This window comes from Psittacula echo, assembly GCF_963264785.1.
Source record: "Psittacula echo genome assembly, chromosome: Z".
NCBI lineage: Eukaryota > Metazoa > Chordata > Aves > Psittaciformes > Psittacidae > Psittacula > Psittacula echo.
In genome coordinates this window covers 94,584,293-94,814,668 of record NC_137742.1, presented here as the reverse complement: position 1 = coordinate 94,814,668, position 230,376 = coordinate 94,584,293, and the positions used below count along the sequence as shown (strand labels likewise).

Genomic DNA, 230,376 nt, shown 5'->3' with positions numbered 1-230,376 from the left:
GGGGGGCCCAAGGCTGTTGGTTGATATTCAAGGATCACCTGCTACAAGCTCAGGAGTGTTAGATCCCAACTAGAAGGAGGGCCAGGAGACCTTGAATGGATAAGGAGCTGCTGAGGAAACTTTGAGGGAAAAAAGAGACTTAATAAAAGGTGGAAGCAAGGACAGGCGGCCTGGGAAGAATACAGGGATGTTGTCTGGGAAGCTAGGGACCAGGTGAGGAAAGCTAAGGCCCAGTTAGAATTAAACTTGGCTAGGAATGTGAAAGGTAACAGGAAGGGATTCTATAGTTACATTGTGAATAAAAGACAGACTAGGGACAACATGGGCCCCCTCCGGAAGCTATTGGGAGAACTGGCTACCCTGGATTTGAAGAAGGCTGAGGTTCTTAATGACTTCTTTGCTTCAGCTTTCACTGGCAAATGCTCTGACCACACTGCCCAAGTCTTGGAAGGCAGACGCAGGGACTGTGAGAATGAAGACCTTGGTCCCACTGTAGGAGAGGATCTGGTTCGAGACCGTCTTAAGTTTGGGTAAGGTGTCCTGTCTCTGCTTCCTCCCGACTTCCCCTCCTCACTGACGGAGGGAGCTGCCCGCTCTTCCCGCAGCCACTGGGCTTCTGGCGTTACTCCATACCATTCATGTCATGCTCAGATCCTACATTTTTCAATATACCATCACTCTTCTCACATATATATATGTATGTATATATACGCATCCACACACACACAAAGAGAGAGATATCATTCCTTAGTACATGGACCAATCACTATATAGCTGGCCTCAGATCCTCTGTATCCTTGACTCCAAAAGCCAAGGGGATGACCTTGAGTGTCACCTAGAGCTTTCTGCCAGAGGCTCCAGGTAGGACCATTCTCCCCAGCTGCAATGTAGAGCACATTGGTCGCATCTGGCCCAGTCCGCACTGGTCCAAGAGCTACTGCATGAACTATCTCGCGTTTAATTTGCTTAAAGGCTTCTTGTTGCTCAGGGCCCCATTTAAAATCATTCTTCTTCTGTGTTGCATGGTTGAGAGGGCTTACAACTGAACTGTAATTTGGGATGTGTGCTCTCCAGAACCCCACAGCACCCAAGAAAGCTTGTGTTTCTTTCTTATTAGTTGGTGGAGACATTGCTCTTATCTTGTTGATCACATCTGTGGGGATCTGGCAATGTCCATCTTGCCGTTTTATTCCTAAAAATTGAATCTCCTGGGCAGGTCCCTTGACCTTACTCCGTTTTATGGCAAAACTGGCTTTCAGCAGGATTTGGATTGTTTTCCTCCCTTTCTCAAAGACTTCATCTGCTGTATCACCCCACACAATAATGTCATCAATGTATTGCAGGTGTTCTGGAGCTTGCCCCTGTTCCAGTGCAGTCTGGATCAGTCCATGGCAGATGGTAGGGCTGTGTTTCCACCCCTGGGGCAGTCGGTTCTAAGTGTACTGGACGGCCCTCCAAGTAAAAGCAAACTGTGGCCTGCACTCTGCTGCCAAAGGAATTGAGAAGAATGCATTGGCAATATCAGTCATGGCATACCACTTGGCTGCCTTTGACTGCAGTTCACACTGAAGTTGTAGCATGTCCGTTACAGCAGCACTCAATGGTGGTGTGACTTCATTCAGGCCACGATAGTCTACTGTTAGTCTCCACTCTCCGTTAGACTTTCGCACTGGCCATATGGGGCTATTAAAGGGAGAGTGGGTCCTGCTGATCACTCCCTGACTCTCCAGGCTATGGATCAGCTTATGGATGGGAATCAGGGAGTCTTGGTTGGAGCGATATTGCCGCTGGTGCTCTGTTGTGGTTGAGATTGGCACTTATTGTTCTTCAACCTTCAGCAACCCCACAACAGAAGGATCCTCTGAGATACCAGGCAAGGTGGACAGCTTGGAGTAGGACGTGGGGGTGTTGGTCAATGAGAAACTTAACATGAGCCGGCTTCAGTGTGCACTTGCAGCCCAGAAAGCCAGCTGTATCCTGGGCTGCATCAAAAGGAGCATGACCAGCAGGTCAAAGGAGATGATCCTGCCTGTCTGCTCTCTTGAGACCTCACTTGGAGCATTCTGTGCAGTTCTGGTGTCCTCAACATAAAAAAGACATGGAACTGTTGGGACAAGTCCAGAGGAGGGCCATGAGGATGATCAGGGGACTGGAGCACCTCCCGTATGAAGACAGGCTGAGAAAGTTGGGGCTGTTCAGCCTGGAGAAGAGAAGGCTGCATGGAGACCTCAGAGCAGCCTTCTAGTACCTGAAGAGGGCCTATAAGGATGCTGGGGAGGGACTCTTCATTAGGGACTGTAGTGATAGGACAAGGGGTAACAGGTTCAAACTTAAACAGGGGAAGTTTAGGTTCGATATAAGGAGGAAGTTCTTTACTGTGAGGGTGGTGAGGCACTGCAGTAGGTTGCCCAAGGAAGTTGTGAATACTCCACCCCTGGTGTAAGGTGTCCCTGCCCATGGCACAGGAGTTGGAACTAGATGATTTTAATGTCCTTTCCAACTGTAACTATTCTATGATTCTATAAGTTGGGGTTTTCGGGGTTTTTAGAGAGGCCTAAGCCACCTATTATTGAATGCTATGTTTATGTGATCCTTAATAAGCGATTTAGAATCCAGTCGTGCAGAGACCTGCCAAAGTTGTGATGACAGTAACTATTTAGTTTGCATTTCAAGGAGGATTCTGTTTTACTTTGTCATCAGAGCCTTGAGATGGTGAGATCTTGCCAAACAACACTGAGCAATGCAACTGTTGATGGAATCTTGACTGAAGTGTGGGATACACTTAATATATCCATAACAAATACCCTTTTAGTAGAAGTAAATGCACACACAAAATAATAATTTTGAGATTAGACTTAAATTGTACATCTCAAGTAAAAGTAACAAATGGGGCTTCCTGTTGAAGTCTTTGTCTCTTAAAACATGATACTACCTCAGGTTCCCTTTGTATATTTACAGCCTAGGAAATTGCATGCAACAAAAACTAACTTCTGGAAAAGGGCACTTAATAGCTTTTGTTGCAGCAACCGGACACTTGTATATTGCAAAGATTCAGCAAGTATTTTGTTCAGAATAGGGCTTTGAAGCACAATAGCAAGCCAGATTTTTCTGGAAGAGCCTGTGGGATTCTAAATAGGAACCATATTAGATTTCCAGAAACTTTATGCACAAGTTCAACTGTCTAACATCGTGGAGGACTTGAGTGCCCAGGGAGCTTTACTGTGATGTGCTTTTAGCATGTCCTGGACTAACTGAAAGATTTTGGAACAAAGTTGTGCAGTTAATTACTGGATATACATGTCCATGTCAAATCCATGGGAGACCACTGCTGAAAATCAACATTTTAAACTCAGCTCAAAGTAAAGCTTTCCATCAAGTCCTGTCTTGGTGAGTACAGACAAATATTTACAATGACGATTAATTTCAAAACAAAAGCTGCTAAATTTCTATAAACTATATATAAAAAAATAAATTTGTTTGCAACTGAAGTAAATGAAACTAAAATTAGGCATGTTTCTAGAATAGCCTTTGGATACTCTAGCCATTTCAGTGCTGTCTACTTTTGTGGAATTTATAGTTTTTAATTCATGCTTAAGATCAGCAGTTGAAAGAATATTTCTACAGCACAAAGTGAATTTCAATTCTATATGTAAAGACTTATTTGAATTAATTTAAAAAGTTATCTCAAAGCCTTATATGAACCATTAGGTACCATTTTAACATTAAATATAAACTTAAGATGGTTAAATTGTATATTTTAAGGCACTGAAAGTGTGTATTTGAAAAGAACACACGTCATCGAACTAGGGAAATAGTGCTCCTGTCTAAGTGCTTCCATTCTTGTAGCAGTGTCCTGGTTTTGTCTGGGATAGAGTTAATTTCCTTTGCAGTACCTGACGTGGAGCTGTGTTTTGGGTTTAGTGAAACACTGTTGGTAATACAGAGATGTTTTAGTTACTGCTGAGCAGCTTACAGGAACCAAGGACTTTTCTGCTTCTCACCCCATCCCACCAGTGAGTAGGCTGGGGGTGCACAAGGAGTTGGGGACAGTCGGGACAGCTGACCTCAACTGACAAAAGGGGTTTTCCATACCATGTAGTGTCATGCTCAGCATGTAAAGCTGGAGGAAGAAGGAAGGGGGAGACACGTTTGGAGTGCTGGCATTTTGTCTTCCTCAGTAACCATTAACATGTGGTGGAGCCCTGCTTTCCTTGAGATGGCTGAACATCTGCCTGCCAATGAGAAGTGCTGAATTAATTCTTTGTTTTGCTTTGCTTATGTGCTCAGCTTTTGCTTTACCTATTAAACTGTCTTTATTTCAACCCATGAGTTTTATCACTTCTATCCTTACAATCCTGTCCCTCATCCCACTGGGGGGTGGGAGGGTGAGTGAGTGGCTTTGTTGTGGCTTAGTTGCCAGCTGGGGTTAAATGATGACTGTCCTTTTCGGTGTCCAACATAGGGCACATAGGGTTTGAGATAACAGTAGATGTGACTGGGATTGCTAGATGGAGTTTATAGCTGTTGCTGCTGTTTAGCTATTAACTGACAGCATGCTGTGCTTGCCATGGGGCTTGCTTGCCTTACTGTGTATCAGAGTGTTGCGCTCATTAGTGGCTGCCTTTTGCTTTCGCTGCTTGCTCTCCTGCTTATCATCTGACTGCTGTGCCTAGGAACATTTTGATAACAGCAATGGCAATGTGCCTGGGCTGGCAGATGGCCAGGGCATGGCTGCTGTTTCTGTGCTGTTTCTGTTCTTCCTGGACAGGCTGGAACTCCAGTGTGAACTCAAGTCAAAGGCACTGTGACCTGTTGATCAGTCCACATAGGAGCAGGACACCCTGAACCATCTGTGGCTATAGGTAAGTCTGTGCCAGAGCAGGTACACGTCTTGAAACATCTGTGGCCCTCCTTATTTTTGAGCTTCAGCAGGTATACATCTGAAGGGGTGCAACTCAAGAATGAGTCCACGCGGGAGGAGGTACACCTTGAAGCATCAGTGGCTGTGCATGAGGTCATACTGCAGCACCTCAAAGCACATGGCCAAGGATAAGACTACAACAGAGAGGATACACCTCTGGAGGGACTGCAGCTGTAGATAAGGTCATGTTGGAGCAGGTTTATTTCTGAAGGGGGTATGGGTTAAGGCCATGCTGGTAGCAGGAACTTCTCTGAAGGCATTGTGACCTATGGAGGCCATGCTGGAGAGATGCACCTCAAAGCAACTGTGGCTGTGGATAAGTCAGTGCTGCAGCAGGTATGCCCCTGGAGACACTGGCTTGTAGATAATGCTCCACTTGGAGCAGGTATACCTCTAAAGAACTGCAGTCTATGGGTAAGTTGAAACTGGAGCAGAGACAAGGGGAGGAATTCATTGCAATGTTAAACCCTATGGTGTGGTCCAAAGGGACCAGGTGTGGAGATTGTAATGGAAATACCTTTCAATTGTTGCAAGCCATGATTTGAATTGCATGTTATAGGAATTACTGTAAGTATGTAAATATTTGAAAAATATTTTTATAATAAAGGAATGAATACAAAAGTTCACCAAGATTCTGTGCTTTACCAAGTCTCATTCCCTACATAGAAGCACAAGCCCAAAGGCAGCTTCAGCAACAAGTTTATATACATTCTTACATATGTCATAACTTCTAGACTTGAAGGGAGTCCAATATGAATCAGTACATATGTTTTATTATTCTTTTATATTTCCTTATTCTGTGTGTTTATATATATAAAATGGCTCAATTAAGAAGAGGTGAGTGGGAAGAAATATGAATTCATGTTTCACAGATTACAAGTGTACTTTAAAACTGTAATTAAAAGTAGGTAATTTTTTAAGTTGAAATCTGTTGTATAAATCATGACTTCCCATTTTCTCCCTCTGGTGTGAAGATTACTTCTTATCTTCTGAAGTCACAAAGCAATACAATTTCCTTCTGGGTGTGTTTTTTTAATGGAGACACCCAGTTTAATGCTATAGTGTTAGAAAAATATATACAAAAACTTTTTTCGCATACAGGACTAGTTGCAGAATTGTATGTCTACCTCTTCATTAGAAAAACACTGGAGATGGTGGTACGTAAATCAAGTCCAGGATCAGGGCATGTAAGTGAAGGAAGCATGGAGTCTTCTCTGAAGTTAAAATGTGCAACTCTTTAAGTAATAGTGGATAGCTTCTGATTTTTTTTTTTTTCAACAGAAATGAATATTCTGTATTTTTGTGCAATAGCAAATTGAGTCATAGTTTACTGCTACATTTTAATTAAATTTCCAGGTAGAAACACTTGTTAAAGTCCAAATTCAATTAAGTTGTACCATTCCATAAAAACAATACTCACTTGCTAAGCAAATTTTTGATGCATAGATCTCCTGTGTACACTTAACACTGTTTCTCATAAGCACTACTGTGCTTTCACAGTCACTTACTGCACTGTCTCCTGTTTATACATCCTGACCACACCTTTGGGCTTTCAGTACTGTCACTGGCCACTTTACTTATGAAATACATACTGGTTTAATTTCAAGAAACTTGTAAACTTAATTAAACTGGCACAACCTATTTTTAATGCATTTAAAGCAGTTTATTTTGATTCATCATAAACCTGCTCCTAAAGGTATAAACAGACAATCAGGAAAAACTACTCCAAATAAAAATGTAACCTACATTGAGAGGAAACAGACGGTAACAAGCCAGTGATTAGCAGTTTAGTGACTTGACAAGTCATACAATGTCTGACTTAACAGGTTGAGTCTGGGAATGGAGAAGAGTTGTGCATGCATACACCGTGAGCCCTGCACTCATTTCCATCAGCAGCTCATGCAATTGAAGGTGGGGTTTTCACCAGTGCACCTTTTTCAATTGTGTGGAAATTCCTGAAAAATCACAAAATGGAGAATGAGTCACCATTTCAGGCCACAGCAGCAGCTCAAATACATTCAAGTTTGCAGACATCCAAGTTACTGCAGGCTGGCAGAGACAGATAATGGAATCTAAGCTGTCTTTTGCTGGCAGCATCACAAATCCATGGTAGTTATCACCTGTTTGCAAGAACAGATGCAACAAACTGTGGGCAATGGTTATTCGTAGGGGGATAATTATTTTGAAGGCCCCATCAAACAAACTGCTCTGTCATTAGTCAAAGAAATTACAGTTTAGAACCACCACCTTTCTCTTAAGGGGTATTTCTGAATGCATGAGGCAAGCATTGATTAGAAAAGGGCATACAGGAGTGCAATGGCAAGTGTTAGTATCAAAATGAACTACCTCAAGTTTTCTGTGTGGATGCTGAGGGAAAACAGTATGCCTGAACAGCTGCTGTGACAATGTGAAGAATGCTGGTTTTGGTTTACAACTCTTCTGTTAACAGCGTCCACATCAGGAATTGTATTACTGCAACCATTCTTGTTTAGGTAGAGCTGTAGCTTTGAACATGCTCTGCGTGCTTGTTAGGATTTCAAACCACCCCAACAGCATATGCAGTTATCTCCTGTCCTGGGTTCAGCAGTAGCAGTCAGTTTTTCTCCTTCTTAGTAGCTGTTGCAGCACTGTGTTTTTGACTTTCAGCCTGGGAACAAAGCTGATAACACTGATGTTTAGACTGACCAAGGACTTTGTGAGTCTCATGCTCTGCCAGGGAGGAGGAGGGGCCGGGAGGAAGCGGGGACAGGACACCTGACCCAAACTAGGCAAAGAGGTATTCCATACCACAGCACGTCATGCCCGGGGATGTAACTGGGAGCTACCCGGAAGGGCACGTCCTCTTTTCGGTCGGGCTCTCTTTTCCAGCAGGCGGTATCGTATTCTCTTCCCTTGTTATCTCTCTTATCATTATTATTATTGGTGGCAGCAGTAGTGATTTGTGTTATACCTGAGTTACTGGACTGTTCTTATCTCAACCCGTGAGAGTTACATTCTTTCGATTCTCCTCCCCATCCCTCTGGGGAGTTGGGGGGGGGGGAAGTAGACTGCGTGGTTCTAATTGACAGCTGGGGCTTAAACCATGACACTATGATATTTGACTTCTCTTTCCACAGGTGCTGGGCAGGTTCGTCATGTGACCAATACTGCCATACCAGATCAATTAGGTATTTTGGCTTAAACAGCTCCGGGACCAGTGAAGGAATAAGGAGGAACATCCCCCCTCAACCTTGGTCTATATGGGAAACCTGCTTGCATGTAGAGGAATGATTCCTTCAAGAGTTAACACTTGCTGTTAAGTACATAGAGGTGAAGGAGACCTTTCAAATACAATGTTCACATCTAACAAAAATAGCCCCAGCCTGTTCCCATTGTCATGCAGCTGCTGGCTTCATCACGCTCATTGTGCGTTTCCTCATGGCTGAGAAGCGCAGTTGCCCGGTTTCCTCTCCTTCATTTCCTAACAAGATCTGTGATGGACTGTAGGAAAAGCCAGCAGAACTTCAAAACAACACCTTTCAAGTTTCACTGGGGCCATCCAAACACCCAGGCTAGTGTCTCATAGCAGAGCAAAGTCATTTTAGGCAAGCACCAGTAGAGGTAGCTGGGTCCTGTCCTGAATCAGGACCCCATGGCTTGCATACAGGCATTTTTTTCCCTTTTTAATTCCTGGAGCATGATTGCATTTATGTGAACTTCAAGCTTGCTCATTAGGTGACAGGAGAAACTTCTTGCGCTCAAGGCCAAAAGATCTTAATCTTGGGAAAAGAATGTGCACAAAGATGTGAACCTTGGTCAGCCTAAACATCAGTGTTATCAGCTCTGTTCCCAGGCTGAAAGTCAAAAACACAGTGCTGCAACAGCTACTAAGAAGGAGAAAAACTGACTGCTACTGCTGAACCCAGGACATCTCCTTTGAAGGAGTTGGTGTCAGGCACCTGAGCCACTATAGCTGGCTGCACACATGCTTTCAGTTCTACCTAGGCATGCAGAAAATTGTCCTGGCTGCACCAATGCTCACAGGGTATGAAGTGAAGGCAAAGAGCATAATTACGGCAGCTCTGCTAGCAAAAAGATGACACGACTGCGTGACATTTAAATTCTCAACGTGCAAGCTCACACCTCTCTTTCAGCACAAGGGCTTCCTCCAATAATCAAACCTCCGAGCCAGAAGTCCCTACAGACACAATTACCGGCACGCTCTCACACACACCACCAGCACCGCATAGGCACCTGTCGGGACAACGCTGCCTCTTCCCGTGGCGGCCGGGGCGCAGCCGACCGCGTTCTCACTAAATGCCCCGAGCCCTGTGCCTCCTATAGCCGTTCCCCAGTCAGGCCGCTCCTCAGGAGCGCTGCGGCTCTCACCGTGCAGCGGATGACCCGGGCGCTACCCCCAGTCAGTCAGCCCGGGCAGCAGCCGCCGCCACAGCGCCCCGCTCTGCCCCGCCCCAAAGGCGGGTGGAGGAAGCCGGCACCTCCCGGCATGCCCGGCGCGCCTGCGCGTTGCGCGGCCGGCTCCCAGCTCAGCGCAAGATGGCGGCGGGTGCCTCGGACCCCTTGGAAGAGATGCTGCTCTTCTCCGAGGAGGTGGACGAAAAGGCGGTCAGCGATCTGGTGGGCTCCTTGGAATCGCAGCTGGCCGGCGGCCGGAGCTCCGCCGAGGCGCCCCAGCCCAGGACCTCCGCCCCGTCCCAGCAGCAGCAGCAGCAGCCGCAGCAGCACCAAGGGAGCCTAGCGGGGGGCAGCAGCCCCGTCCGGCAGCAGCAAGGGCATCCCACGCCTTCTCCCACTCCTGTGGCAGAGGAGGCGGCGGCGGGGTGTCCCGGAGCCCCGGAGAGCCGAGTCCCTATTCAGGGGCAGCTCTCGCCCCCGTCCCCCCCGGCGGCGGCGGCGGCGGCGGCAGCGGCGGCGGCGGCAGGGAGGGGAGTGAGTGTAAACAGTAGTAGTGTGCAGCAATCACATGGAGCGGCTCTCCTCAGCAGCGGCGGCAGCCCCGGCGCGCCAGCCGCCCCTGCCCCTGCTCATCCCGCCGCTCTCTCGCCCTCCGGCGCCCGTGCCCAGCCTGTCAACAACCATGTGGCTGCCGGCGCCACTGCCCGGGAAGCGGGAAGCCCCAGCCCCAGCGGCAGCCCGCCCGCTGCCGACAGCACGCTACCGCCGTCGCAGCGCAACGAAGCCGCGGGGGGGAGCGGGACCCCGGCCGGGGGGGGCGGGCCGGCGGGAGTGGCGGAGGGTGCATCTGCTGCCACCACCGCGCCGCTCCCCGGCGAGGCGGCGCCCAACGGGGAGGGTGCCGGGGGCCGGCCGGCAGCAGTCCCACTAGTCAGCCGCCACGGCAGAGCAGACGCCGCCGCGGCACAGATAAAACCCGCGCACGGCACGCTCCCCGCAGTAAACGCACTCAGTAACTCGGGCAGTCCTGCGCCCGCCGCACCGCCGGGACAGGGCTCGGCCGCCAACTGCGTCGCGGCTGCCCCCGCAGCGCCTAAGCCGGCGATCAGCGCTGCCAAGGCGGGCGCGGCCCCCCTCGCAGCCCCGCAGGCTCTTTCGCCCCGTCCGGCATTGAGTGCTGCCCCAAGGATCGTTGCCCCGCAGCTGATCATGAGGCCGCAGCACCAGACCACCATCCAGCTGCCCCCCGGCTTCACCATCCCGCCGGGTAAGTGAAAAGCAGCAGCCTCTCGGGGTAACCATTTCTTTTTTCTCTTTTCTTTGGCCGAGATTGTTTTCATTCCCCAAAGTTGTCTTCCCGCTGCTTGCCGCGCTGGAAACGAGGAACCTGTCTGAGGGCGATCTCTGACAGACAGGCTGCCGTTAATGGGTGTAATTGGTATGGGACGGGCAGTTGCTAATGCAGTTTAATTACGACTGTTGTGTGGTGAGTTGCTTGTTCTGTCCTGGGGTGAGAGTGGCAGCCGCGGTAAGTTATTTTGGATTGGTACAGTGAGCAGTCGCGCTCCAGATAAAAGGCTGGGTGTTAGCGAAGAATATATGTGCCTTGAAGGACTCTATTTTCTGCTTGAGTTCTGATAGACTTGATAAGTTTTCTTTCTTCAAGGAGTGTCTTCTGCTGTGAATTAGGCGGCGAGACACAGGCTGATGTGCATAATTTAATCTAAAATTTCTTATTTCATCAAGTGTGATGGTGTCATTCTCTGCTGTGTCTGGGCAGTCTTTACATCTCTGGATTTGGTTTCCAACTCTGAAGTAATGGTTGCATCCAGTTTATTCTCCTCTTAGTTTTTTAACTGTCATTACTAAAAATGTAAGTTCATCAAGGTTGCTAACTAACCAAAACAGTATCACTTCATCCTGGTGATTCCTATTCTAATTGTGTATTTTTTTCAGCTGAAATTCTAAAGGGTTCTGTGATCCCTGACTTAGATTTTCATGTTGCAAAAAGTTGGTAACTTTGTGCCTTGATTTAGAAGATGATTTAACATTTGAACTGGTTTTGATATGTTTTTGCTAGTACTATGCATAGCATGATAATATGTGGAGCTATTGATGTAGTCTGAAACAACTTCTTCCAACATGTTTCTTAAAATATTTGATGTTTATTAGCTAAGCGTAGCAGAAATGTGATGGTGTTGAAGCTCACTTCTAAGTGAAGGTTTAGTAGTTTTATATTTGGCTGTAGTTTTTGAAAGTCCTGCTTCAGATTCTAATGCTCCAAATGTAAAAAGCTCTGTGGTTTCAACCAGGCAAGATGTTGCTATTCAGACTACATTAGTGACTTTAGTCTTTGATTTTCCATTGTTTATCTGTTTAATAATTAGTATACACATATGATGTGTTGTAACTTTGCATACTGTTGCTGAAGTTTCTTGTGTTGATACTTCATTTTGCTACTTAATTTTCCAACAGAAGAGAGAAAACAGAGCCCTTGAAAGCGATCTGGTGCAAGATTTAGAAAAAGTTATGGAAATAATACTGTGGAAAGTTATAATTTGAATTTGATTTTATTACAGTTCAGCTTGAAATCCATTATATTTTCATAAACAGTAAGATAGTACGTTCTAAAATGAAGTTATTCAGAAAATACAATGTTATTTTTGAGTTTTTCATTCTTAAAATTGGTGGATCATTTATAATTAATTTTGAAACTCCCACATTGTAAACTTCTCTCTAAAGAAGAAATTTAGAATCGGCTTTTGAGAATAGGTTATTTTAGCATATAATAATCACAAGTTGTGTGTTTTGTCTTTATGTGGCTGACAGGAAAAAATAATCTCATAATTTAACCATATTCTAATTTGTATGTGTTGCTCGGTAAAAGAAAATTAAAGTCCTCCAAACTGAATTAAAACATAACATTAATACATGAACATTTATGCATCTATAGTAGTAATTATGTCTACAGCTTTTATTGAAACTGTGACTTGTGTTGCAATTAATTTTGTTTCCTCCATTTGTTATTTTTTAATTCAGAATTGGTTTTAGAAGATTGGAAGATAAATCAACACACCTGTGAATCTGTGTAATGGAAATGGAATGTGTAGTTTTTAATGTGTAGTAGGCATTATCCTAGGAGGATTTTTATGTAAAATTCACAATGTAATCAGAGGAGGGATATGTGTTTGGCCAGTTGGCAATGTACTAGTATTTTTGTTTCTGGATGGCTTAGGAATGGCATATACAGAGTACATAATCTGCATATGGGTTTGTCTGCAAATACAGACCATGAGGTTTGGTGCTTAAATGGCTGATGGACCTTAAAAACTGAATATATTTTGAAAGAGTTTTTATCAGCTTTTTTTAGCTTTTCTTTTAAAAATTGCTATCTGGTCTTAGAAAGAGAGTTATGAACATGGCTTTTGGATGTGGTTCTTCCTGTAGAGCTCTGTGCCTTTAACCTTAAAGCTTGATTTCCAAAATTCTTTAGTTTGTAGTGGCAGAAATTTGGCTCCTGTTTGTGTTTCTAGCAAGAAGGGTTGCATGGGAGCACCTGAGACTATGAAAGGGAGGGCTTTTGTTGATGCTGCAGTTCACTCGTGTGTTTATCTCACGGCTGGGATTTGTATTTTTGTGTTAGAGACTGAAAGAAAGACTTTCTTGGTATAGGGTACATCTAAAATTTGTTATTTGCTTGTTATAATAGTGTCGGATTTCTTTATCCTGGTGTCCCTGGAAAGCCATGTCCCTTTACTGAGGTGGTTTTTTTTTCCCCATGAAGCTAATTAGAAGTGGATGTGTGCTTTTACCTTTTTTATTTTCCCTTGAAAAGTAAAAAAAAAAAAACATATATGAAGCAATTTGCACGTAGAGATAAGTTGTAGAAACAGTGTGAACTGACTCTTACTGACAGAATAAAAGTGACTTCCTAGATTCTTGTATTTTTTGGTTCTCCTGTAGTTGCGGTCAGGATATTTTTCTGTTTATAGGCCTGTTGTACCCTATCTAGGTTAAACTATTAAAGTGTATTCTGGAACTAACTTGGAAATTCTTTTAAATAATCTGGCTGGGGAATTGCTCCTTAATAAGGAAGCACCTTATGGGTTTTGCAATGATCTTGAGTAAGCGTGAAGCTCCAGGTGATCTAAGGACCAACTTAGCCATTGTCTCCCCTTTTCAGACCTGCTAATTATGGAAAACTTAAGACAAAGCTTGGTGGCACTGGCTGTGTGTGTAGAAGGCTTCTATTTGTGAAATGTGTTACCAGAAAATAATCTGAGAAAAAATTATCATTTACCTCCAAAAAGTATTAGAAAACACTTGCCAAATACTCTGGTAATTTTAAAGCGATTCCTTTGTTGTTTGCCTAAAATACATGCTCTTGTATCATTTTGTGCTGAGGAGTGGCTGGGTTGGTTCTCTGGATTGGCAGTATTTTTTTCTTGCTGTCTAAACCGCAGGTAGTGCCTCCCAATACGGTGATGATGGGAACCAAATAAATTCATCTGTTAATTCTCAACGATTAACTAGATCTCAAGTATTGTATGCTCAAAAATGTGGCTGGCCTGAAGTTTGCATGTGCGCATCTCCTGAAGCTGATGTTTTAGTAAAGCTGTCATGTCATTGTCCCTGCTATGTTCATACTGAATTCTATTCTCAGCTACTAGATTATCACTATAGTTTAATTTTAATGACTATTTCTTTCTAATTTTATTCTGCTGATCCTGACTAGACTGCTGAAAGTATGCGTATACACACAAGTGACCTTTTTTTAGTCACTGTTATCCATAAACTACAGTTATTTGAATTCCAGACTGAATAGGGTATTAGTTTTTGTCTGCTGGTGGGGGTTACTTTTCTTTCTTGAAATAACATCTCATGCTACACCAGAATAAAGAATGATACAGTGTAAAGAAAAATGTACAGTGCTATCCATAAGTTTTACTTGTATTCGTTAGTTACATAGTACCTTATATATTATTCTTTATTGTCTAGTTCTTGTTACTTTGTTCTCTTTAGGTATGGTCTTAGTGCGCACGGATGCTGGGCAGCTTGTCATGGTGCCTCAGCAGGCTCTAGCACATGCCCAAATGCAGGCTCAAGTACATACGCAGGCACAGGGTCCTGCCACCATGTCACCGAGACTTTCTGTGCCCACAGCTGGCCCTGTTTTTCGCTTATCAACAACTCAGGTATGTGTGGCTTGATTTCATGTTACTTTTGTGCCTTGTGTTTTCCTCTCTTACATATTGTTAGTTCATGTGTGTTTGCAAATATGCTTTCCTCCCCTTTTTTGTTGTGGAACTACTAAATGCTTACTGAAATGCAGTTTATTTTCTGAGGCCTAGGATTACGGGTTTTTTTTCATATTTCAGAAAAAAAGGTAAGTCTGCTTCATAGAGTCTCTCAAGACCTTTTTCAGACTGTGAGATCATTGAAAGCTAGAAGACTCAGTCTTAGCCTAAACTTAGTTTGGGCTATATACTACTGGTTTCGTAAGTGCCCCTTGTTCCTCTGAATCAGAAGCACTGTGATCCTGACATGCTGAATGGATGCACAAGATGGCTAGATTTTAATAGAAATAGGCACATTCAATACAAAGATTTTCAGGAAATTAACTTTTCAGATAAAACCTTATTAAAAAGAAAGGTTTGATTCCTTTTCTTCATCTCTGAGTGTGCTAGGTCTATGCTTAGTTTTGCCTGTGTCATAACTACATTTCCTTTTTTATATGGATTGACAGGATAATGTACTTCCTTACCGCAAATTCGTCAGTGGAGTGTTTATGACAACTTAGAAGTGATGTATATTCAAGAGTGGAGGGGTATTGTTTTTAAATGACTTGGTAGGCTGCATTGGTTTAAAATTGTTTAGGGAGGTTGTTCATCTTCAGGCTTTTCGGAGCTAGAGCTGAGCCATCTTACTAAAATGTAGAGTCAAACATCTTTAGATGTTAGTACAGGGCAGCTGTGCCATAATAATGGTAGGCAGAGTTTAAGGTAGGTTTGCCCAAGGTCTGTGTTTGCAGAAGTGGTAAGTAATTCTGAATGGAAAGAAAAGAGGTGCCTTTCTAATTTTTTAATTGATGGTTGTATAGGTTGCTTGAAATAACTTAAATGTGTGTTTCCCAATGTTTAACATTTGATTAATGTCCCGTTACATGCTTTGTGAGTTACACCATACTTGTAGTCTAAAGGATTAATAAGTTTAATTCAAAACTGAAAATGGTGGTAAACTTTTCAGAAGAGAAGGAACCAGAACAAAATTGGAGAATTGAAAATAAATTAATAACATGAAGCAATCTAAACCACAGAATAGCAAGTAGAATGTAAGTTTTAGACATGAGTATCACTAGGAGGATGGTAGCTCAATGGAATGCATCTCAGAAAAGACACAAATAAAAGTCTGGAAGCACTTGAAGGACTTTGTGCTCTCAGGAAAGAGATAAGTGCATATTGGATGGAATTTGTAAAAGAGCTCTTCTCAGAAAAGGCAGATGTTCAAGGTTTAAATCTGTGATATCCAGGAGTATAAGAAAACTTGTAGAAGCCTTCAAAGATAAATTTACTTGAGGAAAAATACACAAGGAGATAAGCCTGTGTTAATTTTGAGATTTATTTCTTTTAACAAGTTTGATGACACTAAAATCCAGAGAAGTTGTTCTTTTAAATTTATCTGTCTGTCTGTGTTTGGGGCTTTCTTTGTAAATAAGTACAATCAGTTCTTTAGTACTGAGCTACAAGGGACTGTATGGTGCAGATTCTAGTGAAGGATCCCAAGATAAGTACATAACATAAATGCAAACCAGAAACTGTGGGATGGGACTGTGCCAAGAATATGATCTCAGTCTGTTAAAATGGGTTAGTTTTAGCTGTTTCTGTTTCATACCGTTAGTTTTCATGTAATACGTTGTCATTATGTTGCGGCCAGCGTAAAGAATTAAAATTCAGAGTGGAAACATTCATAGCAAATTAAATACTGTCTGTAGTATGGAAATGTTCAAGGAATGCATCTTTATTGTACATAGAGAAGCATACAAAAATGTAGACTGACTGCTTGGCTGTGTGTGTTCAGTCTTTATTAGAAGACTGGAGTTTGGATCCCAAAGTCAATCTTAAGATGTGTGCACAGCAAATATTGGAAATTGATCATGTTGGCCTCAGGCAGTTATAGGGAGCAATTAAAGTTGCAGAAAGAGTATAATCTGATTTGCTGGATTTATATAAAACTAAATCTGTGAGGATACTGCATGTTCGTATGTTTGTAGAGATACCTAAAATCTGAAGGAGTTCAGGTATTAGAAAGACATGATTCTTTTTATGCAGGGTTCTGCCCAAATACCCCACTGCATTACAGATACTCCTTTACACGTGTTAGTGCTAATAAGCTGGTTGAAAGTAGAGAAGAAACCAGCAAGGCCTTATGAATGATTGATGTTTTTTATACGATGCAAAAGTTTGATTATTTTAACATAGTGGGATTAGAATCATGGTATTGCAACTTGTCCGGATTCGTCTCCTTCGACAGATCTTCATAGTAGCTGCCCAAACTGCACTGCATCATTTCTTTATTTGTTGTAATTAGCAAGGATAAGAAATAACTAATATTGTCCTTGGGAAATTTGCATTGAACTTCCTTGACTCTGCATGTGGTGTGAGGCTCTTCTTCCATTTTGACAGTGCTTATGTTTTATAAATGTTTGACCTTAACATTTAAAAATGATGGTTGATGGCCTTTTAAAACCAGACAGTGAAGGTTTCAAGTCTAAAGGTTTATCCTGTCAGAATTAGGCACTAAACTTTTATTTGATTAGGTGGATTATAATGAGAGTTCTTGGTTTTCTGGAGGGAAGTCCAATGACAATTATTATGCTAAGGTTTTAGAAGTACCAGTTATTTGAGTAGTCATTATGATTAATCAAGAAACGGGATCAAGTTCTAAAACAAAAGAAATTGTATGTCCTGAAATTTTTTTTTTTCAGTGAGTTTATAATTAAGCTTTTTTCTTTCAGAATCAAAATCTGATGTGTCAGCTAAATTCTGTGAATTAAAATTTTCAGAATTTAACTGGTATGGAAAATAGTGTCTTATGGGTTTATGTCTGTGAAATGTAACACTTAATCCTAGTCTCCACAGTGACTGAAACAGAGAAAAAATGTGTGTGCCGTTAGCTCAAGACAGACAAAATATAAACATTACTTGCTTAAGTCCTGCAAAATATTTTGCAAAGTTGATGAGCATTACAAGCAACGCGTTTTTTTTTTTTTTTTACCTCTAGGACATAAAATGCCTATATCTGGTATGTTAGTGGGATGATTGTTACTTTAGTGTGCAGAGCTTAGATTTACTATCATGTTTTTATTCAGTTATTTCAAGTTAGTTTTATTTGAATTAAAATGCAGGGTACTTTAGATGTGTAGAATTTACTAATGTACTTCAGTCACTGACTTTGTGTTTTGCTCTATTTTACTTATGTAGAAAGTCTATGCAGGTGGTAACTTGCAGTCTGCTGTAAGTATTGTATGAAATATTAACTTATTTTATCAGAAAAAGGCAGGTTTCATGCTTTATAGGTAGTATGGTTGCTTTTCTTCAGCTTGTTCTAATTCCTAGCCACTGTCAGAAGTTACTCAGCTAAGTGATTGCTATCAGTGTTAATTCTATACACACTTTAATTATTGTGTTAAGAAACTGTTATGAGCTGTACAGTTAGATGTAAAACACAGGTTATTAAATAACATGCTAAAGAAATTGCAAAAGCTCACAGTTACTTTTGGCAAATCATTAAGAAATGTAGAGAGTGATAACTGAAGAATATAAAATGAATTGTGAATTACTTTCTTCAAAAATATGAGAAAGATTGTCTGAAAAGGTATCAAATTTGACAGCTCTTTGAATCACTCCCCTTGACAACTAAGTAATTCTTCCTTCACTTGCAAAAAAGGAGGAGTGGAAAATAAGGCAATGTTTTAAATGCACTTGGATGAGATTGACTTAGTTGATACATACAGAGCTGTCTGGGTTCTAAACTGCTTCTGCAGCAATTCAGAGATTTTCTTCTTGTATCTCAGGCCATCATTTGCCATATCTTCTCCCAGCTGTTTGGGAGGAAAAACAATTGGGTTTCTCATGAAAATTTCTTTAGCTTCAGCAGCTGGGCCTATATCCAAGAAGGAGCCACCTTTCTCTGGGAAAATGAAAGCTCTTGAAATACAGAGAGTGTAGTCTGTTTCCCTTGGGATTTAGTATATGGGCTTAGGATAATGCTTTGCTTAAAGACAGTGGCTTTATTCGTGCATGTTGCATTGCTGAAGGTTGAGAAGTCGAATATCTGTACAGTAGTACTTATTTTTACAGGGAATCAATACAGCCATATGTAACAGATGGGAACCTAGCTAAGAGTTAGTTCTCTCTCATGACTGAGAGACATAACAAAGTATGTTTTTGTCACAGTGTATTCTGTAGAGCATAGATGTTTATGTTCATCATTACTGTTTGTCAGAAAGAGGCAGGAAAACACAGGTGCAGTTGTCCTGTGACCTTCGTGTTTAGCCACACCAGAGTGCCTGGCCGATGCTCTTGATGTAGACAACAGTGAGATCATGAGAAACTGCCTGGCTTCACAAGCAAACGATTAGAGATCAGACATAAAGCTGGTTGTTTTTCTAAGGGTGTAAAGGCAGGACCCTCTTGAAGCTGAATCTGGAGGCTCACCTGTGGGTGGACGCACAGCATAGGAATTTTCTGTTACTTGAGACTCCCAGTGTTGACTGCAACAGGGCTTCCCAGCTGGAAGTGTGGGCCTGGATGATTATTCGGTGGTGACTGGTCATGTATTTCTTCTTAATCGCTTTTCTCTCTATGCAGTAGTGACTTGATGCATTGCTAATATTTCTCTGTACTTATATGTATATATATGATTTGCTTTAATGTATATAGACAGATACAGACCCTATTCGTGTTAGTGTGCTTGTTTAATAAATTGTGCACATTATGTATATATTATACAGCTAGGGTACGGTGTTTTTGTTGTGTGCTGTGCCTGTCAGCAGAGCACCATCCTCTTCCCTTCCCAAATTTAAGAAAAGATACTTTGATTGGAGTGCCAAGCACACAAATTTAGAAGGATTAAGATACATAACTTACCATTCATCCTGTACTAATTTCTTGTGTACTTATGCAGCGCATTCCTTACAGTCTGTGTGAGATAAAAGCACAGAGATAAAAGCTTCAGCTAGGCAATCAAGGCACAGAGTTGATGTTGCACAGCAGACGTAAGTCTAATGTTTCTTGCATTTTGAGCTCTTGACTTTGCTGTTTAAGTCATTGTTTGACTTCTATTGTTTGTAATACATTTGGGTAATTCTTTTGCAGCTTTTAGGGGTAGGTGATGTAAGTTCATGTTGTACAGCTTTGGGGACAATTTTGAAGAAGATAGGCAAATCCAGTTTGAAAGAAAGGTTCTTCTTGACTCTTAAGTGTGTTCAGCTGTCATTAGACAGTTATGCTTCTCTCAGTTGCTGCTATGTAAAATATGAATAAAAGCTGCTTGTTTCAATTCCTAGTGGAATTCTGGAAAACTGGCTAATGAGAATAAGCAGCTACGTTGTCGGAAGGGTTTCCGTTCTGATTGTTTTATTGCCAAGCTCAAAGGATCTGGAGCATGGGCGTGTGTCAAAAAAGGATGTGCAATGTCTGAACCAGAGTCAGAAGTAGTGAAATGGATTCAATAAAAATAATCAGAATATGTAAATAACAGAATAGTACAGAGAAAGCAGTAATTGAGAGAAGTGTCTTTAATAGGAAAATGTACTTGATATTTTAATGATCTTTTACATCAGACTTTCTGGTTTCTTTAAATAAAATAGTCAAGAAAAGCATGAATAGATGCAATTGCACTATACAACAGTTTTAGTTTAGGTCCACTTGTAAGATTGTATAGGACTGTAATAGGGGGATATTGACTACGGCTAACAAAGCTTTTCAGGTTTTTTTGGGGGGGGAAATATTGCAAGATATTCAGGTATATAAAACCAAAATATTTTTCACATTGTGAATATATATTCCATCTTAGCGATGCAGCTGTGAGAGGCTTGCCTTTTTTAAATTGGCATCTTATGTTTTACATGGAAGTGCTCAGACTTCCATGACTTGGTCATGGATGAGAAAATGAACATGAGCCAGCAGTGTGTGCTGTGCGCCCAGCCCAGAAAGCCAACTGTATCCTGGGCTGCATCAAGAGGAGTGTGACCATCAGGTCGAAGGAGGTGATCCTGCTCCTCTACTCTGCTCTTGTGAGACCTCACTTGGAGTATTGTGTGCAGTTCTGGTGTCCTCAACCTAAAAAGGACATGGAACTGTTGGAACAAGTCCAAAGAAGGGCCACGAGGATGATCAGGGGACTGGAGCACCTCTCGTATGAAGATAGGCTGAGAAAGTTGGGGCTGTTCAGCCTGGAGAAGAGAAGGCTGCGTGGAGACCTTATAGCAGCCTTCCGGTATCTGAAGGGGGCCTATAAGGATGCTGGGGAGGGACTCTTCATTAGGGACTGTAGTGATAAGACAAGGGGTAACGGGTTCAAACTTAAAGAGGGGAAGTTTAGATTGGATCTAAGGAAGAAATTCTTTACTGTGAGGGTGGTGAGGCACTGGAATGAGTTGCTCAGGGAAGTTGTGAATGCTCCATCCTTGGCGGTGTTCAAGACCAGGTTGGATGACGCCTTGAGTGACATGGTTTAGTGTGAGGTGTCCCTGCCCATGGCAGGGAGTTGGAATTTGATGATCTTAAGGTACTTTCCAACCCTAACTATTCTATGAATCTATGACTATTATATTTTAATTTCTTGATGCATTATGAAGTGCAATTTTGTTGTACTGTGAATAGTTTTTCAGTGATAGTGTGCTTGTTTGAACAAAACATATTTAATGAAAAAAAAAAGCTTGGATGTTTAAAGCAAACATTGGTTTGAGTTAACTGTGCATGATTCTTATTGTACAATTTTTTCTTCATAGTTTTCATTTCCTTTAAGTTTTGATTGACAATTTAAGATGGGTATTAAAAAATTGTTAGTGTTGCCAAAATTTTATCTGCTTATAAGATCTTAGTTAAGGTACAGGATTTTGAGGAAACAAACTGTAATTTAATGGAACTTTGGTTGATCTTAGAAAAATTTTGTTCTGGATTCTTGTATTGCAAGCAGGTCAAATAAGCGGGAGTTTGCTTGAATTACTATATTCTTCAGAGGTAATAAGTACATTTAGAAGTCTTCTAAAACTGATTGTTTGATGACATTAAATTTTTGCCTCCACATCTTGTTTTGAAGCTTATACCTGTGAAATTACAAAAAATAGGTAGGTGCTGCCATCTAGTTTTTCTTTGTTGTGTTTCTTTTGTTTACATTATTCATTTGTACAGTTTATGGCATTTCATGCTTTTGATGCAGATTGTTTGCTGGTTTTCAGTATCTTAATACCCAATTGGGTTTATATTAATAAAAAGCAAAAAATAAGTTACATACTTAAAATTATTTTAAACTAAAATTATTTTATTAGTTACAAAATTAAAGTGCTATTGTCCATTGAGAATATAGAGTTTGTATCATACAGGAAAGACCAGTGTTAGCCTATCCATAATATTTTATTACAGAATATCTGTTACTGGAACTTACAGATCAGGGGAAATAGTGTATATTGGAATTTTCATTTTGTATATTGCAGTTTTGGTCTTTAGACTTTGCTAATAATTTTGTTTCAAGTTTGATTCAAAATGTGTTTTCCAGCATTAAGTTGCTTTGTGTATGTTTAGTGATCAGAAAATGTAGTGTAAAGTTACATGTAAAGTTTGATGGTTTAGTCCATCACAGGCATCTAAGTGGGCTATTTAATAATTCTTTTTCTTTAACAATTCTTCTGTTACAAATAATTACCAGTCACTTGAGTTTTGCTTCTGTGGCATAAGTTGTCCAATCGACAGATATGTATATGTATTTTTTAAGAAAACGATAATTCTGTTCTAGCTTTGTTTTTCTTGCTTTAGGCGTTTTCTAACTTATGCTCTTCAGAATTTCAAGTTTGTGATCTGAACTTCACAGATTTGTTTCCTGTATTTTGATATTCACTTTCTGTTAAGTTTCACTTTACCATCATTTATTAAAATAAGTCTTTTGAACTTGTAAGAAGTCCTGAATCACCTGCTCTGAAAGTGGCTATATTCTTTGCTATGAAATATGCTCAGTGCAGGCAACAGCAGCTTAGTCTTTGCCATCATACGTAATGTTGAGAGGAGTTCTAAACTTGGCTGATGTTTCACAAGCTGCTGTTCTTGCTAACGCAGAGCCTTTGACGTGACACACTTCCACTGCCTGTTTTCAGCAGTTTGTACTTTTATGTCATCTTTTAGTATTTTTCTTGTTTATTTTTCAACTGTTTTTCACACCCTTACTGCTTTTTGACAAATGCTTGTTTTGCTTTTTGCAAACATTTAAAGCAAATTGATAGATCTTTTTTGTTGCCTGAGGTACATTATCATTGTTATCAAATAGGGTGTTCTATGCTATTTCTTTTGTACAGTCAGTTTTTGGGCTTCTTGCACAATATTCTGGAGAATAGATTTGAGTTAGCAGGGCAGATAGGTTGGAAGGTCAGAGAAAGTAAAAAAATGTAAAAAGTAAATGACTGTGCTTTAACCACAAAACTATTTGCCTTCTCTTCATGATGAGTTGATCTTTTCTGTATAAGCAGATAGTAAGTTCTCACTACTTACAAATTCTGCTATTTACATTTTCATAGTGTTAACATATTTTCTAAAACTTTTTAAAAGACACTCAAATATTAGTAAGGCTGTAAAACTAAACATGCAAAGACTAGGAAATGATATAAAGAAGGTTCCTGAGCAATCTAATAGTGTTTCCCACTGTTCAGTGGGTTGCTTCAGGCTTAATTGTTGCACACTGTCTAAGCCCCCCTCTGAAGTGAAATTAATAACCTAACAGGGTTGTTTTTTCTTTTTGGGTATTTTTTTGGTGAAGCTTTTCCCTATAACAACTTTCTCAACAATCTATTTAAGGGGGTTATCACCCTCTTTTTTTATAAGTAGAAACCGACCTAATTGTCTCTATTTTAAAACATTAAATTAAAAATACTGTGGTTTTGTTTTGTGGGTTTTTTTTTTTTTTGTTTTGTTTGTTTGTTTTTTATTGAGTTTGACTTCGTTGTCTTCAGTTGTACTCATGACCGCTCCTGGTCACAAACTTCACATTTCAAGTTGGGTACTCATATATATACCATGAGAGTATTGATTACAGTAGGTTATCTATATTTGCATGCACCACAAGCAGTGAGCAATTGAGACAGGAGAATAATCTAATTGTAGTGCCAAATTTGAACTGCTTTTTATCCACCAGAGTCTTTGCAGCAATCCTCGTGGCTACAGATAGATCAGCCACTTCACCAGAGAACGAGAAGGTACTTTGGTGGATTATATAGGTATTTGCTTACACCAGCATGATGGTGAGACTTCAGAAGTAGGAGTTTTCGGCTTAGAAACCCTGGTTTCTGAAGGTTTTTCTGTTGTGGCCCCAAGCTCCTCTGCTTGTCTTGTCTAATTGCTTCCAGTCTCACGTCTTTCTACCCTGTTGTTCTTGTGAATCTCTAGTTTGTGAACCCAAAAGAGACGTGATGAATAAGAGGATTACAGCGGCCTCTCCCTGCATTGGGGCTCTGGTGCTTGACTTCATTAATGCTGTGGTAGCAGTGAAGGTTCTGCCTCTGTTGGCCAAGTTTTTAGAGATTCTGCCTCCAGTAATTTTATGCAAATGTCAGTTTTTTAAAGGGTTAGTACTTTGGCTCAATTTGGTTGTATTTTTACCAGATTGAAAAACGAATTCCTGGCATACAAATTGCTTTTCATCTGATGTTTAAGTGCATTTTCCATTTCAACCGTAGCTGAAAGAATTAGGAGGCAGTCAGTAGGTACATCAAGTTTTTCCATGAACTCTGCAGAAAATGGACAGAGTTTCAAGTATTCAAAAGCAGGGTTTGGTAGTGGGAAGTGTTATGATACCTTAGTTACTCTAAAATGATGTAGTAATTTGACCCTAGCTGGACACCTGGTGTCCACCAAAGCTGCTCTATCAGTCCCCTCCTCAGCTGGACAGGGTATTGTAGAACATAATAATTTAGGGAGTGAATTAACAGGACACAGAGTAATTCCACACTGACTTCTATGAACAGTTCTAATCTGCTCTGAGTGCCTTGCTGGAAGTCACTTGTACCCTGAAACTGGAGTTACTTGCATTATGTGGGTAACTTCTGCAGGCAGAATGGACTTTGGGATATGCCCTTTCCAAGCTGGCCAGATGAGAGCCAGATGTGTTTGAAAATCCTTATTTCCACAATAGCACTGTGGTTTGTTCTGTTTAGCAATTTCTCATGTCTCTGTGTGGACAGAGCCAGATCATGTCTGTATGCAAAAGGCTATCATAAGCATTCTCAAGTGTCCCTGTGGAAGTTGGTGGTGGATTATATACTGTATTCACTCAAGTTCTAATTTCCCACCTGTTAATGCCTGAGTAGAGGGTAAAAAGCCTCTTAAACATTACCTTAATGTATTCAGGAAATGTAGCAATATGTGATATGTCTAATCAAAAGTAATAGTTACGTGTGAAAATATATTCCATTTTAAGCTTCTCTTTTTAATTTTGGAATTTAACAGCATCATACCAAACCTCAGCAGGTTAAAAAACATCATAAATTCTTTTAGCTTTTTCTAGTAGGCGCCCGACATGTTGGGTTATGTTTTTTTTTTCATATGATGATAACTTTTGTTTTCTGTTTGATGGATTCTCATGAGATCTGTTTACAGCTATTTGTTTCTAAACAGTTTTACCAGTTGTTCTTGAAGCATTTGTGTTGAGAGTCCTTAGAGTGTCTTCTGGCAACTTGTAGCTGTCATTTGAAGATCATTTCCATGATACTTAAGAATTTCTCTAGGCTAGTTGCTTGTTATGTTTCTCATCTATGTATTTCATAGCTACCTTTTTAACATTTATGAGTTTTGGGACCATGTTAGTAAACTGTTGCATTACATTGTTTGCAGTTCTGTGGTAGTAAGGCTTTTATTTCATATCCCATACATTAATAAGAAGTTTTAATGCCATTTTGTATCAAAGGCTTTTGTCACTATTGATTTTAAGACCAAGGGTGAATTTAGTCTTAATGTTGCACAGTTTGCTCGTGTGGTCTGGCACAGTAGAATGTATACCTAGTTGGATAACACACTGTTATGATAATGAAATTTTATGTTTTAATTACATGTGGTTTTGGTTTCATGTATGTTCCTGTGATGAATCATGGGCATTTATTAGATGAGAGAAAAAACCCCAACCCTCTAGTTAGCAGTCTGAGCTCTTTGTTTTTCAGATTTCTGGCTGCAGATATTTCTTAGAACTGAGTAGCTGCCAGAAGTTTGCCTGGTCATCTGCTTGCTTAGTATATCCTCACCTCTGGAAGCACTGACAAGAAGGGGGCAGATATCACAGGCATGCTGTATTTTTAGGTTGGAAACACTGATTAATGAGCAAGATATACAGTATTTCTGTGTTGTTTTTTTTTTTTTAATTCTACTATTTGTCAGGTAAATACAATTTAATTCTACAAGTATTTAAGGAAATTGAAGCAAGTGATCTTTTACAATGAAGAAAAGAGGTATGATATTGAAAACCAGAAAAGGCTTTTATATGATCATTCTTCAAAAAAACCAGACATTCTACTTATTCATGATGATTCTGTTTGTTGTCTCTAGGCTGTCTCAGTTTGGAAGACAACTCTAGTCAATATTTTTAAAATCTTGAAAGCTGTTGAAACAAACAAAAAGGTTTTGTTCAGATGTCAGGTAGATTTTTTTTTTTGTTTTCCTTTCCCCTTTTTGCCCCCTGAGTACAGAAGGCTGATATCCAGTAGATGATGATGCTGGACTGATTGTTGAGGAATGCTTGGGGCTTTGAATGCCTGCCTGGGCCTTTGTTCCTTTTGGAGATCTCTTAAGTATACTGGATGTTCTTTGAAGAATTATTTTATGTAGGCTTAATATAAAATGTAAGAATCTAAAATAAGCTATTTTTTATAAAAATGTTAACTGAAGACATATAAATTAAAATTTCAATCAGGAAAAATTAGTTTTATCTTGAGAGAAACAGTATTCTCCATGAATTTATTTACTAGAGCCGCTTAGAAAATTTGCCTTTTCTGAGTATTTGTTTGAATGCAAATCTTAATAAATGCAAGGTATAAGAGGCCAGGGGGGCCTCCATTTTTAAATAATGAGTGATTCTCTTTTTGTCAAAATTTCCGCATTGTGTGATGTATTTCTTCCTTGATGGTGTTCATGTTCCTGTAGAATTAAATAACAACATACCTGGAGATATTTTTTATTCCTAAATCTTGTCCTTTTATATGAGAGTAAGAGATTTTGGTTTCCCAGTTAAATTGCAAGACCAATACGTTTGCTGCGTGAGACAAATTAACAGAGTTGTAGAGTATGCTACTGAGTGAAAAGCTGTAAGCCAGTCATTTTCATTTGTTTGCACTTAACATTCTGATCTGGTTACGGTGTTCCTTCTGCGACAAAGATTTTCCCAATGCTTAGACTTAATTTCTGTGCAAGTTAGTTTCTGTATAATTTGATCTGAAAATATTTTTCTGCTCTCTGAATTTTCTCTATTCGTTTTCTTTAAGGAAAAGCACTAGAACAGACCAGCAAATACTGAAATGATCAATATGTGTTACTGGCAATTACAAACCGAAATATTGATGAATACTGACAAGTAAATGTTACAACTGAACTAATGCATCAATGTAAACCCAATTTTTTTCAGGTCATGTCCTGTTTTTCCTGATCTTTTCCACAAAGCTGTAAGAGAAATAATTTTTAGGAGAAATACTGAAAATATACCATTAAGCATAAGAAAGCTCATTATTGCGTTATTTGTGAATATATATTTAAAACATATTACTGGTTTGAGGTTTTTTTCAGCATTAATAATGATTCCTCATGTAATCACTATTATTAAAGTGTCTTGGAGATCAAATTACTAAAGAGGAAAACTAATAAAATTCTTATTTTTCCTTTATTAGCAACCAACTTCTGTAGCCACATCTCCTGTCCGCCTGGGACTTCCAGTGCAAGCCAAAGTTGTTCAGTCAGCTGCACCTGTCAGTGCTACGTCTGCTGCAACTCTGCCAGGAGGCTCTATTCTCGCCCATACCACAGTGAGTAGTAACAATACAGAAACCAAAAGGTGTGTGAAGAAAAGGATGTTTGTAGTTAAATGTTTTTTTCAAAAATGAATTTAATGTTCTGATATTTAGTGTTCATGTAGGACAAGGGGGAGCTGGTTAGAGCTGAAAAAGGGGAGATTTAAATTAGATATTAGGCACAAGTTCTTCCCTGTGAGGGTGGTGGGGCCCTGGCACAGGTTGCTCAGAGAAGCTGTGGCTGCCCCATCCGTGGCAGTGTTCAAGGCCAGGCTGGACGGGGCTTGCAGCAGCCTGGTCTAGTGGAAGGTGTCCCTGCCAATGGCAGGGGGTTGAAACTGGATGAGCTTTAAGGTCCCTTCCAACCCAAACCATTCTATGATTCTATGTTTTTATCACAAACATAATCCCACATATTGATAATAAATGGATAGTCAGACTGTTACGCAGGTCCTGAGTGATAGCCTAGATTTTATTTTCTACTGTTTCCTAGATAAAAAAATTGTGGGTACTATAGATTCAGTTTTAAGCTTCTTCTAAAAGGAAAAGCTTAAATCAGCTGGACTCGCATGCCGTTTCAGTAGTGGACATGCTGCACTGCATTTGCCCCTCTAGAGAGTGGTGGTATCTGGTGCTGCAGGATGCACAGCATCACCTGTAGCATCACAGTGCAGGTACATGGGTCAGCTTGTAACTGTGTACAGCAACAGCTCATATCCACAAGCCATGACACTGGTGAAAACCTGATGACATGACCACAGATCATTGGGAATTGACTTGTTTGTGTTAAGAGACAAATTTACAGCAAGTTGTGTTACAGAAGTCACTCATTGTGGTGATCTTAAACTGCTGGATAATAGCAACTAATTTTTAGTTGTACATTCATTTATATAATAAAAAGAGGACTTCATTGTTCAGTAAAGAATGGCAAAATTGGGGTTAAAAGCAAGTAAAGTCAATAGTTTTATTTTGTCAGTAAGGCTGTATTTGAAAAGAAACAAATTTTTCTTGTCAGGCTTTGAAAAACTGTATGGTTGAGTAGAAGAATCAAAGGAAGATAATTACCTAGGGTTTTTTCAATATAAAATATGAACAGGTATCAGTAGCTACGACGAGCGCTCAGAATTTATTCAAGGCAACAGTAGCAACTGGAGCATCAACTTCTCAACAACTTGCAGTAATTACTGGTGGACAAACTCAAGCTTCAACACAAACCCAGGGTCAGCCTCGGCTGCCAATTCCACCTCATACAACAGCACAAGTACCAGCACAGCCCCATGTCATACCAAGCTCTCCTGTAGCTGGAGCTACAGTTGTATCACAGGTAAGCTTTAACGCATTAGAAACTTATGTTCAGTTCTGGGCTCCTCAGTTTCAGAAGGACGTGGAAATGATTGAGCGCGTCCAAAGGAGGGCAACGAGGCTGGTGAGGGACTTGGACCACAAGCCCTACGAGGAGCGATTGAGAGAGTTGGAGTTGTTTAGCCTGGAGGAAAGGAGACTCAGAGGTGACCTCATCGCTCTCTACAACTTCCTGAAAGGAGGTTGTAGACAGGTGGGGGTTGGTCTCTTTCACCAGGCAGCAACTGATAGAACGAGAGGACACAGTCTCAAACTGCGCCAAGGAAGGTACAGGTTGGATGTTAGGAAGAAATTTTTCACAGAAAGAATAATAAAATATTGGAACGGTCTGCCCAGGGTGGTGGTGGAGTCACCATCTCTGGATGTGTTTAAAAAGAGATTGGATGTGGCACTTGGTGACATGGTTTAGTCGAGGTGTAGGGCATGGGTTGGACTCGATGATCTTGAAGGTCCCTTCCAACCTGGTAATTCTGATTCTGGTTTTCTTCGTACTTTTTAACCTTCTCAGGCCTATTCAGAAGCAGGAAGAACTTTTCCTCATGCCAGCACACTTCCTGTTATGGAACAAATACTTTACAAACAAGAAACCCTTCCACTCATTTCAGCTAAATAGGATACATGTTTATGAGGGAGAATGAACATTTGTGGTCAATAGTGAAACAACTATTCTCTTTCTGCTGACAGAACAATCAGGCCTTCAGTCTTACAAGACTTCATTAGTATCATGTTACTGGGCCTCAAACTGTGGTTACACTGAAGTGTTTCCATTTTCATGAGTAATTATACCACATAAAAATAAAGGCTTGAAAAAATTAAAGCATCTGTTTTCCTACTGATGAAGAAAAGATTAGATAAGGCGATATTTGAAGACTATTTCTAATTTGATTTTACTGCTGTAGCTGCGTTGTACAGAAGCATACTGAATCAATAATATAACAAATTAAGATAGCTTGGGAAACGTTGTACATTGTGTATTAGGCTCTTAAAGGAGAATGCATCTCCAACAGGTTGTTGTTGGAGATACACTTCTCATATTTAAGGTTGTTTTTATCAAAGCAGACTGTAAACTATTAAATACATTTTTCCTTTTTTTTTTTTTTTTTTTTCCTCCTTTGTTTTTTGTTAGTATTTGTGAGGTATGATGTTCAGTTACATAAAAAAGTGAAGAAAATGTCGGGTAACTACCAGCAAGAGCAAAATACCAGCAGATGTATTTCAATGTCCTGCCTCAATTAGAACAATTTCATTATTTTTTCTGTTTATAGTGATCAGCACATGCATTGATCCGATTGCAGAATAGCATGGATCTGATATTTTGTTTCTTTGGCTTTTGCAGGAAATGCAAGAGAATGTGAAAAAATGCAAAAACTTTTTAGCTACCCTTATAAAACTTGCTTCTCATAATTCACCATCTCCAGAAACATCCCGTAATGTGAAAGCTCTGGTTCAAGATTTGCTGGTAAATAGTTATCTTTCATTCTGTCATTTATCTATTAAGCTTGTTATTTGCATACGCTAAGGACTATTGCTTTGATCTTAGTTGTTTTTTTGTTTTTTTGTTTTTCTGTAATGTAAGTGAAGGGCTGCATCAAAATGCAAATACTCTGTATATTACATATCTTCAAAAGTCTTTTAAAGGTAGGCTGTCTGTTCAATTTCTGAAGGGGGAAATGCAACAAAGCAGTTTACATGCATTTGTCGAGAACACTTGTTTTGATGGGTAATACTATGGTCGTTTATTTAGGTAAAGATAGTAAAATACGGTATTTTCCTTGGGTTCTCACTCAGTTTCTTTTCCTCCAGACTGTAATAGTAATAAGCTATTTAATGTTTTAACCACAGAATGAATTTAAATGCATGCCTCCACCATGTGGTTTATAGTTTCTAGTGCTGAAGTAAAAGTGTTTTACTAAGCTGTTGAGTCCAGGCAGTTCCGCAGACCGATGCCCCTGCATGGAGCCTTAACTGCAAGTGGATTTCAAAAGGCAAAGTTGTGTTTCAGCTAGACAGAGTCCTTGGGCCCAGAAAAAGTCTGACTCTACCGTCTCCAGTACAACTTGAGTTTCAATGACTTGTATAAATGAGGTCCACACATACAGTTACTGTAGAGCTGGACAAAACGGTCAAGCTTCTTAAGAAAAGATTAAATATAGTCTATGAAGAACTTGGATGTAAAAGCAGTTGATGCATGTTTCTTTGAATTGATTGGCAGAGTAACCTGTGTATTTAGAGAAGTCTAACACTTTTTTCATGTAGGAGTCATTCAACAGTAATATTAATGATTCTAGTTTTGTTTTAACTTTTGAAAACTAAGATTACCTAAGTAAAGGTAATGACTATAGTATTTTAAACTGACTAGTAAGACATATGTATAATAAATTCATTTATTGAAGGTTGGTTTTGTTTGTTTTTGTTCTTATTCTGTGTCAATCCAGGAAAGCTAATGAATATCTTTTGTACAACCTGAGATTGTAACTAATGATACTTTAGAAGTATTATAAAATACACCTTGGTTACAGAGCTTTTCTGTATTAACTGCTAAACAAACTATTATATATTTCATATATTTAAAAGTGTATGTTTTGTGAATATACATATATACATTTATACAGGTGAAATTTTATATATATACTTATATGCATACTTTGCATATATGCATATGCTTTACATGTATATGTGTATATATATAGATATATATGTGTATATGCATACACATATTCTAAGTTAAATTGAACCTTCAAAATTGGTTTTGGAGTGAAGTAAAGGTAATTTTCATATTAAAAGGGCTGGCAAATTTTATAATAGTTGGTAAGGTTATTTCAACAACCTGGTTTTTTTATCCATCTTTTAATTTTAAAAGAAGAAATCACTATGTAAGTGTTAGCATGAGAATGGAACCCCAAAAAAGACTTAAGTGTGTGGGATTTCATTGTGTCTTGAATTGTGCATGCCCAAGGGAACTTCCTGAATTCTGAGGTGCTTGCTGCATATGTAGATTAGCTCTTGACAGAAGGATTTTATAGATACAGAGGAGTTGAGGGACTTCAGCTTTGGAAGTTGTTCTTGATATGGTAGCCTATTTAGCTAGAGATATAAACATATACTTATATAGAAAAAAACCCAACAAAACAACTCAGATGAGTTGTTCACACTTTTTCTCTTTCACCCTAAAGGATGCGAAGATTGATCCAGAAGAGTTTACAGCCCGCCTTCAGTTAGAGCTCAAATCATCTCCTCAGCCATATCTTGTACCTTTCCTTAAGGTAATGCGAATCTTTCTTATATAAATTTATTTCCATAAAATGTCATTACATGGAGTTTTAGAATATACTTTTAAAAAATATATTTGAAATAATTGATCTTGCTTGTAATCTGGAACTAATCTAAGATGGAAGTTCTGATGTGATACCAAATGGATTTATTGTAGGGTCCTAAATTAGTATATGTGGAGTAAATTTAACTTTTATTTAGTTCTTGTACATTAGCTACAAAAGCATCCATATACAAGATTATGTGCAAACATACAAAATGTGTTTAATTATGCCCCAACCAAACCACAACTGTAATTCTAAAAACATTTTTTTTCTAGTCCAGAGCTTCTCAGTTTAGGGCAGATTTTCTTTTTTTCCCCCCTCCCCCCCCCTTCAACTTTTCTTCAAAACTATTGCCCTCTGCTTCTGTTTTTTCAAGTTATTATTAACCCTTATTTGTGCATTTTCCTGCTCTTACACTGCAGTCATTTATAGAATCATGATAAGTTTTAACTTGTTTCCTTTCTTTGAAGTTCTTTCTTGGCAACAGAAAGGCATTAAGTTTTTAAATAAATACTAGAAGTTTAGAAAGAACTGTAGCTTGGGATAAACACACTTGTGTTCTACAGCTGCCTGGGGGGAGCACTTCAAAAGAACTCTACCACCACTTTAGAAGTAAAAAGTTTGTTTGTGAAGGTACAGTATAGCCTTTTAGAACTGTTTTTGCTTAAACTGGTCTGAACATGAAACATACAATAGTACGTTTTTCTAATCCAGTCAGAATATGTTAGATCAGTAAAAATACAGTTAACAGCTATTGCTGTAAGGCATCAGCAGTTGAATCATCTTGTTCTAGGTACTGGAGGCATGTCAGAAGTAAATTGGTGCAGCTTACTTCCTCTAGCATGCAGTGGGAATGGGGCTATTCTTATGGTTCTGCCTTTTCTGTTTCAATTTGTTACCCTTCCAAAGACCTAAGCTATAAGTTTTAGATAGTTTTGAGGAGGGAAGTGTTCTATTTTATGGCTATGGTGGAGTTAGGGCACATCAAAATTGACAGGTTGCTAAATCCAAATTGAAAGCTTATTAAAAATGTAAATTGATTCTTGCCTCTTACAAGATATGCTCAGTCTTCTTTTTGATGAATAGGCCAATAGTAAAATGGGAAAGCAAGCTGCATTCTTTTAATTATGTTTACAGCAAATTTCAAAGTATTTTTTGGTCTACATGCGAAATCTGATATTTCATAAACTTTCTTCTGTTTTTAGAAAAGTCTACCTGCATTGAGACAATCTTTACTGAATAATCAACATTCAGTTTTGCAAGGACAGCCGTCTCAGCAGTCACTTCAACAAACCAAGCTATCACAAGTTATACCTCAGTCTGCCTCTGGAAGCATTTCCTCTGTCGTCACCACACAGACAATGGGAATAAGGCAACCAAACAACATTTGCACAGTCTCTGTATCAAATACAGTGCAGCCTCCTCAGGTTAAGGTGGTACAGTCAAATCAGAATTCTCAACTGGTAGGTACTGTAGTATAAAAGAGAATTTCTTAAACTGAATAGCAATTTTCAGTGTTATTTGATTGCAGCTTGTTTTGGAAAATACTTTTTTGTTTGTATCATATTCAGTGATATATAGTAGTTCGTCATTTTATGGCAGTACACATGTATGTGAACTTAAATCAGGCAACGTTATTGGCATAGCTTAAATTTAAGAAACTATGCTCTTGTCTGGGATACAGTGATTGTTATATGAGCACAGTGGAATGTGAGTTAATTATAAATGTAGAACAGAAAGCTTTTCAAGACTTGCAGATGGGTATAATTTTTACTATGTCATTAGATATGCTGCTTTGCTTAGATTCATCTGCATAAAAATTAGTTCTCATTTTAAATTCTTCTACACATAGTTATAAAAATATTGTAGAAGAATAACTGTACTGTACCAGCATGTTTTGTTTAGAAATAGTGCTGTACTTTGTTATTTACCGAAATATGTTACTGTTGTGCATTCTGGAGTATTATGTGCTCATTAATTTTGAAGGCACTATCAATAAGGCAACTTTACAGTCAGTTACTCATTGAGTGTGGTGAATTTATCCTGCTGTTACATAGGATCTTGCATGTGTGTTTACAGTAGTAATTAAAATAGGCTTAGGATTTTTACAAGGCCTTGATTTTTACAGAGACATTATCATCCTTCAGGCAAAGATGTAAGAGTTTTGTCTGTGGTTTCTGTGTATGTGTGAATGAAATACTTGACTTAGGTTTCAAAATCAAATTCACAAGTTCAAGAAGGTGTATCAGGTTGGTAAAAATTTGTCTGAATCACATTACCATGATTCAGAAATGCACATATGATAATGTAAAACCTTACAGTGATCTGTCTTTTGAGCTTATAAGCTTTGTAAAGGATGTAAATAATTTGTAGGGTGTATGAAGAGAGAAATACTTTTTTTGCTTTAATTTTAAAGTAGCAGTGCACAATCTAAATGCCTAAGCCAGCAAAGCCATGTCTTTTGAAGCTTGCAAATACTTTCTAGAAGCTAAATTACTAGCTTTAAGATGAAATTAATATAATTTTACCATCCTTTAGTGAGCGTGGGTTGAATGTGTGAGAACATCTTACGTTCTTAGACTTCTGACTCTGGCTTTTGTAGTACACACAGACATTTTGGCTGTTTTACACGTTAGCTTGGCTGCTTTTTGTTCAGCCACTTGCAGTCTGTCTTTTTCTAAGACGGGTTCTCCCTACCTCTACTGGACTGTTGCATTAATTAGAATAGTGTTTCTTAGGCCTTCTATGGCTTCTTTATGATTTATCTTTGTTAGTCTGTGTTCAGTCATATCTGTGTAAGGCTGAATTGACAATAACTTTGGTTCTTCAAGGTAGGGAGCAGGAACAGGTTGCAATTACAGGCAGTAGATATAAAAATTACCCCTTTTTCTGGGAAAGGCAATTTCTCAGAGCAGCTGACAGGTTTTTTGAAAGTGTAGATGTTAATGGCCACTAAGCGTAGACTTACTTTATGCAACAATCTTAGGACTAACCTACTGCCGGGTCACACAGCTTTTCCCAGTGTTTCACAGCCCACACTCTTATACGTGCTTTGCTGGTGCTGGTTGCACCCCACCTTTTGCCAAACACTGACATAGAATAAAAATGTTTTAGTAAGTCCACAGGAATTCTTACTCTTACAGTTCTTGTGGAATATTTTCTGTATGGGATAAAGTCAAATTTATGGGAAGGACACTTTTTGTGTCTCTGTCACATGACAGTGCTTGCTCAAAGCAAGCAATCGTGATTTTTACCGTGGTAGAGATTAGCAATATGAAGAGTTGCTCTGCCATCTTATTTGATATACCTGTGCAATATGAAGGAGCTGAAAACTCCTAAAGTAGTATATTGTCAAGATTGATCTCATGGGCAAAAGAAGTTTTTTGTCTTGTCTGTAAGGAAGTCATAGGTCTAGGATTGATTTTTTTTTTTTTTTTTTTTCATCTTACTGGGTGCATGAAATGGTCACTGCATTTTCCAGAAGGTAGCAAACTGCATGGAGCAAACCTATGTTTAATACTATTTGTTTTCTTGAAAATATTTAGGGAGGAGTAAATAACTTAAAAATTGTAATTTATTGTTTGATTGCAAAACTGGCGTTCAGTATTTGCTTTCAATTTATTGGTAATTAGTTAATCGAACCAAACATTACATTTAACCAATCACTTCTTAATGGCCTTCAGATTAGTTCTATACAGACAAAAGCAGCATCAGGCAGTAGGATCTACTGCGTAAGAAAAAAATCTTGTACACCACAACCAACCACCATCAACTCGGGTGCCAAGCAGAAAACCCAGCAGCATCTCCAAAACCCAGCAGCATCTCCATATTGCACTAGTAATTGTTCCTAAGCATTGACTTTTTTTGTGGTGACACTGATCACACTCTTCACACTTCTTTGTGCTCCTCAAAATCAGAGCATAGCGAAAAACTGCTGGCCATCTTGCCTGGGACTTGTCCGGAAGAGGAAGATTACAGCTGGCTTGCCTAGGGGTGGCCAGCACTGATGGAGGAAACTGGCTGAGCTCCAGATTTCCCAAGCCTGAAGCTCACTGAAGAGAGTTCCAGCTGGCTTTGCAAACTGTCCAGCTGCAGAAGGGCAAGCCTGTTTTGGAATATAGATACTTCTATACCAGCCACCTTACAGGAGTCTAGTTTCTTTAAAAACGTGGAGAATCTGTTCATTTGTTTTCACTTTCTCTTTTACAAAGGGGTCAGATATGGTGATACTTTTTCCAGTTATATGGAGGTATCTTACAACATAGGAATTCTGTGTATGCTGTTTAGCACACAGTGTAGATTGTACAGAGAAGACCAGCATTAAAATATATAATGCTAGTAGATATGAAAGAGGAGATTATTTTATTTATCTGGCTTGTAAAGAATTATGTTCCAAAACTGTGAAAAAGCTATGCGTTTAAAAAAGCTAGATGGTGCTGTTAGTACTGGTAACTACTGCTAGCTAGGGAAAAGGGGAATAATCTTAGACTAATATTTTATTGATGAGATGTTAGTGAGATAAGCCAGCAATCAATTTTTTTTAATTGTTCTAAGAGAGCATTGAAAGTTTGTCTAAATTGTCATTCTTAGGGTGCGGGAGCTCTATATAGCCTTATATATGTAGGCATTACCTGTCTTGTTCTGGCTGTTACAGCAGGTCAGATTTCTATGAATGAGAGATGTTCTCTATTAAATGTGTTGAAGTTGTAAGTAGATTGATGAGTAATGGAGATCAATGAGCACTTTATATATAGAGTTGACACTGCATTGTAAGGATAAGGTACTGCTGGGGGTTGAAACCAATTATTAATGTAAATGACAAAGAAACAGTAAGAAGTTGAAAGTGATCCATCTTAAAAAGAATTTAATTATATGCAAGGCAATATAAAGATTTAGGCAGGTCTGGGATTTGGAAAGATGTGTAGAAATACATCTGGACATTTGTTGCTGCAGTAAATTGTGCACAGAGTCTGGAGGGGAAATTTCACCATTGTCCAAGTTACGTTGGAAAAGTAATTGCTAAAACATTTACTAATGCTTTTTCAGAGGCTGTCATAGTGGTTGGAAGCTCCCAAAAGTAATGGAGTTTGGAAACAGGACACAATAGCGGAATAAGCCTTGTATTATATGGGGATGTTCTGCTCTGCTTTTTAATTCTCTATTGAATCTTAAATGATTATAATTTGTACACATTTTAGTGACACAAAGGAAATAATTTTCTTGTTGTCCTGTATGCAAGACAGCTTAGGAGTAGAAGAGTAAAATATGGCCATTTGGATAAAAAAAGTAGTTTCTATTAATGAACTAATAAAGATTTATTTGATGACTTAGAATTTGGGGTACAATAAAATTTAAGTAAAAATGGCTGTTGAACAGTGCATGTCTGGGATCCACTGACAGGAACAAAACCTGTATTTGACAAATTGTGTATCTATTTGAAATACAGCCTAGGACTAACTAGGCTGTATTTCTTAGTTATCATGGACTTTACTTTCAGAATTTTGTGGGCTGTACCTTAATACAAGGAGTATATTGGCAAAGAATGCTGTTTGGAAATGAGTAACAAAGGATGGCAGTTAAAGGACAGACCTGAAAACAAAGGCTGAAAGAAAAGATTAAGAGACTTAAACCCATGTAACTTGGTCAAATGCTGACTAAAAAGGAACATAAAAACCATTTACAAATATTTTAAGGGTTTAAACCTCAAAGTATATCAATGAATTATTTAGAGCGGTCTGAGAGAGTGTAATGATGAATAACAGGATATAATTAAGCAAAGTAGGGTTTAGGCTGGATATGAAGTGAAATATCGTTACAGAAAGACAGATCATTAGATGATAGATCAGGCTCTCAAAGGCAGTGATGAAAACAGGTGTCACTGAAAACGTTCGAAATCAAACCAGGTGAAATACTGTAGGAAGAATTGAATCATAGGATTCAAACCTGGTCCTTAGAGCAGGTGGTACACGTGATCTGGTGGCTTCTGGTCTTATTTTTCTTCATGGCTGCTTTGAAAACATATACTAAATGGAACAGTATTGTCATATTAACATTAAAAAATACATGCCGAGTTTTAAAAAAGCCCATATCTTTCTGGTTTTGGTTTTTTTTTTTTTGCTTATGCAAATTTTGAGGCACTGTTGAAAAATTATTACTATTACAGCATGGTAACCAATGCTAAATATGAAATCTAGGCCCATAAGCCTGAACATTGTAAGTTAATGCTGCCAGATTACATGACAGCTAAGGTTTGATATGACATTTATCTTCAGGAGTGAGTAGACTGATAAATCACAAATGGCATAGCCACAAGTGAGTTAGCAAGTGTTTACTCATGAGTGAAGATAAATGTCATATCAGACCATAGCCATTCTGGATTTTATACATTTACAAGTGGCTTGTTTCTTCCTTCCACAATACTTTTTCTTTCAAGTGAGCAAAAAAAAAAAAGTTTGTCAAAGAATATATTTTCCAAACGTCTTTTTTGTCTTTTTGTTCTGTTTTTTTTTTTCCTGTTTTTTTTTCGGTTTTGTTTCTGTTTTGTTTCTGTGATGTTGTTGTTGTTTGCTTTTTACTTTGCAAAAGCTTCTGTTCTGTTGCAAGATGTGATTTGTTTTAATCGAGTTAGGCTGATATTAAGTAAGGGGAAGCATATTGTTGGGGCCCCATGCATCTGCATTGGTAAAGCAGCATTTAGATTGTTGAAGACTTGCAAAATCCTTGTCCTCAAAAACTTCAGCAGTGAGTTCTGGTCTAATTGTCTTAAAGGATTTTTCATTTCATTGGTCTGTAGGTAGTAGCTTTCAGTTTTATTTAGTACCTCCTGTTTGCATAAGAGAAAGATAACAGAAGTTATCGGTCTTTCTACTTTTATACATTTTCTGTGCTTTGGCTAAATTCTTTCTCAGCCTAAATTTGCTGGTCAATTGTGCTGTTAATTAGTGATTATGATCTGTAATTTTTTCTTTGTCCTGCAGTAACACGTATGGTAGAAGATTCACATCTGTCATAGTATGATCATCACCTTTTGGCTTGAAACTGGGATCAGAGATCACTGTTACTTTATTCTTATATAGTTATTGAATACTTTTTAAGAAGTGCCTTAAGAAAAATGAGCATTTCAGCTGTCACCACTTAGTTATTCTGGTTATCAGTAGTGTGACAAATACCATTTTTTCATCTTTGTAAGTCTTCTTGTTTTGTGGAAACACCATTGTGTAAACATGTTTTTACAGATGTGAAAATAAAAGTTAACTTTAGCAACAGACAGAGTAGTATTCTGAAGCATTCAGAAAGTTAGAAAAGGAACTTGTCTGGCTGAGCAGGCAAATGGTGAAAAAATGTGAACGTGCCTAGTGAAGTGGAAAGGTGGTGGTTAACAGAATTGGGAAGATGAAATAAAAAAAGGAGAGAATACTTTGTTGTGAGAAATGTGCATCTTTTATGCATAAAAGTGTTATTTCATAGAATAAAACTTGAGGTAGCTTTTCACGTATTGCACTCAGAGAAGCAGTGCCATGACTTTCCTACTTTAGCGTGTTCCTTGAAGAGCTCCAAAGTGCATCGGTCTAGGAGATGTTCTTCAATTTTTGATTGATAAATGAAGAGGAATGAAAGAAAGAGATATATGACAGTACTTGCTGTCTCAGTACTGTCTTCATCATAATTTTGTTTGATAGTTTTGCTATTTTCCAATTTTTCAATGGCTAAATCAGATTAAATCTCCTATTTTCTGTGACTTTGTTGTTACTGTTCTGGTGTTGTGCTTGTCGTCTTCAGTGGTGGAAATAATGAAAATGGCTTCCGTTCCGTTTAGTGGGGATGTAATGATTAACAGTTTCTGTTAACTTTGAAGGTTGTCTGTCTTGTTACATTTTCTGACTCGGCACTTCTATAAGATCATTGATAATATGATTATGGATGTAGTCATAAAAGGCTGAAAAGGACTACTGGAGCTGTCTAGTCCAACCTCCTCCTTACAGGTTAGCATGTTGCCCAGGGCCTTGACCTGTTTTGAAGCATCTTCAAGAAGACATTACACAGCCTTGCTGGGCAACCTGTTCCAGTGCTTGCCCACCCTTGTGGTAAATTTTTTTTTCCTTACATTAAATTGAAATTTGCCATATTTCAACTTGTGCCCATTGTGTCCCATCCTTCTGCTTTGCATCTCTGAGAGAGGCTGGCTCTATCTTCCCTCCATCTTCCCATGAGGTGGTTGCAGACAGCAATAAGATATTCCCTTTTCTGAAGTAATGTCTCTGATAAGCTCAGCATACCAAAACATCCACTTCTGAATCTTCTAGCTCAGTCTGGGTTAGTAAAATGGCCCTCATGAATGGATCATCTCGGAATTTAGCATTGATTCAGCATATCAAGAGATAGCAATAAATGGGGTAACCTCATTGTGTGTGATTTTAAGGTGTGAGAAATACGAAATAATATAGTTAGTTAATAATCTCACAGACTAGCTTGCTAGTACCTTGTTTGTTGTCTACAGTTTTCATGCTGAGTTAAGGACATAATAATATGCTTATGCTGTTAGGAAAATAGACATGAGAGTTAGAACAGATAGAATTATTTTAATTGATGAAGAATGGTTTAGGTTGTTTATAAATTTTAATGCACAGTCTAGTAACTGTTTCATCAGTATTTACTATGTTCCTTGTTTGCCGCCAAGGAAGATTACACATTCTGTTTCAGAAACAAAATGCTAATGTTCATTCCTTAATCACAACCAGTTCTGAAGATTACATCTGTGTTGAAAGGTATCTTAAAACTGCATAGAAACTGGAATTGAAGTTTGTGTAAGATATTGCTCTGAGTTGAGGTGCTGTTGTTCCTTTTAGAGAGTTTGCACTTGTTGCTGATTGGTTTCTGTATGGAATTTAAGATGATGATTTTGATCTGTGCCCTTTGGAAAAGTTATTTCTCAGTCATTTTCTATACTTGCATTACTTCTACATATGTTGGAATCCTCATACTTACTAAAGGACATTTTTGAATGTGTTTGATAGCAAAGAAGTAATTGGCATTATTTATGTAATCTTAAAATGGTTAAATGCTGTTCTGCCTTTTATGGTGTTAGTGAGTAATCTTTTAGGGCATTCACATGGGAATATTAAACATGAAACAGAACTTGATTCTGAACTGTAGAAGTTGCTTGCTTCACAGAGGAAAAAAAATGAAATCACAGATGATTATTGTAATGCCAGATAGTAATTCTATCCACAGGTCACACACATCTCCTTTTTGGCCTGGCTTCTGGCCAGTTAAGGTGTGGCTGCTTTTCCTCACTGTTCTCTGAAAACTCATCCAAAAAATTACTGTAAAAGTGGCAACATTCTCCTTGGGTTTTGTACCAATATGGTTTTTGTTTGGTTTTTTTTTTTTTTTGGTTTGTTTTTTTTTTTTTTTTGTTTGTTTGTTTTGTTTTGTTTTTGTTTTGTTTTGTTTTTTTTCTTCAGGCTATTCTGCCTCTTTACTTATTAAAATACACTTGTATGTTTCATGTGCATCAAAATGCAGTTAAATTCCACTTTCCCCTCATTTTTACTTACCACCTCTATTTCTTTCCTGTTTTAAACATGGTAGCTACTTCACTCTTTCCTCTCAGAATGTCACTATATACTTACTGCCTGTCTTGAACAAGTCAATTGACATCCATTTGCTCTGTTTTTGTGCTTAGTACATTTTCCTTCCTTGTCTGTAGTTGAAGCTCAATCCTTAATAATTTTTTCCATTTTTCTCTTTCTGCAAGGTAGCTATTGCTAATACTTCTACACCCACAGGTTTATTATGACTTTTAAACTGCTGATATTTTAGGATGTACAGGATGCAATTTCGTAACTTCAGAATGTTTGTTTGGTTTGGGTTTGTTTTTTTCTTTTTCTCCAGACTACATCACAGGTCTTGTTCCCTCGTTACTCTTTTCTTGCTTGTAGTTTTCACCTCCTCCTCATGGGAGCTGTGGTTCCTACTGATGGAACAATTTCTTATTTGTTCCATAGCCTCTTTATTCTCTATTTGTACCTCTCATTTAAAAATACTGTTTCTCCTTTCCTTTCTCCTTAGCATACTTGGAAGTCAGAGATGTGGCCATTCATTATTCAGCTAAATAGTACAGTTTTAGATATAATTTGTAAGAATAATGCTAACTGGTGCTGAACAAAGGTGCAGTGGTTCCTGTTTGCTTCAAGTAGCCATGTGTTGTGTGGCATGTTGTCCTCTAGGAGGGAATACTGCATCCTGTGGGTGTGAGACTGATATGTGTAACTTGGAAACAGCAGACACATTATGCAGTGGGAGTAACACGGTTGTGACTGAAAAGCAGATAACTTCTCAAGTTGTCATACCTGAGCTGTGGTTGTTATTTTATTTGCAGCTATTTGTCTGTATTTTGTTTCCAAGTTTATGTATGGACTTTTTTTTCCAGCTCTGAAGCATCCACACATCTTTTAGACTCTTCTGTTCCTTACATCAGTGCCTACCTTGTCTTTGATTTTGTGAACATACATTTTGCTGTTGCTTACACATAACGCTTACAGACTTTTTCTTTTTGATTTAATTTGTTTATGGGTCAAATTATAAGTTTCTAACCCAGTTTCAGTTTTGGGTAAGGGCTTCAGAACTTGGCTTAGTAGTAAGTGAAATCTTGAGTTTAACCATTTAACATTTAAAAGATGAATAGTGTATGATTGCTACAAAACATTGTTTTCTTTCTTGTGCATATCTGACTTCAGAACCCATAATATTTTTGAATTTACTTTTAGTATATTTTTTTTTTAAAAGGCGTAGCTATACAGTGGAAGGCCTCATGGTTGTAGGTGGAAACCACTAAACTTGTTGCAGGATTTTCTTCTACAAAAATGTTTTTCTTCTTATTAAAACTTCTGAAGACAAAAGTCTAAACCTTAATATTTACTTTGAAATAGATTTTTGATGAAGGTTGTGACATGACATTTGTGTCGAATATGATTTGATTTTTTTTTTTTAAGGCTTAATGACATAATAGGTATATACACACACACACAACCACATGCATTACATGAATATGACTTTTGTCACTAGCTGGTTGTGCTTTTAGAGATCCACATGCTTATATTAGTAATTACAGGTATTAGTGTATTTACGTTGTGTGTGTTTGTGTATAAAGAGTATAATATAAGTATACTTTTTTTTAATAATAGCAGATTATCCAGTCAACATCTGCTCAAACTGTGAAACGAACCCCTGCTTGCCAGACTACCCAGATTAGGATGCCAGTGGTAATAACTCAGACCATTAGACCACAAGGTATGGGTTTAAATGTTTTAGTGAGATTGTTACCTTTGTATGAATTTCATTGTAAATACAAACTAGTAGCATGGGAAAATTTTGAAGTGTTGACATTGGCAGGCTTGACATATATTTTTTTTTTCTTCATGCTGGCTGAGGAATGCATGTTTTTGCTATGCAGTTTCAAGGTATTTCAGACCAACACAGCTAAATGTTTTGGAACTCACATGCTTAGTCCTTTGCTCGGCAGTTGTTCATGGAAGGTTCTTGAAAAATGTCAGAATTCCTGTCCTAAGCTCGTAATTCTGGGCCAAGAAAGAAATTAATTTGTTTTATCCCTGAACCTAGAAGATGCCCTGGTGTAATCACCCTACTTCTAACTATTGCTGAAGCAGAACATGATAGTCACTGTGTCTGCAGCTATAGAGGTCAAGATAGGAACTCCAGAGAAATTTCTCAACCCCCAACTGCAGCAAACTGACATGCCATGATCAGCCAGGGGAGCAAGAGGAGTGGCTTGAGTGCAACTTCCTCGTATCTCTCTGCACAGGTGGATTAATGCCTGGCTTATACATCCCACTTTCTAAGAGGGTTCCTTAAGCCTTCTTACTTTCTAATAAATACCCATTTGTTTCTTTCCACCATTAGACCTATTAGGCTTGTTTTTTATTTTTCCTGATTATGTGTGATAGTATCTTTTTGGGTGTGGGCATTTAGATGATTCAGGGTTTGTAATGGAATACAGAGCTTGTCATATTTAGATACTCAGAAATCAAACTAGTTTAAACTCACAAAATGTTTTGCTGCCTATTTGAGTTAACTGCTTGGTCTTCTCTGTCCTCTTGGGAAAAGAAAGCGTCAACCCAGTTAACAGCAGTTGATGTTCTGCCGTTCTCTTCAGGGAATCCAAAGGTTGAATGGACATGGAAAGCAAGCTGTCACTGTAATCTTGTAGGCTGTTTTCCCAAGTTAGGAAGAAATGCCATCAAAGGTGCCATATATTTGATAGCACTGATACACGTCCTGACTTAATTAACAGGAAAGGTATTCGACATCTTATATCATGAACTTCCACTTCTGACTAATGTATCTGAGACTGGAGGCTGATATAATTTCTGTGCTTGTTCAGTCTCTGAGTTGTGAAAGTCAACAGTGTGCCAAGAATTTGCATGATACTGGCATCTGCTTTCTAAACACTAGTTTTGGAATACAAATTTATTCATCATAACAATTGATCAGCCAACAAAATGTAACTTAGTTGGCAGTCTGACTTAAAGGAGACAGTGGTTCATAAAGGCAAATTCATGCAAACCCTGCTTTCAGATGAGCATATTCCTAATTACAAGCTTGTTAAAGCTCACCACTATATTCTTTTAATTACACAAGAATTTAGAAAACATCCCATTCTAAAACTGTTCATCCTGCAGCCCATGTCTGGTGAAAAGTCTGCCTGTGTGCTTGCAGCTCTAAGAAGTGCCGCTATGGCATACGGTCAGATACCAGATTATTTTGATCTTTATGTATTGTTAAAACTTTATTTATTTATTATTTATTTATTGCTAAAACTTTCTACGGTAAACGCCAGTGTGTGTATATATATATATATATATATATATGACATATAAACATGTTGTATACTGGCCTAGATACTCCTCTAGAAGGAAGTAAATAGTAATAGGATGTGGTCTATATAGAAAAACAAAGTAGTATAATTCGGTGGAGTGTGATTTTAGTTAACACCAGAATTGAGCCACCTTCCACCAAATGGTACATTTTCCTTATCAGATTGGAATGAATCTCCTAGTGTATTGTGTCTTTATATTAACGCATCTACGTGAACAGAGTGTAATGCTTTTTCAAACAGTCGTACAGATAAGCAGGCTTTAAGGACTCTGATATTAATAAAATTAATTCCACACTGGGGAAAGTAACGCTATAGTTACAGCCAGAAAAATTCACATTCCTTTATCAGATGATTTATCAATATAGTAATAAGGTGAATTGCACTTTATGAATGGGAGAATTGAACCGTAGAATAATTACCCAGAGTATTCATTGCAGCTATTTAACGTGTGCCAAAATACACCTAAGCTCCTAAATTTGGGCTTAGTTCTCTAGATCTTGCGACTTAAAATTTTGAAACAAGGATGCAGTGGTGAAAGACTCTGTATGTCATTACCAATCACATGAACTATCTAGGCTCACAGGTGGTTTGTGATTTAAACCAGAAAACTTCTATGTCACCCCAAAACTTATATTTACTTTACCAGATCTGTTTGAGTAGAATTACATATACATGGGGTGAAAGAAAGTGAGACTTATTTTTCCATATCCAGTGTAGACATATTCTTTTCTTGACACCAGGAAGTTAACTGATCTCTTGCTGTATCTTTTTTTTTTTAACCAAAATTTATCATATCATCTGTAGAAAGCAAACTGTTGATACTAGTTCTAAAGGAATATAATATTAATTCTGGAGGAGTTAATGCCACTGTTACCTTAATTTTGCCACTGCAATAATTTTCAAGGTTAACGTACTTTTAATCTCCTAGATGTTGGTTGTCGAAAGCAGAGATCTGCTAATTTTTATTATTCTATTATTTCTTTCCTTCCAGTTCACTTAGTACTGTTCACATACCTTTCAATTAGTTAATCTTAAATAGATAAATGAACTGTCCGGTCCATGAACTAATGCTATCTATGACATCTCATGGACCCTGAATATTCTCATGACAAAATATTTTTGTTCTCCAGGCTTGGAGCCTCAAGTCCTAAATCTTGGTTTTTATTTGCTAATGTTGAAAGTCCACACAGCGGTTGATTTATCCAGATTGAAGAACTGAACAAATACTGTTAGATCAGTTTAGCTTTATGATCATATGTTGAAGTTGATGAAGACTTCAAAATAGAAGAAAGTAATGCTGGACTCATTCAAAGCTAACACTTTTGTTTTAGCAAAGAAGTGTTCTCACAAGGACTTGTTTGGGTAATTACATTTCAGGTTTTTATAATTCATGAAAGAAAAGTAATGCAACTCTACTAAGGTTCATAGCATGTCATTTATATGCAGTTGAGTTACAGATGTGTAGAAATAACCTCATGTACTTCTCAGAGTCTTAAGTACCATATGTATTTAACGCTCAATAAAGTTGAGTGAAAAGAAGATGAGATCTTTGAAGTTAAGCAGACGTGAATTAATTACTTTCACATGCCAAAACACAGGTGGGATTAAAGGAAATATAAAATACAACCCAAGTAAACATGTTCAAGCAGTAAAGGAGAGCTTACTCCAAAAGTTCCATTTATCACTCCTTTTTCATTTGTATACTTGGTGAAATGGTTTTAATAGTAATAATATGGGTCTGTTGATTTTTTGAACCAGCAACACAAATTTGTAATTATTTTTGTTAGATATTGCCAAATGTCAGAGCATAATTAGTATAATTTTTTTTAATTTCCTGTCACAAGAAGCTGAATGGTCCACCACAGTCTGGCTTATTTAGAAAGCCCAGGTTTACTTCCAATTTATGTGGAATTTTACAAAAGTGTCTTTTCCTTTACATACAACATGAAACATTTTCAAATATTTAAAATAATGCTTTCAACTCTGAAAATGCATGCGTTTCACTGCAACCAAGAACAATGACTATATAAAAAATGTAAAAGGCATAATTAATACCCTGAGTAACTGTGGCTTAAATCATCTGTATCAACACCGTTTCAAGTTCTGCTTCTTTATTCTGTGCAGATTACCTGGAAAAGTGGTTTAATGGCAATTGCAAACACACTTATAGCCATTATGTGTACTATAACCAGTTACGGCAAATGGTTTTCAGTTTTGGAGTCCCCGGTATCTTATAAATATTGAACAAAATGTAATGTTAATGTAAATTTTGTCTTTTAAATTGTTCTTCTTCAGCAGTGTAATTTTTAAAAATAATAACTTCCTTTGTTTGCAATTTACAGACAGTTAAATTTAGTTCCTGGACAGAAGGTTCTTTGATGTAAATTACCTAAGACAGCTCATAATAACATTGCTTGGTGTTTTTCAGGCACAGTAGGGAAGGCACCAACAATACAAGCCAGCAAAAGTCCTGGGGGCTTTGGTGTTCAGGTCTCTGCAAATCAGAAAAACAAGCTGAATGACCCTGGAGGTGGTTCTTTCAGGTAAAAAAATTAAAAATAACAAGAGAAAAATGCGGGGAGTGGGGTGGGGTGTGCTTGGGGGGGAATCTTAAATATAAAATAGAATTCAGAATTGGCTTAACACCAGAGGGCAGTGTTTTACAGTAATTCCTGCCTTATTATTATTGGGTGACAATTTGCTTACTTAGTTCTATTTTGAAAAGAAGGAGGGGGTCATGACATATCTTGAGGATTTTTCCCTAAATGCACTTTTTAATGTTTAGTAAAGCCTTCAGTTCTGTGGCTTATAATAAAACTTCTGGTAAAGGGAGTCGTGTATGAAGTTTTTAAAAAACACATGGGTGGTTTCACGCTATCAGATTCTAACATTTGTATGCAATGTATCTTGCTGAGAAGGTGATGAGTGTGACGAGAGGGCATCCTGTTGTTAGGCTTCTGCAGCTATGCCCTTATCAGCATAGAGAAAATACTGTATGAGTTTGGTAGTGGGTTTTGGGTTTGGGTTTTTTTTAGGGTTTGTTTGTTGGTTTTTTTTTTTTTGGGGGGTGTGTGTGTGTGTGACTGTGTGTAGGGTTGTTGTTCCTGGTTGTAAAGAGAAGACATGATTGTATATATTCTTTACGTGCTTACTCTTCAGTACCAGAGGTTGGGGCATTCTGTGGGTCCCTGTACTAACCAGGTGCAGCACAGTAGCATTGATGCATTGAGTTGCTACACCAGTTCTTTTGTACTTCAGAATTTTTTTTTAATAGGTATTTTGATATTTTTACCTTTTGTAGTGGAAAGCTAGTCTTGTATTTACTGTATTTTGCTTATGCTACCATAATTTTAATTTTTTTCCACTGATGAAAGTACATTTTATTTGTGTTTAAGCATTTTCTTTCTTTGTTAAATGACAAAATGTTTTTAGATTTTCATATTCTGTATTTCTTATGTTGCTCTGACATCATCAAACCAGTAATTAATTTTCAGGCTTATGCTTTTGCAGGTGAAGTAGAAGAGAATTTGTGGCTCTTTGAAACAGCTCTGCTTTGAGGCATGTCAGCATTGCAACTAATAGTGGTAGTACTTAGTATTAATCTAGAAGCAAAATCATTCAATTTTTTATTTTCCAATGCTTTTGCCTCCCACTGAGTATTTAAATGATTTAAAATGTCTGTTGGGTTCAATTGTACTGTCTTAATAAGTATTTTTTATGTTTGTAAGCAACATGAACATTTATTCTTCGTTAGTACAGCTTTCAATTTTACATACACCAAAAGGGACAGCATTTTTTTTAACTGGATGTTGTAAACTGTGCCAGGATTGATTCTTGCATTCACTTAGTTTATACATAGAATATATTAGGTTAGCTGGAATTGTTAATTTTCCCTTGGGGAGAAGCAAATGCTCAAGGCACTGATTGATAAATCAATAAATCTTTAGTGAGTTTGGTAAATAAGCTGTCAAGGGTGTATGTCATTTTTCCTCTAGAGAACAAATTTTAGTCAGAATGAATGTGTTTGTTTCCTTGCATTGTTTTCTCCTTCAAAATAGTAAAACACAAAGCTGCATTTAAATAAGTCCATAAAATTGCAAGGAATTATTAAACAGCAGCAAAGATCAAGCTTTTTCTTGATATCCTAACAAAGAATTCAGTTGTTTGCATATTTGCATTTCAACCCCTAACCTCTCCTGAGGACAAATAGATGTCTGACTATTAAGCCTAAAGGCACAGAGCTGGAAATCTGTATTAATCCTCTGAATGCTGACTAGTTTTCCTCAACATTCCCAGCATGTGTGAAGAATGTGTTTTTAGCCAGAAGGCAAACTGGCATCTAAAGCAAAGCAAGAATTTTGAAAAATAGTTGTGTTATGTATAAATTTATTTTGCCCTTAGTGTTTTATTATTGCATATTTGTTTCATTATTTTATATTCTGCTTTCTTTAAAATAACTTACTTGAGCTTTTCACTTTTGTGAGCAAAATCTTGGTCACTAGAAATGGAAATGTGAACTTTGCTATTTTCAGTTTTCTCTGTTCTGGACTGTGGAAAATAGAAGAAAGAATTATGTAAAAGCAATGAGGAATTTTGCAAATTACAGCTTAACCTTTAATGTCAGTTTTTATTAATGAACTCTACTGGATATTGTAGTAGCTGTTTTATGAAGCAGAGTTTTCAACCCGGAACTTCTGTAACATAAAGTTGTTGTATTGATGAATTACTGTCACTTTTTAATATTAAAGTTTATTGTTGCTGAATTCTTCAGAGGAATCTACAGACATCTCCATCTAGTTGACCTTTTGACTTCATTAATATTTGAGGATGCAAATTTGAATAGTTTTTTATATTTTTTGTTTGGTTTACAGTAGAGATCCAGACTTGTGCTTGTACCATAAGAGGTTTCTGTAGTCCAGTGATGAACATACTGACATAACCTGCCATTGACAACAGTGAAAGCAGCAAACTGTCAAAGTAATTATTAGCCATAGTTCAGACTGTGGCCAATATAAAGAACTAGTGGAAACATTTTTTCTCCCTGATACTAGGTCACAATAGTTTCAGATGGAAGGGACCTTGGGAGGTCAACTAGTCTAACTTATGACTCAGAGCAGGTTTGGTTAGATCAGGGACTGGCCAGTCTACATATCTTCAAGGATGGAGATACGTGTTTGTACTCTTGTATTATCCTACCACTTCCTAACTGTATTGAATAAAGCTCAGTGGCATTACATGTGCAATGAGGCAAGAAGCAGAGAGAACCATTCTTAATGTATTATGGACAACTGTGCAAATACTTTGTTTTTTCTTTCTTATTTTCAGATAAGGTTATTTTTTGTAATTGCACAAATGTTTTTAACGAAGAAGAGAGGGGGAGGTATGTTACAAGAGGTTGAATGCAGGAGGAAGAGCTCAACTCTTAGACTATTTTAAGATGTAGCTTATGTTTGGAAAGAGTTTGAGAAACCATGCTGTCTTAAAAATAGCATGTATGACAGAATGTTAGATTTATCCTGTAAGACTCGGAATTTAATACAGTAAAAAAATCAGAAATAATTACTGAGACAATGTAATTGGTATGAACATAGTATTATACACCAAGAAGCATGAAATTGTTAAATACTGGTCTGGGATGAAAAAAGAAAGACATTAGTCATCAATCTAGACGACCACTGGATGGCGTCTTTGTTCCACAGGATGACTTCTGAAAACTCAATCAACTGGACTTAAAAGTTGACTTTTATAGGAAACAGTTTTGGAAGAATGCCAGCCCTCTGGGTATATAAATGTGTGTGTGTTTCAGTATCCAAATCCAAGCTCTTACTCATGATTAAGTTCCTCAAAGTCAAAAAGAATATATTGATAGTTTTTCCCTTTAGACTTAAATTTTTGTCCCGACTATGATTAAAACATCTTGTATTTATTTTCCATGTAACATTAAAAAAAAATAAAATGTACTCACATTAGATTGCTAATTTAAGATGGAAGAAAATTATTCTTTCCAGCAGTTAGTAATGATCATTATAAGTGCAGTTGCATTGATTTTTGGTAATTTCATTGGAATCCTGGTTTGTGCTCAAATTAATTGTGTGGTTTTATTTCAGGCAATATTTGTTTATTTATAGTATGTTCTCAGACCTATACTCTGAATTAAAATTGAAATAGTGAAAATGATAAACAAAAGGAAGGTACAAGATAGATTGTATTTCTCAGCTATTAAATAAAAGTAGAGATCAGTGTAAACTTTTAAAAATTGTTTTCTTGAAGTCAATAGTGCTATCTTGATTTTTGTATGGATGTTTGCTTGAAGAAGATGAAGTTCTGGGCTTAATTCTGTTTTCCAGTAGCTTCTTCTATCTTACATAGTTTCAAGTTTGATTTATGAGAACTTCCTTTTAACTGAATTTGGTTTTGCTGCTCTTTAAAAGCCTGATGGATTTGGGCCTTGTGAGTCCTGGGTAGATTACCTTGAGTGATGCTCTTTCTGTTTTGAGCGTGAGGTTTTTAACTCTGCAAAATCTTAGTTTTCCCCCTTTGTTCAGCTTTAGTTCCTGTTTTTCATTTATAATCAGAATCTTCTGAATTCATCACTGAAATATTTAAATCATTGTTAATGATTATGTGGCCAAGTACATTTATCAGCTGTGGTATTTGGGGGCAGTTTCACAACTGGTTGGACGAGGCGAAGAGTAGTTTGGTCATCCATGCGCTATATGTGTAGGAGCTCAGTTTCTCCGTGGCAGCTCCTGTGGCCCTCCTATGAGTATCATATACATACCATGGGAAATGTGAAAGTGAAAATCCTTTAGACTCCTCATGAAAACTGTCAAGGTAGGAGATCAATTTTGTGATATTGTCCTAAGGAATTTCATTCTTAGAGAAGAAATCATATGCTTAGCACTCGTGGGAAATAATAAAAGCTTGTTTGTGTAGCATTTTTCTGGCAATCATTAAAAAATTTTCCATTTTCTGCCCCATTTTCTTCCCATTTTTCTGTTAAGCACACTTATCCAGGTATATATGAACAAAAGTCCCTTTTTGAAAAAATCCAGTATCTAAAAAAACATAGAAGTCTTCCACCAAAATTGGCTGCTCTAGTGCAGATATCAAGGAAAGTGTGAAAGGGGACAGATAATAGATTCCTAGATTTATCTCATTTTATCCTCAGACCTTACTTGTAGCTTTTGGTTTTGACTACAGGCATTGAACTTGTAACGAGTGACAGAAAGTATTCTAGGATTACATCTATGTAATGTTTTAGTTTTTTAAATCTTTCAAATTAAGCTTTTATTTGTTTGCTTTATGCAGTAGTTGGAGTCTGGACTTGGATGTATGTGAGTCTTTTCATATTTATAGTCTTTAAAGTTGTGTAATCACTTCTAGAATATGCTGAAATAGTGTTCATGTCAGTAACAGTCCTAAACATAATGTGCTGAAAAACAGATGGTTATTTCCACAGTTATGAGTCATACCTCATAGAGGTAAAAGATGCTTGAGAGATATAGATATGGAAACTCAGATTTGTCAGTGAGTACATCCTCAAGCAACAGCAAGGCAAACAAGTGAAGTCCTGCTGTCATCTTCTCAAATGATAGCATCTAATTTTCTAAGACTACTTGACGTATTCAGCTAATTTTTGTATGTTGCCATGGAAAGTACCAGTGCACATTGAAACCACACTTGGAACTCAAACTTACCCAAGAACTCATCATGGTCAAAGAATCTTTCCTGACTATTGGTGTCCATTTTGATAGGAACTTGTGAAATAGTGCAGTATTCCAAATTCATGTTTTTTGTTTTAATGTCTGTAGGGTTTTTATTTATTATTTTACTTCTAGTTTTCAGCATAAAAAGAATAGCCAAATGCTCTGTCTTTAGTGGTGATCATTGCCTGACCATCCTGATTTCATTAGTATCACTGACTCTCAGATGAAGAAAGGACGCTTCAGTCACACCTTCTGATACAGACAAATTGTCCTGCTTCTAAAGTTTTGCTAATGTGATCAAAGAAATATTTAGTTGTTTCTGAATCTAGAATATGTTCTATGAAAACAGAGAACTTGGTGGTTGTGCCTCAAGTTGGCCCAGCCACTGGACATGTTGCAATGATGATGAATTCTTGAGAAGCAGATAATCACAAAATGAATGTACCCCATGCAGAATTATTTTGTCTGTTTTTGTTACCATAGAGATGATGATGACATCAATGATGTTGCCTCTATGGCTGGTGTTAATCTTAATGAAGAAAGTGCCTGCATTTTGGCTGCCAACTCTGACTTGGTTGGAACTCAGATACAGTCCTGTAAAGATGAACCCTTTCTTGCTGCTATACCTCTACATAAACGCATACTTGAAATTGGTGAGAACCATGTCCTTTCCTTTTGATAGTGTTTCCTTTGGAATAACTGAATATGCTTAGCACTTAAGATTGTTTTTTTAAGAGTTTTATTACTTGATCTTGTATTACTAAACTTTCAAGGTTTTTGTGATAGAAGTTAATTATGTCACTTTGGAAAAAAAATAGTATACTGATGCTTTTAAAATGCTTTTCCTCTGTTTTTATATCCAAGGATCTCAAAGCTCTTTGCAAACATTAATTATTTCTCACAATCCTACTTCATGTTTTACACATGAGAAGATTGAAAGAGAGAGGTAAAGTAAGTAGTACAGGTCACGGAGGACACCTGTGAATAACATTTAACAGAACGTTGAATTTATCTGTCAAAATTTTCTTTCACCATGCAAACCAGTTATTTCTTAACACGTGCATCTATTTAAGTTAATAGTGATTTTCTCATAGCATTTTTTTTTTTTTTCCAAAAACATGTGTTTATTTGTCCTGGTGATAAAGTGTATTTATTTGTTCTGCTATTTGAAAACAGGTTAAAAACTAGTGGAAAAATAGCTCACCAGTATTAGTGATGTTTTAAGGTTTGTAAGTATCCTCAGAATGTATTTCATATGACATACTTAATATACTGTGTATGTTCTAGTACCTAAATGCATCTTTTTCAACACGATTTTGGTAATACTTTCAGAGCTATCGATGTCTTAAGATACTAAGCTCAAATTACGTAGGGGTGTGATTCATGTATTTCTTTTAGAACTAGGCTTGTATCACTAGTAAAATTTGTAAATTTTTTAGGGATCTAGTAATTTTAAAGATAGAACAAAAATCTGGTTACAAATCAGTACAGTTGGCTTTTTAAGTCGTGGTTACTTCTGAAATGTTATTTGTGTTCATTGAATTAATAGAAGTCTTTTTTTATATTGCAGTTGCAGGTAAAGTTTTTCACTGGCTTATTGTCAGGCTTCATTGTTGAATTTTAACTAGTGCCCTTTTAAGTTCTAGGAGAAATAAATTATTTTGCGTGCTGTAGTTACCCCATTGCTATGGTGCGATGATGGCAGTATGTGATGCTGTCTCTGAAGGCGTATGCACAGCATTTTGTGAGATGGTTCACCACCACCTGAGATAGGAAGCCAACAAGGTTTCAATTAAACTTGTTTGAGTAACTGTTGTGCAGAGTGCTCACACAATAGATAATAATGGTGTAAAGAAACAAAAAGGAAGCAGATGTAAAACTGTTAAAAGAATGGGAAATCAGTAATAAATTTGCCATATAAGCCTTAATGAACTGTCTGGGTGTAACAATTGCTGCACAACATGAAGCTGTAATTACAAGTGCAGGACTTAAAGGAATCTGTACATACTTTAGGAGCCACAGAATCCATCACTCTATTCATCACTGCCTTTTGGGGGTTGCTCCTCTGAGGAACAAATCCCTATGGCTGTTTTTGAAGCTTTATTGGCTTTGATAATTGAAATGAAACTTTCAAAGCTTTTAAAAGCAGCTGCAGGGATTTACTTCTCAAAAGCAGTGAATCCAGTAGAGCGGCCACTCCTAGTGATCTCCTGAAGCCACTTTTAGAGCTTTATTTTGGCTTTACATGAAGCCTTTTATAGTTTTGAAAGTGGCTGTGGGGTTCACTAGTGGCTACTATCTGGGATCTGTGGCTCTTGAGGAGAGAATTCCTTCAGCTGGTTTTGAAGTTTTAGAAGCTTTGTTTTCACTGTGTGTGGCCAGATTTGTTGTTTGCATAGGACCACACACAAATTTAGTAGTTTGTGCTACTGGGCACTTAAAATAATGAGACTGTAAGGTCACGACAAAACTCAGTCTTACCATATGATACTGTGCCTAGACACACCAAGACTAAGTAAAGGAGGCTGTGACCTTCTCAAGTACGTTGGGAAAAAGAATGTTATATGAGTCTTCATTCTTCTGTTTTGTTAAGCCTGTTGACAAATTAGATAAAATACATTGTTTCTTCTTACTTTTACCTGAATAGGACTTAAACAGACCTTATTTTCTACCTTTAAGTCTATTCATACTTAATCACTTCAGTTTTAGGGCACACTTTTAGTGTTTTAGTGAAAGAGAGATTTGTGGTATGTACAGTAATAGGAAACTGCTCTTCTTTTTTTTCTCAGAAGCTAGATCTTTCAAGTTTTCTGTAATATTAATCTCCTTCTCTTTTCTGAGTAAGAGCTCTGTCGAGCAACTCAGTAGTGTTCCCTAAAGGCTGTTTCAGAGATTGTGCTCCCATTCACCAGAGTTGGAATATAAACTGCTAAAGTAAGAGCAGATGCTATTCAGTCTTTGGCAGTAAGCACCAGCCAGATGCCTCAAAGTTATAGTGAAAGAGGTTTGCTAATATATTGTACATTCCTACCTCTACTGCAACTTTGCAGTGTTATCATCCAAATGTTATTTTAAATCTTAATGACTAATATTATTATTGATCCTTTTAAATGGAAGAAGTAATTGAAAGGTAATTCATGCAAAGATATTCATCCACTTCCCACATGCTTCCTTATCCAATTCTGTATCTCGTCATCTTTGGCTGGTAATCACTGCCACTTGTTCATGTAGGAGGACAGGGCTGTTGTGACTGTTACAAATGCTTCTGATGCAAAATCAAGTGGATATTTCTTAGCAGATAATGGTGGGGGTTTTTTGCTATTCCATTCAGGATCATGAAACTTTAAACCCTGATCTTTCTACGTGACAGCACAGCAGAATGAAACATATGCAAAGAGTTGTAAGGCTTTTGTTTCTCTTTTTGGGAAGCTGAGAGGCAGAGGTTGATGTTCTTTATGCATGTGCATGCTGATGTCCATTTAAACTCTTAAAACTTCCTAGGTCTTTAACTCTGTTACTAAAGTGGGTGGTATTTCTTTAAAGGGCAAGCTAAGCTAATTAGACACTCGCAAATAAATAATGCTGAAAAATCCTAGCTTTTTTTATGTGGTTTTATGAGAAAGAAACAAGAAAAATAACCTTCGTAATTATTTCACCTTTATTCATTCATAAGGTGTTTTTTTGTTGGTAAGAATGCTGTATTAGTGAAGTTTTAGAAGCTGTGACATGCTATGTTTCTGCTGTTTACCAAAAGGGATGACACTTCAATGAATGTAATAATTTAACTTACCAGGTTGTTTTAGGCTAACAGTTTCCTCTGGTTTGTACCAACCTTGTGAAAATAGAAACTTTTTGGCTCAGGAATTACTTTGTTGCAGCATTGTTTCTCAGAGCAGGTAAGAATTAAGGCATCATATTTTATATTTAGTATTCAATAGTAGTGAAAGGTAGTGGACATAGGGAAGGACGGGATAAAAACTGACCCATTTTATATTGCCTGCTAGCTAAATCTGTGGAAAAGGGAACAGCTATGTTATGTATTTTTCTGAGAAGTCTTTTGACTGGGATTTGGTGGTCTCTAGAACACCCAGTAGTGGTTCCAACCATGTGGTGAACCATGCATGATATCCTCACAACCTCAGAATCTGCAGCAGTTTATTAATTCCCACAGCTTTTGTTTTAATTCTAAGTGATTTTTTTCTACAACTGGATGATGCTGTTTTGCTTTTATTGGCTATCCCTAAAATGTCACAACTTGTGGAGAATCTTAACCATAAATTAGCTGTCTTAATGCAGTAATAATGAAACTCAAATTAGGCATACTGTATTCTTTGACCTAGATTGTTGGTTTTTCTTTTCCTCTCTCTTCACTTTCAGAGTTCTTCACCCTATTTTTCTGCTTCATTTTTTTTTATTGTTACAGAGCACTGGCTAAATAGAATAATTACAAATGTGAAATTATAATAAATGTGGGACTGGCTTGGCCATACTGAGTACATTTTAACTGTGCATCTTGTATTTTCCAAATTATTTTTACCTAAATATGTATGAAAAAACTGTATTGGAGGATCATCAATTATATTTTTATTTTACATTCATTCGGAATTATTTTTACGCCTGCATTAGGAAATATTTTTTTGTGTTGCATGATTTTATGAAATACTGTATGTATGTCTGTTTTCTAGCCTTGTTTTAAATTTCCTTTGGAAAAATGCTGTTACATTGACAACAAAGCATACATCTGCAACATTTCATGTTGCAAAATTAGTACTGGATTCTCTTGCTTCATCCAAATAGAGTTAGGCGAGAACACATATAGTGTTGCAGGCCAGTTATTATGAAGCTTGAAAATGTGCTGATGAATCCAAATTCTGCTAGTCCAGTAGTTAAAAGACCTACAGTCTTTCTTGAAAAAGCTTGGTTTGAAAGAATTAAGCCACTGTCTCCGTTAATGTAACAGTTGTAGGCTTAGGCTCAACATAATTTATAGCTTTACATGTGATATATTCTTTTAAGTCAGTCTGATGAAATACTGATAATTGTTCTGTCTTCATTCTTTCTTCTGTCATACTTGAATTGTATGTCTGCTGTAAAAATGCATGTTAAAACATAAGGAAATAGCCTTATGTTTTTTCTGTATTCTGGAGTGTATTGAATCTGCTACGTGGCGTCACAGTGGCAGCCCAGTTGCATGCATGCATGTGTAAATAAATAATTTGGATACTCTAGAGGACATTTTATGTTGCTAAACAATCTAAAAATTGATTGGGATATCATTCATGGAACCAGGCCAGTAGATTTCAGAGCCTCTATTTAAAGCATTTGTTACTAGTTTAATAAGAGTCATTCTGTCACCCTGCTTCATCTGTTTGTTTGTCAACAGTTGTGCTTATGTTTGAATGAGATGAAACTGTACTATTGATGATTGCTCTTTCATATACAAGAGCAGTTCTAACACGGAAGTACACTTCTCTGGTTGGTTTACTTTAGAGGGTTTTTATAGCTGCTTATATTACAGCTGTGGGTTCTGAAATTCTGAGCTATTGTATTGACTATGAATGTAATCTTTTGTTTTCACTGCACTTTTTGTTGATGTGACTTGGTCATTTTCATTGTTGACTTTTAACTTTTTATCCATGAGTTGATTTGTCTTCAAACTGAAATGTTCGTTCAAGATCAGTTTTTCTACCAGCATCTTTCTATCAGGGTGATCTCCTTAAATACTTCTGAACGTAACTCTTGATTGTGTTTGGAGATAGTTCTAACATGTACTTGTTCATAAGCATAGCATTTTGAAGTTGTACACTGTCCTAATGACCCTAATGCCTGTGGCAGGGGATTGGAACTAGATGATCTTAAGGTCCTTTGCAACCCTAGCTGTTCTATGATTCTGTGATTCTGTCTTAGTATCAGCAGCAGTATTGCCAAATAAACATAACCAGGAAGTATTTCAGCAGAATGTTAAACTGTATTGTTCTTTCTTTAATAGGTCCATGATCAGACTTCCTGGTTTACACGATGTCCCAACATGTGTTGGAATGATAACTTCAGTACCACCTGAGAGCTTGGAGTCTGCCTTTCTGTGAAAGGTAGGGCAGCTTCTGTTCAATATTTTTTGTCTATTTCTGAGGTTTTGTTTTTATTAATCTTACTGGTTCTGCAACACTACGGAATCAGAGTTACACTTCTAGCAGTATTACGTTTAAGTGCCAGAACTGGTGTTACTTCATTAAGCAGTAATTTCTCAAATTAAATGTAGATCTGTTCAAAATATGATTATTTATGAAAATGAAGCTGTTTCAGGCATCATTTTCAAAGGTTTTACTCCAGTTGAACTGAGAGCATGAACGTAATACTTGCTCCCAGAAATATTTGGAGAGTTCAGGTTTTGTTTTCACCATAATACCTTGCTTCTGTTTTATGAATGTAGTGGAAAAGCCTCCTTGAAAAGGTCTGGATATTTCTGGAAGGCAGTTCAGCCTTCAGGGCCTACCAAAATATGTTGCCCAGCCTCAAAATAAGTTTGTATCTGGGAATTGAATGGCTCAGAGATCTTGGTCTCTTTGCAAAGGAGAGCAAAATTAAGATCATCATTCTGTGGAGATGCATTCTCTACCAGATTAATTTATAAAGTCCATCTCATAAAGAGATTTCTGGTAATACATATTGGATGTAAAATAAGAACAATAAAAAGAAAACCTTAGAGAACCATTCAATATTGTAATAAAGCTGACTTACATTATCCCTATAGGCAAACTCCATGCTCTAGAGGCGGTACTAATGTCCCTAACTCTCAACACATGTTGGAACATCTTTGTGGAGGAGGAAGTCATTGATCAGTGAGCAGTATCTTCAAGGATCATTTAAGGGGGAAAAGTAAAAGGTAGTATATTCTGAAGTGTATTGAAATGATTGTTCATTATGTTTATTTGGCAATCCTGCTGCTCATACTAAGGTTGTAATGTTTTAATTTCTTACATCTATTAAAAGTATTGAAAACCTCATAAACTTCACTTTAGTCTTTCCTTCCCATGAGTTTGAATTGAATTTGTTAGCCTCCTTCATGTTGCTGAGTCTACTGCATATAAAGTCCAGATTCTACTATAACTCATTGCCAATTTGACTGTGTTTTTCTGGGCTTTTTTTTCATTGGTTATACCAGGAAGAGGGTTTGTGTGTGGTTTAACCAGTTTTGCAGTGTCCAGTGTTCAGTTAGCCGCAGACAAATGTTGTAAAGTGTTAAACTGGTACAAATGCATTCCACTGGTAATGAAAGGATATTTGTTTTTGAGAAGTAGCTGTAACATGGAAGGTTGTGCTGGATGAGGTACCACTATCTATTCTTGTACAGTAATTTCAATTTGCAACTTCAGTGTCAACTATTGTAAACTACAGCTATGTATTTTAACAAAATCAAATGACCATGTCTGATCTGGATAAACTTTGTAGTGGAGGATGATCTGGCGATGCACAGATTTGGTGTTAATGAATGTGGCACAATTTCCTAATCTTCACAGTTTTTCTCCACGGACATACAGAGGTGAAGATGCTTTTGAAATTCAGGTTAAAGTCTTTGGTCTACCCTTCTGGTATCCTTCATAATTTCCTTTCTGGCTGACACCTCCATAAGATGACCCTCATGTTGAGGGTCCTCATCTGCCAGGCTTGTGGTGGACAACATGTTACCAATAGGACTTCTGTAGTAACAGAGGCGATTTCTCTGGGGGGGGAAGAGAGGGTTTGCAGAAATTGCTTTAAAAGAGAAGCAGCATACAGGCGGATTCATATACTTGGTATTTTTTTTAATCCTTGTGTGGATGTGATTGAGAGCGTATTCTGTTACTGTGAGGACTATGCTACGGGATGCTGACATTTGTGCCTACATGCATGTTTGTCATCTCTGACATTCTTACAACAGTTCTTCTCCGTCTTTGTCTCACCTGACATTCTTTCGTAATCATATGCTTTGTACTTAAGCCTGAGGTCCTGTAATGGTTTAGTATCTTCTGATCTTGGGTTTAGCTCAAGAAGCACATTCTTCTAGCCTGCATGAAAACAGGTAGGAGCTAAATCCCCAGATAAGAACTTCACTGTTGCTTTCATAAGGACTCTTAACTGGCATCATTGCCGTATTAGCTCTTTCTCATCTGGTCCCTCTAACAATCTCTTTTGATTTGGCTATGTAGTGAGTACCCAAACAAAAGTGCACTGAAGCATGTACTATTATTCGTAAAAACAGAGAACATATTTTCCAGTTCTGTAGACTAACTCTGTGTTTATTCTTGAATGTTCTTGAATGTCTTTGGAGATGCTTATTATGTTGCATTATATTTTTGTATGGGGAAAACTGAGATTAAAAAAAAAAATCCTATTACTGTAATTTGTATATTCTCATTTGACTTGTTGAGTCCTGCACCTATTTCAGTTCTCATCCAGTTTTTGTCTTTTACATTTTGCATTTTCTTCACACTGTACAGGTGGGGCAGCACAGATTTCTGGGCTCTTAGGGTGGGATCTGGATGTATTTCCCAAAGGTTCTTTGACATTGAGTTACTCCTTTTTAATAACTTCATTATCTTCCCTGTTTTCTAGGATATACACGTGCAATTGCACAAAAGTAGTCTTAAAGACGAGTTGTTAAAGGAGAAGGAATTAAACATCAAAATTAAGGATGTTTCGTTACTGCATTGAGATCCTGAATTTGGAGAAATTAGGTAATATACAGTTCAGTTACAGAAAAAAATGGGGAAAATATCAGTAGTAATAGCTTCTGTTCCTTCAGAGTTTACATTTTTTTTCTGTCCTCTCTGATAAGCTGTAAGGCTTCCTTGCTATCTGAATATCAAGTATTCTCTTCTCCTAGATGCACTGTTCATATAATCACGCTTCCATGATTTGTGGCAACTCCTTCCATTTTCTGGGCTTCCACATACCTGTGCATAATGTTGTTTGGTGACTAGCTTGGTTCTGTTTGAGAAAAACCACTAGGGATAATAAAAAGACTCTTTAGGGATGATTAATAGCTACCTTTCAGCTGTTTAATTATCTGGGTTAGAGGCAGAATTTTGGGAACTGGATTGTCTGGTTACATATCTTTTAAGTCAGACCTCTTCTCAAATTAGTTCTTTCTTTTTGCCAAAAAGTATGAATTATGTGTGGGTTTCCCAGACTTACCCACCTAGTTCAGAATTCTTGGAGAAGTGAAAGCTTTTATTTAATTTTTCTTTTGTCATTCTTGCATGCTTTTCATAAAAAAAAAAAAAAAAGCCATTAATTGTATAAGTAGGGTTAAGTAGGATTCTTGAGGAGTTCTTTTTCTACTTGATGAATTTTTTTTTTCCTGCCTCAGGTCTCACCAACTTGCATAAGAGCTCTGAATTGGCACAGAAAATAAGATCAGACATTTTGGCCTGCGTTATACATAGATTTTGCATGGGTCTAACTATTTCTCTGGTTCTCTTGTGTTAAAATAATTACACTGGTATGTATGACCCCATTTTTCTGGTTTCCCCTGTGCAAGAATTAGGGATACAAAATCAAATTAGAAGGTAAAAGTTAAAAAAAAAAGGGTGGTTTGGTTGGGGTTTTTTTGTGGTTTTTTTTCTTTTTGTGGTTTTGTGGGGTTTTTTTGGTTGTGGATTTTTGTTTGTTTGGTTTTTTTTTTTGCCAGGAGGGTAGTGAAGTTATGGGACTCCGTTTTGAGGTGTTGCAGGTTCAAAACTTCACTTGAAAAATTGATAGGAGGAAAATTCCATCCTGACCTAATAGAGAGGATAGATAAGGTCCTCTAACCTGGGAGCGTCCTAAGCTATATATTGTCACACAATTATCACTGCACACTTTTTTTTTTTTTTAATAGTCTTCCAGCAGCATTTCCTCTTCTGCTGTAAGAGAAGGGATGACAAACTGTATTATTCAGTATATAACTTTTTATACAATATTGTAATTCATAGCTTTTTATTGTAGTTGTAGTTAGTGCTAAGTTAAATCCACTATAGTACTGAAAACAAGGTTTATGAGTGGTTTTGTACCAGTGCATTGATACTACAAAGTTTGAGTCCTGGTTAAATCTTCCTTCACTAAAATAATTTGGTTAGCATTTTCTGTGGAGGGAGCAGGAAAAGAGAGTATTAAAATCTACGTAACATTTATTAAGAATTTTTATTCCTTTACATTCCAATTGTATAGCTGGTTATCTTTTTTCTGCTCTGTCTTGCACTGAAAATCATAATGTATTTTGAGGCTTTTAATCTCTATGTTTGGGAATTCTTAATTGATTTTTAAGAAGTACGTGATTTTTCACCAGTTTCTCAATTTCACAAAATGTTTCATGGGGAATTGTCTCAAGGTGGTTGTTCTGAAGAAGCACAGAACAAATACTACACCCAGCAAGTTAGAGTTCTCAAGAAGACCTCCCACTTTTGTCCAGAAGCTGGCTCATGAGGGTAATTTTTATCCTATGAGAGGAGAAATCGTAGAATGGTTTGGGCTGGAAAGAACCTTAAGATCATCTAGTTCCAACCCCCCCTGCCATGGACAGGGACACCTCACACTAGACCACATCACCCAAGGCTTTGTCCAACCTGGCCTTGAGCATTTACCACTTCTTTGAGCGACATGTTCTAGTGCCTCACCACGCTCACAGTTCAGTGTTCTTTTACAGAACGAGATTGCTGAAGTAATTCATGTTGAGTCTTCTGTTATTTTGTAAATTGCAATTACATGGTGATAAGTCATTTTCTTTTAACAAAGTCAGTTTATTACCTATGAATGTGAACTGGTAGTGTTGAAAAGTTTTACGAACTTTCCCATCCCAGTTTGGGGCTGGTTTGGAGCTATGAAATATATCTTGGCCTTCTGCACCTCACAAAGGGGTGCTGGTTTTTACCTGCTAGAGGAAATCATTTACCAAATCTCAAATCACTTGGCACTGATTCTCTCTAGTTTGGCAGGAAGTAATCTGTAGCTTGTGGCTTTGCTAAACGCACTCCAGTTTATAGATTCCTTAAAGACGCCTGTGCAGATGAGTTCATTTGGATTGACTGTTTTTGTGAAGATAGCAACTAAAGTTTTATGGTTTCTCCTTTCTTCATTCTGTCTTCCAGCACCAGACAGGCTTAATGATACAGCAGGTCAACATTTATTAATATATACATTCAGCTACAAAGACTCAAAGTGAAGATTTTAGTTAAAGGACTGAAAACAGAAACATTCCCCATTCTCTAGCTTAATATTTAAGGTGGGGCTTTCCCTTTGATAGCAATATGAATGCTATAAGGGAGATATACCCTGTTCTTAAGTAGCACCTGATTGGGTTGTGGCAAGTTCAATAATTACCATTTGTGGCTCCCCAGGATTTCAAGGCCTCTTAGTATTAGAGTTGTTCCACCTTTGTGCCTCATCAGCCTGATAATTAAGTGCTGTTGCTCAATTTAGAACTATTAATGTAATAGTTTTAGACAAAGTACCTTTAGCTTTTGTTGGTTTCATGACCTGCTTTCTGTAGAGACCACATATGATGTGTCTTAGGACACAGAAATACCTAGTTTCTAACTAGAAATAGAAATTTCTAGGTTTAGGTTTACTGCTCTTTCCTTTCCCATGTATTTTTTCAGCTGTTAGTCTCCAGAAGTTCCTGTGTAGTGTAAGTCTTGAACAGTGACTACTTGGCTAATAACATTGTATTTAATTGCATCTAATTGTAGAGATTAAGATGTTTTAAATATCTCACTGCTGACAACTACAGCAGATCTATAAAATCATTAGTTTCCCTTATGCTACGAATCATGTAAAACTCTACTGGTTCTGTTGGGATTAAAAGAGGAACGGGGCTCGAGCTTACAGTTGGAGATGCAATCCAAGACACAACCTAGTACTTACTGTGCTGTGAGGATGAGATAGATATGACCAGATGCATCTTTGTTGCGTTATTCTACATCTGATGTCACTGAGGTTAAATAAAAATTTAAACAAATCATGTCACAAAGGCTATGAACTTTCCTGATTTGTTTCTATTAGGTAGTATGCAAGCCATCTGTAATAGCAGAAGAGGTCTAGACCTAAGAAGCCTGGTTCCAGTTGCACCTTGGGCCAGTATTTCATACATAGAACTATAGCATGAAATAAGTTCTTTAAGGAATTGCTCCTGGTTTTAAGATGATAGTAGAGAGTGCTTTCTCCATTTCTGGCTGACCTGTGATTAGGGCAAATAGAGACTAATTACGCATTCTCCCAATGTTTCTGTTGAAGGACAAGACAAATTCAAGCCCTAAATACATGCTGTTTAACTGTTTAAAACCAGTTCTTCAGGGTTTTTCTGTTTTAAGTGTAAGCGTAAAGACATTTTATATACAGGCACTCAATAATTTATCACATCAATAATCAGTCAGACCTGATGTTTTACAAATAATTTTTTTATCTTTGATCTCAATCCTGTCAGTCCTCTTAAAGTATAAATTATTAAAGTAACTTTTTGATTCTTTGAAAGCCTATCTGCAAAGATGGTATTTTTCTTCTGCTTCTCAAATAGGGCAGTACTCTTCTTACGATTTATTTCAGTTTGTTTGATCAATAAAATATAATTAAACTTTTAAAGTGCAGCAAAGCAAGTACCTTTCAGGTATCTAAGCAGATGATAGCACTCTCAGAATTTTCACTTCTTGGGACCTGAAAGTTTTCAATGACAAGGTTTAGGTGCCTTTATGTTTGTAAAAAAACAATCTTGTGCTAGTGACACATATGCCAATATCAGAATAATATTGCTGAATGTTTTTTCCCCTCAAGGTTTTTGGAACTTACATACAAGTTCTAACTTTATAGAAACTCTGTTGCAATATCTCAAACTTTTAAATAGACTACAGTGTATTCGTAGCAAAAAAAAAAAAAAAATTACAGAACTTACATTTCCTTTGCATGTCATCTTGTATACTGTAGATCTTTATTAAATGCTGATTGAACCGTGGTTTGCTATTGAAGCTTCCAAACATGTAATTAAGAATTAATATGTAGGTAGGCTTTATCATGTTGTTCTGTAAGTATTTAGCAGATTAGAAATTTGCTTAGTTTGGGGGTATTGATTTGTTATCCTTCATGTTTCTCATATAGGATAGTGTGACTCAACTGACTGCTTTTTTGTTGATTTTGATGCCTCTGATAATAACTAATAATATAGTAATAATAATAATTAATAATAATAATAATAATTAATAATAATTAATAATAACTATAATAACTAATGTTATTTATAGCAGGGAAGATGTGATGATGCTTCCACACATGATAAATGTTGTGCGTGACAAGCTGATTTTTTAAAAAATTATCTTTTTGGTTTTTTTGTAGTCTGGCTTCTTGACACTAATTCATTTTTTTTGGGGAAATTTGTTTTGTATTCTTTCTTCCTTAGCCTGTTTTCCAGAGAAAGCTGGCTTTAAATGATTGAACATTCTATTCATCTGCCTTCTCTGTCCCTTCAGGTAACTTTTGAAACCATTGATAAATCAGCAGCTAGATAGCTCCTCCGTGTGTCCCAGTCGAGGGGGAAATGAACCTTTTTCTTTGTTTTGCTTGGCTGCCAATCAGTGCTGTTGTACACACTACTCAGGCTGTCCTCAGGCTGAGCAGGCTGTGCCCAGCTAGCAAGCTGGACAAATATGTACTAGGCGGCATGCCAGGGGGTGATCCTAGACATATGAGGGAGCTGGGGCATTGTGCAGTAAGGAACATAGGAGGAAGCTGGAGCTATGCAGGAGGACAGGGATCACAGAATCGCGCAGGTTGGAAGAGAACTTGAGTGATCATCTAGCCCAACCTTTTGCTCTAAGCTGGGTCAACGTTAAATACAGGCAAGGTTGCTTAGGAGGGCATTGTCTGGCTGAGTCTTAAAAACCTGGAAGGTATGAGAGTCTACAGTTTTTTTGTGCAAAGTGTGCCAGTACTTGATCATCTTCATAATGAGGAATTCTTCTCCATATGCAGTCAGAACCTCAATAAAGAGTCTGGCTCAATCTTCTCAATGACCTCTCCCTTAAGACTTCCCTAGGCTAAAGAACTCTCAGATCATCCTCATTTAAGTCATATGCTCCAACACCGTAACTGTCTTGGTGACTTCTGGGGATTTAAGTGTTTTCAGGTTTTGTACAGGGTGACCCAAAATTGATTGCAGGATTCTAGATGTGGGCTGAGTTAAAAGAAATAGTTTGTTCCCTTGATGTACTGGTTACTGTTGATCTACCATTTTGCTGTTGATACAGATTACTGTGCTGTTAGTCTTCATTGTTGCCAGGATGCACTGTTGAGTCCTGGTTAGCCTGCTGACCACCAGACTCTCATGTGCTTTCCATTAGTGCTGCGGCTCTGATAGGAAGCTCATAGCCTGTATTGTGGCATAGAGTTAATTCCTTTGCATTTGTCCTTCTGGAATTTCATGAAGTTCCAGCTGGCTGCTCATCAGGTCCTTCTGACCGGCATCACTCAGTGTGGTGCCAGCTGCAGACTTGATGGGGGTGCTTCGTGTCTTGCCCCTCCAGGTCCCTGAGACACATATAAAAACGGAGAAGTCCCAGCACACATTCCTGAGGGACTATGTTTATAACTGGCCTCCGGGTAGTTTTCTGAACTTTAAAATACTGTGTTGAGGGGGTTCAGGAGTAGAAAGTTACTGGGATATTAAAGAGGCTGATGATGAAGATATAGGGCAAGAATCTTTAGGAACCAGTCATCTTGGAGAGTAGTCCCTTGATTATGGGTGAATTTCTGATGAGCTGAATAAGCAACAAACCATATAATGGTTGAATTTACTTAGAACAAAAGTCATTAAAATTAAGAAAACCTTTATTGTGGAAAGCCCAAAGTGGTGATAATTCTTCACTATGAAAGGATCGTGTATGTTCAGTTTGGTAGCTGTAGTTACACTGCTGAAATTCAAAGAATTATTATTTTAGCAGTTACTCGTTCATATCCTTACCTGGAATACTCGGCAGAATATTTCATCTCAAACCTGTTTTCTGGGTACTAGTTAATTAAATTTCCCTTCTTTCTTGCATTTTACCTTTCAGACTAGGGTTTTTTGTTTGATAGCTTTGCTTACACATCTTTGCATAATACAATGGTGCATGCTCAAGTAGGTCTTGATATTGCAAGTCTGACTTGCACAAATAGCTTGTACCAATATGAATAGTCTTACCGACTTCAAGGACTTAATTTGCATGAGTAACAGTTGCTGCGTGGGGATCTGAATGTGTACGTCTGCTTTCCATTACATGTTCAGCTCTCAGCAACTTCAGCGGAGTTCCATCTCTATTACAGGAGACAAATTGGGTGCAAAGAAAGATGTAATTTCTTTCCTTGATAAAGCAGAAATCAGTTAAAAAGCGTATGTGCGTACTGCTAAAATCCTTCAGGTAACACGTGCGGCGTGTAGTCTTTGGTGGCTTAAATTAGCTGAAGAGATAATTTTCTTAATGACTCTTTGAAGTTGTTAATATTGGAATTACATGGCATAGGGCGCTGGGAAGCGCGGGAATGGTGTGCTGTAGTGATGCAATAAAACACGCATTGAAGTAGACACCGCGGATCAGAAGATGAAGGGGAGGTGGGCAAGGGAAGGCCACGGTATCCATGGCCGCGCCAGGCTATCGGCGTTACCTCAGCGGGGCCACCGCAGCGCCCCCAGCCGGTTGATGGAGCGGCCACAGCCCGGCGCTGACAGAAGCCCAGGGTGATGGTGAACGCTGCCAGCTCGCCTCAGATCACATCATGGAAATAACAGACGTATACATCCCCGTAAGACCGCTGCTCACTTGTTTGCCCTCATTTTTTAGACATGTGACGGTTTCTTCCTCTTGAATTTGGCCACAAAATGCCTCGCAAAATGAATACTCGTTCTTAAGCCTCTCAGGTTTGTATCAGCTCGCGGAACCCTCCTGCACACGGGGATTACTTTTGTAATTAGCCACTCAGGAAACGCGTTCCACAATATTCTCAAACGAATTTCGTGTGCTGTTTTGTACGTGTCACAAGCATATTCACAAACGTTTTTAAAAATCTTGTGGAAAACTGATTCAGTGTCATCACAGTGTTAACCCCCCTGTGGTGGGTCAAGTCCAAGAATCCGTACAAAATGGAACTGCTGATTTTTTTATGTGCATTTTTTTATTTATATATATATATATATATATGTATGTTTGTGGACACGGAGTTTTCTATCCAGAATACTGTCCCACTGGCACTACTTATGTCTATGTCTTTGTAGGACTATAGCTTAGATTAATATCTACACATTTATATCTAATATTCAGGAATTATTTTGATGCATTTAGGAATTCTTAAGAGTTACCCACAATCTTGTTTCTGTACCTCAGGTATTTTCTTAATATATTAATACATTAGACTGTAGAGAGCTTGCTTTTCATATAAACTTAGCACAAAATACCAAATATCCGAATAACTACAGATACGACTTTTAGCAGTGTTTGGGGACAACTGGTATTTCTTAATAACTGTTGTTAATATGACTTTATTTCTTTGTATTTAACTATTAGTTTTTTTCCCTAAACAACTTTTATTATCACTAGTATGCCAGTAGCATAGGCTAAAGTATGTAAGCAACAGTATGCTTTGGGCTGCAGCCTCATCTCATTGACACTGAAATTAATCTGCACTATTGCTTCTGAAAATAAAGGAATTGCTTTTTCTTTTGTAGAAAACCTGAGAATTCAAATTGTTTATGCTTTATTTTAATATACAAGGATAAACTTCAGTAAAATTTCTTATGCTTAAATTTCTAAGTGGTTAAAAAAAAAAAGCTCTGTTATCTCTTTCAAACTTGGAAGTGTAGTCACACCTCTTTTCAAGGAGTCATGAATGTATGACCAAAGCCATATAAATACACTGCTGCAGATATTTCTGTTCAGGAATATGAAGTTGTGACTTTATGATCTTTAGCAGGTGTCTTTTTTATGGGGGGTAAGCTAATTCTCTTTTGTTTTGTTTTTTGCTTTAGCTAAAAAACTAGGAATTACTGATGTGCCAGCTGAAGTGGTTACTTTTATTTCCCATGCAACACAAAACAGATTAAAAACAGTGATAGAAAAAGTAACAATGATAACCCAGCACCGGGTGGAATCATACAAAGTAAGTGTACAAAGAAAGGTATTCTGTATGTTACTGAATGATGCAGTGTGATGCTGTTTTTTCATAACATACAGTAGATGTTTTGTGTCATTCTCTGTGCAAAGTGTGTTTTAAAGGCAGGTTTGTCCATCTCAGCAAATAGAAGGTGGTGTAGGATGGTAGCACTGTTTGCCAGATCTGTCTTCCTTCTGTATGACAGAGTTATGTTTTCATCTTCTCTGCTAAAGTGTCTAGCATGGAATATCTGTTAAGCTATTTCTGTTTATTGATTGTGACTAAGATTGTTAATTCTTGATGTCTCCTTTTCTGACCAAGGTATCCTTCAATTGGATCAAAATTGTTTCAATATAAAGGAATCTATGGTAAATTTATATATCCTTGTCCGTGACAAATATTTTTACAAAAGCTACCAATGTGTCTTAAACCAGCAAATAAATTTCAGTTGCAAATTCTGCACTGTAGTTAAACAATTATGCTCTGTTTAAAAAGAACATTTCAAGATAAAATGCTACTCTTGATTCCATTGTTAGTGATTGAATTCTTAAAGAAAATTAGAATTATTTAGATATATTAAACCAGGGAGGAATTTTAAGTAAGACTCTGCAAACCAGCTTGAAATTCAAATAAAGCGAATATATTTATTGATAAATTTGAAATACTCTAAATAAGATGCTAATAGCTGTTAAACTGGTGTAAAAGTAAGATTACAATAACTATTGATGTATGTTGTGTCTAAGCTGTGTTTAGATTTCTGCAGCATATATATACACTGAGTAGCTCTGGTTTGGGGCTCTTTTGCTTGGGAGTTTATTTGTTTAATTGTGTTTTTTTTAACCTTGAGTGAAATCCTGCGCAAAAAACTTTGGACTGTACCTTTGCCCACCTATTTCCCAAACCTGAATCACAGTTGGACTAATTACATGTGGCATTTTTGAGAAAAATTAGCTAGGATCTGTGACTAGAATTAACATTACTGTGATAGAAAAATAGATTAAAAAACCCTTGAAGTCCACTGTGCCTGTGTGCGCTTACATCTTTCCTTTCAATTGATAAATACATTCTACTATGTTGGATTAAAAGTAAATCTCCTTGTTTCTTCCCAGTATTCTTCTTCAGCTTCAGCAGTGTTAAATCCTTCTTTCCTTCTCCCTAGGACGGCATCTGAGAAGAAAACACTTTGCTTAGTCTGTGCTAAGCCAAAGATGCATTTAAAGGTTCTTAGGGGAAAACCACAGTGTTGTCTCCAATTTTCATTGTCTTCTGTATGTTTCTTGGTTAATGGTTTTCTTTGATTCATAGCGTTACAGTCAGAAAGGAGAGTTTTAAGCAGATTAATATGATGGAAGTAATGTGAATAACTTATTGTTCTGACTGACATTCTGAGTGTTCACCCTGTTGATTATGTCATAAATTCTTGTTGTTTGTTGGGTCCTAGGAACGCTTCCATGCTCTTAGTTGTCATAAAGTTCCTCTATTCTAATAGTAATTGGAGGCTTATTTTCAACTGATTTTTTAGCTTTAATGCTTTTATTTTTTAATGCTGCATCTTGATCATGTCTGTTACTAGTTCAAGATGAGTACAAATACAGGTACTGTATATTGTACAAATGCCAGGCTTATATGCTATAACTAGGATTGTTCAGTAATAAAGTTGAGCATCTTAAGGGTTTTTAATTAGTGTTTGCTTTAACTCTTTGATGTCTCTCTTGCTAATAAATTAATCCCTGTTTTTTTCAGTTTGCTTAGATATTAATTAAATTTAGCTGCATTATTAACCACAGGCTGGTTGCGTTCCCCTGAGCTTAAAAAAAAAATGGTAATTTTATTTTTTTTTATTGTTAGTACAATGGGAAGATTTTAAGGTATAGCACCTATAGTCTTCTTTAAATACATAGTCTTGATTAAAACGCATTAAAAGACACTGGTTTTACTTTACAGGATGATGAGTGGTACGAACAATCTACAGATGTCCGATCACAGTTAAAGTTTTTTGAACAGTTGGAGCGTTTAGAAAAGCAAAGGAAAGATGAACAAGAGAGGGAAATCTTGCTGAAGGCTGCCAAGGTATCTGTTTTGCTCTATTTTTTTTAAACTACTAAACAATTCATAGACTTCAATTATTTAATTTCATAAAATCTGTTTCATAAATACTTTCTTTTCTTTTTTCTTATAACAAAAAGATGTTGTTGTGATGTTACAACTTAAATTCATTAAGTCATGCTATCTTATCTGTGATGACTACAGACCTATCCAGCTGGAACTGTCCTGCATTTTTCAAGATACAGCTCTGAATTTGATGAGTTCTTGGGAATATGGGAGACAATGGCTAACATTTTCAGAATAGCATGGTGAAATAATTTTCACAATTGCCTTTGAAATTTAATAGATGCCAGGATTTCTATGCCATTTGAAAATCCTAGGCTGCACTTCTGGTATTTAAACACAACTCAGTAAATTCTTACGGATATTTCTTTCTTTTTTTTTTTTTTTTTATTTTAGGCTTCTTACTTCCTGAGTTACTAGATTTCTCTTATTTTAGAAAAGTTTTGTTCATTCATTTATTTAAATTTAAATACTGTATGTCCCTCTTGGTGTTCCTCCTCTATATAAGTGCTTTATTTTATTGATCCATGCCTGTCTTCTGTTAGCTATCAGTTCTTCTGGGCTTGTTCCTTTTTAACTTTAATTCCAAAGGCTGAATTTTTAAACTAAGATAATACTCTTTCAGGAGAGTAGAGGTATAGATGAAATCTCCTGTTTGTAACTAAAAATTTAATTATATATATCATATCAAACTGCAAATAAGTTTATCCTGTAGTTATCTCAATTTTAATTGCATTTTCATTGAATTATGTATTGTATATTCTGAAGATACAATACAGAACAAGTTAACGCTCAGTGGTAAGATTTAGCATCCTGATTTTGTGCCATTGATGTTTATAAATTAAGGTATTTAAAAAATAAAAAAAACAAACCCAACCAAAAAATAACCTACCCTTGCTTATATTGGAAATTTGTTTCTCAATTTAACTGCTTTAATCTGTCCCATTTTCACTCTTAATTTGTGACTGTTCACATTGTTAAATATTCCACAAACTTCCATGTAATGTATATACTCTTTAAATGTTTAGACTGAAAAAGATTAGTAATGCTTACTAAAAAAGAAGGTATTCATTCTTTATCCTGTTTCCTTCATTCAATGAATACATCTTGATGAATTATGTTTTCTGTGTATCTTGCTGCTTGCTATGTTGGTTGTGGTTTTTAATGGACATTGAGGAAAATACAGTAGCTTGTAATCCTTCAAAACATTTTCCCTGACTTCATGAAGCCTTATATATGCTGATCTAAGGTTGGGTGAGGTGACTTCCCCTGTTGTCCCTTCCAACCTGAATGACTTCATGATTTGATAATCTTTGTGAGGTTTTTTGTTTCTTTTAGACTTGAATAATCTCCTGTGAAGTTCAAAATTTAGGAAATAAATACATGATCAACATGTTTGAGTACTATAGATTACAGAGCAAATTAAAGAATTCTACAACAGACAAATATAAGAATGTCCTATTTGGAGAAATTTTATTAATGAATTCATAAATCAATTTTATAACCAGAAAGTGATAGGAGCCAGCTTGGTGTAACTACATGGTGTACTGGAAAAATACCTGAAGGTGTTAAATAACCAAAACCAAACCACAAAGTAGCCATGGAAGAGCAATGCTGATTGATTAGTATGAATGTTCAGAAAGAGAAGTTAAAGGTAGTGTGAACCTTTTGGGAGGTGCTTATGCAATGTTGTGATCTAAGTGAAAATGCTGATTTGGAACTGAATTTATGCTGATAGCGTCTTTTCTTTCTGGATTGTTCAGCTGGCTCTCAGCCATTCTGTTCTGAAGGACTGACAACCTATTGCACCACTTACATAGGACATAGTTTGTCAAAATATGGTCAGATTACAACTTTTTATTTGAAATAATAGATTTTTCATTTTTTCCTTTGAATCTAGGGTGCTGCTCAAACTTAAGACCACCTGTACAATAATATCAGTAACTGTTGAGATCTTTATTCTGAATTTCTGTGTACTAATTCCTTACTCAGGATTTAGAATTTTCTGTCTTTTATGTACTTGCCTAATGGTGTAAGGAGATTGAGGTCTTTGTGGAAAGAATGCAGTAATTGTAGTGACACAGGTATTACATGGACACAGTTAAAATCTGCCCCAGCTGCCCTGATAATCGTGATAAAGATCAGTAACCATTTCATGTCTGTTTGTGGACTGGTGGTTGATATTTGTGTCTGCAAAAAGAGTAATAGTTAAACTCTCTGGAAACTGAAATACCCACTATGCAAAGAAGTCTTTTCCCCAGTTATGGCATGTTTATCACCTTGACAGTGTTGTGTGTTTAAAGGTTAGAAAACTTTGGATTTTAAAATGAAATTTCTGTTTCTGATTTTTTTCTACAGATGCTTATATTTAAAAATCAGATTTTTTTTATTTATAACTGCAGCTTCTTAATGTGCCTTTCAGATGAACAGAGATTTTTTTTATCTTGCACATGTTTTGGTGTGTTATTTTGCAACATATTTCTAAAGTTACTCAGCAGAGTAATTTTAGGAAGAGTTTCGAAATTGCCTGCTAGTGGTATCTCTTCTATTGTCTGTTCCGTGAAAATTCTGTTTTCATTATTTACACTTTGGAGCTTTGTTAGCAGCCAAAGTTCAGGTTTTGACAAAGAGTAAGACAAGGAAATGTTTTGGCTATTGGAGTGGATGGTATTAAATAATTAAACTTAACAAAATAATCAACTGAAAAGATGGTGAAAAACCAAAGGAATAGATTGAAATGAAATGGGAGTCAGCATGAGTCTTTGGGAAGCGTTGAAACTAATTTGGTAATTTTTGCATTGTAATTCAGCAAGGGGTAAGAAAGTATTGGGTTTGCAGGTTTTGTTGTTGTTTTGGGTAGTGGGTTGGTTTCTTTAGGAGGAGAAACGAAAATTTGACGCTAGTGTTCTGATTGATCTGCAACCATAATTTCAGTTGTTATAGTAGGATGTGATTGCAGAATTTCTAAGCACCCAGATGGGGTTGATTTTGCTTCAGAAAATGTTTTTGGGAGAAAGATAAAATTGGATTGGAGATAGAATCAAAAAAAGTTAGGTTCCAAAAGGGATTTAAAATTTTTGCCAATCTGAGAAAAGTCGCTGTCCAAGTTAAAAATAAGTGTGAAGCTAGAAGAGTATCTTTAAAGCAGAATAACAGTATTATTTGGCTTGTTGAATGAGAGAATATTACTAAATTTTACTTCCCATGCCTGGTAAGTACTAGAGAAACAGAAACTTCGTACCACAATTTAAAGAAGAATGACTCATGTTTGCATTTCAGCGACGTATTTTGAGGGAAGACACACTTGATAGGAAAGGAAAAATCATACTATGCTATAGTAGCAATGCAACACACAATTTACCGTTACTTCTGGGTTATCCTCCTGATAAGTAAATAATTGGGTAAAATAAAAATATCACAGGGAAGGGCTGTCTTGAATATGAGCACTTGCATTGAGTGCAGTTTCTTTAAAGGAGATAATCAGCTCTTCTCCCTCATTTGTTTTCCTAGTAAGAACCCACTAGCTGTTGTTTCCACGTGTATGAAGAAGCAGAGATCTTTTGAATGTCTTTGGTGACGTAGAGGAAATTGCAAGAAGAGCTAAGGAAAGTCTTAAGACTGCAGAAAGGTCAAAAGCACTTACATTGAGCACTTACAGTGAGTGCAGTTTCTTTAAAGGAGATAATCAGCTCTTCTCCCTCATTTGTTTTCCTAGTAAGAACCCACTAGCTGTTGTTTCCACGTGTATGAAGAAGCAGAGATCTTTTGAACGTCTTTGGTGACGTAGAGGAAATTGCAAGAAGAGCTAAGGAAAATCTTAAGACTGCAGAAAGGTCAAAAGCCAGACTAAAATCACTTGAGGAGTTTATGTTTGACATGGTGTGTGCTGTATGGACTTTCTTAAAAAGCAAAAACAAAACCAAAAGCATCAGTCTTGCTATAGTAAAAGGTATGTTCCTTGCTGCTTTCATAGCTATTTCCAAAACCTGGAAAATGCAGGCTGCGTGTGTCAAACTGAATGAGGTTCTGGTTCTGGGCTAATAATTGAAATATTTCCAGCAGCAGGAGGAATAGGAGATAGTACTTAATTATTTTTTTTTTTGGTTGGTTGGTTTTATTTCTGAATTAATTTTTTGAGAGGATGGTACTTAATACAGCGAAGAGGTGCTTTGTTAGCAAGTGGGGTTGCCCGTGTTTTCAGAAAAATCTATTTTCTGTGATATAATCTATATAATAAAGCAAATCGTGGTGGAATTACTGTGTTAATTCATCCACTCAAATAAGCTAAATGCATGATTATTATCAGATTAATTTTGAAAACTCATTTTCAATATATATGTATGTTCCATTAGTCTGTTATTTTGAGTGTTCTGTATTAGTAACGCAAGCCTGTCAAGTTTTAGGGTCTTATCTTAACTCCTACGAGAGTCATATTTCTATTCCGTAAAAAGAATAATTACATAAGTAAGTGGAAAAGTGTTTAGTGTTGTTTGCAAAGTTAATTAATGTTTATGGGTGACAGTGATCTTTTTAGTACCATAGGCTGAAGGGCTTTTTTATTGGAGAGAGATCATTGAACTTGGGCAATGCAAATTTCCTTACTTGAAGAGGCTGCCTCTTTGAGCTATAGATGGGTTCAGTCATCATGCCAATTAAATCCTTTCACTCTCTTCTGAGAGTACAGTGGATGCAGTGCAGTTTTCTGTGAGAAGTACTCTCTGAATGGAAACTTATAACTCAATTCTGATGCGAAGAGAGTAAGGAGGGAATTATTGTTTTGAGATAATTTTCTGAATTTTTAGAAATTTGTTACTGCAATTTTAATGATTTTAAAATAAATAATTTTTTTAGACCTCCATTCCTGCATTCCACCTCACTGTGGTCGTAGCTCTGAATAGGATTTTACCCTCAGCTATGCTGCTTTTAACTTTCACTTTTTATTAACAAAGCTAATGTGAAAGCAAAGCGTTTCATGTTGCCAATTTAATTTCTTTAATTAAAAGTGAAAGTTATAAGCTGGTACAGCCGTGGGTGAAGTTCTAATGTCATCAATGGGGAAAAATAGGTTTAAAATTGAAACTGTTGGCACAGCAGTGACTCTCAATAGTACAGCACCTGCAGTTGTGACTCTTAACTTTATTTAATGAAAAAAGATGAATTTGAAGCATTAAAGACTTCCAGTGTATGTAGTGGGAAGGGGGAGTAGAGTTGTAAGTGCCTTAACTGGGATCAGATGTTGCTAAGTGCAGGAGACGTGTATTTAGGAGGAGAGATCTTTTGAGATGTTTTTTAACACAGGGTTAACAAGCTGAGACTTTGAAATTATTATAAATCTGATAGGAAACATTTTTTGTTAGTGGGTCAAAAAATGTAACAACATTTGTAGCAAAGCATCTTTGACATTACAAATTACAACAAAATACTGGATAATGGTCACAATTAAATACATCAGAAGGGTTATTAGTCTGCCCATCTGCAAAGATACACAAAATATCCTCCAATTTTAAAAATTATTGCTGCATATGTTTAAGTAGTATGTGAATAATAGATACCATTATTTAAAAAATCCCATTACTTTCTAATTTAAGAAAATTTTATGAATTACAAAAACCTCTTCTTAAAATTACACTATTACAGGTGTAATTGGATGTCTTTGTGGTATTCTTCCTTAAAAGAAGCAAGGAGAAAAGCTGAGGTTTGGAACATTATGAAGTTTGGTAACATGTAAATGAGCCTGCATATTTCTAATGTGTTTTGAATATGCACATTTAACATACACTGCTTTTCATATTTTGAAAGTCTAATATTGTCATAGGCCTAATGTGATCTATGCAGTTTTCAGATAAATAAGATAACAAGTTCTTTAACACAAAGCATTTTCATTCTTAACAATTAAAATATCAGGCTGTCTGATCTAATAAAAATGGCTTGTGTTTGGGAGTCATGTTAACAAACCTGGTTTGGTGAATAAGTTCTTAGTAGGAGATGGCATTTGATGTATTTAGAAGTGTATTATAGGGTTATGATCAGTCCTAGGTTTTTCTAAAATGATAATGGGAAGCTACCTTGCTTCTAAAGTTGTTTATTCAGCAACATGAAAATATATTACACAAACCTAGCTTTATTTAGAGATCTAGACATGAAGATTAGAGAGCTTAAAGGAAAGGAGTTGTGATAAAGTCCTTTAACCTATTTGAGTCAGTGATTGGTGGGTGTTTCCAAAGCTTTAGAGGAAGGAAGCAGTGGTGTATTAAAATATTTTGGAAAAATATGTTTCAAAAAACAGGTGAGTTGCAGCATGTTAAGATTTGAATGGTAGAGGGAAAGGAGAAAACAAGAAAAAACCAAAAATACAAGATGATATTGAAGAAAAAAATTAAACTGGAATTTAAAAAGAAAAGAACAATTAGTCAGTAGCTTGTTGGAAGTATAAAATGTTAACATAATTGATGAGTGAAAATGGTGGCACAGAAACAAGCACTACAAGAGCTGAGGAACAGCAAAATTATTCAAACTCTTCAGAGAAGGGAAAAGGCACTTATATGTGGAATGGAGTGTAAAGAGAAGCTAGTGACATTTTTGAAGCTTATCTAAGCACCTCTGTTAAGCTTGGCATTTTTGTTTGCTTATATTTGCTTTAATCTGTGTTGCATTGGCTTTGAAGAAGCCTTTTATAATTTGCTTAGGATCATAAAGAATTAGTAAAGTAGTCTTTGTTTATACTTTACACATTTTAGCCTCCATATGCTGATGATTTTATTTCTGAACCTTACTGCTTTGCAAACTGACCTGGTAGTCAGCAGGAAGGTATTTTAGTCTTAGCAATCTGTTAAAAAAAAAAAAAAAAAGTCTATTAAAATGTATCTGAACACAAAAAGAAACAGAAAATGACAGTTAAATTCCTTAATTTTTTTTTTTACTTAGTTATACCAGTAATGACTTATCCAATGTAAAGCTGGGATTCTACTTTTTGAAACAAAGCTCCTTGAAAAGGCTACTTGGTGTGGGCTCAAGCAAGAACTAGAAACTCATTGCGTTATTCTGAATATAAAAGTAATTCCACCTTCACCTTCAATCTGGGTTTGTATATCTAAACATCACCTGGTATTTTAAATCTTCCTAACTGAAAAATTCCATGTGTTTAATATCAGTCAGAAGCTGAGGACCTGTTTTCACCTCTGCAGTGATTTTGATTATTTATTTACTGTGAATGAGCTGGAGGTTACACAGAGTAGGTCATACGTTTTTTTTGTCTGCTTTTGGGTTCTGCTTTTTCAGAGTGCCATGAATTCCAGATCTACTTTTATTTGGTCAATTTCTGGAATAGGGGGGGGGGGGAAGGCCCAACTTTTAAATGTGTTATGAGCTGTTGCACTTTCAGAGTTGTTCCTTCACTTACAGAGTCCAGAAAATTGCAGTATTACTTTGCATCTGTTGCTTTAATTTTTCTTACAGTGTCCCCAAACACAGCATAGATCTGGTGTGTTTTCTGGGATTCTGTCTTCTACAGCTATGACTACTTTCTACAACTTTCTTGTCAAAAGTTGGTAACAATATTAGAAGTCTTAGTTTGATTCTCCCAAGACACTCTGCTTTCTCCTTAAGCTGAAGTGCTTTTAACTCGTACTTTGCATTTGGCAAATGATTCAGCTTCATACAGTAGTATAGCAACACTTTTTATTTCTGTACTGCTTTCACTGAGACTCAGAAGGCAATAGAAGTTCATTGCACATTTATAAATTTATCATCAAAACCCTTGAAAGGGCTAAATAGGATTTTCAGTACATCATGCTGGAGAAACTGAGGCACACAACAATTGAACTGTCATCACAAAATTGACAGAGCAACGACTTAATTCAGCTAGTTTCATAAATACTCACCTAAGTCTGTCTCCTGGATAAGGAACTCATTGAATGTGGTTTTTTGTTTGGGTTTTAACCTAAAAGGCATAAATATAATCATGTTCTTTGTAATTGCTGTACTGAATAGAGATCTGGCAGATCTACGTATTTAATGAAATGCCTTTTTGTTCTTTAAATGTTAACTAGATCATAGAATCATGGAATCAGAGTAATTTGGGTTGAAAAAGACTTTAAAGATACCTAGTTCCAACCCACCTGCTGTGATCAAATTATCTACATTTTTCTTATTGTCTGGCCACAGCAGTTAGAAGGAAGCTCAGTCTACGCTAAGTTGGAGTTCCTTTCTTGGTTGGCACAACTACAGCATTGAGAGTCTAATTTACCTACAGATTTTAATTTGTCATTACTTTACTCCATCATGTCAAACTGCCTCTTATGCCAACAGGCACAAAATTGCTTGTAGGTGGTAGTGGAAGATGAAGCTAATGTGCATACTGGAAGAGTAAAGCATATCTAAAAATCTCATTATTGTTCAATTTGGCCATGTTTTATCATCAGTGTGTTTTATATGGGTGATATGTTAGCTGAAAAATAATCCTAGTTTAAGAAAAACCCAAACAAACATAAAAAGAGGATAGAGAATTCAGTGTCATTGGTGCCCTGTATGCCAGATCATAGGCAAGGTTCTCTCCAGATACATCAACAATACTCTGTGTCCTCTTACCCTTAAAACCTATCTCCCATTGGTTTTCTTAATGGACTTTTTAACTTCTGAGCAGAATATATTATGAAAAATTTAAACAACAGGGAAAAAAAAAAATCAAAGTTTGCAAGCTAAAATTCTTTCAAGTTTTACGTTTATCTTCAGCAGAGAAGAAGCAGAGAAAGGTAGATAGGAAAGGGCATAGAGATTCTTATTCCTTTAGGAGTTGTGTAAATGGTATCACTTTAAATGTCAAAGAAATGCCAAAATAAAACAATTACATCTTTAAGGTATCAGGGACAACAGTTTTCCATGGATGTCACAGATTTTATTGCAGCTTCTTACAGCTTTTCGTGCAACCTTTTCTGAATCCTGACAAATCACGCCATTGAAAAGTATAATGTATTATATATACATATTATCTATGTCTCGAGTTTTGAATTCCATCAATTTGAGTATGCCTAGTGAGCATAAATAAGAAGTTAATAGTTTTAACATATGGTTGTAAACTAGTTTGTGTCCCAAGAAATGTACGGTTATGTATTGTTATTGTAATTAAGCAGTTATTCTTAGTGGTATTTTAGAGCTATTGTTCTTGGTTTTGAATGAAAATATTAAAGTTGCCATTTTGCAATATTTCTTCAGTTTAAAAAATTATAACATTATAATATTATTAGTGCATGAATGAGTTTAACTTAAGCGTATTTGTATGCTGTACTCAAAGTAAGCTCATACAGCTAACAACAGCTGTATTATGAGGATCTACTATTTGGGAGGGTGACTTTACAACTGTTCTCTCCACATTCTCTACCAACAGCTGAATAAAAGCTTAGTTGAAAACAGTAGATAATTTTAAAATAAGTGACTGTAAGGAGTTTAAATTAAAAGGTTCGGGTAATGGAAAGGGTGTCACTTCTGCTCTTGAATTTGTTTGTGTTAGATAATTGAAACCTAACCTGTATGGAAACTTTAACATTGACAAAAACATGTTGGTTTTTTTGGCGTTTTGTTTGTTTGGGTTTTTGTTGTTGTTGTTTTTGTTGTTTTGTTTTATTTTTCTTTAATTTAAACAAAGGGTAGATCTTACTTGCAACTGAATCAGTCTTTTGAGTAAGGCCTACAGGTTTAAAATTGCACTTCTGTGAATTTAAGCATCCCATCTTTGACACCTTGTATCCTCTTCCCCTTTCTTTGTTATTTTTTAACTTACTGCAACAGATGAGGGGCTCTTAAACCATCTGTTAACCTTTTTTCCCCATTTTTTTAAACATGTAGAGTCGCTCAAGGCAAGAAGACCCAGAGCAAGCCAGACTGAAACAAAAAGCAAAGGAGGTAAGCAGAGCTAGAGTTCATTACACTTGACATTTCAAGGCTTGAACATATTAATTTTTTATGCCTTGCTACTTGTATATCGTTAATAAAAATCTGACTAAAAACTTTTTAGGATGTATTTGTTGCTTTGCCTTTGATCATAATGTTTGCAAACTAATACATTAATACATGTGAAGCCTAAGGAGATTTTATAAGAGAATATTTCCATACATAACATTTTCATTTCCATTTTAGGTAGCTGTAGCTTTTGTTGGGTTGTTGATGACAGCAGCGCTAGATTTTGGTGGAAAAATGTATACCTTTGTCTTTTTGTAAAATGTCACTTTCTCAGAAATGTGCTACTTAACAATTTTGTTCTGTTAATAGTCTTTCAAGTAACGTAATTGCCAGACATTTTCTCTGTGGTGTGATTCAGTGGACTGTTTACTTACCAGTCTAGATTGCAACAATCTAAAAATTACCAAATAATTTCAGATGAAGTTTTGATATGTTATTCGAAGAGTAACAATTTGTGAACTAATGAGTACCTTAGTTTGCTGTAGGTAAGAGTGTCTGTCCCTTGCTTAAGGCATCTCACAGTTTAGAGTCAGGTTGTAACTTAAATCAATTAGAGTAAAATATCTATCAGTTGATAGTCATTCCTATTTTAAGAATTTTGCAACATTATTTGCAGCAAACTGATGCTGGGCTTTTTTAGCCAATTTGTTTGAATATATGCACTAGGATGTAATAATTATGCATTAGAAAGTAATATATACAGAAAAATGCATATAACAGGTTATTTTGTATTGACCTGTTCTTCCTGTCTTGTTTCTCTGTTGGCAGTATTCTACAATTCCGTTATCTATACAGATCTTACATATCTAAGCATATAACTGTCAAAAAAATTCAAAGTACATATTGAGATGTCTTTTTTTTTCACTTTCGATTATGTGATTATGTAGTAAGATTTGCTGAAATGAGTTCTTGTAAACATTAGACCGTGCCTTAGTGTTTCCAGAGCTAGGTTTGTCAAGTATGCAAATGAAATAAGTTATTTGGCAGGAAAAGACATAGGATTTTAATACTACTTGAGTTTAGTATCTAGCCAGTGTATGCAAAGGAAGAATCAGGTTTGTGAAATACTTGTTGGCTGGTAAAACTTGCTGTTGAGCTGAGAACTAAAACTACCATGCTGCTTGGAAGTGAAAGCAAGCTAGAAATTAATGCTTTTCTTGCTGCCACAATATTTGCATTCATGGTAACTCTTTTTGGCCATTGGAAACTTGAGGAAGCCAAATTAAACAACAGGGTTACTAAACCCACATTTTTCTAGTAGTCAGAGTGGTTCTCTTTGTAGCTGTGATGGAAGTCTTGCACTCCAGTAAGTGTACTTGCATTTGGTGTAGCTGCAGGAGTGCTTCTCTCTTGTATGAAAATTCAGGTTGTCTGTGTAAGCTGTTTCTTACCCACTAGAGGGAGTGACGCTGTGCTGATGTAAATGAAAGTGTATGCAGTGTGTTCTGAGTAACGACAATAGTGGTATTAGTGAAGAGATAGCAAATATTTTCGTGGTAACCTAATTAAAAATGCTTAGATGAAACTGGTATGTAATTTTAAAGTAGCGGTGTTCCTGCATATGATAACATATTTGAATAAATGCAGAATGAATACTAGGTTTTCTGTGTGAGTGCTGCACCCCATTCTTTTGTATAGTAGCCCTGCCTTTTTTCCCACCCTTCTAATGAAAGTGTATAATTTGCTGGCACCATGCCTCTCTCTGAAGTTGAATTTCATTCTACCTGTTTGAAAACGTAAGAAATATAAGCATGTCTCTGTTTTTAGTAATTAGCGTTCTAAAGCTCTTTCTTCAACTGGGTTAGAGACTTTCACCTGAAATATTCCAATATACTTGACAAAAATTATTCTTTTGCATTAACTTTTGCAAAGGGGTGTGGGGCTGTCTCAAATTGTACTGCCACTGCCAAAATTAAAATTAAAAAAAAAAAAACAAAACAAAAACAGAAAAACACACAAACCAAAGACAAAATGCAACACCCCAATTTTGTAATACAAAAGTCAGTGTCTTTGGCATGGCTTTTTTATTTGAAATTAAAAGTTTTGAATCAGCTCCTACAAAAATGTAAAAATTTCAAAAATTCACTGCCAGCTGGGCTTCTCTTAAATGTCCATAACCCATAACTCAGAAACAGGGCTTCTTCCAGGTTTTGTGTAAGCTGATAAATATAATACTGTCAGATTTGATAATAAGCTGGATTTGAAGCTGTGTTTCTGTGATTTGTGTGTGTTGAATATTTCCTGAAGACCTCTGTTGCTCAGATATTCTTCTGGCCTGGGGTAAAGTGGCTATTAGGGAATATTTTAAAAAGCCTAAGGAGGGGGCATCCAAGAAACCTGCAGCTTTTATCTTTTGTTACTTGTTTAATGACACGATTGTCAGATAGTTTGTTTTGTTCGTATCAGCAAACCAGCTGATAATTTCATTATTACATTCTGGCAATAAATAATGTTTCAAACTTTGTCGCGTGCCCGTGTTTGAACAGCAACACTACCGCATTCCTTCTGCTAACCAGGCAGCCTGGAACTCTCCTCTTCAAAACTGGTTCTGTGCCAGGTAGAAATGGATGAACATCTAAAACAAATATAACAAGTCTGAAAAAGAGAATGTAGTCCAGGATACTTAGTGAAGACAGAAGTCAGAGTGAGAAAGTGAAATACCAAAAGAAATAATATAAAGTATTTAAGAAAGTCTTTTACGTATTTAAGAAAAAAAAAACTTGCAAAAACATTGAAAGAACTCTAGAAAGCATTGTCTTGTAATGCAAAATAAAGGAACCAATATAAGGATAATAGGATAAAGAGGAAATAAAAACTAGCTTTGTTCCAGACATTCTCCTATATGGATATTTTGGGGTCTTCCATTCCACAACATTCTGTTATATTTCCTAACTAAAAAAAAAAAAAAAAAAAAAAAAAAGTTCACATTCTGTCACTGAACTCACACCCTTAAGAAGTGCCCTTCTTGCTTTTTGGTGTCATCAAGAAAACGTAAAGGGAGATTACTGTGTCCTTTGAACATTTAAAAATTGATTTAGTAAGGTGAAAGTTATTTTATGTTTTGTTTTATAACTTCATTTTACTTCATTTATTAGCCAGTCTTCAGCCATTCTACATATTGTTTAAACCAAACTGGCTTAAATCCAATTTAAATTATGTTTAAATACTTACCAAAACAAACAGAAAGTATGTCTACGTATGGTCTTATTACAAAGACTAGACATAACAGTGAGGTTTCATTCACACACAGGCTAGCACTGTTTTAGTTCAGTCAATGCAACCCACTCTTATTTCAGTTTGACTTATTTTGTTTTAGCATTAACCTGTTTCAAATGTACTTGGGTGAAAGCAGTAGGAGAATGTGCCTGTGGGCATTTATATTGCTTAAAACTCTCTGTTTACTTTCACACTTCTAAATTGGTGCAGCTTTTTGTCAGTGGACATTATATGATAGTTTTAATGGTAAATCTTGTAATAAACTAGTGAAAAATATTTTCCATTGAGATTGTTTCTAGGAAAAATGTTGCTCTTCAGCTATTAGTTGTTGCATTGTTTTGTAACACATATTTGGAAATGCTTGAATCTCAGTACAATTTAATGTAAGAAATAACATCATTTGTGAATAGTGCTTACCTCATGTTGCATGATCTTTCAAATTCAAACTTTAGAAAATATACTGATTTATGTAGTCTGTTGGAAGTATGGAAAGTCACAAATATAGGTTAAAGAAATTGCCAGTTCTCTAATTTCCAGTAAAAGGGTCATTAAATAGGTCATAAAACAGGCCATATAACAGATAGAAGGAATGGATCAAGATTTGGAATAATGGAATCAACACCTAGTAATTAATAATAGAAATAATTTAACAGAAAGGCAGGGAAGGCAATATCCTAAACATCCTTTCCATCATGGATATTATTTTACATATGCAATGTCTATTGGCTAAAAATATTTTAATTTAAAAGTCAGGTAGTTGAGTTTGATCTTTAAAGATTACCTTGGTTAACATCTTTGTGTCATCACCAACCAACAACATTGAATAATAATAAAAACTTAAACCAGACACCATAAATGTCTGGGCATGTATCCAGAACCTAGATCAGTTTAGATAACACTCAGTTGAATCTATTCTCAGATGTACTTGTTAACCATGCAGACAAAATCTCAAACCAGTTGATATTCATAACAGAAGCCCTAGTGATTTGAAGAGAAGACACAAGACAGTCCTTTATATGCCTTTGTCAGCTCAGATATCCTATCTTAGGGTTGGATCAGGTCCTTTAACAGTGAAATTTATTTGAGCGAGTTGCTGTTCTGACTATTACACTGACTGGGAACTCTGGGAGTCCTCACCTCTTCCAGAAGCAGACCAGGGGCAGGTATTTTCCATACTTCCAGAAGGGGTAATATCCACTGCAGTATTATAGTAACCACTCTGCTTGGGTGCTGTCATTCCCCTGGGTTTGCAATGTCTTCTGTAACAAGAGCCTCACTCAGCTATGTTTCAGATTTTGAACCGTATCGTTTTCTGAGTTAGATGCACAAAAACATCTGGACTGTGAGCATATAGAGGTTTATAGGAAGCCATACGAACCTTCTCTGATTAAAAATAAGAATGAAATATGTACGTTGTATGATCTATTTCTTCTGTGGCTCTAACACTGCCTTAGAAATTGTGAATACCACTAAAAAAAGCAAGTTGGCAAAATTACTGTAACTCCAGCATCATATATTTAATAGATTATGAAAACAATTTCACTTCAAATAATTTCTTGTCACCACATTAATATTTATGTATCAACTCAGTAGGAGTGGTTTCTTTTAAAATACTTATAGTTTACTGCAGTTATTCCTGTTTTCATAAGGTGTTACTGAAAATGAAAAGCAAATGAAAAGTATTTTGTTTTCTTGAAGTTTATTTCGCTTTTTTGCAAAGCCAAAGTCCTTAAAGATTGTACTAGTAATGCAGTATCTCTTGTGATGAGAAGTCTGAAGAAGTTTTCTATTTTATCAAGCCTGACATAAAAATATTGATTCAAAAGCAACAATCTTCTCTTAAAAGTGTTTCTTATAAAACATTCCACTGAGAAATGGAGCACTTTGACAGAAATGAGTTTAAATTAAATTTTCAGTTAGCTCTGTAACCCATCTGAGGGTCAGTAGGTGGAAAGAAGGAAAAGCTAGGAATATGATACCTGAAGTAAGCATAGTGCAACATTTAGGCAATAATGATTCCTCAGAACTGAGTTATTCCATAGATAATTTTCTGCATCAGGTTACCAAAGCTATAACTGTGATGCAGAAGGAATGCAGGCATTTTTGTCAATACATGTAGAAGGTTAGATAACAGAGTTACTTTGTGTTCCGTCTCCCTTTACCTCAGGTCTGTTGTTTGTACCCAGAAAAATGCTTCAGATAAGTGTTTAGACTGTTCCGGTACTGTCTAAGCCCCTTCAACACTGGCATGGAGTTGGCTTCAAAGTACAAGATTTTCCTGAAGTCATAAAGTTGTTGCAGTAACTTCATATGTTAGTGTTAAACTTGCATTTCAGAGAGAAGTGGTCCTGTCTGTTATCAGTCAAAATACTTTCATGGAAATCCTGCTGCATTATCAAGCTTACTGTTTTATCTTAACTAGATTTTTTTCCTTTTGAGTAGATTTTACTTTAGATGTAGAGATACATTATGATAAGTTGATAAGTCACAAGTTCTGAACAACTGAAGTTGTTTATGAACTTCTGGGAAGGACAGAAGAGGACTTAGTATTACATTTGCATATACAAATACTGCTGCTGAAGACACAAGAAGCTCTATAATCAGTAATAAACTTATATACATCTGAATCTTGGTGTGTAGCTCTTCGGAGTTTGAAATTAGTTTAAAGACAGTGGGTTTTGACAAAATATTTCCTGTGTTTCCAAGGATGTGGTGCTACCCTGTCACGAATTCTACAAATCCTGAAGAACTTCAGGCAGTAGTAGTCTTACTATTAAGCAGAAAAAATTGAACAGATCCAACCTGGTTTTGTGTGCTAAGAGCAGAAGTGATGGCAGTTGTTTGGCTGAAGATGAAGTGTGGCATTACCCTTGAAGTAGAGGGAGTCAGAAAACTGGGTAACTGGTGGAAAAGTGCCATGGGATCAAAGGAATGGCCATAATATTTTCCAACTGAGTCAAATTGGTTTATTCCTGTTTGGGTGAAATGTATATTAATTAGAGTTGAATCAAGGGCTAGATTTTGGGTTTGGCCTTTTCTCTAACCCAAGCTTGACCCAAGATTACCTCGTTAGTCTAGTAGAAATCTAAATTAAATCCAATCCTCTCAAACATAACAATTTCCTTCTACAAAATCATGTTGGTGGAGTTTCACAGTGGTGCATGATTTTAGTGTATATACGCTGCCTAGCTCTTGCTTAGTTAACGTGAATGCTTTTTTTTTTGTGACTGATTAAAACTGTTATTTTTAGCATTCTAAAAACAAATGCTGTTTTACTGGTATATGAGCTGTATACACAGCCCTTCTTAAGTGGCAAACTATTTTTATACTTCATACATCTTTAAAATATAAGGAACACTCGTTTAATATTTATTTATACTTGCTATCTAGAAAACAAAGTCTTAGAACTTTGTTTACTCTCTGACTAGAGTTACATACAAATTTGAATGCACTGTATGAGGAGGACAGTCAGTATCATATTGATGTGTTGTGCTGCCTCACAAAGAGCCATGTCAGAATTGTGAGTCTTTGTATGTGCGTTGTTTATAAGCACAGATGAATGAGGCTGAGAACATTATCTTTGAGAACAGGAGCTAATGTGAAACAAAATGGGACAGGAGATAGGAACAAGAAGGCAGGCTGCCTAGTCAGGCATTGTTTGTTGTATAGCTGATGTCTCAGTCTAGAAGAGGTATCTGAAAGATAGCAGCCTTCGAATTAACACAGCAACGGTGTAATTTCTTTTAGATTTTGTATGACATCTGTATTTGTACTGATGTAGTCTGCTATCTGAAACATTAGCAGCAATGTATGCAAGTGAAATATAGTGATTGTTTTACCTTGCCACCAGAAGGTTCCCATGTGACTCTCTGAGAATTTAGGAACATTAAACAAGTAAAAGTTGTATAGACTTGTATAAGTAGGCTTTTCCTTTCAGGTTTCTTTTTTTTTTTTTAGTTACTTTCTCCAACAAAATTTTAAGTAACTATGTACTCTAATATTCAAATAAAACTACTGAGGAAGAATCAAGACTCATTTTCAAATTAGAGTTTAGCTCTGTTATGAAACACATTTGGTTTGTTTTTTTAATGTGTCAAAAAAAGGAGTACCTATTACAAATTCTGCTCTACTTAATGGGTTTCATTTTTTAAAAAAGCTGACAAGGGGTTGGGGAGGATAAATCCATCCTTGTGGTTTACATTGACTTTCAGAGTGTATATTCACAATGGAGTCCTGCCTAATAAAACATTGTTGTCTCTCATTATAAAGCAACAGGATTACTAGAATATGAATTTCCAGAACTTGGGTTTAGAATGGTATAAGCTCTTTGTAAAGAATTTCTTTAGCTGAAGATGACTTTGCTTTTCTGAATCTCACCAAAACACTCCAGCAGCAACTTTCTGTTGTAAAATGAGTTCCATGAAAGTGATGTCTGGCTTCAACTGCGGGAAGGTAACAGGAGAATCTGCAGCCCTTCACGTCCCTTGCAGTTTTTCTTCCATGTCTGTAGGAATAACCAGTGGTACTGCCGTTGAATTTTGAGGCACTGCTAAACAAGTGGAGAGTGATGGCCCCCTTTTTCTAATTGCTTTTGGGTGCTCAGACAACAGAGTTCAGTGAATAGATAAGGGAACTATTTTCTTCCACCTTTGGGGTGCGAGATTTGTGATAAGGATGGTTTGGCTTTGCTTGTCCCTAGTACTGACAATTGCATCCAGAGGTTCCAGGAGAGGCAGTGAGGGATGCAATGGTACTTCCTTTTTTTTTTAAAAAAAAAAAAACACCAAAAAAACCCCACAACTTTTTATGTGTCTAAATATATACATATATATCAGATCATATACAGATATATCATATACATATATATCAGATCATATCATATACATATATATCAGATCAATTTGCACAAGGAAGCTGTCAAGACTGAATTCCCAGTTCCTCTTCTGCCTCAGTGGTATGTTGTCTGAATATTGGTCTTCCTTAGGTAGAAACAACCTTTTACTTCGTCTGCGACGTCACAACCAGAAAAAAGGAAAGGGAAAGGAAGGAAAGGAAAGGGAAAAGTGTGTGTGGGAGAACAGATATTTTCATTTGGAGCAAGCCGTAAATGTAGAAAACAAATCACATAACTGTTTTATCTGAACACTGCGACAGATTTACTTCCCTGCTGATCTGGCAAAAGAGTAGTGCTTTAGACTTCAGAATATGATTGCCTATTTAATAAGCAGAGGGCAGCAAATGTCAGCTATGTCAGCTTGTCAGAAACTGAGGAGTTTACTTGGACAACAATCTAAATCATTATTTAGCTGTTTTGTCTCTCAGTCAAGCCTGCTCTACTCTATAGAAGCTTGCAAGGAGGGGTCAGGGTGTACTTGGGCTTCAGCCTGCAGGGCAAGTTTTCCCCCATCCTCAGTATGCACACTGGTTTCTTACCCCAAAATAAACCCGAATGAGGGCTTTAATTCTGCCGCTGAGCTAACATGTTTATAAGCCCTGTTTGGCAGCCCTGGACTGCCTGAGGCAGCACACAGCTGCCAGCTTTCATCTGCCCCCAGTTCCTCCAGGCGCTCCCATCACATGAGATAACCTAAGGGGATCGAGACGCACCTACTAAATCTTCTGTTCCTCTGCCCACTCAGTCTGGGTGCTGCACATTGCACCGGCAGCAGGCAGCTGGCCATCAGCAATCAGCTGCATACCTCCTGCTGACAAATCTTCAGTCTCTTCTTTGTGCAAGCCCCACATACAAAAGTCTACTCGTGGTCCCCACATCTACTTCCCGGCTGTAGTCTGGAAGGGTATTTGCATGTTCTGTCATTTTACAATGGCAGGATCTTGTTTCAAATGTATGTATTTTGTAGAACACACTGTGTTTCATAAAATCTGCGGTCTGTTTCTAACCTGTTAGTGGAAGATGAAAGAGTTCATGGGAGCAGAGTTAAAGCTGAAGTTGGAGCTGTAGTAGTGAAATTTTAAAGAGTAATTTTAAACTTCCTTGCCAGCATATTTTTGAGAGAGTTAGAATATGTGCATGCAATATTTCTGTGTATCTCCAAGTAGCTTATGCTCAAGACATTAATTTTCACAGATCTCTTCAAGAATATTTTATTTAGCTGATTATAAAATCAGATACAAATAAATAATCTCATTCTGTAAATGTGCTTTGTAAAAGTCTCATAATTTTTGTACAAGGCTCATTAGCATCTTCAGTTTGTGCTGGCATGTGAGGATTTATGTTTATGTATTTACATATGCATGTATTTATTGTAGGGTAATGGAAATAGTAGCTTTGTTGTCATTTTCAGGTAGTTTACTGTAATAAAGTCATAAGGAATATATAAAACACGCAACAGCAGAGTAAAAAATGTCAGTTTTGATGTAGTAAATACTAAACATTTCTGACTGTAGCTCAGTTGTCTGCATACTCTTCTCTTAAACTACAAGCCTGGTGGCTAATCAATAATGTGTAGAGGTCATGAAAGGTGTGTTAGCATCTGTTTCCTATTCTTAGTTTAGTCTTGTAATTAAAAATACCTTTGTGACAGCCTGTGAGTCTCCCAATAGTTGTGTCAGCTTAGATGTAACATACTGCTCAACCTACCCTGAAAAAAAGTTTCCCCTTAGTAATAGTATCTTTAAAAATAAATAAAATGTATTCCTGCCATTCAGTGTGAACAGGATGATTTTTTTTCCCTCAAGTATGTATTACTAAAGGTAGATACAGCTATGTGTAAAAGGTACACTTGAAAAGTATCACTGTATTTTTAACCTGATTAGGCAGTTGTGTAATTATATGTAAGGATTTTATTTTCATTTAGCGTTGAAAGTTATTGCCGAATTCTTGGTTAACTTCTAGTTTTCCATAGAAATGGTCAGAAGAATGAGAATAGGATTTTCTGGAATGGAAAAGTACGTTACATGTTTGTGCTGATAGGTGTTTGTACACTGAGGTGTTACAGCTTCCTTAAAACTGATACCTCACTATATGTAGGGTAGAAGGGAACTGAAAACCAGTATAATGCAATTACAGTTCATGGATTTATTGACTCTGCGCAGCCATAGGAAAACCTTAATAAGCCATCCGAAATACAGAGTAGGCTTCCTTACTCTTCCTTTCCCTTTGCAACTAGTAAATCTATTTGTATTCAGAAAGGCATTTATATGATTTAAAAAGAAATAACACCATGTAGATTTCTGAAGGTTTTTCTTAATCTTGTTTTTTTGACATACTATCAGGTTTTTAAAGTGATTTTCATCCTGTATGGCCAAAAGCCTTATTCACATGTTAAGGTGTATGAAAATCTATAAATTTCCACAAAAGTAAGAATAATAAATAAAAAAAATTAAAAAAATGTAACCTGGCAGAAGTGCATGTCAGGCAAGTCATGTAAGCTTTAGGAAGGTGTCACATATACCAAATGGGAAATTAGAAGCATGAAAAACTTAGGTGTTAATTTTGTGCAGGAAGACAGGAGAAGGGGGAACAATTTAATGAGAAATAGGATAATTTTCAAAATCTGTGTTTAAATTTTTGAAAAGTTCATTTTCATACGGTGCCTATAGCCTTAAGGCAGCCCAGCACTTTGTGGTTCTAACAGACATCTGTCAGCTCTGGAGAAGTGAGATGGGCTCCCCAGTATAGGGTACCTGTAGAATACATAGGGATATCTGCTGTATCTTACTATGACAGGTAATAATTAGGAAAGTTATTCAGTATACATTTTCACTGTATATGCTGCTGTTTAATTAAGTAAAGCACTTTTTACTTCCTATTTTAAGGCAGAATAAATTCAATATTCAAGAAAATTGTTCTCTGTTTTAATCATGGTCTGTCATTAGCACCTGCCAGTTTCTCCTTCTTAAGCAATATGCGGAGGGAATCCAGTGTTTACTGGGGTGTGTCAGAATACATAAATACAGGAGGATTTTTCCCCCTTCTAAGAATGCAAGTTGTTTACATTTCTTATATATTTTACTTAGGTAGAATGATACAGACTTCCAGCTTGCGTGGAAAATGCCTAAAGAACATGCGGCTACAGTAGCTAACCCTAAAACTTCTCTAATTTAGTCTTGGATTGAAAACTTGTACCTTATTTTAGGATGCGGAAGTCAAACAAGGCTCTGGATTATACTAGAGATGTATCTTCTCAGGGGAGAAAAGTAACTTGAGGTCAGGAGAGACTGGCACTGTTTTCAGAAACCAGTTGTTAATTCCAGTTTTCTCAAGGTTTAATCTCAGTAATTTGCACTGAGATAAAATACACTTCACTATTGAGCTAAACTTATGTGCGTGTTTGTATGCAGTCGTGGTGGTCAATAGAAGGTGCTGGGTTTCCGTAGTATGTGACAGCAGTCTACTCTGTGGGTTTTTTTTGATATTCTGGATATAGAGCGATTATAACACATATTTAAATATCTTGTATGTTGTCATGTTATCTAAAATGCCTGTATTTCTTACGTTTGTCAACTGATGCTTCTGTGAACATTGCAATATGTGATGATTTCTGTGATCTGCTCAGCTATACAAAAGAAAAAAATCATAAATATACATTTCATAAATATCTTTATGTAATTTTAACTGAGACATTAAAAATAATTCCTGAGTAAATGACTCTCATCTGCCCAACTATGTATATGGAGACATTATTTCTGGTTAAGTGCTGAAATTTGAGAAACAAACCCCCTAAATCTGATGGAGAAGGAAATGTCTGCCTGAGCACGCATGCCAACACAGGGAATGCTGAGGACATATGGTAGAGTATGTGCAAATAGGAGAATGATCTGACTGTTCTGTCTTGGAGATTTTTATTTTTGCCCTGTTTGCCTCATTGTGTGTTTTTACTCCTGTCACTTTTTAAAATATGAGTTCCTCATACTTAAAATATTGGAAATTGATTTCTTCTCTGTTACACCATTGTAACTCTGGGATAACTCTATTGACATCAGTAGCAGTATTCAAAACAAACAGAATTTGCCTGTCTAGCATTAGATACAATCTCGTATCAAGGCATCTCGTGTGAACAATTAGGATTTCTTCTTATCAGCTGCATTTAACATTTTTCCTTAAATGCAGAATATTTTTGTAATGACATATATATTATTGTGTTTATGTATACCATTTAATTGAAAATCAACTCAAAATTCTGTTATTTTTTGCAATGATTTTTTATTTTGCGTATTTAGCATGTATTTCCAATCTCCTTGCTTTGATTTTGTTATTCAAGACGCAAAGAAGAATGTAAAGCTTTTTAATGCACTGAATCTGTTTTCTCTTTGCAGTAGTTTTGCATTTAATTACAGTTGTCTTTGATAATAAATTGTGTACCAGAGTTTGTAGTGTATTTTATAAAGTAAAGGCCTTTGGTGAGTCGGTTACTGAAACAGTAAGCGTTTGTGACAGGTTGTTTGCTGAATACTTCCTCTGTGCAAATGGCAGATCATAGTTCAGTTGTTAGCAGATTATCCATTGTGCCTTGATGTTAAAAGAGGATACTTCTCAGCCTATGTTTAAAGCTCTTCTGCACTGTCCTAAGAACGGTTGAGTGGGATCTAAGAGAAGATAGAGGAGGCTCAAATGCTAAGAAGAGAAAAAAAATATAGCAAATAGCTTGTAGTGATTTTAGCTTTCTGCTCATGATCTCTGATACTATTTATTGTGGATATTCCCACTGAATTTAAAACAGTTTTGAAACAGTTAATCAGTTCTATAATAGAACCTCATTATATGTTCTTCGAATTTATACGCCCCCAAAAAGAACCTTTAAAGGCTTGTAGAACCTTTTATTACTTAGGGGCCATTATTTTAATCCCATATTTTTAAAACTAGACTGGTGAGAAAAGTGAAGGGTTTTTTTAGACATCAGTATTTTGAACATTAATTCTAGAATGTAAGGAAATTTTACCCAGTTAGAAGAAGAAAGTCAGAAATATTTCTTTTCAAGATTGTGAGGAAGGGGAACCTGTAATGAGGGGAGGGAGAATCTGTAGCCTTCCTCACTTAACATACCAAGAAAGACAGCTTATTCTTAGAGAGCTAAGAATATAGTCGAATTTTTCTGTGAAGAATTATATTCTGCTTTTAGTTATATGCATTTTAGACTTGCAATAAGTTGAAGAATTCTTAAGATCTAAGTCAAAGGTTCAATTTGCAATAAATGGAAAATGAATTAAACCCCCATGTGTTTTGGAGATGGGGAGAGTATTTTAAGGAGAAACAAGGAAGAGTGGAAGATTTAAAATATTTTACTTGAAAAGATGAATGTAAGGAGGTACATTTTAGATCATCTCATTTCCTTTTTAATGCAAATCTGATTCTTTGATTTTCACCTTTATTATTTATTTATTCTTTTACAAAAGTTAGAAATTATTACATATTGGGAATGTAGGCATTTTTGTAATGCAATAATAAAAATGCTGTTGTACTCATTTTATCTTCTGGTGAATAACGTATTCAAGAAAAAAATTCTGAATAGAATTAATTACTGGATTCTGAAAGTGATAAGCTTAATGTAACTGCAGTTCTTTAGAACAGAAGACGAGAGAAAACAAATAATACCCCTTAAGCAGATGCTTACTCATGTAGGATAGCTACTCTTTGATTTTGGAGGGGTGGTCCGACTTGCAGTTGGAAACCTTGATTTAGTGTGTCCTTATTTATATCTGCAATAAATGAGGAATAAGCATAAAACATGAAAAGGGAAATTAGGTATTATGCTAGTTCTCTTACTTTTTGTATTTTATTTACGTGAAAGATACATTTATTTTTTTTTTAATGGTGTGCCTTTTGTTGACCATATCTGTACGCCAGGTCTGTCTGCTTGTTTCCATTGGCTTGTCATGTTCACTAATTAGGGAACTGCTGCATGATTCACCTTGTTAATTAGAGGGACTTGCACACAAAGGCCCTTCGGGCAGTGCGAAAGAAGAGCCTAGCACTACTGCCCTGAGAAAGCTGCAGCCTGTGAAGTAATTCTTCTCATCTACCTTCTATTTTTTATTTGAAATGAATAAATCATTGAGATTTTCCTTGTGGAGTGAGAATGCAAGAATTCACATCTTTATAAGATGTAAATTATATGTGATCAATAGAAGGGGATGACTACTGTATTGTACTTCAAGGTTCCCTAATTTACTACTTGTCAGTGTATGAAAAATAGCTTGAAATATTTTGTCCCCACACTGTGGTGTGTTGTTTCCTTGATCTGCAGGAGAAATGAGCAGTAGCGATTTTGCTGTAGTTAAATCTAAAACAGAAAAGATGTAGATTATTTAAATTTCGAGGTTGTTTTGCATCCCCAGTGGAACTTCCATTTTGCAAGTGAACCCCCAGTCCTATCCCCATGACTTTTAAGGGGGAGAAGGAGGTGGGCGTCTGTCTATTTTTGTTCCCGATACTGCTCTGCCTTGAATCTCACTTTGGAAAAGTGTAGCATACTCGCTGTACTGTGCGTTCTGTAGTTGAATATAGTTTCAGAATAAATTAGAATTGTTTTTGTCATGTCACTTAGACTTGATCAAACCACAATCCAGACTGAAAAAAAGGATATTGTGTTAAAAGTGCACAACCAGTCTCTACACTACACATTTCCCATCTGTTTATGACTTCAGAAATTAACTTCAGTACCATTCTCTCTAACTATTTGATTAAAATTACTTATTACAGCCAAATGATTTTTAGTAGATTGCTCCATTTGCCTCATTTCCTCAAATGAGGCTAGCAGTTTCAAGATGCAGATTTCCAATAAGAATGCGAGAGGACTGGTATCAAAATCTGGGCATTTTCTTTTAGAATAATCTAGTTAATAAAGCCTCTTACCAAAATTTCTGATAAACTATTTTGAAGTTTTGTGGTAATGACATACGGGCAGAGAAATTTCACCAAAAGAGATTTTTTCTTTTTTTTTTTTTTTTTTTTAAATGAGCAAAATGCGTCAGACTGACTTGAGATTTTTATGGTATGACTTCCGTCACTCTCCACTTTCACAGAGCTGAGATCTTCCTATGTACCTTGGTCTTCAGTTGACTCCATTGATGCACTAACCAAGAACATACATTCCTTATGTTTTTGCTACAATTCTGTTGTACTGGTTCTTAATTATTTCAGATTTCAAGTGTGTGCCAGAGATGGAATAGAAATAAAAGCAACAAAAGGCCATGTTATGCTATCATAACTCGTGATGCACAAAGAAGATGTGCAGATAAAATTCTTGATTGGAGTCTCACAGTACTAATGCAGAGTTGTAGCGGCCATGGAGCTGTCAGTATCCAAGAGCTGTTGTATTACTCAGATACAATGAAAGATTCTTTAAGGGGTAGTTTCAGAATTGTTTATTTCAGGGACACTTTGCCATCTGAAAAATAGAGCCATTGATTCATGTTTTAGTACAACCTTTAACACTGTGTTACAGTGGACAGCATAGCCTCTGGGAGTTACTGCACGCGCTCCAGCTGCAGGCATAGGGAGCTGGTGGAAAGCTTGGTTGTGAGGTTCATCTGACCCTTGTGGTTTCCAGTGCGTGATTTTAAAAAAATAAAGCATATTTCCTTTTATTAGTTGAGTTGGCTCCTAGTATCCCAGTGTTTCTGTCAGACCTCCCTAACTAAAGCCACAGCTCAACACGTTTGCTGCTCTTTGCAGCTCCAGTCTGTAGATCTAGATATGACCATCATTCATACAGGTTTTCACTGTATTTTATACTCCCAAATCTTCATTAAAATATCTGTTCTGGAGCCCTCACACAGTGTCCTCACTTCAGGTTGAAGGGAGAACATCCTAGAAATCTTGGGAGGATAGTAAACCCCCACTTAAATTAACAAAGAATCTGAGAAAAGATCTCAACCAGTCTTTCTCAACAGTGCCCCAGAAGTGAAGGTATTCTTCTGTTGCTTGCACTTGAATTAAGGAGACTGTGAGTAAGCCGTCAAGCTTTTTGACAGGTATTCTTACTAGTCTTATTTATACTTTACAGGTATATCTTGTTTCCTTTGAAGAACAGTTTAACAAGATTTGTTATTGTCCATTCTTGAGTTTCTTTGAAATAAAATTAAGACCAATAACAAAAAATAAAATCACAAATCTTAGGGAATTTTTTTCAGAACTTTTTCTGATTTACTACAAGTAAGTTACTGGCATCTCAGGAAGTTGCTAGCTCTGGTAATACTGATCGTGCCAGTTTTCTGTGCCTCAGAAACCCTTTGCTCAAATGATCTGTTTCTGCTTAGTATAGAAGAGCCTAGAACTAGTGCTATTGGAGGTAAGTTGTTTGAGGAATAGTATAACCAAGAACCAACAACAGATTTTGAGGAATGAAGAAATGTAATTATTAAGGTTACTATAAAGACAAAACCCCCTACATAGTTAGAGAACTCTTTCCAGAGGAATTTGAGACATTATCTTTGTTAAAATAAGTATTATACCTTGTATTACTATAGATGGGAATATGAAGCTCAAGAAATGGTTGAACAGCTGCAGAAATAAATGGTTTTAAGTGAAACTAAAACAGTGCATTGTATTTGGAAAATCAAAAAGGCAACCAATCAGGAATATACAGAATTAACCAAAAGAAGTTCATAGATACCTATAAAGAGCATTAGTTGATTAAAGGGACTAGTGGGGTGAGAACTTCAAAATATTTGGGGAATAAAATAGTACTAGAGATGAAGTATGTTAAAAAATTACAAGACTTTTTAAAATCACTCTTAAAATTCTTCATGCTTTTGATTTTTTGTAAGCTGTAAAGAAGCTTCTAAGGAGACTTCCAAGAAAATTAAACCTACAAGTATGAATATATATATATGAATCAGTTCAGACAGTATGTGATCTGAGTAGTAGCAAGGAGATAAAACTAGTTTTACTGATAATTATTTTTAAAATTGTATTAAAGTCAGTAATGTACATGACTGGAGAAAATTACAATTAAGGCAGCTTTTTTCAGGAAAAAATAATGATGAAAGGCAGGATGCACTTAGTTTTCTGTATCAGAAGTTTGACATACATAGTCTTCAAAGTAGTAGGGCAAATGTTCATGAAAAATTTGGATAAACTTCTACCATAATGAAATTAGTTGTCATAAACACAAATGTCTATTGTAGGAAAGACACTTGGTCAAAAGTATCCCAGTTAAGGTTCCAGTACTGTAATCAGATGCTCATTATTTTGAGAAACTCACCTTGGGGGCTGAAATGTTTCCAGCTTAGTCTTTGCCTAGGGTGGTTTTTTTCAATACTGTGCAATAATTTGTGACTGGTGTTAAAAGGAAAAAAATAAAGGGGGGAAGAAAAGGAAGAAGAAAACCAACCAATGCACACACCTCTTTGAGTAAAGTAAAATCTTGATCTGTATCAATAGATGTACAGCCATTGCAGGTGAGGATCAGAGCTTTTACTGAGTTGTGGGAGAGCATTTGTGAAGAAGTAGCATCCAGCTTTGTATTGTAGAATATTGGATATAATTCGGTAGAGCTGTGAATGTTTAAGTGTATCACAGAACATGTTCAGTGCATGATTTACTCTTACACATGTATAACTTCGCTGGTCTTGCATTATTGCAGTGCCACTTCTAAACTTTAGCTTCTTTGGACCAGTTTCTTATCAGTCGGTGTTATTGCTGTAGGAGTTCTGCTGACCTTTAGAGACTTCAGAAATGCAAAAGAGAGGCAGAAGCACAGCATGGGCAGTCTGCAGACATTATCTGTTTTTCAAGACATGCTGTCTGATATTCACTGATCCTTCTTGATCATTGTCCTGAACTTGTTTAGGTTACTGTCAGCATTTTTAATGAGTTTCATTTTTTAATTGCACCTTCTGATGTGGGCGTCTTAGGATGTGTGTAATGGTTCCACATTTCAGGCCCTCCTCAGTAAAAAAGGTGTTTTTCTAGGGGGTGTAATTACTGTCTGAGACTGATAGATATATGTTGCAGAACCATCAATTAAGACAAGCTTTTCCAAGCATATGACCATCTTATCAGGAATTAAACCATCCATCGCAAACAGAATTAGGAGGGATCTCCATTGATGCCTCTTGGCTAGAAATCAGTGCTTAAATCATTGTGTATATGTTGTTGCTTTCATCAAACATTTCTGCCATTTTATGCTCTCTGTTGCCAATTTCGTGTTTGCTGTTCTTTCCTGGCTGTATTCATTCTTGATTATGGTTTACAGTTTGTCAATATTTATAGCTTCTTTCATGCTGTTAGTCTCTTCTTGGTCCTCTTTTCTTCTTAGGTGCCATTTCTGAACTAATTTGGGAATTGAAAGTAGCCAAAATCTAGTTCTTGTGGGCTGAGTTGGCTCTGAGTCTATAGAAACTTACTTTTACAACTTAGCTTCTCTTCCCTTCTCAAATTCTGTATTGACTATATTTAAACATACTTGAATATTTCCTCAAGTTCTTACTCCTTCTTTATCTTCACAATCATCTATGTGTCTCTGTCACTGGATTATTTTCCTTCCAAGCCAAAAAGCATCCATGATTCCTGCCTCTTGGTAGTGAAGCCCCTCTTTGACACCCCTCTCTTCTCCCTTTTATTTTTGAAGGTGTTTATATGTAAACTTGAATTGTTAAGAATTCCAGTCATCCTCTTACTTTCTGATTGTATTGAAGGAAATTTTCTCTAGGTATGGTCATTACTAGCTCAGGCCCGTATTTCATTTGCATCTCTTACTTTAAACAAAGCTAATTTCAGTTTGTTTAGTCTTTGCCCTCCATTTGGAGCGCACTTTACCTTCCTTTCAAGATGCTTTTTGCTCATGGTTGTGTACAGCTCCTGTCTTTCTAATGTGTAGTGCAGTGCTTCATTGGCTGTGTGACATTTCCTTTTCCTGTGGATTCAGCTGAGCATGTTATGTTCACTAGGATGTTTGCATAGCTGACGTTAACAGACTTTTGTGCTCACTGAAGAGGGAGAATCATCTGTTGACAGTACAGATTACAACCACTGCTAGGCCATTTAATTTTCTGAATTGGAGAAGGTGTTTGATTTGAGATCCGTAGGTGTTCGTACCGAGTATCCAGCATTTGTTTTACAATTGCCTTTCCAGACTAAATTCATACCTTGAAAAAGTCCATTGAATTTATTCCTCTAGCAAGAGCTTCCTTGAGTTTACTCATGGTTTAGTTGATCTTTTAAGAAAGCGGAAAATAATCTTCACTGTTCTCTGTGGTTATTGTAATACTAGAGTAATGGATGGAAGTTCTTATGTCTTGAAAATTAAATACTCAGTTTTGAACTGTGGTTTCTTATAGTTGCATTGACTGCCACAGCTGCCAGTGGAAGTAAATATCTAAGAATGTGGCTGCACCATCGCTGGCAGTGTTCAAGGCCAGGTTGAACAGCGCTTGGAGCAACCTGATCTAGTGGAAGATTTACCCTACCTGTGGCAGGGGGTTGGTACTGGATGAGCCTTAAGGTCCTTTCCAACCCAAAGCAGCCTATGATTCTAAGATGAAAAAAATATTCAGTAAGCATATTAACACCACATATTATTATCCCAGTGACACTTCTCACGATGGTTTGTAGTGCAGAAAAGGCTTAAAGTGAAAAAGGCTTAAAATGCTTGGATTCTGTTATAAAAATTACTTACAAAGCATGCCATGGATAAGTGATTTCTGAATTTTTTGAAATTATTAAATCTAGATTTTAAGATCTAATGTTGATACTTTAGATAGACATCTGGCTGTTTTCCTTGTGGCATATGGCTTGTGGCATTTCTTTCTGAAATATGTAAATGTATCAGAACATAATGATCTAAGGAAAACAAACTAAAATTCTAGGACCTCTCTTCTTAGCTATATTGAAGTAGTGAAGTAGTGTTCTTCCTGGGGTTTTAATGTCATTGCACCATCACAAAAATTTCGCTGTGTAAAAAAAATGTTGGTGCTTAATTTTTATACTGTACATTTTCATCAAACGGCATCTAAGTTAAAGTTGTCATTAAGTAATAAAATACCTTTCAGTAAGTAAATGGCATGCTAAAAATAAATTGGGATCAGGTAAGGAGCAAGGAACAGCATCTCATCTATAAGCATTTTTCTTATATAATATGTGAGAATATTTGTGGTTTAGATTAATATTAGTTATTAGTGTGGTTCTGAATGAAGCCTTGCTTTTTTCCCAGAGGGTAGAAATTTGAATATACTATTGATAAATATATCCATATTAATTGTGATGAAGGCAAGTTAAAGAATGTTATTGCATCAGCAGTCCAATATGAAAATGAGAATGTGTATGAATACAGGTATCAAATAGTAGCATCTTGTTGGTTGATGTACTGAGTTAGGTTCACTTCTGCTATATCATATTAATTAACAGGAAAATTATTTATTTTATCAGAATTTATAGACATTAAGAGGTGCTTTATTTGTTTAACTATCCAGAAATTATTAACTAGCTTAGTTAGAAGATAAACTGTACTGTAGTAACAATCTGTTTTGTTACTTTAAAGTCGAGTAAGAAGCTTAAGTAGCTTTAGTTTCAGTTACTTTTAAGAGTAATTTCAGAACACCGAAGATAGCTACATTTAATTCACCTTATTCTTAATGCTAAGAATTCAGATGGTAATTACTTTGGAGCCCTGTGTGCAGAACTGGTTGCAAAGTTATTTCCACTTGTCACAGGGAATACAGTTCTAGAATATAGTGGGGAGAAGATGCTCCAGTGGTCAGGGTCATGCATTTGGCATCTGGTGGTAAAAGAGGTACATCTTAAAAGTAATCTCTGTTGGCATCAAAGCAGAGTTATTAAATCTAGGTTATTTACTCAACCCCCATGAAGCTTGGATATTCCTAAACTTCTTGAAAGTTACCTGCAATAACCATAGCAGGTTTTACGACAATTAGAAATAGCTCCTATCTTCATGGCATTAACTTTGAAAAGCTCCTGTTTGAATCAGATTTTAGCAGCCACGTTGCATGTGTAAATGTCTTTATGAAGGGTGTAACGTCCTATTCTTTTCACCAGAGCCAAGATACTGCTTTTTTAAGCAAGGGTTACAATTGGGGATAATATTTTTTATGAAGGGTCAGGTGATGAGTAGGAAAGAGACTAGTACAGATAATCATATGTGGGGTATAAATAAACAGAAGTATGCCTTGGAGAGAGAAATCAGAGCAAGCTGGAATAAGGATATGAAGAAGCCAACAATGGTGATTAGTGTGCTTCAGGATGTAAATAGCATCCAGGAATCTTGTCAAGTGTCTCACTAGTAAGTATCTGTAAACTGCAAAAATGTTTTATTGTAAGCAAATTAGTAGTTAATAGTGAGTGTGCAAAGATGTTCCTGTAAGCCAGCTAGAGTAAAGTAACCACTGCAAGATAACGGCTTCTGTTGGTAATATCAGTATCAGGGTCATAATTCTCTTGATTATTTTCAAATGTAATTTTATCATCTTCTACCTTCAGATGAGCTGGGGTGGGGGGGAATCACCAGCAATAAAAAAAATTTAGGAGATTGATGAGAATTTGTGTACTGTAATACCTATCAAGTATTTCACCGCTTCAGCTCTTACTATGTAGAACACCAGGATACTGTGGTTGTACTGATGATGCAAATATATTTGATGTATTTCATATTTTTATGACCAATATTCCTTGAAGTATACATAAGAAGGTTTTGTTTTCTACTGTAGTATACCAAGGTGTGTACTGTAAAATCAATATCAGAAACTGCATTGTGCTTTTCTCTGGAGTTTTTATATCTGGCAGCATATTCCTTATTTGTATTAGTGTGTATTAGTCCCATTGGGGCCAGATTATAAGTAAGGCACATTGAGGAGGATCCATGTCTTCAACGCTTATAGCCTAAATAATAGACAAGCTGTGTGAAGCAGGATGAGAGCCACGGGAAAGTGAAGGGAATGATCTTGGTGGTATTCACCCAGTGTCAATAGAACAGAGCCTGGCTCCATTGGCTGACCCAGATTTCTTGTCATGTGCTAAATGGAAATGGTGACTTTGAATAAGATGCTCATATAACAACTTCTGCATGATACCAGTTACCTATCGGACTTTATCTTTGACCCGCGCTTCCAGGAAATGAATACTTCCTCCAGTGCAAAATTTCTTATTCTGTGAAGCTATCCACTTTACAACTTCGTCTGAGATCACTCCAAGCCAGTTGGCCCTTGCTTAAATATTCATCAGACTTCGGATAATTGTGATAACCCTTATAGGCTGGCAAGCATGGCAAATTAGCAAAAAGATGATTGATCTTTTTTTATATGCAGTTTTATCTTCAACCTTTCCTGGATATATGTTATACTATAGTAATAATTTCTTCTCTAAGGTATTTGCCAGTATCTGGATTTGCACTTCTATTTACAGTTGCCTTGAAGCCTCATAATTACAATACAGCTGAAATGTCCATTTTCTTTCCCTGACTACAAATAGGGATCAATCGAATTTTAAATGACTGCTTACGGGCTAGCTTCCGATCATGACCTTTGTAAATGATTAGAGCTCACCACTGTTGCTATCTACCTTGAAAGGGTAAGCGGGCAGGTCTGTCTAACTGGCATTTAATCTGGAAGAGAGCCAAAGATATTCGAGCTAAAAACCTAATATGAGTTGGCAAAGGGAAGTATGTATAGACCTTTGCACTGTTATTTAGATATTTTTCCACATTTCATTTTGTATTTAGGAAATTCTTTTGTCCTGTAGATGAGATGTGTATTTGTAGATAATGTTATGTTCAACTTATGATAATAACTGAAGTCGCAAAATACATAGCATAAAAATGTGGAAAATGGGGTTTTGAACTCTAAATGAACTGAATTTGCTTTTTCTGAAGGACATGAAAATATGTTGCATTTCTAAATGAATAAAATAAAAAAGTACACTAAATAGAATGCATGAAGTGGACCTGCTCTTCCTAGGCAGAAGTAGCTGGAGAAAAGATACCATACATTGTTACTTTTAGTTTAAATTTTCTTTCCTTTTTACATTGGCCAAGATAGTTCAGGCCCTGCTTGTGTATATTCAGTTCACATGTAACTAATGGCTGAGACACTTCCATCTACACTTGTCAGTTCAGTTTTATTTTAATGAAGAATTGTGTTTGTATTATACAAGGTTTTCATTACCAGTACTGAATTTCTTGAGGTAGTGTTCTGTGCATTTCTGTTTAAGTGGGAACAAGTATGACATCAAAGAGATTAAAAAATAAACACCTCCTCTGGATTTACTGAAGGATTATGCAAACCCAAAATTTTGAAATTAGTAAGAATGATTACTTGGAGCTATGGCGTTATGAATGCTTTTATCTAATTAAAATTAGATTTAGCATTACCTCATCAGTTATCCTCGTGTAGTATTGCTGATCAAAATATTTATTACAATAAGATTGTTCATGGGAATATGTCTGTTATCATTAACTCTCTGAAAGGATTATACTTAAAATGAATATGCAGTCCTACCTCTTCAGCATGGGGTGGTCAGGATATTTTCTCTTATTTTCTGTGGTTTGGTATATTACATAACACACTGGCAGGTTATTTTCTTAGCTTCAGTCTCGTCAAAGGTGTTGCTACCTGTCTAACCCCATAAACCAGTTGTAAATTCAGTTTGTAGGGGGTTTGTGTCAGCACTAATTTCTTCTGACGCTTAAATAGAAGTGTTTTATAAATTTAGATATGTTGAGGTTTTTGAAGTGAGTATCAAGTATATTTGAAATATTGAAAATAAATCTGAGATGAAATAATGATTGAGATTTTTTTGAGGATTTGAATTGGTGTTTACATTCTTCATATCAATCTTAAGCTGGAGATGTGTGGTTGGTATATAGTACTTACTGGCTAATGCAGTTTTCAAGAATAAGGATGGAGTTTTCAAAAAAAAGTTGAGTTACTGGAAACAGAAATCCTATGAAAAGTCAAGAGAACTTCTGTGTCTTCATTACTCTACTGCAAGGTTGCATGCTTGAGCTGCTAAAGTGGTATTTCTAGGAACAACAAAGTATTCTTGGGGATTGTTCATGTGTCAATTTTGCCCCATGCTCACAAGGCTGAGAATAACTTCATGAAATGCCAACAGAATTAAAAGTAACCAAAGTTTTTTCCTCTCTCTAATAGATGCAGCAACAAGAACTTGCACAGATGAGGCAGAGGGATGCCAATCTCACTGCGTTGGCAGCTATTGGTCCTCGAAAGAAACGGAAGCTTGATTCACCAGGACTGCTTGCCCCAGGAGGAGAGGTACATGTTGATGCACAGAATAAGATAAATTACTCTTTCAAAACCTGGTAGGAATAACTAGAAATGCTGCATGCTGATATTTTCAGTGAACTGTGTAACTTGAACAAGGTGATGCAAATTCCAAAGTTAGAAGGACTGAGTCCAGGTTATCTTGCCTCAGTTAAACTGGCATGTTAGTTGTATTTTCAAGTGTTAACTTTCAACAGATAATGGAAGAATATTTTTAGAAAAAGTAAGTTAAATGCAAAGTATAGGTCTTTCTCTGAAACTATTCACTGCCTTTATACTGTTTTTCTCCTCTGCATAATCCAGAGGAAGACAGGAAGAAGAGTAGGGCATGAAGAAATGTCTTGAGAAACATAACTGTATTCTTGCTTACTGTTTGGACTAAGAGCTTGTAGTAATAACATTAAGTGCAGTTTGGTTACAAATATGTGTCTAAACTTTTTACAGAATGGCTAGTTGTCCCCCACAACTGCAAAGATGTGTTTGCAATCTTGCTAAATTGTATGCAGTTTTAATAAGAATATTGTACTGTAGAAGCAGAATCTGATTCATTAGCATGATTCTTCTGTTATCTTAAATGGAGAAGTAGCTACACTACAATGGAATGCAAAATCGTCATAAGCGTGATATATATTAGCCAAAGTAGAAAACTAGGATAATTAGGTTAACTTATGTTAGATAATCCAGAAGAATACTGTGTTGTTTAGTACAGATATAGTTTGGCTGCTTTTGTTTCTGCTAAATATGACTACAAATAAGAGTCAAAGTAATTCTCCCTATTATATGCCTGTTCTGAGGAAAATGCAAACATTTTGTTTTGAATAACTGACTAACAGTTTTGACTCTGACATTTGGCTGTCTAAATGCCAGACGATTCCAAAGACCTTTTTGTTTCCCGTTTTGGATAGCTTTTATCTGACTTCTCTCTCTTTTCGTGTGCTAACATTAGTGCAAAGGAATTACCTGAGCTAGGAACAGAAATGGGTCTTGTTTATATTCTGAAGTTGACTTTCAACTTTAGATATATAGGAGGTGCTCCCGATTTCTAGTCAAATTAGTTTCAGACTGAGGGAGCTTCCTGGGTTTTGTGCTGTCTTGTTGCATTGCCTTCCTTTCAGTCTCCCTCCTTGTCTTACATTCAGTATAGAATTCTGTTCTCCTCTGCAAGCACCCGTAAGAAATTCTGCAGCAACAGGACAAAAAAAAAAAAGCCTTCATTAGAAGCTAAGCACAGATATCTTTGGCTTTCACTGTTTAATTCAAAGGTAATTTGAACCTTTGAAATAATATATGGATCCCTTCAGATTCATGATGTACAAATGTACGTCCTCCATACATCTTTACTTGACCAAAGGAATATTTTCTCTTAAATACCAGAATTTCATTTTTATTGTCTATTGTCACCTTAAAAATATCCTTTTTTTAAGCTTTTATAGTTTGGTGAACCAAATTGTGGTCACCTTTGGTGAAGCATTTTATTCAGAGCTATATGCCTGGATGGGTTATGGTGAACAGCTTCCTTCTATCTAGAAGCTCCTTACTCTCCTTGTATAGCTCTTAAAGAAAAGATAAAAGTCTGTGGCAAATTCCAAAAGTTTCTGGAGATTTTTACTTCCTTTTGTTGCGCTCCTAGCCCAGATTTTGCTGAACTTCTGTGTTATTCAGTTGACTAATTACCCTTGAGGCTTTTGCTGATACATAGATATCCTGGAGTCATGAATTGTGTGACTTCTGCCAGTTCAGACTGAAGTGCTCCCATCACTCTCCTCCTAGCTTCTAACCATCCTGGCTGACTTATATTGCTGTCTGGCTGCAAATTGATTTCAAGGACTTGGATGCTGTATCTGGATTATTCAGAGTCTTTTTGGGGGTTAGTATTGTAAAAGCTGTGTCATACAAGTTGGCTGCTAGAAACTCCCTCTCTTTTTCTGAGCTATGTATGAGGGCTGCTATGCAGAAGTAAACCAAGCTCCTCATAAATGTTTCACTTTTAAAAGGTTCTGAAAATTTGTGTTATTTCTCTTAAGGCTATCTGATTTATCTTCTTTGGATTTCTGCAGATTATAAACAACAGAGAAAGCTATTCTAAAGCTATATCCTGTCCAGACATCTCCTTAGCACAATTCGAGCTTCAGATATCTGACTTCCACTATGGTCTGTGACCTTCTGATTTCTCTAAGCAATTTCTAAGCTGCTTAAGTCCTTGCTACTGATAATCTGTTTTCAAGGTCTGACTTGGTAAGAGCTTTCTTGGCCTGCCCTTTTTGACATACACGTCTGCTTTTGTTGCAGCTAGGACACTGCACATTTGCTGATCCAAAGAGATAACACTTACAAATCATCCCACCCTGCATGTTACATTTTTTCCATTTCTGAACTCTTGTTTGATATTTTATTTGGTTGCATTGGCCATTTTTTTTCAATGAGAAGTGTTGAATTTCAGTCCAGTTTCTTGGTTTAACAGAAATACTAGCTCACAATTTCTCTTTGGAAATGAAATCTTTTTAATAATACCTTTTGATCTGAGCAGGAGGTCAATCTGGGGAGTAGTGGTGGTTATTTTGCTTAAGAGAAGTTTATGGGAGAGTTTAGTGTTTCCGTGATCAAGTACTGTTTGCTGTATACAGAGAAACAGCTCTTTTAAATGTGAACAAGTTTGTGTTCATAATTGGAAATATTTTTCTACCAGCACTTTGTTTGAGAGTGTTTTCTTTAAACTGCCTCACATTGCCAGGGCTCATTTGAACTTCTTTGCTTGTTTTCCCATTGTAAGTAAATTGACTTTTTTTTCTGATGGTAAAACTAGTTTAAATTATCAAGGCCAGGTGCATCATTTGCCTCTTCTGTACTAGTATGGCTGGGGGGTTTGACCACTTTTACTTGGGGAGATAGAAAATTAGAAGTTTTGGAGTGAGGCTGATTTTTTATCATATATGTTCATTGTTTGGCTTCTCCATGCAGCCATATTTAAAAATACCAAAAAACTTTCAAAAAATAGGAATAAACGATTTTATAGAAAAGTGCATGAGCAGGGGCTAGATGTCCTCAAATAACACTGCCACCAAATGTGTAACTAGTTTCAGACTGTGATTACATGGTAAACTAAGCTAATCTGAATGTGATCTTTACCCAATCCCCAGTAGTGCCTTTCTGCCCCTTCCATTTCATTGGCTCTGGCTCTTGTTGTACCTTGTGCTAACCCATTCCTATTTGATAAATTGGCAGAAAACTAACCTAACAGCAATAAAAAGTTAATAGTTTCAGCTTAGCTTGTTGAAGAAGTTTGGCCTAGAGCTCAGTGAGCACTGGAGGAGGAACTGACAAGAAGACAGAGACAGCAAACTTGAGATCACCTGCTCTTCATTCACTTTCTTTTTAGTACCTTTCTTGTCTTCTCGTATTTTAGATAATCTGCTAGAAACACAGCTTCCTCTGTAGCAGCTAGTGGCTCATCAGTAATTCAGTCTACTTATTATAATAGTGTGGCTTAGATCAAGAGTGAAAGAGAAGGGGTAAAGAGAAATGAGGTACCTTTAGAAGAGTTCAGCTTCTCTGCCTTGCAGAGTTGAAAATACTGCATTTGCAGATTTTTTTTTTTCATGTTCTTAATGATAAGACAAGCTTATTGGAAAATATCTTTAAATGTTACTGCATTTTGGAATTTAATGCATGATTATCAAGTTAGGAATCTAATAATCTGGAGCTGTATTATGCATTTAGCAACAGTACTGAGTGATTCTTATTTGCTGTGTCCTGTTGATGCTTGTGTTGATACAGAGCAGTGGATGGCAAAGGGTGATGTACAGGAATGAGAGAACGACCACTTAAGCTCTTCTATCCTTAAGCACCTCTAATGTCAGGTTATTTTGAGTTGCTTTTGTTTACCTTATGGATTTTGAATCTATTCAGTTAATGTTTTTCAAGCCTTTGTCTTGAATTGTAAGGCTTTTTTTTTTTTTTTTTTTTTTAACTATGGAATTGAAGTGTGGAGGTTAAATATGAGTAGTTTTCTGTATTTAATAATAATAAAATAATTTGGCTTTTCATCAAGACCTATGGCTAGTATCCCAAAATACATAAATACAGAGTGTATGTTTGAAATATCTCAGGGTATAATTTGTTTAAATATAAAGTGAAAGCCCTCTCCTGGTACTTGCTGGCACAGATGGTTTTTGAATACTGAGCTTCCAAACGCAGCTTCAGGGCTAGTTCAGTGAATCACCGCTTATTGAAGACAGTCATTTTAGGGATAAGAAAAGCCCCTCTTTCTCACGTAGTGGAAGAGCACTCATGTTAAGAATATTCAGCATACTGTACCAAACACCATCTTTCAGAATTTGCAGGACCATCTGTTGGGTCAGCGCTCAAGGGAGATCTGATACTTTGGGTCTTTTCTTATCCAGTATATTCCAACCATCATATTAGTCAAGGAAGATAATGTTCTTGCAGACCTGGAAAGTCCCAAAACAACTACAGTTCAAACAGTGATGTTTTGTGTAGAGAAAAGCTAATTATGAAGGTGATTGTAAAATGTATTTTGGGCATGAGGCACCACGTTTTTTTAATTAAATCCATCTTTCAGATGGTATAATTTGAGCATTTTACCACTGTTCTCATGTTAAGGTTTTGTATAAAATATAATTTAAAATTCTGTCTTGAGACTTGGAAATCTGTGTTATACCAGAGACTTCCAAATGCAGACGTAGAGAAGTTATTTAATATTCCTGTCTATCAGATCTTTATACTACTAGTAATTCCTAATTTCTAAGTAGAAATATAGGGATGGATTCATGATAATTTGGGAGGCACTTGGGTACTGTGACGCAGTTGGAAAAAAAAACCTTTTGACTACCCTCTCTTTTTGGTTATCCAGGACTGAATATGATGAATTTGTTTGCACACATTACAGCTGGCTTCCTCATTTCATGCTTGGGTTATCCATAGACATTTCAGCCACTACGGCAATTGTTTGTCAGTTCTGCTTTTAATATCGTAACAATATTAAGAAGAAATCAAGGTACTGGGTAATTTTCTATTTGGAATAGGTCAGACATGATGAAAAAGTAGGACAGAGCTGTCTCTAGGAAAACCTGGCTTTGTTTCCTTCCTTTCTTTCCCTTTTAAACAAGAAGGTATGTATAGTGTGTCTTGCAGAAGTCTTTGTTACAGAAGGGTTGTGCATTGGGTTCTCTCCAAAGTGTTTACTCGACAAATATCATGCAGATTCAGAAGTTCATGAATCAGCCAACATAACTGTGAGGCATAACTGCTTCTGACACATCTGAAAGTTAGAACCAATGAATAGTCTTATTTTGAGGAAAAACACCAGTCAGTGGGATTGCCCTGCTCTAAGCAAATCTTCAGGGTATTCCTTCACGTTTTTTGGCACTAAAGTAATTCTGTGGCATGCACTTTCAAAGATCTTTGGAAGGACTTGCTCTACAGCTCAAGTCACAGCTTGGTCTTCATATTGTATAGTTTGCTCTTGATAAATTACTTTTTGCTTAAAGTGGTCAAGATGTGTTTAGAAAGCACTGGAATCTAAAGAGCCTTTACACTGATTAAGCTTGAGTTATATGAAAGCAGATACAATAGACCAGAACACCTTTTGCAAGTGTTTACGGTTCAAGAAGTTAAAGCTTGCTTTTTGTGCTTTTAAACCTGTAGACCAATGGCAGAACAGGAGGAATTTTTATGATTTATTGTATCATTGCCTTTTCAAGCACTCTTTGCTTCATGTATCACTGACATGATAGAATGCAGTGCTTCTTTCAGACCTGTTTTGATGTAGGATGTCATTGCTCCAGACAGTTATGATTTCGGTTGAGTTATCCCAAAACTACCAGTTAAATATATGGGTTTGAATTTTGAAGGAGACAGAAGGAAGTTAAGGACTCTCTCCTTGTAATTTTTTTATGAAATTCCTTGCATACTACTTTATGAATCTTTGAAAATCTCAAATTTAGTTTCAGCTTCTCTGGCTTTTTTTATTTTCTGTTTCCAAAAGTCAAATATATATTAAAATAATTCACAAGAAATGTATTAATATCTATTTGAAAATTGGTCTTTTGAAGGACTATATACATGTTATCCTAATTAATAATTGCAGCTATTTTTGTCATTCTGAAATAAATGAGATTTCAGTTTCAAAAAAATTTCCCCAATAATAAATTTCCATTTAAAAAGATTTAATTTCAAACTGTGTTTTTTAGCCCATGACGAACACAAGTGATTTTTTTTCAGAATTCAGATTTTTTGTGAGACAAGATTTGTAACATGACTCTAATGCATCTTACAGACTTAGTAAAATGTAGGAAGGTGTAAAAGATGATGGATAATGCTGTGTTTGCATTGGTGATAAATAATTCTAATCTGGAGAGAACGTATTGAAATACATTTGTGCCTGTTGCAGACAGACAGGAATACAGACAGTGAGTCAGGAAGCAGAAGAACAATTTTGCATGGATCTCAGTTGACAGGAGGAAAAACCAGGCAGCAATGCAAGAAAATAGAAGGTGGCTCTCTGCCAGCAAAAACATTCTTTTTTGCTAGTAGAACAGGTTTGCATACTGTGTGTATTGCTTTGATCTGTGTAGCACAGAATATTCTGACAGAGGTTCAATGATACTAATAATTTTTCCTTATTGGCCAAGACAAATTTGATTTTTACTTCATTTGGAGATGGAAGTGGTAGTTGATCCCTCCTGACTGCATGACAGCCCTAACATGTTGATCTAGCACACAGAAGAGCATTTTTCTCTGTTTTTCAGAGGTTCCTTATTGGAGTCTTAAATAGCATTTGGGGCTTTTTTTGATTTTTTTTTGTTGTTGTTGTGTTTGGTTGGTTTCTTGTTGTTTTGTGGGTTTTTTTGTTTAATCAAAATCCTCCTTGGATTAAAAAAAAAAAAAAGGAGAAATGTTGCATTTTTTGAAAGAAAATCAGTTTATCAATGTGGTAATATTGAATACAGTCTTTATTTACAGATGTTTTATAAATATACTGTGTTCAGCTTATTAGCATGGAAACTGAGAAGTTGGCAAAATGACTTTTGAGTAGTTAATAGTTCATCCAATATTTGTCAGTCCCTAAATAGGTTTGCTGCTGTTGCTGTGAAAGAGTATTGTTTTTCCTCTTGCAAAAGGCAGCTGCCTTGAGGATTTGTGGGGAAAGAGGGTATGTGAGCTTGCTTTTTGGTTTTTGTTTGGGGGTTGGTTTTGGATTGGATTTTTCTGTATTTTCAATTGTCTTCTCCATTTGTTTTCCTGATTTTTCAGACACTGAAGGATAAAGTACATTTTTCAGCCTGTTTTTCTGATACAGTTCTAGCCTTTTTCTTTCTTATGGCTAAATAAAACTGGTAAGACTAAGAGGAAGTCTGAAAGGGTCTAGCTGAGGGTTTGTCAAAATTGGCTTGAGTCTCTCCGTTGATTTCAGAAGGTGAGACTCAAAGTGCTATGACATTTCTGGTGTCAGTAGAAAATAATTTTTAAAACCTGACCATAGAATTTCCAAGATGTAAGTTTTCAATATGTGGAAAGATTTAGATCTGTATCTTAAAGTAGCATTGTCTCCCTTTTAATTGGTCCTCCTCCAGAAGAGTCATATGAGTCACCAAATAGATAACTTCCTTCAATGCCAAACAGATTTTGTGGATTTTTTTTTTTTCTTTTTGCCTAAAAAGTCATTTACTGAAGCTAAGGTACTGAAAAAGTCTCAGGAATTTGAAATTTATTAAGATGCCTATTCTTGGATATTTCCAGCTTGATTCTTCATAGGAAGTCAAGGTCATACCGAGAGTGACAGTAATTTAACATTTTAATCATAGAATACCAGGTTAGAAGGGACCTCAAAGGTCACATGGTCCAACCTTCCTTGGCAAAAGTACCTTCTATACTAGATGTTCCAGTACCCTGTCCAGTGTTGGAGAATCCGCCACTGCCTTTGGAGAAGGACTTGAGGGTGTTGGTTGATGTGAAACTTAACATGAGTTGGCTTCAGTGTGCACTTGCAGCCCAGAAACCAACTGTATCCTGGGCTGCATCAAAAGGAGCATGACCAGCGGGTCGAGGGAGGTGACCATGCCCCTCTACTCTGCTCTTGTGAGACCCCACTTGGAGCATTGTGTGCAATTCTGGTGTCCTCAACATAAGAAGGACTTGAAGTTGTTGGAGCAAGTCTAGAGGAGGCCATGAGGACAATGAGGGGGCTGGGGCACCTCCCATATGAAGACAAGCTGAGAAAGTTGGGGCTGTTCAGCCTGGAGAAGAGACCTCATAGCAGCCTTCCAGTATTTGAAGGGAGCCTGCAAGGATGCTGGGAGGGACTCTTCATCAGGGTGATAGGGTGATGCAGTGATAGGACAAGGGGTAACAGGTTTGCACTTAAACAGGGGAGATTTATGTTAGGTATAAGGAAGATATTCTTTACTGTGGGGGTGGTGAGGCACTGGCACAGGTTGCCCAAAGAAGTGGTGAATGCTCCATCCCTGACAGTGTTCAAGGCCAGGTTGGACAGAGCCTTGAGCAACCTGATCTAGTGGGAGATACCCCTGCCTATGGCAGGGGGGTTGGAACTAGATGGTCTTAAGGTCCTTTCCAAACTCAACCATTCTATGATTCTATTATTCCAACAGTTGATAGTTCTCATTGTGAAAAAATCTTCCTCTTGTGTCTGACTGGAATCTTCCCAGGAATAAATTGTACCCATCACCCCTCATCTTTTCCGTGTGACTCCATGTAAAAAGGGAGCCTTTGCTGTCTGTGTAGCCACCCTTTAAATACTGGATTAAGGTGATAAGGTCTCCCTTGAGCCATCATTTATCAGGGCTGAACAAACTCAGTTGTCTCAGCCTTCACACGGCTTCCCACTCCTTGGGTCATCATTGTGGCCATTCTCTCGGCTCTCTCCAGTCTGCCCACATATTTTTTGTATAGAAGGGACCAAAACTGAATGCAGTATTCCAGGTGTGGCCTGACAAGCATTGAGCAGAGTGGGGTAATGACTTCTTTATCTCTGCTGGTGATGGCCTTGTTGATGTATCCCATTTAGTTTATCCTAAGCCTTTAGACAAGCAGGCTTGAACTTCAGTCTTTAAAGATTAATGTTGCCAGCTTCTAATGTGTCGTGGTTTAAGCCCAGCTGGTAACTTGGAACCATGCAGCCAGTTGCTCACTCCCCTCCTCTCAGGGCAGGATGGGCAGGAGAATCGAAAGAATGTAAGCCCCACCGGTTGAGATAAGAATAACTAAAGTATAATACAAAACTACCACCACTACTACTGCTAATAATAATAAGAGAAATAAGGGGAGAAGACAGAAAACTAAAAGAGGAAAGTAAAATAACCAATAAACACAAGTGATGCACAATACAATTGCTCACCACCTGCCGACCAATACCCAGCCTGACCTGAGCAGTGATCTGCCCTTCTGGGTGACTCCCCCCAGTTTCTTTACTGGGCATGATGTGCTGTGGTATGCAATACAGCTTTGGCTAGTTTGGGTCACGTGTTCTGTCTCTGCTCCCTTGAGGCTTCTTGTGCCCTTCATCACTGGCAGAGCATGAGACTGAAAAGTCCTTAATCTGGTTAAGCACTGTTGAGCAGTAACTGAAACATCAGTGTTTTACATGATGTAGGCACCTTACCTAGAAGTACTGAAATTTTTGTTGTTTTACCTGATGTAAATTGTAGAACCAAACATTTGCCCCAGTTATGTCTGTCTATCATGCCCTGGTCCTGTCCCCCATCTCCACATCCCTAAACAACAGTATCTAAACTCTGCTTCTGTTCAGTCTTGACTATTTCAAAAAATTAAATCTGTCTGGCATCCTCTTTTACATTTTCTAATGTAATACACAGAGAAAACAGTTTGGAATTATCAGATAAGCTCTTCTTTCTTAAAAATGTGAAGTTATCTGGATAAGCTTTATTGATGGTTCTTAAATGGATCTTACCACCACTATGCATTGTGCTACAGTTGAATGTTGCATTTCAGTCAGGACTTCTTGTCTTATATATAGAAAATGTTATCTCTTCAGTTTAAGTAGTTCATATCAAAATAAAGCTCAGTGTGTAATAAAGATGAATGAAGACAGGGCCTTCATGGTTTCCATTTACCATACACAAGTCTTCCAAGATTGTACTGTAAGTCTGAATGCTTTTTTTACCAGTTTGGGAGTATTTCACATATCATATTATGTGCATATGTGCACAAGTTTTAGAGTCAGGTCTCTTCTGCAAGTTGCTTAAGTGATGTCATTATGAAATTACACAATATCAGCAGTTTGGGGTGCAGGCAAATTTATTTTGATGAACTTCGGTGTTTATTGAACATGATGTTTTTAAATCCCCATGATATAGTCTGTATTGTAAGAGTGTTTTGAGCAATTATTTTTTAAATTTGGATATTAAACTTCTTCCACATATGTTGACCAGTGTTCTACTGTCCTCAGTCCTCTTCAAAATTTGGCTGAAATTTGCCAGTGATGAAATTCAAAATCGTGGCTCAAATACACTGAAACTTTGAGCTGAAAGTAACCTTCCAGCTTTGTTAAGAACTGTTCACAAGTTTACATAAACAGTGTGTATTGCACATCCCATCTTTGTAAGAGAGATAGTAAAATGGGTCCTGTTTGGCCACATTCACGAGAAGTTAGGGATTTGAGCTCCAGACCTGCAGGGACATGTGCACATGCTTAACTTTAAGCACAGTGGTTAGTTTGTTTGAAGTTAGTAATGTGCCTTATGTAGAACATTAATTACATGCAGTAAGCTTTTGTTGGATCTCTGTGTATGTCAGTGTTCCTGTCAATCTCCTTGTGTTTCCTGCTGCATGAACTTGGGTTTGCTAATCCCCAACGGATTCTGATTTAGGAAGTGCTTTATTTCTCTTTTTTTTTTCAATGCTAAAGACAGGAGTTTCTTTCTAGAAATTGGCATATTCATGCTTTTGAAAAGCTTTACATTATTTGACCACAAAAGTCTTTGGAACTTTGAGTGTGTGTTAAGTGCACGTTTAGGAAGTTTTCCAATGTGTCTTGAATATTATAGGCTATATTTTGCTTTCAGAAAAATAATATAGTAAAAATATATGATAGTGGGATCTCTGTCTTGATGTTCCTTTTGTTACATACTCTGTTCTAGTCAGTGGCTAGGAAAAAAGGGGGTTTTGTTTTTGTTTTGCCTGGAGTTACAGAGGAGCATGCTGGTTAAAGGGATTCTGTGGGGGAGTTGGGCTGGAGAAGGCCTGAGGGAACTCGCAGAGACATCTACCACCAGCAGCTTGTCTGTGCTACCTAATTATAGCTAGGGTACTGTTTACTTTAGTGGTATACTCCTTATTTATTAGTTACTTAGTTACTGCTTGCCTTCAAGTTACAGGCTTGCAGCCAGTTCCTGCAGGGGAGGTGCAATAGGAAGGGCAGGGCATCATGCAGGACTCCAAATCGCAGCTCCCCAGCCTTGGCATGGGGTTTTCTTTAATATAGGCAATAGGAGAGACACTCAAACACAAAATCAGACAACTTAAAAAATGGCAACAACAAGAGATTAAGAAAATCTTTTACAGTCTAGAGGGACTGTGGTGAGTGTCTCCATGACTTATTAATCAAACTGGGGTTTTCCCCTGCTTTTCCTCCTGAGTAAAATCTCACTTTTTGGTCTATATGAAGTTACATTGATTTGAATAAAATTAAAGTTTTTATACTTTTTTTTAACTTGGGTCCCACTGCAGGAATCTGGAGTTAGTTTGACAGGGCAGTTTCACTACCTGGTTAGTTTTGCATTAGCGCTTTTCGAAGCATGAGTGAATCCACACACATTTCACATAGTTGACTAAAATTAATTTAAAACTCTTAGACTGTGTATGGAAACCCTAGGTCATGTAAGAGTCCAAGTCATTAGGAGTCAGATTCCTAGGTCTTTAAACCACTTTGGGAAATCTTACCATAATTCACCCTCTCATTTTTAGGATACTTTGAGCAGGGCCTGTGGATTAGCTATCTGAAGTGGGTAGTACAGTACACCTATTTCCACTGCTAGTTTTGCTGTTGCTCTTGTTATTGTGTTTGTAGTAATCTCAGTATAATAGTTATCTCAGCAAACAAAAGGACAACGAACAGTAGGGGTTCTTTTTGTAGAGGGGAGGGCAAATGTGAGAATTATGAGACTTTCTGCAAGTGTGTTTGAGAAAGTAGAAGGTATCATAAATAGTGATTTCTATGCCTTAGCAGCATGGAATTATGTTGGCCCATGCTGTAATTGTCAGTAAAAGAGAGATTTCCCCAGTCTTTTTGAGCCTGACAGTCTCTTGCAAAGCCAGAAGGATAACAAGAGCTGAACCTCTGTGTGATGGACCAATTACTGAGCAATTTAGAGGAAGCTCTGTTAGGACAATGAGCATCCTGTAAGATCCATAAAAAAGGCAAAGTTTCTGTCTCCAAAGGAGAAGGTAGGGAATAAAAGGAGCACAACAGGTTAAACAGCCTTGGCCAAAGAAGTGAGTACCCCTAGGCAGACCAGCATCTCTAATCAGTGGTAGTGGTACTAGCTCTGAGGGGAGGGAAATTCAGGCTGGTGCTCTCATGTAACATTAAAAAGGACAAGCAGTCTGTCAGGGGAAACAGTCATTGGTGTGGGATTTCTTCTCTTGATCAAAAAGACAGCAGCACTACAGCCTGCTTTATCTACTGGGGAGGTGTTTGGCAGAGGGGATTTTTTTTGCCAGGCCATATCACTAGCCCGTGATACAATTTCCTAAGCCATAAAAGAAGCCAGCAACATTTTCATTAATCCCTCTTTTTCTTCTTTTGTTTTCATTTTTATGTTATTACAATAAAAATAATAAGTATCTTTACAGAGTGGAAAGTGAGCTTAATCTGATGAACCTGGAAAATATGCCTGGTGCTTGTCTCCAAAGCAAAAGTAAATTTTCTTATCTCTGTAAGTAATTCTTTATAAATAACAGAAAACACAAGTCCATTATGTTGTTTCCCCTTCCCTCCTTTAACTGAGATTCAAATTACAGTCTTCTCAACCTTCCACCCACCCCAGATAACATTAACAGCCATAAGTCTGTTGCCTTTTGATAAAGCTTGTGTTCCCAGAAAATTCTTGTACCAAAAGTTGTAATCCTCAGCTGTAGCTACAATGGGATGGGATGAATTTTATGCTGCTGTTGATTTAGCTTTTGTCTTACGAAATAACAAATCTCTAATGAAGAGCTGCAGGTACGGTTCCTACTATTGTTGTCAGCTATGCAGGTAGTCAAAGTAATAACATTTGTGACTGATGTTAGAAAAAACAAAATAATTAAGATTCCAAGTATTCTGTTCATTTCATAATATACCTTAAACAGCTTAGAACCAATATAGAAGGGTTTCTAAAACAAGAAAATTAAAGTGGAAAGTAGGTTTGCTCTGTTTGAAGAAATTGTAAATAAAAATTGCCTCTTTGGAAATACATCACAGTCTCATTTCTTGATTGAGAATCTAGAAGAAGAATTATTTACTTTGAGTCTGAATCTTCAATTTGTTACTTCTTAGTATTGCAAAATGCTTATTCGTTTGATCTCTAATGGGACATGTTCTGTGGCTTTTCTCTGTTAAAGGCAAAAAGAATTACAACAGATGATCTCGTTCTACCCCAGATCATAATTTTCAGGTTTGAGCATTTGTCAGTGTCCAGATCACTCAGGGGGTAATACATTATCTTAGAAAACTCTTAATGGAGAGTGTCCAGAGTAAGGTCTTAAAGTAACAGGCTAAACTGAATTGACTCTGGTTCCTCCATAATCATATCTGTAGATTATATACGTGGTGCATTTCAGTTCTACATCTGATCAGTTTGCAACAATTAATGAATATTAAGAATGCTTAATTAACATTTTAATACTTTTTAATTGACAATCTTGATACGTGTTGGAGACTCCGATGTTCCAAGTGTCTTTAGAATTCTCTGCCTAGATCTACTTTGTGGCCCATTAGCTGATGTTATTCACAGTACGTATTTTAGCAATAGTGATTAATAAGTCAGTTTGACGTATGGGGGTTTCTTTTCTACAGTGCCATATATTAAAAGACGTAATGTAATCCATAATTCAGCTTTTTCAACCTATATTGAGCAGTAAATCCCGGTTGGTCTGAAGTCAAATATGTTTTTACACTAGCTCTACTGAGATAGAAGATTTTCTGGACTGCGGTCAGACAACTTCTAAAAGGTTATATGTTGTCTTTTAAGCCATTTATCCTGGTGCTGATGAAGATTCCTTTTAACATAATTTTCTATATTTCTGCCCTTATGTACTGCTGTGGTAAATCTATTAAATTGTACTAAGTGGCTGGGAGATAGCAAAGCTGTGTTTCTTTTTGTGAAAATGATTCTCCAACTACAGATTCTCCAAAATTATACATTCAGTTTTATTTAAATGATGTATTTAAGTCTTCTAATCTCAAAATAACTCTTTAACAAGGCTACATCATCTCTAATTTACTTCTGAGTTATTTCATTAGACTATATATTGAGAATCATTACCTTTTACATTAAATGTGTAATCATATGCTCCTTAACAAAAATTGCACACTTTTAAAGCTTTCAGATGTATATTTTTATCTACAGCATTCAACTGGTATAACTGAAGAATTCCAATCTGTACTGAATTTCTGAAACAGTTTTCCTCCAGAAGAACAAAACAGACGCAAGCCAATAGCAACTCATTAATAGCTTTTCTCCCCTCTCTGCTCTCTTGCTCTCAAGACAGAGCTACCTGACTTATGTCTGGTTAGAATGAGCATTGCATAAAACAGACAAATCAAGCTGTGTCAGATTAATCCTCCTTAAGCAGCTTACACTTCAGTTGCATAGAAAGACACCATAACATGGAGAAGTTATTCAGAATTGACACCCAACTAAAGATTGCATATCAAAGAAAATGCTTTACCTACCTATTCTGAAGTCTACCCTTTAGTGGGAATTGTTCTTCTAGATCTGATAATACAACATTTTTCTCTGGCTGTGCTGTATCATCTTGACATTTGAAACACAGATACATGAGAAGCATGTCATGTTAACAGAACACTACAACAGTCATACTTTGTCTCAATTGATGGGGGAATTGCAGTGTACAGAATAATTCATGTTGACAGTAAGAACTTGCAGATAGGCAGCCTAAAATGGTGAAATCATTATAGAAATTTATTTCACTGGTTGAATGGCTACAGCAGATTGGTTGAGCCAACCAAAGCAGAGATGCTGACAGAGATACTGTCCCTACTGCAATTTTTAAGATTAATTTGTGGCTGGCTTATGTATGTTTGGACTACATACATTTCTGTCTTTCAATATCTATACTAGTATCAAAGCTAATAGTAATAGATAAAATATTAAGTACATCCTTTAACCTCTGTTGTTCAGACATATAAAGGTATTCTTTTCATGGTTAAATTTTGGGGAAACATGTTAAAAAGAAGGCAACCATATAATTGAAAATAAACTCATTGAATTTTCATTTATATTTCATTCTCCTTAGAAAAATGTGTTAGCCATTTACTGAGTAATATAGTTTCACATTTTGTTTTAATTAATTCACAAAATGTTTTCCGATTGCTTCTTACTCTTTGTATCTAAATCTCTTCTCCATGGCAAAAGTCAGAGTTTTGTCTACAGAAATTGGATAGATAATTTAGAGGAGGAGCTGCCTTAAGTATTTAAACAATACTATTTAATAAAGAATCACTTTTTAAGTTTAATTTCTTCTTTGCAAACTGGTACTGTAGTTTTTCCCTCTTACACTTTAAAAGTAAATTCTTTTGATGTGTGTTAGCTGCAGCATTATGTTACACAGTTAAAAGAGGTATGTTGTTACCTGGGTCTATCAGTCTAATAATGCAGTGGCATCCCTAGGTGAAGAACAAGAGGGATGGTAGTTTGTCACTGCATTTTGTTTGCAGGTAGAGCCAGCTCCTTTTGCCTAAGTGTGACAGCGTAAGTGATCTTCCTGCCATTTTGCTCATAAAGGACAATGATAGCCTCAAATAAGAGAAGGAAGCCTGTTGGTCCGGCAGTATTTTTCATTTTATGGCAATATTTTGCATTACTGTTTTTATCCAAAGCACCTGATTCCAGAAAACCCTGTGTATTCATTATCAGAGCCAACCGGCTATGAGAGACAGACCTGGGAGTAGCTCCTGTTCTTGATTTTAACCAAACCCTAACCAGTCACCTACATGTACATATTTTTTAGAACTTAATTTCAACAAGTTTTAGTCATACCCTCTAGGATCTCCATAATACAATCCTGTAGGTACAGCAAATTCTTTAAATCGCCGTTAGCAGCAGAGCACACAGGCATGTTACAGATGCTAAGCACGAGAGACCTAAGTCTGTAGAGAGAAATATGCTTTGAGTATTACCCATACAAAAAAAAGAGATACTCCAAACTTTGCATTTAAAAATGCTTCTCTAAAGTGTCTTTTTCAGTGTAAATGGTGGTGTACATTGGCATTGAAATACTGTATAGAGAATGCTCTGTAGCCCAGTAGAATAGGAGTTCTTCCCTTGTCAATCTGGCTCTGCTTCTGTTTGTGGCTTACTGTAGTTGACTTTATCTTATGTGCTCTTATCTTGTTCATTGCTATTCATAACCCATACTTTTGTGTGAAGATGGGCCTTTATTCGTAAGAAATATATGCCAAGTTCCTTATTCCTTTATGTAAAGGAACAATAAATACTATTTGAACATATATGCCTTTGATTTGTTTTCATGCTCAGTTTAATTATGCAGTGTGTATTTTAGACAAGTATGTCTGATTCTTGTCTTGTATTAATTTGCCTTTGCATGTTAACAGGCTTGGAAAGAAAGAAAACAAAACTAGTACTGCTTTCTAGGTACGGGTATATTTCGGGCCATCTGTAAGTTCTGCTGATAGGCCTGCTTTAGGAGAAGGTTATAGCCAGGTGTTCACAGTTTCTGGATAACTTAAGAAAATCGCCTCCAAAGATGTAAAAGATGAAAATTTGGCCATTCCTCAGCTATATGAGAAAAGAGGTCTCTGACATTTGACTCCACTCCTTTTTTCCCCATTGATTCCCCAAACTCCTGCTTTGTTTAGTGTTTAGTCAGGGGAGAAAAGGGGTGATTGCATAGGTTGTGGAAAGCAAGTGGAGAGCAGAAGGTAAAGTTTTCAGTAACTTGTACTAACTTGTATAAATTCTATTGACTAGAACTAAAGTACTCCAAACCTCTTCCTTTCGTTGTTCAACCAGTTGCAGTTGAGCTGACCTACATGATAGGTAAGGAAGCAGTAATTACTAAGAATTCATGAAGCAAATGAAAGGTGTATGGATCTGGGATTGATACTCTGGTATGCCCCTGCACAGGTACTGTTTAAGGTTACCATTTCTGATTAAAGTCTCCCCTTTGTATGAAAGCAGCATAATTAATCAGGCTGTAATGAATTCAGGTGCTTTCAGTTTGTCACCTCAAAAGAGAAGTTACCAGAGCAGGCTGAAATCCAATTGAAATTATGGTTGTGCTGAGCATTTAGTATTTAAAAAACCTTTTTAACATGTGTGTTGTAACAGTAGACACCTTTTGGTAAGGTTGGGAAATGTGTGTTTTATGGCTTGAATATACCTCCAAAAACTAAATGGAAGATGATCCAAAATTCTCCTGCAAATTTAGGAAAAAAAAAACCAAACAACAACCCAAACCCAAAACTGATTTACAGTGCATTTACACATTGGAAAGGGACTATTTTAGAGCTAGATATGGAGTCTGCAGCTCAGAATGTTGCCTGATTTGTATATTTAGATTTGTCTTTATTAGCAAAAATCTCAGCTTATTTCAATGTGAAAGTTGAGTCAGGCATAATCTATTCACTCAAAACTGAGAATTACCTAACAGTGTTTTGGCTTATGGTTTAAGTTTTTACTCTTAGTGATCTCTTAGCAAGCCTTATCTGAACAAAGGTGATGGTTTTGGTGCTGTGCACATTTGATGAGAGATCTATATCATTATTGTTCATGCTGTTTTCAAGTATCAATGCAATTCTAAGTCCTATGTGTAGTTCAGTAGGAAAATGGGTGTTTTTGTTGAGTAAATAAAATAATCAGGTTTTAGGCATTGCTGTATTTGCTTAGCTGATTTTTAAAATGCTTTTTATTTATATTATTGGGGAGGTGGTATTTTAGAAGTGACTGTTTTCTAGGGCTTCAGGAAGACAAGGACAGTGCAAGCAACTATACTAGTTGCCATCCATGTGGCTTCTTATCAGAGGTCACCACCATGAAGCTCTGACAGTGGAACAGTTTGTTCAAGTGTACTTACTTTAGACAAAATCAACTGGATTATTCTAAATAATGTAAATAGGTGCCATGGGTTCGGCAGACTGGTATTGCCTGAAGTGAGTTAGGGAGCTGGCAGATCTTCAGGATAATAACTTCAGCAGGGGGCAGTGAGGAGCAGCTGGGGGGCATAAAGCCTTTGATCAGCACAGCTGGATCCAAAGCTAACATCTGTCTATAGTCTTAGAGTCGACACTTTTGTTAATACTGTGAGCTATATTTGCATTTGTTAGATTATTTTGGTAACAGTACTTTCCTGTCTCTAGTGTTCCATTTCTTTCCATAATCCCTTCTCACAGCAAAATCGGTATTGGCAATTCAGAAGAAATAGAACAATTATCATTTTGTAACCCTTTAACAATTATTAACTTTCTTATAGTTTTCTAGCAATGGTTATATGTGTAAGTCTCAGTAAAGAGCAGCTGTGAAATTAAAATACAAGAATTACAGAAAGAAGCTGTTTAGTTGTGCTGCCGTTGCCGTCGAAGAGTTTGTATACACACTCAGTCTTTCATAACTGATGAGGAGGAGTCCATGTGCCCCTATACTCAGGATATTTCAGGTTCCTCCAGTCATGAGAGTTCTCTGTGCCTTGAGGAAGTGAATGGCTGATGGGAGAATGGGAGATTTGAATTTACAGTCCAGTGCACGCTTGACCATAACTGAGTTGATTATAAAGATCCTTATAATAATTTAATGACAGTTTCAAAAACACAGGGAGGAGAAGCTTAGATTTAAAAACCGTGCTGTGAAGTAGCAGTTTCGGTATCTATTCAGCTTCCCTGTGCGCGCTTATTCATATCTCTTCCTTACATCTTCTCTGTATGCTTCAGAGAAAAAAATCTTGTAAACGTTTGCTTATTTTTGGCATGGAATAATAAAGCAGACAAGTGTCACATGAATGATTGTGACACTTGTACAAATGTCTCTGAGCTCAAACAGGACAGGCAAATTATGTTTTGACCCATTAACTATAGCTGTTCTAAGTAGAAAAAAAATGCCAATTTGTCTAAATACTTTAATTCAAATGAGCACTTCAGACTTAAAAATTCTGCGGAATCATACCTTCAAAGATTAATAGTTTGTCTGCATATTAAAAGCATGTAAAGATGCATCGTTCCATCCTCAATTTACTGAAAAAATACAGCTTTGACTGGATGACAGGGAGGAAAATCCAGCAGTGTTTTGATTCCTTTTCATACAGGTACAGACCATCTTTTTCCTGTTCTTACTGTTTATCCATTTAACTGCAGTACTGTGGAAAAGAGAATGCTGAATGAAGGCTTTGGATATGTCATTCTTTGGCATTAACAACCTCTCAAATTTCCTTTCAGCGTCTCATAGTGTTGTGTTGATTCTGGGATGATAGTAAGAAGTTTTCTACAACATAGTAAAGTGGCTGTCTGTCCATAAATGAACATGGGATAGCCTGGCTTTGGAGCTCAGATACTGCAAATACTTTATTTTATGATTTATTATTATTCAAGTTGGAAAATTTTTAATTTGAAAGATTTTTTTAAGAAAATAGACTGTATAAATTCTGCCATGTCTCAAAATAATTCAAATTTATTGTTATTTCCTTTTTAGTGTAGGTGTTTATGAAGATGCATTACTGTGCTGGCATCTGATGCCATATGAACTTTTCCGGCCAATTCCCAGCAGTCTTATTCTAGAAAGATCATTCCATACCTGTGTGTTGCAGTAACTGAAGATTCCCATCTTTTGCTGTTGTTTTCTGTCTTCTTCCTTACATGTTCCTTAGCTGAGCTTTTCCTTACCTATTCTTCTTTTTCTTCAAGTAAGCAAAAAAAGTCAAGGCAATTTTTTTTAATGCTGGGTTTTATTTTCTGTAATTGAGAACTCACTTGTGAAGCATTTTCTGAAAGATGTATCAGTGTTAATGAATTCTCCGTTGCTTGGTTTTGATTCTATGGTCGATAGTACAGCTCAAGAATTTAGGACAAAGGATGAAAGTTTTATGTATTCATGTACTCTTAATTTGAGCATTCTAATGGATCCTCAAAGTGTAACCTTTTATTAATGAGGGTATTTTGGAAGAAGATTAGCAGTCTGTTGCAAGTAATAAACAGGCTGAATGTACATTTGTGTAGACCTCTTTAGTATGAACAAGGAAGTGAGATTGGATCTGCTTAAGGAGGAGATAAAAAGCCTTAACTTAGACAGTTAAAAGGCATAATAGGAGTAAAAAAGTGAGGCACAGTTTTAGAGTGAAGTCAGAGTGAAGACTTGGCAGATTAGGTTTGCCTTAAGTCTGTGATAGTTAAAATAACCCCGTTTAAATTTTTGAGAGTAATTTACGTGTTCCTTTATTAATATTCAGATTACTACTAAAAGGGCAGAAGTCATCCAAGGAATTTATGCATTAATTTTCTTCCCTTTCAGTACTCTGCAGATTTGTTTCAAAATATTTTCCTAGCACCTTGAATTCTGTTGTTATTTTTTGTTTTGACAAGAAGTAACTTTTCTTCCTGTCTATTAATGCTGCTGAGAAATAAAGATGCTTTTACCAAATGCTTTCAAGCACAAAAGGAGATGGTTTTCAAGAGATTATTTTACATATTTACATATTTTACCTTAAGCATTTTGTAGTCACTGCCTACTGGTGAATGTATCAGATTTTTACACACACTTTCAAAATGAACCAGTTTTGCTTCTAAGCCATTGCAAAGGGAGGAAATCTAACTTTTTTCACTTCATTTTCACATCCTCACATTTCCTTATTTCACATGGTTTAAAACAAAATGCCTCTAGCATTATTTTTCCTTTCTCAAGAGCAAAGTGAATGTGACTTTTCTAAGGGGGTCACAGGATGCCTCTGAGGCCTGTGGGTGTTACTGGACTGCTGCCTGCTTTCAGCTTAACTGAAGGGCTTGTCATAGTTTTCATCTCCTAAGAAATTAGCCCTAGGTGCTGGCCAGAAGCAGGAGAAGGCAGCATTATGAGTCCCACGCTGGTTATTTCCCACTGACATCAAATCCTGAGGTTTTTAAATTAATCCTACACAAAGACAACCCTTCATTTTGGTGCCAGTTTGAAATTAGACTGCAGTAATGACCTTTTAAAGATGTCTAGTTGTTAAGATAACCCCCTGTTGAAACTTGAAGGTAGCTGTTGCACCCTGTGTTGATAAGACCTTACTGACGCTTTAGCAGATTTTGTAAAGGTGACTGGAAGTCGTGGCCAGTGCCGTGACCTGTACTGCCAACAGGAATGAAACTGATAGCCCACTGAGGCAGCCTCGCCTTGTATCTCCCTAAATCCTGGTTGCAGAAGCAAACAAAGGGTCTTTATAAAGTTCCATTGGGCAGATTAGTTACAAACTAGTAATAGAAGACTTGCACAAAAGGAGACTCACTTGGCCACCGAAAAAGTTAATACTCATCTCCAAGTGTGAATTTAAAGCACACTTTCTAATGCTTTAACACAGGCTGGCAACTGGAATAACTTGGAAAATGGAGTGTTAACAACAACTGCTAATATAAACAAGTAAAACAAAGTGATGTAATGTATGCTACCCTCAAGTGTTACTACATATGAGTGAAAACTGGCTCAGTGGAAAATGGGAAACATAGAACAGACCTGCATAATAGACAGGATTTTTGGCTATTGGAATAAATAGATATTTGTCTTGGTCCTCACTCTAAGATTACCTACATAATTGTTCCTGTCTTTTCACCTTAGGGTTTTGCGTCATAAGCCTGTATGAATTTACCATGTGCAAAATTGTCTTTCATTGCTATAATAAATAGGTATGAAGTTGGAGATGATATCTCTTTGCAGTCAAAATAGATGTGTGTAAACAAAGAGGAGAAACTGTATATCTATGAAAAATCTTTTTGGTAACCATTACCTTAGCAATTTTTTTCTACATTTAAATTACGAAAAAATGCAATCAATCACACTGTATTTCTGTTAAAATGATACCTGTGTCATTTTTAAAATGTAAAATTCCACTATACTCAGTTTTTCAGGGTTTTTGAATTTTGCAGTGCTTAAAGGCAGTTATAACTGTGTAGAGTATAACTTCGATTGCGGAGACAAATTTGATTATGATTTCAACTATATGTAATATATGAAAATTTCAGCTGTTTAACCAGCATCAGTGGCATGTTTTCCTGTAAAAACTGTAGTTAGTCCTGTAGAATGAGCACTTTTCATCTGTTTCAGTATTCTGCCTTTGACTATTTACAGTTATTTCAGTTCTGTTCATCAAAAATAGAAAATATGTATTAAATAGTTCATTATTTGATGGTGTACTACACCATCTGCTGCCATAATGCACACAAATCTTCCTTGTTTTGAGAAATATACTGTGAAATCTTTGTTTGAATCTGTATATTTTGAAAATGTGTAATATACAGATGTTTAAGAATTCCTCTTTTAACCTCTTTTAACATTGTCAGAGATTTCATGAGCTTCTTTACAGCATTTCATGAATTGAAGGCTTACCAAATACAGGCATAAGAAAAATGCTGTTTGTATCTTGTATTTCTCTTTTGGCTATTAAAATAGTGAGATTACTTGCTTTATCAGTTTAAGAAGGTAGTAGAAAAATTGTATCTCTCATTTTGTGATCATTTCTCTTCTTTAACACATTTCACCTAGTTTAGAAGTATGGATCAGAAACTCACAAGGAAAACTGATGCCCTTTCCTGCAGCTAAATTAACAGGAATCACGTGGAAAACAATCTGAGCCTTGTATGAAAAGGGGAGCCATTAAAATTAGCCCTAAGCTATGGACTGCACCCAATATCACTAGAACTGCACTCACTGCAGATGTGGAGGCTGGCTCTCAGGCAAACTGAGCTGTGTTGTGTAGCTACAATTAAAATCAACTCCTCTGCCAAAAAATAAAAGGGAGGAGGGTAGAAGGAGAACATCAAAGACAGATTGAAATGTGTAGTTAGTAATAAGAGTGGTCTCCTCTTGAACCAAGCCCTGCAGCGATTCATGGCCCCCTTGTTAATGAGAAATTTTGACCTCTGGTTTGTAAGTTAAACTTGTAATCCCAGCTAATGAAGTAAATCAATCCCAACTTCAGTCTGTTGTTCCCATTTTTCTTTCCACGCTGTGTCTGGGAGTTAGTATCCAGGTCTACAAATACAATTTGGGGAAAAAAAATTATTCTGCTGCTATGTAACTTCTCCTATTCTGCAGACTAATGTAAACATACCTAAAGCAGACAGATTATTTTAACTTGTCTGTGGGCTTGTAAAATGTCCTATTAGTTTGGGTGGTTTAGAGACATTTAAGTAATAGACCTGAGTTTAACGTTTTAGAAGGAAAGCTGAATTTGTAACTATCCAAAAATACTCACCTCATAAACAGATTTATGCTTTAGATATGTAGATCTATTTGAAATTATTTGAGGAGCCTTAGTTTAGTTCTTGCTATATGTTTAAGGGGATACTGGTGAGGGCTTTGTGTCAGAAAAAAGGTCTCCCACTTCAATCTCAATTCTGAGAGAAAACAGATTCACTAGCAATAAAATGAATGCAAATCTGAGATACTAATTCTCAGGATGGGTGGATCATCCTTTGAAATACAAAACTTTTGTGTCTGGTAAGCCACTGACTGACAATAAACCCAGCCTCAAATCCAGCCCAAAAGCCCTGGTAAAGCTTCTGAGTTGATTCCATGTCATACCATGTTATTAAAGAATCTGTAAAAGATCAGCAAACGGTATAAAAGGAGGTGAAGTCTGTGGCAAAACCAAGGAGATGCCAGGTTCATAGTGATCCCATAGAAGAAAACATAAGCAGCTAGAGAGAAAAAAAAAAAAAAAAACAACAAAAAAAAAAAAAAAAAAAAAAAAACCCAAAACCCCACACTTGCTTGTAACTGCTTTGCTTTCCCTCTGCATTAGTAATTGGTATCACTGTGGACCCTTCTAAATGATACAGGCCCTTTTTTGTTCTGTTTCTCTAAAAGCAAAGAGAGGCTTTACATTATTTTACTGCTATTTAGTGCCGCAGATACTGTGTTACAGGAGCAGAAGCTTCCTAATAAAGTGTGTTTTTCTAAATGAAGGGGTTCACAAGACCCCCTCTAACTGCAAACAACTTGCTGCATCTTTGCATGCACCTCCACTGTCCCTGGCAGCTGTGGTGCACAGCGGCATGGAGTTGTGGCTGGCAAGTTTTGGCTCTTAATATGAGGATTTTTTGTAGCCATATTCCTGCAATTTGCTCAACAAGCCTTATAGCATTCTACTATCTTTTGTAGGCATCACACACTTAGATTTCTATCACGAAGAGGAAACAAAAGACCAAGGGCTGTTGCATTTTATGCAATTTCATTCTAGAAGAGTTTTTTACACCAGTGAAGTAGGAATCTAGGAAGATTGACAAAGTTCAGGAGTTGTTGTTTCTGTGGTGATCCTGGAGATGCTGTATTTTGGTTATCTGTGAGACTGAGCCTGGTCTCAGTCTACTTTTTTCCAGAGGTAGAAGCTGTATTATTTTTATTCTAAAAAAAAAAAAAAAAAAAAAAAAAAAAAAAGGGTGACTTCTGACTGGATTTGATTACTTGCTATGTGCTGCCAGAAAGCCCACGGTGATTTCCTCAGGGCAGGCAATTGTCAAAAGGCTGCTGGGGTACCCAGAAGGGATGCATTCCCCCGAGGTGGAGACACAAAGGCTTCTGACAGCTTCAGTGAATGACCTGTCATCGGCAGGTGACACCTAGTCGTTATCCACTGCTCTCTTAACTGATGGAGACTGGGGAGCACTGGGGACGGTGAGATTCAACCAGGTTTGGAGAAGAGGTTCTTTGTAACAAAGGCTGTTACAAAAAAGCTGTTACCGGAAGCAGAAGCTCAGACTTGCAGGTATGGACCCTGAGTAGTTTCTTTTCAGCCTTCCTGAGAAAAGCAAAACACCTGAAGGGATGGGTCTGGAAAGAAAGGTTAATGAACAGTAACTTTTGCAGAGGACCAGAAAGATGTGGAGGGTGAGGTGCAAGAGGCTCTCCAAACGAAAAGGAGGAAGAACTTTTCTCTGGAGGAACAAAATATTAACGCAATCCAAATATAGAGATTACATCCCCTAATAAATTTTAGTCCGTAATGTATATTTTTCCTAAGGATCAAATGTAGTGAAAATTTTTACTGCTCATCCCTTCCTTTGTATCTAGAGGGGCTCTGTTTGGTTTGAAATTGGTGCATGAGGTGTTACATATGATCGCAAAGTATAGATGAAGGGTTAGATTAAACTGTATGCTATTTTTGTTGGTGCTAATACTGTACAGTCGTTAACTTTACCTGTATTAGTCTTTGAAGATGCTCACAGCCTTCATAATGATTTGAAGCTGGATGCTTTAGACTGCTGCAAATCATTAGTACATTGTAGAGCAAGAGTTTATAATAACCTACTTTTTATCTCACTAAATTTAAAAGAAGCTTTGTTAATTCTGACAACAAGTGGAAATCGCAGCAGTGAATCTGTTCTCAAGTGATATACCTTAGTATATGGAGGATCCTGTTGCGAAGAACTTCGAAAATAATCATGGTTTATTAGCTGCACAGTCTTTTCCTCTTTGTTTCTATTCATTTAATTTAAAGTGAAACAACTCAGCATGCAAAACTAAAATTAGCTGCAAAAAAGGTGTAAGTGAATAAACAGGCAAATCCATTAGAGTCGATGGGTTATTGGATCCCTTGCCATTCCTCAGATGGCAGCCTATTAAAAGTGGTAATGTCTGCCTCCAGCATGGCCTTAAGGCAAGCAAGAAGGCCAAGACAGGCATATTTCACATGCATCAGACACAAGAATTAAATAGACCAATGTTCCCTAAAAGACTGAAGTACATCTCTTTCTGACGTTCATCTCAGGCAAAAATTCATTGATCTCAGTATGTCCCTTGGCAATTATAAAATATTAAATCCAAGTCACACTTTTCTAGTTGGCTTAATTTTTTCTCTATTCACAGCTTTCTATTTGATCAATTTTAACAAGTTAGGAATAGCATCTAATAATAAAATAAAAACTGCAGAGTGAAAAAGTTTGTTCATTTGACAGTCTTATATGTCTGTCTTTAGACCTGCCTCATTTTATTGTATTTTAAGTAGATTTGCAGACTAAATAGATGAAAAGAATATATGTTTATGCACTCAAACCCTCCCTCCACTGTGTCCTTTGAATTAGCACCCTCTTTTTAAAGCTGGATACTTGTATGTTGTGATGGTATTGCAGTGAAATCTGTATTTTAAAGCTAAATCTGTGTAGTTAATCACCATTGTTTTTCCCAGAGTCAGACAGTAATTATTTTTGCCTCATGTTTCTCTTATGTCAGACTGGAAAATGTGATATTGGTGGAACCTTACTTCTAAACGACTATGTACATGAGCATTTGTTTTGTTTTGTTTTAACTGAAATTTGGGTTTGTGTAAATACCAGTCAGGTAGCAAAATGAAAAATAACCTGTCAGAACCTGGATCTCTTTTAACATAAATCTGGAGATTGTAGCATATACAGTACAGCAGAAAGAATGTCTTTGCCTGTGGTCTTTGCTGATGAGAGACTAATTTGGGGGAAATCTTTTCCATACAGGCATTCTACCTGTTAGCTTGTTCCCTTTCTGCTTAGCATGCTCATCTGGCTGGCACACTTGCAACCTTCCATTCCTTAAATAAGCTCATTCAGTGGCCAACAGCTAAAAGCAATCTTGGCTGAAAAGATGTCAAGAAGAATGCTCAGAGACTTGGTTGGCTTTCAAAAAATGACAATTTTGATTATTTACTATCAGCAAAATTACTGCATGGAGAGGGGGAGGCTAACCAGCGGGTCTTAAATTTTCAGAAAAGTGAAGTTTAGGATTGTGTGTTACATTTTTGGAAACAAGACCCCGTTGCCATGTCACTACATGTTTATAAACTGCATCATTTTTTATTTTAGTAAGAGAAGGTATTGTAACTATTAGGTAGAAAAAAGAACATTAAGGAGTGTAGCTCCATGAGCACCACTGAAGAGAAATCAGCTTGCCTTGGGTGCCTGTTTTAAAACATGGGCAGATTAGGTGTATATTTCTGTGCTTTCTCAATTTTGTTTTTAACCTGGAAAACATTTACATTAACATTCAACCCAGCATGTGTAAGATTAGGTTTTTTATCCATGTTTATAGCCCTTGACACAGTTTTGTATCCACTTGCCATGAGTTGCAGCTTCCTGGGTGGCCCTGGGAAGTGGACCAGCTCACTCCTATGGCTGCACTGAGATTCCCTGGTTGCAGAGACATCAGAACAGCTTATCATCCATTCTTTTTTTTTAGACTGCTAATTGTGGCTGTTCTTGCTATGTCTTTGTAGGGCATATATTGTAACAGAGCTCATTTTTAGATGGGGCATAAAGGTTGATATAGCTACTGATTGACCAGCATCCATCTATCCTGCCTGTGACGAACAAAGAAGTGTAGGTATAATACGGTATTCAGGGATCACAGGAAAAATGTACTGGTGACCCAGAATCCCAGTAGCTGTAGAGATTTTTTTTCCCCTTTTTCGTAGAAATTGTGATCCAGCCATTTAAAAGTCACTTCAAGAGCAGTGTTACTCAGAAGCATATTGAGTCTTGGAAAAATGCAGGTATAATTTTCCCTTTTTAAAATTCATTTTTTGTTCTTCTAAAAGAGCTGCAGTTTGAAAAAAGATCTATAATATAACCCCTACTGAAATGCTTGTGTGTGTATTTTCCTGTATACAGACATATATAGACATATATGTGTGTGTATATAATATTTTCTAACTGTACATCTGGTTTACAATCAGCCATTTGATATAGCATTAAAAATTGTTTCAAATATATCTGAGACTAATCTCAATGAAATTAGAGCAGTTGTGTTCTGTGTTTGACGATTCTAAGTTGACAGGGTAATTGGATCGTTCCAAGTTTCAGCATACTACTTGTTAATATATTCTCAGTAATGGTGGTTTTGTTGAACTGCCAGCAGCACACCTTTACAACCAGCCAAAATTTGATTTCCATTTCTTACCTAATGGACTGACACATAATATATTATTTATTAAAACCATGATTCTAATTGATGTTTTGTCTAAGTAAACATTAGTACATTGGTAGTAATGGTACTCTGTTCACAATATTGTTTCCTTTATTGAGTCTCTGCTGCCATCAACCATACACTTTTAATTTCATGCTATTTGTCTCCTCTGCCCTGAACACCATTCTCACCTATTCGTGTTTGAATGTATAAATTGCAGAACTAGATTTGCTTTTGAAATCCACTTAAAATTCTGTATTTCAACAAAATGAGACAAAGTAGGTTGATATTAAGTATTCCAGTTACGAATGTTTCCATGACTTCACATAATATGAAAAACTGACCATCTCCAGCTATCAATTTTGTTTTATAAAATAAATGGCAAAAATAAATACAGCTTTTTTTTTTTTTTTTTTTTTTTCAGTTCTTTGAACGTAAATTAGTAATAGTTTAATCAGTTTTCTGGGTGTTTGCATGTTTTTTTCCTAGTCAGTTCTACATCATGATATCCTTATACATTATATTATGATGCTGTGATACAAAAGTAAAATTAATAGCTGTAAAAAGTGACAACATTGTTCTGTAAGGATGTGCAATATTGTTTATTAAAGTGATCCTGTTTAAAGAACATTTTACTGAACTTCATTTTTCTTGAACTGCATACTAATTTTAAAGGTCAGTGTGGTTAGTTACCATAGTAGTGACCTAAAAATAACCTTTCTAGTGTACCTGTATATTTCTGATCTGTAGTGTTAGCATTCAGAAATGTTCTTTCCCTTAGAGTTTCAGCAGCTAAATAAGTTGCAACCCCTTCAGCTATACTCATAAAAATTTGCTTCCAGACAACATGGTCTGTTTATTGTGTAATAATCGAAATGGCACTAAATTGCAATGATTGCTGAACACTTAGGAATTGCATTAACCACTTAACTGCTATACTTCCATTTTCTTCCTCACTGTGAAGTATTATATTGATTTTCCTCTTAGTTAGAGCTGCTTAACTAAACCTCTGAGATGAACAGAATATTTTAGGAGCCTCATACACCAGCATATTTTGAGTCAATCAGTAGTGACCTTGGCTAAGAATTTTCTAGAAGTTTTTAAAAAAGCTATCAAGTAATATAGCTCACAGTGCATTGCCTTGGATCTTCACAGAAAGCAGAGGGAAGCAGAAAACATCTCTGAGTTTAAAAAAATATAGGGAGGACTAAGTCTTTCTCTTTCCTTCTATATTAGATAGGTTATTTCCTATTACTTCAGATACACTGCTGCTAAGACAAAATAGTTAATAGTTTTGAGGCCTTATCCAAGGACTTAATCATAGCCTGTGATGTGGTGCTGGGAATGTAATTAAAAATCTAAATACACTGATAAGTGAAGGATTTTAGTAGTGCCATTGTTTTTATGGGTATGTTGATGATTTTTTGTTGTCTACCTATTTGCTGTTAATTGGGGTAAACCAGACAAACATTTTAACAATTTCAGACTTCAAAGCTCCATGATGATTGCCAGCTAAAATAGTTTTGATTCCAAATATTTTAGTTTAAAATTGGTTTCTGTTTTCTCTCAAGGATTTATAAATTCTGGTCCTGTTAGCTTCTAAGAAAACTTGTCAGGAAAAGCAAAAGTGGTTTTGGTTTGTGGCTTTGTGAGTGTTTTTCTCTTTTTTAAGCAAAACCCTTCTGAAATCTTGCTGCAGAAAAGGGGGAAAAAGGCTGATACAGGTAAGGAAGAGTTAAATAGAAATTGAGCGGGGATGCTGGGGGGCAGCAGTGCTGCAGAACATAGCAGTGTTCGTGCGAAGGCAAGTCATTTCCCGAAACACTGCAGACACATGGCCTGAGGCAGTCTAAAACCTTTGGAGACCAAAATGGCTCGCAGGAGTTAGAAGTAATAAGGTGTTTTTCCCTTCTTTCTCCTTCACTGAAATTCTGTAAGGTTGCTATGCATTACCAAGGAACAATGCCACTATTTTTGTGTTTTATATGGGTATTAAGATCCATTACAATTTGACATTTGTAAGATTGGTTATCCTGTAGTTTGGTGTTAAATTGAAATTGTTTGTTTTGAATTTAATTCTTTCATTTTTCAAAGGAAAAAAAGGCAGCACTGCTGTGCTGATAGCTTACTGAAGTATGCCAGGATCTGATGTTTGAATTGAATGTTTGCTATCCCAAAATGTAGGCAAAATTATCTGTAACACAATTCTCAAGTCTATGGTTTTATATTTTTTAATAATTTTTTTAAGCCTGAAAGATGCTTTTCTGGCTAGCTTTTCACAGTCAGATTGTAGAAGATATTGCACATGTAATATCTTTAAGGCATGATGTTTCTGGGATTATTTTTAACACTATGTTACGCATCCAAGATGTATTATGCTCTAATGCAACCTGCTTATGATTATTATAACCCTGTATGTTTGCAGCAGCTAAATAAACTCCACATCACATAAATTACTGCAGCAATGTTATTAGGCCAGCAGCAATGTTAAGGACATCTGTTAACTCTTTTTCAAATGCCCTGTCCTTACTTATTTATTCTAAACATTTCTGTTGTTAATTACTACTTAAATATGTGAAGCAGTTATTCAGACATAGCTGTGAAGAGCAGCTGAAGAGGATGAGGCAAATTTTGGTCCCATCTTTAGCCTTGCTCTGAATGCCACAGTCAGAAGGGACCCGTAGCGTATTGTTTTAGGGTAAACACAGGTAAACCAGGACAGAGCAATGGATAATAGACATATATACCCATTACAGTAATAGTAATTTCTTTAGCCAGAAAGACCTCTTCTTTATATCAGCAAGTCACAGTCCAAGCAACTTTCTTCACTTAGGCCCTAAAAGTCTGACTTCTTGTTATTGTAGCTGGTGAAAAAAATTTGCAATGAAACTTTCTCTATCAAAATACGTTTTTGTCAAAGATAAAATGTTTAGCAAAAATACATGTTTCAAAAACATACCTGGCAAGGAGGTTTCTCAGCTCCATGATGACATTTCTAGTGAGAAAGTGAGTCTATTGCCAAGTGATGCCAGTCTGGGTGTGGGATTTGAAAGATGAATAATGCCTTAGCCACTACGTTGATGAGTCTCTCTGCCACTCATGTTTGTTACAACACAGAAAAAAACCATGGCTGAGAATTGAAATGTTTTCTGGCTTAGTCTTTATTGTGTGGTAAGATGTTACACCAACAAAATGCCCAATTCATAGTTCTTTTAAATATTACTTCTTTCCGTGTGGAATTCATGGAAGACCATAAGGTGTTTTACTGGCACCAAGTCACCCAGGTCTCCTCTTCATTTGTAATTCACTGAATTGCAAATACTTGATCATGAAAACAAACAGGATGCTGTTTTTCAAAGGTTAGATGGAATGTAAGAGCAGCTCTGGTAAATTAAACAAGCAATAATAAAAGGTCCTGCAGAAATTCTTTACAGACAGTGTAAAAGGTTTCTGTTTCTGCTGGGAAGTTTGCCAGGATATTGTGAACGTATGTAGCTTTTCATCAGCCTTGTAGGAAAAATAGATGCAAAGTAAGGAATACTCAATAAATGTTTCGTTTCCGTCTTCTGAGCAGTGTCTTATTTTCAAATTACAGTCTTGTCTCTCGATGCAATTGAAGCAAACCTGTAGTATATACTTACAGTATTGCCAATTCAGGTATTTTCTCTTGCTCACTACTACTGCAATTCAGTTAATCACAAAGTACATGTGGCTTATTGCAGTGTGTGAAGCTGTGGAGGATCACAGCTCAGGTAGAAACCTCTCGTTAAATGATTTACCTGCAGACAGACTGATCAACCAAAGACATACTAACTGCCTGCAAGTGTACAGGTTCCAGATTGCAAAGCAGCATCTTCTCCTTTGCCCTCCTTCTTGGTGAGACCAAGAAACCCAAGTGGAGCACTTGACCTCTGGTTGTAAAGCCCAGCGGCTGCCGCCAGCCGTGACCAGTGTTTCTCCCATAGTGTGATTCCCACAAGTGCTCCCCAGAGTCTGTCAGATAAGATCATGGGTTGGCCAACTTTATTTATGGACCAATGAATTATGCAGCTGGGGTAATTAGATGTTTTTGTTTTGTGAATCAGAATTAGCTCCTGGGGTGCCAACCTAGGAAAGTCTGTGAAACTGCATAATAAAAGTCATTTTTATGCAGAGGTGGAAATATTTGAATGCAAAAGAAAATTGGGAGGAGGGGGGTGGGGGAGCTGAGCTTAAGTCCTGATGTGTTTGTAGTGGAAAGGTGAAGTGTAAACTCTAGTTGTTACACATTAAAGCTTTTATTTCTCTTGCATTGTATAGGGAAGGAGGAGGCTGTTTTAGCATAAACTCCAAAAGAAAAGAAGTACATCTCCCTTCCCCCAAGTATGGCTATAAAATACAGATGCTTTTGTGTAGCTGGAAAATATGTATGGAATTATATATGTATATTCTGGGACTCTATAGTCACCGTATGCTATTTATATAATAGACCCGGATTACAACTAAATTCAGTATAGTTTCTATGATACCCTTCAGATGCATATTTTGAAAGACATTTGAGGTAGCAGACTAGTTTTGACTTCTCTAACCTATATGCCTTATGTTTATGCCTCAAGATAACATTGAATAACATATTTAAACTACTCATGTGTGAAAAAGCAAAATTATATCTCATGAACTGATTTCACACATTCAAAAAATTGAATTCCTCTTTTGTCCAGATACTAAACAGAAATCAGAAGGGAAAATGTTTGTAGAAATGATACGGTGTTTCAAAATGGAGAAGATACAAGTACTTTTAATGAGAAGGGACTGACTTTAAAAGTTGAATCATTTTACAAAGGTATTCTTTACAAATGTAGCTTTTGTTGTGTAGGCATTACAGTCTGGTTCATTTGATAATGAGTCAGAGAAGTTTACTGGGCTGTTATGATTTAATATTTGGAGTTGAATCTAGATATTGTAAAACAGTAATTGGTGATAGCCATATATGATTCTTTCTTCGATTTCGTCATCCATACGAACTAGTACTGTCAAGTGCTAATCCTTTATTTACATAAAACAAAAACTAGAGGTGCATATGTTCTTGTGGCTATCATTAGTATTTATTAAATATATATTTGTTTTCCATATGTCTGTGTGTACATAGTAGTTTTGTATGGGTATGTATGTATTACGCCAAAGCCATGGCCTTTCATGGATTTTAATTACTGTGTAGCTATTCTGTGAGTTTTTGTAAACAAGACAGACATTATATTTGAAAGCAGTATGCCAGATGAGCTGTTCTGGCAATCCATAGAGTTTAAAGCTTAGACTTTCGAACTCCAACATCTATATGAAATAGAAGTTGATGACATGGCACACAAGTCTTAAAAAAACAAAACACAAAACCAACCCCACCACCGGTAATTACAGAATTGCTAAAGGTCGTCTCTCAATTTGCATAATCTGTCTGGGTTTCTGAACTTTAGAGAGAATTTAATGTATATTGCCATAAAATTGGGATTTTATTTTTCAGTATGATGCTACTGTTTATGAGTATGCCGAGTAGCAAGATGGTAAGGTGTTATGGTAATGCTGCTTCATAGTGTGAGTTGGTTAGAGACTGAGTCAAGCACTGTGGGGAGCATGGCTAAAAACTTGGAGGTTTGCTCTTTGAAAGGAGAGTCTGCTGTATCAGAATCAGAATTACCAGGTTGGAAGGGACCTTCAAGATCATCGAGTCCAACCCATGCCCTACACCTCGACTAAACCATGTCACCAAGTGCCACATCCAATCTCTTTTTAAACACATCCAGGGATGGTGACTCCACCACCACCCTGGGCAGACTGTTCCAGTATTTTATTATTCTTTCTGTGAAAAATTTCTTCCTAACATCCAACCTGTACCTTCCTTGGCGCAGTTTGAGACTGTGTCCTCTCGTTCTATCAGTTGCTGCCTGGTGAAAGAGACCAACCCCCACCTGTCTACAACCTCCTTTCAGGAGGTTGTGGAGAGTGATAAGGTCACCTCTGAGTCTCCACTCTGAGTTCCACTGAAGGTGATGTGCTGCATAATGAAAACCAAGTGCTTTATAAATGAATATGTAAAGAATATAGCAGGTTCTTGAGCAGTGTTTTTCAGAATAAGGAATGTTCTGGTTATTGATTTGTCTTATTAACTGGAAAAAACAAACAAACAAAAACTACTGTGGTTTTGTAGGGATTCTGTGTTTAAGACCCTGACCAAATTAAGTCACCTGCGGAGCAGCATATAATCCAGCTGTGCATTTTGCTGCAATTGAATTTTAGAAGCTTAAGTAGAAGCAAAAATCTTAAGAACTGTGGCAGTTAGCAGGAAAAGCTGAACAGGATTATCAAGGTTAGAGTTCAGATAGAACAGATGGTAAAATAGTTGTAACCAACTGTACCATATGTTACTGCTGCACACATTCAGGTAGCACATTATATGTACTGTGTGGAAAGTTCAGTGATCCTAATGCAGGTTTGTAGAAAGACCAAAAAAGCTCTTGAAAATTGATTTCATAACTTCAGACCAGGTTAATGAGAAAGCCATAAGTGGTTAAACTGCACAACAGAACTCCCTATTCCAGAAAGGGATGCAAAAAATTAGGCATGGTGTACAACTGTTACCTTTTCTAATTTCCAAAAAGCTAAAATGAAGCTTGCATTTCAGGAAGTGTGTTTCAGGCTCCTTTTACTTGAATTTCCGGGGAAAGTTATTTAAAGGAAAAACAAATTCACAGCACTTGAATTCAGACCATTCAAAAGCAGGTTCGGATTTACGATTTTTGTAACTTTTAATCGGGGCCAGATTTTAAAGGTGCCAATGAAATGATAACATTTCTTATCACAAACAACTGGAGCTTCACAGCATCAGAGTGCTTCAGAAAATGTGACCCCTGAATCTATAATCTCTGCTGTTTTTACTCCCATGCTTTTTAAGCAATATGATACGATGCCATAGGAAAGTAAAAGACAAGAAAGAGAAAAAAGGGTTAATCAAGTCAGAAGTACTGGGAGAAGAAGTGGAATGGTAACAAAGAAGAAAAATGAAGGCAGAGAGTTGTGATTTGGAGTGGTGCTAAAGAGCCTCTGGGCTTGAGATTCATCTCGCATTTTATAATGCTCATGTTGTGTTGTATCATAATGCACTTGCTCCTACTAGAGCTAGCTGTTCCTCCTCTCTTATTGCCAATGGTAAAAATAGGCCAGTAGCACCATTCCACATTATTGAGCGAATTCTGAATTTCACGTTATTTTTTTACTTGTCTCTCTATTTAATTTAGTAATCCTCTGCAGTGTGTGCGCATGTGTACATTGGCGTGTGTTTGCTCAGTTGCCCTCTTCCATCATCTGTTAGAGTTCTCACGTTGCTGATGATTGGTCGTGCCAGCTCCCTTCCAGAGATGGTGAATATATTACTCTCCACTGCCTTTTGTTTAACTTTGCCACAAAAAAATCCCATCACGAGCCTTGGGTTTTGGGTAGTACTTTGGGAAAGATTTTCCTCCTGTAGTTGCAACCCTCTTTTTTAATATAACTTTTATTTTATTTTGGAAGTAATAAGATACGAGAGACTTGTCAGTTTATACTTTGATAATTGTCAACTGTCAGGATCTGTTAGTAATAGCTATTCAGTATGTATCAGATGATTTATGGTATTAGGTGGTTTTGTGTCTGTCTTAGACTTATTTCCTATTATTTATTATCGTATCTGTTTCACTTACAATTGGTCATATGGAGCCTTTGATTTTGCCTATCAAGGTTTTAATTTATTTTAAAAAATTAATAACTATGTATATTGGTGGTGTTTCTAATACAGGAAAGATAGAGATAGTTGAGATATTTATTTGTTGATTCTTCTTTTCTTGGGGTAGTCTGAGTGGTATCCAGATTTATGAGGATAGCAAAGATTACAAGTTAGAGATAACTAACAGGAGAGCTTTAACATCTGAAAGAAGCATTTTGTCTATCACCATGTCTTCTCTATGTATCTCTATCTGTAGACTGAAGAGATATTTTTTTATATTGATACGGATTGCACAATCATTTTCTCACAGCAAAACACGGTTAAAGGATGTTCTTTGAAAGCTTTTGTGATGTATTTAATCCCACTTCATAAAAAGAGGTGGATCTATGGTAATTGTGAGAGCATGAAAGGGTTAACTTTACAAAAAACCAAGTGAGTTTCGTTTTTTCACATGGCTTAGTTTGAAATTTGAGATTTATTCTCTGTTGGCTGTGTCTTTAAAAGGTTGGTTGTTTGCTTTGTTGGTGAAATGGGTTGGAGGAAGATAGGAATTTGAGAATTCATGGAGAGGGGATTACAGGTTTTCTAAAATGTTAGAGCAAAGTTTAAATTGTCAGTATAGTGTCTAGAAGTTAAACTGATCTGCTTTTTATTCAAGGCTTGACTGTCTTATTTTGTCTGATAATGGAGACAAAAAAACCTGAATAGACATTAAGAGGTTAGAGTTCAGTATGAAGCAGAGGTTCTTGTTTTGTTTGGTTGTGGAGTTTGGGAAATATTTTGTGTGTTTGGGGTTTTTTTGTGTTGTTTTTTGTTTGTTCATTTTGTTTTTTAAAGATGTTTTAAACATGTATGCTGAAGCAGTTTGAAGTTTGATGGCAGATTAGATTGCAATCTGGAGGACAGAGAACAATGAAAACGGTGGAGATGTGGAGGTCACTGAAGCATATGTGCTTTGAGTCCTGGATAAGTGATCATGGTGTGGAAGAGAGAGAGGGGAAGGGGTCATAGAAAAGGACTTAAGAAAGAGTACAGTATGATAAGCAGCATGGGGTGACCATGACATACACGGGACTGTCTGCGTAATGTAGAAGGGAAAACAAAAGAACCAATTGAACAGGGGCTCCTGTAAGCTTACTCATGTCTGCAGGAAAGAAAACCCACCTTGTTTCTTTTTTGGAGCCATTCGTTCAAACAAACAAAACCACTAACTTAAAAAGAGTCAAGAAGAGTGAGACTTAACTGGGAAACAGAAATGTTAAGGAATCACAAAATGAGTGGCTAAATGATTCAGCGTCTTCTCCCTGCTGAACTCTGGATCATCTCTCCCTAATGCCTGAAATGCACCATGCCTTAATTATATTCTATGATATTTGCAGTAATAGAAAGTGTCAGCCTCTTTCACATTATATTTACAACTGTTAACATCTTATTTCCTGTACACTGGACTGTGTTCTGACAATGTGCTCATCCTGCAAGCTGTGAAGGTATTAGCATTTAGGGCTTAATTTTATTGCCACTCAATCCAGAGATATCAGCACTGTCTGCTTTGTTTTGCTTCATTTAATGGGCTGGGCATAAGAGTTAGGGCCATATACTACCCTCAATCCACAGAGGAGCCTCTGGTAATTATAGAGAAAGGCTTCTACTGCTGTTCATAGATGGTAACTAATCTACAAGCAGATTTTACACAGGAATAACACATGCCAAGAGCTGGTAGATCTGTGGCTATTTTTGCCTGTTGTTTGGCAAGTGGTGCATAAAGTCACTTGATTGGCACTTGCACAATTGCTGGGAGTGCGCAAGATGGCCAACAGTTGCAAACACAATAAGTCTGGGTGTTATACATCATAATTAAGCTTAAGAACTGAAAGTCAGTTGAGATGAATGAGGGCAATTCATGCTCTAAAGAGCTGAGAAAGTGATTTTGTGGTTACATTAAGATTTAGATACTTTTCTCTTTGTCTCCTGCTCTTCCCCCCTCCCATGGGAAGACTGGCAATATATGAAACAGCTGTATGGTATCTGTGTCTCACCTTAAAAAGGTGAGATATAGCTAGCACGTGAAATGTCATGATGTACTTACTGTGCTGATTTCTTCTTCATCAAAACTAGCTATGAATGAATCTAGTCCCCCACAGCTGTTCTGCTCAGCATGTCTTCAGTAAGAAGTAGACCAAGAAACAACCTTTACTGGACAGCAGTTGTATATATTTTAACTAGATATTTAAACAATTAAATTTTACAGTTATATGTGTCTAGAGATTGATGGATGTCAAGAATATTTTAATTATTTTAAGTTTCTGATTAAATTAAAGTCACCAACCAAAAAAGGAGGAAGAGGACAATTAAAAGCAAGGGGCTTCCTCCTAAATCTGTTCACCCCACCCAGAACCGCTTTGCTGTCCTGCAAGGGACTAATGAGGAAGCACACTCGCACCGTGAACAACTGGCTGATGCACTGCTAAAGAAGATCTCTACTGGTGCTGCCAGGAAAAAGCAGCGGGTTGTAGTAGTAGGAGACTCTACTTTGAAAGGAACAGAGGCACCCATCTGTTGCCCTGATCCAGTCTCAAGGGAGGTGTGTTGCCTACCAGGGGCACGGATCAGGGATGTTACAGAGAGGCTGCCTGCTCTAGTAAGTCCCACTGGCTATTACCCACTTCTAGTGATCCATGTGGGTGCTAGTGATATAGATAGGAGTAGCATGGAGAACATAAAGAAGGACTACAGAGCCCTGGGAGAGGTGGTTAGGGACTCTGGAGCTCAGATTGTCTTTTCATTGATTCTCCAGGATAAAGGGAAGGACCTTAAAAAAGCTAGGAGGATTGGCCAGGTTAATAAATGGTTAGAACAGTGGTGCCATAGTCAGGGGTTTGGGTGTCTAGAACATGAGACTCATTTAGTAGGCCAGGTCTACTGGGGGCTGGTGGAGCTGGTCTGACAACAAAGGGGAAGAGCAGTTTTGGTAGGAGGCTTGCCAGGCTGGTCAAGGATGCTTTAAACTAGATGTGTTGGGGGAGGGGACCATCGTTCCATCCCAACACAGCCAGTCAGTTGCCAGCACCCATAATAAATGCTTGGAGCGATGCAGAGATATTCCAGCCGCTCCAGCCAATGAGCCGGCTTCATTTGGAGCTCGGCTCAGATGCCTCTATACAAGTGGCCATAGAATGGGGAACAAACAAGAGGAATTAGAGATGCGTGCATGTCTACGGGGGTATGATATAGTAGGCATCATAGAAACATGGTGGGATGGCTCCTATGACTGGAGTGTTGTAATGGAAGGTTACAGGCTCTTTAGAAAAGACAGGCCTGGCAGGTGGGGAGGGGGAGTTACTATTTATGTTAGGGACAGGCTGGAGAGTATGGAACTCTGTCTGGGGACGGGTGAGCAGTCGACAGAGAGTTTGTGGGTCAGGGTTAAGGGCAGAACAGGGATGGGGGACATTACTGTGGGGATCTCTTACAGATGGCCTGATCAAGAGGATTCTGTGGATGAAGCACTCTACAGACAGATAGGAACAGCCTCATGCTCGCAGGCCCTTGTTCTCATGGAGGACTTCAACCACCCTGACATCTGTTGAAGCAACAGTACGGCCCGGCACAAGCAATCCAGGAGGTTCCTCGATTGTGTGGAAGACAACTCCCTTCTGCAAGTCATAGAGGAGCTGACAAGGAGAGGTGCCATGCTTGACCTTGTGCTCACCAACAGGAAAGGGCTGGTTGGAAACATGACGCTCCAGGGCAGCCTTGGATGCAGCTATCATGAGATGGTAGAATTCAAGATCCTCAGGACAATGAGAAGAGCGTGAAGCAAGCTGACTGCCCTGGACTTCAAGAGAGCAGACTTTGGCCTCTTCAGGAACCTGCTTAGTAAGGTTCCATGGGATACAGCCCTAGAGGGCAGGAGGGCCCAAGACTGTTGGTTGATATTCAAGGAGCACCTGCTCCAAGCTCAGGAGTGTTGCATCCCAACTAGAAGGAAGTGCAGCAGGGGAGCCAGGAGACCTCCTTGGATGGATAAGGAGCTGCTGAGGAAACTTTGAAGGAAAACAGAGGCTCATAAAAGGTGGAAGCAGGGACAGACAGCCTGGGAAGAATACAGGGATGTTGTCTGGGAAGCTAGGGACCAGGTGAGGAAAGCTAAGGCCCAGTTAGAATTAAACTTGGCTAGGAATGTGAAAGGTAACAGGAAGAGTATTCTATAGGTACATTGTGAATAACAGACAGACTAGGGACAACGTAGGCCCCCTCTGGAAGATGTCGGGAGAACTGGCTACCCTGGATTTGGAGAAGGCTGAGGTTCTCAATGACTTCTTTGCCTCAGTCTTCACTGGCAAATGCTCTGACCACACTGCCCAAGTCTTGGAAGGCAGACGCAGGGACTGTGAGAATGAAGACCCTGGGCCCACTGTAGGAGAGGATCTGGTTTGAGACCATCTTAAGAACCTGAATGTGCACAAGTCCATGGAACCTGATGAAATCCATCTGTGGGTCCTGAAGGAGCTGCAAATGAAGTTGCTGAGACACTGGCCATCATATTTGAAAAATCATGGCAGTCAGGTGAAGTTCCTGACGACTGGAAAAAGGGAAATATAACCCCCATTTTCAAGAAGGGAAAATGGATGACCCGGGGAATTACAGACCAGTCAGTGTCACCTCTGTGCCTGGCAAACTCTTGGAGCAGATTCTCCTGGAAGGCATGCTAAGGCACATGAAAAACAAGGAGGTGCTTGGTGACAGCCAGCATGGCTTCACTATGGGCAAATCCTGCCTGACCAATTTGGTGGCCTTCTATGATGGGGCTACAGAACTGATGGACAGGGGTAGAGCAGTTGATGTCATCTACCTGGACTCCTGCAAAGCGTTCGACACTGTCTCACATGACATCCTTGTCTCTAAATTGGAGAGACATCAATTTGATGGGTGGACCACTCGGTGGATAAAGAACTGGCTGGATGGCCGCACGCAAAGAGTTGTGGTCAATGGCTCGATGTCCAGCTGGAGACCAGTAACAAGTGGTGTCCCTCAGGGATCGGTGTTGGGACCGGTCTTGTTCAACATCTCTGTCGGTGACATGGACAGTGGGATTGAGTGCGCCCTCAGCAAGTTTGCCAATGACACCAAGCTGTGTGGTTCGGTTGATACGCCGGAGGGAAGGGATGCCATCCAGAGGGACCTTGACACGCTTGTGAGGTGGGCTGATGCCAACCTTATGAAGTTTAACCATGCCAAGTACAAGATCCTACACCTGGGTTGGAGCAATCCCAGGCACAGCTACAGGTTGGGCAGAGAAGAGATTCAGAGCAGCCCTGCAGAGAAGGACTTGGGGGTCTTGGTTGATGACAAAATGAACATGAGCCGGCTTCAGTGTGCACTCGCAGCACAGAAACCAACTGTATCCTGGGCTGCATCAAGAGGAGCGTGACCAGCAGGTCGAAGGAGGTGATCCTGCCCCTCTACTCTGCTCTCGTGAGACCTCACTTGGAGTATTGTGTGCAGTTCTGGTGTCCTCAACATAAAAAGGACATGGAACTGTTGGAACAACTCCAGAGGAGGGCCATGAGGATGATCAAGGGACTGGAGCACCTCCTGTATGAAGGCAGGCTGAGAAAGTTGGGGCTGTTCAGCCTGGAGAAGAGAAGGCTGCGTGGAGACCTCAGAGCAGCCTTCCAGTATCTGAAGGGGGCCTACAAGGATGCTGGGGAGGGACTCTTCATTAGGGACTGTAGTGACAGGACAAGGGGTAACGGGTTCAAACTTAAACATGGGAAGTTTAGACTGGATATAAGGAAGAAAGTCTTTAATGTTAGGGTCGTGAGGCACTGGAATGGGTTGCCCAGGGAGGTTGTGAATGCTCCATCCTTGGCGGTGTTCAAGGCCAGGTTGGATGAGGCCTTGGGTGACATGGTTTAGTGTGGGGTGTCCCTGCCCCTGGCAGGGGGGTTGGAACTTGATGAGCTTAAGGTGCTTTCCAACCCTAACTATTCTATGATTCTCTGATTCTATGATCATACAGATTAGGAGATAAAGGGCCTCCCCCTATGTGAAACTGAGATAGCGTTGAACTAGTATCAAGGATTACCACATGCGAAAATTCAGATGGGAATCAAATGTGATAAGGGAAATGTGAATCCTGAAAGTTCAGCTTTAGGGCTTCTACCAAAGTTGGTTTGACATCTCTTGACTCCCGGTAAGAGAGAATGCAGAATATAGGGGTCTACAGCATATCTAGGCTGGAGTAAGATTGACAAGTACTTAAAAAAAAAAAGAGTCACCAAAAATCACCAACCCATCCAGAAAAACCCCCTATGCTAATACTGAAAAATGAGAAGGGAAAAGCACCACAATGGTTCGGAAAAAAAAGCATAAAAAATTTTGGCAGGATTAGTGTTTCAAAGGAGCAGCACTTGATTAAACATTTGGAAAGCATGGGAGGAGGAACATTCCGAGCAAAATGAAAATACATGTGTATGATGGAAACAGGATAAATAGAATATTCCACATATAATTACCACAGCAAGAATGCAGCCCAAACTTAGAGTTCTTAATCAGGTAAAATTGTAATTGCTTTTAATTCCAAGTAAGGCAGTGAATTGTGATAGTACGAGATGTTTGTGGATAAAGATGTTGGCAAGATCTTTAGCTGCAGTGAAGAGCACGTCCATGAGCAAAGTAAGTAAAAAGAGCCAGAGACTACCACAGAGCAAATCATGAGTGTGTTGCAGGAAGTCAGAGGATACAAGCCATCAGTTTTTATCCCATACCAAGTGAGGAGCAAGGGATACAGAAAAATCTTTGAGAGGTTAAAAGACCTCAGAGAGTGCAGAGCTATATCTCTGTGCAGGAAAAACTGGAGGCTTGCTTTCTCACGTTAGCACAGTGATTATTCAGAGATGTACATGGTTAAGAAGTTCAAATCAGTTGCAGTCTGGTTTCTTCCTGAGAATGACCTGTTGAGGACTGGGTAGTTGAACACCTATGTCCCTTGAGCAGGTAAATATCATAGCCCATAGCTGCCTTACAGCTCATCTGCATTATTTATTTCCATTGAGGCAGACTTCTTTTCAAATTGTTTCTTACAGCCTGCTTTTTGGCCTTGCTCTTGTGCAGTTTGTGGGGGGAACGCTCTCCCAGAAGGAATAGGTGGTCAGGTTGGGAAGAGATGCCCAGTTCTCTCAACTGGATGTTTTTGGTGTGATGCTTTTTTACAAAGCAGGTTTTCAATTGTAATAGTGCTTGCATATGTGACTTAGCTTAACATAATAAAGGCAAAGAGCAGGTTCATATAAAGCATTCTTCTTGTAATGGCCGCCATTTCTTCAGGTTGAAATAGCATCATGTAATTATAAACTAAGGAGATCACATCGAAAGAAAAAGGTTTCACTGTATCCATGTCTTAGTATGATTTACCTTCCTCTTATTATTTCTTAATATAAAAATTACTGCATGCTGTCTTTGAAATGTTACAATTGTGTTGGTATTTGAAGTACTTGTAAATACTTGTGCAAATCAGTTTTTCTAATGTTTGTCTGCAGGGCGAGGTGTGTGTTTATGTGCCCAGGGGAAATGAGATGCATTTGCATCCAAGAGGGTGTAGCAAGTGAACGCGTGCCAAGACAGAGTCTGTAGGAACAGTTGCACTAAAGTAGTACAGGATAAAAATGTTTGCAAATTAAAATAACTAGCTTCTGAAGAAATAATGGTAGCTAATCCTCCCTGTTAGTGTTGCTGATCTGAAAGCCTGAACACCAGCTTTTGGTAATGAATCCTTCTAAAGACACTTGTCACCCTACTGCATGTATGAAGATGCACCATCTTTTTGTAGATGTGATTTATGGTGCTGACAAATGGTTATTACTTACTTTTCTGTACTTCAAGGGAATACTAATTTAAGGATGTTTTGGCTCTCATTTGAATCACTGAAATCATTACTATTAGCCTCAATATGTGCTGAATTAAACCCTGAAATATGTGGGACAGCTAATCATACATAATATACTTGGTTTCCATGTACAAAGTGCCTCTCAGCCAATATCTAGTAAAACTTTATGCAAGTAAACATCATTGCTGCAGAGTATCTCCACAGTATTTCTTATGATCCAAGACCTCTTATTGGTAAGAGCAGACTAATATATACTTTATCTTTCCACTTCTCTTCAGTGCATGGAGGTTGGAGAGACAAAATTCCTGATGTTTTTTCGTTCCATAGATAGCTTGGCTTTGAATTGTTACTGTTCAATTCCCACTTTCAGACTTGGGCTTGAAATGCAAGGCTGCCACAAGGATGAGCCATGTAGCCTGGGAAGAAAACCAGCAGATCTTTTATCATTATTGCCTTGTCTCTCTGGGTCACAGAGAAGCAATAGCCGCAGATCAAGACTATGTTCAAAGGAGAGTTGTCAGGACTGAATTGTTTTCTGGTAAAGGAAGGATGGATAAAATATTAAATGCAATCTTCTATTTGCCCTTATCTTTGTGTTTCCTGACAAGAATATCATGCTGTATTTCCATGGTTCTATAATTCAAAGCTGAAGGTGTACAGATTTGTGAAGAAACTGATCTAATTGTTCAAATTATCATTATTCTAAAAATAAGTGCAGATTTTGTATTACATGTGCTTTCTTATGTGAAAGCATTTCTATCTCAAGAAAGGAATGGCACACTTTGGGGAGTTACTTGGTTTAATTTTCGTACACCTGGTGCTGTAATTACTATAATTTAATGCATAAGGACATTTTTACTTTCTGAGCAGTTTGTCCATGAAGATTTAGAAGAGGTGTGCCTGTCTCAGTCCTCTTTCCCAGTTAAACCTTTTGGGAAATGCTGATCAAATCCGGTGGTGGGGATCAGGAGAAGGGAGAGAGAGGTAGAAAGGATTTTGGGATTTTAAGTGCCTTGAACTTAAGCGTGATGAACGCTCTGTAGAGGAGATGGTTTATTGTGGTAAGTAGTATCAGAGCAATATGACACATGTCAAAAATGAGGCTTCATTAGCTTTTCTGCACAGGACTGTTTGTTTTAATTCCTACCCTATTGCTGTGAGAGTGTGTTTCTTCGGCAGACTGTTGGTCAGTATTTTATTTTTAACCGGTTTTATTCTGCTTCTCCAACAGCATGAGTTTTCCCATAGAGAACAATCACAAAAATATCAAACAAGCTGAGATAGGTGACCCAAGCCTTATGTCACATCTCACATCAATTCAGAATCACTTCAAAATGTGCATGCTGAACCAGTAATTACTTTAATTCTTCTTCTTAAGCCATAATTTCAAGCTAGGTAGCTTCCAACAGTTGAATTGAGCTTGACAGTCCAGCAGTGTTATTTAAAATACTCTGAGCTCTGTGTATCTGAAGTGCATTAAAACCCATTAAAGTAAATGGACTCCAACTGTTTCAGTGTGTCGTGGATTACAGGTTAACAGAGAGCATGGCACCATGGCGGTCTGTGGAATTCTTGCACTTGAATTTCCTTGAACTTATATTGTCTTCAGTCCCGGCTGGGAGCTGTGTGTGGGGTTCTCGGGAAAGCCCCGTTGTAGCCCTGCGAGGAACACGTGGAGCACAAAATAATTTGTTTGCTCTCTGTGTCTTCCTTGCTGTCCTGCGGGATTTGCAGCTGCCAAGTTCAAGGCTGTCACCAGTCGCTTTGGTGTGTTACAAGAGAGTAGGATTGAAGCAGCAAGAGAGAAGAGGCAGTGGGGAAAAGGGAAGGATGAGGTGGAAGGGAATGAGAAGTCACTGTACCTCGTTTATGTAAGCAATCTCAAAATGAAGAGGAGAAGGAGTTTACATATAAATTAAATGATTTTTTTCTGGTCTGGAACATCTTAAATTTCCCGTAATTTTTAATGGATACCAAAGCTGGTACGGATGTATATTTGAGTGGATGTGATTTGGGAATAGCTTGGGTGTGGCAGGCCAGGAAATAAAGGATGTAAACATTTTCTTATTCAAGCTTTTGTCTTTGTAACATATATTAGTTGCCATAGATACAGACAACAAAGGGCTTGTTGGGGTTAATGAAAAGTCTGTCATGCTGACAAAAGATGTCATTTTTCTGGAGAAAAATCTGCATTTTACTTCAGTTCCCCTATTCTTGGCAATTAATTTTAACTCTGCTAGCATTCATGTATATAATTAAAAACTCATGGCATTTAGTAGTCTGCGTTTCTTGTATAGCATCTGCAGAATAATTCTGAGTACCAGACTAATTAGTCTTTAAGTTAGAAATCCTATTGACAGATCTAAATCCCTGTTCTGCCAGCTCAGAGGTGCTTCTGTACTTCCTAAAATCTTACAATTTTTAATCCACCTTGCAGAACAATTACAGAACATTGTCAGGTAACTGACTGGCTCACCAGTGTGGTTATGAAAGTGCACATCTCCATGCCATGCCGTTGCATGAAGTATATGCTCTTCCTATGTGAAAGTTCAGTATCTTGAGTGATAAATGCAATGAATATAGAATCCCTGACTGGTGTGGGTTGGAAGGGACCTTAAAGCTCATCCAGTTCCAACCCCCTGCCACGGTCAGGGACACTTTCCACTAGACCAGCTTGCTCCAAGCCCCGTCCAACCTGGCCTTGAACACTGCCAGGGGTGGGGCAGCCACAGCTTCTCTGGGCAACCTGTGCCAGCGCCTCAGCACCCTCATGTCTTAATTCCAGCTATTTTGTCCAAATAGGAAATGGGTTTATGTGAAGAAAAAAATAAAAAAATTGAGCAGCTTTTCTATGACTGTTCGGTAGCGTGTGCAGGGTGGTTCCAGTCCAGTATGCTATGGACAGTGCTTTTTAGTAAGTTCAGGGTGGCCACATTTCTTAGTGGTGTGTTTGTCACTGTTTGGGAACTGTAGTGAGGGTGAATTTGAAGTACTGCTGGAGGCAGGGGGAAAGATGCACCATGTGGGGAGCAGAGAAGAAAGAAAATTATTTTTGCAGCAGCTTGACTTAAAGATTCGGTGGTTACTTAGAGAATTGGAAACAGTGGCAACAGCCCTGGCAAAATGGATGCATGATCAGAGCCCCAGTGAGAGACAGCTTAAGGTAGTGGATCATTCCAGACACATGGAAGATGAAGAGCAGGAGTTTAAATGATGCTGTTTCTTTTACAAATGCAGACTGTTTTGCCATAGAATTCACAGCACCACGAAATAAATGGATTGTGTGCTGGGGACATGTTTCGAGTCAGCATGGATGAGCAACCCTTGCAGCTGCAGCACATGCTTTTCCTATGAGCAGTGAGGTTTAGGTAATAATCTGTTAACGAAAGCTATTCCACACAGGAGAACAGAATCCTTCAGATAAAATGCTTATGGTGCTCAAAGGTTGTGGACTTCTCCCTCTCCTGCTTGCAAGCTTAGCCACATTCATTTAACTTTTGTGGTTTTGGTTACAAGAGAATAGATTTGCTCCACTACCGTGGTTTAATAATCATGTACAGGAGAAATTATCTTGAGTGGCACAGCTCTGCAAGGAGTCTGACTGCTGATATGCTGGGAGAAAAGCAACAGAGAAAAAACAGTGCCATGTCTTACTTGCAATGTACCATATATGTTTCCCCTACAATCTTTCAGTAGTAGAATTACAATTAACTGTATTTTTAATGGCTAGAATCAAGATCCTAGAATAAGTATTCCCTGAGGAAAGAAAGGTAGGTTATTAAGAGCAGCAGTATGTAAATTTGGGATTTCAAAACTATTGAAAACTTCTCCAGGTATCTTAAAGGTTTGAAAAATAATTTAAATAATTTTAGAGTTAAAAACCTATTTTTCTAAGTTGTTTTGCCAGAAATCAATTGGAATTAATAAAAACAATGGTCTCCTAAGGATGAAAAAAGGGTTGCGTGTGTGTGTGTGTTGCATTTCAGTTTTAAACTCAACAGCACTGCAGAGTCTCTGCAATTTCGTCCTTTCAGTTTCTAAATAGAGCACAGTGGTCTCATGCCCAGTTTGTGTGTTTTCTCTCTATATATGGAAAACCAGGATAAGGTATGCAGTAATTCAGTACCCTTGAACCAATTTAAACAACAGAAATAAAAATTATTTAACATAGCCTTAGTGCTGATATTTGCCTTTATCATCAATGTCCTTGTGATTTTTCTGTTTGATTTTCCATCTCTCAGCACTGGTTGTGTACTGGAGCAAGGTTGCTCACCATCTCCCCACACTGAGCCTTTCTCTTTGGTAGATTTAGAGAAGAGAATCAGGGTCCCCGTGGGACTCACAGCTGCAGAGGTTATTGCAGTAGCAGCATCCTGATACACCACTCACCTTTTTCTAGTCCTAGAGCCAGGATGTGGAGTAGAATGGTGCACACATTCGCTGTACTGAAGATGGCTTTATCTGCTGCGAATAGTTTTGTCCTAAATAGGTTCCTGAAATTAAACTGGTCAAATAAGTCTATGGTTAACATGAGTGTAGCAGGAGAATTAGTCAGACATACTTATCCCAAGTTGTAAATGAACCAAGGTCTAGCCTCATGTTGTTTTCAATGGAGTTTCTTTACTCAGGATAACTTGGTGAGACTCAGAAGAATAGAAAAAGAAGAAAATAAAATCTTGTGTAATACTTTCAGAATTAAACTCATGATAATCAATTTAGGATGTTTCAAATGATCCAGCAGTCAGTTGTAAACTGACTGCTGTAAAAAGTAGTTGTAAACCTGAAAGTATGAGGAAATTCTTTGCTGTTGCAGGACTTTTGACTTTGCTATGTTCTGTTTGCAGGGTCTTGGTATGTCTAGCGGAGGTCAGGCTGGTTTGGGCACTCCTTCATCCCGGCAGTATGCACGACAGAAAATAACTCGCATAAACCTCAGGGACTTCATCTTCTACATGGAACAGGAAAGAGAAATGAGCCATTCTCTCCTGCTCTATCGAGCTCTGCTTAAATAAGGCCAAGAATCGTACTGAATTCTCCATACAGAAGCTCAACTTGCATTAAAAAAGCTGTCATTTTAATGTGCCTTCTATTTTTTTCAGAAGTCAATGTTCCAGTAATTTTATTTTGTAAAATTGTCAGACACATGCAATAAATTCTCTTTATGTAAAAAAAAAAAAAAAACCAACAACACAAAAAACCAAAACAACAAAACACCAAAAAAAAAAACAAAACAAAACAAAACAAAACAAAAAAACCACCCAGAAAAAACCACACACAAAAGAAAATGTGCAAAAGGTTTTAAAATGTTAAATCCAGAGATCCAACTACCATCAAAGTCTTGCTCTGTTTGGCCACTTTAGGTACAGCTGCAGTGGATGGTGTTGACTGATAAGGCTGTTGTGATGGCTCACCACAACCATCTGCATAAGGAGGACTGGGACAGGTTTACAGGACTAGAACCTGTGATGTTAACCTGTATGTTCATGGAAGGCACTGGGTTTGTTTCCTCTTTAGTTTCGCTAGCAGTTTCCACTAACCATGGTTACAACATATCTGTTGTTATTTTAGATTAGTTATAATTGCAGTCTTTTGCACAGCTAAGAGAATAGCCACTGCACACTCTCATACATTTTATATAGTTAGGATTTCTGCTTTTACTGCACAGCTCATTTCCTCTGAGCCATTTGCTGAACCGAATCCTAAGCGTATGAAATCTGTGTGCTTGGGTCTCAGCTGAGTTACCTGGACTAGTGTCCAGTTGTTTTCTTAAATCTTCTCAACCTTTTGCACATTTGTAGCAACTGGTTAGTAACATGAATCAAAGTTGGGTTTTATGTTCTAAAAAAAGTAAAAAAAAAAAATTATTTATTGCAAAGAGTATGGTTTAATGGCGGTTTTAAAAGAGAGTATGATCAGTGAAGATTTCAGAGTATTGTACACGTGGATTTTAAAGTCGCTGTCAGGGAAGTTTTGGGGGCTGGTTCCGCTTGTGGAAGATCAGGTGAGCCCTGGTGCCACAGTGCCTGGGGCCTGGCCATGTCTTGGCCTTGGACGACTAGACTCCAGTCCAGAGAGGCACATGAACAAGCACATGACTGAAGCATAATGAGTAGTGTTAAGTACTTAAAGGTGGGATGAATGCTTTTTAAATGGTTTGCTGAAGTGGGATTTAAGAGGCCTACACCAAAGCCAAGTGACATTAGTGTGAGTCTTTTAAAAGGGTAGTAGCTAGGAGTACTGAGCAGGCAGGTGGGCACAAGTTCTACTTCAAACATAACAGTATTAGGAGTAACCATTGAAGGGGAGACATTTGCTTATTTATCTTGTCAATTTTTACCATGTTATGCTTGCCACTTTTTTGAGGCAATTTTTTTTTTTTTTTTGGATGGGGAAAACACAGCGAAAGCACAAATAGAACTATTTGTCCGATAGTTTTAAAAACAAAAGTTTTAATTATTTTTTAAGGTTTATGAAAAGCAGAAGAAAATTTATACTGCTGCTATTTAGCCAAAAGATTATTCATAACATATTTAAGGCCAGAAAGTGTAAAATTATGTTTTAAATTTATTGATAATTTGTACATGTTGTTTATAAAGGCCTTGTGTTTATTAGAATTACGTTATTTTGATGATTTCTGTACATATTCGTAAATATCCCCAACTTGTGTGAAAACATACTCCCTTATTTGTACTTATTTTATAAAGAAATAAAACAATTTACTAAAGTAACACATCGAGTAACATACAGTATTAATTTATCAAACAAGAATTTCACATTGTCTTGTCGTTCTTGAGCACTGTTCAGGAACATTTTGCATTAAAATATTAACAGAATACCCTCAAAGAAATATTAAACCCAAATACTTCAGTATTTTGTTGTGCTGATCCTTATCCTTTGTCAAACATCTAATAAAATTGTCATCAAACCTTGATGCTGTTAATAGAGTGAATGTATGCACTCAGCAGTTGTCAGTTCGAGAAGCACAACAGAACATTTCCTCTCTCGCTTTCCTTCCGAGGCTTGGGAGCACAGCGGTGGGAAGTGTATGGGAAGTGCTAGTGAAGACCCAAGTTCTTCCAGCCACAAGTTCAGTTCTCAGCAACGGAGAATTGGGACTGTTTTGTGCAGCTGAGTTGGGCGAGAAGCCTGGCTACGTTTGCTTCTTGGGCCCCGTGGTTTTTTAGCCTTCGCTGGGCTTGCTGGGGTGTTCTAAAACCCGTCTTAGCACTGTTGAGCAATGTTCTTAAGTTACGTTGCTCTGGTCTAAGGCCAGAAGTAAGAATTCATATCAGTTTTTGCTGCTATTGCTGCCTAAAAATATAGGGAAATAAAAAAAAAGATACAAAAGAAATGGCAATAAACTTTAAATAAGTGACCTGAAGTTACTAACTAAAAGAACGTGTCCTAGCTTAACTTTTTTTTAAAGGCATATTTCTTCTATCCAAGTGATTGTTTCCACATGTCTTCTTTGCCTTAGTGCTATTTTGCAGTCAATGCTGTGATGTCATGGCTCAAACTTTCCATCTCAAGTTCACATTTAACTTGGCTGGCGCAGCCTGCAACCCTTTCCAATGCCACCTTAGCAAGCTGCCCAAATCACTAGAGCTGCTTTATTGAGCTCCAAAGAAACACAGAGTAAAAAACACCAATCTGAAGAAAAAACAACCAACCACAAACCTCCCTGTCCAGGAGGGCAAGACATTAAGTGTATGTAGGATTAAAACAAGAAGCTAAACAGCTTATTTAAGGATACTCTGAACTCAAAGTGAATTCAATGTATGAAAGTAATAAATAAAACACTTTTTTTTCCTCTTTATAAGACCTGGCTACATTGAGCTGAATGGAGCAAAGGCCAGAGGTGATGCAATCGAAAACTCTCACGTCTTTCAAACAACATGGGAGATACAGTGAGTGTTCCATTCCACCCTACTTGCTTATTTTTGATCACTTACGTTACAGAAATGTTTATGGCATGAACTACTATATGAGAAATGTGCATACACAAATACATGACAATTATACGTTAAGTTCTTTACAATATTAAATGTATAATACACAATTCTACAGATATCTTACATACAAAGATGAATGTTGTGCCATATATTCAGATATGGCAATGCCTAGCAACTTTAGAATGTCATACAAGTATAAAACCACAAAATAAAATAATTTTACAACTCTTTTGAAGTAGACAGATGTGCTCAAACTGTTCGGCTGTAAGTTAGCAGGCTAACACAGACTGGCTGCGAGCTTGCTGAGTTGGGCAACCAAGGTGAGGAAACCTGCAGAGGTCTGATTTTTCCATGGACAGGTATCCAGCCCTCTTCCAAAAATTAGACCCCTGCCTAGATTGTCCCTTGGGCAGTCAGTACAGCTCATTGCTATTGAAAGTATTAGTCTTAAAAAATGATTTTTCAGTTTTGCCTGATCGTGATCAATTGGCATTAAGGAATTCTTGACCACTTCATACTCTGTCCCTTGTTCTATCTGGCCGTATTTACGCATCTAAGAAGAGTTTCATTAAAATTCAGCATCTACAACAGTATTCTATAAATTAACGTGGGAGAAACTAAACTGTGATTAACACATGAATTAGTTACTGAGGACTCAATCATGCCAAACACCAATCAACAGGATTTAGCAGAATGCTATTTATAACCTTGCACCTGCAAATCCAGTGCCGTCTCCTGAGTTAGGAAGCCCTGTGAGTCAGAGTTGATACCAATTTATGGAAGGAACAGTCTCATCCTGCAGACAGCCTGCTTTGATGGACAAAATTACAGGTAGGGGGTAGCTCCCAAACTGTGTTTTAATAATAGTTTAGTAATAGAGGGAAACGAATCTAAACAAGCATGTCTGGCTTTCATCGGACAGTAGAGAGGGGTTTAACATAGTTTTGCAAAATTACAAATAATCGTAATTCTGCAGAAAAAGTAGGCTTGTCCGAAATTCTTAACGCCTCCTCCTAAATGTGGGCTTACAACATGGTCAGTGAATGATTAACAAGGGATGGCAGAGCTTGCTTGGCAGAACCACGCTGCTTTGATGATGCCAAACTTAACGGTTTCTGAGTCAAAACAAGACTGGCTTTAAGAGAACTACAGCTCCATGCTGGGTATGCAATCCTCGTGGGATGGCAGCTGGCATTTTGTTTTGTGCTTCCAGATCCCTACTTTTGCAAACATTGCCAAAATCGGCCTTGTCAAATTTTTTGTCACTTTTTTTTCGTTTTGTGTGGGGTTTTTTAGTACGGAGCACCAGTTGACTATAAATCGGTCTTTTTCAGATTCTGGAGTCTGTCCACAGGGAGATGTTTCTATTGAAAATGTAGTATAAAAATAAGCCATTTGCTAGTACAAGCGAGTACAATCACAGAAGTGTCACGTCATGTATGGAGGTGTAAACCACGTCTGATATGAAGGAGGTGGGGCAGTCAGGGAAGATACTCAGTGCAGTTTTTAGGGAACCATCTTCCTCTCGGAGGCTCCCGCTTCCATGTGTCACAGCGTCGGGGTACAGCTGGAAAGGCTGTTGGAACTGCTTCTCCTGCTGATCTATTCAAATTGCTTTAACTGCTCTTTCACAAGCTCAACCTAGGGCCAGCGGCTGATGAAGCTTTGCCTTTTCCACCACCACCACCACTGTTCAGCCCAAAGTACGTTCCCAGCAGGCCTGGTATGCTGAGCACGTTCAGGAATTCCATAGTGAAAAACGGACAACTGGTTTTTCAAATGCATTTCATGGCTGGCTACGTGACAGGTAGTTTCAGAATACCACTAATTGGCAACTTAAAGTCAAAATCTATTTGCTAATACTGTTTTCCAAATTCTTAGTGTTTCACATAAGGGACTATTAAACACTTATATGGTTACAAAGGAGTAGGGGGGTAGGGTCTAGTCCAGGGGCTCCTGTTTTATTCTGATGGTTGGGGTGGGTTGTGGTCGTCTGTCCTCACGACACAGCACGTATTCACTGAACTGAGAGGAATCCACCCCACCACCGCATGAAGCTGCCACATTGAATCCCTTCTGAAATAATCTTTCAAGCACCTGCAATGTGGGGAAAAAAATTCAGATTAATATTTATCAAATTTTACTGATTAAAGCATTCAGGAAGACTGGATCTAAATGATGGATTTAGTCTTTCGAGTCCTCATTGAATGAATATTATTCAGCTATAATTCTTTAAGTTATTGTTAAATGGCTACACTGTGATTAAAGTCTCGCTCTCAGCAAACTTCTGCAGAAAACAAAAATTAATCACACAAATAAGAGCTCTGCAGAGCAGCTTAGTACATTATATAGTAAAATACTGTACTGTGGTGATATTGATGTTATCTCTTACTGCTTACAGAAAGCAACATCAGGTTTAGGTCGTAATAAAAAGCGCCCATTACTCATTAGTAGTATGAACAGGCTTACAGAAAGGGACTGAAAACATCTCAGCTCTTCCTTGGCAGATGACAGTGTCTTAGGCGGCTAAGCGACACATCTCCACACATTCCACCACATCTCCATGGACATCACAGTCATGGTTTTTCCTTGCTGGAAGGGAGTGCTGCTGTATGTGCATGCAAAGCATGGCTGGGATGGGATGTGGACCCAAGACAAGGACAAACAGGAAATGTTCCGGCCCAAGAAAGAAGTTAATTTGTATTGCGCAAATACGTATTTTCTCTTTCTCCTTCTGAAGAAAAGCTAGTGCAATTTAGATGCATGAATTTAAGGAACCCAGAGGCAACTTTAATTTCTGAGGCTGTGTCACACAGCACATTACCCCAGGATATACTGATCTCGGCAATATGTTCAGGGCTGTGTTTCCACATGCGTGAGCATGTTGATACATGGTCTCCCAGCAGAGCAGGACGCACACAGACTTTTCTCAGAGTAGATGCCAGGTCCACCTTCAGCGGATCCGCAATACCAGGTCTACTGGAGGAGCTGCTGTGCAGCCTCCCACCCAGTGCTGGCTCTCCCGGGTCCAGGGCAGCAGCCTGGAAAAATGGTTCTTATACTGGTAAATGCCATCCAGAGGAGCAGCCTGTACTGGTCTGTAAGTGCCCAAGACACCACATCCATTGCTACAGCACACGAGCTGGCTGTGATGGGAACTGAACCTGACGATTGATTAAACCTGATGAACTTGGCAACACCAGCATCCCCATGTGCCAGCTGTCTGCTGCCCACAGCGACAGACTAGGGACAGAAAAGGGACTAAGCTACTTAAAAAACTTGACCATGATTTGTGGAATCCCAGACTGGTTTGGGTTGGAAGGCACCTTAAAGCTATACTTAATAAATACTTTATAAAGCACCTACAGTTCCAGCCTCTGCCATAGGCAGGCACACCTTCCACTAGAGCAGGTTGCTCTAAGGCCCGTCCAAACTGGCCTTGAACACTGCCAGTGATGGGGCAGCCACAGCTTCTCTGGATCACTCCACCTGAGTGTGTTTAAGTGTCTATGCAATAGATACACCTTCAGTCAGAGGCAATTCATATGCTTTTACAGGTTTACATTATAGGAAGAACTTTATTTCTTTTTTGGTTTTACTAGCCCTGTGAGCACTGCAGCAGTTACACCTACTGCAGTAGTACTGAAAAGTCTTACATTTCACGTCCCAAGCTGACTGTTAAAAAGATCTGCACATCAGACTGCTGCCCTTGACACACAGACCCATGTGAGGCCATGGTACATTTCTTGGTGCACCCTTTCCTTGGCTTGTATGTTGGCTTTGTTTTCTCCAGAAACATCAGTTTGGAGCCTTTACTAAGGGCAAAGGACAACTGTATGAGGCAGTACTGTGGTGCAGTGCAAGCCATGGCAGCAGCATTTGCTGGTTTTAATCCATGGGAACTGAAAGATCAAAACAGCACACCAGTGTATGGTAGAAAAGTGAACCTGGGGAGATTAAAAGAAGGGGTGGGCGCGTGGGTTATCACAATACATTTAAGATGCTTACAATTCTCTTATCGGGGTTGTATGCTGCCTGCAGGTCAGAAATGGGGTGTGTACACTAACACTTGTTCCAACTGAAAGAGGAGAGCAGTTTGAGAGGGAAGGAGGAGTACGACATCATCAGACTGCTGTTCCATGAGCTGGAGAGTATTTTGACTGTATTACATTCCTAAAGCTGGCAAGATGAATATGAGAGGCAACCCAGGTAGAGGAAAGGAGCCTGCTTCCATTTACCTGGATAGCAAACCAGAGGATTGACAGGCAAGATTTCAGAGAGAGACGTGACTTCAAAATCCTTGATAAAAACTTTTTCAAATCAATTTCCTCGTAAGATAAACCAAGCACAGGGTGCCCTTGGCTTGCCTCTGTCCAAAGATACAGAAGGCTGCCTATTAACATAGGACTCCTCTTCCCTAAGCCAGCTGTCTGCAAGCACACAGTCCAGGTAGGCATTACACCTTACAGCACCGCATGCAGAACAAAGCGATTCAGTTTTACTACCTAGGTGCTCAAAGGACTAGACTGCAGGCTATCGACTAACCTTAAAAACCTCAGTACCATCCAGTTTCTCAGCAAGAAACAAACCAAGCCAAATCCTGTAAACAACGCAAAGAATGTTTAAAATGTTGTAGCTTTTTAAGTGTAACTTGGATGACCTTGAACTCAGCCCTGTGGAGAAAGGCTCCTAAAGGCCGATTCCACGTACACTGAGCACTGGCTTGTACGTGCTGGTGCGTGCACAAGACTCAACAGAATGATAAACATGAACAGATTTAAATGCCATTTGCTGCATTTGGTTCTATGCACATTACTTTTTCCAAAGGTAAGGTACAGACACAGGGAAACTAGTGTCTCTGAGTCAAACTGGAGCTTCTGTCCTGTAAACCTCTAAAGAGAGTATGTCAGAAAGTGAGCATTAGCTGCAATTCTCATATATATGGGGGACACACACAGTATTAGAGGATTTGTGAGTGGTGAGGCCCTGGCACCGGTTGCCCAGAGAAGCTGTGGCTGCCCCATCCCTGGCAGTGTTCAAGGTCAGGTTGGATGGGGCTTGGGGCAACCTGCTCTAGTGGAAGGTGTTCCTGCTCGTGGCAGGGGTTTGGAACTGGATGAGCTTTAAGGTCCCTTCCAACCCAAACCAGTCTGGAATTCCATGATTTAATATACTCTGTCTCCCAGTATTCTGAGCACATCTGATTTTGTTGCACTGTTTTCTAAATAGAAGAACATCATCTTCACTTAACGCATCTCATTTAAATTTTGCAGAATGCTAACAAATACATTCTTAATTATGAAGACTCAATGTTCAACGTAAACAAGCACCACAGCATTTTCTCTACGGTAAGATCATGTATCTCGACAGAACCTTTTGCAAGGACTTGAATAAACAGTGTCAGTCTTAAGAAAACGGTATACCTGTTAGTAATTACAAATGGGCATTAAATTAAGAGCTACTGTATTTTTTTTGGCTACCACTACCTACTCACTGTTGACATTCTTTGTTTGAAGTGCACAGCTCTGGAAACAAAACATTTAATGAAAATATCTTCCAAAGATAGGAAGAACTGAAAAATATTGCAATTTTGCCACCAGTAAGTCATCAAGGCACAGGGAGGCAAAAGTGCTGTACTGGAGCAAGCAGCAGGCAGACTTACTGCATCGCCCTTTCAGCTTCTTTGGAAATGATTCTACTGTTCCACCCACTTCCCGTTCTAACCCATCTCCCTTAAGTCTGGGCATTTGCTTCCTTGTACTTCCAGCTTCTGACTTTTGCCAAAAAACTCTGGGAAAGGAGGGGCAGCACCTCTGTGCTGACCAGAGTCCCACAGAGCCAATGATAATTAGCTGCTGATTTCATCAGCCTTTGGTCTCAGAAATGCATCATTTTGCAGAAAATGTTTGAAAACACTTTCTATTAATTATATAGTAAAATGATGTAATTTAGTATTATTATTTATACTGCAGACTGACAAAAATTTTTTCACAACATGGACTTGTGAAGAGATGCTTTGATTCCATTTGAATTCTGACTGAATTCAAAACACGTTCAAATATTAACACTAATTAGCATTCAGCTCCTACTGCACACCACTTTGGCTAATCCAGAGCCAAGTGCTCAGCCTGGTGGGCATCCAGCTCTTTGCCCAACTGCTGGCAGTACTGACCCCACTGGTGGCCCTTTGTTGCTTGGGTATTCTAATTTCTTTCTTGCGAGTAACTGTGTCACAAGGATAGGGTGGCTGAGATACAAACACGCTTCCCCATCCACTTACCTTAGCTGAAGTGCAGCTGCTCCCTTCTCCACCCAGCACAGTGACGAATACATCACCATTCCCACTGCCAGCAAATGGATTTGCCTCCAACCCACCTCCAGCCTTCTATTCTGGGGCAGCCCACTCTAAACCTTGCCAAATGTGAAATTGCAAAGAACTGCACAAAATCAACCACAGGCATCAGCCTGATCAAAGGTCAGCCAAATAAAACACTTGGGAGACTTGAACCAAAAAATCATCCAAACCAGCTGGGTTTAGACTGGTTTCAGACAAAAGCATTATGAGTAAACGGAGCACCAGGTAGTGCTGCCCCAGGGAGGGAGGTGTCAGTGTCAAATAAGCACTGTTAAAATGACTGCATCCACCTTTACTGGTCTTCACAGTCTGGCCAGCCAGTCCCATGGGCCAGCTCTTCCGTGGGTATTTGACCACAGGGAAGTTCACCAAGGCCACTAAAGCCTTTCCCACAGCCCATTTAACATCTGCAGCCGCAGCCCATCAGCTAGGGACAATAACTTTGGAAATATTCCCCACAGGTTGATTTCATTTTCCACAGTATTTGCAGCATATTTTAAAGGCATACATGTGAAAACTGAGAGCTGCTTTGCCCTTGTAAGGCACAAGTTAACAGCATCACCAACACCATTTCTTTCTGCAGCCGAAGGATAACTACAACACCAAGGTCTTGGCCACAGTGGTGCTGATCCATTGTGAAATGGCATTTCTTGTCCATAAGGCTGCTGCCTAAACACAAGCCACAGATTTATTTCTGCTACCATCTACCTATCTGTCCAGTTACCTTCTTTTGTTTCGTATGTTTAATTTTAAGCCTAATGTCAAAACTCTGAGTATAAAATGAAATACATTTTGTTTAAAATACTCTGGGCAATTTTTATAGAACATCCTTTTGAAAAAAAAAAAAAAGTGCAGAGATCAATTTTTTTAAGTCCATCCCGCAGGCACCATCATTTAATTATGAGTGAGACATAAATTATGCATTTACACATTGTTGCATTTTCTATAAAATGGTGTGGAGATTTTTTTTTTGTAGTTTTTGGAACTCTTTCTTCCTGGGGGCACTTTGCAGGAAAAAAAAACCCTGCTGCAGGCTGTACATTGATGAAAAAATTAGCATTTATCAGTATAACACCATTATGAGACCAGCACGGCACTAACATACACAAAATCTAAATCTATTTTTCTGCTTAGACTTGGGAAAACCTGAAAGGCTGTGATCTCACCAGGCAGAAAATGTCTCTTTGCAGTATAAGCACTGAAAGTAATCGGGCAGAAGCAAATAATCTGCATATAATTGAACAAGAAATACTACAAAACCCACCCCAGCAAACAGATGAGCCAGCACCGAAAGGCCATTACGTTACCTGCACTGAGTTCAACCGGCAGTACCCATTCAAAGGAAACCTAATAACATGGGTAGGGTCCTGGTTCCAGCCGGCGTTCACAGAGTTGCACATGACATCCCCAGTCTCTGGAAAGATCTCTTCTATTAAAGCTTTCTCCCCACTCAATGCAATTCTCTCTCCCAGATCTGGAGTCACTCTTACGACCAAGCAGTCACAAGGCTGGAAATGTTTCCTTTGTTCTTTCTCTTGTTTCCATCGCTCAAGTTCCTTAATCATTGGCTGCAGCTGGTAATACTTTGCTTCTTCATATAAAAGATTAAAGTCCTGGGGAAGAAAATAAAAGAGAGAGGGAGAGAGAGAAACTAGAAATGCTGATAGAGTTCTCTTTTAGCAATGAGTATTGTTCCTGTTTGACCTACTTAGGCTTATGTATTGTCAGCAAGAGTGCAAAAGCAACAGGTACCCACATACTTCATCTTACACCTACACAGAAAACCACACTGTGTTAGTGGTGAATCTGTTAGAGCTGACTGTGAATTTCCCACTGCACTGAACTATTTGTTCACTTATCACCCCACAAGCTCAATGCCAGAAAGCTTTACTTTTGGATTAAGAAATCAAAATAACTGGTTGCATTAAAAAAGCCTGCTGATGTAAGAAATGTCCCGAACCCTAATCTTCACTCTTGGCCTCAGACAGTCACTTCTGATTTTGCAACAGAAGATCTTGGACTTCGCTGTCACCTCTCACACACGTTAGGAGATGGAGACGTAAATTCAGCTTCACTTCTCACCTGTCTTTGCTGAGTCTGAAATTCAGCTACAGTAGCTGCTCCCTACATTTCATGACTATTCATATATTTAAAGCCTACTTTGGATCCTGGAAAATTACACGGTGGTAGTGACCTCCCCACTCCAACAACTTAAGAAACAGTTCTTCCCAGCCATTTGTCCATCACCTCACTTGGGCTTTGGGCAACTCAGATTCCCAATTTGATCCAACTCCCAGTTCACTGACTGTCTTCTGCACATCCTCATTAACAGCTTTGCATCAGATCTCCAACAGATCTTTCCATCTCGACTGTTGAGTATGGTGAGAAAACAGGTGTCAGCAGCCCATCAAACCAAGCCAGAGAAGGAAGAGATGGGTGAGCACTGGGTGGACAGTTTGCTTACACTGGCCCCACCACCTCCTCCAGCATGAGCACCAGCTCCTCCCTGCAAAGACATGTGGTTTGCTTTCCTGGCTCTTATGCCTGTCTACAGATGGAAATGCTGCACCACAAGTATGCTCTGTGACTTTTGTGGAGCATGTTGCAGGTCAACACACCTGGATGTAAAGGCTGCAATGAAATAAAATGAAAAATCACAAGAGTGAAGCGACTGGAATAATTTGGACTGGGAAGAACGGCACAAGAAGAAGTAATCAAAAAACAGGCACCAAAATTACATGAAAAATAACAGCAGTGCTGCTGCTCCAGGACTTGTGGAAGCAGGGAAATCAAAGGCCAATGAACATGCAGCACAAAATATGCGACTCTTCATAGTGGCTTGGAATGAACCTGTAAAATCTGTTGCTGCAGGATATTACTGAACCAAAGCAGTTAGCTCTGTTCAAATTTGGCACACAGACCCACCGCTGGTAGTGGAGAGGTGCTCCTTCTCCCCAGGGCTGCCTACAGCCTGGAGATGTATGAATATTCACTGACCCCAGTAAGGTTATCGTGTTTCAAAAGGGACATCCAATCCTTTACATCTCTTTGATGTCTGTTAAGGCTGGGACAATAGGCACACCACTAAGAGAGAAAAAAGGAGCAGAGAAGGCACAGAGAGAGAAAAAGGGGAAGATGCAAGTGGGAAGAAATGAGGGCAACAAACACACAGGAAGTAGCTGGAAGATGAAAAACAACAGGAAGATTAAAGAAGAAACCCTATACAAAGCATGCTGCAAACAACTGGAGCTGGTTACAGGCCAGATGAAGAGGCATGGAGATTGGCTGCATCACCTGATCTCAGGTAAGACAGCATCAGCCCCAAAGCTTCGTTCCCTGATGGATGATATTTTCTCCCCTCCCCAAAACCATTACTGCTTTTCTGTATCCACCAGGGAAGCTCCCTGATTACTGAGCATGGGATCAGTTTAAACCTACACAGATTAGTGGCCTAACTTAAAAACAGCCCCCTGCCCTAAACTTTCTGAAGTTTTCGTGTGGGACACACAGCCCACCACCTAACTGTGTTCATTACAGAGGTGTGTGCAGGGGCCTATCAAACATTCACTGGGCATCTGCTGGTCCCATGTATCTTTTTTATCAAAGGAAAACATTCAATGCTAAGGAAAAAATTAACTCTGGAGAGTGAACAGGAGCATCCAGTGCTTACTGAAGGCAATGGACAATCTCGCAGTTTTCAGTAGGTCCTGAAAAACTAGTTTTAGCCTATCTGTGTTCATGGTCACTAAAAAATAACGTATTATTTGTAAGATCAATCAAGTGAATACGTGCTAAGTAAACTCAACAGTAAAACCTAGAGGAGACAGTACAGCACTATAAAAAGCAGTCCTTTATTTCTGGAAGAAGAGAGAGGTACAATACTCCTGAGGTTGGATGCGAAGCTCATCACAGTCACCAGAGTCTTTTTGACTGACTTCACTGGGCTCTGGATTAGGCTGACAGTATCTTGAATCACAGGAGTTCACTGGTCCAGCACCTCCAGGCCAAAACAGTAAAGGCATACCACAAGCAAAACAAGGATCACACCACCTCTACCTCCCCCTAGCCAGCTGTTAGCCCACTGCATCAGATGAAGCTCTTAGTGGCTCCTGCTAGCCATCATTTATCTGAAATAATACCTAAATAAACAAGATAAATTTTACATTCTGATATAATTTTGTTGATAACACAACCAGTTTTCAAATGAAACAACTCTTCCACTACTATCCTTCCTAGAGGATACAGCCACGCTTCAGATGGCTGTGTGGAAATCGGGCTGCATTGGAGCATCACATGCTCTGTGGGATGAGGTCTGCAGCTGGTCACAACTGCCTGGGTTAAGCCAAGGTGTTTGGGTTTCTGAAATAAGACACTCTGTGTCCATTCCACACTTGGGTGAGCGCAAATATCCTGAAACGGGTTCTGCACCTGGAAGAAGGGGTTTGTAGCAGAAGCTGGGAATCTGAGGTGTGCTAGTGTGGACAATCAACACACGTGCAACATTAGGGAGTCAGGGCACCTATTATCAGGCAGTGGCAATTAAGGGGATTTGCTGGACTGTAACAAGGAGAGGGGATAAAAAGGTGTCTTCTGCTAGGCAAGAGAAAATTCACCTTCCATGATCCCCCCTCCATGTACCACACACTGCCCAACCCAGGCACCAGCAGCCCAGCCTGCCCCGCTGCCCCGACCCTGTACCGGATTGCTGTTGCTTCTGCACTGAGTGACTTGGGCACTGTTCAGGCATTTGACCACGTATTTAGGTAGAGAAGAGAACTTTGCCAAACGAGGAACAAAGAACGAGTGGCTCCCACTGTGGGGGTTCAGTTGTCTGAAGCCCGTGCTTGGCCAGGGTAATGGACTCACCACACAGCTAACAACATAATCTTGTCATTCAGGTTTTATACACCACTCGGAGTATAGTGCATCTGAGACCTGACTGGAAGCGATGCCAGTCTCTGGTCTACCTACAAAGGATGTTGAGGACAGGTAATACCAACATAGCTACTTCCACCCTTGCACTGTAGATATAAAATCCTATCCTGATGATTTGGAAAAATTTAATATGAAATGTGAAGTAGAATCAACCCACAAGGGATCTCACCATGGATCTCATGCCACAGGAGCCACAAGAAAACATTTCCATGCTGCTGGTTTTTATAAGTTATCAAAGGCAGACACAGACATGAATCTTCCTAGACCTATCCAAAAGAGGCACATTTCACTGAGGCAGGCACACGAGTAGCTACAGGGCATTAACTGCCTAGCACAGTGGCAAAGTGCACACAGTCTCATTGAAACTCAGCCTCAGAGCAGTCTGGTACAGCTTCTGTCCCAGGTGCATGCTGACAGATGCACACAGATATTGCACTCTTTCTGCCACAGAGGCTGCAGCCCTGGTGTCAGTGCAGTCCTACTGAGCTCAGACAGCATCCCACAGCAGATTTTGTAGAGCATCCAGGAGTTCCTTGTCCTGCAGGACTAATGATGCATCTTCCATTTCCAGCTTCTTAACAGCACTGCACTTTGTGGCAGCACAGCCCAGAGTCAAGCAGCATGTATGGTAGCTAATAAAGTTGTCTGTGTTTAGCTAAGGTAAATCACTTTATTCCGAAGGTGATTCCTACCAGCCAAGGTCTTTGCTCATGAGTTCCTTGCTAGACTGAAAGGGGACATGGACAGACCAGCCTCTGATTTTGCCATAACATACCACAGAAACTGAATGCCCTATCCCAGATAGTGTTCAAGGCCAGGCTGGACGGTGCTTGAACAACCTGGTCTAGTGGAAGGCGTCCCTGCCCATGGCAGGGGATTGGAACTCGATGAACTTTAAGGTCCCTTCCAACCCAGACCATTCTATGATTCTATGAAAAAGCATTAATGAGCTACCATGAGCCTTCAGCTTGTGGCTATTGTAGGAACTAGTGAGGAAGCTGTGTCAGGTCACCTGCAAGAGGCAGCAGCCGGCCAGGTGGAATGAACACAGCCTTTCCCCATCCACAACTTCTGGACATCCAGATCTCATGGGAGAGGTAAACAGATCCTTCAAAGACACAGCTTTCTGCCTTTCACAAAATAATTTTCTGCTCACGATTTGGCAGGAAAGCTTTTTTCATGGTGGATTCTACAGTCACCACTGACAATCATGACATACTGCTGAGGAGGAGATGGGAAGTGTGACTGCAAAGCCAGTTGTGCTGCTGTTTCCACATCACTGCCAGCAGGTCAACAAAGATCAGCTAACTACAGGCAGAGACAGCCAACATAAACTGTAAAATGGTGTCTCCTGTGAACCTGATACTGTTCTCTCAGTACCAAAGAGGTCCTTTGGTTCTGTACCTAATGGTGACTCCTGAACAGGCCGGAATGGCTCTTTCTGCCTATTTTCCACTTGCTATTCTTTGTTACATGAAACAGCAAACTGTCATCCTGACTCAATTTTTTTTTTATATTTTAGTGCTGTGAAGATCTGACTCCTGGCTATGAGACAAAGTTGCTCACTTCTACGATGACAACTGCACCATTTGGTAAGGTCAGATTGAGAGCACTTAAAATTAGATGCAAGCAGTAATTTTAAAACAATAATAAATTAGCGTGTTGGCCCTGTGGTTCTGGTGCTACAGGTGACCTCTAAATTCCATAAAAAACTCAGATGCCCTGTGTATTTGTGCTCCTCCTCTCCTTAAGATGGAGCAATAATATACACATTCCCTGTATCTGGTTTTGTTTGACAATCTCTTAAGGGAGGTATGAGTCTCAAGTAAGTAGGTGTGATGAGTCCTGGTTCTGAATGAAGTTATGTACTGGCAGTGAAGGGGGCAGATGCTGCTCAGAAATGTCCTGGGGAAACACCTCTGATGGTGGGGGAAGACCAAGGCAGAAAGGCCAGGTTGGATGGGGCTTGGAACAGCCTGATCTAGTGTGAGGCGTCCCTGCCCATGGCAGAGGGTTGGATGAGCTTTAAGGTCCCTTCCAATCCAAACTGTGGGCTGCAGAGAGGGAGCTTCAGGGCCAGCCATCCCCTAACCCAGCAGCACGGCAGACCAGGAGGTGCTAGCTCCACACTCTGCTCCAGGACATTTGTTGCTCAAGATGTCATGGTCCCACACACAGGTCTCTGAATCAGTGCAGGAGGAGGAGCTGTGAGCAGCTTCAGGCTGCTCGCCATCGCCTGGCTCAGCACAGGCTGGCTGCGAAGAACTGAGCCAAACAGCTCACAGTAATTTCTCAGCATACTTCATGTGGCTTAAAATCCCCCAAACACAGGAAAATTATATGAACTATTAGAATGTTGCTTTCAGCAGGGAGACCTGTCAGACACAAAACACTTTCAAGTTCTGGCTTATTAGTAGTTGGAAGTGTAATTAATATTCACTGTAAACACACCAGTCAGACTTGATAATAAAGAATCACTAGCCTTGGAACACATACCCACTTTCTCTGCATTTCAGTGTTAACTTAGTCTGAAAACAACACTTAAATAGCAAACACAATAACGCTAGTGCAGTACTAACATTCTAAACTTTCCAAAATAACCATCTGAGCAGCAATTCAAGTTGAAAAGCAACTTGGCTAAACCTTGAGGCTAATAAACTGCTTGATTAAATTAAGGAGTAAAAACTAATAAATATTCAAAACACTTGATAATGCTTTGTTTGACATAAAGAACATTTAATGCAAGTCTCACTGGAAAACCTGTCAGGTTTTATACCTTAAATAGAGTTTTGCATTTAGAACCACCAAGTGATTCCATTTGCTGCCTTTGATTATTGTCTTCTGTCACTTTAATCATGCTGGTAAAATTACACAATTTCTGTGAAGTCAAATCCGTTTACAACGCAGTTTTAATATAGCTTTGCAGCACATTCTTCTATGCATTTTTATTTAGTTACTCCCTACCTAGCAATACTTTGCTTTGTTCTTGAGCCCTCATTAGCCTGGGGTTTGCTCTAAAGCTCTCCCAGGGAAGAACTAAATAAAATACAGTTAACCCTATGCAAAGAGATGGTCTGGAACAACGGACTGAGCCCGGGCATAGCGCCGGCTCTCCTGAGTCTCTCCCAGCGCTGCCAGGGCTCACTGTGCAGACAAGTCCTTGGCACCCACCAGCACTCTCACCTCCAGGCTCTTAATGAATCTTGCTGGTTTTGTTTCACAGCACCTCTGAAATCTGGATGCCAGTTGAGGCTATGATCATCTTGAACTTCTCTTTTACCCTCCTTTCTCATGCTTTCTTGTTCCAAGAGATTGTCCAAAATGCTGCCCCTAAAGCATCTCTCTGGCCTTTCACCTGTACTGCTTGTCCATCCACCCTCCTTAACTTGATCCATCCCACAATCCACACAACTGGTCTGGTCTTTAGCTTCACTCCCACCCATGTGTTTACTCTCTTACCTCTTTAAAGAACTTTTCTTGCATCTGCCCCTCAATGCTCTGGCTCTCACCCTGCCTCATGTACCCCAACCCATAACCTGCCTGCCACTCTCCAGAAAGAGCAGTGCCATGGCAGCCCTTCTGAGCTGGAGCTCTGAAACCACCCATAAATGCCGAAATTTCTCCCTGCCTTAAGATTAGACGTGTTCTCCCAAGGCACATGCAGGGGTCAAATACAACTGTACTTGTAACTTAGGCAAGAATGGCTGAGGAGAGGTTTGCAGCATGAGGATCAGCTGTACTCCAAAGCTAAAGCCGCCAGAGCAACCACAAATCCGGACTGACTCAGTCATGACTAGTCAAATTATCTTGCCTATGTAGGCCAACATGCGAAGTGAAATCTCACTGCAAAGCGCAAGAACTTTCCAGCAATGCTCCACATCCTCTAACTGAGCAGATCCCCACTGCCATCCCAATTTAGTCATCATTTCATCCTGGAGTTAGTGCTTTTGTTGAATCTTATCATCTACAGTGCGGACACTTTTATCTTCTAATTTTCATACATAAGGATGACAATGTTACAAGTTTCACAAGTGCAAAGCCAAGTGCTCTCCAGAGGAGAGCTTTTAGAAACAATCACGGTTTGCAAAGTGACAACCACCACCATTATTTCACAGAGAACACGTAATGCTCCTGAAAAAGCCCTCTGTAAATTCCATCTCCCAAGAATATTTTGACACTCATGAATGGTATAAAAGCTTACTTCCTGAAATCAAAGTATCTGCATCTAACACAAATCCTCATGGGCTTGTTTAAGGGTATTTCTTTTTTATACCAACAAGAAAAAAATTTATACAATTTAAGTCCTCTAAATATCAAATTTTAAACATTTCTTTCAGATCCTGAGCAGTACATCCTGGTAAGCGCTAGTTGCTGATGTTGCTTCTTAATTGTTGTTATAACCTGATAAGTAAGCTAAAAATGAGAGAAAATACAATTAGTTCAGAAAAAGTGATTTAGCCATAAGCTTCATCGTTTTTTACAGTATCCATGACAACCAGTGGTCCATTTATTAAATAATAGCATCCCTGGTGTAATACACAAGTACTAAAAATCCTAACAATAAACAGCAACATTTAGTTAAGTGTGTTTCGGTCAAGCACACACAATTCAACCTGCACCAAAACAAATGACAGAACAGGAGGAAAAGATAGGTTGCATACTGTAGCTTTCCTTACCTTAAAGTCATCTGGGAGCAGTAGCTTAGATGTCCTTAGGAAGCTTAATATATATCTGAAAATTTCACCATCTCGATCAATGAAATAATGTTGTTTTAAACTGTCCAAGACAATAGGCTCTGTGCCATTAAACAGGCGACTTATTCTGAAAAAAAGAAAAGAAAAAGAAATGGGCAAAAGAGAAAAAATCTCTTCACACCCTCGGGGCTTAAGAACATCCAGCCAATTTAGTTGCATCAATTCAGTGTGCATGAAGTAATATCTTAATTTGGTGACAAACAAGTGTACAGACGCCTTAGACACGCATGTGCACCCACACGCTCACACACAAGAAACACATGTGCACAGGCACATACCAGCAGCAAGTGCCTGGAGCTTGCACTGCCATGAATCAGTGCTGCAATTAAGACCATGACCCCAACAAGGAAAGTGTCTACGAAATGCTCTCTCCATGGCTGGCAGAGTAATTTTGGTGAGAACATGTGTCACCATTATATAACGTTGTCCACATGTCCTGCTAACAGAGAACCAAATGGTTACTCAGAGATGGGTTCTTGGCCATGAGCTTTTCCTCCAACTTTGATGTCATTCTGATTAACTGCCATTAAAACCTTTCCGTGCTAGAGGAGAAGCTGCCCATCTATGGAGATGAGCTGCACGAACCCCTTAGTGATAGATAAGTGGCCATACAACACTAAATGTTTTAGCAAACCAGCAATCAGTGGCCAGTGCAGCATCTGCAGTACTGCCTGTGGGACCAGAGTCCCACCACCAGCAGTCCTGGGGATCAGAGTCTGGCAGAAGAAAAGCAATGCAGCACATCTTTTATGAGCAAAGAAAAGGAAGTAAGACCTATGAGACCTGGGGATCAGCTGGTTACAGGACCAAAATCAGCTATATCACCCCAGCTTTCTCCATGTCCTGAGGAGCACGCTCTGCAGAAAGCAAACCAGGCGTTTGCCTGCCTGCAGTTCCTCCCACCTCTCCCCTCCAAATGCCTGGCTTCTTTCAGAATGCTTTGCCTTCCCATGAGAAATAACCCATCTGAATATATGTTCTTGAAAGGAAAATAGCAGGAGACAAACAGCAACGACCTATTAAGTAATTGAGTCCATCTCTCTGACAGTGCAGCATTGTTCCCAACTGTAGAGTGTCTCGTGTTTCAAAGTCGAGTCTTATATAATCCTGCCAGTGAGGTCTCTTCCATTTCCCAGAGAGAATATCCCACAGCCCGCTGGATTTCACTGTCAAGCCATCCCTTTGACTCAGCCATGCAATTCTGCCGTGTCCTTCACTGAGACCAGGGCAGGGCTGTCTTCTGCCATGGTAACAAGCTCACCAAACCCTGCCAAAAGGCAATGGCCAGCACTGTTGGTGGATGCTGCAGCCTCACTGCCTCCATCCTTCCAGCAGCATCACCCCAAGGTTTTTGGCCCAGCAGCAAGGGAAGGGGATACAAGGGGAAGGCATACACCCACCCCAGTGATGGGAAGAAGCAGGTTTGCTCCTTCACCCTGGTGATGGGAAGGGGCAGGTCTGCTCCATTATCCCGGTGATGGGAAGGGGCAGGTTTGCTCCATCACCAGTGCTGGTGTTTCCAGTTGCACCTCACGCCGCATGCCTTGGGCTGTGGGTTCATGCAACGTGGTGAGATTTGCTCTCAGGCTCTGAGACTGCACCTCAGCCTGATCTTTTAACTTGCTAATTTATTTGCAGATTTAATTAACATGCCATTTATTTCTAAATTAACTATGGAGATATTAAATAAAACTGGACTTTGCAAGTCCCCACTGAATTCAGCTAAAAAAACCTTCCTGCCCTCTTAAGCAAGTTCCAGGTTTTACTGCCTCCTCTCATGTCTAGGCCAGCAATCAGCTAGTCTGAGTTACTTATGACAATAACCAAATGCTCCACTAAACCCTAATTATAATATGTTGACTGTTTTTCTTCAACTTCTATTTTTCAACGGTATCAGAGAACACCATCCAGATCACGCTGCAGCATTTAATTTATATAATCCCAAGTTTCAGTAAGCCTCCAGTAATTATTTTCTTTTTCATTGTTATTTTAGGGCTATTTGCCTGAGATGGTTAAATGTATTGCCTTGTACAGTGTTAAATTTTATATCAGGAACTAGACAATTTATTTCCTTAGACATACACATGAGCCAGTGTGCTGTGAGGGTTAGACTGAAAGGAGAGGGAACACAGATAGAGCAGCTTAAGATTCAATACGGTACATTATTGAATAAATTTGGGTGGCTACTGAAAGCTTGGAAATCTTACAGCTCAGTAAGCTGCGCTGTGGCTTCAACCTCCTTCCCTTTGCTGCCACTGCCTTGTGAAGTCTGTTGGGCTCTGCCACGCGTATGAGGAAAGGTCTGCCAACAGCAACAGGGCGCAAGGAAGACCGGGTAGGAAATGTTAATGGGCCGCTTTTTAATGCAGTGAAGCTTTTTTTTGGTAATGAAAACAAAACATGAATTTTGAGGCCTTTGTGGAGTGCCCTGAGCTGTATTTCTTCACCAGCAAAATTACTGCTGGGGAAAGAAACTTGCAGAGTGTTGAAAGACTTAACTGCCACCCCAAAAACAGAGTGATGAATAGTTTAAGGATTTATTTGGCATTTTTGGGGGCTGCTATGTTCCAAGAACCAGCTTCACTGCAGTGTGTTGTAACACTGCGTGCAGGAAGTGCTCCAGCTTCTCCCTTCTTGACAGGATAAAAAATACCTGCAGAAAAGTCCATCAGAAAACGTAAAACTGCGAGAGCACAAACTGTACTCAAACAGCAGCTTTGAAAGAAAAGTTTGCCTGACAGGCATGCGAAGCCAAGGAAAAGAGCGCTGTGCCTGGAGGCAGCTCTGTAAGCCCCACCAGGACCTGATGTGCTCAATGGGTGGATCTTGGGCAGCCAGAATGAAATGCTGTGCGCAGAAGCATGGAAACAAAATGTTTGCAGACAAGTCAGCAAGTGCAAGGGAATGGGAATGGTTTTGCACTGTGCAGAGTTGTTAGTGCTCAATCAGAAATGAGGTACCAGCCTGGCTGGCAGGCTCAGGAAGCTCCAGCGCCCTGCCATGTGATGAGAGCTAGAAGTTATGGGAAGCTTCACTTTCTGATTTTAAAACCCTCTTAAAATTTCTGTCCAAGATTTAATCTCCAGACAGGGAACAGACAGAGCCAAGATCAACCCTAGTAGTTGCAAGCCTAAGGATGGCAAACTTGCCTTTCTGTTGCCTCCACCTCCCTGGCCAGTCCTGCAATGCTCACACCATCTTCCCAGTGCATGGTCTCTTCCCAGCCATCTATCCCTCCTCCTCAGTTCCTCCTGCCCTCCCAGCAATGAGCTCTTCCTCACCACTCTGCACTGCTGCCCACCCTGACCCTTGCAGGGTCCCTGTTCCTGGCCACCGCTGTACTGGCAGAGAAGAGCCCTAACAGGGTCACTGTCCAGCCTCCAGCTTAGCAGGTATCACCAGCACCTCAGATCCTGTCTGGATGCTCTTCCCTGCTCCTCCCAACACCCAAAACACAACCTGTTGATCCTATTTCTACAATTTCTTTGTGCTTCTGTTGTTTCTGCTAAAGGCTTTTTACATTTTCAATCATGTTTCGCCAAAATGCCAAGGGGCGAGTTTCTACCTTTGTACTGATTTTACTATAATATTAAGATCTCCTTTTATTAGATTAAAAACAAACAGTGCAGACAGCCAACCCACAAGGACAAGAGCGCCAGTAAATTCTTTTCTTAGTTTCTTGGGCAGGGGAGGAAGCTGCATGTGAGCATCTACCGACAGCTGCTGCTACCCACAGCCCCTGGAGTGTTGGCAACAGAATGTCCATAGGAGGTCCCTGCAGCGCCCATGAAGATGGGAACACAAGGGTGGGCCTGCAAAGCGGGGACTCTGGCCTCCAGAGCAGAGCTCACCACACACCATCTCTTTCATAAACTCACTCAACTCCATCTTAGAAGCACCCAAGGCTTTTTGCATCCCAAGTTCCCTCTGGAGCACCCTCAAGTCTTCCTGAGACCATCACCGAGTACAGCCACAGATTTGTACCTCACACACCACTACCGGGGGTTTAACGGCGCTTTGGGACAGGAACGTTTTTGGGGTGGAGGGGGTTCCTTTTTGGTTTGCGACAGTTTAGCCATTTTCTTGGCAACTCTTATTAAGAAAGAACTTCTGTTTTCTGTTCAAAGGCTTTACAGGCTGAGAGAGCTGGGCTTGTTCAGCCTAGAGATGAAAAGGCTCCAGGGAGACTTTGTAACAGCCTTCCTATACCTAAAGGGGCCAACAACAAATCTGGAGAGGGACTTTTTACAACGGCGCGTAGTCACAGAACAAGGGGGAATGACTTTAAACTGAAAAAGGGTAGATTTAGATTAGATATTAGGAACAAGTTATTCCCTGTGAAGCTGGTGAGGCCCTGGCACAGGCTGCCCAGAGAAGCTGTGGCTGCTTCATCCCTGGTAGTGTTCAAGGCCAGGCTGGATGGAGCTTGGAGCAACCTGGTCTAGTGAAAGGTGTCCCTGCCCATGGCAGTGAGTTGGAACTGGATGAGCTTTAAGGTCCCTTCCAACCCAAACCAGTCTGGGATTCTGTGAGTAAATCTGGTTCCAGAGGCTTTCAGGGGAGCACCCAGTATCACAGGACCTGTGGGCCAGCCAGCAGTTGGGATGTGGCAAGTACAAGCAGAGCTCTCCGCTCCCAAGCCCCACCACAAGGGAGCCAGTGCAGTTCTGTCCCGTCCCACCCACCCAGCCAGCACAGCAACACCACATAAGTAACACACTGTCACAATGTTGCACTAAAAGTATTAATTTAAGTAATTGCATGATTAATATTTAACTGTTCAGTGATATTTTTTGTCATTCATAATTTAGTTGTTTACATTTATTAAAAATTGATTCTGTAGACACTCTTTCTGCCCAATGTCAAATCAGCAGGGAATGCACATTTCAGCAAAGTGTCAGGAAGATATGTCTCTTTCCTAATTTTATGAGAGGAGAGGAGAAGAAGAGAGAAATGCACCCTCCTGCTCCACTCAGTGCAAACGTGCAGCGAAGATGGTAGGTCTGCAGCAATCCCTGCCTTCTATCCTGTGGCTGTCAGTCATTCTTGGCTGTTGGGCTTTGCTGTGGAGCTGGAGGAAGAGGTGGTTGTGAGAAATGCCACAGAGAGGAGGAAGAGGGTTGTTTAGAGCTGGGACACTGAGCATGATCTGAAACTGCCCCATGGTACACATTAGCAAAGCATCCCAGGGGTACAAGCAGAGTCATTGCTGCTGAGCACAAACAGTGCTGCTTATCTCTTAAATATTTGCTCAAGGTGTGTAGGATAGATACTGTTATCTGCTTGGAAAAGAAAAAATGCTGTGAATTGCAGCAGAGGTGCTTGAGATTGGAGCACCTTACACTGTGCCTGGTATAACTGTGTCTGTTACAAGCCTGCATGACCCATCACAAGGAAGTAACTTCTGGAAAAGAACTGGAAAGCAGCCGGAGCAGTTGCACCTACCCAGTGCCTGCATGCTGTGTGCCAGCTCTTTCCCGGCACTGCTGCATCCCAGTCACAGCAGCACAGTCTGGGGTAGGCACGGGACAGTGCTGATAGGCCTTCACAGTAGTGCTTTTCATATTTCTATTATTTTCATGTAAAACTCATGCGGTTCGTGCACAAGTTCTCGGCAAACTCATGGAGAAAGCACCTGCAGCTGCTCTCCCCAGGGAGGTATGTTAAAACACCCAATGCATTGGAAAAAAGCAGGCAGGACTGGCCAGAGGAGGACAGGGATAACCCAGCTGAGCAGCAAATGGGTGTCTTCTGCCTTCTGGCCTGACAGTACTGAGGGAAGGATGTTAAAACATGGTCTCTGCCAGGACACATGCTCCCTCATGCCCTGTACAGCGAGGAACGTGGCTAAAGGTTGCATCTGGCTGCAGTAGGTTTTCTGATCTGCCTCAATTTAAAAATTCAGCTATAATTAGCATGAAAATCCATAAACAAAGGTCTGTTGTATGGTTACACCATACCTTCACACCCTGCTACCTGATCGGTGGTTTTAAACCCTTCTCTAATTATAGGAAACTAGCATGTAGGAGAGGCACTGTCTGCAGTCCAGGCCCATGCATAGATGATAGGCTGCAGAAACGGTGTGGGCTTCAGCATTACAGGTCTGCCACAAGCTCCCATTTTAATCCAAGGTAACATCTTGACCACTTCAGATTGCTTCAGGCATGCACTTGGCCTGGAGGATGCTTCAGCTGGGGAAAATTTTGTTTTAAGCATCTTTTAAATGTTTTATTTTTACAGTGATGGGGAAAAAGTCAGGGGGGAAGAGTCTCAGTTTCCAACTGGGAGTATAAACTACTGCTCTGCAAACTATGGTAAATCCAAGCAACCATGTGTGCTCTGGGACCAGTTCATGTGCCTGAAGACATAGAGAGATGCTCCAAAGGGGGCTTCTGGCATAATCAAGCCCAGACCAGGTACTTCTCCCACCACTCCTACAAGATGAGGGTGAGCACCCACATTTCAGCAAGGCAATCTCAGATGTCCAGCACCCTCCAGGAACTGCCTCACCCTGTAAAGGCATCGCTCAGCCCTGGTCCCTTCAATCCTCATGGCACAAATGTTCAGATATTCAAGTACAAAACAGACCTGTGAGAACTAAATGGCGATACTAAAGCTTCTAGCCCCCAAGCCCCTCTCTCAATCTGAACAAAAAATGAGTAGGGTCCAATCTCAGCAGAGAGATGGAGGAGGTAACACACAAGGTTTATCCATCTCCAATTCCTATAACCTCCTGTTCCTGCCTTCCAGTACTGATCCCGGAATGCCAAAGGAGTTTTTTTGAGCCAAATGCTCACTTTGCAGTGCTTTTGAAGGATATTGCACTCATTAACTATTAAGCACCTGAAGGAACTGCAGGATCTATTACCTAGATTTAATACTTCGTATTTTGCAGCTCAGGCTAGAATATCTATTTTTGCAACAGACCAGAGCTAGTCTATATAGTATCAACACGTACTTTTACAAGTCAATAATCCATAAAGAATATTATCATCCACCACACAGAATCAGTCTTAGGAAGTTCTAGAAGGACTTTTTTTCTGTTCTTTATACTATCACTAAAAAGCAAAATTAGATATGTAATGGATTTTCTAGTTAAGACAAAGGCACGGAGAAGTATGTTTTCAGTTCTTTGCTACTATCAATTGAAGGCCACTGAAGCAACAAGTAATAGAATCCACTGAAGTGGAAATTACCTTCTTACTTTTGAAATACCACAGTGCATTCATGGTAAGGATAAGAGATCCTAAAGTTATTTCTTTTCCACCTATTGTTAACAGCCTATCTCCACACTTAAGACACTTTGGCAGGTGACTATAATTTTATGGAAATATGTATGTATTTTTAGATCTTGATACATAACACTTATTTTTTAATTTGTAGAGACAGTATTGCCTACACATAAATCAGCAGTTAAGACAAGAAATTGGGAACACTAATGTCAGCTAGAGAAGCCAGTGTCTTTTCCTGCATTAAAAAACTGTCTTGGCAGTCAAGAGCCACGCTGGTCCTGCATCCATGCAGCCAAGCATCCTATCAGGTCTTGAGGGTGGAGGAGGAGTGCTCAAACAGCTACGAAGACCAGACCAGCAACTAAGAGAATTGGGGCTCCCATGAGCTTTCCTTTCAACACTTTTCATGCCCACCAAATTTACAACAATATTAACATTAAGCCTTCATCTCATTGCAATAGTGGGATTAGGCCCATCAGCACTGGCCACTCATCTCAAATTTATCAGCAGCATGTTTGCCTTTAGGGTCTGCCTTCTACCACCCATTTCACAGGGAGTCAACAGCTCAAGAGCAAAATGCTGCTTAGTCCTGAGTAATGGTGGCAGAGTCCAACCCTCTGTCAGGCTAATGGTTATATTTTGCCTCATGAAAATGGCATTTGTCCATTTCAATGTGTTATTTTAACAGCTATAAAAAGACTTCATTGAAGAAACAGTTCCTTTTATGTTAATTGCTGTATTACGAATCCTTTCGCTGCATTTGGCCTATAACCATACTTATAGGCAGAGTAAGTAGACACAGAGAGAACAGTACTCATCACTACACACACTAACATCCCACCACATTTATTTAAGCCATCAGTCACAAAATGCCTTCGCTGTGCTTAACTGGAAAAAAAAGTAACTTTCAAATACAGGTACAACTTGTACTTCTCCATTAAAAGTTCCCTATGTGCTAGTTTACCCTTTGTAACAGCGACAGTGACAAACAGCCCCCCATCAGTTTTTGATGCTTAACCATACTGTTTGCGTTCATTTGGTCTGGCTGAACTGTTTTGGAATAACCATCCCCACAACAGAGGCTTTGACCATGGAAGGTGTGCAGATGCAAGGCAGCCCAAAAGGAAGCAGAGAGGCTGCAGTTATTGTAGTTCAAGACAGGCCAGTTTTGCCACCCCTATTCCTAGCAAGCAGTAACTGCTTGGGGAGAGTATGAAGGCCAGAGTCTGACTGACTTGCATATTCTCAATAAAAGTAACCAAACAATATCACAATGTAATATAAATCCCCAAAATACAGAACTTGTTAACGCAGGCAGCTGAGGCAAGGGGGGGGGGCACAAAATTACAAAATGGAATATATAAACCTTTAGAACCAGTTTTAAGTACTGTTAAGTTTGATGGCTTTGCAACAGTAGCAATGGAAAATTACTGAGGTGCATGATACACAGAAAAAAAAAAATAGAGTATAGCTAGAGAACATACTGAGAATTCTTGTACAAGATACATCGTTGTAGTTGACACAGTTTTAGGCCCTATGACCTTGGTACAAAATGAATGTAAGAAAAACAGGCTAGAAGAACAGGACGCAAGGATAAGGAGTATCTGGGAATGGCAGGTGTCCAGGATGGGCTGCAGTTAAACTAACTGGTAAGTAGAAGTACAGGAGGATTGTTATGTCTGTGGTGTTAACGAACCCGTTAAGCTGGTATGAGCATCTACTGCGCGTGCTTCAAAGGCTGCCAGAAGTGATGAAGATTGTTGGAAGAAGCAAACTGGCCTCAGAGACCACCACCACCACAATTTTGTACGCATGCGGGGAACTTTCTGGAAAATAATGTAATCCATACGTAGCCTCATGAATATGTATGCATGCCCAGGGACTATATAAGGATGGCTTGTGTAGCAATATGGGGACACAGGTTAGGAGGAGCTATCCCCTGTGTCTCCCGACACCATGATAAAGAATACCTGCTTGTCAACGTGAAAACTTTGTTGGCAAGTTTGTTCCTGGAGTTTTCTCCGAATCAAAGCTAAATACTATTCTTCCAGTGAAATACTCCTAAGTCCAGGTAACTGCACAGAAGCTCATACGTTCCTGGTAATACCTAGCTCTTTGGGAATCCCTCTCTATTTTAAATCATGGACTTACACTTAAAGAAGCACATATAAGATGGATTTCTAGTACCGTAATTTTTTCTGGTATAAAGTTCTGGTTACTTTTACTCTTCTTATGTCTTTTACGTCATTCTAACTGACCTTTTCTCTAAATAGTTTGTGAAGATTAAAAATAATAATACAAATTTGTATTGCAGAAGTATTCTGATTTTATTATGCCGTTGTGCTGCTGCCCTGACTTGAGCTCTGCAAGGATTCTTAGCCTTTCATGTTTTCTCAACACAGAATTTAAACTAAATTTTGGCTATGAAAATCAGTGCACGAGCAAAAATTCTTTAATTTAAACAAACTTCTAAACTAGCATCTTAGTTTACTAAAGTGTTCCCTAGTTTCCCAAAGGTCCCAATCCTGCAAGAACTGCATTTCACTTCAAAATCTGTGGGAGTAGTGGACGCTAAACAGAATGAAATTGTTAATACATGAGAAGATGTACAATTCAAACAAAACATGCCTGCCTATACAAGCCTTTTCTTGCTATTCCTTTAACCATCCCTTCCCCCTAAACCATGATACTTTGAGGGCCCTGGTGAGGACAGAGTTGCACCAAATGCCAGCTTTGTTACTGCTCACCTACTTGCTGTAACATCAAGTGCAAGCTAACAGTATTTTTACTAAGATTTGCAAATCTGACGAGATCTGGACACTACTTCCATTACCATCACCCTTGTACAACTGGGAAGTTGAAAAACATGTAGATACTAGTTGTATTTTAATATAAATGGGCTAAATCCTTGCTCATTGAAAGAGCAAAGAGCAAAACTCCCACAAGGACTGGCTGAAGGCAGGGAAAATTTCAAATGTAACTCATTTATTTACTTTTCAGGGTGCAGGTCTGGCCCTCTGCATCCTTTGCATGTGTGGGTGGTGTGAAACCAGCATGTTTCAATACACAGCAGGAGAAAGAAGGATAGATACTGAAGGGCTGTATCTTTTATAAAGTGTAAATGGTGACAGATAACATATTCACTTTGGAAGCTGCTGCTCCTGTAAACAGCTAGAATATTTACTCTGCTTGAGCCACATCCCTTCACTTCTGATCCCAGACCTGCGAAAGCTGAGCAGCTTTTTCCTACAGTTCTTTCATTTTTCTACAGTTCTTTTATTTATTTCCATATCCACAACACAGGCTGTCTGGGACTCTGCAGCACTGCACCATCTCAGATGAGCACCCTCAGTGCCCATGCTGGCCGCTGCTGCACTGGGACATCTTCATGCTGAGAACAGGAATGATACCAGCCTCTCTGAGTATGATGAATGAATAGTGCTCCTGTTTATTCTTAACATTTGATTAAGCTGTACCAAACGTATTTTTCCTGGCTGTTCATTTAAAGAAACTGAACACACCAAGAATGATTTGTTAAACAGCTATTTTGAAGGGAAAACAATCACCAAAGCCCATATACCCACGCGAAGTAGAAAGACTAGTGTAACAGTTTTTGCTGGTGAGCTTGAGCTGCTGGCAGATGCAAGGCAGAAGCAAAGAGGAATTTGCAATAGTTTTCTGTTACTGCAGCTGGAGAGCAGGGACAAAGAGGAAGTGACCCACTGACATGTCCACTGGGAAGAGCCTGGCGCCATGGCCAAATTCCAGCAAAAAGAGGGAGCCCATGTCTACTGACTACAGAAAGGGAACCCAGACCTGGGAATGAGACAGTAATACACCTACTGCACAGAGGACACATGCCCTACAGAATTAACTTTGGTAAAAACTTTAAAATAGTAGGAAAACATTAACTGTTGGATTCTGATGAGATACTGAAAGCTGAACCTGGCTTTTTTATGTGACTGTGAGAGATTCATTCTTAAATACAATATTAAGGTCATGGGTTTGATTCTGGTCCCAGTGAAGTCAAGGCCAAAACATCCTCTGATTTAACTGAAAGCAGAAGCAGGCCCCTACTTTAACACTCATGCCTGAGAACAGAATACAACTGCATGTGAACAGAAGCAGAAATATGTTTGGAACTGGTTACAAATCCATGTGCGGTTCCCCTCCGCCCCCCCTGTAAGATTAAAAAGCGGTCATTGAATTCTTTTCTTCAGTCAACAGCTGTATTAGGTACTACTGGCCCAAATTCAGCCCTCTTTTCCTCCCAGACAACCCCAGCATAAGCAGAGGACCCTGTTTCTCTATTGCCATCTACCAGTTCTTACAGAGTTCCACTAGCCAAATTTGTCATACTTGTAAGTTTTGAAAAGGCATACCATGTGCCCCAAATGCCAAAGCTGCAGCCTTTGGTGTAAACTGTCCTGGTATAACTTGTTGGCATAACATAGTACGACACCAAAGAGGTTAAAAAGAGTCCCGTGCCTGGTTTTCACTGTCTGCTTTCTCAAGCCAGATATGCTGCTGCAAAAGTGTCTACCAGATCGAAATGGATTACCTGCAGCCCTGGTAGCATCTGCACTCCATTAGGAGAGAGGCGTTAACGGGAGCCTGCCTTTGGACTGGGATTCCTTCAGCGTTTCAGCATTACAGTACAAATCTCAGTTTCCAATGCTTGCCAACTGATCCCTTCTGAGTCTGACCAAGAGTAACAATGCAAATGCTGCATAATAGCTTCCCAGCATCCACATGCAGGACTCCTTTCAGGTTTTGCTTTATGTGGTCCTCAGCAGATAAAAAAGCATCAATTTTACCCTTTGAATGCATATTATACTACAGTAGAGTGAAATCAAGACAGTACAGGTGAACACTGCAATACCTCTGTTCAGCCTGTGTTCTGGTGCCCAGCTCTGACAAGCAGGCAGTCATCACAGTGACTGCATCAATAAGGAATGCAACCGTGCACACATGCGAAGCTAACTGCCATCCTGCCTGGAGTTTCAAGTGAGAGTAAATCAGTTAGAAAAAAACCCCAAATCCCTCTAAAATGTTTATAGATTGTCATTTCTTTTTTAAGCATAAAAAGATCAAATTATATGCTAATCATAGCAGATGAGGTGAAGGAGTAGGCAGGCTGGTGGACAGAGCATGAAGAGGAGTTTGTAACTCTGGAGTTTAATTCCAGCTCTGCAGCTTCTCCCAGCTATCAAATTGGCTTAGAAGAGCCATCAGCCTGGTGTAACTCTGTATCAATCGAGTTATACCGGGGATGAGAGTGACTGATAATACTTACTGTTTCAGTCACCAGATTATGTATTTAATGTCAGTACAGCACAAAGGAACAAGCTGATGTGCTGGAAGGACTAGGGACACTCATCAATTTATTACATTCCATGTACCAGAAAAACTTGGCAAAGTCCACGTGGCTAGCAGCAGCATGGAGCATGACCTGTTTAAGCTATAGCCTGGCATCCTCCACACAATCCTGTTACTCTGTGCTTGAGAGATCTAGCATCCCTCATGCCTTCACACAAGAATCCTGTGTTTGCACACCTGCATGTTTCTTCAATTTAAATATGCACCTTGTTTTTAATGATTTTATTAGCCCAGGAATTCTGATTCAGCTGAACCCAGGACAGTTATACAGGTACAAATTTGGAGTAACTCCTTCAAAACCAGCAGTCGTCTCTTTGGGAAGGCCATTTGACCAGGAAGGATACGTGCTGGACCCGTAAGTGCATAATGCTTTGTCTTCATTTGCCTGTTGTTTTTGAAACTCAGTACTGTGGATACCTAGCAAAAGCGTTTTACTACAACGTTCAGATTCTTCTAACTCTTCTCCACACATCACACCAGTATACATCGCTGGTATAACTCCACAGAGGTCAACAGGGTTACACTAGGGATTATTTTGGCCAGGTTTAATTATTAGGCCAGTTTTCTAAAAGAATAGGGCTCATTTTGGTTTTACTTAATCTTACGGTAAAACTCTCATTGACTTCACTGGAAGAGGTTTGACACAACATACCAATATCCAAACCACCTCTATTTATTTCAGTGAAAGTAGGCAAGAAATTATTAAGGTCCAATGTATTTTTAAATGTTAAGATTTCAGAAACGATCACAAGCATGTAGGTCACAATATATACACAGAACGACACCTACAACAGCCACCAGTGGGATCATTAAAATAATTAAGTTAGGCCTAGAGACATATTCATTTCATAATACTCTCCCTACAAAACAGATACCCCTTGCTTCATAATCTAGAGAGTCTGTTTTATAAACTTCCTAAGTAGTTCATGAAATATCCCCCTAAGCAGACTAGGTCTACTTGCCATTGCAAGGGTCTTCATAAATCAGAAGATAAACACCAGTTTATCCAAAGACCAAATATGAAAAGGTAACCTCATTTGTACCTCATCTGCTCCACTGGTCTGGTGGTCAGCTGTGACCTCAGGACACGATTTCCAGTACAAAGTTACCAAATAAAAATCTTTACATAACTCCTCTCCCTATGATGAGTAAGCTAGACACACAGCGCATGAAGAAGACATCAAGAAAATAGACTCCTCTTTGCTTTAAATGTAAAGCTGCTACAACTGTGAACCTGAACACAGGTGCAGTACCTTACATTGGCAGGAAACAGCCTCCACTAGCAGCACATAAAAGTAGGAGACAGGTTGCTTCCACACATTCCATGGGAGTGGTTTCTCAAAGTATGCTACTAATGCTTTTCATTAACACTGTGAAGATGACTGCTAAAAAATATTTAAATTGTGCTGCTGGCACCCAAGTGCCCTGTCAGGTAACTGGTAAGCAAAAGTAGCAAGAAAGAAATGACAAAGTACTTGACTGACTAACCTCAGAGTCTGCTAGAGTGGTAAATGAAAAAAAAAAAACAACACACAAAAGTTGAATTTTTGGTATCTCCGTCAGCCATTTCTGTGTGAGTTTTAATAAACCAGACTAGTTTTTAACCTGTTGTAAGCAGGAAGGGTGGAAATTACTAACGTGTTTAGTGTAAATCAGCTAGACTTCTGTTACCATTGTAGAAGAAGAGAGGGAAGAGCAGAAAATGAAACAAGGTCAGCTAGGTTTTGCACCGATGATACTGGAGACACTGTTAAACGTTGATCTTCTGGACTTCTCTCAAAGGCTGTTAAGTGACATTCCTCCTGACCACTGCCAGGCTGCATGGAGGTATCTGTTCTTCCCTTCCACTATCTGGGCTGAGCAAGCTAGTATCTGAATAAGAATGTGCAGTTTTCTTAGATTCAGGCTTTTTGAAAAGCCTGTGCCAGGCATAGCACCATAGCCATAATTTTATTTCTGTATAAGTCAGACAAGTGTTGATTTGCTATCCTCTCCACTCCGTGATTAGCTTGGTCTGCCCCTTCCTCGATGCCATAATACCCATTTATGCCTAAAACTCCACACAACCCAGGCTGTAAATGTATACGGAGAAACAATAATTTCCCAAAATGCGTTCATGAGAGACTATCTAGGCAGTATTCTACATTTCAGCAAATATTCCAAGTAAACACACAAGTAAGTCAGACGTCAACAGGGCCCAATCTCAGCACTCAATTACAGTAGACTTGTACTCCTGAAAGGTAAATTGCTTTCCTCTTCAGAGCCTGCAGGCAGTCCCTGGGCAGTGCTGTGCTGGGCAAGGCAGCGGTGAAGAAGTCCAGGAAGTAGTAAACACCTTTATCACAGCAGACAGCTTAGCTCTCATGTGGCTCCCTACATGCCAGCTAGTAGGAGATCCTGGAGAAGTGGACACAGGCACATGTGAAGAATTAGTTTCCATATAAACTCCTCGCTCCCATCTCCCCAAGTCACTTTAGTGACTTAAGGTTACAGGGACTAGTCTCCTTTACCACCAAAGCCAACACTCCAGCTGTGCAACAACAGCCCTGGGTAAACATGGGGAAATCTGCTATTATGGTGAGCTTCATGGGCTCTGTCAGACCCTAAATCCAGGACTTCTTCTCATTAGTGAAAGCTAGAAACAGGGTATCTAAAATCCTCATTCCCAACTGTAATTACATCCCTGTTATAGATTGCTTTTATTTTCCATAGAGGGCAAGCTACGTGCCTCTCCTCTGGCACAGGCCATGCCCTGGTACCCACAGACATAGGACTGATGTGATTCCTGCCATAGTGGCTCTGGCCAGCCTGCAAGACGAAACAGTTTCTCACTTCCACCCACTGTGCTCTGCCCCCGGGGAGCTGTGCTGGATGTATCCTAGGAGCAATGTATGTCTGCCCAAAGGAACAAACACTTCACACTTTCCCCAGAGCTTATCAAAGTGCTGCATGGACTTGTGCAACCTCAGCCACGCAGCACCTATACCAAAGTGGCTTTGCAGATGGGGAAAGACTCGTTCAGCAATCTGGCAATACAATTTCCTTCGCTTGCACCAGCTCCCTCTCTGGTAAGTGCAACATCCACAGGCAGACTGGGAGGGGAGACAGAGGATGGTAAGGGGAAAAGCCCTTTTTCAGAGGTTTTTTCCTTAAGGGTCAAAATTCCCTTGGAAACCAAAGAGAGATTTGCCCAGTCAATAACCAAGTAAGAAAAACTCAAAAGATTTATCTCTAAATTGCAGGTGCGTGAAATGAAACCAAAAATTATTTTAATCTCCGTGAAAATTCTTATGTTAATTCAAAAAGGCACTGCACAGAATCAAAACCTCTGGTTTTCAGCTCTTTTACTGGTTCTCATCTGTAGCATACACCTGATTGCCTTAAACAACGGCAGAGCCCCAGGGAGCCCTGGCAGGCTCACCTCTCTCTGCAGAGCTGATATGCTGATGTGGCGTCCTTACGCGTGTGCAGTGATTGTGCACTAAGCCCATGACCTGCACCTCTGAGCGTTTGTAACATGCAGGGAAAACACTCCTGCTTCTTCAAGTGTTTTGCTTTAAAGTTTGTGTATGGTTTAAGTTCACAATACCTATTAAAATTAATGAGCTTTTACACTGCAGCTCACGCGCAGGCACATTTTGTAGCACTTTGGCTGAAAGTAGGCTGCTGGCTCCGACTCAGAAACTCTGCTTTTTAGGTAACACACAACAGTTCAGAACCTGGTGTCACCCCACAGGCAGGGTGGTCAACAGCTGATCTCAGTGGGAAGCACAGTACCTTATGAAGGGTGAAAAGTGCCATGGCAGCACACTCGTGTACATCCTACACTGTGCTTAAACCAGTCATTTAGTAGGTGTGCATGGATGAGAGAGGGACTCACGAGGAACAAGGCACTATACGGATGCTGTGTAGGTGAGCAGTGTGGAATGGCAGAAGCATGGAGAGGTCTGCAAGACACCTTATTCAAGATGAACACTATTAATCTGCAGTGGTGCAGGACTGCTGTGGCACTCGTCTGGTGGGAGGCTGAGCTGGCCCAGCTGAGCTAACACGGCTTCTGCTCTAGACCAGGATCCTGCCTTTGAACATACCATGCTTTCACAGCCACCAGCAATCTCTGGTTATGAAGAAATCTGGTCTCCGCTTAATCCATCTGGAGTCCCAGTGTTTTCAGGACTGATTGACACCCTAACTGCCAGCATGGGGTAAGCGACAGAATTTGCTAACTGGACATTGGTTTTGGGCAATAACTTCAATAATACACATATTTAATGGGAAATTAACAAACACAACTGCTACAGTGAGTGACACTACATGAGCAAGAAATGTGAGATGTTCTCAGGTATGCCAAGTCTGAAGAATTATATATCTTAAACATATATAAATTAAGAATTTCCCTGTTCCCTCCCAAGAATTGCAGAGCAGGACCTGGTACAGAGTCCTTAGTGTAAAGGATGATGTGGCAAATTTGTCTTGTAGATCTTAATAGCAAACGTGTTTGAGCTGTACCACTGTATCTGGCTATAAAGGGTCAGAAATCATGTTCTGTCAGGCACAACAGAGGGGTCCTAAAACTTGAAGAAGAGGATTACCCTGAACTCAGTCCAGCCCAGTGTGGCTGCAGAACAGGGGAAAAGCAGGTGATCTCAGGTGTTAATGCTGAGCAACCAGGAAGATGGAGGAACTGCAGGAAAAAGCAGGAGAATTAAACCCCACAGATTCCTACAGAGCAGCTGGAATCACAAGGTTATGCTCGGCAGGAGAGGGTGGGTCTATATAAGGTGGGTCTGAGGGTGGGTCTATACAAGAAGGACAGTTTGACAAGAAGCACTCAGAGGAGAAGACATGCTTTAGGGGACTCCTTTTGACCAAAGAAGTCCATAGGTTCAGAGGCAGGGGTATGCCTGGAAAACTCTACTATATCTTATTCCTGCTTGCTTTTGTCATAACTAATACCATAAAAAGCATGAGTCTTTATAAATACATTTCGAACAAAAGAACATACTTATCTTTAATAGAAGGTTATGCAACAAATACTAATTAACTAAGAATGTAAGGTAAATACATTCACCTTTTATACCAGAAAAACTGACAAAGAGCTCACAGCAATTCTCTGAGCTAAAAACACTATTAAGGGCTGCAAAAAGGACACGCTTCTAAATGAAAAATCTTGTTCTGCTTTCTAAGAGAAATTCAAAGTGATATCGAAATTTCCAGTGAAATCGAGAAGCTGGGGCTTGCTGTGTTAGACCACAAGTTTGCCATTGAGTTCAGTGAGTGAAGGATCTGGCAATGTCTTTCGGTATTCCTGACTGCATGTTAGGAGCTTGGCTTTTGGTGTGGGTTTGTTTTTTAAATGTAAGAATTGTCTCACTCCCTTGGATAAATACACTTTGCAACTTGCTTTATAGATGTGCCAGAGGTTTTCCAGCCTTTACAATCTGTCATATAAATCCATATTCAAGTGTCAATGTGTGAAGGGGATACTTTAGAGGTCCTCTGGGTGAAAACATGAATGTAATTTCTAGAGGAAATGCTCTCAAAGATGAAAAATTTGTCTACTTATCCAGTTACTTCAGAAGTAAGATGCTGATGGTAAGGGTCACTAGACTAAATTCAGGAGTGGATTTTTCTTTGTACCTGTAACTCACAACTACCAGAATTAGAGGAGTTTTGGTGGGAAAACTTGCTATATCAGTAAACTATTGAAATTGAGCCTCAGATTCATGTAAGACAACATCAGCCTCCATGTGCCTCCAAAGCTTGTTAACTTTAATGGCTGTTTTGGGTATGCACAAAAAGCAGCTTCAAGTAGCTAAAGAGGGATTAATAATATTGTTTCTTAAGTAATTTTTGTGACCACCATCATTAAGTTGTTGTTGATCATAATTTCTTCTACGGTTTTCATTTTCCTTGCCTTTCACCCTCTTTCTTGTACAATGTTTCATTCAAAAAGCCAACTGATGAGACGTGTAAGAGTAGAGCATAAGATGAGCATAAGTGGTTTAGAAATCATCTTTGGCGGTGGCTGTCTAACCCTCTTTGTCACACCAGTTGTGCACTGCTCGAGTTCCCTCCTTCTTAGGTGTATTTATGTAGCCTATAAAAATTTACCGGAAAGAGGGCCTCTGCCCCTGTTAAAGTCTAATCTGGCACCCTTCACTTATGCAAATCTAATCAATGGAAAAATGCTTTTCTCTCAGCAGCTGCACTAATACACACAACATCATCAAAGACTGTCAAAGTTGCTCTGAAACAACTCTGGTATCACTGAAATGCAAGAACTGGCCTCCGACTTCGTATCACCAGCCATTCATTCATGTGAGTAAGACTTCCAGAATCAGGTCCTTTCTCTCTCCAAATCAGAGCCAACCACCTAACTCGGGAATAGCCAGGCAGAGCCAGCTGAGTGGGCTAAGCAGAGTCAATCCTAACAAATTATAATAAGAAATCTACCACGCTGGCTGCTGTCAGCCGTAATTTATATCATACCAGAGGGGTGACTGGAGAGCAGGTATAGGCAGGAACTGGTCATACCTATACTTGCTCCTGCTGGGTTTGATCTGGCAAGCTGCTGGGAGCAATCCCCTCCCTTCAAAATCAAAGTGAACTGAGTTTGTTCAAGACCTCACATGACTGGACCTCCTCAAAATACTATGGAGTATAAACATGATTTGATGATTTATTTTCTTCTGTTTTCCACTAGTGTGTGATGTCTCTGTGTATGCACACCCTAACTGTATTTATATACACGCTAACAATCTGTATGTGTCCTTTAACATTCACGTACAGTACACACTACAAGCTGAAAGTCTACTTAGGATTTTGGAGCACTGATAAAGAAATAGACATTGTGACACAAACAGGAAGCGTTATTTCCACAGCTTTCAATTTTAGAGAGTACAAACTGCATGTGACTGGGGCTATGATTTAGCAAAGCACTTCAGAGTATCAGCTTACATCTTTTGCTGAAATACAATGTACAAATATAATTTCTTAGATTTGGAGTATTAAACTCACCCTTAAACCAAGAGTTTAATATGCTAACCAAAGTAATCCAGGAAGCTCTGCGTGAGATGAGTATGGTCACGCCTCTATCTGTGGCCACACATGTTATCACTGACCACAAGCTAACAGTGCTTGGGCATTAATTCCAGATGTCTTGCTCAGAAAAGCTATTGCTTTCCTCCTGCACTTGTGACAGACCTGGGATTCCTCTCCCAGCAAGACCACCGTGAAGATAAGTCTGTGCCTTACAGAAGATACACACCAGGGCAGCAAAGCACCATCAGGAGCTTCAACCGTCCCCACTGAAATCAATGCAAGTACTTTGCCTTAACCAGGAATGAGAGCAGGCCAGACTTAATGGAGGGTAACCAACCAAGTCTACTATGCAGCACTGCAGAGAAACATATTTCACATAAATAAATAAATAAATAAATAAAGAAAGAAAGAAAGGGGGGAGGAGGAGGAAACAGATCAAGGTGCGCCCTTTGTAATAACTTGATAATGTATCTAGCAATATTCCTACATGGGATGCTGGATAAAATTGTCATCTAAAGATTTCATCCTGCAAGCTTTTGAAAACTGTAGCTTGACCAGCTGAAAAAGCATTCAACCCTTGTAAGATAACACAGGAACAGAAACAAAAGACAGTAAACAGCAAAATATCAGGCAGCACATGAGCTCTGGTCACGATTTTGTACTTTCAGTTTTAACATAGTACAAAATCTGAAGAAATACTTTTATTACTATCAAACGGAAGGTTTTAGATCAATACCCTATAATCTTTAAATAAAATCTGTGAATTTATATATATTCTCCCAAAGCTTCCATAACTGAAGTTTTCATTAAGTAAGTCTGATATTGGGTGTATTTTAAAAATACTGTTAGCAGTGATATTTTAAAATGTGGAAACAGACGTGCTACTCTATTAGAACTACTGAATCTTTCCTGTATTTTTTTATATTATGAAGCATTTTTCTGCTTCTCTGCTATAAATCTCTCCCCACTGAACAGATTTCTTCTCTATGATTAAAGTAGTACTACACAGACATCATTAAACAGGCATTGTCCAGAAAAATCATATTGTTTGGCCTGATCATAAAATACAGGTATTTCAGTAATTGTTTCTCTTCCATGCATAATTTCAGCAACTCCCATTCCTTAGAATGAAATCACAGCCATATGCTTTATGACATCAGACGTGTTTCAAGGTGTGTCCATAAATGTCATTTATTGCTTGGGAACCTGCCAAATCTGTAAAAATACCTCGTTCTTTTAAAGGAAAAATCTTCAAATGAAACAAGAGCTTTACATTGGCTGTCATACCAAAAAAAAAAAAAAAAAAAAAGACAAAAAACCAACCCAGATCTGTCCTTTATGAAAAGGCCATGCAGGTAGCAAAACCTTTGGCAATGAAACCTGCTGAAACCTGCTGACCTGGGCTCTGGTTTGGAGTCAAGAGTGCCTCCTTTACCAGCCTGCTGGGCATCCTGACACTGCACATCCGCACCTTCTCTTGGTTACGTACGAGACACTGGCCCTTCTGAGAAACAAGCAGTCTGAATGATGAAGAGCTCAACTGGTTTAGTGATCATAACTGTAAATCAAAATCAGGTAGGTCTTAATACGCTGCTCCAATGACCATGCTTTAGCCATTAACACAGCAGTTTCTCCCACACTACCAGCACATGGCTGATGCTGTCCAGGATCCTCCACCCTTCACACATCCCGTGGGACTGGGAGCACACACAAATATACTCTCATGCCTCATCTATTCATAATTGGGCATATATGGAGTCTAATCTGCGATAATGTTGGCCAGATCTAAATAAATCTTGCCAGATGTGTCACCAACCTGTCCAGCACAAATCAGCTACCTTTAAGCACACAAAGATTCAGTCCTGTCTGCAGCTACAAGCAGACAGAGCAGGTCAGCTGGGTGGCCACTGCCCAAAGGAAATGACCACTGACAGTGAGGCATACAGCCACCACTGAGGTTATGATTTTGGCTGGCCAACAGAAGCATTCCTGAGTCCCAGTATAACAAAGCCATACGGTTTTCTTAACGAAGAAGAAAAGGATTTCCCCCCTCCAAAATATGAAAGAAAGATGTTTCTCGGTACAGTTGGAAATAATCTAGAGCAGCACACCAACAGGTGTTTCAAACACACTGGCAGAGTGCAGAAGACGTTAAAAGAGAGAATGAATAGACTCTCAAAATAATACATAAATTTTACAGGCTTTTTTTTCTGTAGAAGCCTAGTGAAGTTACTGTATAAATCAGAAACTGAATTATTCATAAGTGGTGAATAAATCGTATTTCACATTGAAATATTCCTCACAGGTACATGTCTCTCTCCACGCAATGAACAGAAATGGGCAACGAGCCTGAAAACACCAAGGTCTTACCTGGAATCTGGGTACTTCGTCAAGGTAGCCAAGCTGCTGGTGTACATGTGTCCTCCTACATCGATATGCACGGGAGCGTTCGACTTGGTGAGTTGCGCTGGGAGAGGAATTCCTTGAGCAGCCAGAGGAGAAACCGGGGACCGTGTTAGAGACAGACGGGACATGCTTCTTCCCTCCTGCAAAAGGAAAGAAAAAAAGAACAGTTTCTCTTAAATCTACCAGTGTGTTACCTTTCTTTCCAGTGTGATCACAGATCTAATCAGATCATTTTTGCATCTGCCTGATCACATATTCAGTTAACAAATTATTGCCACCACTGTAATTAAGTGTATTTGCATCATTTTCTTCAAAGTACCAGAGGGGAAGAGAAAGATGCTTATTAGCAATAAGAAATCATGAAAAAAATTTTTCAAGGTGTCAGCCTCAAGGGGCATAAAACAAACTGCAAAATTCTAATTAAAGGTCGCGGGCTTATGTGTTAGATGTGAAATATCCCCTGACATATGAATAACCAATTTGTGAATCGGGATTCAGGCATTTTTGCAAGTTTGTCTCAGTAACAAGACACCTCTAAATTAGTGACTTCCTCAGTACCTAAGGCATTTAGTTTATACACGTAGTAAATTTCACATAAAACTAAGATCAATTTTCTGGTTTACTTTCAATAATTGTGAAATAAATGTATGATATTCAGTTAAGCCTTAATATCAGACATAAAGAACTAACAAGCTTTCAAACTGAAAGCAATTAATACCTGGAAGCAGTGAAAACGGGAAGGTAAGTAAACTGACACATGCTTTCATGGCAAGATGCGTGAGAAAGTACTGTACAATCTGGCATGCGAAATTACATATTCAACAATCCACCTAACGTTTACTACCCTGAAAATACTTGAAAATCGGTGAAATTTCTGAATCGAGTCCAAAAATCCTCAGCTGACATACAAAGCAAAAAAAAAAAAAAAAACCACAAAATACTGAAATGTCTTAAAAATGAACAGGACAACCATAGCGAAAGAAAATTCCTCAATTCTCTTCTGGAAGAAAAACATAGCTTATTCTGCATGAAACGTGTGTCACAAAGCTGATTTCAGTTAAATCGGTACAAACAGCATACATGTCAAATGGAAAAAAAACCTTTTATAAAAGTTTAAGAAAATGTCCATCTATTCTACCCCTTATGGGTAAAGCAACATATGCAAAACATTATAGTTGAAGAAATTTCTGAATATAATCTAATTTTCTTGGTATTTTGTTCTGCAAGCATGCTACCAAGCACTCAGGCTCTTCCTTATATCTGACAAGCACTTTACATGCAGCATGGCAAAGTGAATTCCCATTTCTCCCGCATTACTTTGACAATCTTTCTTAGAAATCTAAAGCTGGTCTTGCCTTTCTCTTAGCAGTATTTTGCACAAGATGCCTGCCTACTCACTTGATGAACATAGAGTCAGCAACAATTCTTTGTAAAAACAAAAAAAATAAAAAAGAAATAAAAATCTGAGCTGTATAGAAAGGGATTGAGAAATGTTAATACATCTGGACAGCTTCACAAAGTCACTGCAACATCTCCATTTACTGTATTCCATCTTGGTTAGCTCCTAAGAATTTCCTGAATCTACAGCACAGAAATACATCACCCCATTATGAATCCACATCCTTTCCTCCTCAGAGGCTGGACAGACATCTGCACTGAACACGAAGCAAATACCAACTCTGTCTTTAGGACTTCTGTGTCAGCCGATGCAAAATTGGGCATTAACATTTTTACTACAGCACCACCTTCAAGGAAAGTGATTGAATCCTTTCATGACTGAAAATGTTGCTTTCTTGTTTCCCACAAGAGCCTGTTGTGGGCAATCTTCAATATGTCATAGAATATAAATAACAGAACTAACTTTTAAAAACAACTTAGTGTGTAAGTACCTACAGTATTTTAGCGACATGCTTACTAATCTGTGGGGGCCTCATCTGTCTGCCAACACAGATAAAGGTTTTTGGTAGGGTTTTTTTTTTTAACTTACCAAAGAGCACCGCAAACTCATGTTCACTCTCTACTTCACTTAAATGAAAGGGTCAGAAGATCCAGGCTGAATGTCAACCCTGTCTTTGTTCAGACCCCAACCATTATCACTAATGATAAAGGTGCATGGTACAGAGCTGCCTTAGAAATATATCTCATGCAGTTTCACAAAACAAGTGCCTACTTAGGGCTTATCTGCACCCCTTGTTATAATTTCCAAATGAAATCAAAGGACTTCCAGTCTTCTGTAAACGTGTCTTACATTTAACCATTTGTCTTGAAATACAGACTTCAATTTTAAAATATGCAGATAGCTAAAGATCAAGTGATCTGAATCTATTTGTGCATATTTAAACACCGCTGCTATCTTAGGATTGTGTTTAATGTTAGTGTACCAGTAAATTCCTTGATCTGTAGAGAGTCTGAGATTCTCAGTGAGGCCATACTCACACAGTAGATATTTAATTTATACTATTCACTGGAGGGACCTTTTGAACAATCCTCTGCTTTTGGCATCTCTCAGCTAGAGCATGTGTTGAAAAAACACTTAATTATAGAAAATCACTGGAAAGCTAAAATAGTTCTCAAACTTTTATGGCTTTTCATACTTACTGAGGGTGCCACTGGCTTTCCAAGGGAGAGGAGGAGAATGGGAATTACAGTAAAGGCTTTTCCCTTGGTTGGAGACGATTCATATTAAAAAAATGAATCCTACATTTTTATTAAAGTTGTGGAATTCAATCATTTTCGTATGAGCAAATTATCAGGGGGCATAATTGCTAAGCATCACAAGAAGGGCACTGAAAACACTCTTATCACTCAAAAAAAAAAAAAAATCCCTATTTCTTAAAGTATCGCAACCCTATTTCTAATGACTCCTTCCTCTTCTTAATGTGAAATGCAGCTAAAATTCATCACACTGAGTAATGTACTTACTTTATGCACAAAGCAAAATCCTAAATGTATTTATCCAGCAAAAGTCTTTATGCACATATTTTCTAATACTGATGTGAAAATTAAAACCTTATGGGTAAATATCACAGAAACACTAACAAACTTCATTTATTAAACCATGTAAAATAATCCTTGCTCTTTAGTCGCCTACAACAGGATACAGCATCCCAACTAGTAGCACAGGCGATAACCCTGCTCTAATAAGTAACACAGAAACCTGCTGAAGGCAAAATCAATAGAGCCTGATTCCCAAATTATGTGAATATTTAGTTTTTCCAACATTACACACCAAGATCTTTTAGAGCCAGCTTATCTTTTTCTGCCTTTCTAAGCTAACTGCATAAGTACTGCTTGTAAAAACTATTTGCCCATGCAAAGTGAAATAATCACAATGCCATGCTCATTTACACACAAAATGATTTTGTGTCCCATTGTGCTCACAGTTGTTCAGCTCTCTAGGGGTGATTAAACTAGCTATGCTGCTACAGCTTGAGATGATTTCACTGAATCGTTTCTCCATGAAGTTGCTTCTTTGCTAAGCTGTTATTTTAACCATAAAAGGTAAACAGAAGGCAGTTGTAAGAGCTCCATTCAGCTCCGTGCCCAGGGCTATAACCCTAGGGCAGAGAATGCTGAAAGACTGCAGAATTTTCCAGGGTGTTGCCTTTCTTGCTCTAAAGCCTTTAGGAATACTGTTCATTTAATACACACTCTAGATGATACATTTCAGATCCTACTAAAAGAAAGACTTCAAAAGTGTAAGAACTTTTGGGCGGATGAAGCTTTCCCACCTCTGCACATAGCTCAGGGCCATGGTAACCAATACTGCTGTTGGATGTTGGGAAAATACAGCAGGAATAAACCGTGCAGAGCAGACATAGAGGGACAGGGGAGGTGAAAGGTTGCAGGGTAGAAACCGGCAGCAGGCTGAAAGGGGCAAAGAGAAAGAAAGGGAGAAGAATGAAAAAGGAGGCTGCTCGGAAGGAGGGACAAAGTTAAATCAAGAAGCAGGCACTTAGACTACAGATGGGAAGCAAGACTAATTAAGGATGTAAAAGCGCTTTGTTTCTAAAGTTTATTGTTGCTAGGATAAAAATTAATTGAAACTAATGCTGTTATTCACTCGCGCAGTTTAATTCCTTCATGCACATTTAGGACGTGAGCTGAGAACTGCAGGTTTAAGGACCTGCCATGAGGCAGCTCTTTCCCCCGGGGGGCCGGGGCCCGATCCAGCGCCTGTAGAGCTCCGGCTCACGCTCCCCGGGACTGCTCCCAGGCCGGAGTCAGGAGGGAGGAAGGGGAGGGAGCTGTGCTCCTCCCCCTCTCTCCCCCGAGACCTCCATTCCCATGCCAGCAGGCCCTGAAGAGCTCCAGGGTAGGCTCCCCGCGCAGCCCAGCACCCCAGGGCGGTGAGCGGCTGCAGGAGTCACCCGCGTGGCAGCGCCGGCGCGACCGGAGGGACACGGAGGCTGCAGACCCGGCAATTACCTTTGTCTACACACCCAGGGAGGGCTACCGCTCGGGTCTGCCCCTGGAGCCACCCCGAGACAACCGCTCACGCCGTGAACCGGGCCTACAGACAAAGCGGGGCGAAGGGGGGGGGGGGGGGTGTTGCAAACCACGGGCTCCACGGCTCCAACACTGAAACTCAGTGAAGGTTGTGCACACACGTGCCCCCCTCCCCGCTGTTTCCCTCAACGGTGGACCGAGTGACAGAGGATATGGTGCCCAAAACTTTTACGGAGGGGAGAGGGGGCAGCTCCCTCCGGAACTCTGAAGAAAAAGCAAATTAAAAAAAAAAAAAAAGAAAGAGGCTTCCCCCCTTCCCAGCCCGCCTATCTCCAGCCTATTTAGTGCAAGTTTCACGTCACCCAAACGCCTTTCCAGGCGTGATGTCCAGGGAAATCACCAGCAAGCAACGCACCCGATCACTCAACTTCTTCCTTTCTCTTTTTAAACACATTGTGTGCCCACAGGTAAAATAAAAAAAAAAAAGAATAAAAAAAAAAAAGAGGCAAAAAAAAAAAAAAAAAAAGCACAACATGGCGTCCTTTACTTATTCCCACATAACAAGAGAGGAGATGTCTTAGATGAATGCAAGGGGAAAAAAAAAAAAAAACACCAAAAAGCCAGCCCCGAATCCCCGCTCCTGCACATTTTCCGCGCAGCCAATGGTGGTGAGCATTAGCCAGGCTAATGTATTAATTTTGCAGAAGCGTGCCACATTGCATGCAGGAGCAGAAATGCAAACTATAGCCTAGAGTGGTTTGAAGTCTACCCCAAACCAAGCCTTCCACTCTCACTGGCGCCAGAGTTTCATTCACAGCCCGCCCGTCTTTTCCATACGCGCCGCTCCCCATTGTCGCCCGCCTTCCCTTTGTGCCGAGCCGCCCCGCCGCCAGCCCCCGCGCCCCGCTCCGCGCTGCCCCGCGCACTGCCCGGCCGACCCCCGCGGCTCCGCTGTACCATGCGAGAGCGCGGAGCGAGCCGCGCTGCCTCCGCCGCGCTGAGGCTTGGCCGTCGTCTTCAGAGCCGGGGCCGGGGCGGCAGCGCGGGCACCCCGGGCCGCGGGGCTCCGCCGGCGCTGCCCATGCTGGAGCGGAGCAAAACAAAACATACACACGCAGACAGAGACACGGCGCTATCAAAGCGGGGCGGCTGCAAACGGGTCCTGTAGCTTTAAAAAAAAAAAAAAAACAAAAAAACCGCCCCTCTGCCGCTTCTCCTGCGGAGCCAAGACCCGAGTTAGTTTGAACAGGCACTTTCAAAAAAAAAAAAAAAAAAAAAAAAAAAAAAAAAAAAAAATTTAATAAAAAGGAGGAGGGGGGAGCGGGAGAAGGCGAGAGCGCGGTGCGCCGCGATGCAATGCGATGCACGGCACTGCGCGCACTGCGCGCTCCGGCCCGGGCAGCCGCGTAGCCGCCGCCGCGTTCCTTACCTTGAGCACGGAAGAGATGTGCAAGCCCCCCTTTGGCTTTGGGCTCTGTTGGGTTTGTGTGTGATGGGCTCAGCTTTTGGCTTTTATTACTATCTTTGCTCCGCAGATCCTGCTGTGATTATTATTATTATTATTTTTAAAGCTCCTCTGTCTCTCCTCTCCCCGTTTTTGCTGCCTCTTTTTCTATTTATTTTGTGTGTGTGTCTGTGGATGTGTGTGTGTGAGGGGGAAAAAAAAACCTTTAAATGAAACTGCCGAGGCTGTTATGAGAAGAAAGGCAATAATCCCGTCTCTAAATAACAGAGGGAAGGGAGAAGAGGAGGAAAAAAAGCGAATTCTTGCTCAGGGCTTTGCAAACGCCTGCAGGGCAGAGGATTAGGCTACAATTAGCTCAGCCCTTTGCTCTCGCCCTAGCTAATTTTGCGATGAAAATTGGATATTTTCCCTTCCTTTTGGTGAAGGTCTCCAGATTTATTCTTACTTCCCCCCCCCCCCCCCCCGAATAAAATAAAACACAACCCTTGAAAATGAAATCAGGTTGGGAAGGCGGCCGGCTCCCCGGCTCCGCAGAGCCCCTCCGCGCAGAGAAGCGCGGTCGGAGCAGGAGCCCCGCTCAACCCCGCGGAGCGCTGCCCGGCCCTGGGGATAACGGTTCGGTGTTGGGGAGGATCAGGCCACTGTCACGTCCTTCAACAGACTTACTGAAAAGAAGAAGGAGGAAAAGGGGGATGGGGGGTGGAAGGGGGAAAAAAGCTGATTTTAATCATTGTCATTTGGTCTGATGTAATATTTCCCCAGGCGTTTTCAACTAGGCATAAATTTTCAGCTCCCAAATAAGTAACACAGGGCACGTTTCTCACATTTCTTGACTCCTCTGTTACAATTAGGGTAGCACCCACTCTGCACTTGTTGATAAACTAGATCAAGTTCAAAAATAAATAATAATTTAAAAAATAACCCCGACCTCCCCCTTCCCCCCCGCAGCACCCAGCGCCGCCGGGGCGCGGACGGGGGGTCTCGAAAGCGGAGGGGGCGCAATTATTCGCCTCCCTCCCTCCTGTCTCCCCCTCCCTTTCACCCTTTGCTAATGTCTCGCATTGTAAACGCCAAATTTCCTGTAGGCCATTAAAACCAAATGACGTCTATCGACATGCATTGTGCTATTGCGGAGCGCCCTGGCAGCCCGCCCCCGGCCAAAAGCGCCATTTCAATTAGAGAGCGCGGCGCAATGGCGCGGGGCTCCGCGGGCGCGCACAGCGCCCGGCCCGGGCGGCAGGGGGGGAGGGCCGACAGGGACACCCCCCACAGAAATCTAAAAAAAAAAAAAAAAGGCAGAAGAGCCCTCCCTCAACTTTCAGCCAAAGACGCGGGTCTGCCAATGCCCGCGCGGGGATGCGCGTCCTGCTCCGCGCTGCTCCTCGCGCAGGTTTGGGGGAAGCAGCCGAGCCACTCCATGCTTCCCAGCCGGCGGGGTAACCCCAGCGCTTGGCCGCCGTGCCCAGGGCAGCGGGATACCGCCGCCTACCGCGCCCGCGGAGCGCTGCCGGCCGCCCAGCCGCGGCATCAGCTCGGGCTGCAGCGCCTACTAGTGCCCAGCGCGGCCGCGTAGCGCAGTTATGCAACGCTGCGCGGCGGCCCGTAAAGGTCAGGTCGGCAGCGCGCAGGAGGGGTCTGCGGACCGTATCCCTGTTGCGCTCCGTCCACCGTCTCTTCCCGAAGCAGGAGAGAAAGGCAGGACACCCTAAAACTGAATATTTTTTTTTTTCAAAGTTCTCTTCCGTGGCAGGAATAAACAGAAACTTTTCTCCTAAGGGTAGCTTTTTTTTTTTTTTTTTTTTTTTTTTTTTTTTTTTGAGTACAAACTACAGGAGAAGAGGGAAATTTTCTCATTAAAGTTACATCCCTGCAGTTAGTTCAATTACTTGATATATGCAGAAGATGTTGTAAATTTAAAGATTTAAATAGCTTACAAAGATGCCGGAGGCTCCATCAGTTAATTTCCTTAATTTATGGATTTTTAGCTGAGCTTCTGAAATGAAAAGGAGAATAAGAACTAGGTCAGCAGAGAGATTTGCATCCAGAACAGACTAAAATTTGTTTTTCTTGACCATCCCCTCAGCCCAGGTGCTACTTTGTGGGGATCACTGTCCCACCTCTGACCTCCAGGCTAGGACACCCATTTGCCTGTGTGAGCACAGCACAAAGGGGTGGATTTTATTCTAAAACAACCTGCTGCTTCACCTGATTGCCGAACGAGGCTGTAGCCTAGGTAGTCTCATTTCTTCAGCTCTTGGGTCAACAAGTGGGTATGGGAAAGATGAGCTCCACTGAAGCTCAGTGACCTGTCACACAGCCTGAGTTTCACTCAGCTTTCCCATAGGAGTGTGGGCAGACTCTTTGGGATGACTCGGCATTGTGATTTTTACTTCTTATGTGAATTACTAACTGCTAAATGAAAAATAAATATGAGAATCTGAAACAGCAATCAGAGCATCATAAAAATAGAATGCTTCTGTATCCAGGCACAGGAAAGAGGGAAAAGAAGATCCAAAAACACGGTGCTGAACAAAAAGTAGAAATTGTGTTTTGACTCATCCCAACTGGTCTGTGACAGGTACCATTTAACTGTGCTGTGTGGAAATAGGATGCAGATTGATTGGTTTGTTTGTAGATGACAGCAAAGACACAGCAGCACTGGGGATGGAGAAGGCACGCGCGGGGTATGTAACTCGTGTGGGATTGATTTTACGGTATCGAAGAAAAGGACAATGTACTTGAGAGCTTTGAGTTTTTTCTTGCTTGTATTAATGCTGAGGGTAATAAAGGTATGCATTACAGCTCTATACGCACTCACTCCTTCCTTTCTTCTCACTTCGGTGTGTGAATGCTTTTCTGTTGTTGTGTTTCAATGTGCATGAATATATACATACGAATTAATACTTAAAAGATTGATACAAACTAAACAGTTTTAGGAAGCAACATTGCAATATGATTAGCATTGGTGTTCGTGATTTAACATTTCTTTTCCCACTAGATGAAGTTTCTAAGATTTGCAAGGTACGTGTCAAGGACGGGTATATAAATGGATTTTTATTTATTCACAACTCCAAGACTAATTGCTTCTCTTTGCCTGAAGGCCAAGAGATTGGTTTTAATATGACACTTCAAAAGTATTCATAGAACTACAGAGATACTAAGTGTCATTGTTTAAGAGAGAAATCTCTCTATGCTACTTGTGACCCTGAAAATAAAATCTTCCAATGTATTTTGAATCCTAATGTTTTTCAGAGTTTCACTTAAAGCTCAACTATTAAGAAGTGTACAAAGGAGAGTATTAAATAGTATGTAGTGAACAAAAAAAGAAGAAATACTTCTAGAACTGAACATAACTTATTTTCTCAACAACTCTATTATCCTCCCTATAAAGCAATACAAAATTTATAACTGGAGATTCCTGAGCTCGGTTACAGGATATTATAATCAAAAGTGATAAGTTGTAACTTATCATAGGTGTTTTAAAAGTTCTTGGCCAAATGACCAGCCTATGTTTACTAAGAGACTAAATACTTTAAAATAAATACTTTGGATTTTATTTTTCTTGCCAGCAGTTCTTTGTATCCTGTGCAGATGTTTTAAAATAGAATTGGACAGAACCTTTCTGTAACCTGTTTTTTTATCTGATTATTCAACAGTTCATTTTGCTTTTATTTTTCAATAAATAAGTAAAAAAATGTTGACACTCTTAAGACAAGCCCATAGAGAAGCCCATAAAGAAGCCCTGCTCATTTTTCTCCTTTTTTTTCTTTTTGGGGTGTGTGTGTTCTCCGAAAGTAACAAATTGTGGATATTTTACAGGACTAGATTGTGAAAAGATGCAGATTTGAATGAATATAAATTTCCTATCAAAAAGATATTCCAAATATATTTTGAAATTATCAGATTTGAAGCTTACTGACAGTGTGAAAGAAAGTGTCCTGAATTGAAAAATAACATTGACCTCTTCTACACTGTACTATTCAAATCAGAGTAACAACTTCCAGTTGATATTTATTGTTCTTGAAGGCCCTGTACTTATGGTAGTAGGCCTCACCCTGACTTAGTCCTTACTCCTTTTCTTATATTATGTGTCTTACCTTGAGGTTTAAGCCTGACTTAAAGATTTCTTACATTACATACCTTAACCCAAGGCTTGATCCTGTTCACAGTGATGATATTCCCACTGACTGCAAAAAGTGCAGGAAGAAATCCATGGGCTGCCTGACCCTTCACTCTGGGCATTTGAAGATAAAGCAGTAAACAGGAGAAAAAATTGATCATTTCCTGAAATGTTTAAAGCAGATAAATGAGAATTAGGGGGTTGTTCCTTTACAACAAATGAATTTATGTTAAATGTACATTAATACTCTTTGCAGTCACAATTAAGACACCACTGTAGTCTAGATGGACTTTTATATAGGGAGAGAAGATTTGAGAAAGAAATTGGTGCTTCAAAAGTAGTTGTTGGACTTTGCTGTACCTTTAGCCAGCAAAGCCTACATGGCTTTGTTGCCCTCAGTGATGTTTTGTGGATGTGACTGCATTTAGCCCTGTCTCCTACACTGCAGAGGCACAGGGGAGAAACACATACAAATGCAGACAGTAGGCAGGTGTGGATCCTGTGACTAGCACCATCGCTTCCCTCACTGAAAATGAGCTAGAAGCAGGTGTGGAAGGCTGATGTTAGAAATGCGTTGAGCTGCCAGAAAGGTTTGTTCTTGTGAGAAACCTTAAATATAAACACCTTGAAATCCCAACACTCGTTACTGTCAGTTGACATATAAGGAATAATAAAAAGGAAGAATTAAGGACATCTCCCAGTTAAAGTAAGTTTTCAAGCTAGTTGCACTGCCAGTCACCCTGGAACAGGAACTTGACCTAAGGTTTGCTAATTAAGTCAAACAATTGTTCGTCATTTGTAGGCAGATAGGGGGTTTCCTGGCAGCAAGTAAGCATGATCATGCAAAGAACTAAATCTGATCATTAGGAAATCACCAAGTCTTGTCACTCTTTTCCCTTGAATGCTCTTCTGTTCTTTTCAAGAAACAGCTTGGTGCTGAGTAAGTTTACAAGTCATTACTTTATTGACTAAATACAGATGGACTGCTTTTAAAATTATCCATTATCCAGTGTGAACTCATGACAACAGCATGATACAAAGAAAGAAACACTGGAATGCCAAGATGAAATAGGTTTTGGGGAAATACAGTATAGGAAAGATATGCCTGTCTCTTCTGTTTCCAACTCTCAGAAGACAAAAATAGTTTCCAAAAATTTACTTAATCAAGGTGTCTCATGTTAGCATTCAGTTCGGTGTTTCTCAATTTTATACATTGCCATTTTGTTGTGTGCTCTCATGCCTCTTCTTAAGCAGTTACAATAGCGAGAAGTATTTTTAACAAGTTTAAGTAACGAGCATGGCATTAGTTTTTAGCATCTTATTAAATTAAGCTTATCCATATTATATATGTCATGAAGAGGAAAAAAACATTTTTATGTCTGACTGAAATCCATTCATTGGTTTATTAGAAACACAGAGTACTCTGAAGAATGTCACAAATCCACATGGTGTCCCTGAGCACTTGGGTTTTGCATATGGATCGCTGACTTAGCTGAACGATGTATAAAATCCTGTGTAGCCAGGCAGCTCCCAACTGAATACACTTCTAAGGGAGGTTATATGCATTGCTTCTGCCAGCAAAGGTCTGGAATATGTTAAGCTGCAAAAATACTACTTAACAGAATACAGAGAATGGAGAAGAAAAGCCATAATGGCCTTTTTGCATCAAATAATTTACTGTTTTTAGGATATTTGGGCACCAGCACACTTAGAATCATAGATGAATTGTTTCTTATTTATGTAACAGTGTTTTAGTGTGCTTTTTCTTTGGCAAATAACAGGCTGAGGGGGTTGGACCATGCATGGCTGGTACAGAACCTGAGAGAGCAGCAGCTCAATAAAGCATCATGACAATTACATGAAAATGGAAGAAAAAGAAGACAGAGCAAATTCTTCTAGGTATGGAGGCCCTCTGTGGTTCCAGAAAGGGTAATCAAAGAAAGAGCAAGGGAAGTCTAATATCAGTGACAGGGAAGTGAATATTCTCAACTCCTCAACTTTCAGGTCCGCTTTAAACGAACGTGGTACAAGCTGTTGTGACCCTCAGATAATAGGCTGAGTAGGTAGATAAATTCTCCTGGGAGGCAAGGGAATGACTTCTTGGCTGCTAAAACAGAACCTGAATTTGACAGCGTGTGCAGATGCAATTAAGTGCACTTTTATGTTGCAAATAAATAATAGAAAATTACAAAATAATAGAAAATAGAAAAAAAAACCCAAACAACCCACCACTGGAAGTTGCAAACTAAAAAATTAATTTGAGGTTGTGATGTTCATCCACTGGATGGAACAAACCGTTAACTGGAGTCTGTGGGACTGCAACTGAGTTGCACATTGAGACACACTACGGAACAAAATTCATTACGCTAACTGTATGAAAAGGGAGCAATAACAGGATTGTGGTCTAGGATTTCTGCATCCTAACCCCCCGATGGTTATCCCTGCCCACCTGTGACGCAAGCAGGCTCAGGTGGAGTGTTTCCCCACATGCTGTGGTGGGAATGATTTCCTACCAAATGGGTGATGCATAGCAGTGCTGCTGCCAGAGGAGAGCTGAGCTGCAGCCTCCATGCCATTGTTTGAGCACAAAGAAGAGAAAAGCTCTAAACCTGGCCAGCTGAGTGACAGCCTGTCCAAATCCCGCTATGCCAGAGACCCTTGGAAAGGAAGCAGTATGTCAGACATATGGTTGAAACATGCTGTGCTCCAGCCATCCTCAGCTAGCGTATGGTCTCCCGAGTACCACTGCCAGCTGGGCTCTAATTTACACTGGGCCTGAGAATCAGGGACCTTAGCAGTCTCCCTGATGGTCTCTTCTTCTTTGCTTCACTGATTTCAGATATGCAGCTATTTGGAGCTTTTCATTTCCCCTGCCTGGCATCCTTTCAGGCAGACACAGGGGAAATACTTCTTTATTTAAACAGTATTGTGGTTGAAAAAGCAGAGACCAATATTCTGTGAGAATAAAATTTCAGAATCCCAACTCTGTAAATTTTTTGATATCCATGGTATCACCCTGGATGTTGTGCAAGTATGCGAAGTTAATAAACACAAAGGTCCCCAAAATTCTGACATAGGAACAGCATTACCAAGTAGTAGAAATTACACTTACCTGTTCCAACCTGTATTTTTGAGGATGCCTGTGCTGCACCACCACTGTTCATGGATTTGTGCTCTTGACTTCTCAAACAGTGTATTACTCTTAATTTTTGTAGTGGATTTATTCTTAAAAAGAGAAGATTGGGAGAAAAACAGGATACTTTTTTTTTTTTTAATAAACGCCTTGAATAAGAGGCATATTTCTCATCATGAAGTAAATATTGAATGGTGCACAAATGAGAGAATAACCAAAGTCTTCGTTAAACCCTTGTTTAACCTTTAGTTCAAGTATTTCATTGCAATGCCACAGGTTTTGCCACCTTGTAGTCAATCTTCACTTAGAAAGGTTATTGAAGGAATTAAAATTTGTATTTTTAAATCCAGCTTTTAGTTTGCAATTAGCCTTTGAGATGTAGAACTTGAAGAAGGAATCTGTAAACAGATGAATTCAATACAATTTGAAATAAAATTTATTTGATGCTACTGGACCCAGCATAGTAGCCTTAAAATGGCTTGTAGCAGCAATTGCATGGTTATGGTTTTGTTCATTTTTGGAACATTATACTCATTCTGCTTTATGCAAAGGACTGTTGTGCATTTTTCATATTTTTGTGAATGTCATTCAGCTAAGCTTTCCGTTGTCAAGACATCCTTTCCAAAAAAAAGTGCAGGTAAATTTTCAGATGTGATATTCTTTGGTGAATAAAGTTATGCAAAAAGTCCGAGCATGAAACAGTTTCACATTAATCCCTTACTTCTGAATGCATTGCATTATCTCTAACACAGGAAACCAGACTTGGCTGCTCATCTGCTTGCTCAGAAATGGCTGTCCTTGTAGAACTTCATCTTGGGGTGAGTCTTCTAGACCACCTCCTGTTTCTCACAAGATATTCCTGAGTAATGACACAACCAAGGGACCTGGTGGCTAGCAATTGCATTTCCTGTGAGGAACTGGTGATTTAATAGTAAAAGGGCAAATTAACTGAACAGGTTGAAATGCTCTTCAGTCAATATGGTGTCCCAAGGCCACATAATACTGTTTACATCACTGTGACTCTCCAGTCCCTTCCTTTCACTGCTTTTCTGTTCAGTTCTCTGTCTTATTTCACATGATACTGCGAATTTTTGGGTTGGCAACGCTTTTATGTGGCCCAACACACTGGGAATCCGTTTCTCACCTGAGTGCCGGAGCTTACCACATGATGGCTTACAAGATTCATGTCATCAGCTCTAGCGAGATGATTAAATGACAAGGGTTGTAAGAAGTACACTTGGGTCTGCACAAGTATCCCATATTGCTTCTGCAACTGCTGCTTTTCAGTTTCAGTCTTCAGTCACAGGCCTGAAATTCAAATGCAGATTTCCCCTGCTGTGGGCCAGATACTACTTGCTTTTCACAAGCAGCTACATTCATATTCCCAGAATGGCAAGGGGTGTGTGTGGATGGTTTGACTGTGAAAAGGGCAGTTCTTCCAGGAGGATTAAAGGTTCTTCTTTCATGCATATGGAGAATGATAAAGCAGGGTGGGTGACCACTGCAGTGTCTTCCCAGGGATCAGCAATGGCAGAAATGGAAGCTGCTCTCTTTTTGTCTCCCCTCGTCTCTCTTCATCTGTTGGAACCAGTAAGATATTGGCCTGGTTTAGGCGAAGGAGAAGGACTAGCGGCCACTCTTAGAGGACATCTTGGCCACAGTGTTCCTCTTTTGTCCCCTCTTTGGTACAGTACACCTATTTTGCCTTTCATTTTCCCAAATGAAGACCCCTGCCCACATTGCCGTCCCACTCGGCAGCTCTGCCACGGTAGAATAGCAAGTCCCCATCTCTCCTGTTACGTTACATGAAACTAAAAATACCAACCCCACTGGAGTTACTCCAACATTAAAGATGTAAGTGAAATAAAAATCACTTTTGGAGCTTTTTATTTTTTTATTGAATTTTTAATTAATTTGAATTTTGAAACGATCTGAAAAATAGGTATAAATGAATATATATATATTTTCATTTCCAGTGCTGAGAGCATTGAATAATGCAGGACGAAAGCTGCGGCTCCCCGTTTGTATTGCCGAAGTCAGGGTTTTGTGCAGGACTCCATCAGGCAAACTGAGGGCCGGGTGCCCCCATGTCGGCCCGTCGAGCTGGCCCCGGGGCAACCGCAGGCCCTTTCTCCCAGTGGGTATGTGGAAGGCCCCGCGGCGCCGGGCCGGGCGGGTAGACAGCGCTCGGGGGCCAGGGGAAGACGCCCGCAGCCTTCCGCGTCCCGCCGCAGCGCCGCGCCCCCGCCTCGGCTCTCCACACGGCCTTCCCGCCACCCGCTGTTGCCGTGGAAACCGGCGGCTGCTCCAGGGGGGCTGTGGGAGCTGGCAGGCGGGCGGCTCCCCGGGGTCCTGGCGATGGGGCCCGGCGCTTTTGAGGGGGGTTCCTGAGGGGTTACGGTCCAATCCTAGCACTGCAGGGGAGGGGGGAGCCAGGTAGTGCGGAGCTGTAGGGCTGAGGGCTTAGCACCGTGGGGGACCTTCAAGGGTGAGGGTCTGCCACCATGGAGAGCCCCGCGGGGTGGGTGCCTGGCTACAGAGGGGCCTATGGGGCTGAGGGCCTGGCAGGAGCCCCAAGGGGATGAGCTGTAGCGGGCAGAATGAGGGATGCAGTCGTGTGCTGGGTGTGCTGCTCGGTTTGGGGTAACAGCTCTGTGTGTGAGCAGGTGGAAGGGCTCAGGACAGGGCACTGGGGCAAAGTGAAACTCCCAGCAACCCTCGGGCATGAGCAGCGTGAGGTGTCTGGAGACCTGCTGGGAGACCACGGTCCCTGGAGAAGTAGGACGTGTTGTTGTTTCTAATTAATGCCTGTGTGGTAGCCTAATCTGTGTTACGGGGCTCTCATGGGTATTGTAGCAGCAAGGTATGTTTTAAGGTTCTGTTAATTAAAAATTATTTGTAAATCTGCTTAGGTCCTGTGTTGCACTTAACTGAACCTTGTTGTTGTGACTATACCACTGAAGAACACATTTGTTCAGTTAGTTTGACTAACCTCCTGTAGAGCTGTTTCTCTGCTCATATCAGCCATTCATCATTGGATACTAAATAGTTGCTCTCCTGTCAGTCGAACTAGTTGTAGTTGTAGTGGGGAGCGTAGGACTGATACCTGCTTTTAGCTACCTCAGTAGAGGAGCATCCAGCTGGATCCTGGAAAGAGTATCAGAGCTGATCTCTGCTGCAGGTTTTGCTTCCAGGGAGTAGGCTCTACTGCTCTTGTAACTGTGCTTGGTTGTAGGGCTAAAGTTTGTAGCTGGCTTTAGGTTTTGGATATGGCTAAATGCTGAAATAAAGTTTTGTCAGCAGTCCTCAGGAGAAATGATGTTATGAATTAGCTTCTGATTTTATTTTATAGTAAGTTTAATTTTTTTCTGGCGCTAATTTCAAGTATGTATGGAAGTGTTAATACACATTTTTATAGCTATATGAATATATAATTTGTATAAATTCAGTAGCAGCAGGGCACCTAAGTATGTATTTGTACTGAAGATGTGCCTGCCTGACTTATTTGCAGTTGTGTGGTTCAAGCAAACAACTTGATTAAAAACCCTGTTTTTTTTTCTTGATGCAACTTTGTGTGTGTATGTTTATTTTGAAATTTATTTTGAAGTTAAGTACTTTCTGAGACTGATAATAGGGGAGAAGGTCTCTCCCAACAAGCTAAAGTGAAAGGAAGTGATACAGGATTTGGATTCAGTATGTATAGTGACTAAATAAATGCAGCCATCTAGGTATCTGTAAACTCTAGTTTCACACTGCATTGCAAAGTACAGCAAGTTTTCCTCAACTGCTGGGTTTTTTTCTTTTTTTTTCTGTGCCAAGTCTGCTGACGCCGCTTCTCAGAAACAGGTTTATTTTCAGAATTCAAACCCTTGCATTATTATTACAATTTCTCTGTGGCCTATACAGGTTAACAGATTAGTAAGTAAAATCATGTTTGAAGAGAAATACTGCATTCCTAGGATAGAAAATACACATTACAGGAAATTACGAGTCAGTTCTAAGAAAATGTTGGAATAAACTACTTAAATAGGATAATAAGCACTTCAGTATTTTGCTTTTATCAAAAAAATGATCTAAACAGTATTTATTCTTGAGCTTTTGTACTTTTCTTCTATAAATAGAAAAAATTCTCTGTTCAATAACCTATCTGGGAAAGCTTGCAAATGTGCATTTCATATTTGGAAGCAAAGCATGATCTTTCTTGAGCGTTTTTGAGGAAAAGGATTACTTAATCATGCAAGGTTACTTTTTATTATTTTGAGAACAGTTAAAAAATCCCAATACACTGAGAGTGTTTCTGTCTTATTTTACAAATGTCTCTTACAAAGATTGTCTCTGATTGTGGAAGTTGATTTGTAGTCTTAGGAATTGAATTTCTTTGTCATCTACTTGTGCAACTTTAAAAAAATCTCAAGAGGAAAGCACAAAAAGTAACTTGTCTTGATATCTAGGTTCTCACTCTCTGTATGCTGCTTAGAATAATTTTGTGAAAAAGGACGACAGTATCAAGATAGAATAATCTTGTGAAAATGCTGATATTTTTGGAGACAACTTCTTGCCTCTGCATGGCTTGCAGATCCCCTTACAGATTTGATGACTCTCTTAACATGGGCAAAGGCAAGTAAACAAAAACCCCTGATGGTATTTAACAGTGCAGATGATATTTGAAAGTTAGCAGAACAGTCCTTGTAGTGTTCTAGGACTCTTCCTTCTCATTATCTTCTAGTTAAAAAACATAGTATTGGTTCAAGAGGTGTACAGAACTGTAGTCAACTATGTTAATTGGATAAATTTATTTGTCACAAGCTGCCTATAAGAATATTTCATCCTTTGTGGAGCAACTGGGGAAGCAATAATTTCAGGACCAAAGCTTGCTGGCAGCTCTGCTCAAAGCAGAACTGTTTAAGTGAAAACATGGGAAGGTTTTAATTGGAGGGTGAAAGAGGAAGGTGTGTTGGAAGGGAGGACTGTACATTTGTTTGTGAGAATTATAGTACATTTGCTGCATTCTATGCAAATAACTGTTCTTGGCTTTTCTGTTCACATGTTGCTATGAACCAATGTCCGTTGTGTAACTTCCTTGTAATAGCTCCATTAAGAAATCAAGGGAGGACATACTTAAACAGGGAATACCAAAGCCAGTCTTACATTGATATCTGGTGGATATTTTATTTCTCAGATTCAGAATTTGTATGAACCAAGTTCTGGCCTTTCTTCATCCATAGTAAACTCAGTTATGCAGTTTAATGTGGGTTTTTTTGTGATGCTTGATAGTCAAGGTAATAGACTGTTAACTTTGTGCTATTTAATGTTTACAGTGTTAATAGCAAAAGATAATAGCTGGGGCTTTATTGTGTTGGAGATTTTCAGTATGTTATTTATAGATCTGAAACCTACAAGATATGATATAAAAGCCTTCAATATGAAAAATGTTACATTTCTGAGCAGACAGTGAGAAAATTGCCTTTTAGAGGTCAAAACTCCCAATGCCTCTGGCAACATGGCCTTGATGTCATTTGACAGGGTGGAAACAGCCCTTCATGGGAATAAACAGCCAATACCTGCATGATTCATTTCGTTAGGAGGGTTATCCCATTGTTGCTAGGCAATATTTCCTAGGTGGATTTTAAAAACCCCAAAACAAAATCAAAAAACCAAACAACAAAACCCCCCAAACCCAACCATTGTCTCCTCAGACTAATACTTCTTTCAAGTTGTCTTGCTATTGATATTAACTTTTTTTAAAAAAATTAAGTCTTAATTTCTCCTTTCTGCAGAATTAATAGAATCATCAACTGAATCCCAATAGATACCTTCCCCTCTGAGAGGCAGGGAGAGGAAAAGGTGGGTAAGGGTTGCACCTGGTTAGCAGAATGTTTCCTTTTTGTCTTCCTCCCTCTGTACCTTCTTAGAGCTGTCTGTTTGGAAATGCTCAACTGTTTTGTGATGTTCAATTCTTAGAGAAGAAACATGGCAGAGACCAGCAGACATTCATTTGAAATGATTTTCATTCACTGCATTCTGGAATGGACTTGAAAGCAGGTCTCAGAGGCAACTTGTATGTACCAGTTTGTCTTACATATTTATTTATGACAGACTTGAATCTTCAGGATGGTATTCTATCAAGTGACATACCCACTCAGTGTGATGTGTGTCTGAAAATAGGTCATTGTCAAAAGACAGAGAAGGAATTAGAAAAATTTATAAACTAAACCATTGCAGTCTAGTATGGTAGCATGCTAGTATGTTCGGAAGCTGAGGTAGTGCTGTGTTCAAAATTATAGCTTTCCATGGATCATTTTTCTAGAGTAGTATAGTAATAATATATAGAATAATATATGAAATTATAGAATCATAGAATAATGGAATAGTTAGGGTTGGAAAGGACCTTAAGATCATCAAGTTCCAACCCCCCTGCCACGGGCAGGGACACCTCACACTAAAACATGTCATCCAAGGCTCTGTCCAAACTAGCCTTGAGCACTGCCAGGGATGGAGCATTCACAGCTTCCCTGGGCAACCTATTCCAGTGCCTCACCACCCACACAGTAAAGAACTTCTTCCTTATATCCAATCTAAACTTCCCCTGTTTAAGTTTGAACCTGTTACCCCTTGTCCTATCACTACAGTCCCTAATGAAGAGTCCTTCCCCAGCATACTTATAGGCCTCCTTCAGATACTGGAAGGCTGCTCTGAGGTCTCCACGCAGCCTTCTCTTCTCCAGGCTGAACAGCCACAACTTTCTCAGCCTATCTTCATACAGGAGCTGCTCCAGTCCCCTGATCATCCTCGTGGCCCTCCTCTGGTCTTGTTCCAACAGTTCCATGTCCTTTTTATGTGAGGACACAAGAACTGCACACAATGCTCCAAGTGAGGTCTCATGAGAGCAGAGTAGAGGGGCAGGATCACCTCCTTCGACCTGCTGGTCACGTTCCTTTTGATGCAGCCCTGGATGCAGTTGGCTTCCTGGGCTGCAAGTGCACCCTGAAGCCGGCTCATGTAAAATTTCTCACTGACCATCACCCCCTAAGTCTTTCTTCACAGGGCTGCTCTGAATTTCTTCTCTGCCTAACCTGTAGCTGTGCCTGGTATTGCTCCGACCCAGGTGTAAGACCTTGCACTTGTCATGGTTAAACTTCATAAGGTTGGCATCAGCCCACCTTACAAGCATGTCAAGGTCCCTCTGGATGGCATTCGTTCCCTCCAGCGTATCAACCGAACCACACAGCTTGGCATCATCAGCAAACTTGCTGAGGGCATGCTTGATCCCACTGTCTATGTCATCCAAGGCTCTGTCCAACCTGGCCTTGAACACTGCCAAGGATGAAGCATTCACAGCTTCCCTAGGCAACCTATTCCAGTGCCTCACCACCCTTACAGTAAAGAACTTCTTCCTTATATCCAATCTAAACTTCCCCTGTTTAAGTTTGAACCTGTTACCCCTTGTCCTATCACTACAGTCCCTAATGAAGAGTCCCTCCCCAGCATCCTTATAGGCACCCTTCAGATACTGAAAGGCTGCTCTGAGGTCTCCACACAGCGTTCTCTTCTCCAGGCTGAACAGCCCCAATAATATAGACCCCATAGCAGCCTTCCAATATCTGAAGGCTGCCTACAAGGATACTGAGAGGGACTCTTCGTCAGGGACTGTAGCAATAGGACAAAGGGTAATGGGTTTAAACTTAAACAAGGGAAGTTCAAGTTAGACATAAGGAAGAAGTTCTTTACTGTGAGGGTAGTGAGGCTCTGGAACAGGTTGCCCAAAGAAGTGGTAAATGCTCCATCCCTGACAGTGTTCAAGGCCAGGATGGACAGAGCCTTGGGTGACATGTTTTAGTGTGAGGTGTCCCTGCCTATGGCAGAAGGGTTGGAACTAGATGATCTTAAGGTCCTTTCCAACCCTAACCATTCTATGAAACTAGCATTGCATTTATCAGAATAGGAGAAGGCTGGTTGAAGACTGTAAAGATAGCTAATGCTAATGAGTAACTCCTGACACAATGGTTTGAAAATTCTGAAGTATACCAAACCAGAGGTCATCTCAGAAGGTAGCAGGGTTGGACCAAGCTTTGTTCTTACAATATCATAGATTTCAAATAACTAATTTTTCATGTATTAAATCATGTCATAAAACATTTATTTAACTTTGGATTTGGACATTTGGATTTGAAAAATAATGTTCCTGCTTTGTGCATTTGGCCAATGTGAGAGGAATTAATTTCTTTTTCTTTCTTTTCTTTCTTCCTTTTTTTTTTTTTTTTTTCCTCTAGAGTTAGTATGGCGGGCCTGAAAAATAAACCTGTGAAGAAATTATTTTTTTTTAAAAACAGGGCATCAGGAAAGGGACCTTTGTCATCTTAACCTGTTGATGGGATTTGGACTTTAACAGAGGAATATTTTTTTTCTGGTTATGACAGTATAAGCACTACTATATAAGTAAGGGCTGGAACTTAACTACACAAGTAATGCATGTTTTGATGGTCACTTCAGTGTTGTTACTGCAAACCAATTAGAGGGGCTAATATCTAAGGTTAGACTGTGGAAATGGTCAGTGGTCAGGAACAAATATATCTGTGTATAGCGTTTGTTGTTACCAGATAAAGGTGTAGGCAAGAAAAAAAAAGGAGAAGTGTGACATCTGGTGGAAAGATGGTATCAGGAGCAAGAGATCGTTAATGATAAATGGGATTATTTGACATGAAGATGTATTATGTGATGTTTGAAAACATGTATTCCTGCTGGAGATGAAACCAGGTTGAGTGACTTACCTTGTGATCTCGTAGTTCATGTTGTCCTAATCAGTAATTGTGGCAAGCAGATAATACTCTTAATAGTGATCCCTTTTTCTAAGGTACCAAATAATGCTTATATCGTTAAGTAGCTTCCTCAAGCCCTAAATCTACACTAAAAAGAAATCAATATGGTACAGGTTTAACTACCTTTGAAGATTCAATTAATTTTTCAGAAAAAAAGAATTATAACTACCTAAATGTCATATCCTTGCACTTGTTTTGAAGCTTGAGTTCTGCTAATTTTTTGTAGTACTACTTCCAGATACAAGTCCCAAGTTACCAGGACCGTGTGCTGCTGTGTAGTCCTGCTTGCTGCTCTTGGAGATACTGGTCTGATACTGACTTGAAGATGTATTTGCAGGAGCATTAGGACCTCTCTTTGGTTTGTATTTTCTTACAGCTGGTTGGATACTGTGTGCGTGCTCTGCTGTAGAGAGTGGGAACACCATAATATTGCATGCTTGAGGGAGGAGAAAAGTAGAAGAAGAAAGGGGGAAAAGTGTAAATACCTCTTGCTTGGTGACAAATTGCTAGAGTTAGAACTTGCTGTCCTTCAGCCAGTAGAACTTGCATCAAATAATGGTAGGCTTAGAGCTGCAGAGATCTTGCTTTGTTATGTTTATTTCCAAAATGTTACAGTATGTTGTGGAAAAAGGTCTGCAATTCATTGAAAAATCTTTGTGTTGAGGATGTTTAGGAAGCTCCTGGGTCAGCTGAGAAGCACAGGGGAAAGAAAAGAAGAAAATTCATCTTAATCTTTCAGTTCTACCTTAAAGTGTCTGATTCTTCTGAGATTTAATTTCATTTGATACTGATCATCCCGTGTCACTCTTAGACTTTTCTGTGTTATGGCTTAGCTACTGAAAGATTGCTTTATCCTAACCATAGTACAAGTTCAATCACAACTCTGTAGCTCAGGTTCATCTCCTGTGCATGACTGCCCAACCCAGTCGTGCCAGGTTGGACACAGCCTTGTGTGACATGGTCTAGTGTGAGACATCCCTGCCTATGTCAGGGGGGTTGGAACTAGATGATCTTAAGGTCGCTTTCAACCCTAACCATTCTATGATTCTGTGTGGGATATTCCACTTCATGAAAAGGGAATAGGTCTTGAACTTGTCTTGTTTTTTATGTGTTTTTCTTCTATTTTTAATGTTAGCATAGAATTTGCTAGAATAATATATTATAAAAAAGTTCTGTATTACTATTGGCAATGACATTTTCTTGCTTTGGGGGTAGACTCCATCTGCAAGTTTTTGCCTGCTTTCTCAGAAATAATGCTTTCTGGGAATTGGTCAGTTCAAGCAGGGAAACTAGTTAGTAAATACCTAAAATCAGAGACCTGGCATTTCAGTCATTCATCCCTGGCTGAAATGGAGAAACATGGGAATGGGATAGACCCATCTCGGGTGGATGGCTTCTTGATCAGTGTGAATAACCTGTTTCTCAGGTCACCTGAAGAAACCTGATTGTTAGAGTCACAAGGGCTGATATTTATATTTTAGTACCCTGATGAATAAAATTCATTGTTTACTCCTAAGAGTGAACAGTTCTGCTGTGCTAGCAGAACTACCATGCAGTTTTCATTAGCTGTTGCTAATCTATATGGGTTTGAGTAGAAGAGGGCCTTTGGTAAACAGTTCACTGACACATTCTAGTGTGGTTCATTTCAGTGCTGAACACTTTATTCCTCCTCATCAGCATGGCAGGAATTACCCTTTTCTGCCTGTGTTTACTGGGATAGATTGTGTAGGCACTCACATATGCGTGGAACCAGTTTAAATTCAGTTAACTACCAGTTACTGTACTGTCATACAAAGACTGGATATAGGCTTCATTTCTTTGTGAGATGCTTGGCTTTGCATTTTATTGGTTTGGGAGAAACAAGCCTTGTGTTTTCCTCCAGAGAGCCTACTTATATCTCAGTAGCTTTCTGAAGGTTATTGTGGGGTGTGTAGAGAGAGATATTGTCCCATTAAAAAGAGGCAGATGCTGTAGTTTAGCTGTTTTGAAAATCTAAGTGAGAAACATAATTTTTATTGAATTTGAGGCCTGATTACTTTGAAAGATCTCTAGCCCTTATGTTAGAAACAAATCAAACCAAGAGTTTTGAATGACCTGAGAGTAGGACTGAACAGTTTTGGTTCTCAGCACTATGCTGGTGAGGAGACAGTTCTTACCAAGTTGTAAGTGGTGTACTGAGCTTGTGCTAGCACAAGGTACTTTCTTAACTGCAGATGTGATCTCAGTCTGAAAAAACTTAATAAATTAACTGAATGGACTTCCTTCTGTAGTATACTTTTAGAATTCTAAGACTTTTATTTTTGCCCAGAGCATCTATTTAGATATCATAAAGTGAAAATAATCTTAATGTCACTAAATGAGAAAAAAATGAACACATTGCCTTGGAGAGAAACAAAATGGAGAGGGGAATTGAGGAGATGACCTGTACAGAAAAATATTTGCTGTACTCTTTTGGACACCAGCAGAAAAATGTCCTTTGTTTTTTCTGAGATTAAATTAGAAGTGGGTTTGTATCAATGTTGCAGCTTCTCAGTAACAGTTTAAATTTTTTTACTCTTGCAGATATGATATACAGCCTTTGAAAAAGCTGATAGCTTGTACTTTGCACCTTGGTCTCCATTACTGGATTTAATGGCTGTTGTATGGTAGCTGTTCTGGTAGTGAATGTCAAGGGAAGAGGAGGAAGCGTTTCTTGAGAACCTGTTGCGGGGAAAAAAAAAAACAAAACAGAGGAAGCCAAAAATAAGTGTAAGCAGGGTATGAAACTTGCTTGTGAAGCATACCACTGGATGCCACTGTTGCTTCATGGAATGTCATACTAAAATTACATCGACTGTGCTTATTTGAAAAATTCTGTTTTTCCTTTACTCTCATCTTCTTGGTTCTTTATTACTTTAATCTTTGTTCATATCAAAGGAAAAGAGAAATCATGCCCCACTTATTCTCTCCAGCAACATGATGATACGGTTCCCATATCTAGAAGTGACAGCTTGTCACAGGAAAGAAAAGGGAATGACAGAAAGTTGTGTCTTTTTTTTGGTTTCTTTTTTTCTTCTGCCTTCTAAGGTAAAATCATCTTCTTGAAAAGAAGAAAGGTTCAGATGAAAGAGCAGCTAATTTTCCTTGTAACTAAATTCCTTCACTTTGCCTCTGAATCCTGTGTTAATCACAACTAGATTAGGACACCAAGCCTTTATTCCTGTTTTAAGGTCATCCTAGAGAGCAGGGCAGGAGGTCACTTTCACAAATGCCTGTTTATTTCCTTTCCCAAGTGTTGGACTTTTTGTACTTGAAAGAATGTTTTGTGCTTATTACAATTTTTTCTCCCTTGGTTGCCGGGGGAAGCAGGGAAGGTGAAGGTCATCAGGTGAATTTTTGATGGCTGTTGCTTGTTTTCACAGGCTTGTTTGTAACCACCTGATTAGTAACTCTGAGGCTCTTCTCTAGGTCATACAGTGTATTTTTTCATATTTTGTTTGTTTTTGTGGGTTTTTTTTGTTTTTTTTTTTTTTTTTCTTTTTACAGAAGCAACCCCCAAAATTAATTAAATGATATCAAATCCAAAAACCTGAAGCCTAATTTTCATATGGTTTGGGTTTTGTATTTTTTCCCTATCTCCTATGCTTTCCTATGAGAAAAAAAGAAAAAATGTTGGACAAAGATGAGCTTTTTCTGATGTGGTGGTGGTGGTGTGTAGGCAGCCTGCTAGCCTGGCTCCTTCAGAAACAGGGACCACCTTCTGCTGTGTTTGCTTAATTGGGTAAGCTCTAAATATTGTGGGTTCCATAAAGTGCTAGCTTAATTAGTGACGATAGAAATGTGGTGAGAAGCAAGCACAATGGAAGTGATCTGTTGAGAGGGCTGTGAAGGGAAGAGAAACAATAACCACGTAGCCCTGAGAAGGCACGTTTATTCTCTCTCCTCAAGCTGGGCTGGAGAAGGCAGACAGCAGGGCTCCAGCTCGGAGGCCTCAGGAGTGCCATGGAAACAGCACAGGAGCATCACATCCCTCCAGCTCTCCAGGCCTCCTCCAGGCTCTACTGTGGATTTAGAGGCAGCAGCACCCATGCAACCTGTGTGTGTCTGCAGGAGAGGGAAGGTTAAAATGCACATCTGTTCTGTTGCTTCACAACTGGCTTATAAGGAAAATCAAGGAAAAGAAGAAACAAGCAAATATACCAGTTGTCAAAGACTGGCAGCTGCAGCACAACCCCTGTGCTGGGTGTTTGACAGCCAGAATGCTGTTTAATTCTGCTGCTGTTCACTGATAACTCTGTTCTCTCTTCTGAAACCTGGACTGAAGTTTTGCTGGATTAGATTTAATCGAAGTTTTCCAGTGGATGCTAATACTACATTGCTGTAGGTACAAAAGAGAAGCCTGCCAGCAGAGCTGCTACTGCTGTTGATGCTGCATAAACTTGTAGCAGTGACCCAGATAACATTGTGACTGACACAGTAAGTTACAGTGTCAGGAAAAATAAATGTCTCCTGCAGCCCGTTGCAGAGCTCCAGCTGTGCCCCGGTACCTGCCCTTAAGCCCCATCTACCAAGAAACTAACCCACTGCTGATGGGCTGTGGGACTTGCTGGGCTTTGCTCCATTATGAGCTAGTTGTATTGTGGGTTCAAAAAATACATAGTGCTTCCAATTTGGAAATTATGGTAATTTAGTGTACTTATTAATAGACCTCTCCAGAATGGTTGCCTGCACTCTGCCATGTCTGTTGAGAATTCCTGGTAGTCATCAAAATGTGAGAGCTCTCTGGAGAGCACTCCTGTGCTCTCTCCCCTTATCTACCACTCTCTGCTCTGTTCCTGCTTCTGGTCTTTCAATGCAGCATGAACTGGTGAAAATGGAACAGAGCAGGATTCAAGCCTGTGTTCTTGAGAGGCTATGGATAGCTTAGCTAGCTATGCAATGTAGAGGATGAGGCAGAGAAAGACTGAAAAAGCATGGCATACAAATGAACTTTGGCTGCTTCTGCCTCTTTCCTCCCACCCCCTCTCCCTTCCAAGTTTATGCTTGCTTCCTTCCTTGTTCATTTTAGAGTGAGTGGATGCAGAAGACTGCTGATGAACACTGTCCCCAGGCTTCCTATCTACTGTGTGTGTATGTATAATGCATGTATATATACACAAAGATCAGGAAAATTTCCACAGTCTTGAGCACCTTTGGAGTGTTTCTTAAGTGTATGGAATCAGTCACTACTGCATCAGGAGTCTCCTGAAGATAGAAATTATTGGTTCATAGCTGTGATGTCTTTTGTTAACTGTATGACTTAGTGGCTATATATAGTAAACTCCACTGCCAGAAATGGCAGAGAAAGGTTCTGTATGTTTTACAAGAAGCAGTAGAAAAAGAACACGTGTTTTGGAGCAGAGGTTGTGAGTGCTACTCCATGCCACAGGCATTGTCAGTGTTGTGCATATGGCTCTGTATGTGTGTTTATACCCATGAATCATTATGAAGCAGAAACCAATTGTTTTTACCCCATGTAAGCCTCTGCTTGCATATCTATTTGAAAACAGCAAGTAATTATTTTTGCCTTATTTGTAACCTTCACAATTTAATGTTTATTACAGTCCTTGTCTTTCATCCTACTGCAGTATGTTAAAAAAGTGAGCATAATTGTTTTCAGTCTCCCCTTCTATGGGGGTGATCCTCTGGCTGCTGGTATAAGGAAAGTGCATTGGTATGAAAGATCTCTGTGGTTCTTCACTGCAAGCCTCTTCAAACTCTCAGAGGAGATTTTTCAACAGCTCCTAGCTCATAAGCAACAACTTCCCTGTGATAACCCTGCAGCCACTCAGTTTGTTCCTTCAAGCTTCTGTCTCTCTCGCCAACCCAGTCATTAGACTGATCATTATTTAAGCTGATTGTGAATTCTGGTTTTGGACTCTTTGCTTTTGTAGTGAATAATTAGAGAAGGCATTTTCCCTATCAATTTGTCCTATTCATGGAAATGTTATCACTTATAGAAGATACAGAATAGACATTTGTAGTTTTCTTTTTTTTTTTTTTTTTACTTAAAAAAAGTAAAGTAAAAGTAAAAAAAAAAAAGTAAAAGTAAAAAAAAAAAGAAAAGTGATTGAGTAAAAGTGGATGGGAAAAGTGAGGCTTCTAGGTGACTTGTAGAAACCTTGCTCTCTTGGCCTTGCTATGTACTAGATGTTTAGGGATTTGGTGCTGGTGTTTTACAACATGTTTATATTCTCCAGTGGTGTCGTGGGTTTTTCCTTTTCTTTCCTATCATCCAGTATTATAAAATTAAGCTCATGCTATTTCTGTTCTAGATAGGACAATATTTAAACAGTGCATGAAAATATTCCTATATTATAATATATATTGTGACTAAAGTCTACAGGTGAATTTGAAATCAGGGCAGCAGATAGTGGCAAGACTGTCTTCATAAAGAAAAATATTTTTATAATTTGAAATAATGTAGTCATAAATGTGTAAATTTTAAAGCTGTCCAACAGCATTAGTTCTTTGAGTAAAAGACACAAAAGTTTAAATTCCTCAGTTAGTATATAGGCTTTCCTGTATGTTCTGAAAGCTGGAGCAATGGTAGTATCTGAGTGTCAAGGGGGTAAGGCTGCCTGGCTGGTCATTAATCTTAGTTTGCCTGTGGAATATATCTGTGAAGACGTTCCTCCTGGAAGAAGGCTATGAAACTGTAGAGTTTGGTCAAATCTGACTTTAGAGTGATAGAGGAGAAATAAAGAATGTAGAAAATTTGGTCTTTCAGGTGTTTGTGGGTTTTTTTGTTTGGTTTTTTTTTGGGGTGGGAGGGGTTATTTGCTTTCACAAGAAAACTTGTGAGGGGGGAAGGCTTACTGTGATTCAAACCAGTTTAATTTCAAAAGAATAAAGGCTTGGTGAAACTGCCAGTCTTTATTCAGATCTGAAAGCATGTGTAGTGGATAAAGGGTTGTGACAGGGACAGTTAATCTCTGATAACTTCTTTGTAGCTGCTGCAGGTAACAAGTACCTCTGAACATGAAGGTGTCTGGATTTCAATGTAAGCAGCCCAAGAATGTTCCAAATTTTGGCACTGATTCTGTGCTTTCTGTGCTCGTGCCTTGTTCTGCTCCACTTTTGTTGCTTGTAGCCTAACTAGTTTTCTTGATGTTGGCATGAGAATGACTGCAATTTTAAGTGAGAGCAGCACAACAAAAAGTCCATTTTGACTGTATACTTTGTCAGTCAATCTTCTTGTGCGTTAAGTGGGGTGTTGAGTGCATGAAAGATCCTATGGGTCTAGCTACGTTATTTCTGGAAAGTAAAAAGACCAGACAGTGTGAAAGTAAGTTGCATTACTATAATTTCATCCAAAGCACTTAATGATCTAAGAGAGGATGTAAAAGGGACAAGTGTTGCCCTAAATAGCATCAGAACTGCAGCTCTGTGTAGAGAAGTGAACATTTTGAATTGGTAAAAAGGAGTTGTGTTAATTATATGGCATGCCACACTACACATGGACACCATTAAAAAGTCAGCCTTTAAATCTTAAAACACTTCCAAGTTCTTACTTTCCTCATTTATTAACATCCACATTCTACATTAATGCTGCTGGCAAGAGGTGAAAGCCATCCAGGGTGAAAAGAAATCAGTTTCATTTTTCAGTAATTATGGGGAAAACTCTTGTTCACTGGGTTTAGTTACCCTCTCAAGTTGCTCTAGAGCTGCTGTTTGAAAAGATCCTGGTCTATATGGTGTTTCACTTACGATCAACAGCTTTAGAAATTATGTTTTCCAGCAACACAGCCTCTGTTACTGGGACAATTTTTCCCTCTTGGGCAGCTGCCAGATCTTTCAAAAGCACTGGGAAAACTTATGAAGGGTAAGTTGGGTTTGGTTTGGGGCTTTTATTCTCTCTCTCTTCCCGTATCCTTTAAACTCAATATCACTATTGCCTGAGATGCAAACTAATGCTTCCAGTTTTCAAAGGAAAAGGCCACCCTCCTCCAAGACAGGTATTTAATATTTAAGCAATCTATGGCTGAGGGGAAGCAACTAGTTGTTAGTATCATAACTAGGTAAAGGAAGAGACACTGGAAAGTATGGAAAAAATTAAGTAGAAATGACAGAGCAGCATGCTGAGGTAACAGCTGTCTTAAAATGTGGGAAGTTCTATACAGATAAATAAAATATCTTTATTTGTTGTGTGAATTTTCCTGTTATTTCAGTTGTGCTTCTTGTTTTATACGGTTGAATGACAGAGTAAGATTGAGTAATCACCAAGAGTGTAAGATTAGACTATATTAAAAAAAAAAAGTGTTTATTGGATAATAGGTCAATTAAGTGCCTGCACCATGAGGTGTCATAACTTAAATATTTTTCATTAAGGAATTTAATTGGATCTTGAAATTTCTTTTCCACCAGGATACCTTATATTCCCCCAAAACTGGAACATAGGAGTTTGCAGATATTAGAACTGCAGCAAGATGTTTTACATGAATAGTTTATACCTTTCTGTCACCTGATCACCTATGTAATAAAATGTCCTTACTCTTTAAGGCTACAGGCAGACAGTAGAATGCAAGAGAAATATCTTAGGACAAGCTACATAAGACTTCCCATAGAACATCAGAATTGTTCTACTGAGTATGAAATCTTGCCTTTGGCACTAAGCTATATTGAATACTTCAGAAGGGAATAAAAGAAAAACCTTTCTCTAAGCAGGAAGGTAACTTTGAATGCAGAGCTGATATGTGTGGATTTCTACCTCTTCTCCATTTTGTGCTTTGATTTAATTTCGCTTTGTCTTGACGGACTGTGCTACAATCCTGTCACTTTTTTTCAGTTCTTTGGAGGAGAACAAAAACTAACACATAAAGCTGATATTCATGAAATCTGATCACCTGCTGTAAACACCGTTATTTCTGATTTATGGTAAATATCATAAGATCTCACATTGATATGGTACAGTATAAGGTACAATGTCCTTTTTATTCTAATGATTGCTTAAGAGTTGCCTTTGATCAAAGTTAATGCTTGTTTTGAGATGGATTGATAAAAGCTTAAAAAAGCCATACACTCATCTATTACACATATTTAAGATAACAAGACTTCAAATTAAACAAGACTTAATTAGACAAGACTATCATTGCCTGCATCTTGGAGTTCCTTTCTTACTTAAAGAAATTGCCTCTTTGGCACTGACTACCCATACCTGTGGATGGACTGTACATCTGTCTTTAATACAGTTAAAGACCTTGATGGGTATATATGCCTATGTTGTGAGTTTGAGGCTTTGACTATCCACTTAGCCTTTCAGTAGATCTTTCCTTCTTGCCTGTCCTTTTGTTTGTGAGCTAGTCTCCTAGATTCATGGAGAGAAACAAGTATTGGGAAGGTTTTTAAGCTGAGCTTCCTTGGGAGGTGTAAGCGTAATTTGGAAGATAGCAGATGTATACTTACTTATAGATATGCAAATATCTATGCTTCGTAACTACAGATAAGCAGTAAGGGGGAGAAAGTGAACAAAATAGGGAATGGGCAAAAAAGATTTGGGTGATCTAGTAGACCGGTAGTCTAGTCAGTTCTAAAATGTTGCTACCATGAAGGAGAGAGTCTGAAAGGTTGAACTGGGTCTCTCGGTCTGGCACACTGATAGAGGGGAGGGGAAGGACTAAGGGAAATTCTTATAGAAACTGTAAGATTAATGCAGAAAAGAAACTATGAAAGCCCGGATCAGAAGGTGAAAAAAGGATGAAGCCCCACAGACAGCATGTATGATCATAGTTTGGAAATGAAAACTTTGCTCTTGCCAGACTCAGGAAGGATGTGGTGGCTTTTACTAATGTAGGGATACTTGTGGAAGGGCTACAAAGATGTAACGGGTATAGAAGCCAAAAAAGAAACAAGAATGCCCTTGCTACAGCTTCTGTAGGTGAGAGGAATGCATAAAAAGCATTTCCATTGCAGAACCACTACCTACCACTGTGCAGGTAGTGTGTTCTCTCACGGCTAGATCCTGTAGTGCTTCTTCCAAGACAGTTCTGTCTCTGTTCAGGATCTCTGAATAGTCCTTCCTTTTGTGTTGCCCTGTAGATGACTTTCTGCTCAGCACAGAGTGCCCTCCCTGACTTTGTATCCATTTTTATGCCCTAATCTTGGGGGACCACTGAATGAGGGAGGGCATTTATAGTAAGCTTTAATGTACTTTGGTTACCTGGCATGAAATTGACACTTACAGCCACTGTAGCTTACATTCTTTTGCAGTCAACCTTGTAAAGCCATGTGGTGTTTTGTGAGGGCATGTGATCTTGCTGGATCAGGGGAATGATGTAGAAAAACTTTTAAATGTCAAAGAGGAGCAAAATTCTTTAGGCTTTTCATCTTAGTGAGTTCTCACTTGATTTAGTCAAAACCTTCTCCGATGCTAGTTAACAGTGAGACTTAACTCTGAAAATGTGAAGACTTGAGGGCCTGTCTGATTCACAGGAGGGATCACTATCAGCCTAATGGGACTATGGCTGCAACTTTAATTACAAGAAGACGGTAAAAAGCACTGTTTAAGGAAAAAAAAAAAAAAATCCCCTTATCAAGTTTTGTTGCTAGTCTAGTCAGGCTAAAAATTCTGCTTAATCTTAATGATTAGTAAGAGTTCTTCATTTCTGTGAGATTTATAGTGGTGTTAAATAAATTACAAATTATTCAGAGGCAGTATATTAAAGGAGATCTAATCAAGATATCCAGAATATTGTGACATACTTAAATCCCATAATATTTAAAAAAATAACATTTTTGAGGGAGTAAAGATACTTTATATACAATTAGAGGCAGGATGATTAATAACCTTGGGCTCAGATTTGACGTCTTCCTTTGGGAGTTGAGTTTTTCTCTATCTCTGGAACCAAATACATACCTTAATTACCAATCAGTCAGTCAATAAAGGCCGATCTGGAATGCAGATGTATATACTTGAACTGGCATTAGCGTTTCTTCCACAGACTTGGATTAGTGAGGCTGAGTGTATCTGCAGAGTTTAATTGCTCTCTGGAAAAATGTGAGTTTTGCTATGAGCTTAGATTTTCAAAACTGACAAACCTGTCTGTTTCAAATCAGATGATGTTTATGCAACATGTTAAACCTGCAAAAGGTAAGTGTTAGTCCAGATGCAGATGTGTTTTAAAAGTGCTGAGAAGATTCAGACCATTTAAAACCAGACCACTAATTGGGCAAGGCAGTGCAGTTTCTCCCCAGTCCATTACTTGAGGGTTTTTTCAGGAGGGATAGGAGATTTTGGTATGTGAGAAACCACCACATCAGATTTGAAACAAATTTTGTTGCAGTTTATCTGCAAGACTACAGTGTAAAATCTGAATCAAAGACAACGAAAGTGGGTACTTTCAAGATTTGAACACCTATGGGTTGCAACTTAGTGAGTGGGCAGTGCTTTTAAATAGCAAGCCATGTCAGTGCTTCCTTTTTACTGCAGAAACAAAACTGATGAGTCAATGCATTCAAAGGCATCTGGGTTGGGAGCTCAGGGATTTGAAAGGTATTACTCCGTGTTGTTTTGCTTATCAGATATATCTGCAAAGGAACTTATTACTGAGTTGAAACTAGGTAATGGAAAAATGTGTTCAAGACTAGTCTTTATTGTAATTCTGGATACCATGTGTTTCTCATAGTTTAGAATGATGAATAGTGAAGTAGTTCCTTGTGAAAGAGAAAAAAATAGCATTGCTATCTGGGACCTCCCTGGGCACTACAACCATGCAGAAGGCAACTGAAGGTGCATCTTTTCTTGGAGGAGGCAAGGATTCAACTAAATTCATTTATCACTGAATTAAGTCAATGCAACACTCTAACTTAATAAGAGTCCCCAAATGTCAGTGAAAACCAATTGATTTGGAAATCCATTTCATCAGAGGATTACCACTTTCAAGTATGTACCAGCTTT

General features: G+C 38.8%; 2 protein-coding genes across 3 annotated transcripts; one reads left to right on the top strand and one right to left on the bottom strand.

The window, feature by feature from the left end:
- Positions 1-9,438: 9,438 nt before the first annotated feature.
- On the top strand, positions 9,439-156,013 carry LOC308231476 (transcription initiation factor TFIID subunit 4-like). The gene is made up of 15 exons (XM_080636953.1): positions 9,439-10,583; positions 14,339-14,511; positions 27,450-27,584; positions 28,666-28,893; positions 30,268-30,390; positions 32,105-32,194; positions 33,451-33,708; positions 43,432-43,537; positions 47,572-47,686; positions 53,336-53,505; positions 69,852-69,982; positions 71,921-72,046; positions 81,926-81,982; positions 106,322-106,444; positions 155,267-156,013. Exons 1-15 carry the CDS (start codon positions 9,458-9,460, stop codon positions 155,432-155,434), a joined length of 3,129 nt encoding a protein of 1,042 aa, XP_080493079.1. The 5' UTR covers positions 9,439-9,457; the 3' UTR covers positions 155,435-156,013.
- A 4,302-nt stretch (positions 156,014-160,315) lies between these two features.
- KCTD15 (potassium channel tetramerization domain containing 15) lies at positions 160,316-210,832 on the bottom strand (the record flags this gene model as incomplete). Of its 2 annotated transcripts, none has more annotated exons than XM_080637678.1 (5): positions 160,316-160,471; positions 166,037-166,342; positions 174,341-174,485; positions 196,444-196,619; positions 210,791-210,832. In XM_080637678.1, the coding sequence occupies 5 exons, from the start codon at positions 210,830-210,832 to the stop codon at positions 160,316-160,318; spliced, it is 825 nt and encodes a 274-aa protein (XP_080493804.1). The 2 variants fall into 2 exon arrangements, with proteins under 2 accessions (XP_080493804.1, XP_080493805.1); XM_080637679.1 differs by lacking the exon at positions 210,791-210,832 and adding an exon at positions 198,083-198,100.
- Between the last annotated feature and the right edge of the window lie 19,544 nt (positions 210,833-230,376).

Coding starts and splice junctions, on each gene's coding strand:
- LOC308231476 (XM_080636953.1), top strand. CDS start 9,458: ATGGCGGCGGGTGCCTCGGACCCCTTGGAAGAGATGCTGCTCTTCTCC. Junction 33,709..43,431: donor CAAATCAGAATTCTCAACTG/GTAGGTACTGTA, acceptor TTTTAATAATAG/CAGATTATCCAGTCAACATC. Junction 69,983..71,920: donor ACCGGGTGGAATCATACAAA/GTAAGTGTACAA, acceptor TTTACTTTACAG/GATGATGAGTGGTACGAACA.